Source organism: Ovis canadensis, chromosome 18, assembly GCF_042477335.2.
Source record: "Ovis canadensis isolate MfBH-ARS-UI-01 breed Bighorn chromosome 18, ARS-UI_OviCan_v2, whole genome shotgun sequence".
NCBI lineage: Eukaryota > Metazoa > Chordata > Mammalia > Artiodactyla > Bovidae > Ovis > Ovis canadensis.
Window position 1 is genome coordinate 47,236,093 of NC_091262.1, and position 243,624 is coordinate 47,479,716.

The 243,624-nt window shown below is 49.3% G+C and overlaps 11 protein-coding genes and 1 long non-coding RNA gene across 20 annotated transcripts; 7 read left to right on the forward strand and 5 right to left on the reverse strand.

The window, feature by feature from the left end:
• The first annotated feature begins 5,588 nt into the window (after positions 1-5,588).
• On the forward strand, positions 5,589-8,297 carry RPP25 (ribonuclease P and MRP subunit p25). Its single transcript, XM_069558778.1, has one exon. The coding sequence runs from the start codon at positions 6,139-6,141 to the stop codon at positions 6,769-6,771; it is 633 nt and encodes a 210-aa protein (XP_069414879.1). The 5' UTR covers positions 5,589-6,138; the 3' UTR covers positions 6,772-8,297.
• Positions 8,298-20,510: 12,213 nt separating this feature from the next.
• Positions 20,511-31,209, forward strand: COX5A (cytochrome c oxidase subunit 5A). The gene is made up of 5 exons (XM_069560212.1): positions 20,511-20,775; positions 25,183-25,299; positions 27,350-27,471; positions 28,731-28,853; positions 31,044-31,209. The coding sequence occupies exons 1-4, from the start codon at positions 20,670-20,672 to the stop codon at positions 28,842-28,844; spliced, it is 459 nt and encodes a 152-aa protein (XP_069416313.1). The 5' UTR covers positions 20,511-20,669; the 3' UTR covers positions 28,845-28,853; positions 31,044-31,209.
• Positions 31,210-41,085: 9,876 nt separating this feature from the next.
• Positions 41,086-46,862, forward strand: FAM219B (family with sequence similarity 219 member B). 4 transcript variants are annotated; one of them, XM_069560211.1, is made up of 5 exons: positions 41,086-41,369; positions 41,574-41,661; positions 42,365-42,442; positions 42,880-42,928; positions 44,752-46,862. In XM_069560211.1, the coding sequence occupies exons 1-5, from the start codon at positions 41,174-41,176 to the stop codon at positions 44,911-44,913; spliced, it is 573 nt and encodes a 190-aa protein (XP_069416312.1). In that variant the 5' UTR covers positions 41,086-41,173; the 3' UTR covers positions 44,914-46,862. The 4 variants fall into 4 exon arrangements, with proteins under 4 accessions (XP_069416312.1, XP_069416311.1, XP_069416309.1 ...); XM_069560210.1 differs by having other exon boundaries at positions 41,094-41,369; positions 44,749-46,862; XM_069560208.1 differs by having other exon boundaries at positions 41,121-41,369; positions 42,552-42,928; positions 44,749-46,862.
• Positions 46,863-48,816: 1,954 nt separating this feature from the next.
• MPI (mannose phosphate isomerase) lies at positions 48,817-56,168 on the reverse strand. Its single transcript, XM_069560192.1, has 8 exons — positions 56,089-56,168; positions 55,464-55,591; positions 53,930-54,130; positions 53,049-53,190; positions 52,239-52,421; positions 50,698-50,871; positions 49,803-50,011; positions 48,817-49,504 (listed from the first exon to the last, which is right to left on the reverse strand). The coding sequence occupies exons 1-8, from the start codon at positions 56,102-56,104 to the stop codon at positions 49,286-49,288; spliced, it is 1,272 nt and encodes a 423-aa protein (XP_069416293.1). The 5' UTR covers positions 56,105-56,168; the 3' UTR covers positions 48,817-49,285.
• Positions 51,314-58,038, forward strand: LOC138423827 (uncharacterized). The gene is made up of 2 exons (XR_011250464.1): positions 51,314-52,453; positions 56,393-58,038. It is a non-coding gene; the product is annotated as an uncharacterized lncRNA (long non-coding RNA).
• Positions 58,039-66,722: 8,684 nt separating this feature from the next.
• Positions 66,723-91,757, forward strand: SCAMP2 (secretory carrier membrane protein 2). Its single transcript, XM_069560193.1, has 9 exons — positions 66,723-68,863; positions 80,958-81,026; positions 81,447-81,545; positions 83,616-83,733; positions 84,245-84,373; positions 85,006-85,165; positions 86,315-86,416; positions 89,832-89,949; positions 90,206-91,757. Exons 1-9 carry the CDS (start codon positions 68,591-68,593, stop codon positions 90,338-90,340), a joined length of 1,203 nt encoding a protein of 400 aa, XP_069416294.1. The 5' UTR covers positions 66,723-68,590; the 3' UTR covers positions 90,341-91,757.
• A 573-nt stretch (positions 91,758-92,330) lies between these two features.
• ULK3 (unc-51 like kinase 3) lies at positions 92,331-99,447 on the forward strand. Of its 5 annotated transcripts, none has more exons than XR_011250463.1 (16): positions 92,331-92,562; positions 93,216-93,356; positions 93,440-93,560; positions 94,258-94,362; positions 95,043-95,186; positions 95,368-95,450; positions 96,064-96,219; positions 96,390-96,495; positions 96,702-96,742; positions 96,969-97,071; positions 97,176-97,272; positions 97,358-97,436; positions 97,512-97,552; positions 97,931-97,978; positions 98,130-98,196; positions 98,316-99,447. XR_011250463.1 is itself a non-coding variant. In XM_069560184.1 (16 exons), exons 1-16 carry the CDS (start codon positions 92,461-92,463, stop codon positions 98,330-98,332), a joined length of 1,455 nt encoding a protein of 484 aa, XP_069416285.1. In that variant the 5' UTR covers positions 92,331-92,460; the 3' UTR covers positions 98,333-99,447. The 5 variants fall into 5 exon arrangements, 4 of the variants coding, with proteins under 4 accessions (XP_069416285.1, XP_069416286.1, XP_069416287.1 ...); XM_069560184.1 differs by having other exon boundaries at positions 97,208-97,272; positions 97,931-98,014; XM_069560185.1 differs by having other exon boundaries at positions 97,208-97,272.
• A 4,279-nt stretch (positions 99,448-103,726) lies between these two features.
• On the reverse strand, positions 103,727-107,912 carry CPLX3 (complexin 3). The gene is made up of 3 exons (XM_069560213.1): positions 107,744-107,912; positions 106,524-106,611; positions 103,727-104,842 (listed from the first exon to the last, which is right to left on the reverse strand). The coding sequence occupies exons 1-3, from the start codon at positions 107,905-107,907 to the stop codon at positions 104,618-104,620; spliced, it is 477 nt and encodes a 158-aa protein (XP_069416314.1). The 5' UTR covers positions 107,908-107,912; the 3' UTR covers positions 103,727-104,617.
• A 904-nt stretch (positions 107,913-108,816) lies between these two features.
• LMAN1L (lectin, mannose binding 1 like) lies at positions 108,817-120,626 on the reverse strand. Its single transcript, XM_069560169.1, has 13 exons — positions 120,399-120,626; positions 117,706-117,860; positions 117,485-117,592; positions 117,335-117,393; positions 115,796-115,895; positions 115,306-115,426; positions 114,470-114,525; positions 113,724-113,856; positions 113,295-113,446; positions 111,971-112,038; positions 110,962-111,085; positions 110,178-110,305; positions 108,817-109,114 (listed from the first exon to the last, which is right to left on the reverse strand). The coding sequence occupies exons 1-13, from the start codon at positions 120,574-120,576 to the stop codon at positions 108,982-108,984; spliced, it is 1,515 nt and encodes a 504-aa protein (XP_069416270.1). The 5' UTR covers positions 120,577-120,626; the 3' UTR covers positions 108,817-108,981.
• Positions 120,627-125,379: 4,753 nt separating this feature from the next.
• On the reverse strand, positions 125,380-145,542 carry CSK (C-terminal Src kinase). Its single transcript, XM_069560189.1, has 13 exons — positions 143,965-145,542; positions 130,155-130,234; positions 129,733-129,846; positions 129,516-129,628; positions 128,984-129,203; positions 128,130-128,223; positions 127,856-127,921; positions 127,677-127,776; positions 127,489-127,579; positions 126,972-127,045; positions 126,688-126,883; positions 126,495-126,581; positions 125,380-126,244 (listed from the first exon to the last, which is right to left on the reverse strand). The coding sequence occupies exons 2-13, from the start codon at positions 130,167-130,169 to the stop codon at positions 126,062-126,064; spliced, it is 1,353 nt and encodes a 450-aa protein (XP_069416290.1). The 5' UTR covers positions 130,170-130,234; positions 143,965-145,542; the 3' UTR covers positions 125,380-126,061.
• Positions 145,543-175,749: 30,207 nt separating this feature from the next.
• CYP1A2 (cytochrome P450 family 1 subfamily A member 2) lies at positions 175,750-185,119 on the reverse strand. The gene is made up of 9 exons (XM_069560176.1): positions 185,058-185,119; positions 182,801-182,859; positions 182,396-182,516; positions 180,440-181,279; positions 179,513-179,633; positions 178,973-179,062; positions 178,581-178,704; positions 176,918-177,004; positions 175,750-176,206 (listed from the first exon to the last, which is right to left on the reverse strand). The coding sequence occupies exons 4-9, from the start codon at positions 181,268-181,270 to the stop codon at positions 175,909-175,911; spliced, it is 1,551 nt and encodes a 516-aa protein (XP_069416277.1). The 5' UTR covers positions 181,271-181,279; positions 182,396-182,516; positions 182,801-182,859; positions 185,058-185,119; the 3' UTR covers positions 175,750-175,908.
• Positions 185,120-200,805: 15,686 nt separating this feature from the next.
• CYP1A1 (cytochrome P450 family 1 subfamily A member 1) lies at positions 200,806-207,454 on the forward strand. Of its 2 annotated transcripts, none has more exons than XM_069560171.1 (7): positions 200,806-201,559; positions 203,917-204,779; positions 205,347-205,473; positions 205,562-205,651; positions 205,744-205,867; positions 205,994-206,080; positions 206,243-207,454. In XM_069560171.1, the coding sequence occupies exons 2-7, from the start codon at positions 203,934-203,936 to the stop codon at positions 206,526-206,528; spliced, it is 1,560 nt and encodes a 519-aa protein (XP_069416272.1). In that variant the 5' UTR covers positions 200,806-201,559; positions 203,917-203,933; the 3' UTR covers positions 206,529-207,454. The 2 variants fall into 2 exon arrangements, with proteins under 2 accessions (XP_069416272.1, XP_069416271.1); XM_069560170.1 differs by having other exon boundaries at positions 201,454-201,559; positions 203,920-204,779.
• The last annotated feature ends 36,170 nt before the right edge of the window (positions 207,455-243,624 follow it).

A 243,624-nucleotide genomic window follows, 5' to 3' on the forward strand; every position in this document is an offset into this window, starting at 1 on the left:
TCAGACTTTACTTTGGGGGACTCCAAAATCACTGCAGATGGTGATTGCAGCCATGAAATTAAAAGACGCTTACTCCTTGGAAGGAAAGTTATGACTAACCTAGATAGCGTATTCAAAAGCAGAGACATTACTTTGCCAACTAAGGTCCGTCTAGTCAAGGCTATGGTTTTTCCAGTGGTCATGTATGGATATGAAAGTTGGACTGTGAAGAAAGCTGAGCACCGAGGAACTGATGCTTTTGAACTGAGGTGTTGGAGAAGACTCTTGAGAGTCCCTTGGACTGCAAGGAGATCCAACCAGTCCATTCTAAAGGAGATCAGTCCTGGGTGTTCTTTGGAAGGACTGATGCTAAAGCTGACACTCCAGTCCTTTGGCCACCTCATGCGAAGAGTTGACTCATTGGAAAAGATTCTGATGCTGGGAGGGATTGGGGGCAGGAGGAAAAGGGGACGACAGAGGATGAGATGGCTGGATGGCATCACCGACTCGATGGACATGAGTCTGAGTGAACTCTGGGAGCTGGTGATGGACAGGGAGGCCTGGCGTGCTGCAGTTCATGGGGCTGCAGAGAGTCGGACACAACTGAGCGACTGAAGTGAACTGAACTGAACTGAACTGATGGGACCAGATGCCATGATCTTAGTTTTCTGAATGTTGAGTTTTAAGCCAACTTTTTCACTCTCCTCTTTCACTTTCATCAAGAGGGTCTTCTTCGCTTTCTGCCATAAGGGTGGTATCATCTGCATATCTGAGGTTATTGATATTTCTCCCGGCAATCTTGATTCCAGCTTGGGCTTCATCCAGCCTGGCATTTCTCATGATGTCCTCTGTGTATAAGTTAAATAAGCCAGGTGACAATATACAGCCTTGACATACTCCTTCCCCAATTTGGAACCAGTCCGTTGTTACATGTCTGGTTCTAACTGTTGCTTCTTGACCTGCATACAGATTTCTCTGGAGGCAGGGAAGGTGGTCTGGTATTTCCACCTCTTGAAGAATTTTCCACAGTTTGTTGTGATCCACACAATCAAAGGCTTTGGTGTAGTCAATGAAGCAGAAGTAGATGTTTTTCTGGAACTCTCTTGCTTTCTCTATGATCCATCAGATGTTGGCAATTTGATCTTTGGTTCCTCTGCCTTTTCTAAATCCAGCTTGAACATCTGAAATTTCTCGGTTCAGATACTGTTGAAACCTGGCTTGGAGAATTTTGAGCATTACTTTGCTAGCATGTGAGATGAGTGCAACTGTGTGGTAGTTAGATCATTCTTTGGCATTGCCTTTCTTTGGGATTGGAATGAAAACTGACCTTTTCCAGTCCTGTGGCCACTGCTGAGTTTTCCAAATTTGCTGGCATATTGAGTACAGCACTTCCATGGCCTCATCTTTTAGTATGATGCATCAACTTAACAACAAACAAATAAATCCAGCTCTTCTGATCCAAAGTCTTTCGACCTATGTCTTTAATATATTGAGTCCTGATTCCTTCTCTTGTATTTGCCTCCCAAACACACCCCTTCTGCTGTGGTTTTGAAATGCCTACACATTCTTTGATACTACTCACTTCAAGAAATTAAACCAAATTCCCCTTCTGAGGAGGTGGAGCCATAAAAGACATTGTGGCTTCCTGCTTGTCTTCTCTCTCTCTCTCTCTCTCTCTCTCTCTCTATTTCTCTCCCTACTCCCACCCCCTGTCCCATCTTAGCCAGCTGCTTGTCATGAGGAGATCTATGGAGCAATCCATACTATAAGAAACTGAAGCCTCTGACCAAAATGTGAATAAGTTTGAGAGCAGATGCTCTAGACCTATGAGAGGCACTGAGCTAGAACCACCCCTATAAGCTGCTCTTGGATTTCTAACCCTAAGAAACTGGGTAAGATAATGAATGTTTTTAAGTTACTGAGTTTTGGGGTGACTTTTTATGCAGCAATGAATAATCAACACCTCTTCCCCATTGTAGGAATCGCCTCTCTTGCCCAAAACCAACTCACACCTTTGCTGGAGATCTCAAATCATTGGGAAGTTTCCTTTTCTCTTATACTCAGGTGAAGTTGGCTCAAACAGTAAAAAATCTGCCTGCAATGCAGGAGACATGGGTTTGATCCCTGGGTGGGAAAATCATTTGGAGAAGTCAATGGCTACTCACTCCAGTATTCTTGCCTGGAGAATCGCATGGACAGAGAAATGTGGTGGACTATAGTCCATGGGGTCACAAAGAGTTAGACAAGACTGAGGGACTAATGCTCACACCGCACAGGTGAGATCGAACACCTGTGTTGAAATACCTGTGGTTGCTGCTTTCTAGCTGTGGTATTAAATATATTGGGCTGGATACTTAATCTCTCTGTGCCTCAGTTTCCACATCTGTCAAACAATGATAAAAAGGAAGATTTTAAAGATTAAATCAGGGAATAGATGTGAGAGTGCCTGGCCCAATGCTGGGCACTGTGGTGGGTGCCTGATAAATGTGACCTCCTTCTGGCTCTGACTTTCTAGTTCCTGTCTCCCAAGCCCCTGCCTGAACAGACTGGGACTAGGACCAGGGGTTTTAGGGGCACCTCATCCTCTTTCTGCCACTGGAGACAGAGGAGGAAGAGATCTGCCCTGCAGCAGGGGTTTTCTTCCTCCCACAGTTGGGTAAGAAGTAAGTTGTCCATGAGAGGCAGGTGTACTGCTACAATGGTCTTGCAGATGAGGGACTGGAGCTGCACTGGCAAGGCTTGGCCTCCAGCCTGGTCACCCCTCCAACTCCTTGGAAGGTGAAAAGAGTCTACTTTGCCACTCACTAATCCTCTACATATTAGGAAAACCGCTATTTCCAAGGCTTTGCCCATTTCTTTCCCTTTCTTCCTCCCCTCTCCCTTTATAAATTTTTTAAATTTATTTTAATCACAAATAATATGTGAAAAATAACATCAGCCAACATTTCCTGAGAACTTACCAGCCGAGGTTCTAAGACTGTTAGGTGCCTCACAACTGCTTTATGAGGCAGGTTCCTGTATTAGTTCCACTTTACAGCTGAGAAAACCAAGGCACAGGGTCTAATGGCCCAAAGTCACACAGAGGCAAAAAGAAGCTAATGAAGCTCAAACTTCAAGGTCAGGACCTCATTACACAGTCTGTTCCAAGCCTCCAGGCTTAAACTTTGTATTCTGAAGGCACAAACGGAGGCTTCAGAGTGTGTGTACTAGAAAACACCACACACTACAAAAAAAAAAATAATTTTAAAATGCATTTACATATATAAACATGAACACATTTAAAAAAAACACACTTGTGGTCCTACTGTGAGGCTTTTTTAACAGAAAGTCTTGACTCTCTTGCCACGTTTCTGTCGTGGAGTGTGCGCCACAAATGCTCAACTTAGGCACCTTCCCAAGAGTTGAGCCCTCTACTCTCCTCCCAACTGCGTCTGCCGGGTCCCCCTGTCCCCCTCCCCCGTTCCTCCCTGCCTCCCCCGGCGTGTCCTTCCTGGGCCTCGCTTCTCTCCCCGTTTCCTCTCCCACAGCGCTCCCCTCCCCTGCTATCCTTGCTCCTTCCCCTTCGTCTCTCTTGCTAACTGTCTAATGCATCTCTGCCTCTCCCTGCCCCACCCCCGCGCTTGGCCATCCAGCGCACAGGCCCCTCTCCCGCCCTTGGCTGCCCTCTGCCAACCTCGCTACCCTCGTTTACAGTGCCCCCGCCTCCCCGCCCCGCTTTCAATCTTTCCGCTCCCCTCCCCGTCCTCGTTCCCCGCTAAGCCCTGCCACTCCGCGGCCCGGCAGGAGAGCACAGCCGGCGGGCTGCGACGCGCGCTGACAGGGTAATGAATGGCTTCAGCGGTAATTAGCGACCCGGCGGCTAATCATGATGTACATTTACATTTTAAGTGCTGCAGAGGGAGCTGGAGAAGGGGAGGGGAGCGACGGGAGGGGACGCGGGCCGTTTCCGCAGCCTCCCTTCACCGATTGGGGAGCGAAGTGAACCGAGTCTTCTCCAGCTGGCGGCAGTGGAGGGGGATGGCGGTGCGAGGCTTTCCAGGCCAACCCGGGCGAATGCAGAACTGCCTCATCCTCAACAGACGTAAACGCGGAGCTCCCAGACCCCTTCCTCCAAACTGAAGACCCCCGATTAATCCCCTCCAAGTGAACGTTCAGCCTAGGCTTACATACCCCAGTGGATGGAGACCTCTCTTCTTCCGTAACCAACCGGTTCGGACTTAGATTCCAGCGGTCTGGGGACTTCTCAGGCCTAACGAAACTGATGCCCGTTAAGGCCCACAACTGCCCCAGTTTTACAGAACCTGAGTACCCCTGAGCCTCGCCAAGTGCTGCAAATTCTTGTGTCTTCACCAGACTGCTGCCCTTCGACTTCTACGGCTGTTCCTCGGGGGGTAGGGGGTGGGGCCGCGGGAGCTGCGACAGGCCAGAAACACAGATTCCGAGCCGAAAGCGCCCTCCAGAGCCTCTCTCCCCAGCGTGCGAGCAGGAGATCCCAGAAGAGGATGGTCATTCATGTACTGGGGCTCAAAAGTCCACCTGCTCTCCAGTCACTCCCAAAGGGCCGTAGTGGAGTCAGTCCCGGGTTCCAAACAGCAGGGCCGAGCGCTAGGAGATACGAGTTACTGAGAAGGCGAAAGCAGCCTGGAGGAGAGGAGGGGGACCCCAGCAGCCCCGTCTCAAGAATCGGCACCAGCTCTCCCAGGCACTGGGATGACCCCAGCACTTCAAGGGCTTCCTGTCCGCCGCAGCTATCAGGGCTCCACCCCGCCACGTCCCATCGTAGTCACCCCTACCCGGATCAGGTCTGGCCCACCCTCAGTTCTGTGTGTCCGGCGAGGGGTGGAAGGATGAAGGACGAGGCCCTGGGGCAGTTCTAGGAAGAATACAGCTGTATTCTTCACAAACCCGCTCTCTCTCATCAGCAGTCCTTTAAAGCCCAATCTCATCTCTCCCTTCACTGTCCATCTCTCCTGGAAAGAGATCCCGGGCCACTCCCTCGGTCTTGCGGAGTTCCAGGGGAGGGGCACCCGGTAACTGTCCCCGAGATTTCCCTTTCCCAGCTACCTCCCTTCTCCCTCAAAACCTGCTTTTACCCAGCCTCTTTTCTGAAAAGGACCCCACTGGGTCCCAGGGGGCCCGGTTGACTAACAACAAATTCCACCTGAGAAGAAAGGGGATCCACGTGAGCAGAGGACAATATCTGGCTTACTCTAGGGCATGCAGTTCTAATACTCGACTTTCAGGCATGGATGGAGGGAGCTTAACTCTTCTTGAGAAGGGAGTCTCATTGTTCTCGTCCCATTCATCCCAGGGCACAGCCTGGCCCAGAGCCTCAGTTCGCAGAGCAGGGGTGTCTGGGAGCATTCAGCTCCGGTCAGGCGCGGCAAGCCTGAGACCTCAGTTCTCCGGTTGTCCTGCGAGGACCATGCCGAGACATAGTCGTCGAGGGCAGACGCGGAGCGGAGACGGCGCCTACTACACTCTGCTGACAGCGTGCAGGCTGTCCTTCAGGCGAGAAGAGAGGCTCGGGAGCGAAGGGATGGGGTGGGGGTGGGGGTGTCGTTCCTCTAGGAGTGGGAGAAAGAGGTCCCAGTCCCCAGAAGGCCGCTTTGAAATCTCTCATTGGGAGCGGGCAAGGGGTGGGTGGCCTTCAGCTGAACCGCGGAAGGGCTCGGGGACCCGGCTTGAAGCTGAGTTTGCCCAGCAAATGCAGTTTTTATTTAGGTTGCAGGTTTATGAAGGTAGGCTCAGGGAGGGCTGATGGTGATTATAGGGAAACTTCAGCTGGCAGGTCACTCCTGGCACTGCCATGGCATCCCGCGATGCGCGCACCTCCCAAACCCGGATATCAGAGGACCAGAGTGGATGCGGGCGAATTGCTGGTGAGGCTGGGCGCGAGCTGGCAGGGCTGGGTAAGGGGCGGGGCCCGGCGGCAGGGGCGGGGCTCCCAGGCTCTGAGGCGGGGCCTCAGCTAAAGGCGCGTAGCACAGGGCGCCGAGATCGCCGAGTAGAGCAGCGCCCAGTGGAGAGAAGTGGAAGGCTAGGATCGCACCGTCCCAATCGGCCAGCCAGCGTCCACGCCGCTCCCGCACCCTTAACCCTGCCGGCCCTTGCGGGACGCGACCCACCGACATGCATTCCCGGGGCTGAGGCGGCCCGATGGCGAAGCCCGCGTCCCCGCAACGACGGCGCATGGAGAACTTCCGTAAGGTGCGCTCCGAGGAGGCGCCGGTGGGGAGCGGGGAAAAGGAGGGCGGCCCGGGCTCAGGCCCCTTCGCCGACCTGGCGCCGGGCGCCGTGCATATGCGGGTCAAGGAGGGCAGCAAGATCCGGAACCTGCTGGCCTTCGCCACTGCCAGCATGGCGCAGCCAGCCACGCGCGCCATCGTCTTCAGCGGCTGCGGTCGAGCCACCACCAAAACCGTCACGTGTGCCGAGATCCTTAAGCGCCGCCTGGCGGGTCTGCATCAGGTCACGCGGCTGCGCTACCAGAGCGTGCGCGAGCTGTGGCAGAGCCTCCCTCCGGAGCCCACACCGGGGCAGAAGCCTGGCGAGCCAGCCGCCAGTCTCAGTGTACTTAAGAACGTGCCCAGCCTCGCCATCCTACTTTCCAAGGATGCCCTGGATCCGCGCCAACCCGGGTACCAGCCGCCGAACCCCCATCCCGGCCCCTCGTCCCAGCCAACTGCTCCGACGTCCAAGAGGAGTCTAGGGGAACCTGCTGCTGGAGAGAGCTCCGCGAAGAGGTCACAACCCGAGCCAGGTGCTGCTGAAGAGGACCAGACCGCCTGAGAACTCCGGCCTCTGGGCCACCTGGACGGGCTGAATCCTACGCTCGAGCTTCGACCTTGAGATGCATCTCTAGCCTTTCACGCCTTGGTACTCTGGAACCTACAACGTGGCAGCATAGACCCCAAGGCGACAAGGAGGGATCCCAGGGAAGCTTCGTGGTGGGGTTGCTCCTCCAGCTGTGTTGCCTGACGACACTTTCAGCTTTTCTGAACCATTCGGGGACCTTCTTCAGGGAGGGAATGGTGGGCAATGGGATTCTTGAGCCTTTAACCCCAAGGGTTAAAGGTTCATGTAGGATTCTTGAAGTGGGCTAGGAAGGTGGAAGCTGAGGAGAGCTCTTGAAACCACCCCACCATTGTCAGCAGAGGGCAAAGGGTTGGAAACCACTGCTTGAGGGCGGGGGATTTTGAGTGGCGAGGGGTAAGGGGCTATTCTGCTCCTCACCCCAGGACAGTTTCTAGTTTTCCTTTCCCTGCTTTTAAGGAGCATCCTGAGATCATGGTGGCAGGGGCGTCTCCATAGGCTCTTTTAACATCCCACTTTCCCCATGCTGGCCCAGAGGGAGAGACCCAGGACAGAACTCTCCATGCCGCCTCCCCTGAGCCCCACAGCTGGAGTCTTGCTTCCAATAAAACAAACACAAAAAAGGCTCTGTCCCTGGGTTTTTTCCTAACCACTAGCCTGTGTAGAGACTGCTCTGGTCTGCCCCCTTGTGTCTCAGTCCCCTCCAGCCTGGAATCCTTAGCTTTTGGAGTCTTATGGGTCAGGCACAGAAACTGGACAGCTTTGAAATGGTGCTGGGAGCACCTTACCCAGTGCCTGGTTCCTCCCTCTTTCTCAGCCCTCCCTGGCTAGCTCCAGTAGCTTCAGGGCTTGTGGACAGAAGGGGACCTTGGTCACCTTATGTGTTACCACTAAGGGAAAGGGAGCAGCGTACTGCTTTTCTGGAAGGGGGAGGAAGGGAAGCATCAATGAACTATCCTGGGGGTCACTGCCAAGGGTGGCAGATCCAACTGGGCTCCCTAAGCCTGCAGCCTCCTGCCAATAAACAGCCCTACCAGACGGCTGGCCCAGAGCCCCCCAGCCCCATGGATAGAATCTACCCTTCACTGCTCGCTCGCTCTCTCTGAGAAAGGACAGCACACCCTTGGGAGAGGGGGAGGAGAGACTGAGCACAAATCCACTGCTGGAAATTACTATTCAGCAGAGAAGCTGGGACTTGGGCTGTGAATCACTGCAGGCTCCCTGATAAGCTGCTGCCTCTGGCCCTGCACAGCTGTCTGTTGAGAGATAACAGCCTTATAAGCCTTTCTGCCCAACTCCAAGTCAGGTGGGAGGGTGGAAGGAGTGCTGTGTACTGGAAGAACTCTAGCAAATATGAGGGGGAGGGGCATGTAGCTCCAAGATCGTAGAAGCAGACCCTGTCCCCTTGCAACTTAACAGCATCCTTGGAAAGGAGGAGATGGGGAAATATGTAAGTCACTTTGTAGGCTAAAAGCTGAAATAAATCCTTCTGCTGGTAACAAGAGGTAGGTTTCTGCAATTGATAGAAGGGGCTCTTCAGGGAGTTCACCCTCACCCCCAGCTCTGCTTGAGCTTTGGATAGGTGGGCCTTGTCAAAGAGACTCTGGCACTGGCTGCTCTCCCTAATGTCTTGTTCTTGATGAGTCCCTAGGGAGAGCCAAGGGATTGGGGTGTGTGAGTCTGACTCTCTCAGGAGCAGCCCAGGAAGTGTGGAGAGAATGTAAACTGTCCTGACAACAAGGTTGCCCTGGGCTGGCACTGGGCATCCGCATCTGAATTTAAATGATCCAGCGCAGAAGAGGTCCTGCCTGGTAGAGTCTTAGGAGAGACTGCTCTTGGTTCTGGAAGAGGGTCAATTTTCCAAGATCGCTAGTGTCTAAAGTCCTGATTGCTGGGTCACCAGGACAATGCAAGCTTTCTCATTGAAGATGTCTTGGGTCAGGTGAGTCGCCTTCCAGCCTAGAAACTCACCCTGTGGTGTGGAGAGGAGAGGGGCATGTTCTTTCCCCACCTTCAGAGTGTTACCCTGCTCACATGGTGGACTGCGTTTCTGCCTCCCATGCTAGAAAGTGGGTTATGAAACTGGCTGTCTTTTCTGCACCTTTACTCCATCCCAGCAGCTTCAGTTCCCAGGATTTTGATAGGTGCTCACGGGTGCCAGTGGAACCCAGCATCCATGAATGAGCTCCCCACCCCTGCTTTACTAGATCTTCTTGCCCTTCTGACCCAAGTGGTGACAGATACCCCTATCCACCCTCAACTCCAAGGCTGAGGTGGGAACCTGAGAAGCACTGAAATAAGGCAGGGAGTGGCCACGGGAGCAACTCAGAGACAGCTCACTTCAAGAACTGACTCGTGGCAGAATGGGAGGGAGTGGGGAGTGCCTTGCCCCACTGTGAGACACCATCTTTCCAGTAGGACCTCTATCCAAGAGCTTTCTGGGCCCTCCTTTGGGGACACTTCCAGCTAGGGGTGGCAGTGAAGACTCACACCCCCAAAACTATCTGGTCACACAATCAGAATCCACTTGGGAACATAAATAAATATAATCTAAGGCCAGAGCATGTGGTTAAATGGGCAGTGGACCACCAACTGGGACTTCACTGTTGTGCCAGGTTCCAGTCTAAGCACAGAGTTGGGTGGGGAGTCGGGGGGAGAATCACAGTATAATCAGACACAGTTTCTGCTGCAAGGATATCCCGGTCTAGGGGAGAGGGAAAAGAAAGTCATGGCACAATGCAATAATAGTGGGAGAAGGGAGTTCTGAGAAGAGGCACTTAATTCACTCAGAGGTACTGATGGAGCTGGCTCTGCGGTGACCAGACAGAGTTAGCCAGCGGACGGGACTAGACAAGGAATTCCAGGCAGAGAGGTGATGGTGCATCTGCTGATGAGGCAGCCACAAGTGTCTGAACAAAGCTCAGCCAAAGCAGGTGGGACTGGAATACCAGGTGGGAGCTGGGAGCCAGGTCACAAGGAGCCTCCCTGAAGAAAGTGGGGGAGGCAATGGTCTCTTTTCTCTTCATTATATTCCATTGGTCTTTTTTGGTATTGGTCTTTTTTCTTTTCATTATATTCCATTGGTCTTTTTTGGTATTGGTCTATTTTCTTTTCATTGTATTCCATTGGTCTTTTTTGGGATTGGTCTGTTTTCTTTTCATTATATTCCATTGTTATTTTTAAAAATATTTATTTACTTATTTGGCTTCCCAGGTGGCACTAGTGGTAAAGAACCCGCCTGCCAGTGCAGGAGGCATAAGAGACTCTGGTTTGGTCCCTGGGTTGGGAAGATCCCCTGGAGGAGGGCACAGCAACCCACTCCGGTATTCTTGCCTGGAGAATCCCATAGACAGAGGAACCTGATGGGCTACAGTCCATGGAGTTGCAGAGTCAGACACAACTGATTCGACTTAGCACAGCACAAAGCATTTACTTATTTAGGCTGCACTGGGCCTTAGTTGCAACACTTGAGCGAGATCTTTAGTTGTGGTGTGTAGGATCCAGTTCCCTGACCAGGGCTGGAACTTGGGGCCCCTGATTGGGAGTGAGAGTCTTAGCCACTGGACCACCAAGCGAGTCTCACCTTGGTCTGATTGATGTGTGAGAAGGATCCTTCTGGCACCAGTGTAGGTGGAAGGTGAATTGGAAGGGGCCTGACTGCATTTGCTATACTGCAGGGAGGTAGGAGATGGAGCCCTGGTAGTGGGGCCAGAGATGGAGACAGATTTGAGAGCTACCCAGGCTAGGTAGGATTTCATTGCCATTACAGCCAGGATAGAGGAGGGTTGCTCTTTGTGGCTTAACCCTAGCTTGGCCAGAACTTACCCTGCCTTCCTGGCATCACAGGATGGACAAAACAATAGATGGATTTTGGGAGGGAAGAGGGGTGAGTTAGAGGGATCCACAGCTTCAAATTGGTAAAAGCTTTAAAGCTCTTGTCCACTGTCCATGAATCTCCCAGAGCATGTTCATTGTACAGTTAAAGGAAGACCTGGGGGAGGTGGGGGGGGGGGGTTCATGTTTGGGAACACATGAAAGAATTAAAGATTTTAAAATTTAAAAAATGAAAAACTAAAAAAAAAAAGAAAGGAAGACCTGGGTGAGACACACTCCCACCTGGCCAGTGCATCTCCCCTACTAGCGCCCTTCATCTCCCAGCCCCCACTCGATTTGTTCTAGTTTGGATCACTGCTATGCCCATATTGGCCACTAGGGACGCTCTAGTCCCCTCCGTTTCACTGAGATGTTGAAATACCTACAGGTTTCCCAGGGAAAAGGGTAATTGAAGAAAGGGAAGGACGAAATACAGTCACAGGAAGGTCTCCTTGGTGATATCGGGTTTCTTCCTGTCAGAGTTTATCTTAGTTTGTAGTTGTGCCCTCATTAGTGTGAACCTCTGGTTGTCAGTCACCCCAGTAAACCAGAAGCTGTGATTAAATGGATCCTGCCTGCCTTGCTCCCTACCTAGCTCTTGGAATGCAGGAATCCCACTGAGAGCAGTTGATAAGCTGTTGAGTGAATAAGAACTGGCTGAATGAGATTTCTGAACTGTTCTGACACCACATCAAAGCCCTTAACTGTCCATCCCCAGAAAGTGGCCAAAGCTTCCCCCATCCCCACCATATGGACCCTTGGGTTCTATCTTCTTTTTGAAAAAGCTAAGGGTCACCATGTTTATGCCTAACTGGAGGATTCTGGTGGTGTTTTTGACTCCTGTTGATTATCATAGATGCTGTGAGTTGAATTGTGTCCCTCCAAAAGGTATTTTGAAGCCTTAACCCCTGGTACCTGTAAATGTGACCTTATTTGGAAACAGGATCTTTGCAGGTGTAATTAATATGTAAGATGAGGTCATGCTGAAATAGGAAGAGTCCTTAATCCAATATGTCCTTATAAGAAGAGGAGAAGATACAGACTGACACATAGAGGGAAGAACAGCATGTGAAGATGGAGGCAAAGACTGGAGTTACGCAGCTGCAAGCCAAGTAATGCCAAAGATTGCCAGTGAACAACAGAAGCTAAGAAAAAGGTATAGAACGGGGTCCTCCCTGGAGCCATCAGAGACAGCATGGTCCTGCAGACATCCTGATTTTGGATACCTAGCTTCTAGAACCGTGAGAAAATAAATTTCTGCTGTCTTAAATCATCCAGCCTGTGGTACTTTATGAAAGCAGCCATAAGAAACTAATACAATATTCTTACCACCTTCAGTAGGAATAGGGAAAAGGAATATGGGGTGTTTGCTAAGGTCTAGTCTTGCATGGTGAGAGGCTCTTTTCAGAGTTCTGCTAGCAAATGTGAACAGATCATATTGAACAGTGTCATATCGAACAGATGATAGGCTTTGCAGGAAATGAGGCTGATTCTGATCTAGAGCAAGTTATTCTTCTCTGAGCCTCAGCTCTCTCATCTGCAAAATGGGCCAGATTGCTGTGGGGATAATACCAGCCTTCCCAATCTTTACTCATCGGAATCACCTAGGGCACTTCTCAAAAATAGAGATTGCTGTTATAAATTAATTGGTATAAACTGATTGATGTCTAAATAAAGTAGACCTTGCATTACAACTGAAAAAAATGTGTAGATTACATGTTATATGTTAATTACCCCACAATTTTTTAAAAATACAGATTGCTGGGGTTGAACTTCAAAACAACAGGGTCAGAATCTCCCAGGAAGGACCTGGAAATGGGTATTTCAATAAGATCCTTGAGTGATTTTGATGGTTAATCAAGGTTGACTAGTCAGTGAGATAATTTTTAGAAGGAGCGGCACACTCATTCTTAAGAGAGACCCAAAGTTAAATCCCCATCACAGGAAAAAATCTTTAGGAGAGCAGCTAGTGGACTCAGAATACAAAGCACCCCAACCCTGGGCCCTGTTTCTTGACAGGAAACTGTGGGTGTGAGGTCCAGTTCAGACAACTACAAAAACCCAGCTTTCTTTGTTTAAAAAAATTATAAGGATGCAGAAAACGTGGAACCTGCATACATTGCTGACGGGAATGTTGATGCAGGCTACCTTGGGACAGCTTGGCAGTTCCTCAAAAAGTTAAACATAGACTTACCTTATGACCCATATATTATCACTAGATATAATAATGGAAATAATGGAACACATGTGTCCACATGAAAATATGCCCGCAGATGTTCACAGAAGCCTTGTTCATAATAGCCAAAAAGTGGAAAAAACTCAAATGTCCATTAACTGATGAATGAGTAAACAAAATGTGGAATATCCATATAATGGAGTTTAACTGCCGCAAAAAGAAAAGAAGAGCTGATTACAACATGGATGAATCTTGTAAACATTATACTAAGTGCAAGAAAGTTGCCTGGCTCTTTGCAACCCCATGGACTGTAGCCCTCCAGGCTCCTCTCTCTGTCCATGTGATTCTCCAGGCAAGAATACTGGAGTGGGTAGCTGTTCCCGTATCAGGGGATCTTCACAATCCAGAGATCGAATCCAGGTCTCCCGCATTGCAGGCAGATTCTTTACCATCTGAGCCACCAGCGAGGCCCTAGGATACTGAAGTGGGTACCCTATCCCTTCTCCAGCGGATCTTCCCAATCCAAATTGAACCAGGGTCTCCTGCATTGCAGGCGGATTCTTCACCAGCTGAGCTGCCAGGGAAGTCCTGCGAAAGAAACCAGACCCCAAAGGACATTCATATTTATGTGAAATTTCTAGTGAAGCAAATCCATAAATACAGAAAGTAGATTTGTAGTAGCCTAGGGCTGGTGGGGTTCAGGGGATGAAGAGTGACTGCCATTGGGTATGGAGTTTCTCTTTGGGATGATGAAAATGTTCTGGAACTAGATAGTGATAATGTTTATACAACATAGCAAATAAAAGAATGCTGAATTATAGACTTTAAAAGGATGAATTTTCTGGTTTGTAAATTTTATTTGAATCAAAAATTATATCCTTTAATGATGTTATGATCATAAAAGTAATAACTTAGGAAATTGCATAATAAGTATTAATTAATTATGAAAAAGTACTATTGGAGCTCTCCTACCTATATTCAATGGGCTTCCTAGGTGGCACTAGTGGTAAAGAACCCACCTGCCAATGCAGGAGACATAAGAGACATGGGTTCAATCCCTGGATTGGGAGGATACCTCTGGAGGAGGGCATGCAATCCACTCCAGTGTTCTTTTCCAGAGAATCCCTTGGACAGAGGAGCGGGGCGGGCTGCAGTCTGTGGGGTTGCCAAGAGTTGGACACTACTGAAGTGACTGAGCATGCATGCACGCACTTGTATTGGATGGTGGCCCCCAGCAGGATCACCTTTGAAGGCTACCTCCTCCTGCCACCTTTTCTCCCTGATTCCCAGGTGATCCATGTGATGTGTTTATCCCCTCCACCTCCATGCCTTGTCCCTAGTCGCACAACCTGCCATGCCCTGGGAAAAGAACTTTCTACAATTTACAACAGAAAAATGCAACGCTCACCATTTATTGAGTTCTATTTATTGAAGTATGTCCAGGCAGGACATAGTATTTTACATGTACTATGTTATATAATTTTCTCAATAACAAATTAGTAGGTTCCATCATTATTATCATTCTATAGATGAATTAACTGTGGTTCAGGAAATTGGAATACCTTGCCTAAGGCCCTACAGCAGAGCTGTAATTTAATAGTAGCAAGAATGTCATTCTCTCAGGTGCCCTCTCACATTCATCTCCTTTTCTGAAGCAGGCTAGTGTTGGGATTCCCATCACTGTAAGTCCCCAAGTGGGGACTTGGAAATGGAAGCAACATAGGATCAGTCAGACTAAGAGCCACAAGCTACTTCCAGCCTTGAAATGACAGGATTCATTTTTTCCCCCAAAGCATGCTTAATTACCACCAGAGAAGATAAGAACTTTTCTTGCATGTGAACTTCACTTTACGAGAAAGTCACATGATGGAACAATGTCTGTGTCCGTACAAGCTCCTCAATAATCCCTCCCCTCTGCACACATCAGAGGAAATGCCTCATCACAACTCTTTCAGGAGGAAGACTCTGCTGCAGCAGGAAGCTGATAGGCTGATCAACCGATAATGATGATATCCCTGAGGCATCAAAGTCCAACTGCTGCTTCTCCACTGGGATAGCAAAGGATTTCAGGGCTGAAGATACAGTCAAAAGACCCTAACAGCCCTGAGCAGGAACCAAGATGTCTGGTCTAAACCTTTCCCAGAGGAAGTAGACAGAATGGGCTGCAGGGGCACAACTGGAGAAGAACTTGGGAATAAGCAGAGGCTTCCTGACCTAAGTGAGGTAATAGGCTGAATTCAAAGATGGCCCCCAGGGTTCATGTCCCCTAGTGTACATGCCTTGTATAAACAGAGCTGAATTTGTGAAAGTGATGGGATATCATTCCCAAGGTTAGTACTAATCCATTTACCTTGAGTTAATCAAAAGAGAGGTTATGCCGGATGTGCCTGGAGCCTAATCAGATGAGGCCTAAAACAACAGAATGGGAAAGACTAGAGATCTCTTCAAGAAAATTAGAGATACCAAGGGAACATTTCATGCAAAGATTGGCTCAATAAAGGACAGAAATGGTATGCACCTAACAGAAGCAGAAGATACTAAGAAGAAGTGGCAAGAATACACAGAAGAACTGTATAAAAAAGATCTTCACGACCCAGATAATCACGATGGTGTGATCACTCATCTAGAGCCAGACATCCTGGAATGTGAAGTCAAGTGGGCCTTAGAAAGCATCACTAAAAACAAAGTTAGTGGAGGTGATGGAATTCCAGTTGAGCTATTTCAAATCCTGAAGGATGATGCTGTGAAAGTGCTGCACTCAATATGCCAGCTGCCGGCGACGGAATGAAACACCAACACTGCAGAGTGGTTTAAATCTTTATATTTTAACACTTGCTTCTTACAGCTGCTTTATTTTATATCCCTTGCACAACAACCTACAGGGCAAGCTGCCAAGCACTATGATTCAGAGACTATACAGTGTGCAGGCGCAGGGTGAGATAACCTTTACCTTGACTTATTTACTGCAGCTAAGACTTTGTTTTGGGGAACTTCCTTATCAACTTAGAATCCGTTTTGTCCCAAGGTCTGTTCCTTTTGAGGAATCAGAGAAACATCCTTGTGTGCAAGCAATGTTCTTTTCCCATGGGAACAAACAGGATTTTTAGCTGAACATCTCGTTTGCAAGAATGTTCAGCCCTGGTTGAGAGTCTCGTTTGCAAGCACTTCTCAACCTTTTTTAAACCTAGTTCCCTACACTGGGCAGAACATCTCGTTTGCAAGAACGTTCAGCCCTGGTTGAGAGTCTCATTTGTGAGCACTTCTCAACCTTCTTTATACCTTGTTCCCTACACCAGCAAATTTGGAAAACTCAGCAGTGGCCACAGGACTGGAAAAGGTCAGTTTTCATTCCAATCCCAAAGAAAGGCAATGCCAAAGAAAGCTCAAACTACCGCACAATTGCACCCATCTCACACACTAGTAATGTTCAAAATTCTCCAAGCCAGGCTTCAGCAATACGTGAACCGTGAACTTCCAGATGTTCAAGCTGGTTTTAGAAAAGGCAGAGGAACCAGAGATCAAATTGCCAACATCTGCTGGATCATTGAAAAAGCAAGAGAGTTCCAGAAAAACATCTATTTCTGCTTTATTGACTATGCCAAAGCCTTAGACTGTATGGATCACAATAAACTGTGGAAAATTCTGAAAGAGACAGGAATACCAGACCACCTGACCTGCCTCTTGAGAAATCTGTATGCAGGTCAGGAAGCAACAGTTAGAACTGAACATGGAACAAGAGACTGGTTCCAAATAGGAAAAGGAGTACATCAAGGCTGTATATTGTCACTCTGCTTATTTAACTTATATGCAGAGTACATCATGAGAAATGCTGGACTGGAAGAAACACAAGCTGGAATCAAGATTGCCGGGAGAAATATCAATAACCTCAGATATGCAGATGACACCACCCTTATGGCAGAGAGTGAAGAGGAGCTAAAAAGCCTCTTGATGAAAGTGAGAGAGGAGAGTGAAAAGTTGGCTTAAAGCTCAACATTCAGAAAATGAAGATCATGGCATCTGGTCCCATCACTTCATGGGAAATAGATGGGGAAACAGTGGAAACCGTGTCAGACTTTATTTTTTGGGGCTCCAAAATCACTGCAGATGGTGATTGCAGCCATGAAATTAAAAGATGCTTACTCCTTGGAAGAAAAGTTATGACCAACCTAGATAGAATATTCAAAAGCAGAGACATTACTTTGCCAACTAAGGTCCATCTAGTCAAGGCTATGGTTTTTCCAGTAGTCATGTATGGGTGTGAGAGTTGGACTGTGAAGAAGGCTGAGCGCCGAAGAATTGATGCTTTTGAACTGTGGTGTTGGAGAAGACTCTTGAGAGTCCCTTGGACTGCAAGGGGATCCAACCAGTCCATTCTGAAGGAGATCGGCCCTGGGATTTCTTTAGAAGGAATGATGCTAAAGCTGAAGCTCCAGTACTTTGGCCACCTCATGTGAAGAGTTGACTCATTGGAAAAGACTCTGATGCTGGGAGGGATTGGGGGCAAGAGGAGAAGGGGACAACCGAGGATGAGATGGCTGGATGGCATCACGGACTCGATGGATGTGAGTCTGAGTGAACTCTGGGAGTAGGTGATGGACAGGGAGGCCTGGCGTGCTGTGATTCATGGGGTTGCAGAGTCGGACATGACTGAGCGACTGAACTGAACTGAACTGTCAGAGACACTTTCCTGTTGGTTTGAAGAAATAAATGGTGGTACTGTGAGGGGACTTATAGAGGATCCATGTGGTAAGGCCCTGAGGGTGGCCTCTAGGAGCTGAGGGTGATCCTTGGCTGAGAGCAAGAAAAAAACGGGGACTTGGTCCTACAACTGCAAGAAACTAAATTCTGCCAACAACCTAAACAAGCCTGGAAGAGGACTCTGAGCTTCAAGCGAGACCGCAGACCTGGCTGACATCTTGATTTCAGTCTTGTAAGACCCTGAGAAGAAAAATCAGTTATGCTATGAATGCATAACTGACCTACAGAAATGAGAAATAATAAATGGGTATTGTTTTAAACTTAGTTTGTGGTAAATTATCATTCAGCAATAATAAAGCTAATACAGGGACTTCCCTGGTGATACAGTGGATGGGAATCCGCCTGCCAGTGCAGGGGACAAAGGTTCGATCCCTGGTCTGGGAAGATTTCACATACCTTGGGTAACTAAAGCCCACTGAGCCCTGGTGCCACAACTACTGAAGCCCATGTGCCCTAGAGCCTGTGCTCCACAAGAGAACCCACCACAATGAGAAACCTGTGCACCACAACACAGAATAGGCCCTGCTCACCGCAACTAGAGAAAGCCCGCACACAGCAATGAAGATCCAGCACAATCAAAACAACAGCTAATACAGGTAATAAGGACTTAGAACTACCCTCAAAGTAGCAGGCGGTTCAGAATTTGCTGAGAAGCCAGCAAAGTCTACCTTTACCGGGAGTGGGGAAAGAAAATTTCTGCGGTCAGACAAACCTGAGCTCAAATCTAAGCACTATTCTTAATATTCATCAGTTGTGTGATTCTTGGGCAAGTGTCCTTTGAGTCTGTTCCTTCATCCATAAAATAGGGGTAAATACTCACCTCACAACACTGTTATGAGGCTTAGATGGGATAATAAATAGTTTGTAGCTTGCAGTGGCACAAAATTATCATCACAATTGCTTTTGAAAACAACGAAAACATACAATATTGCGGTAGCCAATCTAAGGTACTGCAGGCAAAGACAAGTACAGTACCTTACAATTTGGGACTGGGATTGAAGTGCCATATAGCCAGCACTTTTTGTTTTTTTTTTTCTTTTTAGCCAAGCAAGGCTTGAGGGATCTTAATTCCCTGACCAGGGACTGAACCCAGGCCACAGCAGTGAAAGCGGTGAATCTTAACCACTGGACTGCCAGGGAACTCCCAATGCATTCTTTCTTCCTCAAGTTTTTATCTTTTTTTTTAAAATTTTAATTGGAGTATAGTTGATTTACAATGTTGTGTTAACTTCTGCTACACAGCAAAGTGAATCAGTTATACATATACATATACCCACCTCTTTCTAGATTTTTTCCAGTCCTTTTTCTTCCTTTTTAAAATGTATTTATTTATTTATATTTTTGCCTGCACTGGGTCTTCATTGTCACCCACCAGCTTTCTCTAGTTGAGGCAAATGGGGGCTACTTTTCCTTGTGGTGCTTGAGCTTCTTATTGCAGTGGCTTCTCTTGTTGCAGAGCACTAGCTCTAGGCACTGGGGTCCCAGTAGTTGTGGCCCACTGGCTTAGTTGCTCCTCAGCATGTGGGATCTTCCCAGAGGAGGGATCAAACCCATATCCCCTGAATTGGCAGGCGGATTCTTAACCATTGGACCACCAGGGAAGTCCCTTCCAGTGCTTTCTTAATCATGAGAGCCCTGCCATCTCCTGGGCTTCCAGTGCTTGGCAATTTAATGACTATTAATTGAAATCAAAGAGATCATATCTTCCCCAGGTGTCTTTTCAACATTTTGGTGGGAGAAAATGAAGACAGTGCTTTCAAAAAAGATTTTTTATCATTTTCCCAGCCAGGTTCATACCCCTTAAAGCCATACTGCTAGGGAGGAGGCAGAAAAGGGTTATCTGCTGAAACCCTAGAGACAGGGCCTAGAGTCAGGAAGCAAAGCCTGAATCCCCACCTTTTCTTTCCTCAGTAGTTCCAGGGATAGAGAATGAGGGATAACAAGACAAGAGACTTGTCTCATTAACATTGCATGGCAGATAGGTAATTCACGCCTGGGGAAAGTGGTCCAGCTGCTGAGGAACTCAAGGTCAGAATGCAGTTAATGAGGCCAAATTAGATGTTAAAAGTCTTGGCACCGGGGACTTCCCTGATGGCCCAGTGGTTAAGAAGCCCCTTGCAGAGGATGAGGGTTCAATCCTTGGTTGGGGAGCTACCATACCACATGCTGCAGAGCAACTAAGTCCCCAGCGGCCACAACTACTGAGCCCACGAACCCTGGAGACGGGAGTGCCTACCTGGCCAACAAAAAAGATCCTGCATGAGGAAACGGAAGACCCCACGTGACACAACTGAGACCAGAAGCACCCCCCGCCCCCCCCCAAAAAAAAAATCTTGTAACTTAATCAACAACCCCTCCTGTAGAGACTGGAGGAGGGTATGTCAGGGTCAGTCCGCGCTGACCCTGCAGCCACCTGACTAGCAGTGGCCACCGCCGGCCAGCAGAAATATCCAGGTGAGTGCTGGGAACTGGGAATTCGGTGAAAAGAGCCTCGACTGCCGGCAAGAAATCTAATTTGAGAGCCCATTTGTTCTCTGTAAAGTCAAGTGATTGGACTCTTTTGAATGCTTGCGGGTTTCTAGCATAAGAAAAGTTACCAATAAGGTCCTTTATACGAAGGCAGTTGTTCTGTCCCACTCTCTTATTTTAGGCTCAAACCTGGGAAGGAAAGAGCAAAGAAGGTATTTTTTAAATTATAATTTGTAGTGTTATTTTCGCATGTTGAGGTGCAGGAGTCGTCTCCCGAGCCGGATCTGAACCGCGCTGTCTACTGACGGCTCTTCCCCTTCCTTCTATTCCTTGCTCCACGACGGCCCCTGCCGTCCAAGGGACCAGTAAGCCGTGGGGAAGCGACGCCGAAATAGTTTGTCCTCAGCGCGCCGCCGTAGCCTGCCGTTGGCCCAGTGATGCCCTCTTTCCGCCGAGGCGCGAGGGCCGCAGTGGGCGGACCCTTATGCTCCGCCCACCGTGCGTCGGTGCGTGAGTACGGCCCCCACGAGCTCCCGAGCGGTCGTGGGCTCACACCCGGCTTCTCTTCAGCCTTAACCTGTGCGCCGCCATCGCCGTCATGCTAGGCGCCGCTGTCCGCCGCTGCTCTGTAGCTGCAGCCGCAGTCGCCCGGGCCAGCCCTCGAAGCCTCCTGCACCCCACTCCGGCCCCCGGCCAAGCCGCCGGTAAGGCTCCCGCCTGCCGCTGTCCGCGCCCTCGTGTCCTTGCGGTGACCTGGGCCCCCGCCGCCACGCGATGGCAGGCTCTCCCAGAGGCCTAGCTCCTGCCTTGCGGGCCGGCGGCTGAACCTGGTGACCGCTTGCCGTTCTCGCCGCCGCCTTGAGTTGTGAAAGACTCGAGGGCGCGCCCCCGAGGCCCCCCTCGGCGCGACTTCCTGGTGCGGGCACCGCGGACCGATCAAATGTGGACCTGCTGTGGGCGCCAAGGAGGGGGCGCAGCGCACCTCCCGTGCCCACCGGACCCCTTCGGTCCCCAGGCCGTGACCGTGCCCCGGCGCTGACCCTGCGGCCACCTGACTAGGAGTGGCCACCGCCGGCCTGCAGCGCTTCGGCGAAGGTGACATTGAGCTCAGGGTAGGGGCGGGGGTGATCCCTCCGGGGTCCCCGGCACCGCCGCCCCCAGCGTCTTCCAAGAACACGTTATACTTACGTGTGCGACACTTAACAGTCTTTTCATCAGACGTATCTCGGTTAGCGTTTTGTCCATCACTTAACCAGACCACTCTGGTATTTTTAGAGACTGCCTTGTCACATTGTAATTCTTAAACTTTTATGATAGATCGACGTGTGTAGCTATTTCCTGAGGCCTGGAAGAGGGACTGACTTGATAGATCTTATGATAAAACTCTTATTTCAGGAATTGGATATCACAGACCCAGAAATAGGGGGTTCTGCCTATATGGGGAAGCTTTATGTTTTTGCTTCCGGTTAGAAGCCTGATTGCGGAGTGTAAGATGTTCTGTTGATTCCTGTCTCTTGTTCTGCCTTCCGGTTATATCTGTTCCTGGAGACTTTGTGTCTAGCACTTTTAATTATTTTAACTGCACTTTGGTTTCAGCCCATGATGGTAGTATATGCTACATAATGAAATTTGGCCCCTAAGCATGCATATTTAAACGTATGAACTCAAACTTTTGCTAAGATTAGACAGTGATTTATCTCCAATCATTCTAGCCGCCCTCTTAAGCATAATTCATATACAAAAAACTTTATTTTAGGTGTTGTCCCATAAACCTAAATATTTGCCACAAGGAGGCAGTCATGGTTACATTCATGTCAACTACTTTCTAGCTGTGTGACCTTGGACATGTTAGTTAAACCCTAAGACTCAGTTGCCTAAGTCTAAAATTGGGATACTATTTAGTAGTTGTGAGGTTTAAATGAGATAATGTTAACTCTCAGCACCTTTCCTGGCACAAATGCTTGAAACATTTGCTTTATTTTTATAGTGCCTTTCATTTTTGCATATTATAGGTGAGGTTTATTATCATTATGAGACTGAAGAAATTTCATGCAAATAAAAGTCAGAAAGGCTTAAGATTCTTGGATGAGGCTATCCAAGAATGAAAGAGCTCTGGAGGGGTTAACCTGGGGAGCTTCAGGTTTGCTGTAAGTAAGTAGCAACCCAAACTGCCTATTTTGTCCCACTTCAGACTCCACCTTGTAACAGAATTGTTTTCCAATAACTACTGAATTAGATAATTAAATATTTTGAATAATTGCTAAATTCTCCAGCCAACCCTTAAAAGTTACATAGTCCTCACCCCTATTCCTTACCCTGATAGGCTATGAGAAGGTGGGAAGAGTTTCTGCTTTCTCTTTCTTGGTGGAGGGCTAAATTTAAGTAGCATTTTTAATTACCTTCCAACCTTTTCTGCACCACTCCCACATTTATAGATTTCTACCTTTTGGACCCCTAAACCTTGTACTTCCGTATAGCTGTGTTTGAGCTTGTTTATATACCCTTTACATTAGTCAGTTCTTTCCGTTATGCCTTAGAATCACCACCACCAAAATGCCTGTTCTTTGAGCTTTGTCTGACCTGTTTAGTTATTGAAGGGAATTAATGAGCCACTTAATTTTTCTAAATATGTTTGCTTAACGGAAAGGCAAAAAGCAGTGTTAGATTTTTAGATTGTAGCCCTAGAAATGTCCCAGTTTTTTTTTTACAGATGGTTCCCTTTTTCTACTCTGAAACCTTTATATAAAAACACCGAGTAATTGTTTTCCAAAATAGTTTACCATACAAGCCTCAAAACTAGGTGGAAATGCTGTACATTGGGGTGGTGTGAGGGATATAATTTACCTAAAAATCAGAATGTTAAGCATGTCCATAACTAGAAGACTAGATCCTGCTTTGCTTATGACTGGAATAAGGAATATAATGTAAACCATTGGGAAAGTGTGTTTTCCTCAACCTGAGATCTGTGTGTGTTCCCAGTGCTTGCTTGGTTTTCTAAATAGCTGTCTCATGCATTGTCTTTGTTTTTTAATAAAACCAGTTTGTAATTTGGGACTCTCAGAAGGAAGGTGAACAAATCATTGAAGGTAATCCATTGATCTCCCTGACTAAGATTTGCATTTGTTGGTCATCTTTTTCACAGTTAGAAAACAAAACCACAGTCATCTAGTGAAATCCATGCCCAGCAGTGAGCAAAAGAAATTCGTTATCACGAAACAATTTACTGGATGTTTGGGAAGGTACACTTAATAGTTGCCTCTAGGGAGAGAATTATATACTTCATTTTTCTTGAGTAAATACTTAGAAGTGGAATTACTGTGTTTGTTAGGTGTATATTTAACTTGATAAGGAACTGCTTAACAGTTTATACTTCAATTATATACTTGCACTTTATTCAGTTAAGGATAACTTATTTTTGAAAAAGATGGTTTACAAATTTTGGGTGATGGTGGGCTGAAAGGTTGTTTTTGATATGTTAAGCCTTTAAAAATAACTAGAAATTATACCAAGCTCTTATAATTCATACAATAAGAGGTGCAATTTGAAGAATGTTTTATTTCTATGAATTATGATTTCTATAAATAAATCAATTAAGGCACTTCTAGATAAGGATTAATTTAAAGCTACAATGAGTACATACCTACAAGGTTACTAAGCCCTAGGCAAAATGTTAACCTGGCTTTCATTTTTAATCATCATACTCTGCTAAGGTAGTGGTATCTGCATTTTACAGATAAGGAATATAAAACCTGAGTTAATTAACAACAAGAGAGTGAAGAGCCTAGAAGTATCTGACCACTAGGCTCTACTGCCTCCTAAAACCCAAAGATAAAAATTCCTTCTCCCACCTCCTGCCCCATTCAGAGGCTATTCGGAAGGAATTTAGATCTCTTAACTCCCAATTCACTGTCCAGTTACGAGCAGAAACTGAAAATGAAAGGCTTTTCATATGGTACTGGAAAAGGGTATATTGATTGGAAGCAGACTGCTAAGGGTGTCCTGTTTTCTTGATAGTGTTATATTTAAAAATCTCACTCCTTAGAAATCTAATAAAACTTTTTTTCATTGAGTATAAGTGAACTTTTTTTTGTTGTTGTTAGCTGCTCTGGGTCTTCATTGCTTCTAGCTGTCTTTTTCTAGTTGTGTGAGTGGGGGCTACTCTTCACTTGTGGTGGTGCATTGCTTCTCATTGTGACTTTTTAAATTAAGAAAATATGTTAGAAATTTGCTTAATAACTAGAATGGAGGGAAATCCCTGGCAGTCCAGTGGTTAGGGCTCTGTGATTCCACTGAAGGAGGCACAGGTTCCTCCTTGATCTGGAAACTAAGATGCCACATGGCACAGCCAAAAAAAACATAGAATGGACATCATTTTACTTACTTCTTGGCTGTGCAACTTAAGGGATCTTAGTTCCCCAGTCAGGACCTGAACCCAGGCCCTGGGCAGTTGAAGTACAAAGTCATAAGCATTGGACTACCAGGGCATTCCCAAGAATGAACGTTATTTTAAATTAGGAATTAATACTGTTTATCATAAAAATAAGTATATAAAGAAAATTTTTCTTTCCAAAGATAACTGCTGTTAACAGTTACACACCAGCATTACACATAAATGAGAAAAGCATAAACATACATCTGTAGTACTTTTTGTTTTACTTTTCTGTGCTTATTTTTTTATTTGGGGGCTGTGCTGGGTCTTAGTTGCAGTACGCAGGATCTTCATTGCAGCATGCAGGTTCTTAGTTGTGGCATGTGGGATCTAGTTCCCTGACCAGAGATCAAACCCAGGCCCCCTGCACTGGGAGCTCAGAGCCTTAACCACTGGACCCCCAGGGAAGTCCCTCTGTGCTTAAGTTTTTTAAGATGTTTTTTTCAAATCAGTACATAAGATTTATTTCATTTGACCTGGTGAATAATTTTTCTACCATGACATGCATAGCTGATTCAAAACCTAAGCATTGAGTGAATGTAATACCACTGAACTGTACATTTAGAAATGGTTAAGATAGTAGATTTTGTGTTGTGTATATTTTAAGACAAACCCAAAAAAGGAAAAAACCAGTCAAGTCCTGCTTCTGTACATTGAAGTTACTGTTCTTCCTCCCCTGTAGCTGTCCAGTCACTTCGCTGCTACTCCCATGGGTCACATGAGACAGACGAGGAGTTTGATGCTCGCTGGGTGACATACTTCAATAAGCCAGATATTGATGCTTGGGAGTTGCGTAAAGGTAATTGGAACACAGGCATATGTGTCTATTTTAATACAGAATTATGAACTGCTGTGCAGTCTTCCACTACTCTGTTAAAAGTAACTACAGTTAACCCTTCAAAAACTTGGGGGTTAGGGACATTGATGCCCACTTGCACATAGAACATCCATATACAACTTTACGGTCGGCCCTCCTGATCCACAGTTCTGAGTCCAAGGTTCTCCATATATGGATTCAGATCATGTAGTATTTATGAAAAAAATCTCTGTGTAAGTGGACACATAGAGGTCAAATCCATGTTCAAGGGTCAGCTGTATTTTGAAAACATGTATCATGTAGACTGGGTATTGTCATGCATCTTGCAATTAGGAAAGTTTATAGTTTCCAGAGTGTGTGTTTCCTGTAAAGTAGTGTTTTGAAGGAGGCACAGTTGATGTTTTGGGCCAGACAGACAGTTCTTTGTTGCAGGGGCTGTCCTTTGCATTGTAGGATGTTAAGCAGCATCCTTGGTTTCTACCCACTAGATGCTAACACCCCCACAAACCCCCAGTTGTGACAACCAGAAATGTCTCCTAAGGGACAAAATCATCACTGCTGTAGAGATAGGCCAAGGTGAGCAAGATTTAGCAATTTTGTAACTTTTAATAAATAGATAATTTACGTAAGTAGTCATTTGGTTTTCTTCCCCTCTTGGTAATTGTTTTGGATTTTTGTTATTTTTATTCTCGGTTATGATTTATCTGTCTTGTCCTGAGTAAGTGTCCTATCAGAGTAAGCTAGAACTTGTTTATCCTAAATTTGTAAATGTGCATTTAACATGAGTAGATAGCATTAATAACCAAGCTAGTAGACTGATAGATAATTTTAAGTGTAGGTGGTTTATCTCAAATGAAGAATTCATTCTATGACTATATTCTAGCATTGCAGTCACTGTTGTCCTTTAATATTTTAAAATTAATAAAAGCCAGAAACCTAAGTGCTTCATACTTCTCCACAGGCATGTAATGACTCCATTTTGCTGCAACTAGGGAAATTCTTATTGGATAATCTTGAGTAGAAGTAATGAAAAGAACAGTTCTGCATTCCCATTAGAGAATCTTAAATTTTATGATGTGTCATTTTGTGCAGAGCCAAAAGTAATCATGCTCAGTATTTTCTGGTTGAATGTTTCTGACTCTGCACTAATGGTCCTCTATATCGCCTTAAAGTCCTCATTTGGGCTTCATTACTTTCTCCTTAAGCATTTCCCTGGTTGTTTTTAGATTATTTTTCAGTCAGACCTATTTTAAAGCAGTCAAAGTACATACATTGTACTAAGAGTTAAAGATATGAGTTGAAAATGACCGTCTTGTTTGAAAAGAAACCAGCTAATTTTGAAAATAGTGTTTGCACTTAAGATCACTCTCAAGGTTATTATTTTTTTGGTCATACTACGTGGTTTGTAGGATCTTTGTTCTCCAATCAAGGATCAAACCTAGGCCCCACGCAGTGGAAATGCCAAGTTCTAACCATTGGACCACTAGGGAATTCCCAGTTATCTCATTTTAGAGATAATAGAAGGCAATGGCAACCCACTCCAGTATTCTTGCCTAGAGAATCCCGTGGACAGAGGAGCCTGGTGGGCTGCTGTTGATGGGGTCGCACAGAGTCAGACATGACTGAAGCAACTTAGCATGCCTGCATGCATTGGAGAAGGAAATGGCAACCCACTCCATTATTCTTGTCTGGAGAATCCCAGGGACAGAGGAGTCTGGTGGGCTGCCATCTATGAGGTTGCACAGTCAGACAGGACTAAAGCGACTTAGCAGCAGTAGCAGAGATAATAGGGGCCCAGGGACTTACTTGGTGGTCCAGTGGTTAAGACTCCACGCTTCCACTGAAAGAAGCATAGGTTTGATCCATGGAAGGGAAGTTCTGCGTGCCATGTGGTAAAGCAAAAAAAAAAAAATAGTGGATCAAACAGACAAGATCACATGTCTATAGTTCAATAAAAAAATAATGGATAAGTAAATTGAAGTTTAAGTGAGGATATTCCAGATTGATATGACCCCTCTTTTTAATTTGACAGGGATGAACACACTTGTTGGCTATGACCTGGTTCCAGAGCCCAAAATCATTGATGCTGCTTTGCGGGCATGCAGACGTTTAAATGATTTTGCTAGTGCAGTTCGCATCCTAGAGGTTGTTAAGGTCAGTGAAATAACAATGCTAAGGTTGTTCTGGAAGTAGGTGGGCTATTGATTAGGTATTAGCGTATTCTGTATTTTTGAATTTGTTAAAATGCCTGAAATTAGTTTTTGTATAGTTAGAGGGAATGTACATTGTGGTTATATTCTCTTTGGAGAGTATTTGGGAGAATTTATTCAGGAATTTATCTTGTTAGAATTTCAGCAATCCCATTTGAGAATTTATCTTAAGGAAATAATTAAGAATTGCAAAAAAAAAATTGCAGTTTATCTTTGTGCTGCTTGTGATATGAAATTAAGTATTGCCAGTGGCTTCTTAAAATGGGACTTCCCAGAGGAGATTATTATTAATGCTGTAGAAGTGTATTTAACATTTAAGATATATATTAATTGAAGGAAATTGTGAAATAATTTTTTGTAGTATATCCCCTTTTTATTAAAAAGTATAGAGAGAATGATCAAAATGTAAGGATGTATACTTTCCTCTCACTTATTTGATTATAGTTTTTAATTTTTCTATAATGAACAATGCATTGAATTTTAAATAAGAATTTGATAATTAAAAAAATACACTTAAGGAGACCTAGAATTTGTTAGAAGAATAATATAACAACTTGACACTTAGTCTATTTGACCTTCTAATATTTGTCTCTGAAGAATGTTGTGACAATATAGGTATAATTGTATATTATGGTAAGTATTCCTCAAAGCTCTCTTGCCTTGGAAATAAGTATTCTCTACGTGTAGCTCTCCATGAAAAGACTTTTATATTCTATAGGAAAGAAATGCAAGGTCTGTAAGAGGGAAAGTATGATAATACTTTATCTAAAATGGGTAAGATAATTAAGGGTTCTGTGGGCTATCAATCCATTCAGCACCAGTAGTTAATTCAGTTAGGGTCTCAAATTGAGGCAAATTAAGAAACTTTTTTCATGTTAACTTAATTATTCCTGTTGCCTGCTGGGCACATTTAATTGCCATCACAAAATTCTGTCATCACCACCTTCTTTTCCAGTAACTCAAGGCTTTAAAATTTCTTTCCCCCTGGATTTAGTAGTCTTAGTCTCCAAGTGTCTTAGCAGTCTACCTTGAATAGTGCCTATGTAAGTTGCTCTCTCTTTTGAACGAATATGTTAACTTAAAAGTGGGTGGTTTGTATTCTCTGCTACTAGCCTCTGCATATGACTGACAGCATTTTCAGCTTCATTTTGTTAATAGAGACAGCTTTTCGGAGCTAAATGTGACTATTTTCTTTGCCATCAGGACAAAGCAGGACCTCATAAGGAAATCTATCCCTATGTCATCCAGGAACTTAGACCAACTTTGAATGAACTGGGAATCTCCACTCCAGAGGAACTGGGCCTTGACAAAGTGTAAACCTCATGGGTAAGGTATACCTGAATAAGGCAAGAAAGGATCCAGGGAGGGGTGAGTGAGTGGCATTACAGTATTCTCAGAGAAAGACCTTTTCATGGCTTTGTTAGAGGCTGTGAGCTTAGAGAGTACCTGTGATGATTAATTTAAAGAGCTAGAGTTGTTGTTTCTAGTTGTTATAATTGTTCTTTTATTGGTGTAAAGGCAAGTTAAAAAATCTACTTTAAAATTTATATAATATAAAATATTTCAAGGGTAAAGAATAGCATAGGGAATAAATGTAACCATACCCAAATTTTGAGATATTATTTTTGCCATATTTGCTTTAGTTTCTCCCTCTCCCCCAAGAAATGAGAGGTTTCACATAGAGTTGAAGCCCTCTCCGTACCTTTTCCCTAATTCCAGCTCTTTAACCTCTCCTTAGTTAAGGCAATCTATTACATACCAGGTATTCATCATGCATGCTTTTATACATCTTTATTTTTAACATCAGGGTTTCATTAATTTGATGCTTCTGTTTTTGTATGCCCAAGTTGACATATAATAGGTAATATTCATTGATAATACATACAAACTTGATACCTTGTGGAAAATACAGACTAGGTAATAAAACCAGTCACAAGATTGCCAAGTAGTGAGCAGTACGCAGAAAATCCTTTGTAAAACAGAAAAAAATACATAAGTAATAACGCTTATATTTATTTTATTTAACAAACACATATAGTGTATATAACTCTTATTATGTATGAGGTACTGTTTTATGTGCTTTACAAACTCATTTAATCCTCATGAACAGTCCTGTGAAGTATTTACTGTTATTACACTTATTCCCATTTTAGTATTTTACTAATGAGGAAAATGAGGCACCTTATCCGAAGTCATACAAGTAGTAGAGGAACCCACATTTAGACCAAGGCAGTCTGGCTCCAGAGTCCATTGTTTTTACTATGCCACACATCCTTTGTAGGCATTGCAGTACTAAAGCATTTACTAAGGCCATAGTCTTATTTCTCAGATGTAAATAATGAGGCTTAAATAGAAGGTTTGCTTCCCAAGAGTAAGAAGTTTATTTTTAAAAGGTGGAACTAAGCTATCTTATAAAAGTTTCAGTAAAAGTGGACCCAAGATTATTTAAAAAGCTAGTATCAGATCCTCACAAGATAAAGAACCAGTGAGCATGGTTAGAGTACCATTCAGTTCAGTTCAGTCACTCAGTCGTGTCCGACTCTTTGCAGCCCCGTAAATCGCAGCACACCAGGCCTCCCTGTCCATCATCAACTCCCGGAGTTTACTCAAACTCACGTCCATCGAGTTGGTGATGCCATCCAGCCATCTCATCCTCTGTCATCCTGTTTTCCTCCTGCCCCTAATCCCTCCCAGCATCAGAGTCTTTTCCAATGAGTCAACTCTTCACATGAGGTGGCCAAACTACTGGAGTTTCAGCTTCAGCATCATTCCCTCCAAAGAAATCCCAGGCTGATCTCCTTCAGAATGGACTGGTTGGATCTCCTTGCAGTCCAAGGGACTCTCAAGAGTCTTCTCCAACACTACAGTTCAAAAGCATCAATTCTTCGGTGCTCAGCTTTCTTCACAGTCCAACTCTCACATCCATACATGACCACAGGAAAAACCATAGCTTTGACTAGACGGACTTTTGTTGGCAAAGTAATTAGTGAACACCTAATTCCACACTCTAAAAATCTTAAACTCAAAGAATACCTACATTCAATCTTCCTGCCACAAACTGAGCAGAAAATGCCTGAGGTTTTGAATTCAATTTTGAGATCTCTTTTTACAGCTTGCTTTGAAACAAGAGTCTTAATTTTATCTTTGTCCATCTCTATATCACCACTGTCTTCCTCCTCCCTGAAGCCAGATAGCACATCTTTGTGAAATGTGAAAAGGATATTTTCTAGCTGCAGTAACACTGCATTTCTTTTACTTAAAAATTTTTAAGAGGGCAGCTCCCCAGTACTTTTATGATTAGAAAAGAATGCTACATCAATAATTACCAGGTGGATAAACAACAAAAACGCCAAATAGCTTGTACCTGGTGTGTTGATTTCAGGCTGGATTAAGAAAGAGCAGAAGAGACTACACAGAGGCAGTGATTTCCTTGGGCTGTTGCTCTAGAGGTTATTTTTAGTAAGATTTCTATCTTTTCTTTATTTCCCAGCTAATTTTTCATGTTTTCTCTTACAGATGGGCTTCCCAAGGACTTATTGGTAATGCTACTTGATTATAAAGAGTCACCTGGAAATACTGATGATAACATATTACCTTATTCAAACAAGTTTTCCTTTGTTGAGTACCAAACCATGTATTGTAACTTGGACTTTAATAAAAGGGAAATGAGTTTGAACTGAAATTAGGTATTTCATGTGTTTGCATTGAAAGGCAGGGGGGAAAAACTATTATAGGGTCATTGGTTTCACTGTTTGGTTGCCACATTATATGTTGAGAGAACTGCTTCAGTTCTCTGGAAACCATCCAACATGAGTCAGCTACATTAATGTATTTGGGTGCACTTGCTGGTAAATTAGCTAAAAAAATTTTTTTAAGTAACTATATAGAATTTTCTTTTTTAAAAGTTATTTATTTGGGTGTGTAAGGTCTTCGTTGCTGCATGCGGGATTTCTCTAGTTACAGCAAGCAGAGGCTTTCTCTTGTTGTGGAGCACAGGCTTTAGTAGTTGCAGCATGCTGGCTCAGTAGTTGTGGTGCATGGGCTTAATTGCTCCACAGCATGTATGGTGGTCCCAGACCAGGGATCGAACCTGTGTCCCCTACCCTGGCAGGGAGATTCTTAACCACTGAACCACTGGGGAAGTCCAATGTAGAATTTTCTTGTTGACAGGGCCAGCAAGTACTCTGGGCTTAGAGGGTTAGTTGTCTGTGGGTACAGATCAAATTGTGTACCTTTCCAAAAATGGGTGAAATTAAGTTTTTAAAGTAGTCATTGAGATAATCTTTAGGATGTGCTCTGTAGAAGCCAGCCCCTTAGTGCTTCTCGTCTTCCCTACCTGTTCTTCCCTAGCAGTACAGTATTAGCCTTGGACATAAAAGAATTTGCTGTGGTAGATTTGGAGGCTTTCTGCTTAAAGAACTGAGTAAACGGGTTTACTTCTTGAGAGAATAAAATACACAATCCTGTCTTTGTTGTTGTTTAGTCACTCAGTTGTGTCTGACTCTCTTGTGACACCATGGACTGTAGTTCACCAGGCTCCTCTGTCCATGGGATTTCCTAGGCCAGAATACTGGAGTGGGTTGCCATTTCCTTCTCTAGGGTATCTTCCTGGAAGTGTCCTGCATTGGCAGGCAGATTCTTTATCACTGACCCACCAGGGACGCTTCAGAGGCCCCATAATACTGGAAGCCAGCTGCTGGATAAAGAGGTTATAGGTTTGAGTAACTTCTAGTACAGCCAGTTTGACTGCTTCATCAGGTGAACTGTACTAATATTAGGTTGAATTTTGATGTCTTCTCTCCTAAAGCCATGTAAGAAAACGTTAGTAAAATCAGTTTTGAGGAACTTCCCTGGTGGTCCAGCAGTTAAGACTCTGCTTCCACTGCAGGGGGCACAGATTCAATCTCTGGTCTCCTCAGTCAAGGAACTAAGGTCCTGCATGCTGTGCAGTGCAGCCAAAAAGAAGGAAAAAAGTAGAATCAGTTTTGATGAGGTTTAATACAAAAGATCCTTCTTTCCCCCTTTTTTTTAAGAAGTAGAGATGTGAAATAAACTAACAGTATTTATGGCCATCTTTTAGATGGTGCTAGAATAGGAGAGACACAACTCGATGACAGGTAGGGCTTCTATCCTAACAGAATGGGATCTCTAGCTTTTTCTTTCCCTACTTTCTGTTTTGAAAATTTTCAAAGCAGTTAATGGTTTGCTACATTTGTTTTTATGTACACTTTTCCCTCAGTCATTTGAAAGTGAGTTGCACATATAACACTTTAACCCTGAATACTTAAGCAACATCTAAGAGAAATTTCTCCTAAGTAACCACAGTACCATTAATATGCTTCAAGAACTTTGGCATAAAATACATACAATTCATTTTTCTGAAGAGTCCAGGCCAGTTGGGGTAGAATAGAATGTCCTGCATCTGCATCTTCCTGGTTGTTCATTAAAATCTAGTTAAACAGGACTTCCCTAGTGGTCCAGTGGTTAAGAATCCACCTTGTAATCAGTGCAAGGGACGTGGGTTCGATAACTGGTTGGGAGTTCAGACCCAGCACGACATGGAGCAACTAGACTTAAGTTGAGCCCTGTGGACTCCTGGGCCACAGCGAAAGATCCCCTGTGACACAGCAAAAGATCCCACATGCTGCTGCTAAGACCCGATGCAGCCAATTAAAATGTTTCTTTTTTAAGCCCAGTTAAACATTTTTGACAAGAATACAGTAGTATCCCCCACCCCGCCCTTTATATGCAGTTTTGCTTTCTGCACTTTGTTACTCATTGTCAACTACAGCCTGAAAATATTAAATGGAACATTTCAGAAATAACGTGTTTTAAATTGAACACTGTTCTGAGTAGTGTGATGAAATCTCTCACCTTCCCTGTCCATCCCATTAGTCACTTAGAAGCTGTCTTAGTTGTCAGATTGATGGTCATGGTATCATGGTGCCTGTGTTCAAGAAATTTTACTTACAATAATATCACCAAAGTGCAAGAGTAGTAATACTGCCAATTTGCATATGTCAAAGAGAACCTATAAAGTGCTTCCTTTTAAGGAAAGAAAAAAATGTCCTGTGCTGAGGTAGCCAAGATCTAGACTAAGAACTCTTCAATCCGTGATACTGTGAAGGAAAAAAATTGGGTGCTAGTTTTGCTGTTGAACCTTAAACTGCAAAAGTTTAAGCCACAGTGAGTGATTAGTGCTTAGTTACGATGGAAAAGGCATTAAATTAGTACAGTCAGATATTTTAAGGGAGAGGGAGACCATGTTCACATAACTTATAGTATATTGTTAGTATGCCTAATTTATAAATTAAACTTTATCATAGGTATGTATAGGAAAAAACATAGTTTTACAGGGTGTGGTACTATCCGCAGTTTCAGGAATCCACTAGGGGTCCTGGAATGAATCCCCCGCATGGATAAGGGAGTACTATATAGATGATGTGAAATTCCAGTTGTATCCCCCCAAGAAGGATATGTTTATGTCCTAGCATTTTTTCAAAAATTACATTTACCCATCAGCTGGTGGAAGGTAATACAATGTAGCAATAGGGTGGGTTTGTATTCAGACCTATGTTCAAATCTGATTCTACTATATAGCAGTTATATGACTATGGATAAGTTATGGATAAGCACCTTCCTGTGCTTCTGTTTTATGATCTGAAAATGGGAGCAACTTTGCAGGCTTATAAGGAAAGCTTAGTAAGATTAGGTCTTATTACAGTCATTTTTATCATCATAATACTTGGGAAAATGGTTTAAGCCTAGCCATCCTTCCCTAAGTTTTGCTAGCTACCAGTGCAGTTTCTCCTGTTTGTTCAGATGCCAGGGCGCTTGTCCTTAGCAGCAAGTGGAGTCCATCTTTGTGTTTTGAAAAGGCAAGTTCATTTGGCCCAATTTCACATCATTTTCCTACGTTTAGAAAGTTTGTTCAGAACAAAAGTGATGACAATTCTGCCAGCCTTAGCTCTCCACAGTGGTGGTCATGCTTTTATTTGTGACTAGCTTTCTGCCCAGCATTTTAATTCTAAAACTATCATGCTGGTGGAACTTCTCTGGTGGTCCGGTGGCTAAGCTTCTGAGCTCCCAATTCAGGGGGTCCAGGTTTGATCCCTGGTCAGGGAACTAGACCCCATATGCAACTAACAGTTTGCATGCCACAACTAAAAATCCAGCATGCCACAACGAATATTAAAGATCCTGTGTGCTGCAACTAAGAACCAGTGCAGCCAAATAAATAAGTCAGTAAATGTTTTTAAGAAAACAAAGCAGTGTCCCTGGTGGTCCGCTAGTTTTAAGAATCCGCCTTGCAACGCAGGGGACACAAGTTCGATCTCTGGTCTGGAAGGACCCCACTTGCTGTGGGGCAGCTGGGCCTGTGTGCCACAGCTATTGAGCCCCACGCTCTGGAGCCCACAGGCTGCAGCTGCTGAGCCCTTGTGCTGCAACTGCTGAAGACCATGTGCCCTAGAGCCTGTGCTCTACTACAAGAGAAGCCACCACAGTAAGCCCATGCTCCACAGCTAAAGAGTAGCCCCTGCTCTCTGCAAATAGAGAAAACCTGCACACAGCAACCAAGACCCAGTGCAGCCAAAAAAAAAAAATTAAAAGTAAATATGTTAGAGCAAGTATTAAGCTCTGGAAGTAGATTCTGAAAATTTGGAGAATGTCATTTGTACCAGTGTGCTAGGGCTGCCAAATCATAATACCACAGGCTTAACAGAAGTTTGAGAGCCCCCTGGTGGTCTAGTGGTTGAGATTCACCACTTTCACTGCTGTGACAGAGGTTCAGTCCCTGGTTGGAAAACAGATACCATAAGCTGCATGGCTGAAAAACAAAGACGAAATTTACTTTCTCAGTTCTGGAGGCTGGGATTCCAAGATCAGGGTGCCAACAGTGTGGTTTCTGATGAGTTCCGTCTTCCTGGCTTGCAGATAACTACCTTCTCTCTGGGTCCTCAAAAGCTCTTTGTGTGTATACACTGGTGTCTCTTTCTAACCATGCTGCGCAGCATGCAAGATCTTAGTTCTCTGACTAGGGATTGACCCAGACCCCCTTCAGTGGAAACACAGAGTCCTGACCACTAGACTGCCAGGGAATTCCCTGGTGTCTCTTTTCTTATAAAGACATCAGGATTACAGCTCAACCCATATGACCTCATTTAACCTTAATCACCCCCTTTTAAGCTTTAGCTCCAAAATAAAGGCACGTTAGGGTTTAGGGCTTCAACATACAAATTTGGGTGGTTGGGGCACAGTTCAGTCCATAACATTAAAGACATACATCTGACCAATATAAAAAGAGGTCAGAAAAAAAAAATAAATAAAAATTTAAAAAAATAAAAAGAGGTCAGGCTTTTGAGGCAGATAAGGATTCATCAAAAAAGCAAGAGCATTCCAGAAAAACTTCTATTTCTGCTTTATTGACTATGCCAAAGCCTTTGTGTGGATCACAATAAACTGTGGAAAATTCTGAAAGAGATTGGAATACAGACCACCTGACCTGCTTCTTGAGAAACCTATATGCAGGTCAGGAAGCAACAGTTAGAACTGGACATGGAACAACAGACTGGTTCCAAATAGGAAAAGGAGTACGTCAAAGCTGTATATTGTCACCCTGCTTATTTAACTTCTATGCAGAGTACATCATGAGAAACGCTGGACTGGAAGAAATACAAGCTGGAATCAAGATTGCCAGGAGAAATATCAATAACCTCAGATATGCAGATGACACCACCCTTATGGCACAAAGTGAAGAGGAGCTAAAAGCCTCTTGATGAAAGTGAAAGAGGAGAGTGAAAGAGTTGGCTTAAAGCTCAACATTCAGAAAACGAAGATCATGGCATCCGGTCCCATCACTTCATGGGAAATAGATGGGGAAACAGTGGAAACAGTGTCAGACTTTGTTTGGGCTCCAATACTTTGGCCACCTCATGCGAAGAGTTGACTCATTGGAAAAGACCCTGATGCTGGGAGGGATTGGGGGCAGGAGGAGAAGGGGACGACAGAGGATGAGATGGCTGGATGGCATCACCGACTCAATACACATGAGTTTGGGTGAACTCCGGCAGTTTTTGGTGATGGACAGGGAGGCCTGGGGTGCTGCGGTTCATGGGGTCACAAAGAGTTGGACACGACTGAGCAACTGAACTGAACTGAACTGAGCTGAATGGCAGAAAATATTTGCAAATCACTTTTCTGGTAAGGAGTAATATCCAAAATAAATTCCAATTTAAACATGGGCAGAAGATCTCAATGGATATTTTTTCAAAGAAAGCATACTTAAAGATGACTGACAAGCACAAGAAAAATGATCAAAATCACTAATCATCAAGACAATGCAAATTAAAACCACAATAAAATAATCACCTTACCCGTCAAATTGGTTACTGTCAAAATGACCAGATGATATTGGCACGATGTAGAGCCAAGGGAGCCCTTGTGCACTGTGGGAATGTAAACTGGCACAGGTGCTATGGTAAATAGTATAGAGGTTCCTCAAAAAATTAAAAATAGAACTACAATATTATTCAATAATTCCAGTTCTGGGATTTAACTGAAGACAACAAAAACACTCATTTGAAAAGATAAATGCACCCAAATGTTAGTAGCAGCACTATTTACAAAAGCCAAGAAATGGAAACAACCTAAGTTCCATTGGTGGATGAATGGATAAAGAAGAGTGTGGTAGATACACACAGTGGAATATTATTCAGTCACAGAAATGGAGATCCTGCCATTTGCAACAACATGGACCTTAAGGGAATTACACCAAGTGAAATAGGGACAGAAAAACAAACACTGTATCAGCGAGTGAGTGATAGTTGCTCAGTCATGTCTAACTCTTTGTGACCCCATGGACTGTTAGCCTGCCAGGCTCCTCTGTCCATGGAATTCTCCAGGCAAGTATACTGGAGTGGGTTGCCATTTCTTCTTTCATTTATATTTGGAATCTAAGAAACAGAAAAAATCAAGCTCACAGATAGAACAAAGAATAGATCAGTGGTTGCCAGGGTGGGTAGTTGAAGGGTGGGCAAAATGGGTGAAAGGGATCAAAAGGTGCAGAATTACAGTTATAAAACGTCATGATGAGGTAATGTACTGCATAGTGACTATAGTTAATACTGTATTGCATATTTGAAAGCTGCTAAGATGAAAGTGAAAGAGGAGAGTGAAAAAGTTGTCTTAAAGCTCAACATTCAGAAAACGAAGATCATGGCATCTGGTCCCATCACTTCATGGGAAATAGATGGGGAAACAGTGGAAACAGTGTCAGACTTTATTTTGGGGGGGCTCCAAAATCACTGCGGATGGTGACTGCAGCCATGAAATTAAAGGATGCTTGCTCTTTGGAAGAAAAGTTATGACCAACCTAGATAGCATATTCAAAAGCAGAGACATTACTTTGCCGACTAAGGTCTGTCTAGTCAAGGCTGTGGTTTTTCCAGTGGTCATGTATGGATGTGAGAGTTGGACTGTGAAGAAGGCTGAGTGCCGAAGAATTGATGCTTTTGAACTGTGGTGTTGGAGAAGACTCTTGAGAGTCCCTTGGACTGCAAGGAGATCCAACCAGTCCATTCTGAAGGATTAGCCCTGGGATTTCTTTGGAAGGACTGATGCTAAAGCTGAAACTCCAGTACTTTGGCCACCTCCTGCGAAGAGTTGACTCATTGGAAAAGACTCTGATGCTGGGAGGGATTGGGGGCAGGAGGAAAAGGGGACGATAGAGGATGAGATGGCTGGATGGCATCACTGACCCGATGGACGTGAGTCTGAGTGAACTCCGGGAGTTGATGATGGACAGGGAAGCCTGGCGTGCTGCAATTCATGGGGTCGCAAAGAGTCAGACACGACTGAGCGACTGAACTGAACAGAACTGAAGATGCTAAAATAATAGACCTTAGAAGTCTTAATCATAAGAAAAAAGACAATATAGCTAGACTAACTGCAGTTATCATAATGTATACACTCACAATGTGTACAAATAAGTCATTATGTTGTACACTTGAAAGCAACATAATGTTAGAGGTCAATTATACCTCAATAAAAAAATTAATTCACCACTGGCTCCCATTCTTTTCTATACCTAATCCCAGATTCTTATCTAGATGAGGGACTTAAAATTAACCGGACAGCAGAACTAGAATTCTCAACTGATCATAAAGATTCATCTGTCCCAGGACCAGACAACTTGGGGGACAGGTAGGATTCCCATGATTTGGAATCAAAAATAAAGAATGTGACTTGGGCTTAACTCAGTGGTACTGTTCATACTTCAGAGCCCCCTGTGGACTCCATCTAAGACCACCTCTTTGCTTTACAAATAAAACTTCTATGAACATTTAAAAAAAACATAAATGTGACTGCTCCTTGGGGCATGAATGAGGATAGGAGTCTTAATTCCTAATAGTCAAGAATCTCCCCCAACCCACAACAAAGAATAAAAGACTGTGAATCAGAGACTAGGAGGTCCCTTTTTTGTCCTGTTCATAATTAGATCTTCAGGGTTCAGCATAGCACCTGACATGTAGACGAATAAAGCTTTTTTTTTTTTTCTCGACTAAAGCTTTGCTAACGGAAGAACTGCAGATCTGCAGCCCAGCAGGCAAGCCAGCACAGACATTCTGGGTTAAAGTCTGAGCAGTTGGGGTGAGGAAGACAGGCTTCGTGCCCTGTGTGCTGCAGCAGTTCTTGCCCTGGAGACTTACCCCCTTACAACCTAGGTTTTAATCTTTGCTATTCGCTTTGGGCAATGGGAAGTTATTCATTTTTCTTAGCTTCCTAGTGAATACAGTATATTAAGTGGAAAAAGTGAACTGCCACACCCAGATCCAGGCAGTTGGGTAATCACAATTTCTTCATAATAAAATGAATTTAGACTATATAATCTGTAAGATTCCTGCCAGCCCCAAAGTTCTATGATTAAATAGACTAAAAGTTAAGGGAAATAGGACATTCATTAAACAAATATGTACTACTATGACTTTGTGCTGAAAACAAGGGATAAAAATATCATTAAGGTGGTCTGTCCTGGAAGTGTGTAAAGCCAACTGAGAAAATAAACACTAAATCCTTAAAACACTGTGTAAACTTCATGAGGTAACATTTCTTGAGCACTTACTATATGCTAATACCGTCCCAAGCACTTTACAATTTAACCTCATAATTCTATTAGATAGGTACTATTATTATCCCCATTCCTCAGTTAAAGAAACTGACATAAAGAGTTAAATAACTTACCAGTAAATGGCAGAGCAAGTTATCTGTATTCAGGGCCCATATTCAACCACATGGCAATTAGTTGGATTCCCAGGATAGGAGACCCAGGAGTGTCATGGATGAGGGCACTCAGACTCTTTCCCTACAAGTTCCTCAGATTTTGTGACATCAAGAGGGTTTTGATCACATTTTCTTTGGCCCCTTGGTGAGGTCTCCATCAACTTAACAGACAACTATGAGAAAAACCATCTCTTCAGAGTCCACAGAGAGCTGGGTTCAAATTCTAGGGTTACCACTTTACTGGTGAACTTGACCAAATCTAATTCTCATTTGCTTAATGGGAGTAACAGTGCTTTACTGGGAGGTCAGGAGGATTAAATATTAAGTCAAACCAGATGAAATGGTTGTTTCTGGAAGTTAAAAACAGCGGTGGAATCTATCAAAATAGTTAGCTTTCCTTTGTGCTTCTCCTAGCCCATCTGGGGCACTCTCCCGCTCCACTCTTCGGGTGGCCCTGGAGATTCGTTAAGTTGCGCACTGCTGACCTGCCCTGTGAAAGCTAGTAAATTAGCCTTGGGACAGCCTCATGAGATTTGGCAATTACTACAAGGATCTAGAACTACTTTCCAGCCAGCCAAAAGTACATCCCTTGGGGACGAGAGGAGTCAAGAGCCACGAAAGTCCTGTGCCCCGACACAAACTCAGCGCGCTTTCGCTTTTCTTCCCAAGTCCTATTTTGTCTTTGTTATCGCTATAAGACAGGTACTGATGTTGGTTGCATTTTGAAACGTGGAAACTGAGGCTTAGAGAGGGTCAGGCCTCATCCAAGGTCTCGGGCATTGCGCAGTGCTGGCAATAACGAGGGTCTGGTGTTATATCTATCAGGCAAAGAACTGCCTCTGGTTGTGTGCCCTCCACAAGGTCCTTGAACCTTTCTCTCCGACCTGTTTCATCTTCTGGAGAAGGGCGTTATTAACTCCCTTTCTCCTACCGCTCGCTTTCCGATTCAATCCAGCCTCTCTCCGGCCCGCCCTTGGGGTGCTCCGGCTGTGGCGAGAGGACCAGTGCGGAGACACTGCGGAGAAAGCGCAGGCATCAGGGCTTTGAGTGTGCTGGCGCACAGCCGCAGCTCCCCGGAAATACTGATATTTACTTTCGACCAGCGATAGAACTTGGCTTGACATCACCAGGTTCAGGCCGACTGCCAGAGACAATCAAGCGCCATAACGGAGGAACTGAAACAACCTAACCCCGGAAAGGCGGGACAGTTGTGCCAATCCCACAGCAGGCGGGGCCAGAAAGCTCGGGTGGGCACGGCCCGCGCCTGCGCGCCGCCATCTTGCTCCAGGAGGGACCGCCTCCCTGCCGTCTGGCGGCTGGTTAGCCAGAAGGCGGGGCTTCGCGACTCGGCGGGGCGTGGCCGGGCGATGGCGACCGCGGATCCCGACGGGCAGGCTGCGCCCTCTATCCCGGGACCCCGGCCCAGCGGGACGGAAGCTGCGGGGCTGCCCTCCGGGCGAAGCGGCATTGGAGCCCCCCGGTTGGGGGAGCGGATCCCGGCGGCTGTGGAGAAGCGGGGCCCGTACATGGTGGCGCGCGCGCCTTCCATTCAGGCCAAGCTGCGTGAGTGCGGCCGGATGAGGGGTCTCTGCTTGGGCGGGCTGCCGCGTTCCCGGGCTGGCTCCGGAGCGCCGCTGGGGCGACCCCGGAGGGGCAAATGCAGCCCGCTCCCGCACCCGAAAATCTGTTCGGAGAGCGGGCCCCTGGCGTTTGGGAGACACGGCGGAGTAGGGATGAGCCCGCTGATCTGGGCCCTTTGACTTCCAGAGAAGCACCGGGACCTGGCCAAGGCGGTTCTGCGGAGAAAAGGCATGCTGGGGGCCGCGCCGAACCGCCCCGACTCTTCAGGGAAAAGGTCTCAGCAGGCGCCACCTCCTCTGTGCAAGCGTTTTCACAGTAGGCCCTAGTGCTCAGGCTGGGAGACCGAGTACCCACGTTTAAAGCCGAGTTAGTCATTCCCCTGACGCCGGCCTGTCGGGTTCACTGTTTAAAAATGGAAAGAGGAACGACCTTTTCTTTCCTTTCCAGGGTGTGATGGTGTCGAGGAAAGAGCTTTGTTATGAGTTTTGTCAGTTCTTAGGGTCAATCACTGTCTAAATTAGGGAGGAGCATAGTGGCTGGGGTCCCCAGGATTGAGGATGGAGAGCAGCGTGGGAACAGCTAGGACTGTGATTTTTTCCTTAACAGAATGGTAAGCGCTGAGGGCTGGATAGGATCTTCACCAGGGCTTGAGCGAAGGCAGTTGAAGGAATTTGCCTAAGGACTTTGATTTTTCTGTTCTCAGGTTAAATAAGGTGGGGAGATGGGGCTTTTCCTGATTCTTAGAAGAGGAGGTGTGCTTATCCTCAGAAGTAGCAGGGGGAGCGGTGTGGGGAAGTGCACATACTAAGGAGCTGTAGCGGGATACACGGCAGGCAATGGTGGCTGTCCAGGTAGCAGATAAGCCAGGAGCAGTGCAGTCAGTTTTTTTGTTTTCCCCATAAGGGCGAGGACGCTGGCTTTCCCTGTGAAATGCTGGCATTGCATCTATGCTTGGTCTCTCCCCCATCTCCCCTCAGGTCAGTGAAGTTTAACAAGGGCTACACTGCTCTTAGTCAGAGTCCAGATGAAAACCTGGTGTCCCTCGACTCTGACAGGTAAGTGCTGTCCTTGGAAATACCCCTTGGGGAGTGCCTTGGATAACATTGCAGACGACTTGCTTCGCTTTTTCCCTGTCTCTTCCAAGACCTTTTGTGCATGTTCCAGGGCTGCTGCTTCAGAGCACTGTCTCTTCCGGGATGGCTTGCTTAGAGGACTCATAGGTGACCTTGCTGCTCTTGGATGTGAAGCACCAACCTTGTCTGGGGGAGTCATCCTGCCCTATTATGTCTGCATTATTAGTGACAGTGACTCTGTCCCTGATGGAGCCAAGAAGGAGCCATGGATACTCATGGCGGATTATGGGTTTGAGCTCTGTGGTGTGTGGTCTTTGCTTCACAAGTCCTCCAGACTCCCTTGCATGTTGTGCACCTTGCCACTTGTAGCTGTGCTCCGCAGGCATCTCCCTGAACTGACTGTCTTCCTCTTGTCCTAGTGATGGAGAGCTGGAATCCAGATACTCCTCCGGGTATTCCTCTGCAGAGGCAAGTCCAGAGTACTTTTCTGTGGCGGGGCCAGGCTGCAGGCAGTGTCATAGCCACTGCCAGACGCTTGTCTAGTTCCTGCCGTATACATGGCACTGCATCAGACTTCCTGCGTGTTCTCCAGTCTTCTACTCTGCCCTATTCCCCTAGCAGAAGTTTAGGCGTCTGAAGAGGACTGTTGAAAGTCCAGGAGACTATGTGTGCGCTGCATGCTAAGTCTCTTCAATCGTGTCTTGACTCTTTGCGACCCTATGGATTATAGCCCACTGGGCTCCTCTGTCCATGGGATTCTCCAGGCAAGAATACTGCAGTGGGTTGCCATGCCCTCCTCCAGGGGAATCTTCCCAACCCAGGGATTGAACCAGAATCTCATGTCTCCTGCACTGGCAGGCGGGTTCTTTACCACTGGTGTCACCGAGGAGACTACAGACCTTTTTTTTTGGCTTATAGGATTTTCAATCCCTAACCAGGGATCAAACTCACACCCTCTGCATTGGAAGTATAGAGTCTTAACCACTGGACTGACCACCAGGGAAATCCCCAGACTCTTAGGGCTGGAAATGACCTCACAAGTCTTCTAATCCAAGCCACCACTTAGAAAAGGAATCCTCTCAATGAATCTCAGCTAAATGCTTATTTGAATGCTTCTTGTAATTGGGTACGCACTACCTCCAAGAAACCTTGCTGCCTGTCTTCCCCTGCAACACACACAATTCAGGTAGCTCATAGAGAAGTCTTCCTTGTTAACTGGAAAAGTCTCCTGCAGGTTGGACTTGGTGGTCTTAGTCCTGTCTCCAGTGACAGAGTAATTCTACTCTGCCTTCTTTTGATCATCTTTTACCTGAGATCAGCATTCCTGTCCCTCCCCTTTCCATCCTCCAAGCTTGCTTACTTCCAGGCCAGATAAATTCTGTTCCTCCTGTGTTCCATCTGTGGGAACTGTGACTGAGATAGATACTCCTGGGCTGGCCTTTTGGACAAGTGACTGTCCCAGAGTAAAACAGGGACCGAAGGTTCTGGCATCTGTGGCTTACTGCTTTTGACAGAGGTGAAGTGCTGGGGACCTGACTGTATACCACTGGTATTTCTTCCTCATGCTCCTGGAAACCCTTGGCCACCCCGAGTTTCTGCCAGAGAATACAGTTTGCAAATTGTATCCTCCTTGAATATCTAGGTGCCTAAGATTGTTAGAACAAAGAAAAGAAAAATAAGCCAAGAGCCAGAGAAGTCCTACACCCCCCCCGTCTCATGTGCCTTCTGCTCAGTGGAACTGGTGAAGCCAGGCTGACAGGTTCTGCTTTGCAAGGAATGAGCTCTGTTGGCATCAAAGAGAAACATTGGCAGTGCAGAAGCAGCTCTTCCCCACCCTATTCTACTCTAACCCATTTTCCTCCACGGTTCTACTCCATTGTTCTGGTACCATTGTTCCATACTCTTCAGCCTTCATAGGAACCAATCTGGGTTCACAGTGGTAATGGTCAGGGCTTGACTTTCAGACATAACCTCGAATCTCACATTTATATCACCTGCCTTGGGATTCTTTAGTGAGGGCAGCTTCCTTGGGGCACGTGACAGTGCAGCCTGGACAGTCCTGGCTCAGGTCCCCAGATGTCCCCCACCCCCTGCTGGGTGAGACACAGGTAGGAAAAGGTAGCACTTCTTCCTGTAGTCCAGGGATGTGCAGGCCTGGCCTGAGGGTGGAGCACGGACAGGAGGAAATGGACAGTAAGCTCCAGTGAGGCAATGTGGGTCTGCTTTTGGGGCCGCAGTCATTTCTGCCTTGTGGCCTGGCTTATAGTTCTCTCCTCTCCTGCTCTTAGCAGGTGAACCAGGATGTGAGCCGGCAGCTGCTCCAGGACGGGTATCACTTGGATGAGATTCCAGATGATGAGGACTTGGACCTAATTCCCCCCAAGCCTATGACCTCAACGTGCTCCTGCTGCTGGTGCTGTCTTGGGGCCTCTTCGTCCTGTACCCTCCAGTAGACATAACCCTCTAGGACAGGTCCTGCTCACCATGCCTGCAGAGTCCTATTGACCCTGTGTCGGTCACAAGAGTGCGGTGGGAACCCACTGCTGTCAACCCCAGGATCACTGGAGACACTGACCCTCTGGGAAAGGCAGTGACTGCAGTTACCCCAAACCTGGTGCTTCTCAGGCCAGAGGCCCCCATCTGGGTCATAGGGTGACAGGGGGAGTCCTGCAGTTCTCCTCTGCTGTTGGAGTAGCATTTGGAGAAACCGCTTTAATAAGGGCAGGAACATAGGAATTCTGTTTCTTATGCTGAGTGACAAAACTGGCGAGGAGAGAAACTTACAGACGTCTTGATTGGTATTTGTCATGATGCCTTGTGGAGGGAAAAAGGGAGCTTCTGTGCCCAGGCTGTGCTGGCTGGTGTTGCATGGAGGCAGAAAATAGCACTTTATGGCTTGCAGCTGGGAGTCTGAAAAAGAATTTAACTATTTGGGGCCAGTTCAGCTCAGGAAATTCCATATTCTCTTCAGGCTCCAAGATGGGTTACATGTTTGCCGGTTGTTCCTGTATGACTGTGGCAAGAGTACGGCAAGTTGCTCGCTGGCACAGCCTGATCAAGGCTTCCAGAATCCTTGGAAGCTGAGCATTCCCAACTGGTCCACGTGTCTGCGAGAGCTTAGTAACTTGGTTAGTCCACTCCTAGTTAGAGAAAACTAACTCTGCTCCACCAGGTAGACAAAATTTCTTCCCTTGGTTGCCCTTCTTCACCTTGGTCTCAGCTAGTATCTTCCTCCAGTCTTTGATCTAAGGCTGAACGGAGGTTCTGGCGCTGGCCACAGAAGCCTGCAGTTTCTGGTTACCAGCAGAGGGAGCTGCAGGAGCAGTTAGGTGCCTTCCCGTTTGGATTTTTGTTTTTTTTTTTCTGGTTTGTGAGATCTTAGTGCCCCAACCAGGGAGGGGTGGAACTCAGGCCCCTCAAGTGGAAGTTCAGAATCCTAACCACTGAACTACCAGGGAATTCCCTCATTTGTTTAACATTTTACACTTGGGCAGCAGCAGTGGGTGAACTGTATACTGCACAGCTGTGTGGGCCCTGACATAGGCTGACAGGATGAGGAGGGACCTGTGAAAGCTCCCAGCTATCCCTCCCACCCCAACCTAAGGAGATAATCTTACCATTGCAGAGGGCTTCCCTCCACCCTAGTGAGAGCCATTCTGTTGCATCCAGATTCCTCTGACCACAGTGGATACTCAAGATTGGGCTTCACCTTCAGCCCCCACTTTGAACATAGCAAAGACAGGCATAATCTCCCGTGACCCCTACTAGATTGCATCTCTTGCTGTACCAGGCGTCTCTGTGGAGTTTTTCAGTGGTTCTTTTTTTTTTTTTTTTTGCCTTACCTAAAACCAGATGGAGCTGAATGGGAGTGGACAGGGGTAGGGTGGTCAGGATTGAGGTGTGGTCCCGACTTGGGAACTTGCCCAGCCTCTTGCTTCATTTTGTTAGGACAGAGTGTTTGACAGCTGCTGGGGGTGAGGATGGCAGTGGGCCCCCAATACCAAGGCCCTCCTCCAGTGGCTGTTGTTATAAAGCCACACTGGTATATTTGGCTACCCCTCTCCCTGGAATGTTTCAGGGCCGGTTGACCCTGAGTGAGAGGCATTACCTTTGTAGAAAAAGTTGCAGGAACATCATATAGCAAGGCAGGGTAGAAATGGTCAATTGCTTGGGGCTAAGAAGCCATGGGCTAGAAAGTCACCAATAAAAGCACCAAGGTGTCTAGAACCAAACTGCCTTAATAGTAAGAGTGCTGGGGTGTTGTGCAGGTGGCGGCACTCTGGGGAGACGCCTTATCTCATGGATAGGAGTGGTACTGTATGGCATTTACAGAACTCTTGGCTTAGGCTTCTACAGCTTTGTAAGTTTGTAGAAATAAATACAGTCATGCTGTTGAGCTGTCTCTGTGTTGCCACAGGATTTTTAAGAAAAGCCTAGACCATGGCCATTGCCCCTTCTGAATTCTGAAATGAAGAAGTAGCTTAACAGCCCTAACTGACCATTCTGCCAAGGGCCACCCCTCCTTTCTCCTGTTCCCAGTGGGTGCCATTTTCAGTCCTCATTGGAAACCATGGAAGTCATGTCTGTTTTGTGACCCCATGGACTGTAGCCCACCAGGCTGCTCTGTCCATGGAATTTCCCAGGCAAGAACACTGGAGTGGTTTGCCATTTCCTTCTCCAGTGGATCTTCCCAACCCAGGGATCAAACCCATGTCTCCTGCATTGGCAGGTGCGTTCTTTATCACTGAGCTACCTTATCACTTCTCTTTAGAATGAGTTCCCTTTGGCAGACCCTTCTCAGGTTTTTTTGTTTTTGGCTTATGGGAGGTATTTTTGTTTGCTTGATTTTTTTCAGCTGAAGAAAATTTATTGGAGGCAAACCCCAAAACAGAGGGGCTGAAATTTTTTGCAGGTAGTTTCCTGGAATTCTATTGTACAGGTCTAATGTGGACATACTCTTGCCTAGAGAATCCTATGGACAGAGGAGCCTGGTGGGCTGCTGTCCATGGGGTCGCACAGAGTCGGACACAACTGAAGCGACTTAGCATGCATGCATGCATTGGAGAAGGAAATGGCAACCCACTCCATTATTCTTGCCTGGAGAATCCCAGGGACAGAGGAGCCTGGTTGGCTGCCGTCTATGGGGTCGTACAGAGTCAGACACGACTGAAGCGACTTAGCAGTAGCAGCAATGTGGACAATGGCCCAGAAAGATGCTTTTGTGTGAGAATAATCCCTTATCAACAGGAAGGAGCCACTAGCCTGGGTGTCTGCTTAGTCTGGGATGACAGGAGCTAAGACTGCCAGTCAGAAACCACAGTGGCAAAACACAGCTATACAACCTCCTGCAGAGGGTGTCCCACCTCTAGAGGGTAAGCACAGGGACAGTAGATGCCCGTGTAGGTTCTTCCTGCCATTGAAGGAAAAAAGGAACTAGGTTTCTCTTCACAAGTTGGATTGTCCTGTCCTTCAGTCCCCACTTCTGCAGTGACTGAATGTGCTCTAAAGAAGTGGTTGACAACCTTTCTCTGTGAAGGACCAGTGAGTACTTTTGGCTTTGCACCGACTCAGCTTTGCCATTGTAGCCTGAAAAGCAGCTGAATGGTATGCAAAGAAAGGGCGTGGCTAGATCCAGGCTGCTGATCTTAGTGCACGATCCTGCCCTATGCTATGCTTAGTCGCTCACTCATGTCTGACTCCGCGACCCATGGACTGCAGCCTGCTAGATTCTTCTATCCATGGGGATACTCCAGGCAATACTGGAGTGGGTTGTCATGCCCTCCTCCAAGAGATATTCCCAACCCAGGGATTGAACCCAGGTCTCCCACATCGCAGGCGGAGTGTTTACTGTCTGAGCCACCAGGGAAGCCCAAGAATACTGGAGTGGGTAGCCTATCCTATCCCTTCTTTAGGGGATCCGCCCAATCCAGAATTGAACCGGGGGTCTCCTGCATTATAGGTAGATGCTTTACCAGCTGAGCTACTAGGGAAGCCCAGCCCTTTCCCTCAGTTCAGTGCAGTTCAGTTGCTCAGTCATGTCTGACTCTGTGACCCCATGGACTGCAGCACACCAGGGTTCCCTGTCTCGCCCTAAAGCCAACTAAAACATTGGAGAGAAGAATCCTGCACCGACAGTTCCTTTTTTTAGACACACCTTCCACTGTATGCAAGGCTAGGGGGCCTGAGGCCTGCCTGCAAGCTCTGCCACTGAGGCTACAGTGGGCTACCTGTCCCATAGAAGCCTCTGCCTACCTCAGGGAGCTGTCTGAAACCTGAATAAAGCAAAAACTGGACAACATCCAGGGAGGGCTCCTTCAGCCCACTTCAGGGACTGAAATGCCAAAGGCTGAGTGCTCTTTAGCCCACAGACCTCAAACAAGTGATCTTTAATTGCTTTAACAGAGCGGCATCAGGCCACAGGGCTACCCTTTTCCCTCTGCACTGCGGAAACCTATATTCTTACAGATTAATTACCTATCTTGCTGTGACTGCTGCTTAGCTAATCCTAGATCTCACCAGTCTGCCTAATGCCATAGGCTGGGACAGGGCTGCTGTTCTTGAGCTCTGAGGAGAGCCTGGCTCCAGTGTGGCGAGATCCAAGGGGAGTATCAGCTCTCAGTCCTCACATGGGCCCCTCCTACCAGGAAGAAGACGGTTCAGCCTTGGCCTGCTCAGGAGTCACCACCTTCAAGCTCTTCTCCCCCAGTCTTTCAGGGTGTACTCAAAGAGCCCAGAGCAGGGAAGGGATCTGGGCTGGGTCTGCGGAGGTGAGGCTGGCCAGGATGTAGGGTGACTAGCAGAGGAGAGCCAGGAAGGCTGTGGCCTCTATAGCAGGCAGCAGGCACGGAACATCAGCAGGTCCTCAGGCACAGTGAGCTTCAGTGAGACACTCTCGTTGGCCCCAATGAAGAGCACCCTGCCACGTTTCAGGGGGATTGTTGCCTGGGCTGTGGGGCTGCTGGCTGTCACTGTCCCCTGCACCACCAGGAGGATGCTGGCAGAGTCCAGGGCCAAGACCTTGTATTCAGTGACAGAGCCAGGTACCTGGGCAGGAAGAAACGACACAACGGAGCAGGGTCTGAGCTGCTGTTAGCTCCCAGGGGTCCCAGGACTACCCCAAGGGCAGTAAGAGGGGGAGCTCTGCCGCCTCCTGCCCTGCTGCTCAGGCTTTCACCAGCACGAAGGCCCATCTGGTCCCTGTACAGAGAGGCATAGGCAGGCCCTGCAGCAGTTGCCCACTACATGAGCATGGCAGAAAGGAAGCCCAGCCCCGGGCATACCCCACACGGGGGCCTTGCCAGGGTTCTGCATGCCACACAAGGAAACCACAGCCCTCACTCACCTCCACCTTCATAACGGTGAAGTCTGGCACAGGGGGATTGTAGACAGAGAGGTAGGGGTCTTCTGGGCTCCGTGCTGGAGGGAAGAGCCTGTCCTGGCTGGGGCTGGGGGTGTAGCTGAGCATTTCACACAGAGTTGGCACATCGATGAACTTGGGTGTCAGGCCAGCACGCACTGTGTTATCTGAACATGCCATGCACTCCACGCAGTCTGGGGACAGACAGTGGGCATGTGCTAAGGGTGCCTTGGAGTTTGGCTCTCCAGGGCTGGGCTTTCTTAACCTGAGTGCCATGAACTCCCAGCAGCATTAGATGAAACTATGAACAGCATCTTCTGTTGAGAATGGGCTAAGATAACAGTTACCAAAAACAGGTGATGTCACCCACCACTCTCAAGGGGAGTCATGTTAACCCCTGGGGGAGCTCCAACCCTCTGGAGACATTGTATTCTTCCCTTCTACTAAAGAATCCTGTCCACAAGTGGATAAGCAGCCAACCATCAAAGTGTGACACCCTTCTGTGGCAATGTGTTTTTTAACAAAAATCTCTGCATAGACGCGATAGACGTGTGAAGGCACTGTGATGCAGGGGCGAGAACAATGGCCTTGATCCAACAGAGGCTTGGATTCAAACTGCAGTTGGCACACTTGACAGGGCTCAACATGAGGGTGTCCTGAGCTCACAGGGGTGGTGTGAGGATCCAACCAGTGTCCAGCACTGAGCTGGCATTCATCTCCTGACTGGTCACCTCCCTGCTGATCCCAGGAGTCCTGGGAGCTCAGAGCTGGGTGGGACTTTAAAGGCAGTCTCCTCCACCACCATCTCCTGTTCTGTCCAGACGGAGAAACAAGGCCTGAGGGGGTGGGCTGTGGGGCTCACTGCTGAAATGCGGCTCACCTCCTTTCAGGTAGGCATGGGGCACGTTGGCCTCCAGAAACATGGCCTCCCCCGGCTTCAGGGTAAGCAGATTCAGGAAGTAGATGGCAAAGCATCCGATATCACCCGGGTACTGTTGGTGCAGCTGCAGCAGGAGCTCCCCACAGATGTCCTCCATGCTGTTTCCAGCAGCCACTGAGGGGCACAGAGCACCCCAAGGCTACTCAGTAACCCTTGAGGGCATTCACAGCTCCCCACCCCACCCCCTGGCCAGAGAGAGTCCCAGAGAAGACCCTAGTCCAGGAATCCAGGAACAGGTGGGCATGTTCTAGTCACATCCCCCACCCTGTGGGGGCCAGGCTTCCTTGCTATTCCAGCCTACACAGATGCCATTTTCCCCATTTTGACTATTGATATGCCCACCACTCTACCGGCCACTAAAAGGGCTACACCACTCTACCGGCCACTAAAAGGGCTAGAGTGTAGTCCTTTTAGACAGCGCTTCTCAGCCTCAGCATTACTGACATTTGAGGCCAGGTAACTGTTGTGGGGGCTGTCCTATGTACTATAGGATGTCTAGTAGTATCCCTGGCCCCCACCTATAAAATATCACTAGCACCCCAAACCCAGGTTTCACAACCAAAGATGCCTCTACACTTCCAGTGTCCCCTGGTTGAGATGACTGCTCTAGGAGCTTAAAAATCTAGTTAGGAGAGAACCCAAGGGTTCCCCATGGGGTGACTAACTGTCCCAGTTAGCCCAGGCCTTTCCCCTTAACACTGACAATCTCTCAGTCCCAGGCAAACAGTGATGGTTGGTCACCCCAGAGCAGGATGCAACCAAGGGTCGAAATGTGTCCCAGGCTGACCAGGGGAGAAGGAGCTCAGCTTGGGCTAGAGTGGTGAGGGAAGGCTTGGTGGGAATTGCGGGGAAGGGGGGAGGGCAGTGAGCTGGGTTTCCTTAACTGTGTGTGGTGGGGGCGTCTCTAAAAGAGTGGAGAAGGAGCTGGAGCTCATCATGTGTGCCATATAAGCTCCTAGCAGAGTCCATTCTGCCTTGCTCTTTACTGCTTGTATTAACTTCCAAACCCAAAGTTGACACAACCACACCCATCAAAGTCATTTCCTGAACTCTCCTTCTTAGCCCAAGGTTGGGCCCAGAGCAGGTATTTAAGGAAAGATCTACTGATTGAGAGCTCAGGACTTCAGGTTTTTGGATGCTTTTATCTCCTTCCTGTTCTCCAGCCCCAAAGTATAAAACCCTTTGGACAGCAGCTCTAGGGCCGAGAAATCTCAGAATGCCCAGGTGAGAGACAGCCTAGTACTTTTCCAGTTTCCAGGCCAGCCTGTCTCCACCCATCTAAAGGAGATAACCAGGTAAGAAGCAGCAGGGCCCTGTTCCAGAAAGACTGGGAAAGAAATGCTAAGTTGTTAACAGACCATCTAAGTCAGACCCGTTTGGTGGTCTACTTGAGTAAAGGGGTTGAGAACCCTATTCCTACAGCCGAGCCACTCTGCCAGGGGCCCAGGAAGGGGCACTGCGTTCAGGCCTAAGACACCCACCTTGCTGCGAGATCCGCTTCACCAACAGGTTCAGCTGCTCCACCACCACCTTCTTCTCGCTCTTCATCAGGTGGGAGAAACAGCTCCGCAGAGCAGAAGTCACAGCCTCGGAGTCCTGGCTCAGGCTCTGTTTCAGCTGCGCTGCTGCGTCATCTCCAATTAGAAACTGGAATTCCGGCACCTCTGCAGGAAGGTCAGGCCAGGACCTGCATCAGGTATGGTTAAGATGGAACCCGCAAACGTGGAAAGCCGGAGGAGGCCTCCCCGTCTCATTCCTAACCAAGGAGCCAGGCAATGCTATGTAAGTTTTGCCGTGAAAACTTACTGCTCATGACCAGCCCTCAGCAACCACACCTGAGCCTGGTCTCACGAGCCTCCCCCAGGAACATCAAGAATTCATGAGGCCACGGGACTTCCCTGAGTGGTCCAGTGGTTAAGAATCTGCCTTGCAATGGAGGAGATGAGGGTTCAATACCTGGTTGGGGAACCAAGATCCCACATACCGCAGAGCAATTAACCCTGAGCACTGCAACTACTGAGCCTGAGCGCCCTGGAGCCTGTATGTCACAAACTAGAGAGCCCGTGCAATGCAATGAAAGGTTCCGCTTGATGCAGTGATGATCCCGCCTGCCACAATAAAGGCCTGATGTAGCCAAATACATATAAATCATTTTTTAAAAATTCATGAGGCCAACCAGCCCTTCAGTTCCTGGGACACGCAGCCTCTGTTCTCAGCCTCCGGCTCTGCCCCGGGTTGCCCTTGCATCCTAGGTCCAGTATGCAGGCTCTTAGCATTTTGCCCAACCTTACTTGTTAGAAAGGTCACAATTTCCTCAACTGGCCGGAAGCCGCATAAGCCCTGGAAGGGGGTGAGGGCAATTGCCATCTCTGGCTTATGGTTGGCATCAGGGTAGTGCTGTGGAGCCTGGAGGTGCAGCTTCTCTGCCAGCTCCTGTGGGATGGGCAAGGGAGAGGAGGCTGGTTAGGTGCAGCCATCACCCAGCAAGACACCAGTCCCCACTAGCCCTTGTTCTTGACCCTCCCCAGTCAGCTTCCTGCCCTTGGCACTGAGCCCAGTCAAAGCATAATTCAGAAACTCAGGGTTCAGCCAACCCAAGGCAGGCACATGGATCAACTCTGGGGGAGAGCTGGGGCAAACTTTAAGAGGACTATGAACCAGAAGACCCAAATACCAAGCCAAGTTCTGACACTAACAAGCTGTGTAACTTTGGGTAAATCCCTCTCTTCTCTGGGTCTTCTTTGCCCTTGAAGTTTGGAAAGACAAATGCTTAAGCTATGACTCACACACAGGCTTGGGCAGAAAGACCACAGGGGTGGAATTAAGGCCATGACTAGGGTAACTGCTGTGCCTTGGAAGGTGAACTCTGAGAGTCAGGTGGAAAAAGGGCAGATATGAATTGGCTGGGCTGGGGTTTGCTGAGGGGAGCCAGGAACAAGCGTGGAGAAGCTGCCGTGGCACAGGCTGATCAGCTGTCCACTTAGACTTAGTTGCCACATGAGTCACTGGCAATAGGCCTTGCAGAGCTAAACTAGGAGTTGTCAGGCTCAGATTTAATTCTGGGCTGGAGCCTGGCATGGGCAGGGTAAAACCAGAAGTAAAAGCTGTACAAGAGTCTTGACTCTTAAGCTCTTCTCTAACCTGACCTCCGTGCACTACTCTGATGCTGTACCTTGTTCGGGTGTGCCTGGATGGACAGGGCCGTTTCAACTGAAAGCACTTTGAAGAGGAAGGGTAGTTTGCCATTAAAGGTGTCCTTGACCTTCGAACCCAAGCTGTCCTGATTATCAGCAATCCACTGGCCTAGGGTCTTCTGTGAGATGCGGTTGTCGAGGATCTTGGCATCTCCCCGGGGGTGGGTCCCCATCCACAGCTGTAAAAAACAGGAAACTTGGGAGGGACAAAGGCAGAACCTGGCACCACCCATTGGCCTGCCCTGCTCCGTTACCCTGTGCTCCCCATAAGGCAGCCAAGTCCTGAGACAGGCCTCGTAGGACTGGGTATAAATGTTCATAACATCACAGACATACCAGGGGCAGCAGACCACAGAGTACCAGGAGTCAGGACACCCAAGCTCTAGTTGAGGCTCTGCCTCCACCCAGCTGCGGAAGCTTGGGCTAGTTTTAATGTATTGTCTCTGGGTCTCAGTTTTCTCATCGGTCCAATGACGAGAACGAAACCTACAACTGTCAAGGTCACTGAAAAGCTCTAATTCTCAAATGGCTCTGTGAGGGGTTAACATTCATTTATTCCAATCTCAGAAGCAGAAGCTAATGCTTTCCTGTGTTTTGGCTTTTCCTTTACTAAATGGGCAGGATAACTGTGTATTTTAGGTTATTAAAAAAGTCAATCAAAGTAAAAATTATAATTGTCAAGGAGGGCTGAATTAAAATTCAGTAAGTGCTAAAAACAAAATAAAAGAAGCAGCAGCAAGGTCATACTGTATAGCACGTGTGTGTGTGCTACATCGCTTCAGTTGTGTTAGACTTTTTGTGACCCTATGGACTGTAGCCCACTAGGCTCCTCTGTCCATGTGATTCTCCAGGCAAGAACACTGGAGTGGGTTGCCATGCCGTCCTCCAGGGGATCTTACCAACCCAGGGATTGAACCCACATCTCTTATGTCTCCTGCACTGGCAGGCACTGGCACCATCTGGGAAACCCCTCTGTATAGCACAGGAAACTATATTCAATATTCTGTGACAAATCATAATGGAAAAGAATATGGGTCAGGAAGATCCCCTAGAGGAGGAAATGGCAACCCACTCCAGTATTCTTGCCTGGAGAATCCCACAGACAGAGGAGCCTAGCAGACTACAGTTCGTAGGGTTGCAGAGTCAGACACGACTGAAGTGACTTAACACACACACACAGAACTGAGTCACTCTGTTGTACAGAAGAAATTAACACAACATTGTAAATCAACTATACTTCAATAAAATAAAATTCAGTAAGTGCTGACAGTTCCTTGGGGAAGGAAGGAGGGTACTGGAAATTTCAGTCTATTATGACAAAACCTCACTTCTTTTTGTGCTGCCATCTGGGTTCATCAACCTGCACAGATATGAAGCCCTAAGAAGGCCTCCTCTCCCTTTTCTGCCTCCCCTTCCCCTCAGATTCACAAGACTTGCCTCAACCCCTTTGATAGAGGAGTCCCTTCCTCCCACCTGCTGGTCGAGTAGGCTGAAATACAGCCGGGGTCTCACCTCTGCATATGGTTTGTCCTCTGAGATCTGGGCCAGTGGGTCACTGCTGGCCAGCAGCCGGGCCACTTCACTGTTGGTACCCAACTTTCCCCAGGCATATTGCTGCACCACACAGGAAAGTGGGAATACTGGGTGGGGGTACAGACAGAGCGTTAGTTTCCACCCCACTCCTGAGGCCTGACCCTCCTGTCCCGGGGGAACCAGACCTGAGCTGAGGGTTTTATCTGAGGGATAGAGTCAAATAAAGAGTTTGTAGGTTTTGAGTTGAGACCCTTCTCTTCTGCATGCCTCGATGTTCCCGTCTGTAAGACGGGTAGTAAGGATCTCCTGCTGACCTGAGGCAGATAACTGCGTTACTGTGACGCGGAGGGCGTGAGAGGAACCTATTCCACTGCACCCAGTCTAGAAGTAACCCAGGCGCAACCGTCTCCCCTCAAAACCCCCTTTCAAGGGCTCCAATAAGGGCTCGATCCCCATCGCGGGTGCCCCCTCCTCTTCCCGGCGCCCATTCATCTTTCCGCAGAGCCCCGAGGGGCTGGGGCGGAGTTCGACCTGCCGTATTAGGTCAGGAAGGGTCGGGCGCAATCCATCCCAACTCTCGCTGGCACCCCAGTCAACAGCCCACCTCGCTGAGCGGCCATCCTCGAGGCCTCGGACCGGTCTTCTAGCACGTATATCTTTCCCGGCAGCACCCTCGACCTCTCTCCCGTCAGAGATTCATGGGAAATGTAGTTCTCTCGCCTTCTCGGACGTCTGAGTGCCAGGTGTGGCCACTGCCGGCAGGCTAAATCCCTCTCCCACACTCCCGCTCTCAGAAGGAACCCCCACAAGTACAGAGCCTTCCAGCCGGCAATCTGAGGTCTCAGCATTTTTTTTGCTCGTTCCTTCACCTGACACGTATTTATTGTTGTTCTTTTTCCGTCTCTTAGGTTCTATCAGACTTTTTGCGACCGCGTGAACTGCAGGACTCCAGGCCTCCCTGTCCATCACCAACTCCCGGAGCTTACTCAAACTCATGTCCATTGAGTCAGTGATGCCATCCAACCATCTCGTCCTCTGTCGCCCTCCTCTACTGCCCTCAATCTTTCCCAGCATCAGGGTCTTTCAAGTGAGTCAGCTCTTGGCATCAGGTGGCCAAAGTATTGGAATTTCACCTTCAGCATCAGTCCTTTCAATGAATATTCGGGGTTGGTTTTCTTTAGGATTAACAGATTTGATCTCCTTGCTGTCCCATGGACTCTCAAGAGTCTTCTCCAAAACCAGAGTTCAAAAGCATCAATTCTTCGGTGCTCAGCCTTCTTTATGGTCCAACTCTCACATGTTATACATGACTACCGGAAAAAGCATAGCTTTGACCATAGGGACCTTTGTCAGCAAAGTGATGCTCTGCTTTTTAAAATGCTGTCTAGGTTTGTCATCGCTTTTCTTCCAAGGAGCAAGTGTCTTTTAACTTCATGGCTGCAGTCACCATCTGCAGTGATTTTGGAGCCCCCCAAAATAAAATCTGCCACTGTTTCCATTTTTCCCCCATCAATTTGCCATGAGGTGATGGACACTTCGGAGAAGGCGATGGCACCCCACTCCAGTACTCTTGCCTGGAAAATCCCATGGATGGAGGAGCCTGGTGGGCTGCAGTCCATGGGGTCGCGAAGAATCAGACACGACTGAGCAACTTCACCTTCACTTTTCACTTTCATGCATTGGAGAAGGAAATGGCAACCCACTCCAGTGTTCTTGCCTGGAGAATCCCAGGGACAGGGGAGCCTGGTGGGCTGCCCTCTATGGGGTCACACAGAGTTGGACACGACTGAAACGACTTAGCAGCAGCAGCAGCAGCAGATGGACATTTGGAGCGGCCTCGCAGAAATCATGGTGGAGACAAAGGCAGGAACAAAGCAGTGACCAGCGCCCTAGGTTCCTAGCCTGGGGGGCAGGAGGCTGCGAAGTACTGGGCGCCCCGCGCGGGGCTGTCGCACTTGCCAGGCCTGTACAATAGCATATTTACTGAGAACCTGATAAATGCCACAGACTGTTCTGAGGGCTAGAGACACAAGGAAGAGCAAGATAAGAACTATTTTGTCTTTGTAGAGCTTACATTCTGGTGACAGGAAGACAGCAAACAAGTATGATAAACAAGTAAATCACATAGCAAGTTGAAAAGTCAGTGCTACAAAAAGTAAGGGGTGTGGGTGGAGGCGGAAGGCAGCCAGTAAAATTTAAAAGGTTGCCTAGATAAGCCTCACTGAGGTGAGAATTGACTGTGGACTTGGAAGTGAGGAGGAGAGAATGCCCTGAGCAGAAGACACAGCTATAGCAAAGGCCCTAAGGTGGGAACGTGGAAATGTGCCTGTCATTTTCGGAGTAAATAGCAAAGAGGCCAGACTGGTTGGAGCAGAGTGAGCAGGAAAGGTGAAAGTGTGGTGGTGAGAGAGGAAAGGCAGTGGGCAGTACTTTGTGGACTATTATGAGGATGTCAGGTGTTCATTAGCAGATCTGAGCAAAGCATTGCTACGATCTAAGCAGGAACTCACTGATGCGTGGTGATGATGGTAAAGGTCACATGCAAGGCCCTTAATCTGTCTGAGCTTCAGTTTCTTCGTGTGTAAAGTGGGAATAATAATGCTGGACTGAAAGCCTTGTTGGAGGGTTGGATGGGATGATGTGGTTCGGGAAGGCAGTCAGTGCTTGGTGTTCTTCTGATTCTCTCCACCCTAAGTACTGCAGGACTCAGAACCCTAGCTCCTCCTCCACGCTGAGTTGCTCACAAGCCACGTACACAGAAGTCATGGGATGTCATCAGGAGCCCTGCATGGCAAAGGCTGGGCTGGACCTTGGCTTTGGAGTAACCTTGCTATATCCTGTAGAGAAAGGCTCTAACATGCAGACCTCCTCAGTCAACAGCCCAGGAAGAGGGCATCCCAGGAACATAGCAGCTAAAGCACCAGGGGACCTGGAGTGATGACCTGTAATCCTGACTCTGCCTTCTCTTCCCCCTGCCACCCAACCCCACTGATTCCCATGGCCTCTACCATACATGTCCAGGGGAAAGAGAGGCCACTGTTTTCTCTGCAGTGTTCTGCCTAGCTATTGATAACGACCTCCCTAAGAGTCCCCTCGAAGAAGGCAATGGCACCCCACTCCGGTACTCTTGCCTGGAAAATCCCATGGACGGAGGAGCCTGGTAGGCTGCGGTCCATGGGGTCACTAAGACTTGGACAAGACTGAGCGACTTCACTTTCACTTTTCACTTTCATGAATTGGAGAGGGAAATGGCAACCCACTCCAATGTTCTTGCCTGGAGAATCCCAGGGACGGGGGAGCCTGGTGGGCTGACGTCTATGGGGTCGCACAGAGTCAGGCACGATTGAAGTGACTTAGCAGCAGCAGCAGCAGCAAGAGTCCCCTCACTCAGATAAATCTACCTGCATTTCAAAGAAAGCTTCACCATGCACTAAAGAATAATAAAACGAAACATACAAGCTGCACATCTCACCTACCTCCTGGCTTTGAATACCTCTCTTCCTCTCATTCCCACTCGCCCAGCCAAATGGACCTTCTCAGGGAAGAATAAGGGATTAGTCTGGGCACAGGGGCTTCTTGGGGCACTTCCTAACACCACTACCACTGAAGTAACGTTAGAGTTCCTTCCTCAGAGTATTTTTCACAGGGAAGGGAGAACTTAGATTGTTGGCACAGAGCACCCACCTCACCCCACCCTCCCACATACAGAAAAATATATCTATCTAGAAGGGAAACTAGGGTGTCTGGAGAACCTAGAACCTTTCACCCTTAACTCTTACTTGTCTAGATCTAATAGAACTGATCACATTTTATTATCTAGTGATAATTTGCTTTCTTCTCTCTCCTTCTAGACTATACATCTAATTCAGCTTCCCATTTCTGCCAGCGCTCAGCTGACAGTCAACCAGTAATAGCAGATAACATTTGTTTGTTATGTATTAAATACAAAGGGCTTCCCAGGTGATGCTAGTGGTAAAGAACCTGTCTGCCAATGCAGGAGACGTAAGAGATGTGGGTTGAGAAGATCCCTGGGTTAAGATCCCTTGGAGGAGGGGATGACAGTTCGGTTCAGTCGCTCAGTCGTGTCTGACTCTTTGCGACCCCATGAATCACAGCATGCCAGGCCTCCCTGTCCATTACCAACTCCCGGAGTTCACTCAGACTCACGTCCATCGAGTCCGTGATGCCATCCAGCCATCTCATCTTCTGTCGTCCCCTTCTCCTCCTGCCCCCAATCCCTCCCAGCATCACAGTCTTTTCCAATGAGTCAACTCTTCACATCAGGTGGCCAAAGTACTGGAGTTTCAGCTTTAGCATTATTCCTTCCAAAGAAATCCCAGGGCCAATCTCCTTCAGAATGGACTGGTTGGATCTCCTTGCAGTCCAAGGGACTCTCAAGAGTCTTCTCCAACACCACAGTTCAAAAGCATCAATTCTTCGGCGCTCAGCCTTCTTCACAGTCCAACTCTCACATCCATACATGACCACAGGAAAAACCACAGCCTTGACTAGACAGACCTTAGTCAGCAAAGTAATGTCTCTGCTTTTGAATATGCTATCTAGGTTGGTCATAACTTTTCTTCCAAGGAGTAAGCATCTTTTAATTTCATGGCTGCAATCACCATCTGCAGTGATTTTGGAGCCCAAAATGAAGTCTGACACTGTTTCTACTGTTTCCCCATCCATTTCCCATGAAATGATTGGACCGGATGCCATGATCTTCGTTTTCTGAATGTTGAGCTTTAAGCCAACTTTTTCACTCTCCTCTTTCACTTTCATCAAGAGGCTTTTTAGTTCCTCTTCACTTTCTGCCATAAGGGTGGTGTCATCTGCATATCTGAGGTTATTGATATTTCTCCCAGCAGTCTTCTTCCAGTCCAACGTTTCTCATGATGTACTCTGCATAGAAGTTAAATAAGCAGGGTGACAATATACAGCCTTGACGTACTCCTTTTCCTATTTGGAACCAGTCTGTTGTTCCATGTCCAGTTCTAACTGTTGCTTCCTGACCTGCATACAGATTTCTCAAGAGGCAGGTCAGGTGGTCTGGTATTCCCATCTCTCGAAGAATTTTCCACAGTTTATTGTGAGCCACACAGCCAAAGGCTTTGGCATAGTCAATAAAACAGAAATAGATGTTTTTCTGGAACTCTCTTGCTTTTTCCATGATCCAGCGGATGTTGGCAATTTGATCTCTGGTTTCTCTGCCTTTTCTAAAACCAGCTTGAACATCTAGAAGTTCACGGTTCACATATTGCTAAAGCCTGGCTTGGAGAATTTTGAGCATTACTTTACTAGCATGTGAGATGAGTGCAATTGTGCAGTAGTTTGAGCATTCTTTGACATTGCCTTTCTTTGGGATTGGAATGAAAACTGACCTTTTCCAGTCCTGTGCCCACTGCTGAGTTTTCCAAATTTGCTGGCATATTGAGTACAGCACTTTCACAGCATCATCCTTCAGGATTTGAAATAGCTCAATAGGAATTCTATCACCTCCACTAGCTGTGTTTGTAGTGATGCTTTCTAAAGCCCATTTGACTTCACATTCCAGGATGTCTGGCTCTAGAAGAGTGATCACACCATCGTGATTATCTGGGTCGTGAAGATCTTTTTTGTATAGTTCTTCTGTGTATTCTTGCCACCTCTTCTTAATATCTTCTGCTTCTGTTAGGTCCATACCATTTCTGTCCTTTATCGAGCCCATCTTTGCATGAAATCTTCCCTTGGTATCTCTAATTTTCTTGAGATCTCTAGTCTTTCCCATTCTGTTATTTTCCTCTATTTCTTTGCATTGATCACTGAAGAAGGCTTTCTTATCTCTTCTTGCTATTCTTTGGAACTCTGCATTCAGATGCTTGTATCTTTCCTTTTCTCCTTTGCTTTTCACCTCTCTTCTTTTCACAGCTATTTGTAAGGCCTCCCCAGACAGCCATTTTGCTTTTTTGCATTTCTTTTCCATGGGGATGGTCTTGATCCCTGTCTCCTATACAATGTCATGAACCTCATTCCATAGTTCATCAGGCACTCTATCAGATCTAGGCCCTTAAATCTCTTTCTCACTTCCACTGTATAATCATAAGGGATTTGATTTAAGTCATACCTGAATAGTCTAGCGGTTTTCCCTACTTTCTTCAATTTGAGTCTGAATTTGGTAATAAGGAGTTCATGATCTGAGCCACAGTCAGCTCCTGGTCTTGTTTTTGTTGACTGTATAGAGCTTCTCCATCTTTGGCTGCAAAGAATATAATCAATCTGATTTCGGTGTTGACCATCTGGTGATGTCCACGTGTGGAGTCTTCTCTTGTGTTGTTGGAAGAGGGTGTTTGATATGACCAGTGCATTTTCTTGGCAAAACTCTATTAGTCTTTGCCCTGCTTCATTCCACATTCCAAGGCCAAATTTGCCTGTTAGTCCAGGTGTTTCTTGACTTCCTACTTTTGCATTCCAGTCCCCTATAATGAAAAGGACATCTGTTTCGGGTGTTAGTTCTAAAAGGTCTTGTAGGTCTTCATAGAACCGTTCAACTTCAGCTTCTTCAGCGTTACTGGTTGGGGCATAGACTTGGATTACTGTGATATTGAATGGTTTGCCTTGGAAACGAACAGAGATCATTCTGTCGTTTTTGAGACTGCATCCAAGTACTGCATTTCAGACTCTTTTGTTGACCATGATGGCTACTCCATTTCTTCTGAGGGATTCCTGCCCACAATAGTAGATATCATGGTCACCTGAGTTAAATTCACCCATTCCAGTCCATTTTAGTTCGCTGATTCCTAGAATGTCGACATTCACTCTTGACATCTCTTGTTTGACCATTTCCAATTTGCCTTGATTCATGGACCTGACATTCCAGGTTCCTATGCAATATTGCTCTTTATAGCATCGGACCTTGCTTCTATCACCAGTCACATCCACAGCTGGGTATTGTTTTTGCTTTGGCTCTATCCCTTCATTCTTTCTGGAGTTCTTTCTCCACTGATCTCCAGTAGCGTGTTGGGCACCTACTGACCTGGGGAGTTCCTCTTTCAGTATCATATCATTTTGCCTTTTAATACTGTTCATGGGGTTCTCAAGGCAAGAATACTGAAGTGGCTTGCCATTCCCTTCTCCAGTGGACCACATTCTGTCAGACCTCTCCACCATGACCCGCCCGTCTTGGGTTGTCCTCTGCCCTCTGATGCCCTCTTGCAACACTTACCATCTTACTTTGGTTTCTCTTACCTTGGGCATGGGGTATCTCTTCACGCTGCTCCAGCAAAGCACAGCCACTGCTCCTTACCTTGAATGAAGGGTATCTCCTCACTGCCACCCTTCCTGACCTTCAGCGTGGGATAGCTCCTCTAGGCCCCCTCCGCGCCCGCGCAGCCACTCCAGTATTCTTGCCTGGAAAATCCCATGGACAGAAGAGCCTGGCAGGTTATAGTCTGTAGGGTCACAAAGAGTCAGACACAACTGAAGCAACTTAGCACACATGCACAAATACTAAGCTAACCCTTTGCAAGAATTCTCAAGTTAACCCTATGAGATAGTGAAAGTCGCTCAGTCGTGTCCGACTCTTTGCGACCCCATGGACTATACAGTCTATGGAATTCTCCAGGCCAGAATACTGAAGTGGGTAGCCTTTCCCTTCTCCAGGGGATCTTCCCAACCCAGGGATCAAACCCAGGTCTCCCGCATTGCAGGCAGATTCTTCACCAGCTGAGCTACAAGGGAAGCAACACTATGAGATAGGTACTGTCATTAGCCCCTTATTTTGAGATAAGAAGAATGGGTGTCCAAAAGGTAACAGGTTCAAGAGCATAGAGTTCCAATCTGCTATACCTCCTCCCTTGTCAAATAAGTTAATGGGTGAATAAATGCTTGATGTCTCCCACATGGAAGCATACAGAACCCAGTGGTCTTCAGAGATAAGTGGGTGGACAAGGTTCACATTGGGGATACATTTAATAGAATTCCATTCATTCTTCCTAGTCCAGCAATGTCCTAGGCTGGGCAGACAAGGTGGTGGGAAGACAGCCCCATATTGTGTGGACTGCTCTCCTCTCAGGCTGCAGACAGCAAAGATGTCTGCATGCTGCCTGTCATACTGTCATAGAATCATTGCCTCCTGGCCAGAGCTCCTAAAATCTTGTAATATCCTAAGCAGTGAGACTACTCGGAACATCTTGTGTTCTAATACTTTGTCTTTCACCCTGGTTCCTGACACAGAACCCCTAAATCCTTTGGAATTTCCTGGGTGATGGGAGCATCTTTTGTCCTAATGAGGCAACTGTTGGGGGCTTCTGGATAGCATTGGGATGAGGGCTGGTCACCAGAAAGATGAAGCCACAATTAGAAGCTTTGAATCTTCAGCCACATCTTCTATCTTATAGTGAGAGGAGAGATTGAATTAAGGGTTGATCATGCCTGCATGATGACACCTCCCTGCACTGAAAGTCCCTGAACTGAACTTCCCTAGTGATCCAGGGTAAAGAATCTGCCTGCCAGTGTTCGATCCCTGATTTGGAAGGATTCCACATGCTGCGGCACAGCTAAGCCCATGCTCCGCAACAAGAGAAGCCAGAGAAGCCTGCACACCACAAAGAAGAGAAGCCCTCACTTGCCACAACTAGAGAAAACCTGACTGCAGCAACAAAGAATCAGTGCAGCCAAAATAAATTAATAAAAATTTTAAGTCATATTATTTTTTTAAAAAATCCTGAACTGCTAGTTTAGAGAGCTTCAGTGTTGGTGAATACATCGCCTAATCAGAAGGGTGACAAACCCCAGCTTTACAAGAACAGAAGCTCCTGCACTCAGAACCCAGATTTTGTCTTATGTTTCTCTTCAACTAGGCATTCATCTGTATCCTTTATCACCTTCTTTACTATATATTAGGCTGATGCAAATATAATTTCAGTTTCAGACTGTGAACTTTAAATCACATTGCTGTTCAGTCACTAAGTCATGTCTGACTCTTTGCGATCCCATGGACTGCAGCACTCCAGGCTTCCCTGTCCATCACGAACTCCCGCAGTTTGCTCAAACTCACGTCCATCAAGTCGGTGATACCATCCAACCATTTCATCCTCTGTCGTCCCCTTCTCCTCCTGCCTTCAATCTTTCCCAGCATCAGGGTCTTTTCTAATGAGTCAGTTCTTCACATCAGGTGGCCAAAGTATTACAGTTTCAGCTTCAGCATCAGTCCTTCCAAGGAATATTCAGAATTGATTCCCTTTACGATGGACAGGTTGGATCTCCTTGCAGTCCAAGGGACTCTCAAGAGTCTTCTCTAACACCGCAGTTCAAAAGCATCAATTCTTTGGCGCTCAGCTTTCTTTATGGTCCAACACTCACATCCATACATGACTGCTGGAAAAACCATAGCTTTGACTAGATGGACGTTTGTCGGCAAAGTAATGTCTCTGCTTTTTAATATGCTATCTAGGTTGGCCATAGCTTTCTTCCAAGGAGCAAGTGTATTTTAATTTCATGGCTGCAGTCATCATCTGCAGTGATTTTGGAGCCCAAGAAAATAAAGTCTGTTACTGTTTTCATTGTTTCTCCATCTATTTGCATGGGGTGATGGCACTGGATGCCATGATCTTCATTTTTTGAATGTTGAGTTTTAAGCCAGCTTTTTCACTCTCCTCTTTCACTTTCAGCAAGAGGCTCTTTAGTTCCTCTTCACTTTCTGCCATAAGGGTGGTGTCATCTGCATATCTGAGATTATTGATATATCTCTCAGTAAACTTGATTCCAGCTTGTGCTTCATCCAGCCTGGCATTTTGCATGATGTACTCTGCATGTAAGTTAAATAAACAGGGTGACAATATACAGCCTTGACATACTCCTTTCCCAATTTGGAACCAGTTTACTGCAGCATAAAAATCCATGCCTTGGGATTTGACGAACTCTTGGAAAGCATTTTCTGCCTCCTGCTGTTTGTGGAAGCATTTTCCCCTGCAAAAAGTTGTCAAGATGCTTGAAGTGGTAGTCAGCTGGCAAGAGGTCAGGTGAATATGCCAGATGATGCAAAACTTCATAGCCCAATTTGTTCAACTTTTGAAGCATTGGTTGTGGGACATGCAGTTGGGTGTTGTCCTGTAGAAGAATTGGCCCTTTTCTGTTGACCAATGCCAGCTGCAGGCATTGCAGCTTTTGGTGCATCTCATTGATTTGCTGAGCATGCTTCTCAGATGTAATGTTTTTACCAGGATTCAGAAAGTTGTAGTGGATCAGATTGGCACCAGACCACTAATCAGTGACCATAACCTGTTTTTGGTGCAAAGTTGGCTTTGGGAAATACTTTGGAGCTTCTTCTCGGCCCAACCACTGAGTTGGCATTGCCAATTGTCCTATAAAATCCACTTTTCGTCATGTCAGAATACAGTTGAGAAATGGTTTGCTGTTGTTGCATCGAATAAGAGAAGACAACACTTCAAAATGATGATTTTTTTGATTTGTGGTCAGCTCATGAGGCACCCAGTTATTGAGCTTTTTCACCATTCCAATTTGCTTCAAATGCCAAATGACTGGAGAATGGTCAACACTGAGTTCTTCAGCAACTTCTCATGTAGTTGGATGAGCTTTGATAATTGCTTTCAATTGGTTTTTGTCAACTTCCAATGGCTTCCCACTATTTTCCTCATCTTCAAGGCTCTTGTCTCCTATGCAAAACTTCTTGAACCACCACTGCACTGAACAGTCATTAGCAGTTTCTGGGCCAGATGCATTGTTGATGTTGCGAGTTTTAACTGCTACTTTACAACCCATTTTGAACTCAAATCAGAAAATCACTTGAATTTGCTTTCTGTCTAGCATCATTTCCCTAGTTTAAAGTAATAATACATAGCAAGTAATAAGGAGAAGCCAATGGCACCCCACTCCAGTACTCTTGCCTGGAGACTTCCATGGACAGAGGAGCCTGGTAGGCTGCAGTCCCTGGGGTCACTAAGAGTCAGACATGACTGAGCGACTTCACTTTCACTTTTCACTTTCAGGCATTGGAGAAGGAAATGGCAACCCACTCCAGTGTTCTTGCCTGGAGAATCCCAGGGATGAGGGAGCCTGGTGGGCTGCTGTCTATGGGGTCGGATAGAGTCAGACACAACTGAAGCGACTTACCAGCAGCAGCAGCAAGTAATGTAATTAGCAAATGTAATGTAATTAGCAAAAAAACCCTCAAAAACCAACACACACACACACACACACACACACACAAACATTAAGCGAGAAAAGCACATTAAAATGATGTCACATAAGCACATTTATTTAAGAATGTATTCCAATATCAAACGGCAAAGTTCAACAATGCAAAATGGCAATTACTTTTGCATCAACCTAATGATAAGTAAATGTGTTTCTCTGAGTTATAGAAGCCATTCTAGCAAATTATTAAAACTAAGGAGGGGGGTGATGGGGACCTTGATTTACAGAAGTACAAGTGATGACACCCTGGGATTTGAATTGGTCTCTGAAGTGGGGGCAGTCTTGTGGGACTGAGTACTTACTTAAGTTGTGGGATCTGATGCTAAATCCAGGTAGATAGTGTCAGAACAGAATTGAATGACATCCAACTCATGTCAGAAAATTGATTAGTGTGGGGGAAAAAAAAAAAACCCTATATGTCTGATCACAGAAATGTTTTGTGTCACTAGTAAAGATGAAACACAAGTGTGCTTACACTGTGATCGGAGAGGTAGCCATGGGGGGTTAGGGGTAAGAAGTTTCTAAGGGCACACAAACATAAATCCCTCCTGTTCTTCCACTTGAGGATGTTTCCTGAAAAAAAAAAAAGTTGAGCTGGACCCTCAGAAAAGTGGATGAGGTAAATAGTAAATATTTCATAATTATGAAATATCTGCTTGGTATTATGTTAGTGCCAGAAATACAACAGTGAGCAAAACAGATGCTATTCCTGCCCTTGTGGAGATTACAGTCTAGTGGGAGAAACAGACATAAATAACCATCTTTACACATATGTAATTACAATCTGCAATAGGTATTATGAAGGAAAGGCACAGGGTTTATGTTGTGGGGGAGGGGCTGATATAATCTATAAGAGTGGCTACTCCTGAGGAAGAGATCCATAAGCCTGGATTTGAAGAATAAGTAGGAGTTAACTAGGGGATGACGAGGGCACGTGCTATGAGCATACCAAGAAGAGGGAGAGTCCAGTGCAAAGGTCCTGAGGCAGGCAAAGGAACAAATGAGTTTGAGGACCTGTAAAGCCACTAGGAGGGCTGGGATGCTCAGGCGTGGGGTGTAGTGGAGGGGAAGGCGCAAGAAGGAATGGGAAGGATTGATAGGTGAAGGGTAGATATTACAAGTCTTAGAGGTCAAACTAAGAATATGGACCTTTATGGAAAGTAACTGAAAGATTTCAAACAAAGTTCCGTAGTGATTTTGCCCCATTTGAATGAATCTCTGGTTACAACATGAACAGCAAAAGACCAATTAGCAGCCCTGTACTCATCCAGCGTAAGGTATGGAGTGGCTGGACTCAGTTACAGCAGAAATGCACAAAGACATGAATAAATAACCTGAGTTTGTGGGGAATGAGTCAGCCATCTCCCATATACTGATGGCTCTATTGCTGAACTCCCTCATTCATTTAATAAATGCTGGATGCCCAGGTTAATCCCAGCTCAGGCCCTAAACCTGTCTGAGCTCAGGGATCCTCACGCCTAAGACGATAAAACTTGACATCGGGGGTCAAGGCCTAAGAGAGGCAGGGCTCAGCTAGTATGGGGGACAGCTGCACAGTCCATTCTTTCGAAAAGATCCTCTCTGCTCGGCCCCTAACAACAGAACCCTTTCCTAGCTTGGCGAAGTCCCCTGAGTCGGAATTCCACTCCCCACTCCCCGCGTTGGCTGGAACTCCTGTCCCCTGCCCGAACCAGGGCGTATTTCCCAAACTTGCCCTCCAAGAAAGCTGAAGGGGTTAAGTTTCCAGCCCCACTTTTGGGAGTTTACTTTGAGGAGTTTCTAACACAGTGTTGTAACCTATCTGACGGAGAGGCAGCTGGGAACGGCTCCAGCCCCTCCTCCGTCTTCCAAGTTCCTCGGTGCCTCGCCGACCACTGGAGCACAGACACAAGGAATAAGCAAGCAGAGGGAAGTGAATGACCGACCACCAGGCTCCACAGTGGGTTGGGCAGGAGGGCGGAGCGGACTTCTGTGATGTCACACGACCACGCCCCTCTGGGAGGGCGTTGCGCCTGCGCCAGAACGGCCGCCTCGCTCCCGGAAGTGGAGGGTCTGCACGGAGAGCGCCGTCTGGGTCTGGGTGCCCGGAGGCAGAAGCGCTCTCGGAGCTCGCTCGTCGGCCCCCGACCGCCATGTCGTCCTTCGATACCAACCCCTTCGCGGACCCAGTGGACGTAAACCCCTTCCAGGTAGAGCCCTCATCTTACAGCTCTGTCCAGTGCCCGAAGGCCGCCGCCCGGGCCTCTTTCGCCAGAGCCGGGAGACGTGGCGTAGGAGGGACGGGCTGTCTGCCCAATGGGAGAGCGGGCTTCGAGGGATGTCCTATCGTAGCGCCTGGGGGGCGGGACTAGCAGCAGGTGGAACAGCGGAGGGGGCGGGGCGCTGTACTCTGGGAAAAGGGTGGGACTGTCTAGCTCCCAGGAACGTAGCCCTTCTAACTGGATACCGCTGGGGAAGGGGACTGGCGCACAGGATCAGGGAAGCCCCCAGCTTCAGGGAGAGAAGCGACTTCACCTGAGGGGAAAGTGTGACTGCCACATCCCGCAGTCTTGGGGAGACGCTAGCCTTGAATCACTTTAGGAGAGAGGGTGACAGCAACATAATGAGGAGGTGGAAGCCTGTAGAGGGATGGAGAAATGTGAGAAAATCCCAAGACCATCCCCCGCAACACACACACAGCCAACTAGTCTATAAGATATAGGAGAGCCCCTGAGATTTGTCAGAAAGGGAAGGCTGGTAACCCAAGTTGAAATATGGCCTTGATGACAATTACACACGTTGGCCATGGATCTAGTTTGGACTGGGCTCTGGCTAGATGAGAGAGCCCAGAGTAGAGGGGGAGGAGAAGTGAGGAGCCTCTGAGGGACTTGAAGTGCAAGGAATGTTGGTCTGATGGACCTGTGTGTGGTGGCAGGGTAGATGAGATGCACTGATCTTTGAGCTGGCCTGACTTTTTAACAATTGCCCAAGGAAGAAGAGACTTCCTTTTAAAAGCCAAAACCTTAAAAAAAAAGTAAAAGCCAAAACCTTCCCACCTTTGAGCTGAGAGCATAGGGGTATTCTTTTCCATGGTGGGGGGTTGGGACTCCTTTAACTCCAAAGCTCCGGTACCTCTTGTTTTGTGTATGCTCAAAACCAGTTCTAGGGAAGCTTGCTTGTGCTGACTAGCGATTTATGAGCCTCGAGCTTTCTGCTTTGTCAGGATGTCACCAGGCATGTGAAATCTTCCTGCTTGTTCATTATTTTGGTCATTGGCAACTTTAAAGTTTCCTGCAGGTGTAGGGGAAGTCCTTGGAGGGGGTCCTTCCTGCAAGACACAGCATGAGCTTTTCCACCTTGAATCTTTTCTTTCAAGGGTCAGAATAAACACAAAAGAGACTAGAATGAATGTCAGAGAGTGAATATTTTACATCTCTTTCTTGGTTTTAAGGTGACTTAGCCAGTGGGAGCCCTTGAGGCAAATTTTGATAGCTTGGTAACATCAGGGAATTCCTAACATTCCTCTAGTAACTTCATGCTTCTTGACAGAACTGTTTGGAGGACCTTATCTTTTATGTAATGCAGTAATCTCTATTTGAGTAAAGAAAGGACATTTGCATTTTTTTTTCCTGTGCCATTGTCTTCAGATAACTGTTTTGCTTTAGTTATAAAACTGCCGCATGATACTGGAGTTCGGGTGGCTCAGACGGTAAAGCGTCTGCCTACAATGTGGGAGACTCGGGTTCAGTCCCTGGGTTGGGAAGATCTCCTGGAGAAGGGAATGGTAACCCACTCCAGTATTCTTGCCTGGAAAATCCCATGGACGGAGAAGCCTGGTAGGCTACAGTCCTTGGGGTTGCAAAGAGTCAAGGACATGACTGAGCGACTTCACTTTCAGTAGCCTTTTGGTATGTGTGCTGTGTAATGATGTGCCTTTTTCTTTCTTTTTTTGTACTGTCAGAATCAGAAATCAAATGTCTACTGCTATCTGAAAGGGGCAGTCAGATATCCAGAGATGCAGAGAGCTTGTCTTCAGGGCTAGCAGTGGGCCAGATAATTGGCCTAAATTTTGCCCTGTATTAATAGCAGCTTGAAAGTCTTAAACCACATCTCCAACCCCAGAAATGATTGTGCAAACTGTGGTAGAAGTAACTTCTGCACTGAAGCAAGATAGTCTGTCCATCAGGCAGCCCCAGGATATGGCAGGACAGGAAGCAGTTGTGGTCCTGTAAAGAGTAACATCTGGTGGGGAAGCCTGTGGGGGAAGGCGAGAGCCAGTTGGCTGCGATTCTGCTCCTCCTGACTCTGCGCTGGGTTTTTCCTCTTGGCACACAGCTGTGGAGGGAGAAGGAGCTTTGGGTGTGAGGCCCCCAAACTTCTTTTCCTGGAGAGCTGCCCTCCCTCTCCTTGTGATAGTGGTTTCCGCTTCTCTGACTTCCAGGGCTGGGACACTGGGAAGGCACAGCCCTTGGGGGGCTGGGTGTGAGCCCAGCTTCATTTACTTAGGGTGTTGGCACAGAGCTCAGAAGAGAGAAGGTGGAGAGGCTATAGACCCAGAAACTGTCACACGTAACCGGCCTTCAGGAGTCTTTTTTTTTTCCCCTTCTCTCCATGGTGGTTTACGAAAATATGCTTAGTGTTCGGAGTTCCATGGTGGATTTTTAGAGCTGGGAACATCCTCAGAAATCTCTTCTAACCCTTTCAGTTTAGACATGAGAAACCAAGAATGCAGTGAGGATGGGACATGCCAGAGTCACTAGCTAATTGAAGCAGGAAGGGACTCAGATCTGGGCCGTCTTCTCTGGTTAGTGCTGTTCTAAAGATTTTAAACTGCCCTGGCAGTTAGTTAGGCCAGCTAAGGAAAGAATGTAACATCATCACCACTGTTACCATTTTTAAAATGAGAGTACTAGTAAGGGTGAAAGTAACAAATTAAGTGAGCTTTTTTGTTGTTTTTCAGTGTGTGGGGCTGGAATAATATGGATTGTATTGTGCCTTTTTTTTTTTTAAGATTTATTTGTTTTTGGTTGCTCTGGATCTTTATTGCTGTGCGTTGGCTACTCTTTGTGGCGGTGCTTGGGCTTTTCATTGTGGTGGCTTCTCTTGTTGAGGAGCATGGATTCTAGAGCGCAGACTCAATAGTTGCTCGACACGTGGGCCTGGTTGCCTCATGGCATGTGGTGTCTTCTAGATCCAGAGATTGAATCCTTGTCCTCTGCACAGGCAGATGGGCTCTTCCCCACTGAGCCACCAGGAAATCCCCTGTATTGCGCTAGATGATATTTTAATATAGCATGTTTTCTGAGTAATGCCAGTCCTGAAAGGTGCTCAGGGTTCTGTGGTCAAATAAAGTCAGGAATCATTTTCCTGAAGGTTGACCAGGCTTGTTCATTTGTTAAAGGCTCTGAGAAATCCTGCAGTAAAGATATTTGCCCAACTTTGATCCAGCCTTTCTCAGAGTTTGGCAACTGTGGAATCCTTCTTCTAACTCTTGCAATATCCCCTGAAGCTCCTGGTGTGCTTTTAGATTGACTTCCTTATGCTTGAACTGTGGCTGTGGGCTTTTATGACCTCCTCCCTGTGTATGGTTATAGTGGGATTATTTGAAAACTTCCTGCAGAGTCAGACTGTAAGTGGAAAGTTGTCACAAGAGTGCAGCAGAGGTTTTTTACCAAACTCCTAGGAGGAAGCAGGAAAGTGCAAGCCGAGAGTGGCTGGTTTCCCAACCTCCCCTGGCACTCCCTAATCCCTCTGTGCATTATGGTGCATCTGCTGTGTACCATCTGGGTATTCTGCTTTCTACTGATTCCAGCATGTCTGTTCCCAAAAGTTTCTCAAAGTGTGATGCCGGGTGATGAAGAGGCTGAGGGCTCCAGATGGGCGTGGTCCTCCCCATTTTCTCTTTGAGCAGTCCACTGGAAAACAGCGGACCCAGCAAATGCCTGGGCTGCTTTGCTGCTTACTGTTTCTGTTAGGCTACCCCAGGCAGTCTGGGAGCGGACTAGCTAGTGGTTCCAAACAGAGAAAACCTTCCAGCGTTCATGAGTTGCCAAATCACACCATATCACTTTCACACCTTGTCTCCTTGCAGTTAAAAGATAATCTTGGTGGTATGGCTGCTTCCCAAGGATTTAAGACATTTCTCTCCTGTGGGAAGAGAAAGTGGTGGCAGAAACGTGATTTGGGCGTGAACAGTCACATGAAGTTCCCTGCAGAGACACTGAGGGCTGTGTCACTTCCCTGAGAGGGTGGACTTCAGTTTGACTGTAGCTTTGGGAATTCTCAGAACCCCGCATTGGACCTGGTAGAACTTGCTCCAGGGAACAGGAGCATTGTCTCAAGAAACTTGAAAATGGCAAGGTTCATACAGTTTAACTGACTCCAGGCAGCTGCCCAGGTTGGGGTGGGAAGGTATTTTTGCCTTAATAGTTGCATCTGGAGGTAGTCTGGGTGTTAGAAAGCCCTTGGCCAGTGATACAGCTGAACTTTGACCTTACATGTCTATTAAGTTTTCTTTGGAGCCGCTTGGAGTAGGACAATCCTGGGTTCAGAGAAATGGTAATATTTAACCAGGACAAACAAGGGGTATTTGCTGCTGGTCCAGAGAAGAGTGCCGTGCACATAAATTCGCAAGATGTGATCCGTCCAGCAGTGCTCCTATGAGATGCTGACACACTCATGCACATCACTGAGCCCCTGCTGCTCTGAGGCCTGTGCAGGAGACCAGGATAAGTGGGCACATGGCCCGCTAGAGCTTCTAATTTGACAGGAGAGCTAAGAAATGCTCGCTTATCCTGACAGCATGTCCTGATGTGATAAGGGCAGTCAGAACTTGCCAAAAGGGCCTGTGAGGGATCTGAGGGAGAACGGGGCAGAGTCCTGTGGTAGGAGGTCCTGGGAGCAGAAAGCCTATGGCACGAGAAGGTACTCCTGGTGAAGGAGCACCAACTTAAGTCACTTCCGCACACTCTCATCTCCACGCCCCCAGCGCCACCTCACTCTTGTGGACTCTCTGGGATCTGTGGGCCCATGATGGGTCTGCTGCTTGTGGTGCACCAGCTTGTCTGACCAGTCTCCTGGAAGTTCTCTCTGTCCTTGGCCTCTTTATACTGATAACTCCCACCTCCTTCTGCCTGTTTTCTCTTCTTGTCTCCTGCATTTGGGGGTGTCCTAGAGTTCTATCCTTGACTTTGTTCTCAGTGTGTACCTCTCTGAGTAAGTCCTCCCGCTTTCATGGCTTCAGAGTAGCATCCACATTCCAGTGGTCTGAGATCTAGAGCTCTAGCCCTCACCTTCTCCAGCTCCAAACCAGTATTTCCAGCTCTTACCTGGACATTTCCGCCCATTCCACCCAGATGCATTTTCTCAATCTCTCTGATGCAAATCAATACCTTCCCAGATCCTCTCCCTGCCCCCACACACCCGCCCCTGAAAATCCTTTTCTCTTCTCCCATGACCGCCTGTCGTGCTCAGTGGTGGCACAGTTTGCAGGTCCCCCGAGCTGGCAGCCTCGGTTACTCCACCCCTTCCCTCCCCTTCCCCTCCCCTGTGTCCCTGTCCTGCAGTAACTCTATACCCTGACCACCCTGTGGAGTGGTCAAGCCTGTAGCGGCTACCTGAGGAAGGCCTCCGGAGCCCGTTCGCTCTTCTCCATCCCCTGTGTCATCCCTTAGCTCAGGCCTCACTGTCACCCATGTGGACTCTGTGTCCCCGGCAGTCTTCCTGCCATCCTCCTTCCCTGAGCACTGCGCTCTCCTCGCTGCTGGCAGAGATGATCACTGCTCACGACCTCTGAGGGCTTCCCAGGTGACATGGTGGTAAAAATCCACCTGTCAGTTTAGGAAGCGCAAGAGATACAGGTTCAATCCCAGGGTCGGGTAGATCCCCCAGAGAAGGAAATAGCAACCCACAGGGACAGAGAAGCCTGGTGGGCTACAGTCCATGGGGTCACAAAGAGTTGGATATGACTGAACGCACAGGCTTTGCACAATCTCTTGTTGCCCCCATTGCCACAGCCTGCAGTCCGGCCCAGCCATCTTCAGGTTGGGTCCCTGGTGCTCCTCTCTCTGTATATACACTTTGCTCTGTAGTCTCCTGATCCTCCTCACTGAACGTATGCAAGGTCTTTTTAAAGATCCCATGTCTTTGCAAATGCTTTTCTCCTCTCCCTCTTGAGTGCTTGCTTAATTTCTTTCCTCTCTTGAGATCCAGCTCAGATGCCACCTCAGAGAAGCCTTCCCCGAGTCTCCAGACAACCTCTTCACTCCCTCTTCTGCGAGCCCTTTGCCTGTGCCGTTATTCAGCACTGGTCACATGCTGTCATTTCTTGCCCTGGCTTCTGTTGTGTTCTCTGTGCTATTTGCGTCTTGAGGGCAGGAACCAAGGCCTTTTCTTGGTACCCTCACCGTGCGCTGGTGTGGAATGGTTTGTGTAGGGAGTAGACAGACCGCCGTGGAAGGAGAGGGCAGGGGCCTCCATTTGATGGGGAACAGGCTGCACCTGGAGGAAAGCTGCTGCCAGGTCATGGAGCGCCTCAATGCCAGGCCAGGGACTTGGACCCTTTTCTGGGAGCGTCTGTACATTGCTGCTGTGGCAGGGAGGGAGGCCCCAAGGTGCACCTTGCTCATTTGATCGGTTCTCAGGCTCTCTTGTTAAAAAAGAAGTGTGTATGTATTTAACATAAACATAACATAATCACATTATAGAAAATTTGGAAAACCATCCCTGTTTCTCCTAGTGTGTTGCAGCCATTGTTGTTTTGATGTGTTTTCTGTTGTGAGTACTTCTGATGGAATCGTCATTTGATACTCGTATAACCAAGCTGTTTCTGTAATGCTGCCCTGTGTTCATAATGGTGATTTTTAGTGACTGTTTAGGCCACTGAGGGGATGTGCACCAAAACGTACTGGAGCTCACTGTCGCTGGGTACTTAAGTTGTTCCCTGCTTTTTTCTCCCCTGTTGTAAATACCAGTGCAGTGAATACTTTTGCAGATACAGATTTTCACATGTTTTTGTCATGTTTCCTTTGGATGGCTTCTCGGGCCGTAGCTCAGAGAAACCAAGGTTAACCGTGGCGCCTCGTTCGCCTGGGACCCAGCCAGCCAGCCTGGGGATGACCGCTCCTTCTTGTGCTGTGACACACAGCCTTGTCACTAAAGCAAACAGGACTTCACAGATGATCCAAAGTAGTGGTGACTCTTTGCCTCGCAGAGGGAGTGGCCAAGTTTTGGTTTTGTTTTTTAGTCTATGAGGTATTTATTTAACGTGTTTATTTGAAGCCTGAAATAAACCTCACATTGGGAGCCTGGGTGGAGTGGAGGGTGGGAAAGCAAGGAAAAGTCGCTATAAACTCGAGCACAGCCGAGACCTGGGAGATGGGTGGAAAGGGGTTGCCGAACCAGTGGAAACAAGCATGTTTTTCAAGGCCCTCCCCCCGCCCCACCCCCACCCCCGGCAGCAGAACTCCAGCCCAGCTGTACCGCCTCGTTTTCTCAGTCCTCACAGCCCAGCTCCACCAAGTGCAGTCTGCCCCGGAGGTGTTTGGCCCGAGCTTACCCGACTGGGCCTGTGCTCGCCTTCCTCTGAGCCCGCCCGGCCTCCTCTCCCCTCCCACGGCCGCTCGTGCTGTGTGCACTTGTCTCAGCTCCCAGACTATGGTCTCCTGAAGGGAGCTGCACCCTGTTCCTCTCAGTGTATCCCTCACCCTATGTGTGGCTGCTCACTGCATGAAAGGAACTGCGACCAGGCGCATTTTCCTTGTTAGGAATTCAGTCACGGGCGTGAGCCGGTTGAGTCCTTTGGGCACTGAGGGGGTGTCAGCTTACTTCTTGGTAGGTGAGACTTAGCTGTCACCATGCTGTTAAATGCTTGACCCACTTACGAGCTGGCTGATGCTTGGTGAGTGGGAAGGAAGATTGCTGCCGTTGGCTTATTTGTGACTCGAAGGGAAAGCTGAGGGTCCTCATTCAGGCCAGTCAGTGTGGTCCTGACTCACAAGATTCTCTGCCAGTGTCCTTCCAAGGGTGTTCTCCCAGAAGGACTGCTCTGAAGTTCAGGAACAAATAGCCGAGCGGCCCCAGTCGTCCTGTCTGACCCTTCAACCCCATATTGACTGAGCACCTTCTGTTGGTCAGTTCCTGAGCCAGGCTTTGGGGAGACTGCCCCATGTGGGTTTACCACTTGTGTTTTTGGAGAAAGACAGACTTGGATTCAAAATTGGGCTCAACCACTACAGTCCCTGAGGTCTTCCTCTCTCTGAGCTGGGCCTTTCTTCATCCTCATACTCCTCCTTCACAGTGTGGTTGTAAGGTTGAATGAGGAGGTGGGTTGTAGGTTTTCTCAGCCAGGGCTCCTCAGCTGAGCCACAAAACACAGAAGCTGACTGGAACTACTGTTTTCTCCATTTTCCCGAGGATGGAACATCACCAGGACTGTTCTAATACACAGGAAAGAAGGCAGGTTGTTGCAGACAGTGGATGGCTTGGGGCAGTGGGGCTTGACTCTCTTAAGGACCCAGGCTGAGAAAGGCTGGGAGAGCCTTCTTTTCTGGTGGTGTGGCACAGTGGCCAGTTCTGGGATGACCAGCAGCAGCATCACTGTGTGACGAGCCTGCGCATGGTGGACACTCTGCATGTCAGCTCCCGTGTCTGTCCCTTCTCCCTTGCTCTCTCACTGGGCCTCAGCTTCTCTTGAAACCACACACATCTGTCAGAAAGTGCCTAGGTCCTCTTCAGATGGAAAGCACCCGTGTCTCCCAGAGTGTCCCAGGCTCCTTTCCCCAAGCAGACTCCTTCTAGCCCCTGGGGCTGCTGCTCTGATGCAGGCGGCCCTCCCCTTCTCTGTGCCTTGGCACTTGGGCAGTACCTCGTAGAGAAAGCAGAGAAGGGCCGTCAGCCTGCAGTCCTTATTCCAGACATTACCCGAGCTTCTGCTTGCATCAGGCCCTCCACCAAGCACTAGGAGCCAGAAGTATGAACTAGATACAGAGGCACCTGGCTGCGGTTTACAGCCTGCTAGAGGAGACAGGATTTGTTTGTGGTGAGCCTGATTAGGGGCCCAGGGCCAAGTCCTTAAGATTGTTGAGAAAAGAAGAGGGGTCAGTTTGGACAGGGTGATCAGTTCCCCCACCCGCCAGAATCCTCTTCTGGCTAACCTTGGTAAGAAAATGACACCCCTTCACAGGTGTGGAGGCTGCCTGTTTAAGGTGTACAGCTCAGCCAAGCAGGTATGCTGGCTCCTGACACTGCTACCACGGCTGCCCCTCTGCCCTTGTCCTGTAGTGACCGACTCGAGTAACCTGTCCCTTGGACGGTGGATCTGATTTCAGTGACTGCAGCTCACTTACTGGGCTGTGACTTGATGTCTGTGGAGTCTGAAAGGGGAACAGATACTGAGCCCTAGATCTTTCTTGCAGGAAGCCAGCCCAGTAATTCTGGGAGAAATCTGCTAGTCGTTCAGCCAACAAAAAACCTCAAGGCCAGTTCCTCCAACTGGCTTCTCGAGCCTCACCTTGTCACTTTGTCCAAATTGCAGGAGCCACCTGGCAAGGATGGTGTCCAGCAGAAAGGACACGGCCACATTGCCTCTTTGCAGAGGAGACTGGGTGGGGTGCGGGGGAGACAGGAAGTGGGTTGAGGCTGTGTGTCCAGCTCTGGGCCAGGCCCTGGGGCCCTGCAGACACAGGCTTGCCCTCTAGGGGCTGATGGCCTCGGTGCGAAGATGGCAGAATGTGTGAAAGAGGCACGTTCAGGGACTTCCCTGGTGGTCCAGTGGCTGAGACTGAACTCCCAGTGCAGAGAGCCTGGATTCGATCCCTGGTCAGGGAACTAGATCCCACATGCTGCACCAAAGATCCTGTGTGCCACAACTGAGATCTGGCACAGCCAAATAAATAAACAAATATTAAAAAGAGAGAGAGGCATGTTTAGCGCTGACCCTTGGCTGTGTAAATAAATGTTCAGATAAGGGAGCCAGTCCTGCAGGGTGGCGAATATCCATTTCTACGTCTGAAAATTGAGGCCTGGGTCTCTGAGAGTCTGTCTACTTTGAATACTGTGTCTAAGAATCCAATCTGTGAAGGCTTGCTGCTGGAGGGGAAGCTGGCAAGAAGGCCAGGAGCATCTGGATGAGCTGTGCTGACAGGGGAGCCTCGCTGAGGCCTTGTAACGGGGCCTTGGCAGAGTCTGGGGGCAGCTGTTTCTCCCAAAGGCGTCGCTGTTGGGCTGGACCTGAGCCCCGTACCTGTTCTGTGTGGGGAAGGGAAGGGAGTGCGAGTGTGCAGGAGCTGCGTTAGATGCCCAGCCCGGCCCCAGGCCAACACCCTTAGAGAGGATGGCAGGGAGCCCTGTGTGAGGCCCTCAGCCTGAGGGGTTGGCCTCGAAAAGGGAAGGATGAAAACTTGGGGAAAGGCTGTGTTCTGAGGACATTTTTGCATTTTTTGAAAAGAATCTGGGGAGAAAAAAATCCAAAAACATCATTTTCTTGGCATTTCAGCTGAGTCCTTCAAATCTGTATTCCTCGCAAGTGTGCATGGTTTAATAAAATCAGCACTGGCAGCCAGCAGCACGTTTTTGTTCCAGAACCTTAAATTGTCCTTTAGAAAATGAGAGGAATAAATGCTTTCTGTAAAATAATAAAAATAACAAAACAGTATAGAAAGGTTATAAAGTGAAAAGTATCCACTCATACCATCTTATTTACCCACCCTCCCCCACCTGCTTCCCCCACCAAAAAAACAAACCCTCCCTGAAGGTAAATACTTTAAACCAGTTTATTTTACTTTATTTTTAAAAAACATTTTTAACTTTGTTTCAAAGTTAAGCTTAAGACACATTGACTTCATAGGAAATCCACTGAGAAATGTTTTTCTAGGCTGAATACCTATTTCCCCTTAGTCTTCCCTAACAGAGCATGTACACGTTAATTACTGTCATTTTATAATCATGCTGGCCCACCCCACGTAAACTGTGTGTTCTGAATGTTCTTAGTTACACCCTAAATTTCACTAACTGCATAAAATTTTCTGGGATAACCTGTCATTTGAATTCTTTAGCTACTTTTGAGGGTGAAGTCCAAAGAACTCTTAAGTGAGTCTCCTCTAGGAGGTGGGGGTTATTTTATAGGTGTTAGCAATTGGTACTTGGGCTGTGCTGATCCCATCTGGCATCTCCAGGAGACCACCTGTAAAACCATAGAATCATTTGATTCAACAGTCAACCAAATGACTCAAAACTGAAAGTTAAATTTAAAGGAAGAAGTAATTTAGAGGAAAAAAGGCAATCAAGGCAATCCTAGAAGAACTCATTCTAAGTAGTCAATATGTGTGTGTGTGTGTGCACGCACGCGTGCGTGTGTGTCCGTGTGTGTGTGTGTGTGTGTCCAAGGCACACCAGATCCATTCAGTGCAGGGTGGTGGGTCCCAGATGACTCCCCTTTTTCTGAGGGAGCTGAATCTGGCAAGTGGCCAGTACCAGTAAAGAGCAGCCATAAAGTGGTGAGGACATTTATATTCAACCCCCCTCTGGAGTCAAACCTACAGGTTCCAGAATTCCCTGATGGTTCAGTGGTTAGGACTCAGTGCTGTCACTGCCAAGGGCCAGAGTTCAATCCTTGGTCAAGGATCTAAGATTCCACATGCCGTGTGGTACAGTTGTTGTTGTTGTTGTTTTAAGAAAAAAAGACTCTGCTGGCTCACTTGGGTCCCACAGAGCAGTCAGGTCCATTCAGAAGCAGCCTGTAACCTAGTGGACTTCCCCACTTGCTAACACATCCTTTTACTTTGTTTTACTTCAGGTGTATACTGCTTGGACTAGTTTTCAGGCTAAACCATCTTCAATCTCTTTTCTATTTTTTTGGGGGGAGGGCCACGCTGCATGGCTTAGGGAATCTTAGTTCCTCAACCAGGGATTGAACATAGCCCCAGGAATGAAAGTGCCAAGTCCCAGCCATTGGCCCACCAGGGAATTCCCTAAACATTTTGAATTTCTCAGGGGCTCCAAAGAGAACACCTGTGGTGTCTTTTCCTGGGCCTCAGAATGTAAACCTTGCTCTGGGTCTCTTCTGGCAAGTCATCTGGGCTGAAGCCCTCCTTTTCCAGCATGGGAGAAATGACTGCAGCTGTGGTGTGGCAGGGGCTGGGCACAGGAGCCTTCAGGAGAGGCTCTCCAGCACTCTAGGAAGGGCCATCAACAGGCTAACTTCAGCCAGGTAGCCCCGGGAGGGGCCTAGAGACGGTGGTCTCCCTCCCCATCACCAAGACTCTCCTTTTTCCCCAGTGTCTGATGACTCTTTTTTCACTTTCTCAGGATCCCTCTGTGACCCAGCTGACCAATGCCCCACAAGGAGGCCTGGCTGAATTCAACCCTTTCTCAGAGGTTGGTGGGCATGCCCTCTTTCTGAGTCCCTGGGTCCTCTGGGTGGTGCTGGCATCTCTGGGTAAGGAGACTTGGCAGAGACAGAGAAGTTCTGTTCCTTAAAGGGACAGTCCTAATGTGAACTCAGTGGGGTGGGGTATGGAAGAGGAACCCATCCATTCTCCCCTCAGGATCCATGATCTGGGCTCCTCCCCGAAGAGGAGGGCCAGGCAGTGTTGGGAAGGTCTGGATCCAGGGTCCTAGGTTAGGCCACACATTGCCCAGAACCTGAGGCTTGTTGGCCACGAAGCTGCAGAGGCAGGCCCAGAGGGAGCGCCCTTAACGGGCAAGGACACATCACTCTCCCGGCTGTGGGTCTGTCCCCACGTGGCCAACCGGGGGAGGCCCACTCACCTCCCTCCTCCACTCTGCCCCATGCAGACAAATGCGGCGACAACGGTTCCTGTCTCACAGATGCCCGGGCCCTCGCAGCCGGCAGTTCTCCAACCCTCAGTGGAGCCCACCCAGCCAACCCCCCAGGTACTGTTGACAAGATCCCTTTGGCCTCTCCCTTCCACAAAAGGACACACCCAGACTGGTGGCTGAGCCCTGAGATTGAGGAGAGGGCAGAGGACTTTCATCACGGGCTCCCCTTCCAGGGCCCTCTGGGTCATCTCCTGGGAGCTGGTCACTTGCAGGTGGAGGGTCTGCTCTACCAACCTGTATCTTCTCCCCTAACCCCGTGACCACCACCCGAAATAAGCTCTACTCACCAGGCCAGGCTCCTTGGTGGCAGGAAGAGCATTTACCCCTATTGAGTCCTTCCAGATCCTCTTTGGGCCTTTGGTTTGTTCTCTCTTCCCCAGGGCCCAGAATCTCTCTTCCCCTCGCTCTCCCTTTCTTTTTTTTTAAACCTCGTTTATTCTTGCCCGCCTTCCTGCTTCCCTCTGTCCCTCCACCAGTACTCTGAGCCTTGCGTGCTTTGTGCCCGACACTCCCCTCCATGCCTCCCAGCCCCACCCCACGCTCCTCGTGGCCCCCAGGTGAGCGTGGCCGACAGTGGAGTTGTGTGTTGCAGCTCCTGCTTAGACAGGCCAGCAGGTTCCTGCCTACCAGATTCCTGGCAGTGAGCGAGCTCTCAGAGAGGCAGATGCTGCTAGGAGGAGATAGTATTCTCAGAGACAGCTACCTGCGAGACCTGCCGAAGGTAGGCGAAGAGTAGATGAGCATGAGGGAGGGCAGGGCACCCGGGGCCCACCCAAGCTGGGCTGTGGGCACCAGTGGGCCCCAGGCTGCTCCTGTCGTCTGGCTGGGCTTCCTCTGAATGTGCGGCCCCTGCCCGGGTCCCTGGGCCCCACCCCTGGCCCTAGAGCCCTGTGGAGGTGAGGCGAGACTTAGAGGCGGGAGTGACTTCTGTCCAGCTGAGTGGTGGGCTGTAGGGACCTGGGCCTACTCAGCTGAAGTTGCAGACTTGCGGAGAGGAGGCTGAGACCCCAGTGTGGTCTAGTGTGGCCACTTCTGGTCCTGCTTCTGCCCCCATTGCCTGAAATTGACCTCCTGGGACTTGCCTGGCGGCCCAGTGGTTGAGACTCCACACTCCCACTGTAGGAGGCGTGGGTTCAGTCCCTGGCCAGGGAGCCAAGACTACCCCTGCACTGCCCCCGCCCCCGCCGCCAAAAAGAAAAACCTCCTGAAGGCAGCCGTAACTCTTTGGAGAACTCCTTTTAGAGAGGGAGAAGGAGAAGCTGTGTGTGTGGTGCATGTGCTCACACACGCATGCTCAGGTGTGCCTGCCTTGTCACCCCATGAGAGGACTGGTTTGATACCTGTTCCCTAAGGAGGACTGTAGACTTTAGGAGGAACCAGGTCCCAACAAGGGGAGCAGGGCCCTAGGCTGGAACACCGTGCCCAAGGCCAGCTCTGTTCAGCCTCGTGTGTAGTCTCCTAGCGCCTTCCCCGCACTGCCTGGACAGGGGTAAGCTTGGACTCCGCACGTCATGAAAGCAAGGCCAAGCACAGCCAAGCCTAAAGGGCTGCTGGGTGGTACTGGGTCACAGTTCACTTGTACCTCTGGGCAGCTCCTGGGTGGGAGGAGAGTGCTTAAATATAGATCCCGAGGCTCTGGGCGCACAAGGCTGCCCTCAAGTATCTCCCTTCCTGTCTCACTGCTGGCGGGTCTGCACTGTTTCCCCTACACACACACACACACTCATGCACACTCGGTGCTCTTCAAATGAGGCTTGAGTCTCTGGCTTTCTGGCTATAGGTTGGTCCCTTCTGAGGTCTTTTTCCCTTTGCTATTACCTCAAAAGTCACTTTGAACTTTAATGACTCCACTGTGGGGATAGTTCCCATCTCTTTCAAGCTGAGGGATACAAGGGAGAGGAGAGCCCTGGTGATGGCTAAGGGGCCAGAGGTGGTATGGAGGTGGTGGGGGGCAGGTCACCTTGGTCTCTCTATGGTGGTCTTGGGTATCCATGACACACTGGGCCTGGGACTGCCTCTGGGCCCTCCCTGCGTGGGGCAGGGCCTCTCCGACTTCAGCTCAGACTGACACTGTCTCACTGTCTTTTGTGTCTGGCTGCCCTCCACCTCCTCTGCACCCTCCAGGCTGTGGCCTCTGCAGCCCAGGCAAGCCTGCTCCGGCAGCAGGAAGAACTGGACAGGAAAGCGGCCGAGCTGGAGCGGAAGGAGCGGGAGCTTCAGAACACGGTGGCCAACTTACATGGTAAGGGAGGCCATGCTACCTGGCTTAGGACTTCCCTGAGCCTGCTTGTTCCAGGGCAGCCTCAGAGCTTTGCTGAGCTCTGTCATGGCATTGTCCTGGGGAACGCCACGTAAGGTGAAGGTCAGGAGACTTGCCGTTTGGTCCTAATAGATGTAGATTATTTCTGCACTCCTTCCCCACTCTGGAATTTAGAGTGGGGGCCTTGGTCCCAGGATTCCTTACCCGTGATGATGCCCCCTTGTGCTTATGGTCTGGTTGTTAATAAAAGTAGTCACTTAGGCCATCACACTCTGTGTTTCCCAGTGCATTTGGGGTCCATTGTATTGGAGTGAGCTCAGGGGTGTCTGTGTCCCGTCATCCTTTCCCCATCCCACTCTGTATCCATACACCCTGAGACCCGTCTGCTGGCGCCCTCTGGGAGCCCTGCTTTGGCCCAGGGACTTGGCCCACATGTGTATCCCGCCATGCTGCTGCTAAAGCCGGGCTCACCTCCTCACCTCTTCCTACACAGTGAGAGAGAACAACTGGCCGCCCCTGCCTGTGTGGTGCCCTGTCAAGCCCTGTTTCTATCAGGACTTCTCCACAGAGATCCCTGCCGACTACCAGCGGATATGCAAGATGCTCTACTATCTCTGGATGCGTGAGTCTTGCTCTTGCCCCTTCTAGCTCAGGTGAAGTGGGCTGTGCTCTGGTTGTTCCTCCTGGCAGGCTGCAGCCGCTTTCTGGGCTGGGCTGGGCTGGGCTGAGGGGTGCCTTCTGCCCATATAACTGGCCCTCCACAGTCTGCTCCCTATCCTGGGAACCTATCCCCAAGGGCCAGTCCAGACCCCATATCAGGTAGGGTGGTACTAGCCGGAGGCTTCAGAGTTCCTACAGAGCTCCCTGCACTGAACAGCCCTCCTTAGGGGAAGGCCTATCCTCTCCACGGTCCCCTCGGCTTCTAGGAATGAGGAGCGAGGAGAGAGGACTTCTTGTAGCTCCACTGGGGGCTGTGCACAACCAGGGGAAACCCTGCTGAAAGACTTCATTCCCCAAAGCTCAGCCCTTGTATCTGTATCCGCCCCTCCACTGCCATTCCTCAGATACCTGAGTTTGAAGATTCCCTGGTTTTAAGGTCTCAGAACACCCTGCCTGTGTACAGACTAAGGTCCTCTAGTATTTCTGCAGCTGCTCTCACAGCATGGACCTCTTCAGGGGATGGTTTGCCTCAGAGGGGAAGCCTTCGGTCACCTTGGCACAAACCTCTCTCTCTGGCCCCCTCTCCTTCCGCAGTGCATTCAGTGACACTGTTTCTGAACCTACTTGCCTGCCTGGCCTGGTTCTTAGTCGACACCTCCAGGGGAGTAGACTTCGGCCTCTCCATCCTGTGGTTTGTGATCTTCACCCCCTGTGCCTTCCTTTGTTGGTATCGACCCATCTATAAGGCTTTCAGGTGAGTGGGGCTGGGCAGGGGTGAGTAATATATGGCTGGCATCGGGTAGCAGGTCAAAACCCATCAGCCCTGGGGCCCCCTCCCAGTCTTAAGCAGAATGGAATGGTGGGGAAATTCACTTTCCCATCCCCACCCTTAGCGAGAGCCGGCAGGGATCAGCAGCTGCTTTCTCCTCTGTTGTACCAGAGGTCTGTTCTGGGCCCTGTCCTTGGACCAGGCTCAGGAGACCCAGAGAGGAAATCAAGAGCCTTTCTTGCCTTCCCCCTGCTCCTAGTCTGTCTGGTTCAGTAGGATTTTAGTCCCTGGGGAGAGGCTGTGTGTCTGTGATAGCCAGACAGAGTTTGATAACAGTCAGATAAGCTCTCAATAGCTTTATCCCTCCATGCTAATATCTGCCCCTCTCCCCACCTCCCCAGTAACCCTTGAGCCTCGATGAGTGCCAGTATTTGACCAGTGGCCCTAGAGCCAGTACTGTGGACATGAATGAATCCACCTGACAGACCACAGGGACTTTTGGAATTGAGGCTAGGAGTTGATGCTCAGCTCCTAGTTGAGCCCAGTAGGGAGTGAAGAGAAGGGAGGAGAGACAGGGAGCCCAACAGGTCCTGGGAAAGAGGGGGCGGAGCAGTGGCCAAACCCTCCCATGTAGTCAGCAGGCAAAACCTGCACCCTCACTGTATTCTAGTCCTCCAGGGCGAGATGGAAGTTCTCAAAACACCAGTTTTATCTGGTGTTCCCTACTCCCTAGATGTCTTTTCTTCCACCCAGGCCTACAGATTGATTCTTAAAGTTTTATTATCTTTATAACAGGCTTAGATTTTCTTACCTGTAATGAAATGGAGATAACTTCAGGAAATGGACTGTTAGGTTTTTTACATTGTCCTTGGGGTGAGCAACTTTATTTATGAGCTCTTTAAGCAGTCAAGCATTGACCCCTTAAATTGGAAGGCAGCGGAAGGAAGTCCTTTTTGATTATAGGGTGTCTGTGTGTCCCTATCCTCATGGACAGTGTGGCTGACCCCTGGAGCTCTGTCTACTCTGGCACACTCCCTCCTGTCTCCTAGCGAGGAAGGTGTCCTGGCAAGTGAAAAGGATGAGGACTGAGCCCAAAGCCCTTGTGTGACTTCTCATTTCCCCCTCTCTCCACAGGTCTGACAACTCTTTCAGCTTCTTCGTGTTCTTCTTTGTATTTTTCTGTCAAATAGGAATCTATATCATCCAGTTGATCGGCATCCCTAGCCTTGGGGACAGGTGAGACGTGGAGCAGCACAGAGGGGATTAGGCCCTGTTCCCCTGCTCCCAGAAAGGCCCCACTGATGACCCATCTTCCACCATGGCTGGGAGAGGGGGTGATGGGTCAGCGGGGGTCTGCCTCCTTCCACTTCTTCCCTGGTAGCCACTCACTGTTTCGCCTTGCTCACCCCTTTCTGGAGTGTCGTCGGTGTAGTTGGCCTGAATCCTTAGGCTCTCAGGGCTGTGTCCTGCACTGCAGGTCCCCCTCGTCCTTTTCTCCTGCCATGCCCTCCTAGAGCCTGCAGCTGCTCCCACCACCCCCAGACAAGCCCCGAGGCTTGGGAGGCTGCCCATGGGTGTCCTGGCCTTTACAAACTGTGAGCTGCGACTTTTTCTGGAGGCCCTATAACCTCAGGAGGTGGAGCCCTCACCCCTCGAGGATCGGCTCTTTCGGGCTGCTCTCCTTGAGCATCCAGCTGGCTTGAGAGTCCCGGCTGCTGCAATTCTCAGCTCAGAATTAGTCTCAAAGAGAAAAGCTGATGGCTGATGTTTTCCTTTCTGCTCCAGTGCACAGGGAACATTACAGAAAGGTCAGGCTGGCACTTGGCTGAAAGCCTGAGCCTGGAAGGGCTGCACTATTTTGGTCCCCGCCCTCCAGTGGAGCTGGCAAGTCCAGAGTGGCGGGGAGGGGTGACTCACCTCACACTCGCAGCCAGTGCATGCTGCCTTCCTCCCCTCTGCCTTCTTGCCTTGCTATTTCTAACCTGGCCCCTTTTCTGTTTGACTGGTGACCCAGTTTCATTACTCATTACCCTCAGTGAGATCCTGGTAAAAGACTGATTAACAACTGCTGTTCACACCCTGGACTGGGAGCCAGAAGGCTTGAGTTCTGGTCCTGCTCCGCCCCTCACTGCCCTGCCTGGGTCTGCCTGGTTGAGCTCCGAGGCCTCCAGCCTCCCGGTGTCTTTCTCATCTCACCTCAGATCACCCATGATTGGGTGGATGTCCTCCCGCCTCCTTTTTTTGTTACTGATTATAAAATACGCATAACATAAAATCTGTCATTTTGTTTACCACTTAAACCACTTTGTATAATTCAGTGGCATTTAGTTCATTCACAGTGTCCTGCAGACATCAGCACTGCCTAATTCTGTATCACACTGTGACATTTGTATCACATTGTAAGGAAACTCCGTGCCCATTAAGCAGTCACTCTTCATTCCCTCATTCACTGAGCCTGTAGCAACCATTAAGCTGTTTCTGCCTGTCTGGATTTGCCTATTCTAGACATTTCATTTTAATGAATCGTATGCGGCTTTAAAATATCTGTATTTATGTGTTTATTTCTGACTGTGCGGGGTCTTCACTGCTGCGCGGGCTTTTCTCTAGCTGCAGCCTGTGTGGCTTCTCGCTGCAGCGGCTTCTCTCGTTGTAGAGCATGGGCTCTGGGACTCACAGGCTTCAGCAGATGTGGCGCCTGGACTCTGGAACACAGGCTCGGTAGTCGTGGCGCACATGGGCTTAGTTGCTCCTTAGCGTGTGGAATCTTCTTGGACCAGGGATTGAACCTGCGTGCCCTGGGTTGGCAGGCAGATTCTTTACCACTGAGCCTAACATTTGACTTTTGGTGCCTGGCTTCTTTCACATAGCATCATATTTTCAAGGTTCATGTTAGTACTTCATTACATTTTATGACCAAAAAATATTCCATAGTTCTTGGAGATATACTGCATGTTGTTTATCCACTCATCAGCTGATAGACATTTGGGTTTCCACCTTTTTGCTGCTGTGAACATTTGTGTATAGGTTTTTGAGTACCTGCGTTCAGTTCTTTAGGGTGTGTATCCTAGGGTGGAATTGCTGGGTCCTATGGTAATTCTGTGTATAATTTATTAAGGAACTGCCACACTGTCCCACAGTGGCTGAACCTTTTTAGGTATGTATTTTCGGCTGTGTGCCCAGGTCTTTGTTGCTGCGGGCATTCTCTAGTTGGGCCAGTTGGGGCTGCTCGCTAGTTATGGTGCGTGGACTTCTCTTTGCAGTGGCTGTTTGTTGTGGAGCCTGGGCTCTAGAATGCTCGGGCTTCAGGAGTTGTGGCACATAGGCGTTGTTACCCCACAGCATGTGAAATCTTCCTGGACCAGGGATTGAGCCTGTGTCCTCTGGGTTGGCAGGTGGATTCTTAACCATTGGACCACCAGGGAAGTCCAGGCCAAACTATTTTACATTCTCAATAGCAGTGTATGAGGGTTCCAGTCCATCCTCCCTAACACTTACTATTTTCCTTTCTTTTTTTTTTCCTTTTTTCTTTTCATAGCCGGTCTACAAGTGTGGTAACTCGTGACTTTGATTTCTCTTTCCTAAATAATTGTGATATTGGCCATCATTTATTTGCTTGCTTATTTTCTTTGGAGAAATATCTATTCAAATTGTTTTCTAATTTAGTATTTGGATTGTCTGTTGAATTCTTCATATATTCAGGATACTGCATAGCTGCTTGTCAGGTATATAATTTATAAATTTTCTCCTTTCTGTATGTTGTTTTTCACTCCTGATAATATCATTTGATGATCAAAGGTTCTTAATTGTAATGAGATCTAAATAGTTTTAGTTCTTATTGTTAGGTTTGAGTTAGCTTTTCTATATGGTGGAAGTAGGGTGCACCTTCATTGTTTTTTTTTTTCTTTTAATTTTTTAATGTATTTTTAATTGGAGGATATTTGCTTTACAATATTGTGTTGATCACCTTCGTTGTTTTGTATGTGGATATCTAGCTGTCCTGCACCATTTGTTGAAGAGGCCATTCTTCAACATTCAGTGGTTTTGGCACACTTGTCTAAAATCAGTTGGTGATAAATTTATAGATTTGTTTCTGGACTCTCAATTTTATTCCATTGATCTGTAATATATGTCTATCCTGATGCCAGTACCATACTGTTTTGATAGCTATAGCTTTGTATTAAGTTTTAAAATCAGGAAATGTGAGGATGTCCCCTTTGTAGATGGGAACACTGGGGCTCAGGAAGGAGATGTGACTGGCTGGAGACAGTGGGGCTGTCCCTGGGCTGCAGGGTGGGGAGCTAAGGTGAGAGGATGAATGAAGTGTGTTGGCCAGTGATCCTCCTTCCCAGAGGGAGGGCTCTGTCCCCCTAAAGGGCTCTACCCACCGTTACTCCTAACTGTGAAAGCAGCAGCCACATCCTCCCTTCCAGGCCTCACATGGCCCATAGATTCCCTATGGGCATTATGGGGCCTGATGGCCTTTATAGAGGCCTGGCCTCAGAGGCCAAGGTTTTGGCCCACAGGGCTCTGTGCTGCCCAGAGATGCCCAGGTGGTGTTCAGCACACAGTGGCCACTTGGAGAGGAGCCCCTCACAGGGAGCTCTGGGGCCCAATCCCACTATGCTCTCCCCGGCCTCCTCCCTCTTTGCAGTGGTTGGATTGCAGCCCTGTCTACGATGAAGCACAACTTGGCTGTGTCGGTCATCATGATGGTGGTGGCTGGCTTCTTCACCCTCTGTGCCGTGCTCTCACTCTTCCTCCTGAAGCGGGTAAGTGGTGGGTGCCGGGCCAACTGCAAACCCAAGGAAGCCCCAGCCCCTGGGGTAGGCACCTCTCCTGCTTTCTCCATGGGGGATGTTCATCACTACAGCAGTTGCGTCTCCTGGGTCCTCAGAGCTCCAGCAGCTTCCTCCAAGGCTCTGGGTGGGAGGTCAGACAGGCTGGGGTCCGTGGTGGCTGCCTTGGGCCCATGAGCTGGTGGCTCCCAGGCGGGTGGACTTTTCTCACCGCAGCCTCTTTCTGCAGGTGCACTCCCTGTACCGCAGGACGGGGGCCAGCTTCCAGCAGGCCCAGGAGGAGTTTTCCCAGGGCATCTTCAGTAGCAGGACCTTCCGCAGTGCTGCCTCATCTGCTGCCCAAGGAGCGTTCCAGGGGAATTAGTCCTCCTGAGTCCTCCCTCTGCCCTGGCCTTCTCTCTCACCTGCCTTCTGAGCTGCACTTTCCATGGGTGCCTTAAGCATTGGGTATGCCCAGCATAGACCTGGGGAGGGTCTTGCCCGTGGCTCTTCTTCCTCCCTCAGCAACCATCTCTCCCTTCCACCTGAGGAGAGGGGAGGGAGGGACAGGGACTTTTTTTAACACAAGAGAAAAAAAAACAAAGCTGTCTTTTCTTCTCTGGTGGTGGTTTGATAGGATTTTTTTGTCTCTTTGAAAGCAGTGGGACTGAAGTTCTCTTCTTCCCATACACAGATACACACATGTACTCACACACATACAAACACAAACGTACATACTTGGGATCACTGGCTGTCCTGGGCCCAACCACCTGGGGTTTTATTTCTGCTGGAGTCCTGAGATTCCACTCCTCCCCAGCAGGCCTGACCGGAATCTGGCTTCATGGACCCAGCCTGTGACTTCCACAGTCCTGCCCTTTCCTCCTGCTCAGACTCTGAGAGCCTCCTAAGGGCTCCCCTTTAGATGAGCTGCAGTCTGGGCTCTTCCTCAGATCACTCTAGGGTGAACTCTGGGCTTCTAGCCTCTGTCCTGCCTCATGTTTCTAATGAACAGTTTCCTAGCCCTTTAGGCTCCCTGCATCCTCCCGATGTGGGCAGTACGTGGTGCCCTCTGGGGCCCTTCTTAAGCCCTTCCCTCTTTAGACTTACTGAATGTGCAATGGGGTTGGTTGGGATTTGGGGATGGAGAGGGATAGAGGACACTGACCCGAAGTTGTCTTGCCCAGCTTTTGGCAGTCTTGTATTAGGGTGGGTCTGATTGTCCTGGTATGGTTTGTTTGGCCCTGTTTGTTTTGATTTCCTCTCTTTCTGAGGGACAGCTGCCCTTTAGCTTGGCCTCATACTCTTGCCCATCCCTGCCCCCCACCATCAGCAGTATCTAGCTTGTATGACTCTTAGGGAGGGCAAGGGGAATGAGTTCAGAACTTCATTCTTCAGGTCACCTTTTTGAGGGTTCCAGACTAATCCCCCAGGGTTCTCCCATACTTCCCAAGTAGAGCCTAGATCACCTTCCACTAGTCCTGAGGATTCCCCAGGATCTGTGTCACTCTAATGGGTGCTTAGGAGTTCAAGGTTAAAACCTGTATCCTGTCCTCCAGAGATGGTAGGAGTGGGTGGGTAGACTGAGGGGACTTCTCAAAAAGCTGTCCAACCCAGGGCATCTGGGGCCTACCCGGAGGCAGCCCTGAAGCTGCCAGCTGACACAGCCCCAGAGCCACTGAATGAGGATGGCAGTGACCAAGGTTTTGTAAACTCCTTTCTGGTATTTTTTTTCTCCGTGTACAAATGTATATGTTATGTCTCAATTTTGTCCTTAAATAAAAACAAAAGACATTTTCAGACAATACTGGTCCTGACGTCTGCTGTATTTGGAAAGTTGGGAGTGGCTCATAGGGTAGGGGCTGAGGCAGGCCAGCCATAGGTGAGAAGAGACAGTGAAGGTGCTGTGTCTGGTCACTCTACTCCCTGGCCAGTTTGGGCAGGCTCAGTCCCTCACCCCTGGGGGCGAGCCCCTTACTGAGATTGCTTGTCCTCTTCCATGGTACTTTCTTGTTCCAGTACTTTCACATTCACAGTTGCTGGTCTTGGAGGAGAGGGGCCTCTTTGAACACACCCTATCCACGTCTTAAACGGGGCTTCTCTCTCCTATCCCATTCACATGGGCGATCTCTAATAAGATGCTGTCCAGCCTGCATGGGATTTCCCGGGGGACCTCGTCCGCTGGCCTCTGCTAATTCCCGTTAGGCCTGCGAGGACATGAGTATCTCCAAATGTATCTTGCGGGTACTGGCGAGTCATCTGATTTCCTGTGCAGGTGAAGGCGGAGGCTCCCAGGAGCCGCACCTGGAGCACCTGGAGGGGAGGGGCGCGGGGGCGGTGGGGGGCCGGGGCCCCGCCCAGCCTGCCTCGCTGCACTTCCGGCGGGCGCCGCTCGGGGCAGTGTGGAGTCCGGTGCTACCGCCGCGCGCGCGCTCCCCTCTAGGCTCCTGGCCGGAACCCCGGCTCCGGGAACCAGGAAGCGCCCGGCCGCGGGCGCGGGTTGTCGGGATGGCGGGGTCCGGCTGGGGTCCCCCGCGGCTCGACGGCTTCATTCTCACTGAGCGCCTGGGCAGTGGCACGTATGCCACGGTGTACAAGGCCTACGCCAAGGTGGGTGCGGGGCGCCTCGGGGCTTCTGTGCGAGGCAGCAGTTGGGGGCTCGAGAACTTCTGAGGTTCTGGCCCCAGTGCCCGCCAGACGCTAAGCAAGCGGGAAACGGGGCCGGGAAACGGGGAGAGGTTGAGACGGCGTGAGCTAAGGGTGCATGGCCTAGCCTGTGCCAGGTCGACCTTCTGTGGAGGAGGTGCGCGGTGACCGCCACAGATAGGTCTTCAAATATACACCGCTGTTGTGCGGAGAAACGAGTGAAGACCTCGATGGAGCCTCGGCGTTAGTGGCTGAAGAATAGGCTCCAAACAGGGAGGATACCTGTGGGCTGGGAGGAGTCTGGGGCAGGGTTCTAGAAGGCTGGACCCACTTAGGAAGCAGAGTGGGCAGTTTAGAATAGTAAATAACATGCCTTAGCAGGGGCACTCTAGAATACAATGAAAGGGATTGTGAAGCAGAGAGGCTAGTAGGGAAGCCAGGATTCCAGAATCTGGGTGCCTTACTGCCTTGAGAAAGGGCAGCTGGGCAACCTGAATGCTGGTGTGAGTGGGTAGCCCCAGAGAGGAGGAGCAGGGTCAGAGGGGACCAGAGCCTTCTGGCCATGCATGGTTCCTGGTCCTCTCAAGGCAGAGCCCTTGAATATCCTATCCCCACAGAAGGATACTCGGGAGGTGGTAGCCATAAAGTGTGTGGCCAAGAAGAGTCTGAACAAGGCATCGGTGGAAAACCTCCTGACAGAGATTGAGATCCTCAAGGGCATTCAACACCCCCACATTGTACAGCTGAAAGACTTCCAGGTGTGGGCTTGGGATGGGGCGACCACCAAAGGGGGCTGAGAAGGGCCACTCTCTTCAAGCCTCCTCTCTGCCTCTAACTCCAGTGGGACAGTGACAACATCTACCTCATCATGGAGTTCTGCGCAGGAGGTGACCTGTCTCGCTTCATCCACACCCGCAGGATTCTGCCTGAGAAGGTGGCTCGGGTCTTCATGCAGCAGTTGGGTAAAAGCCTCTGACCCCAGCCTGACACCCCTTCTCATGTCTCTGCTCTCCCACCCCACCTCTGCCCCAGGCTTAGAGCTGTGACACTCTTAGCAGTTGCCCGCCATCCCAGCTTGGATTTGTAGGGCCCGCTCTTCGTTTTGCCCATCCCCAGCTTAAGGATGCTGTGAGAGAGATGGAGAGGAGTCCCATCTGTGGGGAGTACAAGCTTCCACATGTGAAACATATTCAGTAACATAAAGACCTCGTGGAACATTCCAAAGACCCAAGTGTTTTGCCAAGAAGAAGAGCAAGGGCCTAAAGGACTGGGGCATCTAGGGAGGCTTCTAGGAGGAGGGGAGACTTGTGAAGGGGTACAAGGGAGGAAGGAGGTCACTCGAGGTGGGGGTCAAGCAAAGTCTTAGTCGGGGGAGCGGAGCCTGGTGCTTGTATGTAAAGCATTTGGTAGGGACTTTGCTGGTGGTTCAGTGGTTAGATCAGACTCTGCGTTCCCAACGCAAGGGGCCCAGATTCAGTTCCTGGTCAGAGAACTAGATCCCACATGCCACAGCTGAGATGTAGCACAGGCAAAAAAAAAAAAAAAAAAGCATTTGGTAGACCAGGCCAGAACTGGGGTTGGGCAGGCAGGCAGGTGCGAGAGGGGAAGGGAGAGAGAGGCTTCTCTGACCTGTCACTCTACACGGTTCCTCCTGCCTAGCCAGTGCCCTGCAGTTCTTACATGAACGGAACATCTCTCACCTGGACCTGAAGCCACAGAACATTCTGCTGAGCTCCCTGGAGAAGCCCCACCTTAAACTGGCAGGTGTGAGTCTGGAACGGAAGGTGTGGAGGTTTTGAGGGTGGGTGTGCAGAGGCCTCCTCCTGCCTGGGCTCGCTCAGCCCTGGTTCTCATGGAGCCCTCTGTTGAGTCATCAGACAGCGACAGGCTGGGATGTCCAGGGACAGGCCCTGTCACCAAAAGGTAGGGCCTTTCTCAGGCTACCGATGCTCGACTCCAGCGATGTGATATCCTGGGTGGGATCAGGGTTCAGAGTGTGACCAGACTTAGTCCTTTATCCATCACCGAACTATGGCTCAGTCTGGGGCAGTGTTGGAAAGTGTGGAGTGGGAAAAGGGGTAGTTTTGGCCCCTGATGAAATTTGGAGGAGAACTGACTTGAAGCTGGAGGCCAGAGAGGTCCACTGAGCTGAGTAGGACAGTGAGGGAGAGGTCAACCCCTAGTGAGCCCTTACCCTCGTTGCTGGTGTGATCAGGGTGGGCTTCCTGGGAAAAGGTGTGCAGGGGGCTGTGCAGGATGGGGAGAATATATGCCCTCAAAGAGGTAGAAGGGTTTGTAGTGAGAGAAACGACATGAGCAAAGTAGGGAAGTGGGGTTAATCCTGGTGAGTCTAGAGGGTGGGGAGGAGCTCTGCCCTGGAGCCCAGGGGGAGTCTGTAAAGCAGGAGCAGAAACTGAGCCTGCTGCCTGGCCTCTTGCCTGCAGACTTTGGCTTTGCACAGCACATGTCCCCCCGGGATGAGAAGCATGTGCTTCGTGGCTCCCCCCTCTACATGGCTCCCGAGATGGTGTGTCAGCGGCAGTACGATGCCCGTGTAGACCTCTGGTCTGTGGGGGTCATCCTGTATGGTGAGAGCTCTGTCCCCTGCCCCCCACTGTCAGAGCAGCCTCAGTCAGAGCATCACTGGGCCACTCCTGAAGGGTTTTAATGAGAACACTGACCTCCTGGTCTGGCGCCCTTCTCCAGGAGTGGGCCAGGCCCAGCTTGACCCTATCCCCTCCCAGCCTGCCCTCTGCCTCCCTTCCACAGAAGCCCTCTTCGGGCAGCCCCCCTTTGCCTCCAGGTCGTTCTCAGAGCTGGAAGAGAAGATCCGGAGCAACCGGGTTATTGAGGTAGGTCTAGCAGGGCCTTCGAAACTGTGAGGGGCAGCGGGAGTCAGGGCCCTGAGGTGGCAGAGCTCACTGACACCTGCACAGACTAGGGTGTGGGCTCCAGGCCACCACTGTGGAGCTGGGCACGCTCTAGCCTGAAAGTTGGCTCCATTCAGTCCCGGGAACCCAGATCAACCATAGTGAGGAGTAAGAGGCGTGCCCTACAGCCTGTTATAGGTTCCCCATGGGGAGAAGGGCTTCCCAGGTGGCATAAAGAATCTGCCTGCCAATGCAGGAGACACAGGAGATGCGTGTTCATCCCTGTGTTGGGAAGATCCCCTGGAGGAGGAAATGGCAACCCACTCCCAGTATTCTTGCCTGGAGAATCCCATGGACAGAGGAGCCTGGCAGGCTACAGTCCATAGGATCACAAAGACAGGAGCCTGGGGACGAGGCTTGGCTCTCACTGGCTGTCGCACTCTGACCTGTCACTCTTCCTCCTTGTCTCATATTCTCCATCTGTCAGATGTGTGTCTTGGGGGCCCCCCAGGGCAGGGTGGTCCTGACAGGCCCTGGGGGCTGGGGGCCAGAGTGCCAGAGCCCAGTGTAATCTGTTCCACCCCTACCCCTGCAGCTCCCCCTGCGGCCCCAACTCTCCCAGGACTGCCGAGATCTGCTGCAGCGGCTCCTGGAGCGGGACCCCAGCCGCCGCATCTCCTTCCAGGACTTCTTCGCCCACCCTTGGGTAGACCTGGAGCACATGCCCAGTGGGGAGAGCCTGGCACGAGCAGTGAGCAGCCAGTGGAGACGGGTGGGCTGAGGGCAGGTGGGGGGTTTCATCGACCCCTTTCATTGGTGACCAGGTGACCTGCCCAGCAGGAGGCAGAGGGTGGGCTCAGGGTATGGATGACCCCTCGCAGTGAGTGTTATTGGCATGACTCCCAATCTACCCTCCCGCAGACCGCCCTGGTGGTGCAGGCTGTGAAGAAGGACCAGGAGGGGGACGCTGCGGCCGCCTTGTCTCTCTACTGCAAGGCCCTGGACTTCTTTGTGCCCGCCCTGCACTGTGAGTGCCAGGCAGGTGTGGCAGGGTGGGGTCAGCCACAGCCACGGTGGCTGGCTTCCAGAAGCAGCTCCCCTTCCAGAATTTTGTGGGAGACAAGACAGTGGGGAAATCTGGAATTCAGTGCTTTGTGGGATTCCAGAGGGGTTGGTGTGAGGCAGAGGTCTCCTCGCTTCAGAGGCCTCATTTAAACCCCCCACTTTCTGCAGACGAAGTGGACGCCCAGCGGAAGGAGGCAATTAAGGCGAAGGTGATCAGAGTCCCCTGAGGACATGGGGAAGGGTCCCAGGGCCTCTGAGGGTTGGCTCTCCTAGAGGAACCTCCCTCCCTGGGAAGGGGTTCAGGCCGGCCCCAGTTGGCCCCTGACGTTGAAGTTTGGGGCAATCACTGAGGACCCAGAGGGTGAACCTGGAGCTGGGTGCTGGCGAGGGAAGCAGTGGGGGACAGCCCTTCCTCAGCCCCTTGCCCTCCAGCAGGTAGGGCAGTATGTGTCCCGGGCTGAGGAGCTCAAGGCCATCGTCTCCTCCTCCAATCGGGCCCTGCTGAGGCAGGGGACCTCTGCCCGAGACCTGCTCAGAGGTAGGCCCTGACCACCAGTTCCCCAGCCACTTCCCTCCAGCCCAAGGGGGAGGGAGGTGGAGGTAGGCGTCCTGAGGTGAGAAAGCAGACGGCTCCTCTCACAGTGCTCACAGTGCGCCTTTGCCCCTCATCCCAGAGATGGCCCGGGACAAGCCGCGCCTCCTGGCTGCCCTAGAAATGGCTTCGGCCGCCATGGCCAAGGTTTGGAGCTGCTGGGAGGGGTCTGGGTGGGGCAGGAGGAATCCAGGTCACGCCCCTAGACGACCTAGTGTCCACGTGGCTGCAGGAGGAAGAGGCTGGCGGGGAGCAGGACGCGCTGGCCCTGTACCAGCACAGTCTGGGGGAGCTGCTGCTGCTGCTGGCAGGTACGGCCCCAACCCCACCCTCCCCACCAGCCCCAGCCACCCCGCCCTCACCACGTGCCCTCCCTCTCTCTGCAGCGGAGCCCCCAGGCCGGAGGCGGGAGCTGCTTCACACTGAGGTGCCCACTGGGGTTGGGAGGGTCGGTGGGGGGGTGGGGTTCCTCGTCCCCATTTGCCCTGCTTCCATGTGTGGGGACCTCCTTGGGTTCCCTCAAGGTGCCCCAGGTCTCGGAGTCAAACCTCATAGACTTGCTAAGTTGGTGACTCCTGTGCACGTCATCAGGGCTTGGGTGCTGGGGTCAGGGCAGAGGGACAGGCGGGGTCCCTCTGGGACCCTGAGCAGCAGTCAGGAGGCTTCCTGGAGGAAGGCGCAGAGAAGGACTCAGGCAAGTTGTTCTGATGAGGCAGAGGATCCCAGGGAGCATTAGGAGTGAGAAGGAGCTTGACTTGAAGGCCTCTCCTCACCCCACATCCCTGGACATGTCTTCCCTTGGCAGGTTCAGAATCTCATGGCTCGGGCTGAATACCTGAAGGAGCAGGTCAAGGTGGGCCTGTGGGGACCCACCCAGGGGCGAAGCTGTGTGCGTTCTGTTCCGCTCTGCCTGTGGCTAGCTATCCCCTGCCCCCTGCACTGTGTCTCCCTCTCGTTACTGTCTGAAGGCATCTCCATCACAGTCTGTCCTTTACGTTCTGCAGATGAAAGAGGCTCACTGGGAGGCCGAGACCCTGGACAAAGAGGGGCTGTCGGAGTCTGTTCGTAGCTGTGAGTCCTGCCCTGGGGTCTGACTCTTCACTTGAGGAGGGATGAAGACTGGGGCAGCCCTAGATTCTGCCTCTTTTGCCGGAGACCCAAGACTGACGCTCTCCACTTCCCCTCCACAGCTTGTACTCTGCAGTGACCCTGAAGGATGATCAGACAGATCACTGGGAACTGGGGATGCACCCCAGCTGGCCCCCAGAATTCTGTGGCCCTCAGCAACACTAAGGAGCAGGCTTCCTGGATGGGCAATTCTGGGACCCCCCACCCGCCCGCATACCACAGGATCCCCAGCACCTCTTGGGAGACTCCTGACTCCCTAGAGAGTCTAAGAGCCCATAGTGTGTGCCGGGAGCACTGGGCCTTGGCCTGGGGTGGGCAGAACTCTGGGAGAAGTGTGTTTCTGTCACGTGACTTATTGTTTGGTGGTTGCTGGGCACTGAGCCTGTTGATTTCTGGTTTTACTCTGAGGTGACGGCCCTGCAGGGCACTCCTGCTCTTTTCACTCCCTGCCAGCAGGCAGCTGTGCCCACCTCTGTCTTTCCTGGGAGCCTCACCTCCCTCTGTGCACGGGAACAGGGCTTCCAAGACCCCTCAGGGACCACCCATCCCACCATATGCACTCAGCCCTGCAGAGCTCAACCAGTCTTCCTGGGAGCTGACCCCGGCCTACCCTCTCGATATTTTAAGATTATCCTTCATGCATGAAAATAATATCTTTGGTAGAAATGGGGCAAATTTGAGAAACCCATGCCTTGTTCTTGCCCTGGTCTGGGGGGCATAAGGGGATGGGTCCTCAATCCTCATCCCTCCCACCTTCATCCCTCTGAGGAATGCCTATACTGACTGCAGAGCTGGTCCAGGCCTGGGATGGGGAGGCATGCGGGCTCCGGGGGAACCAGTGATCCAGGGACCTGATCCTGGGTCTGACACGGCTGCTCCACCTGTGTGTGACCCCAGGCAAGCTCCCTCCCCTTTCCTGGGCTGGGTTCTCCCCGTCTCTCCAGTGGCACTATTACTCTCTCCTCAAGCCCCTATGTGGGCTTCCAGGAGAACAAAGTGTCTTTAACCTGGAACGAATATGTCTACCTGGAGTTATTTAGCCTTTTCTTTTCTAAACAATCAGAGAGGGTGTTAGTGATTTCTAATCCTTCTGTCCTTAAATGCCTCCTTGGGGCAAGAGTTGTCTGCCTTCCATATAGGAGACTGGGTGTAAAGAATATAATTCATTGTTTTTCTATTAAATTATTTTCTGAATTTGTTCTTCTCTTCTTGCCCTGGGAAAAACAGGAGAGAGAGCCCCAGCTCACAGGCTGGGGCTAGAGGGGCTCCAGGAAAAGCTGGGTGGAATGCGGGAGGCTGGGGGAGGTCACAGGGTCAGGGAAGTGAAAGCCTCATCTGCTCCCTGCCCTCAGCCCCCGGGGTTCCAGCTCTCCCGCCTGCCAGGCCTCCTACCGCCCAGGAGAGCAATAGGGAGCTGCAAGCACAGGCCTCAGAGCCCAGGGAAGGCCCTTCCTGTCTGCACGGGGAGGATGGCCCGGTGGCAGGTGTGATTCTGTTGAACATCTGTGCTGCATGCTCTTCGTCCTAGAGAGGACCCGGTGCCTACACCGTGTCTCCCCCTGTGCCAGTGAGCCGGATTAGGGAAAGGGCATCCTCTAGGGTCTCATGCTCAGCTCCCCAGGGCCCCCCAAGTTGGGGCTGTTTCCAGCAGCCCTCTGCCCACCTTCTGGTGGGAGGAGCATCTTTGGGGACCTAGGGAGACTGAGCTCGCCCCCTTGGGCAGCCACCAAGGCCCGAGTTCCTTCGCTGGTCAGCCTTCCATGCAGACCTTAAAGGGCTAACTTCTCCAGAAGCCTGACCGTTGGGTGGCAGTGTGGAGCGGTGACCCGGAAGGCAGGAAGCAGAGCTAAAATCCTGGCCTTGCTCTGTGGCTCTGAAGTTTGAGACCCACTGAGTAGCTTGTTTCTCAGTAAAATGAGGATGAAGGTAAATGCCCCATGGGAACCTGTGAGCCTGGCACACAGAATTCAAAACTTATTTTCAGAGGAATGCATTCAGATTATTTCTGGGAGTGGGCTAGACAGAAAGCCCTCTGAGTAAAATGAGAAGGAAGGAGGAGAATGAATGGATCCAGTTGGGTGGATAAATTGAGAGAAATGGATGGGAGGGAGAATGGGAATGAGGAAGGATGGGGTTTGTGAAAGACTAATCGCTTGGCCCCGGAGGCCCCAGTTTCTATTTGTGATGTCTGCATTGGCGGTCTGAGGACAGGGGCCCGATAGCATTCTGCATGTGACTGTGGCAGGGGGTGGGCCCCTGTGAGGGCACTGGGTATAGGAAAGACCTGCAGCCGGAGGCTGGTGGAGGAGGCCCTGGGGAAGGGCCCTCCCTGGGTGAGACGTTTATGTGTCTAAGCCACCTGCCAAGGAGGGAGGCAGCCCAGCCAGAGGAGTTGGGGCTCCCCAGGGCTTTCTTTAAATGACAGAGGCCTGTGGGAAATAATGCTAATCTTTTTTAATAAGTCTTTTTCCTAGGAGCGAGAGTTTCCGTCTCTCACCTTTAACACTTTGAGAGTGCCCAAGACAGGGCAGGCCACCTCTCCCTCCCAGCCTCTGGGTGCTCACCCTGCCCGGTCCTCTCACCTCCACCAAGTCCCCCCAGCCCAGCCAGCACTGGGCCCTCTGTCTCCCAAGGGGCCAGCACTGGGCCCTCTGTCTCCCAAGGGGCCAGCCCTGGGAGAAGCAGATGGGCCTCTGGAGCAGGTTAAGGGACCCAGGCGTCTCTGCCCAGCCTGCCTGACCAACTGGGGTGAGGGACACAGAACCTTGGTTCCTGAGGGACTTCGTCTAGAAGGGCCGTTGTCCTCAGAGGCCAGCTGCCATCCAGGCCCTCCCTGAGAGGGAGATGGCCCAACCCGGAGGCTGGGGTGTGAAAGAAGGGGCCACTGCACTTTCCCCAGAGTAACTCACACCCACCCCCGCCACACACACACAGATACTAACAGGGCACGGGCCACAGACACCTACAAAAACACACCCATGCACACCCCACATAGACTTGCAGTCATGATCGAACAGACAGGCGCGGTTCTTGTTGATTCCCAGACCCAGTGAGCCTCACACGGATTCTGGGAACAGTAATGTCTGGCAGGCACCGGGTGGGAGGCAGGGCAGCAGGCTCCGTGGTTCCCTCGCGCTCCCCTCATGTGTGGCTCCCCATCCCCAACCCAGCCTCGGGAGTCAGCTGGGTCAGTAGGCACTGCCAGCAGCTCGGGCTCAGCAAATGGACATCCCCCAGATGTCCCGTTGCCTGCCCCTGCCAGGGCCTCCAGTGGTGGAGGAGGGACCATATGGCCACTGGGGGAAGGGAAAGAGCCTCTCAACTCCAAACCCATCACCACCCTTTCCAGCTCCTCCCTGGAGATCCACTGGCCTCCAGAAAGTCACTTCTCTCTGTACCCCTCCTCCTTCTGGGAACCAGGCCTGGGCTGTCTGCAGGGGTGAAGGCAGAAGGGGACTTGAGCCCAGCAGGGGCCAGGAGTCGCCACTTATCTCCCTGAAGTCCTGTTTCTAGAGCCAGAGAGCCTGAGGGTGGGGGTGAGAGGGAGCAGGCCAGCCAGCTCTGCTGTCTTCCTCCTGAAAGTGACAGGAGTTGGAGGGGCTGTCTTATCACCTGTCAACATGTACTGTACCCTCAGACTGCCTGCAGGGTGAGAAGGAAGAAAGGAGAGAACAGGAGGGAGGGGCCGGGAGAAGAAAGATAACCTTTTCTAAACTATGGTGCGCTAATGGTGGGACTTGCATCGGTCTCGAAAGTTTTGGTGGTAAGTGGCTTTGTGGCCCTAACATCACACCGGGAGGGTGGACTAATCAAGAAGGTGATGGTCTAAGTGGAGGTAGAAGCAGGATGGGAGGAGAGTGGCAGTCTAGTGGTGGACTGTGGGGCTGAGGGCTGAGAGTGCGGCAGATGCAGGGGGGACTCCAGCTAGGCTAGGTCAGCATCACGTTGAGGGTGTAGGTGTTGGGTGGGTGTCAGCCAGGAAGGAGACCGAGGGTTGGAGATACAGATGAGAGGGCCATGGGCTGACAGGGAAGCCCAGAGAGCAGGGGAAGGAAGAGTGAGGCGGGGAGGTGAGCAGAGCCTGTGCACCCCTCAGCCCGCCCTCCTTGCCCATCTCTGCCTGAGCCCCAAAGCCTTCACTGCCCCCTCCACCTTGATTCCAGGGACAGGCAGACAGGTCAGGGCCCCTCAAGGTTCTCAGGCTGTGAGCAAGGAGCCAGAGTGGGGGCTTGGCCCCCTCCCACTCCCTAACCACAGGCCCCAGCCAGCCCATTTTGTGAGGGTTCAGTGAATGTTCACCCCCTGGCCTCCCCATGGCCTGCATCCCTGCTCTTTCGCTTTTGGTCCTGCAAACCACTGAGGGGAAAGGGTCTGTCCAGTCCCATTAGGCAGAAGGCCCCTGGAGGGCGGAGTGCTGACGTGGGCCTTGCTGCTGATGCTGCCGGGGTGGCCCATGCCCCACCCCCCACAACCTGGGGCCAGAACTTGGTCTCCTCCAGCTCCAGGAAGGTCAGGAGGGGTTTTGGTCCCATGATCACGCTTGGGGGCAGCCCAGGCCCCTTTTCCTGTGGTGTTCAAGAGAGAAGACCCAGCGTGACAGCTGAGCATCACTGCCCAGATCCTGGGCCTGTGTCCCTCCCTGCCCCCACCATCCTAACTCACTGTCCTCTCATTCTCTCCCACCTCTCCCTCCCCACATTACCTACTGCACAGGTTTTATGTTTCTTGCTCTTATTTTACAAAGGAGCCTAATGGAAGCTTTGCCCTTGAAACCAAACCCTGAGATGGCTCTTCTGCCTGTAAATCTTGGCTGGCTTTTCTACAGTCTGGTGTCAAACAGGGGCACCAGGATCTGCCTGGAGCACCTTGTTCCTCTCAGGCCTCTGAGATGGCCTGCTTGCAGAGCCTCCTGGTTGGTCTCCTGGATAACCCCCACCCCTGGAGCACACACATAGGTGAGCAAGATGAGATTTGGACTCTACACTTTTTTTTTTTTTTTAAGAACAAGTTACCATTTATTGATATGGTCCATCATGTGCCAAGGGCTTTACAAATGGCCACCCTTTGAACCAGGTGTTATTATTATTGAGTAGGGGCTCTTAATATCACAGCGGGGAAGGAAACTGGCTCAGAGAGGGAAAGGGACCGGCTCAAAGTCACACAGCAGTGCCTGGGCTGGAAGGCAGTTGCCCTGCCTTCGTTTTGTTACACCTTTGATGGCCAAGATGTGGAAGGGGATAGGCACAGGTGCCAGAGACAGCTGTGATTGAATCTTAGCCCCTCCTGCAGGCTCAGGTAATGCCTCCTGCCTTCCCTGGTGCAGCCCATCTGGATGACTGCTTGAGTATCTTATAGGAGTTGGCACTCCTATGAAGCTGTGGATGAGGAGGTAGAGAATACCCCTCCAAGGGCAAGGTTAGGGGCCTGTGAAACCCGAGACTCCTGGAGGTCAGTAAGAAGTAAAATAGGCAAGTCATTTGGAATTTTTATTTTTCACTGAACTGAGAGAGGAAATCCAGCTATGGAATCCAGAGAGAGTTCTACAGGAACAGAACAGAAATTGTCTGGGCCCTGGGCCCAGAGAAGGCCTGGAGCCTCCTGGGCTACTGTTCATTGCCAGCTTCATCCTTGGCACTAAGCCCCTCACATAGCATCACTCAGCTTCCAAGAGCCAGAGCCCACAGTGGCAGCCGCTTGAGACTATGGCTGCAGCTGCTGCTCTACCCAAGGAGGGGTGTGGGGCTGACTCTCAAGGGTCAGGGAGGCCAAGCTAGGAAGTCTTAGAAATCACCCAGTCCGTTCCAATTTTACAGATGATGAATTGAGGCCCAGAAAGGGTGGTGGGTTTCAAGGAGAATAAATGTGGAGACTTGAACTCAGGCCTCCTGTCTATTGTGAGTGTCTGCTTAAAGCTCCCCTGAGCATATCTGAGTGTTGTCTAGAGGAGCTAGGCACCTGGGGAGCTGGCCCGTGTTTGTGTCTGTGTGCTGGGGTGCATCTGTGACATACCCCTCTGCTCACACCAGGATCTCTGTGTCCCTCTGTATGTCCCTCTATGGGTTCTCCTATGTGCAGGAACTTGGGGGCATGGTCAGATAGGGTCAGGTCTATTCCTACAATCCTGGGAGGCCTTCCCAGGCTGAGTAGGGATGTTGGGTCCTGAGGGGTAGGGTGAGGAATGGGAACTTTGCTCCCAGTGGAGAGGGCGAGAGCAGAAGGCAGACTGGAGCCCTGGATGAGAAGGGTCCTGGGGCTGGCCTGGGGCAGGGAGACAAAGCCAAGATGGGATATGGGTCCCTGGAAGCTGAGACATGTTCTCAGCGCTTGTGTGGGCCCAGCCGTCTGGTCACCCCAGGGGAAGTAGTCACATGATGTGGCACCTCTCAGCTGATTGCTTGAGGTCCCCCAGTGTGCTCTGGGCCTTGTCCTTGAGTGAGCCGAGGTCCAAGCCAGGGAGGCTGGCCAGCTGCCCAAGGACCGAGGCCCTCTCCTCCTCCTCCTCTGTGTCCTCCTCAATCATCTTGGCCAGCTCCCGGGGCAGCTCCACATCTCCACCTGCCATCTGGATTTGGCTCTCGTCTGTCTCATTCTGAAGGGAAGAGGGAAAGGGGTGCGATAGGGTTGCAGGTCTGTGGGGACTCAGAGTTGAGGGGCAAGGAGGAGCCTGGACTGAGCTCCAGGCCCCAGGATTCTGGAACTCCAGGTTCCAGTGAACTCAGCCCTCCTTCTCCATGCCAGGATCAAGCTTTTGACGCTTGGATATGGAGACCTTGCCCTTTCACACCGCCTGACTTCACCCTGAGATACTGAAGGTAAGACATTAGCGCAGTGAGTAACGACAACATAAAAATACTTCGGAGTCAGACTGAGTCAGCTAAGTTGTGTTTAACTACACTGAAGAATGTTACCCATCACAGTGATGGATTCCATTCATCCAACACCTATCACATGGTTGACACCGAGCTGAGTGCTTTTAATGCTCACAACAACCCTGTGAGGTAGGTATTATTTTCTCCATTTTACAAATAAGGAAATTGAGGCTCAGATAACTTTAGTAATTTGCCCAAAGTCACGCCACTTGGAAGTGGGGGAGCTAAATGTAAACCTATGTCCCTCATTCCAACATCTGTGTCTTCTTTGCACAGCACCTACCTACTGATGGTCATTGCACTTCCCTGTCCCTTTGGGGGCCCTTTGGCTTTCCACTTTATGTCCTACTCAGTTACAGCCAAGTCTTCTCTCTCCTAGGGTATTCAGAGTTCTCTGATGGCAGAGTTGTTTCTCTTATATGCTTAGTGCAAGCATTTGAGGATGATCCATTCCTAGCTGAGTTTGACTCTCCCTTTGAGAGATTTTCAAAAGACTAGTGCTCTGTGGGAAATCAGAGGCAGCCAGGGGCTCAGTAAACATGTACTGAATGAGTGAATATGACGTTCACATATCTGATCCTCCAATTCAATTGCAAGATCAAGTTCAGGTATAGCCTGTGCTTCCCTTTCTCCTCAGAGTCTAGCTTCTGGGCAGGGGCAGTGGCTTGTGCCTCAGTTCCCTCCTTAGGCAACAGGAGCAGAACTCTCACATGGTCATCTGATGCTGCAGAGCCTAGAGGAGACATCCTCCTAGCTACTTGGGCAGTCAAGGGGGTACTTTACTCTCTGCAGACAGACTTCATACTTTGGAAGGCAACCAGGGGTCTGGGAGCAAGTGCAGGCTCAGCAAGTACAGGCTTGATCTCTTTTCCCACTCCCGTCACTCTCTGGCTGTGTCTGACCATAGCCAAGTCCCTTAATCTCTCTGAGCCTCAGTTTCCTTATCTGTAGATGTGGGTAGTAGCTACCTGGCAGAGTTACTGAAGGGTTAGGTAAGGGCATGAAGATCAAGCACACAGAAGGTGCTGCCTACTCTCGGTCCATCTCCCTCCCTGGGTGTTCAGAAGCGCCAAGAGATTTTACCCCTGAGGTAGAATCTACTGCCTTCCAACTCTTCATATGCCTAGGCCTGACTCTGGGTTGGGTGAGTGGGAGTTGGAGGAGAGAAGGGGCCTGGATTGACTCCAGAAACACAAACCCATCTGGACTGGGCTACCTCTCAGCGTCAAGCCCTGGCCCTTGGCAGGCACTAATTAACCGTGAATGAATGAAGGAGTGAGAGAATCGTTAATTTAATCAAACACTCCTTGAGAGTTGCAGCGCCAGGAGTACGGCAAAGGGGTCCGGAGCCCACAGCTCAGGGTCCCAGATGTGTCTTGCAGCCCAGCGTCCTAAGCTTACCTTGGGCAGCCGGTATTTGTCTCGGAAGTGGCTCCGCAGCGTGGCCCGCTCTGCCTTCCTCTGCGTGAACTGCGCGTCCCGCTCCATCCTGTGGGGACACCGGGGGCGGAATCACCATCGGGGCTGAGAAAATGGGCGGGGCCTGCGAGGAAGGGGCGGGAAGGGTCTCTACGTCCTAGCCGAAGTTTACTTGGCTCCCGCCCCCGCAGGCCGCGGACAGGTATGTTGGGTGCTCTAACCAGCCAAGATTAATCTTCACTGCCTCTCTCGGGTATCACAGTGCCCTTTATTGCCTCCACACACATCGCCCTATGCAGCTATCGGGGCAGTCTGTCTGGCTTTCCAGATTCTAACATAGGTGGCGTCTGACTCGGTCTGTCTTTTCTTTTTCTGACAGGTTGTGTCAGTGTGGGGAAAAGTATTTGGGACAGACACGGGTTCGCATCCTGGCTCCACTACCACTTTTTGTCTTTGAGTAAATAATTTACTTTCCTGTTTTGTAAAATGAGGATAAGATTTTGCAGCTCACAAAACTGTTATCATGATTAAGTGAAATAATAGCTAACATTTAATGGTTTGCCATGTGCCAGGTGTCTTGCTAAGCGGTTTATGTACATTAAGTATTAACCCTCATAAACATATACAGCATGTTTTATCACCACCCACATTTTACAGAAGAAGAAACTGAGGCACAGAAAGTAACTTGCCTAGGGTCACCCAGCAAAAAAGAAGCGAAGCCAGGATCTGACCCAAGAAGCCTAGTGTGGAGTTGAGCTCCTAAGTCCACTCCAGGTACCTCTCTGTCCCAGCATTGTCCTCGCACAAGAGTGTCCTCATCTCAGGATATCTCTGTGACTGATTCTCTCAGCTGCAGCGCTTTGCTCTGAGCCTCAGGCTCAGAGGAGCTCCAGTTGGAAGACACAGACGGCTGAGACCAGATCGGATTAAGGGATTACTTGTTTCGTCAGAAATGCACGTGCCCCCACCTCGTCTCAGGCCCCTGTCGCCCCTGCCCCCACTCCCTCTGGGCCCGAATGTAAAAGTGGAGCGGGGTTCTAGGTTGGAGACGGGGTGGCTCTGGGGGCAGCCTAGAGGGCCCGGCCCTTACCTCCTCTGGAAAAGTAGGGGAGGGGCTCGGGGTCTGAGACTGCCCTAAGGGTGGGCCGGGCGGCTCTTGGGGGGTGGGAAGGGCCGTGGAGTCAGCAAGGGATGCCACTCACTTCTCTTCCACCAGTTGCTTCTGATACTCCTCATACTCCTCTCGGCTCATGCCCTGCGCTTCGGCGGCCGACTTGTCCCCGTCCCCCTTGTCCTCGCAGCCCCCCAGGCTCCCAGTGAGGTTCTTCAGCTGGCCTCCCACCATGGTCTTCACCATGAACGCCATGGTCTTCGCTGACCTGGGCACCGGGCGCCGGTTACCACGCGGCGGGCACCCAGGCACGTCCGCTCCTACTTCAGCACTAGGTCTCAGGGACAGCTCCCGCCGCAGGCTGGCGCCCCACGCTCTGCGCCGCCCACCGCCCGCCCCTGCCCGGGCCCGCCTCCATAGCCCCAAACCCCTCCTCACAGGGGGCGGGGGGCATGCACGGGGCTGAGCAGACTGGACCACGTGCCCGCGCCTCACTCCCGCCTCCCCAACGTGCCTCCTTCCATGCCAAGCTCTGCTGGGCACTGCCGGCAACGGATTGGGGCTGCTGTTGAGGGCGGGGGGCGGGGGGGATCGCTCCCCAGGGGAATGAGTTGTGCTTTTATGCACCCCAGAACCCTCCTATCCCTGCTTCCTTCTCCCCCGGATGGCTGATAACTAGGATTTCAGCTGGGAGGTGCGAGTAGCCCTGGGCTCTACCCCAACCTCCTTTCCAACCCGCCGCCCTAGCAGCTGCCCAAAGAGCTTGACGCTGAGAAAGGGAGGGAGACCAGAGAGTGGGGAATCCCAATTATGGCTCCATGGGTTGCCTCTCAGAGTTCTCGGTCACGCGCCTGCCCTGCTGACCCCTGGAGCAGGGAGAGAGTTGTTCATGGTGATGCTGGCTGGGCTAGACCAGGAAGGGCACTTGGAGGCACCCTTCCTTGTTTTGGGTGAATTTGGGGACAGAATTATGCACAACTGTGATGTCATCTCCCACCATAATCCCGAGTTCAGGCCTATGGGGTATTTGGGTTTTTGGCAGTCAAGCCAGCCCTGGGCCTCCGTGCCTGCTTGGAGCCCACTCCCAGTGACCATCTGGAAGAAGTTGAAGTCTTCAGAGATTAAGGTGATGCTGGAGGGTAAATGAGCATATCAAAGCATGGGGAGAGGGAAATTGCCTTTAATAAGGGTGGATGTCCCCAGAAGCTAAGGTGTGGGTAGGGGCTAGGTACCCAGGGGCAGAAGACACCAGCCAAACCGTCCACCCCCAGGTACATGTTGACTTCCTAGTGATGAGAAGTGGACATTTCATCAGGGCTTCGAAGTAGGTCACGCCTGTATGCTGGGGGAGAAGGGCTGCCTCCGAAGAGCCCCCAGGACCCTGGGGATTTGTGGTGTAGAACTCAGAGGAAGGCTGCATGTGGACAAATAGTCCTGAAGGCCCTTGTCCAGCTTCTGCTTGCTGCCAGGGAGAGAAGAAGGTCACTTGGGCTTCTCCCTTCTGGGTCCTTGAGACCAGGCTCTATATTTACTGCATTCACCGGCCTACACTCACTGGACCACAGCACCCCCTGCTCTGAGAACTTCTATGACACCCTTGGTCTGCTCCATCAGTACCACACTTTCTTCCTGGCATTCAAATTCTGTCCAGGCGGCTCCAGCCTTATGACTACCATCACACTCCTGTGTAACATAAGCCTGTCAGCATTTCCACCCTCATACCTTTGCTGTTCTGCGCAGCTGCAGGCCATCTCCTCTCCCACTCTGCTTTTGAAACTCAGCATACTCCACTCCTCCTCCAGGACCATCACAGCCTGTACTGATTCCTTTTGTCTTGAAATACCACCAACAAGGACTGCCCCATTTCTGAGCTCCTTAGCACATCTTACATCTCTAAGTGTCTTACTTGTTTACAAACATTCATCAAGCAGAAACTGTGATAATGTCCCCAAACTTTTAAATTCTCTTTGCCCAGTTTCACAAACATTTAGCTCTAGCAGTACTGAACTTGCCACTTTTTCTCCAAAATTTATATATATATATTTTTTCACGCTTCCATGTCTTTTCTCATGATGTTTCCTCTACATCAATGCTTTTACTTATCTTGTTGGGCTTGAAACCCTCCTAGTTGCCTTGATGATCCATATCAAATATCCCTTCCAGGTGATTCCCTGATCTCCCCAAGCTGGCTCTAGTGCTTTTTCCAGCACTTTTTAAGCCCCTGAGCTTCCTGCTGTCATGGCACTGATCACAAAGGATGTGACTGTTAGTTACTTGTCAGCGTCTCACATTAGAGAGTGAATTCTGTGAAGAGAGGACTCAGATGGGACCAGCAGCTGAGCAGGTAGTCAGCATCTCTATGGAAAAAATGGGCCCTAACTTGGGCACTGCTCCTTGCCAGCTGGTGGGCCATGCGGATCTCCCCACTGGAACCTTAGTATCCCCTCTCTCAAACTGAATCTCTGTGGTCCAGACCCAAGAGATGCCAGGTAGGTGTGGGAAGTCCTGCGCATGGGAATGCCCACCTGAAGTGTACATAGCAGAAGAAGCCTACAGTCTGGATGAGGAGGAAGAACAGGAAGATGCCAGGCTGCAGGCACGAGGAAACCCTTGGGGACCTGCCAGGTGAGCGAGGGTCCTTGGCTGCTGCTCTCTGAAAAGAGATGTTCTAAGATCTTAGGTCAGCTTCTTACTCAGAAGGAGGGAAGGGACCTAGAATCTGGACCACTGTGGGGTTTTGTTTCCCTCTCTCAGTGTTGGGGAACCCTGGCTGTCATCCAGGGAACTCGGAGAGGGGGTAGGGTACAAAGCTGCCTCCCTACCCCAGCTCCTATGTCCCTATTTGTGGGAACAGCCAGGAGGGCCTGGGACCTGGGATCTTCAAGGGGCCGAAGGCTCTAGAGATAAGTGAGAGAGAGAAATACAGAGCAAAAGACAAGGTGATGGAGAGGGCGAGGAAAAGAGCAAGATGGAGGAGGGCACAGGAGAGAGCGGACTTCACCACCAAGCTTTGAATGATCTTGGCCACAGCCCATTCCCATTTATCTTCTGGTCCTTGTGGGAGTCGGACCAAGTGATCTCCAGGGCCCTGCTGGTACTGACAGTCTGTGGGAATCTCCAGAGAGCAGAGAAGGCAGAGAGAAGATGCAGTCCGTGTGCCTGCATGCCCGTGTGCACGCACACACAGACACGGACACAGGTGTGCCTGCCAGGAGTCCCGGGGGGAAGGGCAAAGGCAGGAGGGGCTTGGGGCGGTGGAAGTGCTAGAAGGAGGCTGAGCCGTGTGGTCCTCGCTCCCGTCCCTCTCACCGCTGGGCCCCGCAGGTCCTTCTGCAGGAGGCTCAGGATCTGGGCCAGCTCTGAGAAATGGTGCTTGGTGCCCACAGGCAGGTAGAAGACCTGGGCTCTTGAGGCCATGTGAGCAGCTGCATCTCTGGTACAGAGTGGAAACCAAGGGAGAGAACCCATTATCCCTTCTGATTGCACCCAAAGTACCTAATCATGGATTTCCCATAATCCTCAAAGGCAGCACCTGGGCAAGGAACCAGGCACCACCCATAAGGCCCCTTTTGGGGACTGGTGGTCTTCCCCCCAACCCAGAGCTTCTCCTTGAGACACTTTAGCTCAGAGAAGCATCTCCCGAGAAGCATCTCCCTTAAGCTGTCCGTCCCAACCCCAGGGTCCCTGGGCTCTGCCTTCCATCCCTGGCCCTCAGGGATTTATTATCCTCTTCTTCCTCATGTCCCCAGCCCCAGGGAATCTAGACGTAGGGAGAAGGGCTAGGGTTAGGGTGCAGCCACAGTATGCAGCCTGAAGCCCCTCTCCTCCCATGGATGGCATCAAGGTGACCCCCTGCCCCTAGGGCTCCATGGGTAACTCCAGAGGCCTGGGCCTAGAGTGGGATGCTGAGGAGCCGGAGGTGGGTAAAATGAAGTCAGGGACTGCCCATCCCCCAACTGGGCCTGCTTTTGGTTGTGTTCCCTCCAAGAACCCCCTCAAAATGTACCCTCCTTCCAGAAGCTATCATTGAAGGAAGGCTCAATTTTACTAACCCTCCCTGGGGTGAGAATGTCTCAGGGAGTTGCGTTTAAACCAGGAGTTTCAAAACTTTAAACTTGATTCAGTTAAATTCAGCTCAGTTCAATAAACCTAACTCTGCCCCTAGCCCCTCCCTGTTTTCCAGGCTTTGTGCTTGCTGCTCAGGAGATGATGAAAGTATTAAAGGACTGATGAGGGGGTCTTCAGGCAGAGAAGCAAGTTGGTGGGTGGGCACTCCTCTTCCCTCTCCCTCAGGATCCTCCTCGCCTGGTGCCCTTACCTCATCTCTTGCAGGTCTTGCAGCAGAGTCCGCTGTCCATGGAGTAGGGCACTGACCTTGGCTGAGTCCTGCAGGGGTACCAGCCTCTTCTCTAGGGCCCAGGGCACAGCCCCTCTGCTTAGAGTTCACCTTCCCCAGGGATTTGCAGCCCTCTTCCTTCTAGAGGCCTCACTCCATTACCTGGGCCCTCATTTTGGATACACTAGGTTTATCTGACCCTTTGCCTCTGGGCTTCTGATTTTCTGCTCCTCCCAAACCATTCTCCCTGAGAAGTCCCCTTTCCCCCTCCCTCCTCATCCCCACCCCCAACCGAGGTCCCAGCCAGTCAACTCCCAGAGCTTGAGCTCCCATCTTGCCCAGTGACCTGGAGAGGGAGCCACCTCTCTCAGGGGTGGGTGGAGCCTGGCAGGGGAAGTCCTGGGCCTGGTGGTAGGACCAGGGAGACATGGCCTTGGAGGACCTGGTCCCTTCCCTCTGCCCTATTCCAGCAGCCCAGGTTCAGCTGCTCTGTCCTGAGGATACGATTCAAACCTCGAGCTGCCAGAGCCCAGCTCACAGGAGCCACTGGCCTCTTCTGCTCGGCATCTAACATCTTGACTGAGCTCAGCTCTCAGGCCCCAGGCTGGGTCTGCCACGGGACGTGATTCCCTGGGGGAGAAGCCAGGATGGCAGTGGAGGGGAAACAAGGATTCTGGTGCATCTGAGCATTAAGCAAGCGTATGTGAATCAGATCACGTGTGGAGCTACATGCAAATAAGCACCCAGTCTATTTTTGTCACTTGTCTAGAGATCCGCATCTAAATACCTGGCAACTCCTTTCCCCAGCCCCAGCCATGGGCTCTGTGGGCCTTTGCTTGTGCCAAGCCCCCCAACCCCCACCTCACTTCCCCGCCTGGCAGATCCACGCCACACTGCCACCAGCAGCATTTCACCCCTGCCCTCCTTTCCCTCCAGGGCTTCCCAGGTGGCACTAGTGGTAAAGAACACACCTGCCAATGCAAAAGAGATGCGAGTTCGATCCCTGGGTTAGGAAGGTCTAGAGAAGGGCATGGCAACCCACTCCAGTATTCTTGCCCCATGGACAGAGGAGCCTGGTGGGATACAGTCCCTAGGGCCACAAAGAGTCAGACACGACTGAAGTGACTAGGCACACATGCACACACTGCTATCTCTCCAGACCTTGGGGGAGACAAGTTCCTGGGTAGAGTGCTTGCCCCTCTTTCTGGACAGAGAGAGCTCACTGGGGTCATCAGATCCAGTGCCTATGGAGCTCGGCTTTGCCGGGCCTGTAGGCAGACCCTTGGGTGCTCGAAGGGCCACTCACCCAGCCTCCCTCAGGCCTGATCTGGCCTGGGGACCCCAGCTGCTGCTTCCATTGCCGCTCAGCCTGCGCCAAGTGCTTGGAGAGGCCCTGGAGGGCCTGCAGGATCTGGCTGTGTCTGTGCAGTGTCTCCTCCAGGCCGGAGCTTTGTTCCCCTGGGGATCAGGGCAGAGTGGAGACAGGCAGGCCACTGGGGTGGGCAACAGAGCCTGTCTTTTGAAGCCGCCTTGGAGGGGCAGAAACGTGTGGCTTCTGCCTCCAAGACTCTCCCCTGAAAAGATGTGTCTGGGTGGTGGGGCAGAGCCTGCTTAGGTATGGCCTCCTCAGGCACCCCCCTTCCCGCTGGTTAAAGGGCTCTTGGTTTGAAGGGAAGAGGATACTGTGACCCTCAATCGAGTCCCTGGCCCACCTGCCTATTCCCTGGGTCCCTACCATCTTCCTGGACTCCATAGTTCAGCTTTGGAGTCATGTCTTCCTTGGTGCCCAGGCCCAGCGTTGCCCGCAGCCCTTCCAGCTGCTTCGCCAGGTGGAGCTGCTCCATCTCCAGGAAGGGCTGTGAGGGAGGCTGGAGAAAGCAGACACAAACTTAGGCCCCAAACCCAGAGTCAGGCCAGAGGAATCTTCCCACAGGGCCTCCCTCAAGCCCTGTCCCCTCCCTGACCAGTCACCCTGGCATAGGCCCAGTCCTCCCAGCCCTGCTGTACCTCCGCCACACTCACACACACTCACACTCACCCACACACACACCGAGTTCTCCCTCAGCTCAGACACCAGGCCCAGTCCTCCCAGCCCTGCTGCACTGCCGATCTTTACACCCGTCTCTCCCACTGTGGCCCAGACCACAGCAGCTCCCTCAGGCCTTTGTCTCTGCCACTCCCTCTGTTCCTTCAGGCTCATCTTTGCCATGCCGTCTTCCTGCTCCCCTGGCTGGTTAGGACCCCTTAGTGCTCCCACAGCTCCTTGAGGACAGGGCCTGGCTCTGGGTCACCTCTGGCCCCCAGCACTTCCCAGCACAAGGCTTGGCCTGAGTAGAGCTCCGCAAGCAGGTAGAGAGAAGGGTTGGAATGACCGGTCTGACAGCTGGACATGAGCAGAGCATCCGCAGAGGGGAGGGGAGGGATAACTGGGCTGCTTCTCCCCCAGCCCTCCCCCCAGGGAAGGCCCAGGTTCAGCATTACCTCTGGACCCGGTTCCCACAGACTGAAGGTCAGGAAGGACAGGACGTCATGGTCATCTAGAAAGCAGGGTAGCGAAGGGAAGGGAACTCACTCCCTCAGCCCTCACCCCCGGCCTCCATTATGTTCCAGGCAGGCAAGAGATCAGAGTGACTGAGCAGCTCTGACCCTCATCTTGCCTCTCTTCATAGGAAAGGTGTGAGGATCAGATAAGCAGACAGGTGGGCTGTGAGGGTTGACTCCAACAGAGAGGTAGAGGGGGGCCCCAGTGGATGGGAAAACTGGTCCTGACTAGAGCCACAGCCACAGGCCGAGCAGTACCCTCAGGCCCGGAGCCTGGCTGCTCCTGGCAGAGGAACGACACAGGGGCCGCCGCCGCCGCCTCATGATTCTGACCACGTCACTCTCCTCCTTAGAAACCTGCCATGGCTCCCCAGTGCCTAGAGTCTAAACAGCGAAGTCCTGGCATTCCAGGACGCCACCTCTGATTGCACCCTGCTCTCCAGCTGAGTTCCTCCACAGGCTCTCTATTACATCACATCCTTTTGCTCCATTTCCTAGATGTCCCTCATGGCTGCCCCTCTTCCTCTTGCCCCACAGATCCCAGCTAGGGACCCTTGTGGAGCCAACAGTGACATGGAAGTAACTCGTGTTTTACCGCATTTGAGACTTTCATCAACTCTGCAAGGCAGACACGACCTTCCCCCGATGGTAACAGAGGTCCAGAGAGGGTTTGTGGCTTTCCTGGGTCCCACAGTGAGGAACTGGCTGGCCCCACCCTAGTGCTTCTTAGAAGGGGTGTTCAGTGGGCACCGCTCCTCTGCCCAGAAGGCCCTCACCTGCCAGGATACTCGTGGCCGCCGAGACCCCAAAGAAACCTCCAGGGGCCAAAAGCAAGGGCCCCACATCGACACAGACCTCATCTGGGTCACTGGGAGTGAGGCCGCTGTTCAAGGACACCTGAGGGACAGAAAGGGCATGAGTCCCTCACAGGGGGAGCCCACTGCTCTCCCCCAGCCCCAGCAGGGCAGTGTCCCCACCTGACTCACTGGCTCCCTGACCTGGAAGGCGGGTGGGCAGCTTGGAATCAGAGTGACATGGAAGGGCTCGCACACCTGGGCTCGTGCCAGCTCTCCCAGGCATGTGCTGGAGGCAAGTTAGGAGTCTGTGTAGAGAGCAGGGATCCCTATCGGTGTTGCCCGTGTGTGCCAGGGACCGCGTGTACTGTCACAGGTGTGTCTGTGGGATCGTGGGAATCCATAGAGCTCTGAGCCCTGTAACCTGCACTTCCAGCTCAGTAGACCCACAAAGGCAGGAGGGACGACTCACACGCAGCCTCTGCCCCCAGTAGGTGATCCGTGCTCCGAAGGGGTACGGCCGGTTCCGGAAGTCCTGGCGGCAGGAGCCCAGCAGCAGGCTGCCTCCATCCCTGTGGGCACTTGGAATCCAGCCGGGCCACACAGGACCCAAGGCCTAACCAGTAGGGGTGGTCCCAGAGGCCGTGCTGCCCAGGCCTGCAGTGCCACCCGCCCCCATTGGTATGGTCTAGCTCCAGCATCCGTTGCTGTATTCTGCTCTCACACCAGAAGAGAGAGGAGCAGGAAAGTGAGCCTTGCCTGGCAGAATGCTGGGACTTGGAATCCACAGAAGACGCCGAGGCCCGCCCTGGGACGCTTCCCTAGGGCTCAGCCTGGACCAACAGTGGGATTTCTACCCACAATCCCACAGGCCCACCACCGCCTCCACGCTCTCCCACTGGCTTCTCTCTGGGTACGGCTTCTCTTTCTTCTTTCTGCCACTCTTGACCCATAGCAGGAAAGACAGCACGAGACCCATCGTAGCAGCCAAGGACAATATGACCAGCCGGCCTGCCCACGGGGGTGAAGCAGCTGGTCCAGAGAGTTAGGAGTGCGGAGACATTCTGAGTGTGTCTGGGCTCGTGGACAACACAGAAGCTCTGACGGCAGCGAGCCCGTCACCACCGCCTTCAGCCGAGAGGGGGCAGCACCGAGCAGGCGAAGGGGCCCCGGCGGCGTGTTTGCCCTCTGAGCCCCTGTGACCTTGGGCAAGTTGCCTCACCTTTCCAAACCCGAGATCCTCCATCTTTAAAATGAGGATAATAATTGAAACTATCTCATAACATTGTTATGAGGGTTAACCAAGCCATGAGCCTGAAGTGCTTGGCATAGTGCCTGGAGTACAGTAAGCTCAGGTCATAAATGTTAGCAATTATTCTAATTGTTATGAGCTAAGAGAGATGTGCTAAGAGACACTGATGACCTGGCCCAGCTACTGAGGAGGCATCCTGGCTGCGGAGGGATGGGGAGCCATGTCATTGGAGAGAAAGGGACAGTGCTGGCAGGCAGGCAGGCAGCTGGTGCAGGAAAGGGTGTGGACCCTCCACCGGCGAGTCTGGCCTCAAATCTCAGCTCCGGGCACAGCTGTGTGACCTGGGGCAAATCACTTCTCCTCTCTGGGCTCAACATCTTCACCTGTAATTGGGGCCTAATAATCCCCACTTCTCAAGAGTGTCAAGAGGAGATGATGGGAGTGAAAACACTGACCACAGGCCTCACCCTGCGTCATTTCACTACACCCGCTGCCCCGGGGCTGTTGGGTTCAGTGAATTGAGGACTCCGTGGAGTAATTCCCAAGAAGAGCAAGCCAACCCTGGTCCCAGGCCCTGGAGGAGGCTTGGCTGGGACCTAGTGAGAGGGGGGCCCTGGGCAGTGTCATCAGCTCAGATGAGAGGGCACCAAGGACACACTGCCCTAGGAGGAGGGCTCTCTGTGTGTGGGCCGCGTGGGTACCCACCAAGCTCCTTGCAGCCCAGGAATGAGGCAGGGGCCAACCCAGGCGGACCCTTACCCAAGCGGCTCGTAGAGGATGTGCCTGTCTGTGGCCAGAACGTGGATGGCAGGGCTGTTCTGTGTGGGAGGCGACAAGCAGTCTGAGACCCGGGCACAGGGCAGAGGGTGAGGGTGTGGGCGGGACAACGGGCAGGAGATCACCACTCACCTGGGCATCTTGGGCTGAGGAGTCGAAGAGGATCCCAATGCCGTCCCCCAGGTCCGGCGCCCCCAGGACAGGGCCTACCTGGCCCCTGCCCTGCGTGTACCACATGGCCTGTGGGTCCACAGCTGCTCAGCTCAGGGGTCCCTGCAGGACGCTGGAACCCCGGGCTCACCACCAGCTCCTCTGACCCACCCCTCTGCCGGACCTTCGTGGGGACCACTCACCATGCCCTGGGCTCCCCGGCGCCCCGGCCCGGTCACCCTCATCTGTATCTCCACCTCCCAGGCAGGGAAGAGGACGGGGGTTGTACTCCACACAGCGCCACTCCGGTTCCGCATGGATGGGGCCAGCCGTACCTCCTCCAGGCCCGGGATGGCATCTGCGGGCCAGGGCAGCTCAGGGCCTGGCCCCCACCAGCCCCTGCTCCCCCATCGCTCTCTCTCACTGGTCTAGGCTGGGCTCCAGAAGGAGGAAGGAGGGACCATCACAGCCAATAGGTAATAAGCCGGCTGGTCAGACAGTGGAATCCACCAGAGGAGTGGGGACTGGGTCTTTGCCAGGCAGAGGGAGGGTCAACAAAGTCTCCAGACACACATGGAGCGCTTTACCTGCTTTCTCACATAAGCCTCATTGCAAGTCTGTGCAGCTTGCTTTTATAGGGCCTCATTTTATCTTTTGATTATTTATTATACTATTTTTCGCCATATGGCATGGGGGATCTTAGTTCCCCAACCAAGGATCGAACCCATGACCCCAGCAGTGGAAGCTTAGAGTCTTAACCACGGGACCACCAGGGAAGTCCCAAGGCCCCATTTTATAGATGAGGAAGCTGAGGCTCAGAAAAATTAAGGAACTAAATGAATGGGAACCCAGCTCCCTCTGATTCCAAAGTACAAGCCATTTCCACCATGAGAGAGATTTGTGTCCAAAGGGAATGGCAACCCACTGCAGTATTCCTGCCTGGAGAATCCCATGGAGAGAAGACCCTGGCGGGCTACAGTCCACGGGGTTGCAAAGAGTCAGACATGACTGAGCAAGTGAGCATGGGAGCATTGTGTTTCTCAGAGGAGGAAAGAGAGGCCTGTGAGGGAAAGGACAGCCAGAGACCACGAACGCAGGGGAGCACCCTGAGAGAATAACCCGGCGGAGGGCTAGGGCTCCAGGCTCTGGACACATGGGTATGTCCAGACAGAGGTGAGCCTTCCTGGTGGGGGCACCTAGGGGGCATCTCAAGGTGGGGAAAGCATGAAAGCAGAGGAGGGGACTGGCCGTGGGGATGGAGTGGATGTGAGAATTACCACTGATGTGGGTGGGATGGGGGAGAGGGAAGGAAGGGGTGAGAAACTGAGGCAGGCTTGGCAGGAAACAGAGAAGGGAGGCCAGAGGCCCTGCCCCAGCTGCCTCCACTCCCCTGTGGCCTGCCAGCCTGGAACCTGGCCCAGGGCCCAGACCCTGCCAGCATGTCCTGGAGACTCCTAATCCAGCCTGTTTGCTCAGCAGAGGCCAGAGCTGGGGGCAGGGAGGCTCAGAGGCTGCAAGGCCAGGAGGGCTGGAGCCCTTGGGAGCTACCACCGCCTCTGAAGTGGCATGCAGGAGGCAGAGGTTGCCCATGTCTGCCACACTTCTGTGCTGGGCCTCCGGTGGATTGTTCAGGGGACCTCACTGCAGACTGCAGGCTCCTCGAAACTGACTTAGCCCTGTGTCTCTGGGTGGGGCACAGAGGACATGGGGGTGAGCCAGATAAAAGGATGAACAAGTGAATGGACAGTGAGCATATCTCTGAGTGACCTTGAAGAATGTGCCTCTGCTCCCCGATATGTCCTGGAACACCCTAGACTTGGCATGGCCCAGAACAACGAGTGTGGTCCTACCATCCTGTACCTGAGGCAGGGCCTGCTCTGTGCTATGGGGAGCAGCCTCCTCCTCTGTTTACCTCCTGGGTCTTTGTGAGGGAGAACTGGGCCTAAAACCCTGCTAAGAGGGCCTGTCTTCTTAAAGGGATATTTGCTGTGGTCTTAGGAATGATGCTGTTTTTCAGACATTACATCTCATAGACACAGAAATACACAATGGATCTGCTTTCTCTCTTCGGTTTGGCTGCTAGGAGGCTCTAAACCCGGTTCATGGCTCAACTCTGAAGAGTGGGAAGGCTTCACAGCATATATTTTGGCAGTAAGCCATGTTCTTGGACTCATTTAATGCCTCAGTCCTAACACTATGTCTCATTCTTCTGGCTTACTCCAAATTTAAAATCCTCTCAGTTGCATAGGTCCATATAAGTCCTCGAAAATCTTTTTAGAAGAAGACCGAGTAGAAGACAGATTGTTTGTAGGTCTGGGTTTGGAAGGCCCTGAATACAACGTACAGGCTAAGATGCTCTTGTGCTTGCTTCCGCCCAACACACACGCACAGGGCAGGGCTGGGACCCTCTCTGGTGAAACAGCTAGCCACGAGGCTGCCTCCCTCCAGGCTGCCCCAGGTCTCCTGGATAGCCATGGCCTGACGGTGTAGCGCCAGAGGATCGGCTTGTGCGGATCCAAGCTGCCTTGCGTCTGTGAGTCTGAGCCTATTAGCAGGTGTGTGTGTGTGCACAGGTCCATGAGGCAGGGTGGTGAAGGGATCTCCAAGGAGAGGCAAGAAGAGAAGGAGAGAGAAGTCCCAGGGCAGAGAAGGGGAGAGGCAGAGAGGAGAAGCTGAGGCGGACGGGTAGGGGTGGGGCTGTGGTGGTGGGGCAGGAGACAGGTCGGCTGGGGGGTCCTGGGGCCCCTGGCACTGTCTGCTCCAGGCCTGGCCCCGTCTTGGCAGTGGCTGTACTGGCAGGCCCACTCCCCACCCAGTCACGGCCACCTGGAGCTGGTCAGCCCCTCCCGTGCTCTGAAGAACACTGGGCAAGGCTGGTCCTCACCCGACATTTTACCTCCGTGATGGCTCCAGAAGGGTATTCCAACCCCAGGCAATGCCAGCCTCGGTCCTTTGAAGCTGAGCTTGTACTCAAATCTTCGCTGAGGCAGATGGCCCCCCTCAGGGCTGTGGGGGTCCAGGAGTAGGAGGAGCAGAAGGCAGAGCAAGGGATCCAGGCCACGGACCACCCTCATTGCGAAGGGAACTAGCAGCCGGGCCCCAGGGTGGATTTGCAGCTGGGAGGATAGGGAGGGGCTCCTGGGACGGGGCCAGGTGGGGAGGAGCCAGGATGGCCCAGAACCTGGGTTTTTGGCACTGTCCTCTCCCTCCCTCCCCAGCACAGACATCCTGTTCCTTTCAGGCCTGATCTCAGGCCCCACCCTTTACCTCCAGCCTGATGAGGCAGCCTGACCTCCTGCCAACCTGAGCTCTGCCCTGCTCCTTGGCTCAGGCCATCCTTCCTCCTTCCTTCTGTCCCCGCGGCTGCAGGGCCTCATCGGGATCACTGGGACGAGCCACCATCAGCAGCTCTGACTTTCCTCCCTGCCTGGGATGGGCCCCGGCATCCTGGCTCCTTCCCGCGGGTGGCTGTCCCTGCTGTCTGGCCATCACCACCACCCCCATCCTTCCCTGTCCTGCTCTCGCTGCCTTGATTCTCAGCTCTCTCTCATACTCCCAAACACTCATGCCTCCAAGCAACGTGGTTTCCTCAACGAAGAAATTATGTGAGAATAAAAAAAAGAAAGAAATTATGTGAAAATAGAAAGGGAGTCTCAAGAGACAGAGCAAATAAATGCACCGCATGGACCTTGTGAGGGGAAAAATGAGATGGGGAAATTTGAACACTGGATATTTGATTAAGGGATTCTTGTTAGAATTTTTAGGAATAATAATGGTATTGTGGTAGAATTTCTTTTTTAAGTCTTACGTCTTCTGGAGAACTATACTAAAGCTTTATGGATGAATTGATATAACATTAGGATTTGCTTCCAAATCTCCTAGAACTTGGGTGGGAAGAGGGGAACAGGGTGTGCATGGCAGAGAATTGGTCTTGAGTTGATAACTGTTAAAGTTGGGTAGTAGGGACGTGAGGGGTCCTTGTATTCTAATCTCTACTTTTATATGTTTGATAATTTCCATAATGAAAGAAGTTTTGAAAAAATAAGAAATCCTGGGACTCCCCTTGGTGGTCCAGTGGTTAAGAATCCGCCTAGCAATGCAGGGGACGTGGGTTCGATCTCTAGCTGGAGAACTAAGATCCCGCATGCTGCAGAGCAGCTAAACCCACGTGCCACAACTAGAGAAGCCTGCATCTTTTGCAACGAAAGAGTCCACACGGTGCAGCCAAGACCTGGAGCAGCCAAATGAATTAAAAAAAAAAAAAGCTGAAAAATCCTGTATCTCAAATATTTTCATCCAAATAAATTTTGGTTTTCCAGAGTGCCTCCAAGAATTCTGGATAGCTTAAGTTTTACTGTACTTTGTAAACCCCCAGTAGAATTAAGATACTGAAGCTCTACAAGTTAATTAAAACCACGGCTGCAAACAGAAAATTTTAGGACACGCTAAAAGAAGAACTTCATTTCTCTACACTGAGCCCTCAACCACCTCCACTCGCTTCTCCCCCTTCCTTTTTGCAGCCAAGCTGTGGAAATGGGGGTCCCTTCCAGCCCTGCTTCCTTGCCGCCCCCTAAGTCCTCCCAGCTCCTGCCCTCCCCACCCCTGCGCCCTATGAAAACTGTTCCAGCAAGGCCTGACGATGCCCGCTCTCTGTACCCAGTGGACACTTCTCAACACGGTCTCTGCAACATGAAACGCTGTGGACACCCCTCCCTTGCTCCTGCTCTGAGAACGCCCGCCCCAGAGCTCACCTGCCTCTCTGCTGCCCCCAGCCACCCCAGGAATTGCTTCTTGATCACTCGTGTCCCTCCCTGGTCCCTCCCATCTCTCCAAAGTCTCCACATGCTACCTGGCCAAGCTCATCCACACCCACGGCTTCAAGCACCTTCTCTGGGCCCACAATCCCCAAATCTCCGCTTTCAGCCCAGCTTCTCCTGGAGTCACAGGCCCAAATAAACATTTAACTCTGGAGGGGACCTTTCTGCTTGGATGTCACAAAGGCTCCCAGGCCACAAATCCAAACCAAACTCTTCTGCAACCCCCAGCACATCCTCCTCCAGGGCTGGGGTGTCATGGGTGGCACCACCCACCTTACCAAGCTGGAGACTGGAGTGTCCCCAGAGCCCTTCCATGGTCCCTTCCTCTCCTCAGCCGTCAGTAAGCTCTTCAATTGCTCCTGCCGCCCTCAAACTGTTACCTGATGCTTTACTCTCTCCAAGCCTCAGGTACCTTATCTGTAAACTGGAGATAATAATAGTGTCTCTCTCCAAGGGTTGTTTGGAGGGTTAGATGAGAAAATGCATCCATTGGAACAAACAGGGGCAGAACTCAGCTCAGTAAAACACCAGCTGTGTTCATCTTCCTCTCCACCTCCTACGAGGTCCCCCATCAGGCCTCCATCAGTCACCTCCCACCTGGCCTGTCAGCCTTCCCACCATCTCCCCTGTCCCATTCACTCTAGCCAGACTCCAGCCAGAATCCTCTCTCTACAATGCAGACCTGGCTAAACTCTGCCCCCAATCCTTCTGTTGTTCTTGGTCATCTTTGCATAAACTTCTCACGGGGCCTGCAAAGCCAGGTGGGGTCTAGGCCCTGCTTTCTCTTTAGCCTCACTTGCTCCCAAACTGCATCCCTTGGCCCCTTAGCCCCAGGCACACTTAAGCCTCTCACCTCACTACCTTTGTCCAGGCAGTGCCCTTCCTTTGGCAGGATCACCCTCCCTTTCTGTCCCCGATAGTCCTCCACTGTCTAAGAAGCTCCCTCTGTCCTCTGCCTCCCTGGCCTGGGTGGCAGTGGTGACACCCACCAGATTTCTGGGTACTGAACTGAGTTCTGAGCAGGTTCCCCCAGGTCCATGAGCTCCTTGGGTGAGAAATCCTCTCGCTCATCTACGATGTGCCAGTGGCCAGGAGAACACAAGCGAAGGATGAGAGAAAGGGGGGAGTTAAGCTGTGAAGAGGAGAAGTCAGGAAGGACTGGAGCAGGACATCTGTCCCCTGTGCCTGCATTCCCACAGGGCCCCATCAGCTGGACCTGGCCCCTTCACTCCTGTCACAATTCTCCATTACGTCACCTGCTTGGCCCCTCTTGTGACCCCATGGCCACGGGCATCTTTGGAGGTTTCTGAACCTGAGCTGGCGTCTGGACCAGTCAGTGAGAGCTGATCATAAAAAGGCACCCTGATCCCTACTTTCAGCGAAGTCAGGTTGGGAGCATGAAGTCCACCCTGTATTGGGCACAGAGTGGATACCAGCACACTCTAGATCGGAGCCCCCACCGTGACCCCTGCCCTAGACCTGAGTGTCAGCTGTCTACCAGCGTGCCACTGTGTGGTACCCTCTCCTCGGCAACTCACCAGGACGGTCCCTCTCCCATCACAGACCCACTGCCCCTCACGCTCAGGATTCCAGCTGCCAACCCCGCCCCTGGCAAGCTCCCACTTGGAATTGCTACCGTGCCCTCCCCTCTCTACTGTCCACCTCCCTCTCAGCTTGTGGACACGATCCCGAGGTAAAAGTCCTTCCCTTTGGCAGTTAGATTTGCTTAAGCCTCTACTGCCTTAAAAATCCTTTCTTCATTACAGCTGGATTCCTCCACAGACTACCTTCCTGCCGTCCTTGCACCTCCTCTAGCCATTGTGATCATGATCTGGACTCCACCCACACCAAACTTCAGTCTGGCTAAAGTCACCAGTGACCTCCTTGCAGCTAACCCCGACAGCAGACTGGTTCCCTCTCCTGTGTCCTCTGAGAAGCAGAGAACCTGCTGGCCCCTCCCTCTTGGAATGCTGCTACCCACCCCCTTACCCTCATTCATCCTTCCGATTTTAGCTTGCATGCTGCCTCTTCTGGGAAGCCCTCCCTGATCTACACATAAGGTCTGATTCCCAGGCTACACGTTTCTTCCATAGCACTTATCAGTTTGCCTATGTGATTGTCTTCCCAACTGTCAACTCCACAGGATCTGTTTTGCTCACTGCTGAACCCTAGTCCCACCACACAGCAGGGATCCAAGTGTGTGTTGCTGAATGGTCTGATTTAAAAAAAAAAGGCATCTGGCCATGTGCAGAGAAAACAAACTGGGGGAGACGAGGCGGCAGCACTGAGCTACGGGAGGTGATGGGGCCGGACCACAGTGGGCTGAGGAGCAGCCCCGAGGCGTCATGCACGGTCAGAACGGCCTGGATTTCAGGTCCTGCAGGCTGGGAGAGGACAGGTCAGAGCCCCAAGGACAAGTGGACACTCCACCAGCTGCCTGTCTCTGAAGTGAACCCTCAGAGGCTCTCACTGACCAGTGGCCCCGCGGAACCCAGCGCCAGTCTGCCTTCTCCATCTGTGCCCTGCAAAGCTGGGCGCACGTGGGGCGGGGTCAGCGATGCCCAGTCTCAGGGGAGCTGTGAGAACGGCCAGCAGCTTAGAGCCTCCCCATCGTGATCACGTCTCATCGGCACGAGACATTTATCCTGCCTCCTACCACGGGGAGCCCGTGTCCGGTGCGTCAGGCCTGGCTTTCTCTGGCATCCATGCTCCAGCCCTCCCTGTGCTGTGGGCCTGAACAACATGGCAGGAGAGGCAGTTGGGATGCTGGCGGGCGGGACCCAAGCCCAGGACTGCCCGGAGCCAGGCCTGCCCGGCAGCGGGATGTTGGGGGAGGCGGGTGGTGAGAACTGCTTCACGGCAGACACAGGACACTCGCTCGTGCAGCTGACACAAGGCGGTGGCTACATCTCCCCGCAGCGCTCCCCACCCCGCCCCCCTCACAGGGCAAGCACAGCCTCACTCACAAGAGACAGGGGGATGGACAAGATGGCACAGGGATGGGGGGCCGGGTGGGGCAGGCAGGCTCGGCGGATGAAGCGCCGAGACCGGGCAGCGGGGTCCTCATGGAGTGGTTTATTACGATTCCGTCTCACAAGGCAGGTGGGTGGGCGGCAGCGGCACACGGACTCCAAGCCCCCGACAGACGTCTGCCTCGGGCGCATGCAAACGGTGCGACATGGTCAAGCGCAGACACGGGGCGACCGAGGCAACATGGACACGGGACACGGGGTGGGGAGCAGGGCCGGGGCGGTGGGTCCCTGGAGAGGGGCCTGGCCTCCCCAACCCTCACGGGCAGGACAGGAAAATAAGATTCGTACTTCTTGTAAAATGCCCATTTGCTGGGTACTTTCTTTCTCCTTATCTTGAAAAATAATAAAAAATAAACACACGGGAAAAAAAAAATCTCAAAAAAAGAAAAGGAATAAAACTCTAAGAAGGCGAGAGATGGGAGGCCAGGGGGAGCTTGACCACGGTAGGGAGTCTACCCCCCGCTCTTCAGCTTCCTCCCATCCGGCCCGAGGGCAGGGCTCCCAAAGCCCCACAGGTGGGTCCATGAAAGAAGGTGCCAGGCCTAGACGGGGTCTCCGGGGGCCAGAGGGGGCGCGGGCTGGGACAGGAAAGAGGCCCACCAGCCTCCTGCTGGGCTCAGTTCGGGTTTGGGCCCAGTGAGCGGGGGCGCGAGGTCCGCAGTCTCTCTGGCTCAGTCCCCGCAGGCCCTCGGCCCGGGCGAGGCCGACAGTCACAGGTGCAGCTCGTGGGTCTTGATGCGCTCGAGCTGCTCGCGGAGCTGCAGGAAGGAGGGCCGCATGGCGGCGTCCAGGTGCCAGCAGTTCTTCATGACCTCGTAGACTGCAGGCGGGCAGCCGTCGGGGGCATCCATCTTGTAGCCCTTCTCCACCCGCGGGACAACGTCCTTCAGGGGCTGCGCAGAGAAGGGGGTGGTGTGAGTCGGTGTGAGGCCTGACCCCAAGGGGACCCCTACTTAGGACTCCTCTCCATGACACCCCTAGTTCTGTCTCAGATCCAGGTCCCGGGGGTGGCCTGCGAGGACCCCAGGGCAGGCATGCAGCTTCCAGGCCTCAGATGTGGGAGGCAGGGCCCAGTGAGGCCCCCCACCCTGCCACCCTCCCCTTTCTCCAAGCCCCTGTCTCAGCCCCAGCGCCCACACTCACAATTCTTGGATAAGGCACTCGCCCGAAAGAGTAGATTTCCCAGAGAAGGATCCCGAAACTCCACACATCAGATTTGGTGGAGAATTTCTGCCATGTGGATGGGAGAGGCGGTGTCAGATCCTGGGAACTGGGGGTGGAGGTGACCAGCAACCCCATCCACCCCTGCTCAGGCCCAGAGGAGAAGCCCTCCCACCTTCTCTCTCAGGGCCTCGGGGGCTGTCCACTTGACCGGCAGCTTGCCCGTGTCCTGGGTGCTGGAGGCCTCTTTGGTGAGGCCGAAGTCGCTGACCTTGGCCACGTTGTCCTCGGACACCAGCACGTTGCGGGCGGCCAGATCCCGGTGCACGAAGTTGTTGCCCTCCAGGTACTCCATGGCCTCACAGACGTCTCTAGGGGTGAGCCACCCGCACATGTCCTCAGGCAGGGGTCCCGTGGCAGGGCAGCTCCCCCCACCCCCAATCAGGGTGCTTCACTCACAGTGAGAACTTGAGGAGACAGTCTCCGCCCAGCACCGACCGACCCCGAGACCGCAGGTAGTCCACTAGACTCCCCTGGGGCAGGACAGACAGGCCCCATAGGTTAGACATGCCCTCCAGACCTCAGGGGGCTTGGGGCTGGGTAAACGGCGACACTCACGGGAGGTGTGAGGTGAGGGAAGGGGCAGGGGAAAGGTCAGGACATCACTTCTGAAAGAACATCAGATCCTACACGTTGGACACTGCACTCAGCAATTTTCATGCATTTTCTCTTAATTCTCATGAATCTCGGAGGAAAACTCTGTTACTACCTCCCTTCACAGGTGAGGACCTGAGGTCTGTGGGTGACACAACTTTTCCAAGGTCACCAGGAACGGCCATTCCACTGGTCACCTCCAATGAATAAACGGTGAGCCAGGACAAAAGCCAAGCCCCAGCGGCTTCAGAGCTCAGCTGGAGAGCAGGGGCTGTGGGAGCATGGGCCCAGGGCACGCGGGGGGCCTGGGGCAGGCACACACCTTGGCCATGTACTCGGTCACGATGTACAGCCCGCCCTTCTCCTCTACGATCACGCCTAGAAGCTGTACCAGGTTGCTATGCCGGAGCTGCCTGCAGCGGGATGGGGTGCTCAGAGCCTCCAAGCCTCCCCATCACCTCCCGGCTCCGGGGCGACCCGCCCCCCCCCGCACCCGCTGCCCCAGCTCACGTCATGACGGAGGCTTCAGCCAGGAAGGCCTGTGCAGTGGCATCGTTCTTGATGCATTTGACAGCGACTTTGTTCCCTCGGTAGTCCCCCAGCATCACGTCTGGGGAGACAGCGGGGCTCGGTCCCTGGGCTCCCCATGGCCACCAGCGCCCCCCAGGCGCCCACCCTCCCTGGCTCACCTCCAAACTCCCCCTTCCCTATCGTCTGCAGCAGCTTCAGGTCCTTCATGCTCAGCGCCCAGCCGCCTGGGTAGGAGGGGACAGGGGGGCAGGAGGCGGTGGTCAGGGAAGGGGGGTTGAGTCAGAGCAGGGGTTGCAGCAGAGGAAGACTGGACTATGACATGTGTGTTCCCTGGAGGTCTCCAGAGCCTCTGGGATGGGGGTCGTGCCAGGAAGCCTGGGTGGGGGAGGAGGCGGGTGGGCAAGAGAGGGGTGGGGTGGGGGTGGCACTCACTGCGGAAGAACTCATCCTGGGCAGCCACGGTGCCCTCCATGACCTTTGGCTTGATGAGGCGAGTACAGAGGCCGTCTGCATCTGAGGTGTAGTGCTGCAGGGCGCAGGGCAGCCCCTCAAAACCGGCCCCTGGGCACCACCAGTGCACCGCTCTGATCTGACCACCAGAGGGCAGCAGAGGCCGGTCCCACCCAGTCCAGAGTTGCTTTGGGGAGGGAGGGCTCCCCATTTTCCAGCAGGGTTAGGGAGGCCCAGACACACAGCCTGTCTCCCATGCCACCCCACACACCAGGTGCTGGACGGACACTGGCTGTTGCTATCACTCGGCCGCACCAGCAGCCCTGACTCAGCCTCTAGCCAGGTGTGCAGAGGACCCCTGCCGCAAGTCAGGCCAGCGGCAGGGACAGTGCTGAGGGTGGGTGCAGGAGGCACCTGAAGGCTGCCTGGGGCAGAGTCGGCCTTCGGAACTGCCAGACACGGGGGCCACCAAGGTGGAGCTCGAGGGGCCATGCTTATACACACATGATTGGGCAGACAGTTCTGAGTGGCTGGAGGGAAGCTAGCTCTGGGATCAGAAGACTCAGATCTAGTTCTGGAACCTCCAATTCACAGCAGGGTGACCAGCAGCAGGTCCCTTAACTGCTCTGATCCTTTGTTTCCTGGCCTACATACTGGGGTGCCATCTCCGTGTGGAGGCACTGTGGGGTCAGAGATCAACCCTGGCACACAACAGGGGCTCTATGGAGAAACAGGGAAAGGCAGGCTCGCCGAGGCTGCAGGACCTGCCCAAGGTCACCCTGCCAGTGGCGGTGGGGCTGCAGCTGGAACCCAGCAGGCCCAGGGGCCCCGCTCACCTCCACCAGCTGCATGAGGTTCTCAAAGTACACCTCTTCATCGATGCTGAGCTTGCTGGCGTGGTACATAATGCGGTAGTGCTCCACCTTGCCGTCACAGCTCACGCACAGCGTGTAGTCCCCAGGGTAGTTGGTGCTCTCCCGCACCAGGAACAGGCCCGTCTCTGGTGGGCACAGGAGCCGCTCTGCCTGTTCCCGCGTGATCTTGCCGTGGAACCAGCTGCAGGGAGGCCAGGCCTGGGGTCGTGGCAGCCCAAGGGCAGTGCCGGGCTCCACTTCCCAAAGGCCCTCCCCCTAGCTGGTGCCTCCCCGGGGTTTGTGGCTCAGACAGGCACTGAGGCCCCCGTCCTCTGCTTCCCGCCCTTCATCCCCTCTGAGGTCCACACCCATGCCCTTCCTCTTGTCTTGAGAGGCCCTCACGGACATCCCAGCTTTGCCTCCATGCTTTCCTGACTCTCTTCCTGGGGACTCAGGGCTCCCGTCCTCCTCCCTCCCAGACTGGAGCTCCTGATCGCTCCTTGGAGGTACTCACGGCATGAGGCTGAGCTTGGTGCCTGCCTTCACACCCTCCCGCTTCTGGACATAGTTGGCTGGGATGATGCCCTCACGGCCCACCTTGTTCTTGGCTTTGTACCAGTTGGGGTCCTGGGGAGAGGGGAGCCCAGACACTTTCTCAGGCTCACCCACCCCTGCAGGGGAGCAAAAACCCAGAGGTAGGTGATGGGTGGGGGTGTGAGGTCCCTGGTTACCTTGGTGACAGCCACAATGGTGAGCACGTCTCCTTTGCAGAAGGGAAGGTCTTGCTCAGCAGTGCCGTGAAAGTTGTACTTGGCAATACATTCTGTACCGGATGGCCAGGCGGCCTGCAGGGCAGGCGACAGGTGGGCGGGTGCAGCTCGGGGCAACCCCCACCCACCTGCCTGCACGCCTGCAAGGCCACAGCCTCTCGCCTAGCCTCCACAAGCCTGGGTGAGGCGCCCCCCCTCCAGAGAGCGCTGGGTGCCTGCCAGCTGAGTCTCACCCCCTGGGCTCCCATCTTGAGTGCCTGCATCTGAGTTCTACTTTGCTAAGAGCCAGGGCTGGGGAGAAGGAGAGCGCGTCGACTTGCATTCTCACTCTCTCCCCTCTCGGCTCCCCCATGGTGGCGTGGGGACCCCCATCCCTGTAGTACCTGAATTGCCGACATCTTCCTAGAAGATCTGGCGTCCCCGTGTCACAGGAAGGCCGACCTGTCACTTGGTACCATGAGAGCTGTGGGGAGAAGGGGGGACTGAGAGGAAGCTGTGAGAAGAGACGGTGCCTCTGTCACTGAGATCCTGCTCCCTCCCCACAGCAATGTGAACAGATGCCAGAGGCTTCTGGAGCTGGGGTCTTGGGCAAGGGCTGCCCTTTCCAGTCCTGGCAGGCTGGGGACACTGGGCAGGGAAGGAGGGCCGAGGACCCCCAACCCTGAGCCCACTGTGGCCTTACAGCCCACAGAATGACCGACCGAGCCCACAAATCACAGCGGGTGAGTAGACCTGCCCTACCAGCCCATGGCGGGACATCAGCTAAGCGGTCTGCGAGGGCCACTGAGCGTGATCACCAAGGGCGGCTGAGGTCACTGAGGTGCTTGGGATTTGGGGAAAGTCACTTGTCCTCTGTGGGCCTCTCAGTTCTGTCGCCTATAAAAACTCGCCCAGGCAGTATCTCTGAAATCAAACGTAAGCCAGCTCCATGGCCTGGCCACCCCACTTCCGGGCACACACCCGGGAGATGGCAGGGCAGGTGTTGCCGAGACAGGCCCGGGAGCCTGGTCTGAACAAAGTGCACATGGGGACTGCCCAGATGCTCGCCGGGAGTGAGAGAACAGCTGTGTGTAACACCGGATAGCAGCAACCGTGATCAGCCGCCACTGTGGACCAGCACTGACGCGCCTCTAAGCGTCTGCTGACCAAGACGCTGGCAGGAAGCACACACGCCGCGTGACCCCATCTGAATCAGGTTCGGAATCAGGGGATTCCCAGGGCAGGATGGAGACCTCGGAGGCAGCGGCTAGCTGACTGGAAGGGGGCAAGCTCAGCTCTGGCAACTCACCGAGCTGTGCCCTGAGACTGGTGTACCTTCCGGTGTACATGTCGACTTCAATACGGTGGACTCCCCCGAGAAAACGACCTCAGCCTGACGCCCCCAGAGCAGCAGTCAGCCCCGTCCTGCACACACACTCTCTGCGGCCCCAGCTCAGCACTCCTACAACCATCATCTTCCCATACACAGCCCAGAGCCGCTGTGTACCTGTCTCAGGAAGCAGAGGGATGGGACTACTGTTCTTTGCTGACAGATGAGGAATCTGAGGCTTAGGCAGGGCCAGTGGCTCTCCCATGCTATGGTATGTCAGAAGAGAAACACCTCCATGTGTCTTGTTCCCAGGCTCATTCATGTGACGGACAAAGTCTGGGGCCTGGCTGACATGCATGAGCAGTGGAAGGAGACATTTAAATGCAATTGCCTAGGGGTGTGACGGAGAAGACGACGGCAGCCCACTCCAGTACTCTTGCCTGGAGAATCCCATGGACGGAGGAGCCTGGTGGGCTGCAGTCCATGGGGTCACTAAGAGTCGGACATGACTGAGCAACTTCACTTTCACTTTCATGCATTGGAGAAGGAAATGGCAACTCACTCCAGTGTTCTTGCCTGGAGAATCCCAGGGATGGGGGAGCCTGCCTGCCCAGGGGCTGCCGTCTCTGGGGTTGCACAGAGTCGGACACGACTGAAGCAACTTAGCAGCAGCAGCAGCAGGGGTGTGAAGGGAGTGAGGACTGCAGAGCTCAGGTGGGCTTCCTGGAGGAGGGAGCACTGGAGCTGAGCCTGGAGGGTTGCAGGGCTTGGAAAGGCAGGGGCACCCCCGCTGGAAGCCCATGGTGAAGGAGGGTGGGAAACAGATCCTATGGTCTGAGCACCTTGTCCGCTGCAGGGGATGGAGAGGACTGGGCCTGCAGGGCATAGACCCTGCAGGGATGTGGGGCTTCTAATGCCAGGTGAGGAGACAAGCTTGGCTTCTGAGGGCCATGGGACCTGGGACCTGAGCAGGGGGGCGTGTGGTCTGGGTGACCAGAAGGAGCCGGGGGGAACCACCACCACCGCTTCCAGGCGCCACTCCTGGGGCAAGGCTCAGGCAGACCGGGCTCTGACGAGTACACAACGAGCAAGAAACTCAACCCTTCTGATCCTCGGATCTCACATTCCGAAGGCGGGACAGGGACACCAGCAAGCAGGCTATGGAGGGAGTGGAACGAGCCCCCAGACTTGGAAGTGTCTGGCATCAACCCCCTGCCCCTGGGGATCAAGGGCTTCCCTTCCTCCTGGAATACACCGTGCTTCCTGTCCCAAGGCCAGCGCGGCAGCCTCTGCCATCTGGGCAGGGAGACCGGATCCCCCCGGACCCACACACTCTGACACGACGGAGCCACCATGAGTACAGGAAGCAACTTTAGGCTCCCGAGAACCACCTGCGGGAGCCATGAGCTCCTCTTGCCCCCATTTCATAGACATGGAAACCGAGGCTCAGGAGGTCGCAACAACTTGCCCTAAGGCACACCACCAGTTAGAGGTGATGGTCTGGAATTGGAATCAGGGTCGCTCCGTGGTTGGCTGGGTCCTCAACCTGCAAGCCCTTCTGCATAGGGGCTTTGCCAGCACTCTGCATCCCCACATCTCCCCCTCCCTCCACGGAGGCTGAGATGCTGTTAGTCACCCTCTCAGCTGTCAGTTTGCAAACACTCTCTCCCCGGCCTGCAGCTGCTGCCGCCGCCTCCCCACTGACTTGAGGATAATAAAAATAATAATAGGCCATGTTGGCTGAGCACTTACTCTGTGCCAGGCTGTCCTTGACACATTATGGTTCATCAAATCCTCTAACAACTGAGAGAGAAGCTATTATTATTCCCATTTTACAGGTGAGGATGCCGAGCTAGGCCAAGAGGCAAGTGGCCTTACCCGAGGCTACACCTCCAGTGAGCATCCTGCCTCACACAGCCGTCAGAGGCCTGAGCCAGCAGGCGGTCCTACCCCCACGCCTGCTGCCCTCTGCCTAATGTGCCCGCACATGTCTACAGGGTTGCTGGCAGGCTGGGACCACCCTGGCCTAGGGAAGAGAGTGCAAGGGAACAGGGAGAAGCGAGCGGTGCTCAGGGGGACGGGCGAGCCCAGAGGGGTCAGGGGGGCTTCCTCGAGGGTCTGGGTTTGAAGAGGACAATCAGAAAAGGAGCGGTATGAGCTAGCCTTCCCCTTGCTCTACTGGCTATGGCTTCAGGACTCAGTTTTCCCATCTGTACAATGGATTGGTGACAACCTTGCAGCTCCCAGGGCTGCTCTGAAGCCTGCTTTCTTCACACAGAAATCCTGCTGGAGGGAGCTGCAGATACTCTCTGATGGCTCCTCCCTGGCGAAGTCATGAGGCCAGGAGGACCCCGTCCTTAGGGCCCTGAGGGTCCAGATGGGTTATCCCCCTCCAGGTCAGAGGCCAAGAGGCAGCGGCTGGGAGGGGCCACTGCAAACTGTGGCCTCTGATCCAGCCTTGGTCTGGCACAGAGGGGCCCTGCCGGGGTTATCTGAACCTTGTTTCAGGCAGCTTTGTGGAAGAAGTGCAGGAACAGTGTCCCGGGAGTCATGGGCTCTCAGTCCGGTTCCTGCTCTGTCACCAACTTGCTCTGTGACCTTGGGGAAGTCCCTTGAGCTTTCTGGGACTCACTGGCTCTGCAGCACGTGAGCCAGATCCCTTTATCACCTGCAGCTCCTAGGACTCTGCCTCCCTGCCTTGCCATTCCCTCTCCGCCCCTCCCCATTCTCTACCCAAGGAACTTCCACTCAACCTCTGGGGTTACACAGGTGCCTAAAAAAATGTAGCAGAAGAATCCCTGCAGCACTGTTTGGTGTGGCAAGAGGCTGGGAGACAAATTTTATGTCCATTAATAAAGAACCAAGTAAATAAATGACCAGATATCCCCAAAAGGGAAAAAGGCCAGCTGAGATGGGGCCCAGACGGATCTCAAGGTGTTGAAACAGAAACCTCCCCACGACAGAGGAAGTAGAAACGGCAAATGACCCGCTCAGGTCATGAGGCGCATGTTGCGAGGGGTGCAGCACAGAGACGTGGCATCTGAGGACCACGCTCCAGATTAACCGGAGAGAGGAAGTAGCGCTTCCACCGCAGCGCGATGCGGCCCATGCCTCGTTCACCAGGTGATCAGACGGAGCAGCAGCACCGAGGAGAGGCGCAGAAAGAGCGCCTCCCGCCCCGAGGAGGGCACGGCATCCTGTGCGACAGGCCACAGAGCAGCCTAACCTGACTCCAATCAGGGAGCCCAAATATCCGGCCCGACTTGAGTCAAGGTCATTAAAGACAAAACAAACAAGCACAGGCTGCGGAATGTTCTGGATTAAGCAGGACACTAAAGAAACAGGACACAACAACAAAATGGTAATTATGGGAGGTGAGGGATGTGTTAGGCAACCTTACTGTGGTAATCGTATCACAATGTACATCTGTATCAAATCTTCACACTGCACACTACTTAAATTCACATAACACTAAACAGCAGTTATATCTCAATAAAGCTGAAAAAGAAAGAAAAGACACACGACAGCAAGACTCAATGAGTGATTCTGAATCAGATTCTGGATCAGAGGGAAAAAATAGCTATAAAGGTCACTTGGGGACAACCTCGAAAAATGAAAACGTTAGATAATATGATGGAATTAATGTTAATTTTCTTAACTGTGATCATGGTACTGTGATTATATAATAGATCTGTGCTAAAATACTTGAGAGGAAGGTATGATGCCTGCAAACTCACACTCAAATTGGCAAAAAAACAAAGTATATACATATGTCTAGTACACAGAAGAAGAGGTAAAGCAAGCGTGGCAAGCTGTTAAAGACCGGCGCATCTGGGCAAAGTATCTATGGGTATTTGAGCGTGTGTGCTAAATCGCTTCAGTTGTGTCTGATTCTCTGCGACCCCATGGACTGTAGCCTGCCAGGCTCCTTTGTCCATGGGATTCTCCAGGCAAGAAAACTGGAGTGTGTTGCCACGCCCTCCGGGGGATCTTCCCTACCCAGGGACTGAACCCGGGTCTCCTGCACTGCAGGCAGATTCTTTTTCCATCTGAGCCACCAGGGGAGCCCACATATGGGTATTTATTATGCTATTATTTCAGCTTTTTGGTAGGTCTGAAAAACTCAAAGACCGAGAAGAAAAAACAAAAAAGCAAGGTGCAGGACATCATGCATGGTATATTACAATCCTTGTTTTTCCAGAGGACATACCATTCATCCCTGACCTCAGAAATGCAGAGATATAAGACAAAAGAAGCTGATAACAGAGGTTATCTATCTCTGGGAGGGGGAAGGAGGAGTGAGGATCAAGTTCAGGGGAACTTCTTTTTCATTGTATATCTGCTGTCCTTTGTTAAGAAAATTTGTTTTCTTAACAACATTTATCTATTGAGTGAGTGAAAATCCCTGCGACCCCATGGACTATACAGCCCACGGAATTCTCCAGGCCAGAATACTGGAGTGGGTAGCCTTTCCCTTCTCCAAGGGATTTTCCCAACCCAGGGATCCAACCCAGGTCTCTCGCACTGCAGGTGAATTCTTTACCAGCTGAGCCACAAGAGAAGCCCATGTATCTATTCAGTTCAGTTCAGTCGCTCAGTCGTGTCCGACTCTTTGCGACCCCATGAATTGCAGCACGCCAGGCCTCCCTGTCCATCACAAACTCCTGGAGTTCACTCAAACTCATGTCCATCGAGTCGGTGATGCCATCCAGCCATCTCATCCTCTGTCGTTCCCTTCTCCTCCTGCCCCGAGTCCCTCCCAGCATCAGAGTCTTTTCCAATGAGTCAACTCTTCGAATGAGATGGCCAGAGTACTGGAGTTTCAGCTTTAATATCAGTCCTTCCAATGAACACCCAGGACTGATTTCCTTTAGAATGGACTGGTTGGATCTCCTTGCAGTCCAAGGGATTCTCAAGAGTCTTCAACACCACAGTTCAAAAGCATCAATTCTTCAGCGCTCAGCTTTCTTCACAGACCAACTCTCACATCCATACATGTATCTATTACCTGCCCCCTAAAAATTACGACTGAGTTTCCCAGGTGGCTCAGTGGTACAGAATCCACCTGCCAGTGCAGGAAACACAAGAGATATGGTCCAACCCCTGGGTCGGGAAGATCCCCTGGGGGAGGAAATGGCAATCCACTCCAGTATTCTTGCCTGGAGAATCTAAATCCCATGAACAAAGGAGCCTGGTGGACTACAGTCCACGGGGTCGAAAAAGAGTCAGACATGACTTAGTGAATTAAAAAACAGGAAAAAAAGCAAAAATTACGATTAGTAAGAAAATAAATAACTTTTTGAAACTGACTCGTGCCAGGAGTCTTCCCTTGTCACCTGGCTGTGGTGGCTGGCTGCTCCAGGCCTCCAGAGCCTCTCACGTCTCATGGTCCAGTGAGAACCTCCCCGACCCTGGCCTGGGAGCCCTGCAGGAGTAAAGCCGGGCTGACTCACGTCCTAGCAGGAGCCAGGCCCAGAGTGCTGGGCAGCGAGTGAGTGCTGAATGAATGACTGAGCCGACAGACAACAGGGGGGAGCCAGGCTGGCTGCTCCACACTGCGGCCCCATAACCGACAGGACTATACTTAACCCCAAAGGGCCAGCGGCTGCCACCCCACCCCACAGAGCTGGGGGACAGGGGGCTTTCACTCCGACTTCCTGCCCCAAACCCTGCTCCCAGCAGTCCTTGTGCTGGGGTCCTGGGAACAGGCTGGGCACTGTGCCCAAGTGCTGAGGTCAGTGGCCACAGCCTCAGGCAGGCTTTCTTGGGAGCCCAGGCTGGCAGGGAGGGGGGAAGCCCAGAAACTGCCCTCTTCCTGCTTTGGGGCAGCCGTAGACCCCAGAGCCAAGCACGTGCTGAGGGCCAAAGTAGGTCAAGGGGCTCCTGCCCTGCCTCCTCACCAAAACTCCACTGCCTAGTGGGGCGTGGGAGCCTTCAGTAACTGTTTACACCCAGCTAAAAATACCCACTGAAAAGGGAAGTGCACAGGAGACCTGGGGGGGACTCGGGGGCCACGGTCCCCGGAGACTCTGGTCCAGCCATAGGACCCGGCTGGAGCCGCTGCAGGGCAGGGGCAGCCCGCTGGAGGCAATAAGCCGGTCCCCCTTGCCCTCTTGTTCTTTGAGCCATCGTTTCAAGAGCCTCCCTGTGTGCCCAGCCCGTGTGGTGGGACAGTATGGACAGGAGGCGGAAGGGCCCAGGAGGGTCCTGCCCTTGGGACCCCAAGGTGCTACGCGGCTCCTCTCCCTGGTGCCTAGCCCTGCTGCTGCTCTCCTGGCTGGCTGCCAGGTGGTCGGTCAGTGGCGGCCAGGTGTGCTTGACGCCTCAGCGGGCAGGAGAGACAGGGGTCGGGGCCACTGGGGAAGGGGTAGGGGGAAGCAGAAACTGGGAGGATCTCAGGTGGAAGCCGCTGTGCTCGATCAGGCCAAGATTCGGATTTCACACCATGGTGCACAGAGGCTTAGCTGAGAATGAAGAAGCGTGGGGTGGGGTCTACAGGGGCTCTGAACCCAGGCAGTCTGGAAGCTGCTGACAGGTGCGGGGCAGATGCAAGCAGCACTGTTTCTCATTGGGCGCCCCCCCCCCCCACCAGCAAAGGACAGTGCACCTAAGAAGGGCGGGGCACGCCAGCAGCTGGGCTGGTTTGGCAGCTGTACAATCAGCCCCGCCTCTGGTTTTGCAAGGGGCACCCAGGCTGACGGCATTGTGATGTCTCTGGCCACACACCAGGGCGGGGGTGGGGGCTGGTTCCCACTAAGCTGGCCGGGTGGTCGCAGAGCCTTCAGCATAGCCACTACACAAAATGTCTCAGGGCTGGGCAGCAGCAGAGCTGGGCACAAGACCCCTGGAGAGGGCTGAACCTCCCTAGGGGTCAGGAGAGGACTGGAAGGAGGGTCCCACTCACTTTGTCTCCGGTGTGTGCTGTCCACCCCCCACCCCAGGGCTCCCTCAGCCTTCAGCACCCCCGGTCCTAAGGGGAGGGGCGAGACGAATGGCTGAAAAATGTTAAAAACCAAACTGCAGCAACTCACAGGCTTTTTTCCTGCCCCCCAGTGGCTCAGTGGGACCGGAAATCCCGTCTAGCGGTTTGGGAGAGGCGGGGGCTGGAGGAGAGGAGCCTCATGGGGTGCCTCCTCCCCCAGGCACTGCTGTGGCTGGAGGCTGTCACTCCTGGCCCAGAAAGGTTTCTAATTACCGCTCAGGAGCCTAATTACCTACATGCACTGGGCAGGGGGGACTCCAGGGCTCCCCAGGGCCCAAACCCAGGCCTCAGTTCCGCCACACCCCTCGGCACAGCCTGTGGTCTTTGCACCTTCATTTGCCTACATTTACATATGGCCTCTCAGCACTGGTCTCCAACGAACCCTTGAAAACCAGACTGTCCTTGTCCCTTACCCCAAAGGCCCCTGGTCACCTTACAGGTGGGAGACTGTGGCCTAGCGGCCGGTGAGAGGTCTAGAACTCTGACCCCCCGATTCCCGTCTCTGGACTCCCTGTCTCAGAGAACACACAACCATGCTACCCAGCGGAGAGAGAAGGGTTACCAACGCCCTCCCCCACGGGACGGACTGTGAGCACAGGAGCGAGAGCCTACTGACCCAAGCCTGCCTTAGTTACTTCACCCTCAAAAAACCCCCGTGAGGTTTTACTGTTATCTGTTTGACAGAGGAGGCGCCCAGCTGAGAACCATCACCCAGCTTCCAAGGGGGAGAGTGAGGGTTTGAGCTCAGGCTTGTCTGAACTTGGTCAGCCAACCCTCCACCCTCTCCTTGGGCAGGATCGATGACGTCCTGGACAGACAGGTGAGGGAGGGCAGCTGAGGGGAGACCGGCCGGCCCTCCTGCTCTGGTTACATCTGTGCCATACCCTGCCTTGCAGAGACAGGCCAAGAGTTTGTCCAGGGCCACAACAGCAGCTACAGAAATCAGCAGCCCCAGAGAGTAAGGGCTCCGGCCAATGACCTCTGCCCCCACCCACCTCTTTCTCAAATGCTTCTTGATTTTCATGGCCCTGCCCCTCCAGGAAGTCCTCCTGGCTGCTCCAGCCTACGCAGATCCCCAGCTTCTGAGCTCCCACCAGCCCTGCCAGGAAGTTGGAACCACAGGCCTCCCCCAGTTGACTCCTCTCTGAGTCTGGCCTCCTCTACTGGTCGGCAGGGGGCTCTGAGGGTTCCCTCTCCCCTCCAGTCTCCCTGTGGCGTGGCCAGCATGGCCCGGGGCCCGCAGATATCCGGGCCTGGGTGAGGAGCAGAGGTTGGGCTGAGAAGCAGCAGCCAGGGGGTGCAGGTGTCAGGTGGCACCCAGGTCTTCACCCACCCGCACAGCTTCCAATCATGTGGAGAGCAGACCGACAGGGGGTAGGGGGTGCGCCAGGCAGCCTCTCTTTTGTGTCTGGAGGCCCAGGGCACGGAAGGGGAGGGGGAGGCGGAGGGAAGCTGCGGTTGGAGGCCCAGCCCCACCGAGGCGTTCAGAGCTGGTGTGTGATGAGAAGCCACGTTCATCACAGGATCTCAAAACCAGGAAGAGAAACTGAGCAGGCAGAAGGGTGAGCTGGGCTGCACGGGGGGGCCCCAGCTCCCCGGGGCCTGCCAAGGGGAGCTCCTGGACAGTCACTGGACAAACCACTTGGTCCTCCTGGGCCTCAGTTTGCCAATGGGAAAAATGGGATTTCTCTGCCTGGTTCTGCCACTATGGGCCTAACTGGTATGGGCTGCAGTATGCCTGAAGCCAGGGGCCCTCCCCCAATTACTGGAGTACTCCTGGTCCCACAGCGGGCTCTGGCCTCTCCTGGGAAGCAGGGCTTGGCCCTCTGCAGCCAGCCTTGCCCTGCTTGCTTCTCCCCTAAGCCACACAGGGAGCACACTAGCTCTTCCTCACCAGCTCTTTATTTTTAGGTCTGAATTTGACTTTAATCATTACTTAGCGGATTCTATTTCCAGCCCTTGGATGAAGGGACCCAAAGGAGAGGAGGAGGGGAGGCGTGCTCCTTGCCTGGGATGGAGGGGTGGCCTGCTCCTCCACCCATCCTGTCCCCAACCAAGAAAGGGGGGCGCTGAGAAACACCCGCGGTGCTCACCCCAGCCAGGCCAGGATCGTGGAGAGGACCGCACCCTGTGACCTCATCCCAGCCCGGGCTGTGGGACAGGAGGGCAGTTGTAATGCCCACTTCCCCTGCGCTAAGACCAGGCAGGAGGCAGACACTCCAAAGGCTAAAGTCTGGTGGCTGGAGCCTGAGGTCAGGCGCCGGGGAGCCCTCTGCATTGAACGAGCCACCTCAGGAAGGACCCTCTGCCTAGGTTAATTCTGAGCCATACTGGGGTCATCTGGACTATGGTCTCATAGGCCCCGGGGTGCCGATCTCAGACTGGTTTCCTCCTAGTGTCCCTGGGGTGGCACTAGCAAGGCACATCCCACCCCCATCCTCCACAGAAGCAGAATAAGAGGAAGCAAGTGATGTCACAGCAGTACACACTCAGGTTAGACCCGGGCAGCACCTGCCAGAGAGAGGGCTGCCAACACCCGAGATTTCCCAGTGATCTGTGGACCATCTATGTTCCCTTCAGCTCCCAGCTGGGAGGCTCTGGAGTCTGTGGGCCCTGGCCCTGCTTTCTTCCCTCCTTCAGCTGCTCGGTGGGAGGATGCGGCCGGCATGGCTGTCCCTGGCTTGAGGCTCAGGATGCCTGGAGTTCCTTGCCCAGTACTCAGTTTTCCCAGGGAGTAGGTCCCTGTCTCTACAAGGGAAACGTGGGGCTGGCCTAGGAAGTAGCTGAAGCTGAGGGACAGGAGGCAACCAGGCTCTTGGAGAAGAGGCCTCATTCATTCAGCTCTGATGCTAGAAGAACAGAAGGAGAAGGGGTAGGGCCAGGCCCCAGAAACCAACCCGTAGCCCATCTTCCACATGGTGATGGGGCGGGCGGGAGGCAGAGAGGGGCGACAGGACACTGGCCAGAGCAGTCTCTGAACACAGGGTTTCAGAAGGGCTCCCCGGGCAGAGACCACCCTCGGTTAGGTGAGCCACAGCCAACCCTGGCCCTGGCGTCTTCTGCACATGTCGAGGCAGCCGGCTGTGGGCACTCTCTCAACAACGCCCACCCTTCTTACTGAGCATCTAGTGGATGCCAGGGGCTGTGCCAGGCACCTTCCAGTACCTGGGTTAGTTAGTTCAGCGTCCGCACACTCCTCTCTGAAGTAGGGACTGCTGTTGTGTATATAAAGGAACCCTGGCTCAAAGGATGACCTGCCCAAGATCCCTCTACCCTGGCCTCAACGGCACAGCCGGGCCTAGAGTCACTTGTTGGCTGGGTGCCACGTTGCCTACTCTCTCCAATACCCTCGGCTGCTCTGGGGGCCTGTAGTAACAACAGTTACAACAGCGACAACAATCACAGACGGGCAACAACAGTGCACAAGCCTGGGGAGAGGGCTGGAGTATTGCCGCTATGGCAGAGCTGTCCGGAATATTCTGTAGCTTTTTAGAGGCAAAGTTACAGACTGTGCAGCAACATGAGAAAATGCCCAGATACAGTATTAAATGAAAAAAGGTGTGAAGGCACGTACTCCCAAATGACAACAGCGACGAAGGAAAAAAGATCGGGGAAAGACTGGCTGGGAACTCCAAGATACTAACAGCCTCTGCACTGGGGAAGAAACAGTGGGTGAGTTTTTCGTTTTCTAAATGGTCTGTAGTGCTGTTTTGTTACTTTCTAAATTAAGCACCCTAACACTACATACCTACATACTTAGTTTTCTCGTAAGGAACTCAGGCTTTACGTTCTGGGGACCTGCCTGTCCCCTAGCTCTGGTCCTGGTGTCTGGGACATCAAGGGATGGCCTTTCTGATTTGGGACAGCCCCTGAGACACACGAGGGTCCTTCCCTACCTTCTCTTTTGCAGATCAAACACCTTTGGGTTATTTCTTTGAAGCCAAGGCTTCAAAGCCCCCAAAGATGGAGCCAAGTAGTGGACCTCAGCAGTCTTGGCCGATCAGGGGGCAGCCAGGTCACACTGTGGGCCCTGGGCCTCTGTCTCTGCCTGAACTCTGGTCTGTTCCAGGATGGTTCAACCCCTAGGAGCCTGGTACCCTCTGCAGTGATGCTGGAGACCCTCTCTTGGTCCTTCTCAGTCCCAGGTCTGACGCAGACAGAAGAGCAGGGAGGAAGACACCAAGCTCGCCAGAGAAAAAGTGAATCCCTACACGCATGCTTCCTGAAGCCAGACCCTTTCTACGAGGGCCTCGGGACCCTGGGCCCCACCTGACAGCTCACAGGCATCCAACCAGGTCAGCTTTCAGCCCTAGGCCTTCGGGTTGGAAAGGAAGTTAGGGCTGGGTGAGGGGAGAGCCTCACAGACCCACCATATTTGTGAACCGTCCACTGCGCCTGTCAGGGCAACCGGAAACAACAACAATCAAGGGCAGAGGCCTGAGTGGAACAAACCTGCCAGTGGCCCTTGGGGCCCCAGACACGGCCCTGTATCCTCCAGGGGACCCCCACACCTCTAGGAGCAGGATCCTGCCACACTCCCAGTCTCCCTCCTGCCACCTTCGCCCTGTTCCTGCTGGGGCCCCAAGAAAGACACTGGGACCATTAGGGTGTGGGGAGCTTGGAAGAGACCATCTGGGTGTCCCCACTCTGACAATGCTCCGATGCCAAGGCGGTAGCATGGTCCCTACAGGGCTTTTGTCTTCCTCTCCAGATCCCAGTTACTAGCTGAGCCAAAGGTGTACAGGAGGGCTGAGTCAGGAGAGCCCACTGGACTGCTTGAGCTCAGAAGCAGGGGTACGCCCCAGGGGTGCCCCCACGCACTCGCCACATCCCATGAGTGGGACCCAGCCTCAGACACCAGGGGGAAACCCCATAGGTAGGGCCGATGCTGCTGAGCCCAGATGGAGGCAGCGCTGGGGCCGGAAGCTCTCTCCCTTCTCTCCAGCCCTCTGTAGGGGAGCACGTGCTCACCCCACAAGGTCCCATGGGCCAGGCTGGGGGGGGCTTATGTCCCTCGTGGATAAAGGTACCTGTATCGTTTTCCCCTGCCCATAGCAGTCCAGCCCTGCAGAGTCGGGGGAATGAGAGGACAGACAACCTAACTCTGCCAGAGGCCCGGGACAGCAACTTCCCCCTTTAAGCCTCAGTCCTCTGGCCTACAGAAAGGGAGGGGAGAGGAACCCCTAGTTAAGCTTCAGGAATCTGATGGCTGGACACGCCCCTTCCTGACACCTGGCCTGGGCCCTGAGGAGCCTGGGAGAATGGGCTGACAAGGCTGCCAGCAGGTGGGGGCATGGTCCTAATAATGCCCAGTGTCACCTCCACCCACGACACAGGCCCTGCCCAGTTTCCCCACCCTAGGGTCAGAGGTCCCTTGGCTTAGGCCTGGTTTTCTGGGAGGCTCAGGGTGACAGGCTCAACCTCTGGCAGGCTCAAGGAAGGTGGCTGGGCCCTGGGCTTCCTGGAGACGGCAGGGCCTCCGCGGGGTGAATGAGGGAGGGGTCAGAACCAGGCAGGCCAAGGAACCTGCAGGGAGGCCCGGGGTCAGGGAACGGCAAACCGCCCATTCTCCAAGGGCCCTGGTCCATACTGACCCCCTCCCTCCAGCCTCCAGCCAGCAACCACGAAGCGGGTGAGGGGGAAGACAGACTCGGGGTGGCCTGAGACAAGTCTGTGGGGCTGGAAAGGCAGTACCTCCCTAGTGCGCTCCCCTCCCAGTCCGGCTGACAGTGACTCCCGGGAGATTTCGAACCCGGGAAGGAGGGGGGGCGGGTAAGGGAGGTGGGGGATGGGTGTGGACGCTACGGCAGCTGCAAGAGAAGCGGGACGAGCGACCTCCGCCCGCCTCCCTCCGGGAAGCACCCGGACGCCCACCTCCTCTCCCGGCCCGCCAGGCACTCACCTCTCTCGGGGCACTGCGGTCCGGGCAACCTCGCTGAGGGTAGCATCAGCGGCCTGCCGGACGGTCCATGCGGCCAGGGGGGAGGGGAGGGGCGCAGGGGTCCCCGGGTGGTGAGGTACAAAGAGGTCTGGGTGCGAGAGGAGGGGGAGGAGGGACGGCCAGACAGAGGCAGGGGGATGGCCGTGCGGCCCGGGTCGGGGAGGGAAGAAAGGCGGGGGAGAGGGGGCGGGAGGGAGTCGGGGGGGAGGAAACAATGTAGCCGGCGCGGCCCCGGCAGAGTTCCGCTTCCGAACGCCGCCACCGAGGCTCGATGCGGGGACGTCGCGCCGGCTGCCCGGGGCGGCCCCGGACGCTGGTTCGGGGCGCCGCAGAAGGTCCCCGCGTTCCACGCCCCGGAGGCTCCGGCGGCCACAGGCTGGCTGGGGCGGGAGGGACCGCTGGCCGGGGGGGGGGGTGGTGGCCCCGACGGCGGCGCGGCCGGGAGACCGCCCCGCTCGGACCCCACCCCAGCAAGACCTCCGCGCGGGGTGCGGGCTGGGGCGAGAGCGGGAGGGCGGCGGCGGTCGCGGCGGCGGCGGCGGCGGCGGCGGCAGCAGCGGCCAAGCTCGGCTCGCCCTGGGCTCCGCTGGGAGGAAGCTCGCAGGCCTGGCGAGAGGAAGCGCGGCCCGGATCCTCCGCCCGCGGCACCGCGCCTGCGCGAGGGAGCCGGCCCGGCGCGCGGCGGGGCGTGGGCCGACGGAGCAGCGCCCCCTGCCGGGCGCCGGGGACACTGCGGGGGGTGTGTCCGCGCGCGCGCCCTGCCCCCGCCTGCCCGCCCGCGTTGGAGGCTCCCGAAGGTCCCTCAGGGAGGTCCGGCCAGCCCGCCTTGGAGCAGCCTCCAAGCCTTCCCCGATGTACAAGCGACGGAGGCCAGGCCTCGGGCCCTCTGCTCGGATCTGTTTGTGCACAAGGACCCTCACCCGCAGGAGCATTCATCCGTTCGCAAGGATTTCCTGGCGCTGCCAGTGTGACAGGCCCTGTTCTGGAGTCTACCCGCCGGGCCGCTTGGTGGCTGTCAAGGAGTTCCCAGCACCGACAGGCCAACAGTCAAGCGCTAGGAAAGAGTTGACAGAAGTGAAGAAGGGGTGTACAAGGTCCACAGGAAGCAGAAAAGAGGGGAGGGCCAAAGGGGAGACTTGATAGAGCTGGGACTTTAGGCAGAAGGAATAAGCATGGGCAAAGGTCGGGGGAGGTGGAAGCGCTTGACCCCTCTGTGCTGGGCTCAGTCTTGTCGACTCTTTGCGATCTGTGGACTGTAGCCCACCAGACTCCTCTGTCCTTGGGGATTCTCCAGGCAAGAATGCAGGAGAGGGGTTGCCGTGCCCTCCTCCAGGGCATCTTCCCAACCCAGGGATGGAACCCCGGTCTCCTGCATTGCAGGCAGATCCTTTACTGTCTGAGTCACCAGGGAAGCCTCCTGACGGCTCTGGGAACTGTAAATGGCTCAGTATGGCTGCAAGTTTGCAGGGTAGGTCCTGTAAAGTCGTGGGAGATGGGGTCCCCTCAAGCCACAGAGCACAGAGAAATCCAAAAGGCCTTATGGGACTTTCTTGGACTTTGTTTTCAGCCTGGAGGCAATGAGGAAGTTGTCAGTGACTATGTGACCCCGGGAAAGTTACTTAACCTCTCTGTGCTCTAGTTTACCAAATGGGGAAAGTAATAGCACCAACTTCTTAAGGTTCCATGGGGGAGGAAATGAGTTAATATGTCTAAAGTGCTTAGTGTGCAGTGGCAGGCACTTAGTCAGCCCTTAGCTAGGTATCATTTCTTCCTATATATTATTGTTAATGAAGGACAGTGTGATGGGCTCTGAGCTCAGGAGCAGACAATGAGCGTGTGTGTGTGTGTGAGGGGGGAGTGTAGAGTTGGGGGTGAGGGGGCGCGGTGAGGATGGAGGAGAGACCAGAGACTCCAGTGTAGGTGGGAGGCAGGGCACTTCCTAGGGACTGGGTCCTGAAGGGAGGTTCAGGGTTGGATGGGCGCAGGAGAAGGCCATTCTGTGATGGGGAAAGGAGGTGTACAGGAGGTGAAATTCAAGAGAAGTGAGGGATTCAGGAGTGAGAAGGACAGTCAAGGGTCTTGTGGGAGAGCCAGCTGAGAAGACAGTGTGGTTGTACATTGCAAAGGGCTGAGCTGGGTGTGCCTCCCCGGACAAACTACAGGATGGCCCTCTGACCGAATGCACCCCTGGGCCAATTTCCAGTAAGAAGCCAGCCCTGCAAGGAGGGAAGTAAATGTAGTCACACCACTGCCCTTTGAGGAGATGTCCAGTAAGTCTTAGACACAGCTGTGGTGTAATAGGAAAAAAGCATGGATTTGGGGTTCTCACAGTAAAGTTAAATCTCAGCTGAACCACTTCCTAGTTGTGTGACCTTGGTCTAGTTACTTAATGTCTCTGAGCTCAGTTTCCTCCTCCATAAGATCAAGTTCAAAATGCACCTCTCTTGCAAGAGTTGGTGAGAAAAAAAAAAAAGAGAGAGAGAGAGATGGTGCAGATTCAGCAAGATAAAGGCCTTGGGGTGGGGGAGGTGGGGAGGGCACTCAGTTTGGTTGGTTTCCCTTTCTTTCCTCTGAGGTCAAGACGGAATGATAAAGTGGGACTGGATGGAGCCACCCCTCAGCCTAAAGGAAAGCACTTCAGCAGCTCTGCAAAAGGTTTGAGAAGGGTCACCCTGACATCTCCCCTCCCCCACTGAAGCAGCTGGCAAAATGGGAAAGGGCTGTGCTGCTGCTGCTGCTAAGTCACTTCAGTCATGTCCGACTCTGTGCGACCCCAGAGACGGCAGTCCACCAGGCTCTCCCATCCCTGGGGTTCTCTAGGCAAGAACACTGGAGTGGGTTGCCATTTCCTTCTCCAGCGCATGAAAGTGAAAGGTGAAAGTGAAGTCGCTCAGTCGTGTCCGACTCTTAGTGACCCCATGGACTGCAGCCTACCAGGCTCCTCTGTCCATAGGATTTTCCAGGCAAGAGTACTGGAGTGGGGGGCCACTGCCTTCTCCAGAAAGGGCTGTGAGGATCCCTCATTTCAGTTTTGTCACCAGTCCCTCTTCCTTTCCTCCCAAACATGTCTGACTTCTTCCCGTGGGTTTGCTGTGGCCTGAGTGTGAACTTTGGAGTCAAATAAACTTGTATTTGCATCCTGGCTCCACCTCTTCAGAGCAGAAATGAAATAGATTTGTTCACTTCCCTGAATCCTGGCCCAGGAGGGAAATCAATACATGCACGGGCCGCACAGAGCTATCCTATGGCGGAAGAGCCGGTTCACTTCCAAGTTCAACAGCATTCATTCATTCATTCCCTCACTCAGATAATTACTGAGCACCTACTAAGTGCTTGGCATCCTTCTGGATGCAGGAGTTGAAGGGGTGAGGAGACCACCTTGGTTCTTTCCTGGTGGGATCAATAAATAAGCAGGATAATTTGACACTGGCTTAAGGCAATGATTGTTTGATGGAGGAGAGAGCGTGGGTTGGGGATGATGGAGAGACACAGAGGGCTCAACAGCTTAAGGGACAGCCAGAAGGTCAAGGTGACAAGACCAGTGAGGGAGGGTTGTATGAGAGGAAGGGGCCCGATTTGGTAGGGTGTTGTGGGAAGAGGTTTTATTACATGAGTTTGGATTTTATTATATGAGCAATGTGGACCCAATGATAGATTTTAAAGTAGGGGAGTAACACGACTGAGCAAAAGTCAAGAGACCAGTGCAGAGGCTTTGTATAGTGTGGCCATTGATGATGGGCCTGGGCCCCAGTGGACAAGGGAGAGCCACATGGCAGTTTTGGTGATGGGGCTGTTTGGGGAGAGGAGAGGCCCCAGGAGAAAATGGACCTGATCATCAAGTACACTGGAACACGGGGAAATGCTGGTGCTCTTTGCTGAGGCAGGGAGGGCCTGGCAGAGGGGCAGACTGGGGGTGGCGCCAAGCTGAGGTTGGGACATCTGTGAGACGGGGAGATGTCAAGTTGGTGTTTGCAGCCATGTTTTGAAGATAAGGCCACTGAGGCTCAACCCTGAAGAACTTTCCCAGAATCTGACCCCCCAGTTCTGGGGTTCCAGTCTGAGGACCTCCAAAGCTTTGGGCACCAGACAGCCTCCCCTTTCAGCAGACTCTAGGGAAGGAACTCATGAGAGAAGAATCTGCGGGTTTTAGGATGGGGGAAATTTAGGAGAAGCCCCCTCCCTGCCAGGTGGGCTCAAGTGCCAGTTTTGTCAGGCTGGGCTACTTGTCCCTACCTTGGAGAAATGGAGAAAAGAGGGCAGGCTGGAGACCCCTGGATGTGGGGAACAGGGCTCAGGATTTCTGGCTGTGTTCGATGACACAAGGTCACCACACTAGCTCAGTGCAAAGTTGGGTTGGTCACCAGAAGTCCCAAGGTTAAGCAAATTTATGGGTAGAATGAGCTGTGCTCCTAGGATCCCCTGGGAAAAGAAGGGCTTCTCCTCCCTCCACCCTGCTTCCTCCCCTCCCCCAGCCTCTTTACTTTGAGATGACAGTTTAGAGAAGCTGGTGTGAAATAGTTTGAAACTCAGAGGTCTGGGCGGTCCCCCAGGGCAGAAAACAGGAAGCCAAGATTAAAGGCAGATTTCCAGCAAAGTCCCCTTCGACTTCCTGCAGAGCAGGTGCTCAGGCTGAGCTCCCTGACAGCAGCTTCCCTTGCTGGCAGCACCTCTGGGTGGCTCTGCAGAGGCTGGCCCTCCTGCTTCAGGAGCCCATCTTCAGTCTTATCACCATCCCCACTGGGAGCTGGGAATTCCCACCAGGCCCTTGGGGGAGTGAGCATCCTCTGAAAGAGGCTGTGGATGGAGTGGTCACTGGCAAAGACGCTTAGTGGTGGCACCAACAGGAACCGGCACCTAAGGACATCTGGGAGGCAGGAAGACCGGGTGGAGAAGACATGGGCTTTGGGATCACTCAGGCCTGGTGTGAAGGCCACTTCCTTATTGTAGGGTCTCGCTGACCCTACAGTGGATCAAGCGGTGGACGCAATGGAAAAGGGGCCTCCCTGGAAGGTGGCTGGGGAGACTGAATCAACACTGGGGGCTGAGAGGCCTAGGGAATGGCAGGACCAGGAGAAAGCAAGTGACCACAGTGGCTGTCTCAACATCAGGGACCATTTGGCAGGGTGGCCCGGCTGATAGCCATAGCTGCTAAAGGCTCAGGGGACCAAGGGCCACGATGGGCCTCCCCTGAGGCCTCGTTCCCTTCCTGACCCCACAGTGGCTTTTGTGGGTTCTATTAAGCAAGAAGCTATACCTACCTCATGCAGAGGCAAAGCCTTGACCTTCCAGATAAGCCCTATGCTCTCCTCAAGGGGCCTGAGCCCCCACCCTCACAAAGCTGTCCTTGAGCGAAAGCGTTACCCACCTGAACCTAGTGTCATCACATATTGCAAACCTCCCTCTTCCAGCTTGTTGATCCAGAATAGGTGGCACTGGCCTGGGAGATCCAGTTTCCAGGGACAGACTGGCTCCTGACTTTGGACAAGTTTTCCCCTTGTCCTCGGTTCCCCCTCTTATCTGTACCAAAGGGTTGCACCTGATGATCTCCTGTAGCTCTGATTCCTTTTGAACAGGTGGAGGCCCTGGGCATGAGCGGGGTGGGCAGCTGCCAATGGCCTCTAGCTTCTGTCCCCCTGGGACCAGGGAACTACCATTTTCTGAGCATCCACAATATTGCTGTTGTTCAGTTGCTAAGTAGTGTCTGACTCCTTACAATCCCATGGACTGTAGCCCACCAGGCTTCCCTGTCCTTCATTGTCTCTTAGAATTTGCTCAGATTCATGTCCATTGGGCTGGTGATGCCATCCAACCATCTCATCCTCTGTTGCCTCCTTCTCCTCCTGCCTTCAGTCTTTCCCAGCATCAGGGTCTTTTCCAACGAGTTGACTCTTCACATCAGGAGGCCAAAGATTGGAACTTCCACTTCAGCATCAGTCGTTCTAATGACTATTCAGAGTTGATCTCCTTTAGGATTGACTGGTTTGATCTCTTTGCTGTCCAAGGGACTCTCAAGAGTCTTCTCCAGCACCACAGTTTGAAAGCATCAACTCTCGGGCACTCAGCCTTCTTTATGGTCAAACTCTCACATCCATACATGACTACTGGAAAAACCATAGATTTGACTATATGGACCATTGTCTGCAAAGTGATGTCTTTGCTTTTTAATACATTGTCTAGGTTTGTCATAGCTTTTCTTCCAAGGAGCAAGCATCTTTTAATTTCATGACTGCTGTCACAATGTGCCTGATACTTTGTTATTATTATTGATGATGATGCTAACATTTACTGGACACTTACTAGCATAAGCATTTAAAATGTCAGATTAATGTCTCTTCTCTTTACTGTAATAGTTTGCTCTAAGGGAATTTTGAAGGAAGCTTCTTTTATTTCTACCATGATGGTAGCAGAAATCTTGGTAGTGATGATTTGGTGGCTTTTTGGCTTTAGTGGTATTAGCGGTGGTGGTGACCCAACCAAAGGCCACTGGGAGCTGGAAGACCTCTCTCTTGTGGCCTGAGGAAGCCTGTATATAGTGCCTCCCCGACCACAACACAGGAGTTAGTTGGCTGGTCTCCTGACCTCAAAGGTCATGGGTCTGGGCTCCCCAATTCATAGTCCCTCTGGAGTAGGCAGATGCACAGTTAAGTTCATGACATGAATTGGTCAAGGAACCTGGGATTTCTGCAAACTGTCTGGTGTCCTCCCCATGGCATGTGTTTCTTTTCTCTGGGGTCCCTGGCTTTGGAATGTTCTGTCCACAGATGCTAAACAGGGTGATGAGAGTTATTGCTACTAGGAGGGATGTGCAGGTGTATGCAGGTACGTAGCAGAGAGCCCTCCTCACCTGAGCGCTCAGACCCTGCAGGAAGAGAGGTGCTTGGAAGGCAGGCCAAGGGGATAATAGAAGCAGAGGCTCTGCAGCTGGAAGGGGCTGAGCTTTGGGAGAAGCAGAAAGAGGCCAGGATGGGCTGAGGTGCAGGGTGTGGGGGGCTGCCTCAGGAGGAGAGGCCAGTGGCCAGAGCCTGCAGGGCCTCCTGTGTCCGCCTTGGGGCAGAGGGACCCTGCTCTTTGAGGGTTTCCTCATAGCCTCAGCTGTGTGTTTGCATTTTTAAAAGGTCACTTCTGCTCGTGGATGGAGAACTGACTGACTTATTGTCCTCCAGGAAGCGGCAATAGCCTTTCCCAAATCCGAAGGCTGGATTGCTCCCCTCTGCAGGGCCCCTCAGTGGGCCCTCTTCTCAGCTTTGCAGCCTTGACTGCTTGCTTTGTGTGGGTTTTCTGGTTTGCTGCCGGAGGCTGCAACATGGTGCTCAGATGTTGGCTGTATGAATGAGTGACACAAATTTTTCTGAGGGGGCAGCCACACCCCGTGTCATGCGGGACCTTAGTTCTCCCTCCAGGAATGGAACCCATGCTCCCTGCCATGGTAGGCAGAGTCTTAACCACTGGACTGCCAAGGAAGCCCATGACATGAATTTTAATAAATTGCAATAATAGTTAACACTAATGTAAGGGTTACAATAAGCCAGACACTGTCCAAAGCATTTTACATATCTTGAAAGTGTGAAACTGTTAGTCATTCAGCTGTGTCTGACTCTTTGCAACCCCATGGACTGTAGCCTGCCAGGCGCTCTCTGTCTGTGGAATTCTCCAGGCTAGGATACTGGAGTTGGTTGCCACTTCCTATTTCAGGGGGTCTTCCCAACCTAGGGATGCAACCTGGGTCTCCTGCATTGCACGTGGGTTCTTTACCATCTGAGCCACCAGGGAAGCCCCCTTTAAAGATTATCCTGGATTATCCAAGTGGGAGCAATGCAAGAACACTGGAGTGAGTTGCCATTTCCTACTCTAGGGGATCTTCCCAACCCAGGGATTGAACCAGCATCTCTTATGTCTTCTGCATCGGCAGGTGGGTTCTTCATCACTAGCACCACCTAGGAAGCCTCTTTAACATGTCTTAAGTGTCAATTAATCCTTGTGATGTATTCGAGAAGTAGGTATCATTACTCTCTCCATTTTGCAGAAAAGGAAACTGAAGGGAATTCCATGAGTGAACTTAGTCACCAGACCCTGGGTAGGGGACGGAGAATTCGGGATGCCATTGTGCCTTTCTAACCCAATTGACTTAAACAGCTTCTCGATTAGAGTCCTGGTCTCACTCCTGCCCAGCAGTGTGACCTAAAGGAAAGGTCACAGAACCTTTCTGAGACTCACTTCCCTCATCTCTGAGATGAGAGGCTCACCTCCCTTGTGATGCTAAATGGGGATGAAGAGTTCATCACTTAAGCGCACTGCTGCGGGCCCCAGGCACACTCGCACTCACTGGCGGTGAGATGAATATTTTTTCTCTGATTCAGGAAACAAGCTGTGTATCTCCTGCTGTCCTCTGAGTGTTCAGTCCAGCTTCCCGAGGCTTCTGTCTATTCCCGAGCCTACAGTGTCATATGGCTCATGAACCGTAAGCCTCCTGCATCCATTCATCAAATACTGGAGATGTATTTACTTACTACTTCTCAGGTACCAGGGCTTCCCAGGTGGCACTAGTGGTAAAAACCCTCCTGCCAATGCAGGAGATATAAGAGATGAGGGTTTGATCTCTGGATTGGAAAGATCCCCTGAAGAAGGAAACGGCAAACCAGTCCAGTATTCTTGCCTGGAGAATCTCATGGACAGAGGATGGTCCATAGGGTGGCAAAGAGTCCATAGGGTGGCAAGGAGTCGGAACGAGAGTTTCTTGGTACCCGGAGTCCTAAGAAAGCCTCTTAAAGTTTGGTGTTTCCCCTTCAAGGCTACCCCTGAAGCCCTTCACCTGACAAGTGTCCTCTTTGAGCTGGACCAGCCTCTACCCAGCGGTCCCCAGGCTCAGCCTCATGGATTGGAAGCCCAGTTGGTGTTGTTTTGGCTTCCTCCTGGGAACTGTTTGGGGAAAGCTGAAAAGGGGTTTTGGATCTTCACAGTATAAAAGTTGGAAACTTGGCCTAGGTTGAGGGTGGGCAAGGAGTTGGAGCAGGAGGCTGGCCTGGCTTGGGCTGCAAACAGCTGGGTGCTGGTGAGCCTCAGGTCAAGCTTTTGCAAATCACATGCAAATCTTGCCAGGTGTTGTACCTGTGAATAAACTGCTGTGTGTTTGTCCGAGATCAGGGGAGCTGACTGAAGGGTGGGGTGAAACTGGGCAGCAAAGAGATCCTCCAGCAGCTGGGGAGGTTTTAGAAGCTGCCTGAGACCGAGACAGGGCCCCAGGGGACCTGGAGGGACATGTCCTTGTCCTTTGGCTTTTCTGCAGAGTGGGTGGCTAGGTGGGGAGTCCCTGTCCTGCCTCTCCGTGGGGCACACAGAGCCTGTAGCAGTAAATGCATGTTGAATGAGTAAATGGGCAACTGAATTCTCCTTGGGGTCTCTGGCTACCATTCCTGCCGGAGGTCTCAGGGTTCCAGTCCCAAGAAGAAGGCTCTTGCTTGCCTCCCTGTTGTCCTTCCCCCAAGCCCATCTTCTTAGACCCCAGCTCTTAACCCCTGGGTCTCCAGGGCTACTCTCCTGACATCGAGGTAGCCCTCTGGAGCTCCAGGTCACATCTCTTTCCAGCTGAAGCCAGTTCAGCTGGTAGAGACAGTCCTCTTGTCTTCAGAGACTCCTCTCCCCGTCTGAGGCCATGCAACTCCAATCTCAGGTACAGGCAGGGTGGCTGGCCCTGCCCACCTCCCCCAGCCCTCCACACATGTGGCCACTCAGTGGTGAGTGTGGCAATCTCAGAGGAAAGGCAGCCTGCCTGAGTCTTGAGTGCCTGATGGAGGGTGAAGCGATAGGACCAAAACTTGAGAGGAACTGGCTACATCCTTCATGGTGCAGAAAGAATGTGAGGCTTCAGGTCAGCTAGGGCGAGGGTGTGGAAGAAAGGGGAGCAGTGCCACAAATACCAGGGACCCTTGGAAGTTATTTTCAGTTGCAGCTGGGAGTCAAGAGGCTGGGGACAGCATCCTGTTCAAACCGCACTGGAGGCCTGATACTGGCTGTCTCCTTGTGGTTATCGTCTTTGAGATTCTGTTATTTTGGTGAACACGTTTATTTTTTGCCTGTTAGCCAGAAGACGGTTTTTGTTGTTTGTGACTCAGAACCCTGCCCTGTGCCCCTTGACCCCACCCTCATCGTGGCGGCTGGAGGATGAGGTAAAGTCCTGCGTGGGAAGTACCAGATTCATAGCAGCGATTAGACAAAGGCCATTGTCTTCCCCACGCATTCCCCGCCATGACTTGCCTTCTGCGTTCTCTTAGAATTTAGTCTCTTTAATGATGCTGGCCTGTGGTCTTATCGTGTCTGAGGGGGAATAGCGCCTCCTGGTGGCCAGAGTGCAGATCCCAAGGGGAAGGGAAGGACAGGGCTTCAGGCAGGGCAAAGTCTCAAGGTTTTGGTCGACAGCCCCAGGGCAGCCCGCAAAGCAGGAGTCTGCTATGAAAAAGCTGGCTGTTCCAAGCCTGGGCTAGACCCCGTCGCGGGTTCAACTGGGGCCAGAGGCACAGCTGATCCTTACCAATTGAGAGTGTCACAGGGCAGGCTCTGAGCAGGGCAGGCCAGAGTAGATGAGGACAGATGACCCATAGCGACTAGAAATGGAGGAGAAAAAGCCATGTCTGGAAAGCATGGGCGGGTTGGTTATCTCTTCACAGAGGGGCAGAATCCAGCTGTTCCAGAAACCTCCTCCGGTGGCTGTTGTCTGGCTTTTTCACACGGAGTGCTGGTGGGGGACAGTTAGCTCTGGCTGCCAGAGTTCTCCAGGGCCACCCCCATCTGGAGTGTTCTGTGATTGGGAGGCCATGACCACACTGGCCCCAGGGGCCTGGACTGGCTTGAGCATTGCTGATGCCCCCGGGATTCTCCCAAATACCAGGAGGAAGGGATGCTTTGTTGAACATGCACTGTATGCTGGGTATTTGTACACTGGATTTCATTTGATCCTTATCCTTAAGGAAAATAGCGTCTAGATCTTATCTGAATGGCAAGGGAGGCCCACAGAAGGTGATTTGCAGAGCCACCCCAAAGCCTGGGCTTTCTATCCTGCCCCATGAGGGAGCTCTCTGACAGCAGTTCCAGAGTCCCCAGGCGTCTGTTTAGCAGTGAAGGGTTAGAGAGCTGTGGGCGGAGAGATGGTTGCATCCTGCCTGCCAGTCCACCCTTGAGGTACGGAGGAGCTGCTAGTGCAGAGCAGGATGGTCTGGGTGGGATGGACTTGGGCCCCAAGATGGGGGTACTGTTGGAGGTAGGGCTGAAAGGGAGGGGCATGAGGGGGCAGGCTGGGATTGAACTTTTGGCTTTGGCATACAGCATACCATAGATATTCAACAAAGCATGCCTTCCTTCCTGACCTTGCCTTGCTCCTGTTATTTGGGAGAATCCCAGGGGCATCAGCAATGACCAGGTCAGTCCAGGCACCTGGGGCCTACATGGTCGTGGCCTTGGAATCACAGAACACTCTAGGTGGGGAGTTCTGGAGAATTCTGGCAGCAAGAAGTGGCTGTCACCCAGAAGCATCAGATCTGGCTGTCCCCTACCAGCACCCTACGTGAAAAAGCCAGACAACAGCCACTGGCCCAAACTTTCTCAGCAGGCCTGGCTTGGGTCCAGGTGTCATGCGCTGGGAGCGGGTCTTCTGCAGGAGCCACCAGCAAGGCCGAGGTCAAGTCCGGACTCTGCAAATCACTAGCCGTATTGTCCTGGGTGGGTGACCTCTGGCTCTACTCCCCACCGCCATCTGCCCGGTGAACACACATGCTCTGACTTCACAGTGTCATAAGCACTAAGTGGGTCAGAGCCCCAGGAGGGACCTGGCAGAGAGCGAGTGCTCAGGGGGCTCCGGGTGATTTTCAAGCAGAATTAGGGGGGCAGTTAGACTCCAGATCCAGATGTCTCCAAGGTTCTGGGGCTAAATGCCTTAGACCACCAGACCCCAGAGAAGAAATAGGGGGTGTGCAGGTCCTTGTAGCACTGGGCATGCCCATCTCTGTGCACCTGAGGCCCTTGTTTGCTCACCTGTGGCTCCAGGGGGGTGAACAGTGTGAGTCCTGAGAGGTCAGGGATGGGTCTACACCGTCAGTGTTCCTGGGGCTCCAGATCAGAAAAGATGAGTCAGCGTTGGAGAAGTGAGTTCCCTGTCTCTGGAAGTAAGAGAACAGAAGTGAACTCCCATCAGGAAGCTGGACAAGCAATTTCTACTTTAGGTGTGTCTCTGAAGACCAGGCCAGGGAGTGATGGGGAAGTGGTGGGGAGGAGAGTCCTCTGGCCATTCTTGGTGGATTCTCCACAGTTTCTGGGAAGGAAGGACTTGAGGGCTGTCTTGAAGCTGTGTTTGTGAAATAAACTCACCTTTCCCTAGTTAGTTAGTGTTGATTGCTTGGTTGTGTCTGGCTCTTTGTGACTCTGGACTGTAGCCTGCCAGGCTCCTCTGTCCATGGGATTCTCCAGGCAAGAATCCTGGAGTGGATAGCCATACCTTTCTCCAGGGGATCTTCCCAACCCAGGGATTGGATCTGGTCTCCTGCATTGCAGGCAGATTCCTTCCCTTCTGAACTACCAGGGAGATTCTATTTGTTTGGCGTGGAGTTCCCAGGACTGCGGATGAGGGTCAGTGGCTTCGGGAAGCATGTGTTTCTCAGAGTGGCCACGAGGGGTCAGGCCAGAATGCGTTATTGCTGCTCCAGCTCCAAGCAGGAGGAGGAGCCAGAACCCAATCTAACATCTGGGGGGCAAGAAGAGGCGTGCAGAACTGGACAGCTGTGAGGTGGGTGGGGAACTTCCCTCCCAGTGGATCACAAGCCTAACTTTCTTTGGTGGGGAGGGGGAGATGGGGAAATGTAAGAACCTTTCCTTTGAACAGCTACTGGAGGGGAAAAATGCAGAATTTGATGAAAACAGTTGTAGTAAGTGTCTAGGAACCTTTTCAGCTTGGCATTAGAGACATATTTCTCCCATGAGGCAAACAGAATGTAAGCATATGGGTGCTGGGAGGAGCACAGGAGGAGGGGAACCCAGGGGTTCAGTGCTGACCCCAGATGGTTGGGGCAGCTTCATGCACCGGGGTGAGCTGTGGGTCCCTCACATCATCCCCTGGGAGGGCAGATCATGGTGCAGGCTTTCCAGTATCCTAGGCTTACACATCTCTCCTTGCAGGGAAACGCCTTTTTTTTTTTGTGGGGGGGGGTGGGCGGTGTGGGAGAAGGGGGATGGAGGCTAAAAGGGGACGCTGGTGTGGGAGGGAGCAGGCCTGTGTGTGATGAGTGTGCGAATTTCAGAGCTCCTGGCGTCTTCCCAGGTCAGCTGCTCCCCTGGGCTCTGCAGGGGCTTAGCACGGGCTTAGCACAGGCACAGCTGTGGGGAAGCACAAGGACTTCCACCTGCCCTCAGGGTGGGGTCTAGGGCCCTCTCTGGGCGAGGGGAGGGGGAGAGGGTCACACTTGTGACACATCGTTGGTACATCCCTGGGGGCGCAGGGCAGACAAGGCCAGGACTCCCTTGGGCTGCAGGTCCAGGAGAGGGACTGGAGAGCTCAGACACATCCCAGGATGGCAAAGAGGAGATCCTGCCCGTTCCCACCTCCTGCCTGCTGGACTGTTTTGGAGCCTGGCAGGAGTGGGACAGTATCTTGCAGTCCTGAGGGAGGTGGCTCCTGAGGGGGGCAGAGATTGCACCTGGGAAGGTGACAGCTAGGTTTCTAGACTCACACACATCAGCTTGCTAGGTGCCTATCTAGACCTCAGTTTTCCCTTCTGTGCCATAAGGCTCACTTATTCATTTATTCGTTGCACATTTATCTAGTGTTGAGCTAAGGGCACGGGCTTTGCCATCCCACACCCCTGGGTTTGAGTCTTTGTCACTTACTTGCTGGACAATTTATGTGATGATCCGTGCCTCAGTTTCTTTATCTGTGTGTGCCTGCTCAGTCGCTTCAGTCGTGTCTCTTGTGACCCCATGGACTGTAGCCTGCCAGGCTTCTCTGTCCGTGGGATTCTTCAGGCAAGAAGACTGGAGTGGATTGCCATTCCCTTCTCCAGGGGATCTTCCCAACCCAGGAATCAAACCCAAGTCTCCTGCATTGCAGGCAGATTCTTTACTGCTGAGCCACCAGGCAAGCCCTTCCTTATCTGCAAAAAGGGGTAAATAATATAGCGTGCCCCATAAGATTGTTGATTAAATTATTACACAGTGAGGAAAATAGGAACTGGGTGTTGTCCTTCAGTAGCTCTCAGTATAAACACACCAAGAATACTCACACGTGAGCTTACAAATACACAACGACGTACATACACGTGTGCCCTGAAGTTTGTGCACAAAAGAAACAGCATTCTATTTATTTTAAGAAAATATTTACTTGGCTGTGTTGAGTCTTAGCTGCAGCACATGGGATCTTTGTCTCGTCAGGAGGATCTGTCATTGTGGCACCCAGCGCTTAGTTGTGGAGGCCCAGGCTCAGCTGCCTGGTGGCGTATAGGGTCTTAGTTCCTCAACCAGGGATCAAACCCGTGTCCCCTACATCGGAAGGTGGATTCTTAACCACTGGATCACCCAGGTGGAGAAGGAGCATTTTACAAGAGGCACATTTCAAAATTTCAGGTAGAGGCAGGTGTCCAGCTTCAGGCCTGAGGTCCACAGTAGGCTACCCCTTCAGCTGTCTGGGATGTGCTTGGAGCTCATGCCATGTGCGTGTACATGCCTGCACATGTGTGAAGTCTCTGATTTTCCCCTCCCTCAGTCCCTGAGATGGTGGAAAGACACAGGGGAGTGGCCAACTTCTTTCCCTCTTTCCCTCCGCTCTTGGTCTCTGTGATCCTGTGAAAAGTCCCCAAGTGAACTGAGAATAGCAGAGTCCATGGACTCAAAAGATCAAGGTGCGCGTCCTATCACGCCAGCTTTCCTGGGGAAGCCGTCTTCCCTCTCTGAGCGTCTGTCTCTCCATCTCTTAAAATGGAATTATTTCCCTTGTGAGGCTGTGCCTTCCTTGAGATGGGTGGTGATTTGCCCACGGCACATGGTAAGCCCCTGCCTGCCTCAGGACCTTTGCACATATTGGTCCCTCTGCCCAGAACTCTTTTTTCTTTTTTCCCTCTTCCCTTCTTACTTAATTCTGTCTCCTGGGAGAAACCTGCCTTGATCGACCCACTGAAAGTCATCATCCTTATTTGTCTCTTCATAGTACGTTTGCTCCTTCATAATGCTCATTGCAACTTGCAATTGGTTATTTACTTGCGTCTCCTTTTTCTAGTGTCTGTTTCTTCACTAGACCATAAGCTTTATAAGAACAGAAATAACCGCACTAATCTTGCTCACAGCCATGTCTCCACTAGCCAGCACAGCCCCTAGTGCATATTCAATCAACATGATATAAATTCCTTTTTTGGAATAGGAAATCTGTACACATGATACAAAATTCTAAAGTTACAAAAGGATAAAATCTCTCTCAAACACATGGCCTATGGATATCTGTTACTTTGTTTAGAGAAGAGGCTTGCTTTTTCTTGAACATCTTGCAGGATCTTCTCCCCATGTCTTAGTATACTGTTTTAAAACAAATGGTAGCGAGAGTAGATATTTTGTTCTGGAGAATCTTCCATGCCATGCATATTATTTTTTGTATGGATCTATCATAATTTATTTGGGCTTCCCAGGTGGCACTGGTGGTAAAGAACCTGCCTGTCAATTCAGGAGTCATAAGAGATGAGGGTTTGATCCCTGGGTCAGGAAGATCCCCTGGAGGAGGGCAACCCACTCCGTATTCTTGCCTGGAGAATCCCATGGTCAGAGGAGCCTGGTGTGCTATAGTCCATAAGGTCGCAAAGAGTCGGACACAACTGAAGTAAATTAGCACGCACACATCATAATTTATTTAGTCATTTCCAGGCTATTAGAATGAGTGGAATCCTGCAACAAAGATATTAAACATATTATTGTCATTTGTGTAAACTTAACTGAAGGATGAATTTCTAGAAGTGGAATTGCTGGGTCAAAGAATATATATTCTTTCAAAATTTTGATGAATACAAATAAATTCATTTTTTAGCAGTTTACTTTTTAACTTAAATTCACTTTCACCAAAATGAATATGACTGTTTTCAACACCATGTATTAATATTTTACCTTTGCCAATCTGATTGGTAAAAAATTATATATAATTTATATTTCTTTTCTGATAAGTGAGGCCAAGCATCTCTCTTTCTCTCTCTCTCTTTTATTGAGGTATAGAACTGTACATGGAACAACAGACTGGTTCCAAATAGGAAAAGGAGTATGTCAAGGCTGTATATTGTCACCCTGCTTATTTAACTTCTATGCAGAGTACATCATGAGAAACGCTGGGCTGGAAGAAGCACAAGCTGGAATCAAGATTGCCAGGAGAAATATCAATAACCTCAGATATGGAGATGACACCACCCTTATGGCAGAAAGTGAAGAAGAACTAAAGAGCCTCTTGATGAAAGTGAAAGTGGAGAGTGAAAAAGTTGGCTTAAAGCTCAACATTCAGAAAACTAAGATCATGGCATCTGGTCCCATCACTTCATGGGAAATAGATGGGGAAATAGTGGAAACAGTGTCTGACTTTATTTTTCTGGGCTCCAAGATTGCTGCAGATGGTGATTGCAGCCATGAAATTAAAAGACGCTTACTCCTTGGAAGGAAAGTTATGACCAGCCTAGACAGCATATTGAAAAGCAGAGACATTACTTTGCCAACAAAGGTCTGTCTAGTCAAGGCTGTGGTTTTTCCAGTGGTCATATAGGGATGTGAGAGTTGGACTATAAAGAAAGCTGAGTGCTGAAGAATTGCTGCTTTTGAACTGTGGTGTTGGAGAAGACTCTTGAGAGTCCCTTGGACTGCAAGGAGATACAATCAGTCCATCCTAAAGGAGATCAGTCCTGAGTGTTCATTGGAAGAACTGATGTTGAAGCTGAAACTCCAATATTTTGGCTACCTGATGTGAAGAGCTGACTCATTTGAAAAGACCCTGATGCTGGGAAAGATTGAGGGCAGGAGGAGAAGGGGATGACAGAGGATGAGATGGCTGGATGGCATCACCGACTCAACGGATATGGGTTTGGGTGGACTCCGGGAGTTGATGATGGACAGGGAGGCCTGGTGTGCTGACATTCATGGGATCGCAAAGAGTCTGACACGACTGAGCGGCTGTACTGAACTGAACTGATGTACACTAATTTATAAGCATCTCTTTATAGTTTAAAATTTATCTGTACTTTCCTCTTCTGTTAATCATGTTTTTGTCCATTTTTTTATTGGATTTTTGGGTGGTTGGACCTCTTTGCATACTCAGGACACTATTCTCTTTTCTGTATGTCATGCAGCATTCTAGCAGGAAACAGATGGAATTCTCAAGTTAGGTTAATTTGTGTGCTGTGCTCAGTCGCTTCAGTCGTGTCCAGCTTTTTGCAACCCTATGGACCATAGTTCGCTAGGCTCCTCTGTCCATGGGATTCTCCAGGCAAGAATACTGGAGTGGGTTGCCATGCTCCCCTCCAGGGGATTTTCCTGATCCAGAGATCCAACCAACGTCTTCTGCATTGGCAGGCAGGTTCTTTATCACTAGCGCTAGGTTAACTTGGGGAAAGGTTCATAAGGGATTGTTTACAAGGGGATAGGCAGGGAATGGGGCTTCCCTGGTGGCTCAGGTGGTAAAAAAAATCTGCCTGCAATGCAGGAGATGTGGGTTCAGTACCTGGGTTGGGAAGATCTCTTGCAGGAGGGCACGGCAACCCACTCCAATATTCTTGCCTGAAGAACTCCACGGACAGAGGAGCCTGGCTGACTACAGTCCACAGGGTCACACAGAGTGGGACATGTCTGAGCATCTTTTTCTCACTCCCTCAGGCAGGGAATGGTGGGAGTTCTCCAGGTAGTTCAGTTCAGTTCAGTCTCTCAGTCGTGTCCGACTCTTTGAGACCCCATGAATCACAGCACACCAGGCCTCCATGTCCATCACCAACTCCCAGAGTTCACTCAAACTCATGTCCATCGAGTCGGTAATGCCATCCAGCCATCTCACCCTCTGTCTTCCCCTTCTCCTCCTGCCCCCAATCCCTCCCAGCATCAGGGTCTTTTCCAATGAGTCAACTCTTCGCATGAGGCGGCCAAAGTATTGGAGTTACAGCTTTAGCATCAATCCTTCCAATGAACATCCAGGACTGATCTCTTTTAGAATGGACTGGTTGGATCTCCTTGCAGTCCAAGAGACTCTCAAGAGCCTTCTCCAACACCACAGTTCAAAAGCATCAATTCTTCAGCGCTCAGCTTTCTTCGCAGTCCAACTCTCACATCCATATATGACGTTTTTCCCACTGGAAAAACCACAGCCTTGACTAGACAGACCTTTGTTGGCAAAGTAATATCTCTGCTTTTGAATATGCTATCTAGGTTGGTCATAACTTTATTCCATGCCTGCACTCACCATCTGCAGTGATTTTGGAGCCCCCCCAAAATAAAGTCTGACACTGTTTCCACTGTTTCCCCATCTATTTCCCATGAAGTGGTGGGACCAGAGCCATGATCTTCGTTTTCTGAATGTTGAGCTTTAAGCCAACTTTTTCACTCTCTTTCACTTTCATCGAGAGGCTCTTTAGTTCTTCTTCACTTTGTGCCATAAGGGTGGTGTCCTCTGCATATCCGAGGTTATTGATATTTCTCCCGTCAATCTTGATTCCAGCTTGTGCTTTTTCCAGCCCAGCGTTTCTCATGATGTACTCTGCATATAAGTTAAATAAGCAGAGTAACACCTGAAGGATACCACTAGAGGGACCTGTTACTGGAGTCCCAGGGAAAGAGTTGTTGGAGAGGGGTGCCTGAGAGTACACGTTCTCCATCTCCCATTGGAGATTCTCTTCCAGGAACCCAATAGAAACCAGAAGGCAAGGGAGCCTGTGGCCCAGGCCACTGCAGGTCAGCTTCACAAGACAGAGAGCAGGGTAGAGAAGGATAAAGAGGGGGTCTGGAGAGGCAATGTGGAAGAGATCCAGCACATATTTGTTGTATGTCTTTTGAATTTGTTCACGATTCTTTAAAACATAGAAATGATTTACTTTTTATGTAGTAGGATCAATCGTTCCTTGTAAAGCTTTTGAACTTGTGTCAAATTTATAAATGCTTTTCTCACTCCCAGTTTATTTAAAAAAAAAATCAATTCCTTGTTTCCTTCTGGCCTTTTATGGTTTTTATTATCAGCATTTAGTTTTCATCCGCTTGAATTTATTTTGGTGTTAGAAGGGAGGGAGGTATCCAATTATGCAATAATGAATCTTTTCCCCATTGATTTGAAATCAGTGGGGAAATTTGGTAAAAACTTGTTTTCAGTAAAAGCTTGTATGAATGAATGACTGAACTGATAGCATTTCTGGGCACAAAAACTCACTGCTGTATCATTTGTTACTCAGCACTAGACCCTATTGTTATCCCTGGGCCCTGCCGGGATTCATGTCACACCCCGAGTATTCTCTGAACCTCCAAAGTGGGCATGGTGTGGGTCCACAATAAGATGGAGTTCCTGGGTGGGGGGGTGGCCCAGCCAGGAGTACCAGTAGGCTGGTGGGGAGTGGGGTGAGGGTGGACATGCAATTCAAAGCTAGCCCTGTGGGGTGTATAAAGCTGCACATGTGGGGGCATTCTCTCTCTCGTGGTGCGTGCACATGAGCGAGCATGATCCTAGCGTGCCAGGTGTATACGTGTGCCTGAGTTTGCCAGGTGTGCATTCAGGTGCAACAGCATGCCAGCCAGGTGTGTGCGTGCTTGCAGCCAGGCGTGTGTTTGCAGGTGTGCCCCCAGGGCCACGGGAGTTGCTTGCTCGCGTGCTTGAGAGTCCTTCCTGCCGTGGGAATTGAGGAATCTTTCGGGCCCCAGGTTAGCACGTCCTCGGAGGTGGGGGTGGATGTGGGGAGGCGGCCAGTGGGGTAATCAGGCAGGTTTGCAAAGTGTCTTTCTGCTCCTTCCCCTTGCTGGCGGTGGTCACACCTGAGAGCATGGAAGTCTGGACTGGGTGATGCTGCCTGCCTGGACAGGTGGAGCCAAGACCCTGCCCAGGGCTTTGGTGGGTCGTGGTGTCAAAAAGAAGTAGTGGAGTAAGATCCGGATGAGACGCAGCTGTGTGCTGGGCTACAGCACCCTCCCTGCAGCCAGGCCAGGAGGGCCCAGCTCTGCAGACAGTCCCACCCGGTCCACTGCCTCCCCTGGCTGCCACGTGGGGACACTGAGGCCCAGACAGGGTGTGTCTTGTCCAGAGCCTCTGGTCAGCAGCCCGTCAGGTGTGAACCCTCTGAGATATCCTGCCAGGTGTGGTCAGGTACAGTGGAAGAGCCCCCCACCCCCCATATCAGAGGGCTCCTAGTCTGAGGGTGGAGGCACTGGACGTACCTGGAGTGAGGGTGATTGTGCATGAAGGAGAAAGTCGAGGGTGTGAGTGAAGGTGCTGTTACATCAGTGAAACCCTGAGGACCAGAAGGGCTTTTCCAGGGAGAACATCCGTGGCCCCCCAGCAGTGTGCCCTGTGCTCTCTGTGGGGTTTTCTGGGGCCCTGACCTCATCTCTGTCTGCAATATAAGAGTTTTGGCTGAGCCCTGAGCTGGAGCCTTCTCTTTCTTCCGTCTTTCCGGGCTCAGCCCCTGGGCCCTGACCATCCCTCGGCTGGCTTCTTGCTTTCAGTCACTCAATCAGTTCAACACTTAGCAGTCGAGACTGCTCTAGCCAGGCCACACTGCAGCCACAGAGATGAATGAGAACAGGCCCCTGGACTCCTGCAGGAGGACCCAGCCCAGCCCCTGGGGAGGGTGTCAGGAACGCCTCTGAAAGGGGGTGGGGGTAGCCAGTCCAGGTGCAGGAACAGAATGTACCGAGAGTGAGAGGCCTGGAGTACACAGGTGCCCCCCTTCCTTGAGCAGCATGGTGGGTCTCCAGCCCTCCCTGGGGCAGACATCAAGGAGGAGGAGGCCAGTCCCACTGGGAGGTGAGTTTCCTTCCCGCAGCTCCTTCTCACGCAATGGGCCGGAAGGGGTTGGGGGCCCATTGTTCCCTGGCACGCCAGCACCCCTATCCCTCCCCAGCTGCTGGGTGGGAGGAGCAGTGGAAGGAAGTAGGCTGAGCCCAGGCCCTGGCAAGACCTCAGTGAGAGGGTGCGGGGTCCCAGGAATGCTGGCTCCCTCATATGGGGCCTGGGATACGCACAGCTGCTCAAGCCACATCCATGTCCTGAGTTCAGTCCTGTCTGAGACTTTCCCAGCATTCCTGGTGTGTGCGTGCATGTGTATATGTGTGCAGCACTGACTTAATACCTGACCGGTTATACACTCCATCTCCTCCCAAGCCCTGTGGGGTAGGATTATCATCTCCAGTTGCAAGTTGAGAAAATATAGACCTGGGAAGGTTATGCAACTGGCCCAGGGTGTGTGGGGGAGCTGAGATTTAGATTTCTTTCTGCGAGCCAGCCTCCTGCCTTATCCCCTCGCCCTTTCCCAGGCCTTGCTGGAGATCGGACTCTTATCGTTAACTACCTGCCCAGGAGGAGTGGGAGGGTGCAGAGGTGAAGGGTTGGCCTGGGGAAACATATTGAGTATCACCATGTCGTCCTTCTAATACTAGAAACATCGCTGGCACACAGGACCCAAAGGGAGAGTGCAGGTGGCCTCAAGGGAGACTGGAGGCTGCCTGCCCCCTTAGTGCAGGGTGAGGTGCATCGGGCAGGTGTGCTGCACGCTAAGTTGATTCAGTCATGTCCAACTCTGTGCGACCCTATGGACTGGAACCCCTCAGGCTCCTCTGTCCATGGGATTTTCCAGGCAAGAATACTGGAGTAGGTTGCCATGCCCTCCTCCAGGGGATCTTCCTGACCCAGGGACTGAACCTGCATTTCTTATGTCTCCTGCATCAGCAGGTGGATTCTTTACTTTTAGCACCACGTTAGGCAGGCTCCCCACTCAAAAATATCCCCTCCCCTGCACAACCTAAGAGTTGCTGCTACAGCTACACATCCTTGAATTATGGCCCCAATTTCAGGGGCACCCTGTGAATCAGGTGTTATGTTATGGGTCGAGGGGTAACCAGAGCGCAGGGTCTCAGGGAGCAAATTTTGAAAGAGGGTATCATTAAAGGGATGGAGAGCTCGGCTCAGGGTGGGGGAATGACCTCTAGTGGCAGCGCCCTCTCAGAGAGAGGAGCCAATGACAGAGTTAAGGTGGACGGTTGACTCAGGGATTGACTCTTTGAACTCCATGAAGTTTGCAGTACGAAAATCCAGCCTCTGGTTTCCCCAACCCAGATGGTGCACTCACCACCCTTCTTTCAGAAGTCTGCTCCCTCCTCAGATTTCTCTGCCAGTTAGAAAATCTTTTCTTGGGAAGCAAGTTGCCTTTGGACTAAGACTAATCTGGGCAGATCTGGGGTTAGAGGGTTTCCTAGTGACTGGGTTCATTTGCATAGGGACCAAGGGGATCCTGGGCAGAGGTCACCCTGAGGAGAAGAAGGAACCAGGAAGGACCACCCACCCCAGTGTCACACTCCTTTTCAGAGGAGGGTTGAGCTGGGCCAACAATAAGAATAGTTATGATTTACTAACTGGTTGTGTGTGAGCTCAGTCGTGTCCAGCTCTTTGTGACCGCATGGACTGTTGCCTGCCAGGCTCCTCTGTCTGTGGAATTTTCCAGGCAAGAATACTGGAGCGGGTTGCTATTTCCTACTCTAGTTTTATTGACTACATCACAGTAAGAAAATAAAAAAGAATAGTTTTTTTTTTTTTCCCAATTTGCCAAGAAACCCAGCCTTTTGGAGTCTCAGGGAGTACTGAGGGTGAGGGCAAGATTGCTTTGCACTAAAGGTATGGGGAGGAGTGGGCAGGGCAGGAGAAGATGACAAACGGGGTCTCTTATGTGGCTCTGTTAGCTTTTTTCTACGCCACTGTCTTTCCTGGGCCTGGTTTGCAGAGTTCATCTGCCAAGGTGACTATTTGGACCAAAGGTAGATTCTGTTCTGAGGGGACCCAACGCTGACTGACAGATGGCTGGTTCAATCAAACTCCTCTCTCAAGGACCTGAACTGAGGGATCTCAGTTGCAGCACTTGAGATCCTTGATCCTTCATTGCGGCATGAGGACTCTAGTTGAGGCATGCGAACTGTTAGTTGCAGCATCTGGGATCTAGTTCTCCGACCAGGGTTGGAACCTGGCCCCCCTGCATTGACAGCGAGGAGTCTTAGCCGCTGGACCACCAGGGAAGTCCCATGAACTGAGTTATGTAAAGGAAAGTGCTAGTTAGGGGTGGATGCCTGTGATAAAAGGAGTTGAGAGTCTGAACTGGACAATATAGGAGACTTAGGAAAATCACTTAATTTCCCCTGTTAGGCTGACATGAAATTCCCAGCCGAGGGCTTTTCCCAGTATAGGGGTCTCCCCACCATTTCATCTTTGCCAAATTACCTCTCCCCAGTGCCCTGTACCCCACAGTTTGCCAGATTCTCATGGGATGTTGCCCATAGCCTTAAGTGTGGCTAGCAGACCAGGGGTCATTGCCAGTGGCCTGATCTTGATTTATGGTAAGACCTCAGAGCTGGCTGAGGACGGGGGATCAGAGGCCCAGGGAAGAGGAGGGACTTGCCCAAATTTACCATACCTAAAACCTGAGTTCAGGGCTCCTAATCCTCCAGCCCAGTGTTCTCTCCAAATCTCCACATGGTTCAATGATCATATTACATTTCTGAGCTGCCCTGTTCTAGCCAGACAGTCCTGGCTAAGGAGGTGAGGCAGGGGAAGAGACCCAGCTCTGAGTCCCTCCCCCACCAATTCTGAGCCTTGTGTTCCTTATCTCTAAAGGGGCTGTCACAGTATCTGCCTTCTGAGGTTGTTGTGAGAACAACCTGGGATGGTGTGTGTCCAGAGCCTGCCCAGAAAGGGACAGGACAGAAGTGTTTCCAGCCTGCTGCCTCCAGCCTGCTGTGGGGGGCAGAAGGGTGCATGGAGGGCAAAGTCTCCACGTCCCACTTCTGTTCCTTTGGCCCTAGCACGAAGGGAGCCCTAAGTCAGCCCAAGTGAGTTAAAGATTGGCCAGGTGTGCGTGAGAAGCTCAGGCCAACTTCTGACCACAGGGAGCCAGCCAGGGCAGTGACCTAGGGTGACTGCCACTGGGCCTTGACTGAGTCTTGGATTGGCAAAGTATGGTAGTGTCTGTTTGTTGCTTGTTAGGGGTCTCTACAAGGGGACAACAGAGGATGAGATGGTTGGATGACATCACCAACTCAATGGACAGGAGTTTCGGTAAACTCTGGGAGTTGGTGATGGACAGGGAGGCCTGGTGTGCTGCAGTCCATGGGGTCGCAAAGAATCAGACACAACTGAGCGACTGAACTGAACGTGTGCCGACAGGGTGACTCAGTGGAGTTTTCCAGTAGTTGGAGGCTCCAAAGGATAGGACCATGTCCCTAACAGACTGGAGCTCCCAGAGCAAGGGCCCATCTCCTTCCTCAGACAGGGTGGTGTTTCTTGAGATTCCCAGGCCTGGGCTGCAGCCCGATTATCAGACTGGGCCTTGCAGAGCAGGCTCGTTCCCCCCTCAGACTGGAGCCCCCCGGGAGGGCTGCTGTCTCCTCCCTCAGCTTGCGACATGTGGGAACGGGTCTCAGGTTCCCAGGATAGGACTGTCCTCTCCCTCGGACCACAATTCCCTGGGGCAGAGCTGTGCCTCCTTCGTCTGACAGGTGGGCTGTGTTTCCTCAGAGGTTTCTTCGAGGAGTTTGCTCTGGGTTTGAGGACAGGCCTGGAAATAGACAAGCTGAGCCCAGGTGAGGTGCTTCCTCCCTCCAGGACTTTAACACAGAATCCGGCTGATTTTGTTCTTTTCTTTTTCAAATTTATTTATTTATTTATTCATTTGTGGCTGTGCTGGGGCTTCATTTCTGCATGCAGGCTTTCTCTAGGTGTGGCGAGTGGGGGCTACTCTGCAGTTGCAACGCGTGGGCTCCCGACTGTGGTGGCTTCTCTTGCAGCGGAGCATGGGCTCCAGGCACACGGGCTGCAGAGTTGTGGTGCGCAGGCTTATTGCCCAGCAGCGTGTGAGATCTTCCCACCCCAGGGATCAGACCCACGTCCCCTGCGTTGGCCGGCAGATTCTTTACCGCAGGACCACCAGGGAAGTCCTGAGTTTGCTCTTGTATTATTTTCTTCAAAACCGCAGACAGCCGTGATTATTTCCAGAAGGTTGGGGCAATTCATCCACTGGATGAACACTTTGGAAATGAGGTCTGGCTTGTTTTCATCTCATCTCTGCTGCTGCTGCTGCTGCTAAGTTGCTTCAGTCGTGTCCGACTCTGTGCGACCCCACAGACGGCAGCCCACCAGGCTCCGCCCGTCCCTGGGATTCTTCAGGCAAGAACACTGGCGTGGGTCATCTCATCTCAGAGAACTGCAATTTTTAGGACGTATAAGGCTGAATCTTGATTAGAAACAAAGAAGGCAAAAATTAACTGAAGGAACGCTTCAGCAAGAATGCAGATGGCGTGTATTAGGTAGTAGCACTCCTGTTGGCCGAAGGTGGCATTGCAGCTTAGCCCTATTAGTCCTTGTGGTTATTGCTCAGAAGCTGTAGGAAGTGAGGTCCAGCAGTCAAGTATATGGGCCAGTTGGAAAGAGGTGCTGGCAGGATCAAAACTCTGTAAAGTCACTCCTAGGACCTCAGCACCTAGGGACTGGTCACCATCTGAGCCATCTTCTTACTAAATTTTCAGTTTGAACTATTAGTGACTATTTTTCCTACAGAATACATCTCTGATGCAGGGATAAAAGGCAATAGGAAAAGAGGATTCACTTTGCAGAACTCACTCGACTGCCCATGTGGATGAGGCTATTTCAGGATAGCTGTGTGGGCACAGCCATTCTTTCTGTGTCTTTCTCTTCTACCTCCTTCTAGGACCCTCCCTGAGAATTCTTCCATCATTTTCTTTCCTTCATCTCTAACCCACCAAGGGGATGAGTACTCCAGAGTCACACTATACCAAGTTGGTCTCTCAAGCATAAAGATGTGTCCTTGGAAAAAGCCTTGGGCTGGAGGGGCAATAAGGAGGCAGGTGGTCAGTTCAGGTGTGTGCGGGAAGGGATGAAGACCAAATCTTAGCATCCTCAATTTCTGTTTTTCTGTATCCATTTTTTTTTTTTTCTGTGTGAAGGACCTTGCTCATACATATGAAACATAATGAACAGGAACTTCCCCGATGGTCCAGTGGCTAATACTCCAAACTTCCAATGCAGGGGGCCCGGGGTTCCATCCTTGGTCAGGGAACTAGATCTGGAATGCCACAACTAAAGATCTTGTGTACCGAAATTAAGACCTGGTGCAGCCAGATAAATAAACATTTAAAACAAAAAACATAGTGCATAGGTCTCTTATTTTGTGAAGACCAAAGCAAACTTAGTATGCACTTAGAATTGAGTGGTCTTATAAGATTGAACTAATTCAGCTCTCTGCCTCCATTTTACAGGTGGAAACACTGGTTGTGAAATTAAGGCACATCTGATGGGAAGAGAGGGCTCTGGAACTATGGGTGTGAGCATGGTGAGAGCACCACCCCCCGGGGCCACATGAAGACAGGGGACAGCCTGCGCCTTTGTTCCCTAATGTTTTTGCAATATTTTTGTTGGATTACTTGTCTTTTGTGTTCTTAACTGATAGGCCATTTTGGGAACAGTTTTAGGATATAGAAGAATGAGCAGAAGGTACTGAGAGTGCCCTTGTACCTGCCTTCCCTGCTCCCAGTTTCCCCTGTTACTGACATCTTGCATTACTTGCAATAATCGCAATCATTTGACAATCAGTGAATCAGTATTGATACAGTTTTAGTAACTAAAATCCATAGTTTACAACAGGGTTCATTCTTGTTGTACACTCTTTGGGTCAAGACAAATGCCGTGTACCCACCATTATGGCACTGATAGGATCGTTTCACTGCCCTAAAACCGCTCTGTGCTCCTCCTTTTCATCTCCCCCTCCTCCAGGCCACCTCCTTATCCTTGAACTTGTGGCAACCACTAATCTGCTACTGTCTACATTGTTTTAGCTTTTTCAGAATGTCATATGCTGCTGCTGCTGCTGCTAAGTCGCTTCAGTCGTGTCCAACTCTGTGCGACCCCATAGACGGCAGCCCACCAGCTGCCCCATTCCTGGGGTTCTCCAGGCAAGAACACTGGAGTGGGTTGCCATTTCCTTCTCCAATGCATGAAAGTGAAAAGTGAAAGTGAAGATGCTCAGTCGTGTCCGACTCTTAGCGACCCCATGGACTGCAGCCTTCCAGGCTCCTCCATCCATGGGATTTTCCAGGCAAGAGTACTGGAGTGGGGTGCCATTGCCTTCTCCCAGAATGTCATATAGTTGGATTCATAAAACTGGCAACCTTTTCAATTGGATTCTTTCAATTAGCAATATGTGTTTAAAGTTCCTCCGTGTCTTTTTGTGGCTTTGATGCTTGTTTCTTTTTATTGAACACAATACTTTATTGTGTTTTCAGTTCAGTTCAGTTCAGTTGCTCAGTCGTGACCGACTCTTTGCGACCCCATGAATTGCAGCACGTCAGGCCTCCCTGTCCATCACCAACTCCCGGAGTTCACTTAAACTCACGTCCATTGAGTTGGTGATGCCATCCATCTACTTGCCTTTAAAAACTGTAGTAAAATATGCATAACAAAATTTACCATGTTAACTATTTGTGTGTCAGTCAGTGGCATTAAGTGTATTCACGATGCTGTGCAACTATTACTACTATTCATTTCTGGAATTTTTCATCATCCCAAACAGAAACTCTGCAGTTGTTAAACAGTAATCTCCATTCTTCCCTTCCCAACCCCTTCCCAACCCCTTCCCCAGCCCTTGGTGACCTCTAAAATTCTTTCTCTATAAATTTGCCTAATCTAGATCCCTCCCGTAAGTAGAATCATATAGTATGTGTCCTTTTGTACCAGGCTTATTCCACTTGGCATAATGTTCTCAAAGTTTACACGTATTGTAGAATGCCATTCCTTTTTCATGGCTGAATAGTGTTCCATTGTATGTTGATGCCACATTTTATTTATCCATACACCTGTTGTTGGACACTTGGGTTGTTTCCACCTTTTAACTATTGAGAATAATGCTGCTCTGGACATTTCTATGCAAGTTTTTGTTCAAACACCTGTTTTCAGTTCTTTTATGTAAATACCTTAGAGTTGTTGAGTCACATGGTAATTATATGCTTAACTTTTTGAGGAACTGACAAACCATTTTTCACAGGGATTGTATCATTTTATATTCATCCTTGTAACGCACAAAGGTTACAGCTTTTCCAGGTCCCCACCAACATGTTAATGTCCATTTTAAATTTTTATTATTTTTATTTTTTTTAATGTCCATTTTAAAAATTGTGATATAATTGACATAACATTATTATAGTATCAGGTAAAAAACATAATGGTTCACTATTTGTATATATTGTAAAATGATCACCACGGAAATCTAGTTAACATAAGTTACCAGATATAGTTACAATTTTTTTCTTGTGATGCTTACTTTTAAGATTTACTCTCTTAGCATCTTTCAAATATTCAAAATATTATTGTTAACTAAAGTTACAATACTATACATTACATTCCCATTACTTACTTTGTAGCTGGAAGTTTGTACTTTTTAACATCCTTCACCCACTATGAAACCCCTGTCCCCACCCCTACCTCTGGCTATGACCAATTTATTCTCTAGACACGTGAGCTTGTTTTTTGTTTGTTTGTTTGGGGTATTGGGACTTTTTATTTTTAGATTTCTCATATAAGTGAGTTCATATGTTATTTGGCTTTCTCCGTCTGAATTATTTCATTTAGCATAATGCCCTCAAGATTGATTCATATTGTTGCAAATTTTAATTATGTAATATACAAATAATTAATATATATAATGTATATAATTACAGATTCGTGAGGCTGGAAGATCCCCTGGAGGAGGTCATGGCAACCCACTCCAGTATTATTGCCTGGAGAATCCCATGGACAGAGGAGCCTGGCATGTTATGGTCCATGGGATCACAAAGAGTCAGACATGACTCAAACAACTTAGCATACACTTCTTACTCTGTCAGTTGCCCTTTTCATTTTGTTGATGGTTTCCTTTACCATGCAGAAGTTTTTTAGTTTGGTGTAGTCCTGTTCGTTTATTTTTGCTTTTGTTGCCATTGCCTTTGGTTTCAAACCCAAAAAATCACCACCAAGACTAATATCAAGGAGCTTACCACTTATGTTTCCTTCTGGTTTTATGGTTTCAGGTCTTATGGATATATCTTTGATCCCTTTTGAATTAATTTTTGTGTGTGGTGTAAGATAGCAATCCAGTTTCACTCATTTGCATTTGACTGTCCTGTTTCCCAACACTGGTTGTTGAAGAGACCACCCTTTCCCCATTGGATATTTTTGACTCCTTTGTCAAAAATTGATTGACCATATACACATAGATTTATTTCTGGGTTCTCTATTCAGTTCTATTGTGTCTGTTTTTAGGCCAATACCATACTGTTTCCATGACTATACCTTGGTAATACAGTTTGAAATCAGAGAACATGATGCGTCCAACCGTATTCTTTCTTCTCAAAGTTGTTTTGGTTATTTGGGATCTGTTTTTAGGCATCTATGCCAATTTTAGGATTGTCTGTTATATATCTGTTTAAAATGCCGTTGGAATTCTGATAGGGATTGTCTTGAATCTGTAGATTGCTTTGGAAAGTATGGACATTTTAGAATATTAATTCTTCCAATCCACTAGCACAGAATGTCTTTCCATTACTTGTTTCTTCTTCGGCTTCTCTCACCAGTGTCTTACTGTTTTCAGTGTGCTTGTGCGTGTGCTTGGTTTTCAGTCGTGTCTGACTCTTTGTGACCCCGTGGACTACAGCCCAGCAGGCTCCTGTCCATGGGGCTTTTCAGGCCAGAGTACTGGTGTGGCTGGCCATTTCCTTCTCTGGGGGACCTTCCCAGCCCAGGGATCGAACTCTTGTCTCCCATATCTCTTGCATTGCAGGTGGATTCTTTACCTGCTGAGCCGTTGGGAAGAAGTCCAGTTCTCCGTGGGTTCCTTTTACCTCCTTGGTTAAATTTATCTGTAGATATTTTATTCTTCTTGAAGCAATCGTAAGTGGGATTGCTTTCTTAATTTCTCTTTCCAATAGTTCGTTATCAGTATATAGAAATGCCACAGATATTTGTATATTGATTTGGAATTCTGAGACTTTACTGAATTAGTTTATAATTTCTAGTAATTTTTTAGTGGAGTCTTTAGGGTTTTCTAAATGTAATATCATGTCATCTGCAAATAGGAAGGTTTAACATCTTCCTTTCCAATTTGGATGCTTTTTAATTAATTTTTTTTGTCCAAATGCTCTGGGTAGCACTTCCAACGCTATGTTGAATAAAAGTGGGCATCCTTGTCTTGTTCATGATCTTAGAAGAATGCTTTCAGCTTTCACCATTGAGTATGATGTTAACGGTGAGCTTATCATATATGGCCTTTATTATGTGAGGTACATTCCCTCTATGTCTACCTTCTTGAGTTTTTTAAATATCAAAAATAAGTGTTGAATTTTATCAAATGCTTTTTCTGCATCTATTGAGGTGATCATGTGATCACAGGTTAGTTTTATTTTTCCTACACTGCACAGCTTGCACAATCTCAGTTCCCTGACCAGTGATCGAATCTGGGCCCTGAGCAGAGTGAGCATGGGACCCTAACTAGCGGATTTCCAGGGGATTCCCAAATAACAGTCTAGTCTTTAATTTTTATTATACCCATTCTAGTAGGTGTGAAATGGTACCTCGTTGTGTTTTTGATTTGCATTTCCCATAGACGGTAGCCCACCAGGCTCCCCCATCCCTGGGATTCTCCAGGCAAGAACACTGGAGTGGGTTGCCATTTCCTTCTCCAATGCATGAAAGTGAAAAGTCAAAGTGAAGTCGCTCAGTCGTGTCCGACTCTTCGCGACCCCATGGACTGCAGCCCACCAGGCTCCTCCATCCATGGTATTTTCCAGGCAAGAGTACTGGAGTGGGGTGCCATTGCCTTCTCCCAATAACTAATAGGGCTTCCCAGGTGGCGCTAATGGTAAAGAACCCACCTGCCAATGTGGGTTAGACATAAGAGACATGGGTTTGGTCCCTGGATTGAGAAGGTCCCCTGTAGGAGGGCATAGCAACCCACCCCAGTATTCTTGCCTGGAGAATTGCATGGACCGAGGAGACTGGCAGGCTGCAGTTGTTGTGGTCACACAGAATTGGACACATGCATGCAGTAACTAATAATGCTGAGTATTTTTTCATGTACTTGTCCCTTTGCATATCTTCATCAGAGAACTGTCTATCCACTTCTTCTGCCCCCTTCTTTTTTTAGTTTTGTTGAGATATGACTGATGTATAGCGTTCTATAAGTTTAAGGTGTACAGCAGAATGATGGACTTATAAGCATCATGAGATGATTATCACAATAAGTTTACTGAACATCTATCATCTTGAATAGATACAAAATTAAAGAAATAGAAAAAAATTATTTCTTGTGATGAGAACTTTTAGGATTTACTCTCAACAACTTTCATATATAATGTACAGTAGTGTTAATTACATTAATCACATTATATATCACATTTCTAGTACTTATTTATCTTATAACTGGAAATTTGTGCCTTTTGACCACCTTCATTCAAATTTTCCCTCTCACTGTAATCACAAACCTAATCTCTGTTTCTATGAGGTTGTTTATTTTTTGAAGTATAGTTGGCCTACAATTGTATGGTATATATAGCTGTTAGTTAAAAAGAAAGAAAGGAAAAGAAACGAGGCTTCCTCAATGACCGCCACCCTTCCCTTCCCTCTGCCTCAGAAGGCCAGCAACTTCTTCACTTGGTGGGGAAGCGCAGCCGTGCCTGCACATGCTCACAGCGGGGGTGCTTCATGGTCAGCCCGTAGTTGGGGGTTAGGTCCACTTTCACACCTGCTGGCACGCTGAACTCCAGCCGCTGCAGCAAGATGGCCAGGAAGAGGAAGACCTCCCACCTGGCCATGACCTCCCCTATGCACCGGCGCTTGCCCATGCCGAAGAGTAACACTTTCTCGCTTGCGAACTTATCAATGGCGGTGCCATCAGACGTGAGGAATCTCTCTGGCCGGAACTCAGATGGGTCCCCCCACAGCTTCCTGCAAGATGAACAGAGGAAGTGGAATCTCTGGGTTGGGGAGACCCTTCAGGTGAAAGGCCTGGTGGGCGGGACTTCTGTGTTAGATCTGTCTAATAGAGCAATGAATCCAGAGTGGAGAAAGGAGCCAAACTGTTTTCTGATGCTTGTTTCTTTACATAGCTCGCTCTAAAATTACCAGCCTTGGAAATAGTGCTTTTTAATAGTAACTTGCTATTTTAAAGAAATCATACTTTAACTAAAAGATGTTAAAAGAAGGAACATCTGTCCGTCTCTATCCTACTCAATACGTAAGGGGGACCAATGGTCCATCCTCGTTTATGCTCATGGTTTTGTAGTAATTATCAATAGCATCTTTTTTTTACACTCAGAAGGGCCCTAGTTTGCATGGTAAATTATATGAGTCTTCTACTTATAGACTATAGTGGGATTATCCAAAGAAGTCCCTAAGTCATTCAAATCAGAATCACCTGAGGTACTCCACCTTACCATCTGATGGAGAATGTTGGGGTATAGAGTGCCATCATCTATAACCAACTTCCTAGTCAATGCACTAAAGTTTGAGAAACCTGGACCTACATTTTATTCCTTGGAGCAGGCTAACTAGCCATCGAGGCCCCATTCCTTTATTGTGCAACCAGTTCCTAGGGGGACAAACAGCTTTCCTGACTGCTGAATATCACACATTTTTCAGTGGGGGACGTGTACTCACGGGTCATGATTGACCTGCCACTGGTTTATGAAGACACAGCGTTCCTTGGGTATGAAGAAGCCATTCAGTGTTGTATCCCTTGTTGTGCTAAGGAGGGAAGAGGGCTTTGTCAGGTTCAGGGGCTGGAAAATTGAGGTGTGTCTCTGGGAGGGTTTCTTTTTTAATCATTAAGAAAAACTGACATATAATTATTGGCATCTTTTAAAAACTTTTTTTTGGCCCCATGCCTGTGGCATGTGGAACTTTATCTCCCCAACCAGGGATTGAGCCCACATCCCCTGCCCTGGAAGGCAGAGTCTTAACCCCTGGATCACTGAGGAAGTCCAAAACTTGACAGATAGCTAATTTACAATGTTGTATTAGTTTCAAATGTACAACAAAGTGATTCAATTTATCTGTAAAATTGAATCCCCAACTCCTAATTTTATCTGTAAAACAGGATCGCCTTGCTGAAACTAATTGAAACAAATTAGTTTGTTTGTTTCAAAGTTTGCTGAAACTTTGCTGAAACAAATCACATACAAAACTAATACAACACTGTAAACTGATATACATGAATTCTTTTTCAGATTCTTTTCCATGATAGGTTGTTAGAAGATATTGAATATACCATATAGTATGTCCTTGTTGTTATTATCCATTATATATATAATAGTTGTATATATGTTAATCCCAAACTCCTAATTTCTCTCTCCAGAAGCAGGGGACAAAACATGGCAAAGACTACAGGGTTGGGAGGGCTGAACACGCAGTCCTCACTTGTGGGCGTGGTGAAGGGGACAAAGGAGGAGAGTCGGAAGGTCTCCAGGATGAAGGCCCCCTCCCCCACCTCAGGAGGTTCCTGCGTCTACCTCCACCCTGCTCCATTAGCCTGCCCACCGTGGTCTCCCCACTGTACACTAGGAGGGAATATCGGGAGCAAAGAAGGGTTGAAACGGTTCTTCCCCTTTCTCAGATCCTGTTCTTCAGCAAATGTTTATTAAACTTTTGTCTGTAGCCAACTCTACCCTTGGCCATTCTCCGGAGCTAAATAGCAGGGAGTCTGGGCCAGTCCTGGGGAGTTCCCAGTCTGGCTGAGGAGTTAGGCCTCTTCCTCTGGGAATAACTAGACCAATGTATGGGCTGAAGTAAGTGCTTGCTAACTCTCTGGACATTCTTAACATCCCAGGACCTAATCCTATAGGACAAATGGCTCTAAGTCCTACAAAATATCAGAATGAAGTTATGCCAGCTGGACGAGTCAAGAAAGGCTTCTAGGGGATGGGAAGTTCGTGCCAGAATAGGATAAGATAGGATTCTGGTAGCCAGAGAAGAGGGTACAAGGTATTCCAGCAGAAGCTCCAGCAGAAGCAAAATTGGAGGCTGGCCGGTTCATGTTCGTGAGGGGTGGTTAGGCCAGCCTGGCTGGGTTGAGCATACGAAGGAGGGAATGTGAGTAGAGGTGAATGAGAGCTGAGGTCAGAGTTTGGTTTTCTTCTGACACCTGGGTATTTTGACCATGTTTGGACTGGATGGGGGCAGAGTAGAGGCCAAGGTCTGGGAGGAATCTGGTGTCATGGGCAGGAAGGAGATGCCAAGGTCTGACCAGGGCCAGGGCTGAGAAGCAGGAGGGAAAAGAGGGAAAAGACTTCAGGGGTGTGAGGGCGGAAGAAGCAGGCCTCACCTGTGTGGGATGGTGAAGGGGACGAAGGAGGAGTGTCGGAAGGTCTCCAGGATGAAGGCCTCCAAATAGGGCAGCTGGGGTCTGTCGGAGAGCCGGGGCCGCCGTGCCCTGCCAATCACTCTGTCTACAAGCACGGAGGACAGACACGGCTTAGGGGCTGTCTCCCCTGCTCCACGGCACCTGCGTCCCCATTCATACCGGGCATCACCCTACATGGTCCTATGTAAGTTTACAGGTCTGAGAGCCAGTGACCCTCCAGTATCTTCTAGGCAAGGGTGGGCACCACCGCATGCCCAGGGCTTAGTAGACACATAACAGCTATATGTAGATTGAACAGAGGACCTTGGACCCCAAGGCTTCCCTTCACCAGAGGGCTGGGGGACACCACATACCCAGGTCCTCCTGGATCTTTCTCTGTATCTTAGGATTTGTCACAATGTACATAAGGCTCCAGGAGATGGCTGTTGTGATGGTGTCAAACCCTGGACAACATGGGGCACGGTGAGGAAGAAAGGAAGACAAGAGTGAGAAGGCAGTATTTACCAAGCACCCACCATGTATTACTAAGCATGTCTTTCTCTGCTTCCTTCCCCGAAGATCCTCACCTTGACTTTTCCAAGGGCTGAGGCAGAGTCTCCTCTGCACAAACTTGAGTAACTGCTTTTAAGTTTAGCTGCAGGGATTACAAGGGCCCAGACTTATAGACCAAAGAAGCCTTTATCGTTTAGAAGGGGAAACTGACCCAGAGGAGGAGAGGGACTTGGCTGGGTTTTCACCAGGAGTTGGTGGTACCTCCTGGGCTCAAACTTTGAGCCTGGGCCTGTACCACCTGACTTGTGGTTGATGGGTTATCTGATGGACCCGAGGGCTAGGCAAGGCTGTGGGTGAGTAGCAGGCACTGAGGGATGGAGGGGCAAGGGTCTGGCTCCTACCGGCCCCAAAGAGGTCGTTAACAAGGTTGACAGTCTTCTCCTGGGAGATGAGGCGACTGCTGGCTTGGGAGTTATCCTCACTGTGCTTGAACAGGGCGCCTACGATGTCCTGGACGCTGTTCTGAGGGGGCATAAGTTTAGGGTCACCCCAGCACTCCTGGGGTGGAAGGCTGGAGCCCCTCGTCCCATCCCTTACGGCCCCAGCTGCTGGCCTCTGGGCAGGAAGTTGAGCTCACACAGCAGCTGGTAGTAGCCCCCTGTGTGTGCTGTCGCTTCAGTCGTGTCCAACTCTGTGACCCTATGGACTGCAGCCTGCCAGGCTCCTCTGTCCATGGGATTCTCCAGACAAGAAAACTGGAGTGGGTTGCCATGCCCTCCTCCAGGGAATCTTCCCGACCCAGGGACTGAGCTCATGTCTCCTGCCTTGGCAGGAGGGTTCTTTATCACTAGCACCACCTGGGAAGCTCAGTAGCAGCCCTAGGTAGGGCTTAAAGTATCATTTCATACTCCATTGACCCTTCCTCTCAATAACTCCAGGGGTCCAATTTCACAGGAGGAGGTTGGTGTGAGTACAGGGAAGCTAAGTGACATGTGAGCTGGGAATTAGCCTCTGTCAGAGTTCAGGTTCCTGTAAAACAAAAGTCTTCTCCTAATAACAGCACTCCGCATTCTGGGCTCTGCCAGGGCCCCATGCACGGGGTTACCTCTCTGGGGCTTTGAGCAACCCTGAGAAGGCTGCTGTAGCCCAAGGAAACTGAGGCCAGAGAGGGAGAGAGACTGGCCCCAGGTCACACAGCTGGTCTGAGGTGTCCCAGAGACTTCCTGGGCCTTGGCCACACCCCAGCTGTGTGGGTGCCTTGGTGCTGGGGGAGTGGGGCCACACCCAGACTCTAGGGTGCCCTCATACCACCTGCACCCTGGGCTCACCTTGTCAAAGTCCTGGTAGTGCTCCTGGACTGTTTTCCGCACGAACTGCAGGAACCTCTGGTTGAAGCTCTTGAACCTTTGCAGACCCGGGTTGGGCAGGTATTTAAGGATGGGGAAGAAGTCCACAGGATTCCCAGAGATGGCGGATTCCACGAAATCATGGCTGCTCTCCACCACACTGAGCATCTCCTTACTGCTCTGGGGGAAGTGCTGCCCGAAGCACATGGCACCGATGACATTGGCCACCGATGCCACCACGTGGCCATAGGGGTCGAAGTGCCCAGGCCCTGACATCAGCTCCTGGAACTTGCCCAGGAGGGCCTCAGCCTCCTTGCTCACATGATCCTCCAGGTAGCAGGAGGAGGAGGAAGATGGGTCTGAGGCCACGGAGAAGGTGTTGAGAGCATTCTGGGCCAGGCGTCGCCGGGCAGCCCACACCGGTCCAGAGTCTGGGTTGAAGGTCATGCTCTGGCCTTCAGTGATCAAAGTGAAGCTGTAGAGGTCGGGCCGGCCCTTGAAATCATCGCCCTGCCGCACCAGGGCCTGCCGGATGGTGTCCAGGCCGCTGAGCACCAGCACGGGTGTGCAGCCAATGCGGATCTGCAGCACGTCCCCATAGCGCTGGCTCAGCTGCGACAGGACCACGTGTGGGTTCTTCCCCAAGGTCAGCACGTGCCCGAGCAGGGGCCAGCCCCAGGGCTCTGGTGGACTCTTCAGGCCTTGAGGGACCCGAGGCCGCCAGGTCCTGACCACCCAGAATACCAGGCAGAAGACGGCAGAGGCCAGGAGAAGCTCCATGGCTGAGAAGGGACTGGGCTGGGACAGTGCCATCTGTACCCACTGCAGGGGAAGAGGAAGGAGGGGCGAGATGGAGCCATTCATTCACTTGTTTATTCAGTCAATAAGCACTTGCCCACATTCTGTCCTTGGTTCCCAGGCAGACAGACTGAGCAAGACGGAGCTACATCCACTAAATTACATAGGTCCTGCATCCCAGGACCTCATCCACAGTGCATCACAGAATCTGAGGCCTGGAAAGGAGCCCTGAGATTCCCAACATGAGTGTCTGAACTCCCAGCCCTGGCCCTCCCCTCTGCCCATCACCTGCTTCCAATTCTGAGGCTGAAGTGATCACTTCAAAATGGGAAAGCACTCTTGTGAACCCCAGTGCAGGGTGTATGCTCGGCCTTGTGCCAAAGGGTGCCTCCTTATACCCTGGGAACAGGGAGCTGCTCCCCTCTTCGCAACACTGATGAGACCAAGATCCCAGGGCTCATGCAAATGGCTTTTGATGCCCTCTTCCCTAGGCCATTCCTTATTAAGACCCCAAAAAGAGGGCAAATCCTCATTCTCTCAGTCTTTTTATTTTTATTTTTTTGGCTGTGCAGCTTATTACGTGGGAATCTCAGTTTCCAGACTAGGGATTGAACTGTGCCTCCTGGAGCGGAAATGGAGAGACCTAACCCCTGGACCACCAGGGAAGTCTCTCACATCTCTCACTGCTTTTAAATATTTATTTATTTGGCTGCTTTGGGTCTTAGTTGTAGTGCGTGGACTTCATTGCTCTGTAGCGTGTGGGAGCTTAGCTCCCCGACCAGGGACTGAACCTGCATCTCCTGCATTGCAAGGAGGATTCTTAACCACTGGACCACCAGGGAAATCCTCCCCTCACAGTCTTGAAGGCTGAGCTGGGCTGCAGCCAGGCCAGGGCTATCCTCATGCCAGGTGAAGAGCCCTACCCACCTCTCCACTCGTCACACTAAGGGTCCCTAGATAGGCCCAGTCTAAGCTTCTCATTTACAACTGGGGAAACTGAAGTTTGGAACTGGGCAGCAAGAACTAGAACTCAGGCTTCCTACACCTAACCCAGGGTCCCTGCATCCCTCCATTTCCAGTGATTCCCCGGATATATATCGGGGGATCCCAAGGGCTAAGAAAGGGGCCCACAAAATGTACCTGTAGAGGCAGGTGCTGGAGGTCAGCAGGATTGTGGGCGCTGATCCAGAGCTTCTGGCCCCAGCTGAGGGGACTTTTATAAACAGCACCACTATCAGATTGGCCCTGCCATCCTGGTCACCTGATAGCAAAGTGGCCGAAAAAAGTTGAAAGGATTAGCTCTTGGCCTTGGGCCACAAAACCCAGCTCCACCTACCCCCTAGGGCCCAGAGGCAGCTCTTCCATAGCACCTATGTCTGTAGACATAGGTGCTATGTCCCTGGGGAGGAAGATCCAGCTTCTCTCAGGATCCAGTCAGGAGGGAATGCTTCCTTCTCACATGGGCAGGACAGGGTGCTAAGGAGTGAAAGCCCTCTGGGCTAGTCCAGATCACTTTCCCATTGCCCCCATGAGGAAGTCCCCCACCTGGGCACTCCATCCAGGCTTATCAGCAGGGTAGGCTCCTGTAATGCCCCTCCAACAACCTGTGAAACCAAATAAAGAATAGGCATGTTCTGGCCATCACTTCATGGCAAACAGATGGGGAAACAATGGAAACAGGCAGATTTTATTTTCTTAGGCTCTAAAATCACTGCAGATGGTGACTGCAGCCATGAAATTAAAAGACACTTGCTCCTTGGAAGAAAAGCAATGACAAACATAGACAGCATATTCAAAAGCAGAGACATCACTTTGCCAACAAAAGTCAATCTAGTCAAGGCTATGGTTTTTCCGGTAGTCATGTATGGATGTGAGAATTGGACTATAAAGAAAACCGAGCACTGAATAATTGATGCTTTTAAACTGTGGTATTGGAGAAGACTCTTGAGAGTCCCTTGGACAGCAAGGAGATCAAACAAGTCAATCCTAAAGGAAATCAACTCTGAATATTCATTGGAAGACTGATGCTGAAGCTGAAGCTGCAATACTTTGGCCACCTGATGTGAAGAGCCAACTCATTGGAAAAGACCTTGATACTGGGAAAGATTGAGGGCAGAGGAGAAGGCGATGACAGAGGATGAGATGGTTGGATGACATCACCAACTCAATGAACATGAGTTTGAGCTAGCTCCAGGGGACAGTGAAGGACAGGGAAGCCTGGCAGGCTGCAGTCCGTGGGTTCACAATGCATCTGACATGACTTAGCAACTGAACAACAATGTTCTGGCCACCTCTGAATTCCAGGCTGGGTCCTTAATCTGAAAACAAGAGATGATGAGGATCATACGTTCTAAAGGGAGGCTTCCTCAGCCTCCTCCCTCTTGGTGAGAGATGGTAAAAGTGGATGAAGAAAATTCATGCTGTGAGCTCTTCTCCACAGCAACTAGCTTGGAATCTTCAAAGTGGTGGATTTCATTAAGAAAAGGAAAAAGGAAGACAGGGGCATTTTCTAGAGCAAAGAGACTAAAGCGACACAACTACCAAATGCAGTATGTGAAGCTTGGTTGGACCCTGGATTAAAAAAAATTTTTTTTAAGCCACAAAAGACATTAGGGGAACAACTGAAGACATATGGACAAGGATTGGAGATTAGATGATATTATGGAATTAATGTTAATTTTCTTAGGTACAAGCCTAGTGTGATTAGGTGGGAGAATATTTTAGAAAAATTCCTAGGAGATTAACACTCTTAGGAAACGAATATTATAAGGTTTTTTGGGGAGTGGTGTTTGTTGTTTTGTTTTGTTTTGTTTTTGGCTTGCCACGTGCCTGCCACCAGACTGCCAGGGAAGTTCTCAATACCGTAATGTTTAGGGGATGAAGTGTCAGCATGATTTCTGCAATTTACTTTTAAATGGTTTTCTTCCAAAATATACAACTATCTGTTTATCTCTATAGAGAGGAGAGAGTAGACAGGACAGATGTCAGCTCTCTGAGAAGGTGCGAGATTGTCTATGGTAGGGAAGGGAGCCTTGAGGTGGAGGGCTGTCGCTTGGTAAGGAGTTCCCTGGTGGTTCTCTCCTGCCCCAGCTCACAAAGCCAAGCGAAGGAGTTCCAGGATTCTCAAACCTTAAGAGCAGGATACCGTGAGAAGGGAAAGCCTCCGCTGTAAGTGCAGATGGGCAGGAGTGGGGTGAGGGGACCTGTGGCCTTTGTGTGTCTATCACTTACTTTACAGCACTCCATGCTTATGGGCCCAGTGTAATTATAAGAGCTTTATATTTGTTAAAAAACATTCCCAGTAATCCCGTGGGGTGGAAATTAATACTATTGTCAGATTACAATGGGGTAAAAGAGGCACAAAGAAGTTATACAATTTTTTTGTAGGTCACATAACTTCCCTGGTGGCTCAGATGGTAAAGAATCTGCCGGCAATGTGGGAGACCTGTGTTGGAGACCCAGGTTTGATCCCTGGGTTGGAAAGATTCTCTGGAGGAGGGCATGGCAACCCATTCTGGTATTCCTGCCTGGAGAATCCCCATGGACAGAGGAGCCTGGCGGGCTACAGTCCATGAGGTCACACAGAGTCAGATACGACTGAGTGACTAAACCCAGCACACAGCAGCGCATTAGAGCTGGGATTCTAACCTTCAGGAGACTGTGCCCCAGACCACAGCAGTCACCTGCTCAAATCGTGTCCCTGGATCTGGGGGAGACTTGTGGACACAGAGGCTGAGCAGAGCAGCCTGTGATGACAGGGGTAGCAGAGGGCAGCCTGCATAGCCCAAGCAGGGTACCTTACCAGAATGTGAGTCTCCTAAGGGCTGGGTGGACATGCTGAAGGGAGCTGGACTTGAACTGCATGGATGAGACCTGGCTACAGAGGGGAGGGGACCCCAGCAGTGACAGGCTACAGGGAGTACTTTGTGGGACTCAGCTGAGGGTGAGCAAGAGGTCAGCCAGAGTCCAGCAGCTGTGTTAGGAACTGTTTGATGTGGAGGACACGTTGGGGCTAAAAGGCACTCGATGAAAAGCTGGCAGTGGAATGTCTGCTACACACAAGGGCATTTGGAGCTAAGAGAAGATAAACTGCACCAGCCAAACAGAAAGAGATTGGCTCATCTTCCAGCACCCTCCCTCTTTCCTCTCCCTAGTGGGGGGTCAGGAGGGTGTGAGGTGGGATGATGGGGGGTGTTCGGGACATGGTGGGGACGGGGATGGGGGAGTGGGCAAAGTGCAGAAAGAGAGTGTGTCTCTCCCCTTCCCACAAACCAGAAATTTCATGTGAGAAGCATTTTGATTTACTTAGGACTGACTGGACTTTTTGATTCCTAAAAACGAGAAAGCTGTGAGATCAACCTGTGATGATGTCAAAGGGCAAGGCTGGGGGAGTCTGACAAGGGCACAAGGCCTGTTGGAGGATCGTGGCTGAGAGGAAAGGGAAGCTGTTTTATCTTTGTATCTGCATTGGGTTTAGCTCACTGTTATAAAATTATTGAGGTTTGAGGTTAGGGTAGGTTTTGTAGAAATCGACTATTTCTCTCTGTCTCTCTCCTCCTGTCTTTTCCTTCCTCTCTCTCTCTAATGATCTAAAGTCATACTTTATTCAAATTTTCATAGTTTTTCCTAATGTCCTTTTGTCTCTTCCTGTTCTCAGATCTCATCAAGGAGGATGATACGTTATACAGAGTCATTGTTTTTCTAGGCTTCCCTTGGTTGAGATGTTTTTCAGACATTGTTTTTTCAGGAGAACTGGACAGATATTTGGTAGAATGTTCAGCTATTGGGATTTGTCTGATGCTTTCCTCAAGGTAAGACTGGGGTTATGGACTATTGGCAGGAAGACCACAGGAGAAAAGGGCCGTTTTCGTCACATCATATCAACGGTACATACTGTCAACCTGACAGGAAGGTTGATGTTCGTAGTGATCAGCTGACTGAAGCAGAGTTTACCAGATTTCTCCATGGGAACATCACTCATCCTCGCCCTCCATATTGTGCTGTTTGGAAGGAAGTCACGTGCACAGTCCACATCTAAAAGGATTGGGGGTTCTGCTCCCCTCCCTGAGGATGGAATCTCTATGTAAATTATTTGGACTTCTCTGGTAGCTCAGGCAGTAAAGAATCTGCCTGCAGTGCAGGAGACCTGTGTTTGATCCGTGGGTTGGGAAGATCCCCTGGAGAAGGACATGGCAACTCACTCCAGTACTCTTACTTGGAAAGTCCTATGGACAGAGGAGCCTGGCAGGCTACAGTCCATGGGGTCACAAGAGTCGGACATGACTTAGTGACTAAACCACCATCACCGCATAAGAGATGATTTATCTTTTAAGTGATTTCTTAAAACTTGTTATTGAATTACAAGATACAGAAAAGTGCGAATAATCTGTACAACCCAATGAACATTTTACAGACTTGACAAAAACCATGTAGTCAGTTCTCAGATTAAAACACAGAATGTTAGGAGCACCCTTGAAACTGTTCCCATGTTCCTTCCCCAAGGGGAACAATGACCCCAGTTTCTAATGGCATAAATTAGTTGTGTCTGTTTTTGCTTTTCATGAAAATGAAATCATGCTGTGTACTTTTTTGGCATGGAATTTTTACAAAAACTAATAGATTTCAGTTTTTGGTTGTTGTTGATTGAGTTTATTGTTATTTTTGTTTGATTGAGGTATAATTTACCTATAGTAAGATACAAGGATGATAAGTGAACATTTCAGTGAGGTTTTGATATGGGGTACACTCATGTATCCAATCCAATATATAAAGCAAAATAAAGAATGTTTCCATTACAACAGAAACTTTCCTCCTGCCCCTTTGCAATCAGCTCCCCTCCCTATCCCCACAAGCAACCACTTTATGAATTTTTAAAATCATAGAATAGTTTTCCCTTTGTTGAACATTAAAATTTTTGAGATTTATCAAGGTTGCAAGTTAGATTTCATTTTTCATAGCAGTTTTAGGTTTGTGGAAAAATTGGGTGAAAGAAGAGAGAGCTCCAATATGCCTCCTCCTCCTCCAATCAGTTTCCTCAATTATTAACTTCTTGCCTTAGTGTGATACATTTGTTGCAATTGGTGAATGAATATTAATACAATAGTATCAACTAAGTCCAGAGTTTACATTAAGATGCACTCTTCATGTTGTACAATTCCATGAATTGTCTTCATTTTTAAAACTGTGGTAAAGTATAAAACATAAAATTTATGATTTCAAACGTTTTTAAAGTGTGTTATTGGCAGACTGTGTACTCTCTTTTCTGGCTCCCGTCGCTTATTCCTTTTTAGATTACTCATCCACAGTGCTGGGTGTAATTCTCATTGCTGTGTGGTGTTCTAATATGAATACACATAATGAGTCCCCATATAAACAGGCAATGAATGTATCCATAGCCATTCAACTGTCGACTGACATTTGGCTTGTTTTCCATATTGGGCTATGATGAGCCCTGCTGTTGTGAACATTCTTGCATGTATTTTTGTAAGAATTTCTGCTGTCTCTGGACCTACGAGTGGAAATGCTAGATGACAGGCTAGGCCAACTCAGGCTAGCGCTAGAGTTCAGGGCTAGTAGATCCTAGCACTGAACAATTTTCTGAAATCGTTGAACCAAATTTCTTTCCACTGGCTGTGACTGAGGGTTCAGTTTACTTCTCATGCTCACCACTACTGGATTGCTTTAAATCTTTTTGACTCCAGCCTTTCTGGAGTGTGTGTTGACTACTTCCCTTTTTAAAACCCCTCAAAGTTCCCTATAGATTTCAGGATAAAGACCAGACTCCTTTGCTTGGCACCCAAAGGCTTCAGTGGCAGCTCTTGCTCACCCCCTCTGGCTCTGTTTGCCACCACAGCCCGGCCCCATTGCCATTGTCTTTCTCCATGTATTGACTCCTTTGACACCTGCACCCCATCCTGCGTTCTCTGGCTCCTCATTTTTTTTTAGACTGAAGTATAGTTGCTTTACAATGTTGTGTTAATTTCTGCTGTACAGCAAACTAATTCAATTATATATATATTTACCTTCTTTTTTCCAAACTATGAACTTTTTATTTTGTATTAGAATATAGCCTATTAACAATATTCTGGTAGCTTCAGGTGAACAGTGAAGGGACTCAGCCATACATGTACACACATATCCTTTCTCCTGCAAGCCCTCCCACCCCATCCAAGCTGGCATGTATATACACATTCTTTTTTAATATTCTTCTCCAGTTTGGCTTATCATAGAATATTGAGTATAGCTTCCTTTTTCTATACAGTAGGACCTTATTGTTTATCCACTCTGTACCTGCCCCTCCTTTTATACCCTGTTCAGCTGCCCCATGCTGGCTGGGTTCAAGCCCCTCCTCTGAGGTCCCACAGGCCTCCCACAGGCCTCACGCTACCCTCCTCAATAAGCACCTGTCATGCTGTTTCCCCCTTCAACTGTGAGCTCCTTGAAGGTCAAGGCAGCTTCTGCTTTTCTTCAGATCTCTAGTATCTAGCTCAGGGAGTGACATGCAGCATGTATCCTGAAAAAGATCTGTTGAATTAGGGTTAGTGTTCACAAGCAAGAACTTTGTGAAAACTTTGTGAAAACTTCGGGCATTTTCCTGCATTGGTTTTCTGGAGCTTGTAAATAATAATCTTTACAGTTGAAATTTAATGAGTACCCACTATGCCCCAAGCTCTGTGCTCTATGCTCAACATCAGCCATCTCTATTTGAGCTTCATAGCAACACTGTGAGGTGGGTACTGTTATTGGCTTCATTTTACAGTTGATGAAATGAAAGCCTGAAGATGGTAAGTAATTTTTCCCAGAGCTAGAGTACGGGAGAGAAGCAGCTCAGTGAGCATGGGGAAGAGGGCTAATCAGGAGGTTATCATGAGAGAAGGCTGATTTAGAGTTGACTATCCAGAGAGGAGTCCAGGGAGACATAGGGTGGGGCTCAGGTTAGGGTGAGGGAACAGGCGCCCGTAGGTCACTAAACGTTTATTTAGCGCACATTCACCCAGCTGGCCAGTGGTCAGAATACAGTAACTGGCAGCCTTTTCCCCTGCTTCTTGTGGGGCAAGTCCTTCTCTGTGACCCTCATCATTCCATTCTCATCTCCGAGGTGGCTCTGGCCACTAAGAGCCATAGTTTTGGGCCAGATCATCACTTAATCTAAACCCTAAATCAGACTATGGACCCCTCAGAGACAGAGGCTGAGTCCCATTTATCTCTGTGCCCAGACCGGGCAGAGAGGAAAGACCTTGATGGACACAGGTGCTGTGGGAAACACAGGGTAATAGTTAAAGCTGAAGGGGGAGGGTGTCTCATAATCTATTACATAAAGACTGGAAGCTTCAGTCTTGGACATCTAATCACCTGCTGCAGGTGTCCACCCAGAGGCCCCAGCATCCTCAACATGTCCAAATGGATGCTGTCTGTCAACCTCCCTGCCCAGACCCCTTCTCTCTGGGTTATCACCCTAGCCAGAAACCTGGGAATCTGCAAAGACTCCTTCTGTTATTCACCTCCTACCAGACTCTCAAGATTCTACTGCCTGAACATCCCTTCTCTCCTTTACTATGGCTTTGCCTGGAGGTGACTCTCAGCGCCACTTCCTGCCTGCACTTTTGGTTCCCACTGACTTTAACAGGTCTCACTGTCTCTAGGCCAGTGTTGTCCAGTAGAACTTTCAGTGATAATGGAAATGTTCTATGTTTGTGCTATTCAGTAGGGTAGCCACCAGCCACATGTGGCTGCTGAGCACTTGAAATGGCTGGAACAACTGAAATACAAAGTTTTTAATTCTATTCAATTTGAAGTGTAAGTGGCGAGTGACTACTGTATTGGAGGGCATAGTTCTAGGCTCCTCCCATCCCATCCCTACTATCCAGGCTGCATACTGCCACCCAAATGAACTTTCTGAAATTGCGCATCTGTGCAATCCGTGTGTGTGCTCAGTTATGTCCGACTCTTTGCGGCCCCATGGACTGTAGTTCGCCCGACTCCTCTGCCCGTGGAACGCTGGAATGGGGTGCAGTGGGGTGCCATTTCCTACTGCAGGTGGTCTTCCTGACCCAGGGATCAAGGTTGCATCTCTTCTATCTCCTGCACAGGTGGCTTCTTTATCACTAGCACCATATTCCTATGTAAAACCCCTTAGTACTGATTTCTTAAGAAACTGATTTCTTAAGAAACTGATTTCTTAAGACATTCAGAAACCAAACTCAAACTCCTTAGGTCAGCCCGTGAGTCATTTCCTACTCATTTCTTTCACTTCATTTCCCACTACACTCTTCCTCTCACGTATCTTTCCCACCAGTCAGAAGGAACTCTTAGAATTCTAATTTTCTGCCTCTGCGCATTGTTCCCTCTGCCTGGAATGCCCTACCCTCCTCCCAACCACTTCTTCCCCATCCAACAAACACTCTCATGGAAATTAATTGCTTCCAGGTTAGAAATGCTTACTTATATTGCAGTACTATGATGCAGGCATGACAAAGCATTCTCATCTCTCCATTAAAGCAAATCCTCCAAAACTCAGCTCCAGGTCCACCTGCTGCGGGGTGTCCTGAACCCTATTCTGGGTAAAATCTTCCTCCATTGGGCATAGCTCTCTCATGGCACAAACACCACGGTGCCATGTTACTTTGGTTTCATTTGCTCTGTCCGGACTATGAACAACTTGGGACAAACTGTGTTCTTATTCACTCAGTTTTAGTATGGTGCCTGTTGCATAGTGGATGTCCAGCTGCAGTCTTTGAGCAGAAATTATGTTGCCAGCCACTGTTCTAGGAGGATACTTACAGCAGCGAATAAGACAGACCTTGCCTTTGTAGAGGAGAATGACAAGAGAACAAACAGATGAACGAGATTATTGCAGACCCAGCTTGTGCTGAAAACCCTCTTTTACCTCCGCACTCACTACCCTCGCCCCTTCTCTGCCCTGCTCTATGCCCTGAGAGGCTGATCTCTGCAGACGATGTCAATGGGCTCCCCATCTTCTGGCTTCTTGTTGGGTTCTGTCAATGGGAGGTATTGACGTGAAATGGGAGGGTGGGAGGAGAGTGAAGTTGGGGTATTTTTTCTCCAGACCGTCCCTGCAAAGTCACCACGCTAGGCCATGGCTCCTGTCAGGTAGCTCTCCTTTACTTACAGTCTCTCCCTCTGGATTCCAGAAACAGATCCTTCTTCTTGCCCCTTCAGGTCCAAGACAGTAAGGGCTCCTCTCTGCTACAAGTCATATGGTACCACAATATCCTATGTTAGTTTCTCCATACCCTGTTCACACCTTTATAAATAATCCCATTATTAAACTCTTCTCAGTGATCTAGTTTGAATGGATCCTGTTCTTGCAAGGAACTTGAATAATAAAATGATTCTTTGCAGATTTCTTTTCCACCATCCCTGGAATATCAGCCTTTCCCCTAAGCTGTCTCCCTTAGGGTCACAAGATGGCTGCTAAAGTTCCGGCCATAATATCCAGACAGGACAAGGGTCAGAAGGACAAGAGTGCATCTCTCGTCATGTATCCTTTTTAAGAGTGAGGAAATCTTTCCTCAGTTTAGTCCCACCAGATCTCTACAACATAATATTGGCCAGAATCATGTCACAGATTCATCCAAGGCAACTGGGCCACAATGACTGGTTCAGACCAGCCAAGACCCATTCCCTGGGGCCCACCTCCCCAGAAGCACATAACCCTGCAAAGAAATATGGAGGATACTTAGATAAAATTGGGGTGGGGAGGGTGCTGGGAAGGAGGAAAAATGAAAGTGGAGGGAACGGCTCTTGGGTGTCGACAAGTTGAGAAGCAGTTGGGAAAGGATTCTAAAGTTAGCTAAATGGCCTGCACGGGCTGGAAGGACAGCCAGGCTGTGCACCAATAGGTCTGAATAGGGCCACCTTCTTGGCCAAGACTGTGTGAGCATGTCCAGGAGCACTTGGTTGACGAAGCACGGTCCTTGGAGACCTTGTTTTGATGAGAGGACTAGAACATTCATTATCAGCAAACCTCTGTGTTTATATGTAAAAGGGCATCTCTAACTTGGACACAGAACAGTCCCCTGAGCTGCTGAACTTGCCCTTCAGTACAGTAGCACAAACATTTCCCTGCAAGGCTGTTTTCACAATTTGTTGGCTCAGCAAACATTTCCCCAACAATAACGTCAACTACCAACCAGAGCAGAATTAGTCAAATTATGATATCTAATGTGGGTCTAAATTAATCATATTTGATATTATTGAAGGAAGAAGAGGAAAAGGAAAAAGAAGGTCTGCCTTTATCTCCATTATTTTGTATCTGGAGAACCTCCAGGCTATCCCGTAGCCCCTTCTCTGGGCAGTGTCCCAGGGTCTGTACTGTTGCAGCCCTTCCCCACCCATCAAAATATGGAGCCCTCTTGTCCCAGCCCTGCAGAGCCCTCTCTGATGAGAGTAGCTACAGGGCCTGCTCTCTTCTGACTTTTGTGGTGGAGCCGGATTGTGGAGAGAGGAGCCAAGACCTGTTGAGAGGAACCAAGCGGCTCCAAAACTGAAAGCAATCAAGGCCTCCTGGTGATCATGGCCATGTGGTCAACAGTGAGACGCAGTCCAGATGCTGGCCCTGGGCTAATGTGAAGGTGGCATGAGGCAGATGCCTTAGCTGGGCCGGGCTGAGATGAGCTTCTTAAGGCAGGACCATGCCTGATCACATGTCTCCTGGCAACAGGATGACTAGCACTCATCTGGCAGGTACTGAAGAAAGGACCCGGGTTTGGAGAGGCAATCCATTGAGCCGGCCAACTTGGACTTGGTGCTCTGCCAACAAGACCCAGAATCTCACCAGGCCACTACCATTTCAAACCTGACATATTTTCCTATTTGGAGGTTTGACATTTTCCACTTGTTCCTTGGAAGAAAAGCTATGACAAACCTAGACAGCATATTAAAAAGCAGAGACATCATTTTGCTAACAAAGGTCCATGTAGTTAAAGCTATGTTTTTTCCAATAGTCGTGCATGGATGTGAGAGTTGGACCATAAAGAAGGCTGAATGCCAAAGAATTGATGCTTTTGAACTGTGGTGCTTAGAGAAGACTCTTGAGAGTCCCTTGGACTGCAAAGAGATCAGGCCAGTCAGTCCTAAAGGAAGTCAACCCTGAATGTTCATTGGAAGGACTGATGTTGAAGCTGAAACTCCAATACTTTGGCCACCTAATGCGAAGTGCCAACTCATTGGAAAAGACTCTGATGCTGGGAAAGACTGAGGGCAGGAGGAGGCAGGGGCGACCGAGAATGAGATGGTTGGATGGCATCACCAACTCAATGGACATGAGTTTGAGCAAATTCCAGGAGACAGTGAAGGACAGGGAAGCCTGGTGTGCTGCAGTCCATGGGGTCACAAAGAGTCAAACATGACTTAGCGACTGAAAAACCACAACAATTCATTTGCTTAACAGATATTTATTTGGCATCCGCAATGTGCCAGTTTGCTGTTGATGAAGCATTGGGCACAACAGACAGAAGTGCCTGTTCTGCAGGCACTCACATTCTAGTTGAGGAATATAGACCATACAGAGCATTGAGAAGTAAAATACATACCATGTCTGAAATTTTCAGTAGCCACATGTGGGGAGCAGCTGCTGTATTTTAAAAAATTATTACTTATTTATTTGTCTGCGCCGGGTCTTAGTTGTGGTACTCAGGATCTTTCAGCATCTGGGATCTCTAGTTGTGGCATGAGAACTCTTATTTGTGCTGCATGTGGGATCTAGTTCCCTGACCAGGGACCAAACCTGGTCCCCCTGAATTGAAAGAATGGAATCTCCGCCCCTGGACCACCAGGGGAGTCCCTACATAGTGTGTTCAAAGTTTGTTCAGTGCCACAAACCTGTCAAACAAGTGCCACGAATAAATATCAAGTTACGAAGAGGGATGGAGACTATGATTCAGGGTAGCAGTTTTACATAGGATGGCCAAGGAAGGCATACTGAGAATGATATTTGGGGAAGTAAGACATGAGGATCTGGGGGGAAAGCATCTCCAGGTGGCAGGAACAGCAGAAGCAAAGACCGGATGCCGAACAGATCGGTCGATATTGTCCACTTGCCTCTCCAGACCGCTCTCCACCCTTCTACTCAGTCCCCAATGACTGACTTCCATGGGCTTCAGGAATGGACCCTCTTCTTTTTGGCTTCTAGCTAGGTTCAGTCTGTGGAAGGTTACCAGCAGGACATCAGAGGGTGTGAATGGAATGAGGTCAGAGTATTTAGGCTCTCTCCCTGTAGGGTCTTGGCATGCTATCTACAACTCTCTCAAAGGCTCCAGCTCCTCTCTATGGCCTTACCACAGCCACCTTCTCTGGGTTCTGTTTTCTGCTCCTTCCTCCCATCACTTCTGGCCTTGCTGTTGCCTGCCCTATTGATTTCCTGCTGCATTTGCTGCTGCATTGTCCTACTGATTTCCCTAAACCTTGAACCTTTGTGAGTGGTCCCTTTATTAAATTCTCCTCAATGACTCAGTTTTAGGGGCCCCTCTGTTTCCTGAAAGGACTGACCTTGACAGATACGGGGAGGGACTTGCCTGGAGTGTCTTAGGAACCTCAGGCTGCTCTGGTGCCTGGAGAGGAGTGACCCAGGGAAGGGGGAGGGATAGGAGAGGAGGTCAGAGAGGCCACAGGAACCACAGCTGGAAAGGTCTTGCGGGCCATTGTAAGGACTGCTTCCTCTGAGATTCATCAAAAACTTTAACTTGGGGAAAGGATGCCATATCTTTCTCAGCTAGCAGCTGGGAGAGAAAATAGGGCACCTTCCTTCCCAGGGTGTCTCCCAGCCAGGGAGGCTGTCAGCCAGCCAGCAGAGCATGAACTCTGCTCCTAGTGTGTTGAGATAGCCCAGACTCATCTGATGGTCTCTGCCTCAAGCGTGGGTTCTTTCCAGACACTCCCCAGCCAACAACTCCTCAAATCCATCATGGGGCCTTCTGGAGATAAAACTAGCCTCTCACAATACTGCTGATGGTGGCATTGTTGGCACAGGGGCAGGCCCGTTGGCACAGAAGCTGTTAGATAAGAGTAACTTCTTAGGATTCTGTCCAACCTGCCCAGGACTTCTCGGATCTGCCTCAAGTGTTGAGGTTTAATCACTCAGAGAGCACTGTTGGGTAAGCCTCTCTGGCCTGCAAGTTTTGGCTCTAATCCTTTCAGGTGCAAGCCCCCAAACCCAACTCCTAGTAGAAGAGAAAGATGAAGAAGGGGAGGAGAAGGGGGAGAAAGAAGAGGAAGTGGTAAAGAAGAAGGAAAAGGGGAGAAAGGAGCAGATGGGAGAGGTGGTGATGCTATCAATTCACACAACAGAGAAGTTCTATGGTGAATTTCCCTGGCTTCAGGAATAACTGATCTCGTTGCTCAGGGTCATCAACTCTTTCCCTCCCTCCCCTCATCCCTCAGTTCTGCTTTCCTCTAATGGGCTTCTTAAAAATGGCCACTGGTAGGTCCAGAATTATTTTCTAACCAGCTTTGCCACTTCTGGAAGAAAGAGAACCTTGCTTTTCCAACAATTTCATTAAAACTCCCATAAAGGGTTCTCAGTGGGTTGGCCTGAGTCATGTGTTAGCCTGGGGGCCTGGGATGGGGTTAGTTCCACCAAGCCCATGAGCTAAGAGTAGGGGTGGGGTGGTCCCCAAAGGACAAATGAAGTGATATTTCCAGATGAAGAGAGAATGGATGCTGGGCACACAAAACCCCTCACAGGTCTTCTGCTGTCGACTGGGGTAACCATATAATGTATGTCCAAGCCAGGACTCATAAAAAAAAAATTTATTTATTTGGCTGTGCCGGGTCTTAGTTGTGGCACGCTGGATCTTTGATCTTCATTGCAGCATGCAGGGTCTTGTTGGGCCTAGTTCCCTGACCAAAGATCGAATCAGGGCCCACTGCATTGGGAGCCTGGAGTCTTAGCCACTGGACCACTGGGGAAGTCCCAAGCCAAGACTCTCTTGAGAATGAAAGAGAGAACTTTTAATAGATAAGACAACCGGCTTAGACCAAGACTATTCTGAGAAAGTCTCATTAGCCTGACTACAGCAGCCAAGAGCCAGAGAGCCAGGGGCTGCCCCGTTTGAACCTCGAATCCTACAGACTGGATCTCTCTATCTTTCTTGGCACAGGTAGCAGAGAGGAAGGCGCTCAGGGCTTGGATCTCAGGTGGGGTGGCGGGTGGCTTGGTGGGGTGAAGACACATTGGAAGACAAATCCTATTTCTCCATATTCACTTAAACTCCACTCTTCTCAAACTGTCTCACACCAACCTTCCACTCCCATGCTTTGTTCAAGTTACAGCCATGCCTCGTGCCAGGGGTGCCCTTCCTATTCTCCTCATACTCCAGGACTCCTCTCTATTCCTTTGCTCACCCCTAGGGCTCGCAGCCTTCTGTAGCATTTCCAGAGTTAGCTTAGGCTCTGTTTGGGTGTGATTCCTGCTTCTACCGCTGGGTAGTGAGTTTGTTCTGAGTCTGGTTGTCTGCTCATCCCCTGACCACATAGCCCTCAGCAGTGCTGAATGAAGACTCTAGGCTAGGCTGGCCAAAACCCTCAACTGTGTCTAGCCCAGAGCCCCCTCCTTTCTGCACTGCCCACCACCCTTCCCTCTGTGTTCCTGGTATCGATTGCTAGGGAATTCTAGCCAAAGAGCTTCTCACGCAAAGGCATACAAACTTTGACCCAGGATTGGCTGTTCAACTCCAGGTCAAGGTCCTCTAAACTCCCGCCTGTCTCCTTCTTTGTCTGCCCTGGTGCCCTAAGGGCCCCCTTCCGTCTTCTGAGCTGTCCTCCAAGACAGGCTTGGTGATGAGAAGTGCAGGGCCTCCCATAACCCCAGTGCATCAGACTCTTGTCCAGGAAGATGGGGACAAGGGGGCACTCTGACCGAGGCACTGAGCCTGTCTACCTTTGGCCCCCTGGGGCTTTGCTGGTAGTCTGGGACAATAAATCACGGTGGGAAGAGCTCTGGCCTCGAAGCAAGGGCCTGGGCTCTGCTTTGATTTGTCATTCAGCTTTCTTTGTTCTGATTTCGGCCTCTCCAGCTGAGAAGTGAGACAGGAATTGGCTTAATTAGCTAAAATTTCTTTGGAATCAAGAGTTCCTTGGAGGACTTCCCTGGTGGACCCTGGTAGTCCAGTGGTTAAGAATCTGCCTACCAATGCACGGGACACAGGTTCGATCCCTGGTCTGGGAAGATCCCACATGCTGAGGTGCAACTAAGCCTGTGTGCCACAACTACTGAGCATATGGGCCACAAGTACTGAAGCCCGCTTGCCCCAGAGCCCGTGCTCCTCAACAAGAGAAGCCACTTCAGTGAGACACCAGAGCACCACAGCTAGAGAGTAGTTCAGGCTGGCCACATCAGACGAAAGCCTATGCACAGCAAGGAAGACCCAGCACGGCCACAATTAAAAAAAAAAAAAATCCCTTGGAAAATGGGAGGAAAGCAACGTATCTTTTACCAAGAGAAGAGTTTTTCTGCAGATGGTCTTTCAGCTGTGAAGGGCAGGCTGCCATGAGTCTTCTTTTATTTTTTGAATTTTATTTATTTCTTTTGGCTATTCTGGGCCTTCGTTGCTGCACGGGCTTTTGTCCAGTTGGGGAGAGAGGACTGATCTCTAGTTGCAGTGCATGAGCTTCTCACTGTGGCGGCTCCTCTTGTGGAGCCTGGGCTCTAGGGCTCCCGGGCTTCAGTAGTTGAGGCGCACGGGCTCAATAGATGTGGTTCCCTGGCTCGAGTACACAGGCTCCACCACACGTGGGAGTGCCCTGAATCAGGGATCACACCTGTGTCTCCTGCACTGGGAGGTGGGTTATTTACCCCCGAGCCACCAGGGAAGCTCTGTGATGCTTCTCTAGAGCTACGGCATTGCTGGGGACTCTGAGAGCCAAAGGAGAGATTGCGCTACAGAGCAGGGTGATGGATTTGAAAGTGCCTTCCTTCCTTGCCACGGCTTCCACATACATTCTTTCCACTCTCTGTGGCTTTAGCTCCTACTTGGTGTGAAGGATAGACCTTTCTTGGGTACTGCAAAAATTCTCAGACCGAGCCTGAGATGCAAAGGTGAAATGAATAGAAGGATGCTGGACAGAATGGAAGCCCAGCAATACCTCCCTGTCTCCTGCCTGTCTGTTACCTAAATGCCATCATTATATCATTGGCACTTTGGGCTCAACACCCTGGTCATGCACCTTAATATAGATGGACTTAACTCATTTACCTGTTATTAATATCTTGCAAGATCTTGGCTTATCAGATCAATTTCCCAAGGCTGATTTTCTATGTTAGAGCATGGAGGATGGAGTGACAGTTTGGGTCCATGTCCTGGCAAGAACCAAATGTTCTGAGAATCACCATGAAGCAATGCTGGAAATAGGCCAGGAGAAATCCAACTTGCTATGCAAAGGATCCAGGAAGTGTTCTCAGAGGAAGTGATGTCTTGCTGCTGCTGCTGCTCAGTCGCTTCAGTCGTGTCCAACTCTGTGCGACCCCATAGACGGCAGCCCACCAGGCTCCCCCGTCCCTGGGATTCTCCAGGCAAGAACACTGGAGTGGGTTGCCATTTCCTTCTCCAATGCATGAAAGTAAAAAGTGAAAGGGAAGTCGCTCAGTCGTGTCCGACTCTTAGCGACCCCACGGATTACAGCCTACCAGGCTCCTCCGTCCATGGGATTTTCCAGGCAAGAGTACTGGAGTGGGGTGCCATTGCCTTCTCCAGTGATGTCTTAGCTGAGGCTTAATGTAGGAAAGATTCAAAGTAGAAGTGGGCATTCCTGTTAGGCTCTGCAAAAGATTCTGGTTTCTATTCAGATGTGAGCTACTGAAGGGGCAAGGTGGTGATGGAATGAGATTTTGCATCTTTGAAAAGACACCTGGGATGCCACAGGGTGGAGAAGGAATTGGAGGCACTGAAAGTCAGATGGTACCCAGGTTGGAGTTTATTAGTACTCTGGGGAGCAATGATGGGGGCCTGGATGAGGATGGACAGAAATCAAAGTGGAGAAATGGGTCCTTTACCCCTCAGTCTGTTCCCAGCATGTTAGCCAGTGATCTTCCTTGACTCAGACCTCACAGTGTTTCTGTCTCACACAAAGGAAGTCCCTTCTTAGCAGGGTGCTCCCAGCATCTAGAGCAGGGCTGTTCTCACCCTCAGCATCCTCACATCCACCAAATTCCAGGAGAACTCCCCGCTCACAGGACACTGCACATTTCCAGTGCCCCTGGTACCGCTCCTTCTTTCAAGGGCCACTGTGCAGGGCCTTGAACTTGCTGTTCCTTCTGCCAGCTGCACTCTTCTTCCAGATATCTGTGTGCCTTGATTCTTGGCTGGGTGTCTGCCCTTTCTGCCTGGGCTAGGTGTCCTTTCCTCAATGTCCTTTGAATTGCAATCTGCCCCTACATGATTCCTACCCCTTCTCTGTCTTATTTTTCTCTATAGCACTTTTCATCCTCTGAGACTCTCTAGGCATTTTCTGGCCTCACCTCCCATCCCCCTTGCCCCACAATGTAAGCTACAGGGAAGCAGGAGGTGTGTCCGGTACATAGTAGGCGTTTGGTAAATACTTATTTGTGCAGTGCCCGAGGTGGCATCTGACTGTAGTGGGCGGTGAGGGGGTAGGATGAGGCTCTGTTTTCTGGCATGGGCCAGCGGATGGCAGTGCCATTCGTAGGGCTGGGGAGCGCGGTCGAGCTCGGAGAACGGGTGAAGTAGTTAGTTGGAGACACATTGAGCTAAACAAGCTTTTTTTTTTGCCTGGACATCCTACATTGGGAAGGCTCGGCAGGGGCGAGGACAGACCAGCTGACCCAGGCGGTGCTGGGGCTGCGTGTCCCGCCACAGGCGTGGGCCAAAACTATGGACACACTCAGGCGCCCGCTTGTTTGCAAAAGCTCAGCTCTGCACGCAAACCTAGGCCCTTTGCACCGCCCCACCACCCATCCAATCACGCACCCACGAGCGTTAGTCGGCTTGTCTCGCTCCACCTCTGCCCCCACGCTCCGCTAGAGACTGGCCCTTTAAGCGCCCCGCCCCCGACTCCCCCCACACCCCCGCTCCTCGTCCCGCCTCCGCCCCCCCGCGCTCGCGTGACTGTGCCAGGACCCGAGCCGGGCCAGGGAGTTGGGCTGCTGGGTGGCTGCGCCGGCCTCCGGGTCCTTCTCACGCAATTTCTGGGCACCGCGCCCCCGGCCAGGTGGGGCTGGGATGGGCCGCGTGACCTCTGCCCCCTGGAGGGATGTACCAGACACAGGCACGCTAGCCTGGGGAGGCATCTGCGCCCGCCACCCCTCCCCGCCCCCTTTAGTAGTCCCTGAGCTCCCTTTCTTGCCCCCCACCCCCACCCCAAGGCCTCCTTCTAACCCTTTCCTCGGCCGCTGGGAGATCCGCTCGCAGCACGATTACTCTGCCCTGCCAAAGCGCTAGTAGCCCCAGGAACCTCGAGGGCCCGAGGGTCCTGGCTCGAAGTACCCTTGGTTTGCAGAGTGGCCCTAGGGGCGGCTCAACGCGTCCAGCTAGTGCGCACATTAGCAAGGCTGCACATTCTCCATCCCTTCCCGCATTCCGGCCCTTCCATCAGTGAGCGAGGACTTCTAGTCGTCCAGGCTCTGGGGGTCCTGGGGGTGGGGGAGGCTCTGGGGAAAGGGGCCAGCCCATCGGCGCCTCTGGCCTTCCGGCCCTAATGACCTCGGGGCTGGGGTCGCCATGCTTCTCACGCGAGCCTGGACTCAATAACAGGGGTTAGGAGGTCATCCGCGGGCAGCTCCGCCCCTGCCTGCCAGCCTGGTTCCTATCTGCTGGTAGAGAAGAGCGAGCACTCCCAGTGTTCAGTGGGTGCAAAAATGAGGGTGACTGGTCCCCGTGCCCCGGGATGGAGCACCCTTATACCCTCTTTCGGGCTATCATGGGATTTCTTCCCCAAACTCCTCCCCAACTGGACTCTGAGCTTGTCCAGGGGTACCTTGGAACTGAGGGTCCCAAGTGTCCCTAGCCTTCATCCCTTTAAGAGCCAGCACTTGATCGAGGCATCCCAAGTTGGTTCTTACCTATTCCCCAGCTTCCTCTCTCGCCCCTCCCTCCTCCGTCCCAAAGCTTCCAAAAGCGACCAGTTCCCCTCCCCCCTGCCCCTCCCTCTTTCCCATCCCCGTGCTCCGGGAGGCGTGGCCACACGCCCAAGCTGCCTATAAAGGTGGCACTGCTTTCACCCTCACTCTGAAGGTGACAATTCCTTGGAGCCTTCCCTGATCTTCTTTGGGGTCCCTGGCTGCAGAGACCACTCTTGCCAGCCCAGCTCTGCACCCCCTCACAGCCACAGGTGAGTGCTGGGGGTTTCTGGGTTGTCGCTTCCCTCCGCCAAAAGGAAAATTTTAAAAAGAATAAATAAATAAAAAATAAAGGAGGCTATGAGTGTCCTTAGTAAGGAGGCAGTCCAGCTTCCCTCACTAAGTGGGGAAACTGAAGCCAGGGGAAGGGCTGGACTTGCCCAAGATTCCACGGCTAGTGCCAGAATTGCTCCCCTCTCAGCATTCCAGCACGTAGGCTCCAGCTCATCTCCTACTGACTCCTGGAATGCCTGGGGGCTTCCCCATGGAGGTCACCTGGAAGGTTGGAATAGGACACAGGTGTGAGAGACTGTGAGCCAGTACAGCACTCCTTCAGGCTCTGTGAGCAGGAGGCTTCTCTGCGGTCAGGGTGGGTAAGGGGGCAAGTGGGGTTCTTACCAGCTGAACCCTGCCTTATCCAAAAGCTGCTCCTGGCTGGGGCCACCCTCCGGAGGCATAGCTTGTCCGCGCTGAGAGGTGTTGGCTGGACAAGGGAGGCTGATCTGAGAGGGGGTCCTGGGCATTGTCCAGGGGCCTGCCCTGTTCCACTGTCTTCTCTGGCCTCTGCTGGGGCCGATCAGTGTGAGAGACTGCCCTCTGCAGAAAACTTGACCCTGAAAACTCAGCAATCACACCTCTCTTGGCCTCCTACCATCTTACAAAGGCTAGGGGTCTTTGGAGCACCCAGTGTGCAGAAGGGGACCCCATGGCACGCCAAGGCCTAGCAGTGTCCCCAATTCGCTCAAGGAGTCTGGACTCAAGTGTGCTTTGGGGTTCAGCTCCTTCAGGAAGCCTCCCTAGACAGACAGCTATAGTAGTTCAGGAAGGAACCATACAACCTCCCCATCTTGGGTGGCTCTTCTGTAGGGAAACTTCACGCTTAACCTCAAAGAAAAGATCAGAGTTTTCTCTTATCTGAGATCAGCTGGGTACCCTGAATCAGAGACCATGTCCCATCCCTTCTCTCAGGTGATGTGACTGAAGCCCAGAAGCATAAAATGAACTGTCCAATCCAAGGCCATGTCATAAAGCCTGGAACCCTTGTCTCCTGACCTCCAGTCCAGGGCATCAGTAAGATGCCCCTGTCATAGCCCCTTGCCTCGAAGAGAGGAGTCCATGAATTTGCACACCCTTTCTAGACTGAACCTAGAGAAAGTATTGTGTCAGTGTCAGTTAAATTTAGCTCCATTCCTAGTTTCTCACATTCCAGTCCAGAGTTTTCTTACAGCCTCTGCCTGGTAGGATCCTTCCATTTATTCACAGCTCTTGAGTGACTGGCAAATGGGGGAGGTCCAGACTATTCATTCATTGAGAACTGAGCCCAGTGAAAACCTTGGCCTGGAATTGTGTGACCGGGAGCCTCAATCTAGTTGGCCTCCTGCTGCGTTTAAACTGTGAGTCTGCTGAGCTCAGAGAGCTGGGGCTAAGGGCACTGTGGCTTAGACAGTAAGGAAAGGGGGCAGTCCCCTGTCCCCTCCCCACTGTGTCCCGGTGTCTGGCCAGATTCCCTAGATCCTGGCTTTGAACCGTAGAGAACTGACAGTACTGAGAAGATTCCTTTTCATCCGTTGATCTGACCACTCCTATACCTATGACAGGAACATAGGAACGGGGAAGACGGCCATGAATCTTCCCAGGAAACATTACCTAAGAGGTCTGAGCCCTGGCTCTGTCTGAGAGCTGGGTGCCTTTAGCCAAGTCAGTGCCTCCTCTGGAGGTCAGTTTCCCCAGATGTGAAACGCGGCTTAAGAAGAGGGGATCCTTAGTTCTTTGGTAGTGTTGTCCCAAGTTGGGTGGGTAATACTCAGGGGAATTGGGTGATTACACATCAATTATGTGCTTATTTTAATATATGTTAGGGGAAAAAAACAAACCTGTATTTTCACACAGATGTTACTGTGTGAAACAGTGCTACGTGGGTGGATTTAAAGTTGATTTTAGAAAAATATGAAATAAATAATAGTATAGGTGTTCTATGGAAATCACAGACTGACACTGAGATTTGGTATGGCAGGTAAGGTGTTCTGGAATTAGACAAGTTTGGATTGGGTTTGGATTCTATCATTGCTGGCTGTGTGACTTTGGGCAAGTTATGTACTTTTTCTGAGCCTCAGAGCTGCCTACCACAAAGGCTGTGGCCAGGACTGAATGAAGAATGACTGAAATTCTTGGTATGGAGTTGGCAGCTCCACAAACAGCTTCTCCTATCTCCTCTCCCATTTCACGCCCAGTGAACAGTTCTGGATAAGGTTTTCCCTTTTCTTGACTGGTGTGCTGATATTTTAGGACACTGGCTCCTTCCATCCTCCTGTCAGATCTTTTGACCTTTTCCTCCCATCTGACCTCTCAGCAGCCACCTTGGAATCTATGTGGATCATGTTTTCTGTGTTTGGACTCCCCATCCCCATCTCGGCCACAGAACTTCTCCTGGCCTCTGCCGTCTTCTGTCTGGTATTCTGGGTGGTCAGGACCTGGCGGCCTCGGGTCCCTCAAGGCCTGAAGAGTCCACCAGAGCCCTGGGGCTGGCCCCTGCTCGGGCACGTGCTGACCTTGGGGAAGAACCCACACGTGGTTCTGTCGCAACTGAGCCAGCGCTATGGGGACGTGCTGCAGATCCGCATTGGCTGCACACCCGTGCTGGTGCTCAGCGGCCTGGACACCATCCGGCAGGCCCTGGTGCGGCAGGGCGATGATTTCAAGGGCCGGCCCGACCTCTACAGCTTCACTTTGGTCTCTGACGGCCAGAGCATGACCTTCAACCCAGACTCTGGACCGGTGTGGGCTGCCCGGCGACGCCTGGCCCAGAATGCCCTGAAAAGTTTCTCCACCGCCTCAGACCCGGCATCCTTGTCCTCCTGCTACCTGGAAGAGCATGTGAGCAAGGAGGCTGAGTACCTCCTGGGCAAGTTCCAGGAGCTGATGTCAGGGCCTGGGCGCTTCGACCCCTACAGGTATGTAGTGGTCTCAGTGGCCAATGTCATCTGTGCCATATGCTTTGGCCGGCGCTATGACCACAATGACCAAGAGTTTCTTAGCCTCATCAACCTGAGTAATGAGTTTGGGGAGATAACTGCCTCCGGGAACCCAGCTGACTTCATCCCTGTCCTCCGTTACCTGCCCAACACTGCCCTGGACCTCTTCAAGGACCTGAATCGGAGGTTCTACGTCTTTGTACAGAAGATAGTCAAGGAACACTATAAAACGTTTGAGAAGGTATACCCTAGGGAGAGGCAGGTGGGTGGTAGGGGGCAGGTAGAGTCAGGGGTCAGGAGTCAGAGATAGCTGGGGCTGAGTGGAGTTTGGTAGGCTTTCACAGGCCTTCAGCCTGGGATTTTGAAGCCAGTAGTGGAGGGGATTCCATCCTTGGCAGGAAAATAGAACTTTTTATTGTCCAGCCCTTGTAACTATCCATCACACAGCAGTATCTACTGTAGAGCCAGTCCATGCAGGACCCTAAGTTAGTTGTGGTAGGAACCAAGAAGAGTTGGTCTTGAAGGAACCAGGAAGAGTTGGTCTTCTGGCCTCATGGGAGAGAAAAGTGTAAAGGGCATGTGCAGATGATAATGTTACTAGACTCTGTCAAATGTCCCTCGAGTTGGGGCTGCACATATTCTGGGTCAGGAGAGAGCCTTGGAAAGACAAGAGAAGCTGGGAGGGTAGGGGTGGGTGTGTGTGGTCACCTCTTGGATAAAGATGCTAGGGATGGGAAGGGACCAGGTCTGGATGGAGGGGCAGTTCTGGGTTTGGGATCTTCCTTACCTGTGGGCCTTCCCTACCCAGGGTCACATCCGGGACATCACAGACAGCCTGATTGAGCACTGTCAGGATAAGAGGCTGGACGAGAATGCCAATATCCAGCTGTCGGATGAGAAGATCATTAATGTCGTGATGGACCTCTTTGGGGCCGGTATGAATTACCCCATTATACCATTCCTATGGCCAGCTGGCCTGACCCACCAAGTACCTAACTTCTCCCTCTGTTCTCCCCTGGCCAGGGTTTGACACAGTCACAACTGCCATTTCCTGGAGCCTCCTGTACCTGGTGACAAGCCCCAGGGTGCAAAAAAAGATTCAGGAAGAGCTGGGTAGGTGGTGGCTTCCCTCAGAGTGCTCAAGGCAGGAGGCCCAGCCAAGGTCTGAGTGGCCCCTGACCTATCTGGTCCTCTGTGCTCTGCAGACACAGTGATTGGCAGGGCGCGGTGGCCCCAGCTCTCTGACAGACCTCAGCTGCCCTATTTGGAGGCCTTCATCCTGGAGACCTTCCGACACTCCTCCTTCGTCCCCTTCACCATCCCACACAGGTGAGGCCCCATGGATCTGCTGCTGTCTGATGCTGGGCCTGATCAGGGTGGTAGGAAGGACAGGGTATGGGAGGCAGGGAGATCTCCTTGTGGCCCTGAGCCTGACTGAGCTTCCTCCCTCCTCAGTACCACAAGAGACACCAATTTGAATGGCTTTTACATCCCCAAGGGGCGCTGTGTCTTTGTGAACCAGTGGCAGATCAACCATGACCAGTAAGTCGAGAAGGGGCGGGGAAAGCTCCCCAGCTCCTGAGCTTCACACTTTGCTGTCTCTGGGCCACTTGCCTGAACCCTATTCTTTTCAGCTGGGGCTCAACCCGCTTGATGGTTCCGAGTCCCCAGGCTGCCTCTTCAGTTGCTTCTCTCTGATTACAGGAAGCTATGGGAGGATCCATCTGAGTTCCGGCCAGAACGGTTTCTCACTACTGATGGCACCGTCAACAAAGTACTGAGTGAGAAGGTGATTATTTTCGGCTTGGGCAAGCGGAAGTGCATTGGTGAGATCATTGCCCGCTTGGAGGTCTTTCTCTTCTTGGCCATCCTGCTGCATCAGGTGGAATTCCACGTGACCCCGGGTGTGAAGGTGGACATGACCCCCCTGTATGGGCTGACCATGAAGCACGCCCGCTGTGAGCACTTTCAGGTGCGCATCCGCTCTTAGGGGAGCGTCCTGCAGCCTAGACAGCCCATGTGCTCTTGGGGGACAGACAGCCCTGCCCCTGTCTGGGCAGCCAGGCCAGGGGCCTAGCCCAGGGGAGCCTAAAACCCGCAGACATTGTTGGGCTGATTTTTTTGCTGTCTGAGCTATGGGCAAGCTTGAGGGATCATACCTGCCCCCCATCCTGGACTTGTCCTTCTGCACACTGACCACAGATAGCAGACACATCAGAGGCCACACAGGAGCTGATGGAGCCCTTCTGAAGTTGTGCTGGAAGGGCTAGAGGATCCTCAGGCCTCTGGAAACCTCTAAAGAGGTTTTGGGAAGCCCCTGGGCCCGGCCCACAAGCTGGTTGGCTTTCCATGGAGGCTGACTGGCTTGAGAAACATTCAGAGCAGGTCACACCAGGGCCTGACCAATCTCTTTGACAGTTGGGAGCCATCAAGACTGAAGGGAAGAGGCAGTCCAGAATACTGACATGGAAGTAGTCTCCCTGCTTAAACAAGACTGAGCAATCTGACCACTAGGGTCTGGGACACTCTGCCTGTGAGATGACCTTCCTCTCTGCAGGCAGGGGTGGGGCTGCTGCCTGGCCTTGTGAGGCCCTTGTTCCTGTCCAGGGAGGGCTGAGAACTTGTGTCTAACAGAAGCAGAGAGCAGAGGGAGGGCCCAAATCCAGGCACCAGGACTGGATCAGGAGGGAGGGGGTGGTAATCGAGTCACTTTCTACTGCATCTCCTTTCAATATACCCTGTGTTAAGTCTTTTAAAAATTTTAGCCTGCATTGTATTTGCATGTTTGTATTTACCATATATGAGAGCTTAAGAGCAGCTTATTGAGAGCCATGAAGAAAATTCTAACCCAGGTATCCAGAAATGTGTAGGAAATATCTATCTACCTGAGCTAAATAAAGATATTATTCAGAAGTCCTTATTGGTGGAGACTTTAAAAATCTTGAATGAAGTCATCTACATGCCCATTCTGAGCCCAGTCTCGTGTCGGATTTTGCTGTGGGAGGACACAGGGGGAGGAGGAGGCGGTGCTCTCAGGAGCTGTCAGAAGCCACTGCTCTCAGGCAGCTCGCAGTCTGGTTTGGGCACAAGACTCTCACTTCACTGCCTTCCTCCTTCTCTAACTGATCACACATTGATGAAGAGCATTCTCTGAAGCAGGCATTGGGGGAGATAAAATGAATAAAAAATGGTGCCTTCAAGAGCCTCCTAAGCTGGTTAGGGGAACTAACTTATTAACACATCATCCAATTCATTGTCCGTGGATGCATGCTAAGTTGCTTCAGTTGTGTCCGACTCTTTGTGACCCTATGGACTATAGTCTGCCAGGCTCCTCTGTCCATGGGATTCTTTAAGCAAGAATACTGGAGCGGGTTGCCATGCCCACCTACAGAGGATCTTTCCAATCCAGGGACTGAACTAACATCTCTTATGTTTCCTGCATTGGCAGGTGGGTTCTTTACCACTAGAGCCAACTGAGAAGACCCCAGTTCATTGTGACTGGGTCTCTAACAGCCAGATACACAACAGGAGGGTGAAGCACAGAGCCAGAGCGGGCTGGGTGGGCAGGGGAGTGGGTGTGGGAAAGGTGACCAGGTCTTGGGGATATAGGCACAGGGCCCTCCTTGAAAGATGGGAGGCAGACTCACTTGGGTCTCACAGCAGTAGATCTCAAGTCCAAGAAGTAGACTGTGGTCACTGTATTGGGTGGGGGTTCTCAGCTCAGAAGTCACGGTCTGCTTGCTCTTCACTAGCCATACCAGGCTCAGGTACTGCACTATATTAGATCCCACAGCTGGTCACAGGTGGAGAACAAGGTGTTTGATCATCGGGTCCCATAAGCTGACTTTGGCCCAGATTTTAACACTAAAGTCATAGTGGTAGCAAGTAGGGACAGAGACGGACCTACATGCTATGCTGTGCTTAGTCACTTAGTCATGTCCGATTCTTTGCAACCCCATGGACTGCAACACACCAGGCTTCCCTGTCCATGAGGATTCTCCAGGCAAGAACACTGGAGTGGGTTGCCATGCCATCCTCCAGGGGATCTTCCCAACCCAGGAATCCCAGGTCTCTCACATTGCAGGCAGATTTTTTACTATCTGAGCCACCGGCTGCTGCTGCTAAGTCGCTTCAGTCGTGTCCGACTCTATGTGACCCTGTTGACGGCTTCCTACCAGGCTCCTCTGTCCTTGGGATTCTCCAGGCAAGAACACTGGAGTGGGTTGCCATTTCCTTCTCCAATGCATGAAAGTGAAGAGTGAAAGTGAAGACGCTCAATCTGAGCCACCAGGGAAGCCCATGAATACTGGAGTGGGTAGCCTATCTCTTCTCTAGGGGATCTTGCCAACCCAGAAATCGAACCAGGGTCTCCTGCATTGCAGGTGGATTCTTTACCAGCTGAGCTACCAGGGAAACCCCTGGACCTACATAATCAGGAGCTATTCTAACTAACGGACTCCGAGAGGAGATGCATCTTGTGCTGTGACCCTAGCCCAGCCTTCTTCCTGAAGCACTGTGCAGTGACCAGGGGTTGCCACTCATGCACTGTGCTTTCAGTCAGGAAAGCACTCCCACTCATCAAAAGTTTCAGGCTACTTCCAGAAAGGAGCTGAAGTCAGCTGGAGCAACCCTGTTTATATAGGGGGATGAGGAACTTGGCCTCCAAACATTCTTATATTGATTTATTTTTTACTTAAAAAAAAAAAAAGCTTGTAGGACTTCCCTGGTGGCCCAGTGGTTAAGAATCCACTTGCCAATGCAGGGGACGCAGAAGATTCCACATGCACTGGGCAACCAATCCCCCGAGCCACAACTACTGAGCCTGCGCCCTAGAGCCCACAAGCTGCGACTACCGAGCCCCTGCACCACAACCGCTGAAACTTGCATGCCCTAGAGCCTGTGCTCCGCAACAGAGAAGCCACCCCAGCAAGAGGCCCATGCACCACAACCAGAGAGTAGCTCCCTCTGTCACAACTAGAGAAAGTCCGTGTGCAGCAGTGAAGACCCAGCACAGCCAAGAGTCAATTAAAAAATCAATAAAATAAAAAGCTTATATGATATAACATAAATGAGCCTTCAAATCATGATGCTAAGTGAAGAAGCCAGAGATAGCGGGCTACATATTGCATGTTTCCATTTATACGAAATGTCTAAAACATGCAAATGCAGAGAGACAGAAAGTTTTGAATAAATTAGTGGTTGCCAGGGGATAGGGGGCGGGGAGAGTGAAAGGTTCAGGATTTTTTTTAGGTTTGATGGAAATATTCTGAAATTAGATAGTGATGATGGTTGTATAAATTTGTGAATATACTAAAATCCACCAAATTATGCAGTTTAAAATAGCTGAAACAGTGAAGAAAAGAAAATCTATACCAATCTTTATTCTAAAGAAGGGACGGAATGGAGACAGCATATGCACAACAATTTATGGAACTGTTCTCACTAATCGTGTTGGTAATGGTAATGCTAGTATTTTTTATTTTGAGACTATGGAGTGTTGTGGGTTAAGGAGGTACGAATGTAACATACAAAAGGTTACTTTAAAAAATACATTGTATATATGTAATAGGTATTATATATTATACATCATAGCTCAGTTGCTAAAGAATCTGCCTGCAATGCAGGAGACCCTGGTTCAGTCCCTGGGTTGGGAAGATCTCCTGGAGAAAGGAAAGGCTACCCATTCCAGTATTCTGGCCTAGAGAATTCTATGGACTGTATAGTCCACGGGGTCGCAAAGAGTCAGACATGACTGAGCGACTTTCACTTCACTTCATATTATATATAATATATCTTATGTATATATATTTCTAAATGTTAGAAACCATGACCAACTGAACAGTGAGCATCCTGAATGCTTAAATTACCATCCAAGGCTTCCTGGAGAAATGCTGGTTATAGAACCAGGGCAGAAAATGTAAAAGATGACCTGAAACAGTTGTTCATATCAGACAGCAAAGAAGCCACAAATACTATCAAGTCAATCAAGCCGTGCAGGAGCCCAACAGAAGAGCCTCCAGCAGGTCAAAGATTGGACAACTTGACTGTCATTAATAAAATTGCTGTGGATGAAAACCTATCAAATATCTTTGAATCCATGAGTCTGCAAGGATACATATATACATGCACATATACACATGTCTTTAGACTAGTTGTTTATCTTCAGAAAAACCAATTCATTACCTTAAAAAATGAAAAACAAAAGCAGAATCAAGCATTCACCCTATCTTTCCTGTATGAACTATACTTGCAGATAACAAAATAGTACATAAGAAGAAGCATCTCTTTTTAAAAATTTATTTATTTTTAATTGGAGGATAATTGGCTTACAATATTTTGTAGGTTTCTGCCATATATCAACAAAAATCAGCCATAGGTATACATATTTCCCCTCCCTCTTAAATCTCCCTTCCACCTTTTACTCCAAGAAGAAACATCTCTTAATGAAAATATTCCAATTAATAATTGAAAAAGAATTAATAGAATTGGATTATCACAACATTGTTAATTAGCTATACTCCAATATAAAATAAAATCTTAAAAAAAGAAACAATGGAATTGAAATGTCAGTATTTTGCATCCACCACTGCTTCCAACAAATGCCAGCATCATAAAAGGAGAGAAAACCATATATGTGCCTCCTGGTAAAAGAAGCCAGTACTGCCCATGGTCTTTCCCAAGGGGCTGAACCAGAGTCTGGTCAACTCTCTGCCTCCAGCTGCCAATTTGCAATTAATATAGGAGATGAAGAAACATGCTGAATGGAAATACCAGGGAATAACCAATAAAATTCAGACTTTGGGAAAATCTACAGGTCAAAAGCCCTGGGGTCTTCAACTGAAAAAGAGTAAGGAAAAGAAGCAGATGGAAGGAAAACTTGTCCACTTAAAAGACATATAAATTTTGGGGGGCTGCATTAGGTCTTAGGTACAGCATGTGGGATCTAGCTCCCTAATGAGGGATCGAATCTAGGCCTCCTGCATTGTGAGCACAGAGTCTTAACCACTGGACCACCTGGGAGGTCCCAACATATTGGATTTTTAGAAATGAACAGTGCTAAACAAAGGTGTCTAGGAAATACACACTTGGCTTGTAAGAATGAGGAAATAATTACTTCTAAGTCTTGTAAGAATGAGGAAATAATTACTATAACAGTTTGGAAAATGGTTACTTTTGCAGGGAGGGAATGAGTTGTAATTGAAATAGGATATATAGAAGGCTTTTTTTTGTTGCTCAGTTGCTAAGTCATGTCTGACTCTTTGAGACCTCCATGGACGGCAGCATGCCAGGCTTACTTGTCCTTCACTAAAGTTCTATTTCTTAACCTGGGTGTGGTTCAAGAATGCTTGTTTTATAAAAATGAAAGAAATAATATAAATAATTTGTATTGCTCGTTGCTTTTTAGAAATAGAATTTTTAACGTTTTTTAAATTTATTTTTAAATGAAGAATAATTGCTCTACAGTATTGTGTTGGTTTCTACCAAACAGAAATATAATTTATGTTGTCAGTGCCCTTCAGTCAAAGGCCACCAAGAACGCACCTAGTTAAGCAAGCTGGGTTTCTTATTCATCACAGTGAGAGAGAAAACACATCATGGGGAACTGGAAGATCTCAGTAAAAGGATGTTAGGGAAGAACTTAAATGATTTGGGCTTTGTGGGGAGGGTTAGCTATAGACTGGATGTTGTCAGAAAGGTGGGACAATAGGGTATTTGGTGGGTAGCATTATGACCTTACTTTTATTTGTGCTTAGACAAAATTATAAAGTAGCTTTTTTTTCCATTAAAAATGTTGATAAAATATACATAGCATAAAATTTACCATCTTGACCTTTTTTTTTTTTTTCAGAGAGTAGAAGGCAATTTATTGTGAATTTGATCCTGGCTAAGTTCAGTGATCTGGAAGGCAGCAGAAGTGAACATCACTGAGTTACTGATCCATAATGTATTTATGGAGGAACTAAAGAGCTTATTGATGAAAGTGAAAGAGGAGAGTGAAAAACTGGCTTAAAACTCAACATTCAAAAAATGAAGATCATGGCATCCAGTCCCATTACTTCATGGCAAATAGTGGAGAAACAATGGAAACTGTGACAGACTTATATTTTCTTGGGCTCCAAAATGCAGATGGTGACTGCAGCCATGCAATTAAAAGATGCTTGCTCCTTGGAAGAAAAGCTATGACAACCCTAGACAGCATATTGAAAAGCAGAGATATTATTTTACTGACAAAGTTCTGTCTAGTCAAAGCAATGATTTTTCCAGTAGTCATGTATGGATGTAAGAGATGGACCATAAACAAAGCTGAGCACCAAAGAATTGATGCTTTTGAACTGTGACATTAAAGAAGACTGTTTAGAGTCCCTTGGACACCAAGAAGATCAAACCAGTCAATCCTAAAGGAAATAAGTCCTGAATATTCATTGGAAGGACTGATGCTGAAGTTGAAGCTCCAATACTTCGGCCACCTGATGGGAAGATCTGACTCACTGGAAAAGGCCCTGATGCTGAGATAGATTGAAGACAGGAGGAGAAGTGTATGGCAGAGGGTGAGATGGTTGGGTGGAATCATCAACTCCATGGATACAAGTTTGAGCAAGCTCCAGGAGATAGTGAAGGACAGCGAAGCCTGGTGTGCTGTAGCCCATGGGGTTGCAAAGAGTCAGACATGACTGAGCGACTGAACTGAACTGAAGTGAATGCATTTATGGCCACACCTTCATGTCTCTTATGCTCAAATGAACCATCTTAACCAGTTGAAGTGTTTAAATTCATTCGTAATGTTAGGCAGGCATCAGCATCATCCATATCCATAGTATCAGAACCCTGAAACTCTATGCTTATTAAGCAATAACTCCCTATTCTTTCCTTCCTGAAGTCATTCTACTTCTATGTCTATGAAGAATTCATTTTATATGTTCTCAGAATAACCTGTATGGGATGGGTGTTCTGTGAGGAAAGAACCAGAGAAGGGGAGAACACAATGGCCTTGGAGCACCAGAACAGCATGTAATAATACTGTGTGGTCCAGCTGGGAGCATCACATCAGTTCCAACTGTCAGGAGCTGCTTTTTCTCCATCCTCCTTTTTGGTCAAGAAGAGACAAAGTTAGGTCTCAGGACATACTTACATTATATTCAGATTTTCATCATTGCCAAAGTTTTACTGATTAAGATCAATTTGCTAATTAAGAAGGACATTCACTGAATGCAATCAATCATTGAACTGGACCATCTGATATGACAATGGCTGCCCTACTAGTAGCGCCTCAGTGGTACTTAGATTTTGGATAGGCTGTTTTGTTATGTATTGGAACATAGGCAGTTATCAGAATCAAGGTGACTATTAGTTGTTATGATGGGTCTGGAAGCCAAGGACCTAGATTATTAACTACTTGCAATCAAAACATGTCCCAGAATTCAACTGGATCTATTTCAGAAAATCAGGTTGCTTTCTCGGTTTGCCCTGTAGTATTTGCATAGGTGTAGCAGTGTTGACTTGGTGGAGTAGAGAAAACCATGGGCTATATGATCATCCATGATAACTCCTGTTAATTGATTTAGAGTATTTCGTGGGCTTTCAGAGCAGAAGTGGGGTCCTATATGATTTCTGGTACGCCAAAGACAAGTTTTAAACATTTTTTAGCTGTGCTATTCCCACTCAAGGAACTGTAACTGGCAGAGTGTGTATAAAGAGGGAATCAGTTATTCCTCTTGGAAGTTCTCCTGAGTAATCTGTGCTTGCCTCATTATGGAGGCTTGTGTCCATATATTTTAGTGTTCATAAAAAGAAACACTCATATATCACTGTGAAAATGTACAATGATGTAGCTGCTTTGGAAAACAGTTCTTCAAAAGATTAACCATAGAATTACCATATGACCCAGAAATTCCATTTTTAGTTATGCCTAGTTGGTGATGGACAGGGAGGCCTGGTGTGCTGTGATTCATGGGGTTGCAAAGAGTCAGACACGACTGAGCGACTGAACTGAACTGAACATTCTTAAAATTTTTTACATGATTGTTGTGGAAATATTATATAAAATATCACACAAAAATCTGCACATAAATGTTCATAACAGTGTTATTCATAGCAGCTAAAAAAGTGGAAACAATTCACATGTTCGTCATTGATGAAAGGATAAGATAATGTGATATATCCATATTATTCACCATAAAAAGGAATGAGTCACTAATTTGTGAGATAACATGAATGTGCCTTGAAAACATTATGCTTAGTGAGAGAAGCCAGAGCACAGATTATATGCAGGTCACATATTATTCGATACAATTTATGTGAGATATCCAGAACAGGCAAATCCCTGGAGACAGAACGTAGATTAGTAGTTGTCTGGGGAGAGAGAGGAATGGAGAGTGACTGCTAATGCATATAGGGTTTCTTTTTGGGTGAGGAAAGCACTCTGGAATGAGCAGTGATGGCTGCACATCTTTGTGAATATAGTATTGTAAAAGCCGCTGAATTGCACACTTTAAAGGGGTAGAAACAAGACCTCCTGTATAGCACAAGGAATTCTGCTCAATGTTATCTGGCAGTCTGGATGGGCACAGAGTTTGGGAGAGAATGGATACATGTATTTGTATGGCTCCGTTGCTCTGTTGTGCATATGAAATTATCACAACATGGTTAATTGGCTATACTTCAATGTAACAGTTAGAAAAAAAGCCTATACTACCTCAAATAAATAAAGGGATGACTATTACCATATACATATTACGTATATCTCAAGTTAACAAATCAGGGACCAGGAGGTCAGAATCAACAACCTTACAGAATGTTGAAGCTGTTCATATTCGGTGTAAGAGCTGATCAGAATTCTCTCTGCATATTCAGGGTAATGTTAACAGTTAGAGGCCTGGCTGAAAGGTTTGGGAAAGATGGTATTTCCAAATGAATGCACAACTCTATTGCTTGGCAAGTTAAATAAATTCAACTTAATCTTTCTGCTGATCTGCTTATTTTAACACCCTCACATCGTGGCAACTCCACAGAACCTTCCATGCTTAAGCCCTCTATTCAGATAGAATAGAGCCCTTCATTGTATACCCTTCCTTGATTATTTTCCAGTTTGTTGCTGGGTATGTCTTGAGGACAATATTGAGCTTCACGTATTTCTGCTGAGTTCTCACTGCTGTATTCTGTTATCCTAGGATATCCTAGGCTCCTTTGTGGTTCTCTCTCTGGTTAGTACCTTGGAAAGCATTAGGCAATCTTTCACTAAACCTGTTTGTCTTCTGTTACTTTCACTTGATTCGTCAAATGATTTTTTTCCCCATTCCTTGGTAATTTTGCTCTGATTGTTATAAGGGAGCATTTTTTTTTAGGGAATAGAAGCACAGACCTAATAAGTCCCTTTCCACACTGGCTCCTGAGAGTTCTAATAACTTAGGGGACATACTTATACTTTAAAAAAATGTTTTGTTTACAGCAGTCTAAATTCAGCTGGGCATCCTATGTTTTTACTTGCTGAATCTAGCAGTCTTAATGATTGTAGCTTCATCAGACTCATGGACAAATAGTGCTGGGCATTCTATGTCTTGTCTGGAGAAAGGCAGTGCCTTGGTGGCAGGAATATGGTATTTCTTCCTCCACAGCCTTGCTACAGGATACCATGGTGGCTGCTGGAAGTGAAAGTCAGAGATCTCTGCACCAGTGTGGTACTTCCCAGCTGTGTGCTAGGTTCAAACCTCCATATTTTGTTCTAATCATGCTATTTTCTTCCCTTACCTGTTTGGGTTTGTCAGCATCTTACCTCAAACTCCTTTGGGTTAAATTCTTGCTTCATGCTACTTCTCTTTGTAACCCTAATTCTTAAGCCCATTCGGTTAAAATAGCAATTTTTCATTAAAGACAGTTGGAATCAGGGATTTCCCTGGTGGTTCAGTGGCTAACCTGCACTCCCAATGCAGCGGGCCTGGGTTTGATCCCTGATCAAGGAACTAGATCCCACGTGCTACAACTAAAAAATCCTGCATGCCGAAGATCGAAGATCCCATGTGCTGAAACTAAGACCCAACGCAGCCAAATAAATAAATTAATTTAAAAAAAGATTGTTTGAATCACAGTGGTCATTTTAGGGAACTTTTGTGGATTTTAAAAAATTACTTATTTATTTATCTGTTTCCGGCTGTGCCAAGTCTTCATTGCTTTGTGAAGGTTTTTTCCAGCTGTGGCGAGTGGGAGCTACTGTCCGTTGTGTGCGTGGGCTTTTCATTGAGGTGGCTTCTCCTGTTGTGGAGCACAGGCTCCAGACGCAGGGGCCTCAGCAGTTGCAGCACATGGCCTTCAATAGTTGTGACTTGTGGGCTCTAGACCTTGGGCTCTGCGGCATATGGGATCTTCCTGGACTAGGGACTGAGCTCATGTCTCCTGCATTGGTGGGTGGATTCTTATTTTATAAGTATCTTCTTCAAAACAAAAAGGAAAATAACTCAGTTTTTTAAAGTCTTTTTGTTGGAAAGCCTTTCATTGAATGTACGGTTTAGGAATATCTAATCCATTTAGACAAATCTAACATTAAAAAAAGAGAGAGGAAAAAACTACTAAATCAGATTATAAGGTCCCTTAGAATCCGTAAGAGCCCTGTGTTATCTGTTACAGACTCGTGTGAATGTATAATAAGAAAACTCAAAGAATTTCTAAAAGAAAGAGAAGATTTTAACATACAGCATTTTAAATATGTTAATTCTTTAAAGGTTTTTAAAAATTTTTGTTTTTCTAGCTGAAGCTGAACTCCAAAGGGGAAAAAGGGGAATAATTAAGTTAATGGCCTTGGTTAATAAGTTGTAGTCAGTCAGTTCAGTTGCTCAGTTGTGTCTGCCTCTTTGCAACCCCATGGACTGTAGCACATCAGGCTTCCCTGTCTATCTCCAACTCCCAGAGTTTGCTCAAACTCATGTCCATCGAGTCAGCAATGCCATCCAACCATCTCATCCTCTGCCGTCCCCTTCTCTCCTGCCTTCAATCTTTCCCAGCATCAGGGTTTCTTCCAAGGAGTCAGTTCTTCGCATCAGATGGCCAAAGTATTGGAGTTTCAGCTTCAACATCAGTCCTCCAATGAATATTCAGGGCTGATTTCCTTCTGGATTGACTGGTTGGATTTCCTTGCAGTCCAAGGGATTCTCAAGAGTCTTTTCCAACACCACAGTTCAAAAGCATCAATTCTTTGGCGCTCAGCTTTTTTTATGGTCCAACTCTCACATCCGTACATGACTACTGGAAAAACCACAGCTTTGACAAGACGGACCTTTCTTCACAAAGTAATGTCTCTGCTTTTTAATATGCTGTCTAGGGTTAAATACAGGTCACTCATTTACCACGTCACTCTACTTAACTCCCCAAATTGTGTGTAATTATTTTATATTGTTAGGTTAATCATGTTTCCATTATGGCTTGCAGTTGTAAGGACCTTTTATTTTTTGTCTGGTTAATGATTGTGAAAATTGATAAACATCCTTTACTATTGTGATTATGCAACTATCATTCGCTTAGCATTATTGTATCATGATTGGTCAACAGAAAATAATAGAATTCTAAATAATGTCTCAAAAGCAGAGACGTTACTTTGCCGACTAAGGTCCGTCTAGTCAAGGCTATGGTTTTTCCTGTGGTCATGTATGGATGTGAGAGTTGGACTGTGAAGAAGGCTGAGCGCCGAAGAATTGATGCTTTTGAACTGTGGTGTTGGAGAAGACTCCTGAGAGTCCCTTGGACTGCAAGGAGATCCAACCAGTCCATTCTGAAGGAGATCAGTACTAGGTGTTCTTTGGAAGGAATGATGCTAAAGCTGAAGCTCCAGTACTTTGGTCACCTCATGAGAAGAGTTGACTCATTGGAAAAGACTCTGATGCTGGGGGGGATTGGGGGCAGGAGGAGAAGGGGACGACCAAGGATGAGATGGCTGGATGGTATCACGGACTCGATGGACATGAGTCTGAGTGAACTCCAGGAGTTGGTGATGGACAGGGGGCCTGGCGTGCTGCCATTCATGGGGTCGCAAAGAGTCGGACACGACTGAGCGACTGAACTGAACTGAACTAACTAGACGGACCTTTGTTGGCAAAGTAATGTCTCTGCTTTTCAATATGCTATCTAGGTTGGTCATAACTTTCCTTCCAAGGAGTAAGCCTCTTTTAATTTCATGGCTGCACTCACCATCTGCAGTGATATTGGAGCCCCAAAAAATAAAGTCTGACACTGTTTCCACTGTCTCCCCATCTATTTCCCATGAAGTGATGGTACCAGATGCCATGATCTTAGTTTTCTGAATGTTGAGCTTTAAGCCAACTTTTTCACTCTCCTCTTTCACTTTCATCAAGAGGCTTTTTAGTTCCTCTTCATAGGTATTGCTATTCTTCTCCAAAGCTCCAGAAGTATTTCTAACGAGCAGCCGTCTTTAAAAACAACTGGCCTATCTGATGATCTTTTACTTTTATCTAGTTTGTTTCACCGTTTTTGTTTCATATTCAGAGCTCCCATTTCATTTAGTTTGTTTTCCTATTTCTCCATCTCTTTGTTGTTGTTCTTCTTTCTTAAGTCTTTATCAAGGGTAGTACAAAGCTTTTGTACACACACACACACATGATGTAGAATATAATATATATTCTAGAAAGTTTATGAATTTTTGCCTAGCTAAAAAAAAATCTGACATTTTGATTCCAGTTACTTGACTTAGTATGAATAGAATGCTAGATTTCTAACTTATATTCACTCAAAACTTTGATATAGTTCCATAGATTTTGGCATCTAGTATTACTCCTAAAAGTCTAGAAAATTTTTTATCTTAGTGATTTAAAAAAAGATTTTTTGAATGAGGCTTGAAACTTCTAATCCAGTTCTGAGAATATAAAGAAATACTATGTTGTTAAAAAAAAAACAACCAGGAAATTGACAAGTGATACACTATTATTAACCAAAGTACAGATTTTGTTCAAGTTTCATAAAATTTTATACTAGTGTCCATTATTTGTTTTCATACCTTATTCAAGACTTCACATTGTATTTAACTGTATTGAGCAGCTTTGGCTGTGCACAACAAATTCTGGTAAATTCTCTTTTCACTTTTATTCCATTGCAAGTATTTTTTAGTTTTCCTTGTTATGGCTTCTTAGATATACCCATCATTTAAAAGTGGACATGTAATTTCTAAATACACGGGATTTTGTTTAAAGTTTTTAATATTAATTTCTCATTTGATACTGATTTATCATTTAAATGGTTTATTCTCTGCAATCACTCTCTCTTTTTTTCAGTCTAACTTTACTGAGGTTTTCAACTTTTCAAAAAGTTTTCAACTTTTCTAAGCGGAGATCTCTCTTGGTAAATGTCACTTTGCTCTTGAAAATACATAAATTATTTAAAAATATCTTTTGATATTAATTTCTAACATAATTCCACTGTGATAAGAGAACAGACTCTGTATGATCTCAATATCTTTAGACCATGAAATTTTTGCACCTTGTTTTATGTCCCTGTGTTCCAGTGACTTCTAGTTTACAGTCTATGGGAACATGAATAGAATTTGTAGTCTACTATCTGGTCCCATCACTTCATGGGAAATAGATGGGGAAACAGTGGAAACAGTGTCAGACTTCATTTATTTGGGCTCCAAAATCACTGCAGATGGTGATTGCAGCCATGAAATTAAAAGATGCTTACTCCTTGGAAGGAAATTTATGACCAACTTAGACAGCATATTCAAAAGTAGAGACATTACTTTGCCAACAAAGGTCCATCTAGTCAAGGCTATGGTTTTTCCAGTGGTCATGTATGGATGTGAGAGTTGGACTGTGAAGAAAGCTGAGTGCCAAAGAATTGCTGCTTTTGAACTGTGGTGTTGGAGAAGACTCCTGAGAGTGCCTTGGACTGCAAGGAGATCCAACCAGTCCATTCTGAAGGAGATCAGTCCTGGGTGTTCTTTGGAAGGACTGATGCTAAAGCTGAAACTCCAATAATTTGGCCGCCTCATGTGAAGAGCTGACTCATTGGAAAAGACTCTGATGCTGGGAGGGATTGGGGGCAGGAGGAGAAGGGGATGACAGAGGATGAGATGGCTCGATGGCATCACCAACTCGATGGACATGAATTTGAGTGAACTCCGGGAGTTGGTGATGGACAGGGAGGCCTGGTGTGCTGCTGTTCATGGGATTGCAAAGAGTCAGACACAACTGAGTGACTGAACTGAACTGAACTGATTCTGTGAAAATTGTATAAATGTTAATTATGTTGAATTGGTTCACAGTGTTTTTCAGATCTACTATATCCTTCTGCTGCTGCTGCTGCTAAGTCACTTCAGTCGTGTCTGACTCTGTGCGACCCCATAGATGACCTCCTACCAGGCTCCTCTGTCCCTGGGATTCTCCAGGCAAGAACACTGGAGTGGGTTGCCATTTTCTTCTCCAATGTATGAAAGTGAAAAGTGAAAGTTAAGTCGCTCAGTCGTGTCCAACTCTTAGCGATCTCATGGACTGCAGCCTATCAGGCTCCTCCGTCTATGGGATTTTCCAGGCTAGAGTACTGGAATGGGGTGCCATTGCCTTCTCCGACTATATCCTCCTACTTCTCTGTATATTTATTCTAGTAATTTTTGAGAGTTTGATATTGAAACTCTAATTAAAAATCTTAATTTATCTACTTAAAAATTGTAATGTATAGTGGAACTATATGTAACCTTGTTCTGTATTTTCCAAGTCTCCTGTAAATGTGTTATCGTACTTTTATCATTTAAAAAATAAAAATCAAAAAAAATTCAAAAACTTGAGGCATCTCACATTGTTGTACTGCCCAAACCAACACAACATTGTAAAGCAATTATCCTCCAATTAAAAATAATTTTTTAAAATAATTTAAAAATGGAACTATCTATGTAAATTCTAAAAATTTCTTTTTTCTAGTAATTTTTCTTATTAATATCTTTTCATTTTTCACATTATATTGTTTTAAGTAACAAATTTAGTTTTTAAGATCTATAACTGATTTGATCTCTTGAAAGTTGCTATTAATTATAAAATAAATAAGGCTTCTTTGGTGGTTCAACAGTGAAGAATACACCTGCCAGTGCAGGAGATGTGGGTTCAGTCCCTGGTTTGGGAAAATCCCCTGGAGAAAGAAGGAAACTACAACGCACTGCTTGTTCTTTCCTGGAGAATCCCATGGCCAGAGGGTCCTGGAGGGATACAGTTCATGGGGTCACAAAGGGTCAGACAATTTAGCAACTAAACAACAATAACTAACAATTATATGATTCAGTTCAGTTCAGTTCAGTCGCTCAGTCGTGAATCGCAACCCCATGAATCGCAGCACGCCAGGCCTCCCTGTTCACCACCATCTCCCGGAGTTCACTCAGACTCACGTCCATCGAGTCAGTGATGCCATCCAGCCATCTCATCCTCTGTCATCCCCTTCTCCTCCTGCCCCCAATCCCTCCCAGCATCAGAGTCTTTTCCAATGAGTCAACTCTTCACGTGAGGTGACCAAAGTCCTGGAGCTTCAGCTTTAGCATCATTCCTTCCATAGAACACCTAGTACTGATCTCCTTCAGAATGGACTGGTTGGATCTCCTTGCAGTCCAAGGGACTCTCAGGAGTCTTCTCCAACACCACAGTTCAAAAGCATCAATTCTTCGGTGCTCAGCCTTCTTCACAGTCCAACTCTCGCATCCATACATGACCACAGGAAAAACCATAGCCTTGACTAGACGGACCTTAGTTGGCAAAGTAATGTCTCTGCTTTTGAATATACTGTCTAGGTTGGTCATAACTGTTCTTCCAAGGAGTAAGCGTCTTTTAATTTCATGGTTGCAATCACCATCTGCAGTGATTTGGGAGCCCCCCAAAAATAAAGTCTGACACTGTTTCCACTGTTTCCCCATCTATTTCCCATGAAGAGATGGGACCAGATGCCATGATCTTCGTTTTCTGAATGTTGAGCTTTAGGCCAACTTTTTCACTCTCCACTTTCACTTTCATCAAGAGGCTTTTTAGTTCCTCTTCATTTTCTGCCATAAGGGTGGTGTCCTCTGCATATCCGAGGTTATTGATATTTCTCCTGGCAATCTTGATTCCAGCTTGTGTTTCTTCCAGTCCAGCATTTCTCATGATGTACTCTGCATAGAAGTTAAATAAGCAGGGTGACAATATACAGCCTTGACGTACTCCTTTTCCTATTTGGAACCAGTCTGTTGTTCCATGTCCAGTTCTAACTGTTGCTTCCTGACCTGCATACAGATTTCTCAAGAGGCAGGTCAGGTGGTCTGGTATTCCCATCTCTCTCAGAATTTTCCGCAGTTTATTGTGATCCACACAGTCAAAGGCTTTGGCATAGTCAATCAAGCAGAAAGAGATGTTTTTCTGGAACCCTCTTGCTTTTTCCATGATCCAGCAGATGTTGGCAATTTGATCCCTGGTTCCTCTGCCTTTTCTAAAACCAGCTTGAACATCAGGGAGTTCACAGTTCATGTATTGCTAAAGCCTGGCTTGGAGAATTTTGAGCATTACTTTACTAGCATGTGAGATGAGTGCAATTATGTGGTAGTTTGAGCATTCTTTGGCATTGTCTTTCTTTGGGATTGGAATGAAATGGACCTTTTCCAGTCCTGACCTTCAGGTATGACCTAAATCAAATCCCTTATGATTATACAGTGGAAGTGAGAAATAGATTTAAGGGCCTAGGTCTGATAGATAGAGTGCCTGATGAACTATGGAATGAGGTTCATGACATTGTACAGGAGACAGGGATCAAGACCATCCCCATGGAAAAGAAATGCAAAAAAGCAAAATGGCTGTCTGGGGAAGCCTTACAAATACCTGTGAAAAGAAGAGAGGCGAAAAGAAAAGGAGAAAAGGAAAGATATGTGCATCTGAATGCAGAGTTCCAAAGACTAGCAAGAAGAGATTAGAAAGCCTTCTTCAGCCATCAATGCAAAGAAATAGAGGAAAAGAACAGAATGAGAAAGACTAGAGATCTCTTCAAGAAAATTAGAGATACCAAGGGAACATTTCATGCAAAGATGGGGTCGATAAAGGACAGAAATGGTATGGACCTAACAGAAGCAGAAGATATTAAGAAGAGGTGGCAAGAATACACAGAAGAACTGTACAAAAAAGATCTTCACGACCCAGATAATCATGATGGTGTGATCACTCATCTAGAGCCAGACATCCTAGAATGTGAAGTCAAGTGGGTCTTGGAAAGAATCATGATGAGCAAAGCTGGTGGAGGTGATGGAATTCCAGTTGAGCTGTTTCAAATCCTGAAAGATGATGCTGTGAAAGTACTGCACTCAATATGCCAGCAAATTTGGAAAACTCAGCAGTGGCCACAGGGCGGCGGTAAGGAGATACCCCTTGTCCAAGGTAAAGAGCAGAGGCTGTGCTTTGCAGGAGCAGCCATGAAATGATACCCCACACCCAAGGTAAGAGAAACCCAAGTAAGATGGTAGGTGTTGCAAGAGGGCATCAGAGGGCAGACACACTGAAACCATACTCACAGAAAACTAGTCAATCTAATCACACTAGGACCACAGCCTTGTCTAACTCAATGAAACCAAGCCATTCCTGCGGGGCAACCCAAGATGGGCTGGTCATGATGGAGAGGACTGACAGAATGTGGTCCACTGGAGAAGGGAATGGCAAACCACTTCAGTATTCTTGCCTTGAGAACCCCATGAACAGTATGAAAAGGCAAAATGATAGGATACTGAAAGAGGAACTCCCCAGGTCAGTAGGTACCCAATATGCTACTGGAGATCAGTGGAGAAATAACTCCAGAAAGAATAAAGGGATGGAGCCAAAGCAAAAACAATACCCAGCTGTGGATGTGACTGGTGATAGAAGCAAGGTCTGATGCTATAAAGAGCAATATTGCATAGGAACCTGGAATGTCAGGTCCATGAATCAAGGCAAATTGGAAGTGGTCAAACAAGAGATGGCAAGAATCATACGATTACCTAAGAAAATTAGAATTTAAGGGACAGTTAGAACAAATGTGCTAAGTTAAGATAATAGCTTTTTCTTATTCTTTGGCTACATACAAACACAGTTATCCTTTATAAAGCTTAACCTTTCCCCCCAGCTTTATTGAAATACAACTGACAAGTAGTATAAGGATATTGGCTTCCCAGGTGGAGCTAGTGGTAAAGAATCTGCCTGCCAGTACAGGAGACATAAGAGATTTGGGTTCCATTCCTGGGTCAGGAAGATCCCCTGGAGGAGGAAATGGCAACCCATCCCAGTGTTCTTGCCTGGAGAATTCCATGGACAGAGAAGCCTGGTGGGCTACAGTCCACAAGGTCACAAAAAGTAGGACATGACTGAAGCCACTAAGCATGCATGCACACAGGGACCTGCTAGTTCAGTTCAGCTCAGTTCAGTCACTCAGTCATGTCCAACTCTTTGCGACCCCATGAATCACAGCACGCCAGGCCTCCCTGTCCATCACCATCTCCCGGAGTTCACTCAGACTCACGTCCATCGAGTCCGTGATGCCATCCAGCCATCTCATCCTGGGTCATCCCCTTCTCCTCCTACCCCCAATCCCTCCCAGCATCAAAGTCTTTTCCAATGAGTCAGCTCTTCGCATGAGGTGACCAAAGTACTGGAGCTTCAGCTTTAGCATCATTCCTTCCAAAGAAATCCCAGGGCTGATCTCCTTCAGAATGGACTGGTTGGATCTCCTTGCAGTCCAAGGGACTCTCAAGAGTCTTCTCCAACACCACAGTTCAAAAGCATCAATTCTTCGGCGCTCAGCCTTCTTCACAGTCCAACTCTCACCTCCACACATGACCACAAGAAAAACCATAGCCTTGACTAGACCGACATTAGTCAGCAAAGTAATGTCTCTGGTTTTGAATATACTCTCTAGGTTGGTCATAACTTTTCTTCCAAGGAGTAAGCGTCTTTTAATTTCAATGCAATCTTAAAAACTGTTTGCTGGTTATTTTGTATATCCCTTGTCCTTTTTCCCTCTTTTGTTGCTTTCTTTTGTGAATTGATGATTTTCCATAATGGTATGCTTTGATTCCCTTCTCTTTATCTTTTCTGAATCTACTGTAGGTTTTCATTTAGTGGTTACCATGAGGCTAACGTAGAGCATGGTCATGACGTAGAGCATGTTATAGATTTAACAGCCTATTTTTTTTTACTAATTAGCATCTTTTTGTTTCAGCTTGAATAGTAAGAAGAGGACAAAGATTATTATTTATTCTAGGTCATAATTTTTGCTTAGTTATAAGTACCCTTTTCCTATCATATTTTTTTAATCTGTTATTTATTTATTTATTTTTATTTTTTTATTTTTTATTTTAAAAATTTTAATTCCTATCATATTTAAATTTTTTTGCTTAGTAACGTTATTATATGGATACATGTAAAGATTTAGTCATACACTACAATGTTGGATGTCAATATTATTTAAAGTTTAACTTTAAAAATATAATTAATGTTATTAAATAATTTTATTAATTTTATTGCTATAATATCAGATAGCATATATCACATTCACTGCTATTATATATTAAGCCCTAAGTGAGATAAAAACTTTTCATAACAAACAAAAGCTAAGGGAGTTCATAATCACTAGATTTGCCTCAAAAGAAATGCTAAAAGGAGTTCTTCAAGCTGAAACAAAAAGATGCTAATTAGTTGTTGTGGTCCTTTAATGGACCAGAACCTGGTGGTCCAGCGATGATAAGAAAGCAAAAGAGAGAGAGAGGCTAGTATTCCCTGGGTTACGCAGAGAACCAATAAAGCCCTAGAATAGGGGTTGTACCGCTCACGGAGGCAGGGCATCCTTCGAAGAGGTCTTGAAAGCCTGGGCAGGAAAGTGAGCTCGGCACGTTCCTATGCTCCAGAGAATTAGCCAGAGGGAGAGAAAGAGAGAGAAAGAAAGTACGACACGGGGACCCAAGTCTCTAGTGGAACAAAGGTATTTTTTTAGCAGAAATGCAGGCTTATATATCTTTAGTAAAATGATTACTCAGCCATTACAAAGGATGAAATCCCATCAATTGCAACAAAATAGATAGTCTAATACATACAGGTTTGCTGACACTGAAAAGAGTCATTGAAGGGAGTTACTGAAAAGAATACAAGCAGGTACCTTTTCCCATGATCTCAGTCCTGAGAACTGTGTGCAGCTCTACTCATTCCTGGAACAGGAACTGATAAAAAAACAGAGAATCCTTGAGAAATGGCACACAAAGAAAGAAAAGAGCAACATATTGGATTCCTTAAATTTGAACGTCTCCTGACAATTCCCCCTTTTAAAATTTTTTCATAATTGGGGGTGACTGTAGATACTTTAGTGAAAAAGGTCCTGACAAAATGAGTTTGTTTAGTTTGGACAATTTTAGTTGGAAGGCATCAGTGTAATCTGCATATAACCATTAGGACAATTATTAGCATTACAATTTCAGATCTAATACTATGTATAATGCTTTGTAACCATCCTCGAGGGTCTAGCCCAGATAATTGATCAGCTAGTTGTTCAGGTAAAGTTTCCAAATTAGTGGAAGAGGGCAGACTCTTAGAGAAGGCTTCAAAGATTTCTTTTTGTAATAACTGTACATTTAAGGAAGCATTATCATGTAAGTCTTGCAAATGAAATTTGATTTGTTTTCAATTGTAGGCACTATAGTTGAACTGAACAAGGGTAATACAAAATTGAGTAGAATTTCAATCATGTTATAGCAAAGCCCGTTTTTGTAAATCTATTAATTGATCTCCAACCCATTTGATGGCTGTTTTTAGTTCCTGTATTTCATCTTGAATTTCCTCATCTATCTGAGCCTGAGTGGCCCGCATAGTATGAGCGTCTTTAGTCCAATTTTGGAGAAAATTATGTGTTTGAATTGAAGTTTGTAAAGCAACACCAGCGACAGCAGCAGTGGTGCAAATAGCTATTAATCCCCAAATGCCAAGAATCAGCCATCCAGTGAATCTTTTAGATAGGTGGAGTAATTTAGTAAGTAACCAGGAAGCGAGCCTGGCTATGGGGCCTTCTTCCCAGGGCCATTGGAGACTTACTGGTAACCACAAATTACATTGAGATTGAAGAATCAGATTTCTTAAGGAAATAGAAGAATTTGCAATTTACACAAGTAACAGAACGTAAAATCTTATTGAATTGTAAGTTTCCTCTAGCTAAAACAAAAGGAAGGGGAACACAAGCTTGTATGAAATATGATTGATTATAGCGAAAGAAATAATTACTATGACCACGACTGGTCCCTGTGAAATGTCCGGTCCAAGTCCCAAGTTCTTCAGTGCTTGTAGCGAGTTTCCAGATGTCCCATTGTTCAGGCCTGATCTGTTTATCGAGGACAATTCGAGGACGAGGGGGTGCCATTTCACCGTCAAGCCAGCCAAGAAGTCTTTTGCCATGGTACTGTTCCATCATAGCATTAGTTGAACTTTCTATGCTACTCGAGTAGCATAGTCACACACAGTACCGTTAATATCATCTGAACAGTTAGATAACCACATACCATGGGGTCCCCAATCGACAGTGGTGTGCTTAGCCAAAAACATTAATTTTCCTGATTTGGCTTGACACCTGTCCCAATGAACAGGAATATACTTAAAGTTCTTATAAGCAAACCCTTTGAATAATGTTTTTTTGTCCTTTCCCTAGAATTTCGGTAGTGTTGACATGGTTCTCGTAAAAAGAAAGGGCATTAAATAATCCTAACAAGGTCTGAAAGTCCTTTTTCGGAGGCGGGACGAAAGCCCAAGTTTGTCGGCTAACGTTAACGCGTAATTCCAGGGGGCCCATGCACAGAGGAAGGACTTCATAACCTAGAGAAATATTAATTAGTCTTCCCTCCTCCTCAGGGTGTGAGGGCCCTTTCATGCTCCAGGGAGAAGGCATATGTATGGAATCATACATATGATGATTGATATGATCGGTCCCTTTTCTGTCCATTCCACAACATGTAATAAAGGGGGGTTGGGTATGTAAGCCCAGAAAGTATAATTAGGTAGTTCAGCTCAAGTGGGGGAAGTGAAAGCAAGCAAAGCAAGCATAGCAACAGAAATATTTTCAGGACCCCGAGGCATTCCCTGTTGAGAAATCAGATTTTCAGCTTGATTAGTAAGGGTTTTTATCTGTTCCCAAGTAGGGAGATCATGAGGTAGATGACGTTGAGTGCGATTTTTGGAAATCTCTAAAGCCACCATAGCTTGTACTGGCATTTCTTCTTTCCGTGGATTTGGTCTTTTCCTCTCTATCTTGAACGCCGGTGGTTTCCTGGGGGCAGATCTTCTGAAGAAGGAGCCAGTTGACTTCGTTGGATCCATCTGGAGAAATATAAGCATGCCCCTTTCCCTGTAAGATTAGTTACCCAGATTTCCATTGATTAGTTAACCCATCTTGGTACCAAATGGGCAGAGGAAGAGAAGTGTCCTTCAGTTCCTCAAAATGTTTTTCTGCTCTTGTCAAGATATCTCCCTGTGGTAAGTTTTAAAAAATTAAAACAAATAAAGCTGTATTAACAATAGTTATAGGTTCAAAGAATAGCTTATGTTGGAATCTATTAAAGTCTGTTTTAGATAAGGAAGATAGTAGTGTTCCGGTGTATTTTCTCTTTTTACATTTTTTTATTTGTAGTTTTAATGTGTGATGTGTTCATTTGACTATGTCTTGTGTCTGTGGATTATAAGGAATACCTATAATATGTTTAATAGAAAATGTTTGTAAAAATTGTTTGAAATAACTTGAAGTATAGGCAGGGCCATTGTCTGTTTTTATAGAACTAGGAGTTTCCATTGTAGCAAAACAAGCTAATAGGTGAGTTATAATGTGTTGTGTAGCTTCACCACGAAGAGGTGTGGCCCAGAAAAAGAAGAATTTGTGTCGATACAGACGTGTAGGAAGGAAGAAGGAAAAAGTTTAGGGCAATGAGTTACATCCATCTGTCATAGTTCATTAGGTTGTAATCTCTGGGGATTAATATCTTGTGCAATGGGTCGAAGATGTAGGAGTCTACAAGTAGAGCAATTATTGATAATTTTTTTAGCCTGGCGGTATGGGATTTTTCATAGCTGGTGTAGAAAGCCAGCATTGTTGTGCACCAGAGCATGTTGTTTTTTCGGAGTAGCAAAGGAAACAAGTTTATCAGCCTGTTCATTACCATGAGTTATAGGACTGGGAAGATAGGAATGTGTTCGAATATGTGTAATATAAATGGGAGAAGTGTGGTTTTTAATAATGGATTGTAGTTTGAAAAAAATGTTGTGAATAATAGGTTGATTGGAGTTTATGGTGGAGGTTTTTATATTTTTTATTTTTATTTATTTATTTAATGGTAATTCCATTTTACTTTTATTTTATTTTTACTTTATAATATTGTATTGGTTTGCCATACATCAACATGAATCTGCCACAGGTGTACACGTGTTCCCCATCCTGAACCCCACTTCCTCCTCCCTCCCCATACCATCCCTCTAGGTCGTCCCAGTGCGCCAGCCCCGAGTATCCTGTATCCTGCATCAAACCTGGACTGGCGATTCGTTTCACATATGATATTATACATATTTCAATGCTATTCTCCCAAATCATCCCACCCTCTCCCTCTCCCACAGAGTCCAAAAGACTGTTCTATACATCTGTGTCTCTTAGCTGTCTCACATACAGGGTTATTGTTATGATCTTTCTAAATTCCATATATATGCGTTAGTATACTGTATTGGTGTTTTTCTTTCTGGCTTACTTCACTCTGTGTAATAGGCTCCAATTTCATCCACCTCATTAGAACTGATTCAAATGTATTCTTTTTAATGGCTGAGTAAAGCTAGTGGAGGTGATGGAATTCCAGTTGAGCTATTTCAAATCCTAAAAGATGCTGCTGTGAAAGTGCTGCACTCAATATGCCAGCAAATTTGGAAAACTCAGCAGTGGCCACAGGACCAGAAAAGGTCAGTTTTCATTCCAATCCCAAAGAAAGGCAATGCCAAAGAATGCTCAAACCACTGCACAATTGCACTCATCTCACACACTAGTAAAGTAATGCTCAAAATTCTCCAAGCCAGGCTTCAGCAATACATGAACCGTGAACTTCCAGATGTTCAAGCTGTTTAGAAAAGGCAGAGGAACCAGAGATCAAATTGCCAACATCTGCTGGATGATCGAAAAAACAAGAGAGTTCCAGAAAAACATCTATTTCTGTTTTATTGACTATGCCTAAGCCTTTGACTGTGTGGATCACAACAAACTGAAAATTCTTCAAGTGGTGGGAATACCAGACCACCTGACCTGCCTCTTGAGAAACCTATATGCAGGTCAGGAAGCAACAGTTAGAACTGGACATGGAACAACAGACGGGTTCCAAATAGGAAAAGGAGTACATCAAGGCTGTATATTGTCACCCTGCTTATTTAACTTCTATGCAGAGTACATCATGAGAAACGCTGGACTGGAAGAAGCACAAGCTGGAATCAAGATTGCCAGGAGAAATATCAATAACCTCAGATATGCAGAGAACACTACCCTTATGGCAGAAAGTGAAGAGGAGTTAAAAAGCCTCGTGATGAAAGTGAAAGTGGAGAGTGAAAAAGTTGGCTTACAGCTCAACATTCAGAAAACAAAGATCATGGCATCTGGTCCCATCTCTTCATGGGAAATAGATGGGGAAACAGTGGAAACAGTGTCAGACTTTATTGTTTTTGGGCTCCCAAATCACTGCAGATGGTGATTGCAGCCATGAAATTGAAAGACGCTTACTCCTTGGAAGAAAAGTTATGACCAACCTAGATAGCATATTCAAAAGCAGAGACATTACTTTGCCAACAAAGGTCCATCTAGTCAAGGCTATGGTTTTTCCTGCAGAATGTATGGATGTGAGAGTTGGACTGTGAAGAAAGCTGAGCGCTGAAGAATTGATGCTTTTGAACTGTGGTGTTGGAGAAGACTCTTGAGAGTCCCTTGGACTGCAAGGAGATCCAACCAGTCCATTCTAAAGATCAGTCCTGGGTGTTCTTTGAAAGGAATGATGCTAAAGCTGAAACTCCGGTACTTTGGCCACCTCATACAAAGAGTTGACTCATTGGAAAAGACTCTGATGCTGGGAGGGATTGGGGGCAAGAGGAAAAGGGGACGACAGAAGATGAGATGGTTGGACGGCATCACCGACTCGGTGGACGTGAGTTTGAGTGAACTCTGGGAATTGGTGATGGACAGGGAGGTCTGGCGTGCTGCAATTCATGGGGTCGCAGAGAGTCGGACATGACTGAGTGACTGAACTGAATACTCCATTGTGTGTATGTACCACAGCTTTCTTATACATTCGTCTGCTGATGGACATCTAGGTTGCTTGTATGTCCTGGCCATTATAAACAGTGCTGTGATGAACACTGGGGTACACGTGTCTCTTTCACTTCTGGTTTCCTCAGTGTGTATGCCCAGCAGTGGGATTGCTGGGTTGTGTGGCAGTTTTATTAATACAAAAACTGAATATAAGGAATCAGAGACTATATTAATGGGGTAGGGATATAAGCAAATAACTTGAATAAGGGCATATAATGTGTTTTGTTGAGCAGAATGAAATTTAGTGTAAAAGACTTTATATTTTTTGAGAGACCAGAATGAGGCTTTGGCATTTTTAGTCTTATCTATATAGAAAACTTTAGCTTGAGGTATAGGCTGTGGGCTGATGATGTGGGAAATACTAAATTTAGTATTTTTGAAGAAATTTTATAACTTGTTAGAGGGATAATGAAATGAAAATTTCCCAAAATATTTTAGAAAAGCTATTTGGAAATCGGTAGAAGTTTGTAATATATTTTTGAATTGAGATTTATTAATAGGTATTACAATTTTATGGGGATCAGAACCAATTAGAGTTTTAGTCTTATTTTTTTCATTGATAATGATTAGAGCAATTAAATCAATGTAGGGTATAAGTGACTTTATTTTTCTAAAATGGATATAAATCCATTTTATTAGGTCTTTTTGTTGGGCAAGAAGTCTCATGGGAGAATGAAGAGAGGGGAGTACAAATAATTTTAAAGGTAAATCTAGTCTGATGCAGGTAAGAAAATGTTTTTGTAGTTTATTTTGCACTAAATAGAGTTTTTCTCATGCTTCTTGCGAAAGTGATCAAGGGCTATTTAAAGTATTAAATAAATTAGTTAGTTGATAATTAGCAATGTCTGAAGAGGGCCTAATCCAATTTATATTGCCTAAAAGTTTTTGAAAATCATTTAAGGTGGATAATTTATCAGTACTAATCTGTGTTAATTGGGGAGTAATATGTTGTCTATTAACAACAAATCCTAAGTACTGGTAAGGCATAGAGGTTTGAATTTTTTCAGGGGCAATGATTAACCTAAAGTTGTTTAAGCATTGTTGAGCTATATCAAACACATGTTGAGTTTTTAAAGCAGGTGGAGGTGAAAATAATATATCATCTATATAATGAATAACGAGAAAGTCAGGAAATTATAATTTTTTTAGCAGCGTGTAATTTCCCTTTTGTAAGAGGTCATTGCTCTGTCTAAATAGGTTCGTCATTTTTTTTTAAGTTATTTTAATAGTTGTTTTGTTTGTTAAATGAGCAGTGGCCCCTAAGAAAAATGTGGAATGTATATCTGAGTTTGCCATCGCATAAGTAAATCTCTTTTTATTAGATTAAGGGGTGTATCTATCACATAAGGTCTTAATGTTGCAGGTTGGCCTTCTGGCCCCTCACATGTATAAATTCGAGTACTCTAATAAACCTCTTGTATTTTGGTTTGAGAAATTTCTGCAATTTGGCAAGTGATTTTTTTGTATAGGCCAGGATGTGGGCCATAAATGTTTGGATATAATAGTAATATCAGATCCAGTGTTGAGGAGGCCAGAAAATCTTTTACCATTAATTTTGATATTTATATTTGGTCGGGCATATTTAGATACCAATGATGTCCATAAGGATTATTTTTGATCTGTACTGTCGAATCCACCTGTCTGTACAGCATTAGAGGAGTTAATAGAAATGTAAGGTAAAAGAAGTAATTGAGAAATTTTGCCCCCCTTTTTGAATTGTCATAGAATCTGAGATGACATCATAGTTTGAATTTCTCCTTTATAATCTGAATCAATTACTCCAGGGTGAACAGTAATTCCTTTAGAAGTCAAAGTAGATTGGCCAAGTAAAAGACTGAAGGTTTGTAGGGGCAGGGGACCAAAAAGTCCGGTAGGTATTTTAGAAGGGACTGTTTGAGGGTAAAGGAGAAAATCATTTAGGGCTGGTATATCGATGGCAGCACTGCTGGATGTTGAGGGTTTGAGGAAAAACATGGAATTTGTCCCTGGTTTTTGTTGAAGGGGACCTGGGCGTCCCCTGTTTGGAATTTCTCAGAATAGGTTTTTTCTTTAATATCAAATTTAGGTTTACTATCTTTGACCCAATGCATTTTCCTACGGCAGCAAGGGCAGATTTTTGGAGGTTTTTTATTAGCCTTCTTAGGGCAGTCTTTTTTTTTTTTTTTTAGGGCAGTCTTTTTTTAAATGGTTCTTACCCACACATGTAAAATATCTTTTATTTCCCCTTTTAAAGTAAGCAGCCATTGTTTCAGCTAGCATTTGCATTTCTTGAGTTTTTGACCCTAGATTGTGACAAGCCTTCAAATAATCAATAATAGTCCCAGTCTCACGAATTGGAGCTATAGCTTTTTGACATTTTTTATTTGTATTTTCATATGCAAGCAGTTTTTCTGGTTGTATATTGGGTTTTTTTCCAATCACACTATGGGAAATAGCAGTTTTTAGTCTAGCTAGAAAATCAGCATAGGTTTCATTGCTGCTAAGTCGCTTCAGTCGTGTCTGACTCTGTGCGACCCCAGAGACGGCAGCCCACCAGGCTCCCCTGTCCCTGGAATTCTCAAGGCAAGAACACTGGAGTGGGTTGCCATTTCCTTCTCCAATAGGTTTCATTAGGTCCTTGTAATATCTTAGTGTAACTACCTTTAGGTTCTCCTTGAGGAGTAACTTGATCTCAGGCTTCAAGGGTAACTTCTTTTAATTGTTCATACAATAAAGGAGGGCATTGTATTTGAGCTTCTATTGTCTCAAAGAACAGAGAAAGCTTCTGTCATAGATATTAACAAGGGGGTAGAAAGAGTACTTGTCTCATTAGTTTAAGTGGGACCTTATATATTTTTTAATTAGTTGTTGAGAATAGGTGAAAAGAATACCTGGATGCTGTAAGAGTTCTATTAGGCCCTTTCTCAAGACATACATCCACAAGATGAGCCAGGGAGAACAGGTTCTAGATAATGTCTCTGGGCAAGACATATTGTTGCTGTGCAATCAGGGGTACAAGTCTTGAGATACAAGTTTTTAGGCAAGATTTGTTACAATTATAATCATTAACATAGAGCCTAAGAAAAGCATTTTTATGAGTAAGACATTGTGTTGTGTAATCATTAGTTCTCTACGTAAAAAAAGGTCAGTTTTTCGGTAAGATACATTGTTGCACAGGGCTTAAGGAAAGCATGAGTAAGAATGCTTCTTTTTTATAGGGCCCTGGACTGTCTGCTTAAGCTCTGACTCTTTCATTTTCTCCTGTATTTAGGAGAACATGGTTGTCAGGGAAAGGGGTGGAGAAATCATTTTATAACCTCTTTCTGCTGGGAAGGGCCATAGGCCTTAAATTGTTGAGGCAATATATTATCCTTAGCTTTATATAGAGGGTCTCTGATCTAGGGGCCCTGAGTAACAGCAAGAGGAGGCAGTGGAAACTGCAGGAGCATGAATAATCATTTGTAACTTAAATGTCTAAGCCATTTAGATACAAAAATCATTAATAGTTACAGACATAAAAAGCAAACAGCAAGAATAAGATGACTGCAATTATTACAGTCAAGATAGTTTTCCACCATTTGGAGATAAGCCGCTATTTGTTTGCATGAAACTGAAAGTCTTTGAACTCTAAATAAATGATGAAGTAAAGTAGAAAAATGATGGGGCTTTCCAGCCGTTTGACCGTTGTCTTGGTACTTACCGACCTCAACAGGTCCCAACTTCAACAGGTCCGGAGTCACTCCGTCCAAAATGTCACGTATACTGGTTTCCTGTTCGGGCACTACTTGTTGCGGTCCTTTAATGGACTGGAACCTGGTGGTCCGGAGTCGACGATAAGAAAGCAAAAGAAAGAGGCTAGTGTTCCCTGGGTTATGCAGAGAACAAATAAAGCCCTAGGACAGGGCTTGTACCACTCATGGAGGCACAGGGCATCCTCTCGAACAGGTCTTGAAAACCCACGCAGGAAAGTGAGCTCGGCAGGTTTCTATGCTCTAGAAAATTAGCCTGAGGGAGAGAGAGAAAGAGAGAGAAAGAACGACACGGGGACCCAAGTCTCTAGTGGAACGAGGGTGTTTTATTAGCAGAAATGCAGGCTTATATATCTTTAGTAAAATGACTACTCAGTCATTACAAAGGATGAAATCCCATCAATTGCAACAAAATAGATAGTCTAATACATACAAGTTCGCTGACGCTGAAAAGAGTCACTGAAGGGAGTTACTGAAAGGAATCCAAGCAGGTACCCTTTCCCATGATCTCAGTCCTGAGAACTGCATGCAGCAATAGGAACTGATAAGGAACAGAGAATCCTTGAGAAATGGTACACAAAGAAAGAAAAGTGCAACATATTGGATTCCTTAAAGTTGAACGTCCCCTGACAATTAGTAACATGAAAACATATGACAATAATAACACAATACTGGTAAAGGGACAATCATAAAAATACTTAATGGCATAAATAGCTGATGAAAGCATTATAGACGTGTATTATTCTCAACAGAGATTCTACTTTCCTCATGCTAGTATAGTTGAGTATTAAATTAACTGGAGCCATTCAGTCTTATCATGCTCAAGTAGTTTCTGTTTTGTTTCCTTGCATTTGCCTAAAGGTCCCAGCTCTAAGTTATAGATCAAAACTCAGTCTTCTTGAAGGAACATCAAAAAGTTTCATCACAAACACTTGTCAGAATATGCCAAGTGACCAAGTCAGGATATCCAGGACCTCTGTAGTCCAGAAGCAGGGACTTCACGGAAATGGACACCTCAACTGCAAGACCTTTCAATCAAGATCATGCCTATGAAAAGCGCTACTGATTTACCTTTTAATCCTTTTGGTGGTGGTTTAGTTGCTAGTCGTGTTCGATTCTTGAGACCCCATGGACTGTAGCTTGCCAGCCTCCTCTGTCCATTGGATTCTCCAGGCACGAATACTAGAGTGGATTGCCATTTCCTTCTCCAGGGAGCTTCCTGACCCAACAATCAAATCCAGGTCTCCTGCATTGCAGGCAGATTTTTTACCGACTGAGCTACCAGGGAAGCTTTTTAATTCTTTTAACTATTTTTGATTTTTCTAACTATTTTTAATTTTAATGGTCAGAAAACTTGACTTTTTATATAGAGATAGCTCATTTTTTAAGATTCAGCAGCTAGTTCAGGAAATGTAACTTACTGCTGGATTTCTCATTTGTCTATTCAAATATACTGGTGAGGTCTCTTCTATTAGTGTGTTCTACTAAACTTGCTACCAGCTGCCATTACAATTAGGCTCATTGATGGAAACTAATTTCTGGATCAGATTAGTGCAAAATTAATAACTTCAATGTAAAAAAGTATATAATACAGGTTAATTATATTGAGGAAATAAGACTAGTTGGTTGCAGTTGTTCCAACAAATTACATTGCTTTATTATTTAAGCATTACATTGCTTTATATAATGTATCACATAGATACATTGCTGTGTTAAGTAGTCATTCCCCTTTCCTTGTTGAAAATCCATTGACAAGAGATGTATGGACTTATTTCTGAACCCTCAAGTGTAGTCCATAGACCTATATGTCTGTCTTTATGGCAGCACACACTGTTTTGATTATTGTGGTTTTGTAGGAAGTACTGAAATTGGAAACTGTAATTCCTCCAACTTTATTTTTCTCTTTCCCTGATAGGATTTTGCTTTTGCTCAATCGCTCAGTTGTGTCTGACTCTTTGCAACCCCATGGACTGCACCATGCCAGGCTTCCCTGTCCTTCACCATCTCCCAGAATTTGCTCGAACTAAAGTTTGAGTCAGTGATGCCATCCAACCATCTCTTCCAACAGCAAAATTTCTCAGGGTCTTATTTTTAAAAGAACAACATTCCTTAGCACTGTACTTGATGTTGATATAATTTCAAGGAATATGATTTCTAATATCATACCCTTGATACTGATAAGAAGCATCATGTTTGTCCATTTTAAATCCCCTTCTTTTTTTTTTTTTGCCATATGTGGCTTGTGGGATCTTAGTTCCTCAATCAGGGATCAAACCCTGGCCCCTGGCAGTGGGGGTGCAGAATCCTAATCACTGGACCATCAGGGAATTCCCTTAAAATCTCCCTTTTGAACCTTTTTAATATAACAGAAGAAAAGACCACACAATTCTGCTTTAGGCCCCCAGATCTTCACAGCTCTGTATATTCCTTCTGTGTGTCCAGGTGTCATCAGGTGTATTTATATTGAGATGATCCCATAACTGATCTTTTCGCTACCTCTGCAATGTCATTTAATGAATCAGTTTTCAAAATAGTGGTTGTACAGTAGCTTTTAAGACTCTGAGGTAAAAATGTCAAATGATACTATAAGGAGGGTTTGGAAAATACCTCTAAACTACAATTTAAGGTTTTTCCAAGACCAGGTCATGAGAATTGAGTTCAAACCTCAGCTCCTTCACTTACTGTATGATCCTCAGTAAGTGACTTAAGTCCCCTCATGTTACATTTTCTTAACTACAAAATGAGATACTTCTTACCTATTCTAAGAATGTGTTTACTGGATATATTATGGTAAAGCTGGTGAGGCCATAGGCCTATTCAATAATAAGACTTGAAAGAAACAAGTTTTTTCTCCCCCCATGGGTCCCAGAGAGGAGGTCCCTGCTTGCCATCAGGGCCACAGGGGAAGTGCTAGGTTTTGGCCAGGTGAAGAAGGCAGAAGCAGAAAAGCCTAGGCCAGAGTTTTTATTTTGGTTTCCAGGGAAAACACAAGGCAGGACAAAATAAACATCATAAGACTGGCTCCTTTGAATAATTCCAGCAGGCTTCAAGGCATAGGGTGGTCTCTAATTGCTTAGTACCTGGTCCTGGAGTGTTTTAGGGCTGGAGGTATATTTCTTGGTGTGTGAGAGTTAGATAAGAAGATAGCTGTGGGATATGGACCCTGGATTGGTTAGTCTGTATGTGAAAAATGTGCTTTGGTCAAGCCCTTTTCTATGTGTAAGAATTGATTATCCTTAGGAGGTGCAGTCTTTCCCAGGGTTTATAAGGGTCATAAATGACAGAGCATCAATAATACAGAATTTAAGAAAATATAGTTAATGTAATTAGCCAATGGATGCCGAATAGAATGATACAGAATTTAAGAAGACGCAGAACAATTGATTCTGTGGCTTTTTGTCATTGTTTAAAGGCAACATTGTAATAATGATAATAGAGACCTTAGAGAGCAGGGCATGAGTTGCCTAAGCAGCATAGAAAGCCTTTTATTATGGGGATAAGAAAGGAGGAACACAGGTAGAACTATAAGGAATCCTGTGGGCTGGCCATAACTAAGTTTCCCATTTATATGGCATTAGCCAAACACAGATCGGAACTTTTTGGAGTTTGTAGCAATGTCTTGGTGGCATTGTGGAGTATATTAGAAATATGCTGAGTTCAAGGTGGTAGGTCTGAAAGTCATGTTGTTTGAGGATATAATCTGATAAGTTAGCAAAGTAAACATAAAGGTTAGTGGTATTGTATGTAAGGAGGGGTAGGAACAGTTGTAGTGTCAGAGACACAAGATAGAAAGTTGTGGTGGAAAGCTGGAGGAGAGTAGCAGGAGGAGGCACTGGGGAGTGAATGCTTCTCTTCCCAGGGTGGCACTGGAGTTGACCGACCTAAGATAATTATCTCCATAATGTCCACTAAGCTTCAGAATGGCCCAGACAGTATTAACCTCTATCAGATTTCTCTTTAAGCTTGAGAGTATAGAGGGTCTATGTTTTGGGAAGGAATATACGAGGATCATGGGCTAAGCAGACAGAAGACTTGAGGAATAGAATAGAATAGAATAGAATAGAAATCCTTAGTATCAAAGAAAAGCAGAAATGTCCTATGTCCAGTATGTGTTTTAGGAGAGGCAGTCTATAAGCTCTGCTGTGGTGGAGCTTTTAGCATCTGGGGTGAAGTTGTCTTGGGCACAGAGGGTAAAGATATCTCCAACCTCAAGGAAGGTCTTGGATTGGGGCGATGTCACCTCCAGCAGTGAGCTTACAAGCCAGGCCAGTGTTGTCTGGGATGTAGAAGTTGGGGTATCCTTTCCAAGTGCATAGCCACTTGAAAAGTGTGTCTTAGCATTTTAACAAATTTGGTTGAAACAATGATTGGCTTGGGCTTCTGGGTTATAAATCACTGAAAGTACCCAAACCAATAGCAATAAGACCCTGTCTACACAGTAGTGTGAAACAGAACTTGAGTGGTTTGCTACTCCTGTCTAAAAGCCATGTCCATGTCCGAGGACTGGGACCTGGTCAACTACCCCAAGCACAGAGTAGCCCTTAGCTATTTACTATTTTGTTTCGCTTGTTACTTGTTAGGAGTGGTCAGCTAATGGTGGCCCAATTTTTCTTTCCTTCCTATATCTATGTCCCTTGCAAAGTGACTTTCTACATTTCCTCCTGTAAAGAGGTATAGTCTATTTCCCCAGAGCTTGAATGTAGGCTGGCCTCATGACCAGCTTTGGCCAACAGAATGCATTGGAAGTGATGGTATGCTAGTTCTGAGCCCAACCGCAATAAACTTCGCACATGTCTATCCTCTCTTGGAATCCTGCCACCACCGTGAGAACAAATCCAGCTTAGTCGGCCCAAGGATAACAGACCAAATGAAACAGGAAGTTAACGAAGTAAAAGCCACCTTAAAGCAGCCAGACCCTAGTCAACGTTGCTTAAGTGAGTCCAGCCAAGACCAACCAGGCTTAGTCTAATTAGCAGAATAACCCGACTAATTCAAAGAGTAATGAGCTAAATAAATGATTGTTATTTCAAGTCATTAAATTTTGGTAGAGTTTGTTACACAGCAATAAAGAACTGATACACTATGTTAATTTTGTTTCCCTTGTTCAACAATAAGCTTCCTTAGGGCAGGCCTGTTTGTTACCTCCATCCCAACTTCTAGCTCTGGGGCTGAGCACATGGTTAGCATACCATAAATACTTGTTCATTAGTCAGATTCTCTCCGATAACTTTATGGATGACTTGGAGCATCTTGTTTTCCTCTCTGGGCTTACTTTTCTCTTGTTCACACCTCTATCTGATCTTTCCAAAGGATTGGGTGATGAGTAAAGATATATTTCCCTATTGGGACTTTTCCTAAGCATCTCTTGGTGGTTCCTTCACAGAATACTCTCAATCTACTTTAGAAAAAGAAAAGAAAGAAAGAAGGACTTCCCTGTTGGTCCAGTGGCTAAGACTCCACGCTCCCAATCCCTGGTCAGGGAACTAGACCCCACATGCTGCAACTGAAGCTCCACAACTAAAAAAGATCCTACATCCTGCAACAAAGAATGAAGATTCCACATGCTGCAACTGAGACTTGGCACAGACAAGTAAATAAATGAATACATTTTTTAAAAAGTAAATGCAAACTTGTAAAACAGAGCATTCTTGGGTTTATCACTTTTTGCAAATGTTTTTACCCTGTATGTGAAATTATTCATCTACTTCCCTCTTTTCCTAGCACTTCCCTTGCAAGGGGAGCATCAGATGTGTCAGGATATGGCTGTGAGGTGAGTGGTAGTGAGGGGGAGAGCAAAAGAGCAAGAAGATAGACAGCTTGCAGTGTTCACTTATTTAAGACATGGGGGATATGCACAAGTGTCCTGAACATGTAAACATTCTGCACAGTAGTCTGATTCTTGAGATATGCTTGGGGAGGACACCTAGCTTCTAAGTCCCCAAGAGCACAACAAACCTGGAAGGAAGCCCAGACTGTGGACTGTTAGACCTGATGAGCTGGGAGGCTTTCCCATCCAACCTCCTCCCCACCATCACCTCTGTTGCGTCCACCTATGTAAAGGGATAGTTTTGCATTTTGGCTGAAGTCATCTAAGAATTGCCTTTCCCTTCTATCTCATTCTGATGAAATAAACTTAGGAATCACTGCAGATGAGGTTGGACTTGGAGGATTATCCCAAGGAGTCTGTGGTCCACCCCTACCGCTAGAAATTTCTCTCCCTCAATGCAATGTCGTCTCTCCTCTTATACCTCTCCCAGTCTGCACAGTGAAATTGCCTCTCCTGAGCATTTTAATAGTTGACTCGCAGGACCAGATGAGGAAAATCATGAGTGTGTCTGCACGCAACCCTTTAGTCTTGCCTGGGAACCTGAGAGTTGTGAAGCTGATGTTCATGAAACTATTGAAAGCCCCAGGACTGGAGGAAGAAGTGGCAACTCAGTGGCAGCATCTGAAAGGGCCAATTGTTGCTGAGCTGGTTTCTCTCTGAGGATCCCAGAAACGGAAGAAAGGGGAGGACACAGAGGCTGAGGGCTGGAGCTGGGAGGGGCCTCAGGTGAAGCTGGGACCTGGCCAGTGACAGTTGCTGCCTGTTCTCTTCTTGAGCATCTTTTCAGATGGGTAACACACCTTCCCCTATTATCCACCACAGTTCTAGATGTCCTCTGTTCTTTGCTCAATATCTATCCCTGCCTCATTAAAAAAAAATTAAGATAATTCTTTCTAGTTTAGACACTGGGAAAGAAGCTTAAAATAGAAAACCAAGGACATGGTAAGGATTACAGGGTGTAGTGGGAGAAGTGTAGGAGGAGAGAGGACATTGCATCGAGGGAGAGAAGTTTCTAGTGGTAGGGGTGGACCACAGACTCCTTGGGATGATCCTCCAAGTCCAACCTCATCTGCAGTGATTCCTAAGTTTATTTCATCAGAATGAGATAGAAGGGAAAGGCAATTCTTAGATGATTTCAGCGAAGATGCCAAACTATCCCTTGACAAATCTGGATTCATTTCTTTGGGGATTCTTGTTTAATGAAATGAGGAATTTACAACAAGTTTGAGGGTGAGACAAAGTCCTATGAGATAAATCCAATTCCCCATTAACTTCCATGATAGACTTGATGTTGTCTATCAAGTACTTCGCCCATTTTTAAATTGAGTTGTTCATTTCCTTATTGTTAAGGTGTGAGAGTTATTTTTTCTGGACACTATATCCCTATCAGATATATAATTTTCAGATATTTCTCCCTATTCTATGGGACATCTTTTAACTTTCTTGATATTCCTTCAAAGCCCCAATTTTCCTTCATTCTGATGAAGTACAACTTAGCTATTTTTACTTTTGTTGTTGGACCATAAAGAAAGCTGAGCACTGAAGAACTGATGCTTTTCAACTGTGGTGTTGGAGAAGACTCTTGAGAGTCCCTTGAACTGCAAGGAGATCAAACCAGTCAATCCTAAAGGAAATCACCCTTGAATATTCATTGGAAGGACTGATGCTGAAGTTGAAGCTCCAATACTTTGGCCACCTGATGCAAAGAACTGACTCATTGGAAAAGGCATTGATGCTGGGAAAGACTGAAGGCAGGAGGAAAAGGGGACAACAGAAAATGAAATGGTTGGATGGCCTCACTGACTCAATGGACATGAGTTTGAGCAAGCTCTGGGAGCTGGTGATGGACAGGGAAGCCTGGTGTGCTGCAATCAAAGAGTTGGATGTGACTGAGTGACTGAACTGACTGACCTTTGTTGTTGGGCTTTTGGTGTCATATTTAAGAAACTCTTGCCTAATCTAAGGTTTTTATTTTTAATCTTTATCTTTGTTTAGCATTTTATGGTCTGGAATCTGTTTTCACACGTTAGTTACCTCACTTATAAAATGATGTGTAAGAGTTTAAGACACTTAAACCTTTGAGATCACATAAAAGATAAATAATCATATACATAAATAGCAATCCTTGCTTGGTCCTAAAATTTATGCTATATAAATAAGGTGACTATGGAATTTTTTGTCTAACCAGAACATACTTAAGGATAAAGGTAGGTGAT

Coding starts and splice junctions, on each gene's coding strand:
- RPP25 (XM_069558778.1), top strand. CDS start 6,139: ATGGCGAAGCCCGCGTCCCCGCAACGACGGCGCATGGAGAACTTCCGT.
- COX5A (XM_069560212.1), top strand. CDS start 20,670: ATGCTAGGCGCCGCTGTCCGCCGCTGCTCTGTAGCTGCAGCCGCAGTC. Junction 20,776..25,182: donor GGCCCCCGGCCAAGCCGCCG/GTAAGGCTCCCG, acceptor CCTCCCCTGTAG/CTGTCCAGTCACTTCGCTGC. Junction 25,300..27,349: donor TGCTTGGGAGTTGCGTAAAG/GTAATTGGAACA, acceptor TTAATTTGACAG/GGATGAACACACTTGTTGGC.
- FAM219B (XM_069560208.1), top strand. CDS start 41,174: ATGGCGACCGCGGATCCCGACGGGCAGGCTGCGCCCTCTATCCCGGGA. Junction 41,370..41,573: donor TTCCATTCAGGCCAAGCTGC/GTGAGTGCGGCC, acceptor TTTGACTTCCAG/AGAAGCACCGGGACCTGGCC. Junction 41,662..42,364: donor CCCGACTCTTCAGGGAAAAG/GTCTCAGCAGGC, acceptor ATCTCCCCTCAG/GTCAGTGAAGTTTAACAAGG.
- MPI (XM_069560192.1), bottom strand. Junction 53,191..53,929: donor TCCAGGCACACCCGAACAAG/GTACAGCATCAG, acceptor CCCATCCCACAG/GAGCTGGCAGAGAAGCTGCA. Junction 50,012..50,697: donor CCATGCCTACCTGAAAGGAG/GTGAGCCGCATT, acceptor GTCTGTCCCCAG/ACTGCGTGGAGTGCATGGCA.
- SCAMP2 (XM_069560193.1), top strand. CDS start 68,591: ATGACCGACCACCAGGCTCCACAGTGGGTTGGGCAGGAGGGCGGAGCG. Junction 68,864..80,957: donor TGGACGTAAACCCCTTCCAG/GTAGAGCCCTCA, acceptor TCACTTTCTCAG/GATCCCTCTGTGACCCAGCT. Junction 81,027..81,446: donor AATTCAACCCTTTCTCAGAG/GTTGGTGGGCAT, acceptor TGCCCCATGCAG/ACAAATGCGGCGACAACGGT.
- ULK3 (XM_069560184.1), top strand. CDS start 92,461: ATGGCGGGGTCCGGCTGGGGTCCCCCGCGGCTCGACGGCTTCATTCTC. Junction 95,187..95,367: donor TGTGGGGGTCATCCTGTATG/GTGAGAGCTCTG, acceptor TCCCTTCCACAG/AAGCCCTCTTCGGGCAGCCC. Junction 96,743..96,968: donor AGGAGGCAATTAAGGCGAAG/GTGATCAGAGTC, acceptor GCCCTCCAGCAG/GTAGGGCAGTATGTGTCCCG.
- CPLX3 (XM_069560213.1), bottom strand. CDS start 107,907: ATGGCGTTCATGGTGAAGACCATGGTGGGAGGCCAGCTGAAGAACCTC. Junction 106,612..107,743: donor AAGCAACTGGTGGAAGAGAA/GTGAGTGGCATC, acceptor GTGTCCCCACAG/GATGGAGCGGGACGCGCAGT. Junction 104,843..106,523: donor ACAAATACCGGCTGCCCAAG/GTAAGCTTAGGA, acceptor TCTTCCCTTCAG/AATGAGACAGACGAGAGCCA.
- LMAN1L (XM_069560169.1), bottom strand. CDS start 120,576: ATGAGGGTGGTCCGTGGCCTGGATCCCTTGCTCTGCCTTCTGCTCCTC. Junction 113,857..114,469: donor TGTGGGAACCGGGTCCAGAG/GTAATGCTGAAC, acceptor TGCTTTCTCCAG/CCTCCCTCACAGCCCTTCCT. Junction 109,115..110,177: donor TTCTGCTATGTACACTTCAG/GTGGGCATTCCC, acceptor TCTCCCTGGCAG/CAAGCAGAAGCTGGACAAGG.
- CSK (XM_069560189.1), bottom strand. Junction 127,580..127,676: donor GCTGAAGCCTCCGTCATGAC/GTGAGCTGGGGC, acceptor ATCCCGCTGCAG/GCAGCTCCGGCATAGCAACC. Junction 127,046..127,488: donor TGACCGAGTACATGGCCAAG/GTGTGTGCCTGC, acceptor GTCCTGCCCCAG/GGGAGTCTAGTGGACTACCT.
- CYP1A2 (XM_069560176.1), bottom strand. CDS start 181,270: ATGGCACTGTCCCAGCCCAGTCCCTTCTCAGCCATGGAGCTTCTCCTG. Junction 179,634..180,439: donor ACTACCAGGACTTTGACAAG/GTGAGCCCAGGG, acceptor ATGCCCCCTCAG/AACAGCGTCCAGGACATCGT. Junction 177,005..178,580: donor CCCTTCACCATCCCACACAG/GTGAGGCCTGCT, acceptor TTCCCTCCTTAG/CACAACAAGGGATACAACAC.
- CYP1A1 (XM_069560171.1), top strand. CDS start 203,934: ATGTGGATCATGTTTTCTGTGTTTGGACTCCCCATCCCCATCTCGGCC. Junction 204,780..205,346: donor ACTATAAAACGTTTGAGAAG/GTATACCCTAGG, acceptor TTCCCTACCCAG/GGTCACATCCGGGACATCAC. Junction 205,652..205,743: donor AAAGATTCAGGAAGAGCTGG/GTAGGTGGTGGC, acceptor TGTGCTCTGCAG/ACACAGTGATTGGCAGGGCG.